Here is a 288358-nt window from a genome sequence, read left to right as displayed (position 1 = left end):
GTTAATGATTTACATGAGTTTCTCCCCATCTGCGTAATAGGACGGAAAGCAGGGGGAAAACACACATCCAAAAAGTGAACACGAAATTACTGATTTTGCGATACCAGAAACGGAACCATCATTACACAAGTTTAATGCATCTGAATAAAATGTACTTGCTTGTATGATCAAGTAGACAGTATTATCTTTTCTTTTACATAGCTAATTTGCAATCATGACATTTGCTTATGCAGGGCTCTTGTGATTGTTGAAAATACATTGCCACGATGGGACTAAAATGTTTTATAACTAAACCTGAGTAACATGAACTCCAGCTCTCTTAGATATCAATGCCCTCAGGCTCACACTTATTCACCTTGCTGTGGAGAAAGGCACATGTGGACTGGAAATATGTGCTTTGGCTACTGATGTACACCATGGTTGCAAATGTGCCAATTCTGCTTAGATAGCAGCAATGTGGAACCATACAGACACTTCTCTTTGTATAGCTGCGTTTCAGAGAATATTTCTAAGGCAAGCATGAATGTCCACATGTGGGAAATGTAGTGCCATTATTTCAACTGTGAATCAACCCTAAGTAATACCTAAGGTTGCCAACCGCCAGGTAAGTCCTGGAGATATCCCAGAATTACAACTGGTTTTAAAACAAGAGAAAGTGAAAGAGGCCACATTGGGGCGGTGGTGGTTATGGACATAATAAATTGCTGAAGTTCCTGCCTTCCCCAGACTCCATCAGCCACATCTCCAAGAATTGCCCAAACTGGAATTAGCAACCCTACTAAATATGTCAGATTAAGTGGTCTGTGGATGACAATTCTATATCAGTGTGTCCCATGTTTTCAGGGCTGGTACCATAGCCCACTGTGGACTGCCTGAACATATGCCCCTGCTGCCACCCTTCCTTGCCATTGGTGCCCCTGGCATTCATCAGTCCTCTCCCTCTGGCCCAGCAGAAAATGCAAGCAATAGGCATGAGGAGAAAATGAGTGCTGCTCACTCACTGTTCACACATCTGTCTGATGAGATCAGGAAGTCTCCCATACTTTTCCTCATTCCACAAAATGTGCAAAGATGTACAGGAGCAGGGATGTAGGTATAGATTTTTTATGGGGGGTTCGGGGGGGCCACCCCCCACCCCCCCTAGGGTGTGGCCACGCCTCCCCAAGCCCTGCCCCGGCCTAGCGCTTATAAAAGCAGCTCTCCAAGGCCAGGGACGGCAGACTCCCCCACCCTGCCCTCCCCTGCCCCCCACCAGCTGGGCTCCCAGCCGGCAGCTGGCAGTTCCTTCTGCCCTCCCCTCTGGGAAGAGGCGTAGAGGGAAAATGGAGCCCGGTGCAAAATCTGAGTCCCCCGGGCAGCCGCTGTGATGCTAGAATCCACCCCCAAACAGCATCACTTTCAATGGTGTTTAAACTAGAGAGTCCAAATTCTCCTTTTAAATCCACCTTAAAGGGAGAATCTGGGGTCCCCAGTTAAATAACATTGAAAGTGATGCTGTTTTGTGGTGGATTATCCCCCACCGTGAAACAGCATCACTTTCAATGTGGCGTAGTGGTTAAGAGCAGGTGCTTTCTAATCTGGAGGAACCGGGTTTGATTCCCTGTTCTGCCGCTTGAGCTGTGGAGGCTTATCTGGGGAATTCAGATTAGCCTGTACACTCCCACACATGCCAGTTGGGTGACCTTGAGCTAGTCACACCTTTTCGGGGCTCTCTCAGCGCCACCCACCTCACAGGGTGTTTGTTGTGAGGGGGGAGGGGCAAGGAGATTGTAAGCTCCTTTGAGTCTCCTACAGGAGAGAAAGGGGGGATATAAACTCCTCCTCCTCCTCCTCCTCCTCCTTCTTAACTGAGGACCTCAGATTCTCCCTTTAAATCCATGCCGAAGGGGGTGGATTTAAAAGGAAATTTGGGGGGTGCCTGCGGTCAGGGGTGCAATTGTTAAGCTACCAGCACCAAACTTTTAGGGTATATTCCTTTAGGAGACTTCTTCCTAATGATACCACCCAGTTTTGGTGAAGTTTGTTTGGTTCAGGGGGTCCAAAGTTATGGACTCCTCAAAGGTCAATAGCCCCATCTCCTATTACACTCCCATTGGAAACAATGGGGGGATGGGAGCACCCAATTTCTTTGGAAGTCTATAGCTTTGGACCCCGTGGACCAAACTTCACAAAACCTGGGTGGTATCAGTAAGAGACTCTCCTGATGTTACCTCCCAGGTTTGGTGAAATTTAGTTTAGGGTGTCCAAAGTTATGGACCCTCAAAGGTGTAGCCCCCATCTTCTATTAGCTCCCATTGGAAACAATGGAGGATGGGGGCACCCCCTTTGGGAGTCCATAACTTTGGACCCCCTGAACCAAACCTCACCAAACCTGGGTAGTATCATCAGGAGAGTCCACCAAACAATCCCTGAAAGTTTGGTGCTGCTAGCCCAAACAATGCGCCCCCTGCAGGCCAAAAACCAAAAAACACTAAAAATGTTTTAAAAACCCACAAACGGGTGGGCGGAGCTTCGAACATGAATGGGGGGGTTCAAACCCAAGAACCCCCCCCTTACCTACGTGCTTGTACAGGAGGGCAAGAGATTAGGACTGTGGTAGAAAGCAACAGTTCAGGAGGGGGCACCTTTGTAAAAGAGTAGGATTGGAGTTTATTGCAATTATTGTAAGTATCATCTTGATTTTATTGCATTGTCTTAAACCAGTGTAATTCTGCTTTCTGCATTGTTTTTAGCACACCTTGAAGTTTGTTTCCTTCATTATTTCTAATTCTCTTATCCTAGTCCTATTGAGTTATTTATTGGATGCCCTATGCTCCCTGGTTGCATTGCTTTACATTCTGTAATCTGGCTTAAGTCTCAGTGGGGAAAACTGGCTGTCAATGCAGTCAATCAATCAGTTTGTCAATCAATTAGACTCGTTTTTCTCTAAAAACACACAGAAACAGAAATGTGTTGCTGGAAAGGGAAGTGCAAATGAGAAACATCTTAGAAAAACAATACCCCATTAAATCATTTCTGAAAAAGTAGAATGAAATTGGACAGACAGAAGGGAACCTTTTCAGCTGAAAAGGGTCGTGCAGGTAGGAAAGACTGTTCACAAACACTTCATTTATGACTTTAAAGTCAACTGGGAGCAAGAGACAGCTGTAAGAATCTACAAAAAGAGGAAAGAATTTTAAAATTTTTACAGCGATTAGTTACCTGAATTGGAGAGCCTACAGGAAAGCTATTACAATGAGAGAGATATTGGACACTAAAGAGAAACAACGGCCCTTTCTGCACAGCACAAATAAAACATTACACAGCTTTTCCCTCAAAACATCCCAAGGATGTTTTATTTCTGCTCAACCCATGTTTTTCAGAAAAAAAGCTAAATTAGCCATTTTTCCCCCCAAGATGGGGTCAAGACATTTTCTCTTGACTGTGCAGAACAGGAAGTGTTTTATTTCTCCCGCCTGAGTTTTTAAAGCTCTCACTTTTGGTTTCTCCACAGCTTACACCCATCAATTTCTGCCCTCTTCAGGAGGCTCTTAGCTTGCCTCCATTTGCAGAATGTTCCCTTGGAGTTTCCTCTGCTTGTGGCTCATTTGCGTGTTCTTTCAATGTAGGGTTAGTTTTTCCTGGTGATTGCGCACATGTGTAATTTTCCCCTTCTTTTTTGCTTTAAATGAGATACCTTCAAAGCTGCGATGATTTAGTTAAGCATCACCTGTAACTTGATGGCACCTCTCTCTCTCTCTCTCTCTCTCTCTCTCTCTCTCTCTCTCTCTCTCTCTCTCTCAGCAAAGACAAAATAGAAATGTTCCCAAGATTGTGTATCAGCATTTAAAGAAGTCAAGAAATTTTGATTTCAATCACAGCTTCCAGGCATTTCATTTTTCAATTCATTAACAAATGCTTTCTCAGCTAGAATCAACTGGTTGTTTCTGGGCTGTTTGGCCATGGTTGGGCAGTTTTTGCTCCTAATGTTTCGCCCACATCTATGGCTGGCATCACCCCACCAACAACACATGTGAGGTGGACAAAACATATACCCCACCTCTCAGTCACTCTACACTGGGCTATAGAGGGAAATACATCTTGCTGGGACATACCTTTGAAGATGCTAGCCATAGATGTGGGCAAAACATTAGGAACAAAATCTGCCAGACCATGACTATACAGCCTGGAAAAACCACAAAAGCCTTTTTCTTTTTCCTTTTCACCTGGTCTGTAATATTTCTTCGTATGGAATTCATTCATTTTTTTCCTCACAGTTTTCCTGATGGAATTGAGAAACTAATTGTGTGCACTTTTTGTATACTAGACTCAGCGAACAAACTATACATATATTGGACAAGAACCCCTGAATGTTATTTTGGGGACAAACTTTTCATATCTACTACATGGCAGACATTTTGATTGATCGTTGCTTAGCTTTTTTGGACTAAATGTTTTCCTTCAGGCAGTTCTACAGATTGGCTGAAAAATAGCTTGGTGAACTGTAATGTTGGAGGATAAAAATATCAGATATGATCCTGCTAGCCTTACAAATTCGTTTATTTTTAACATGAGAGAATTCGACATGTACTTAACTTTCGCTGGATTATTTTAAAGTTTACTGTGTTAAATTCATCTGATGTTTATATTGTTTATATTAATGAAAGACCAATCTCATGGTGAGTCTATCTCTGTTCTCAGTTAGGCCCAGAATGCCATTACACTGGACCTGAGTGTACTGGCACTCTTTTCAGAAGATGGAAAGCTTCAAATGTGTATTAGAACAATAAATATCCAATTCATGAATAGGTTCAGCAAATAATGGATTATAAAATCCAATTTGGATCTCACACTTAACTTGCTTAGTGTTCTTCTGCAACAGAAGGAAAATGTCTACATGGCATTTGTACAGCTGTGCGACAAGACACACATTCCACTATTTGACTCACATTTTAATTTCGCCATGCACTTCCAGCTGGCTAGTGCATAGTCTGAGGGGGATTGGAGGGCCAGCCAATTTTACTTGGTGTTGTATGTGAGGACCGGCAAAAAGACACTGAGTGAACAGAAAAAATGTACATGAGGGAGAAAAGCTCCTGTCAGTCCAGAAATAACGATGTATGTTCACAGTTCTTTTTTCTCCTGTTTTGATAGCTATTGTGAATTCTGCTTTTTTTCTTTTCTCTTTTCCTTTATTTATTTTTGCTGGGCAAGCAATGACAGCTGCTAGGCGTAACAGAACTATACTGAGGGGATACATTTCTCGGTAAAAAGGTTTCATGCCTACTTCTTCCTTCCCAACTAATTCTACCTTCATTTTCCTTGTTTTTATTTAACTCACATTTTTGGAAAGTACAGTGTAGCTGGACACCTTAAGGAAGGCACTCTGCCTGTATCCTAGGATAATAAATAGCCACCAAATAGGGCTGTTAAAAACAGCAAAAGAATCCCTGTGATGCACAAGAGACTGTCCTGCCCCTGGAAGTGGAAACAGTCACTCGTTTGATTCATCCCTGAGCCCATAGCCGAGCTGCTCCAGCATCCAATCAACTTTCAGAGAGGGGATAGAGGAGAGCACAAAGTCAGTCTTAGTTCAAGTCTGCCTCAGGGAGAGAGCTGTTTCGGAAGCTGTGCCTGGCATTATACAGAGTAATTTTTCTCTACCTCTGGGAGAGGACAGAGTGGCAGGTTGGGAGGGGTCATAATGAGCAGAGCCTGTACCACTGACTAACTAGTGAACACGCTGGTGTGGGTGGAACCCTGTATGTGTGAAAGGATCCAACCTTGTGGTTAGTCATTTTAAGCCTGTCATACGCCTCAAAGGGCCTGTCATACTCCCCCCCCCCATTTCCTCTTGGGTCTCCCTAACCCCACCCAGATTCTAAACAAACACATTGTGAAAACAAATAAGGATTTTAATATCACAAAACATTTTGTTAAAAAATCTTGTGACGATATACTACATCTTGGGAGACTTCCCAAAAAGGGGAAATTCCAGAAGGGAATTTTAAATTTTTCATTTATTTACTACATTTACTATCTTGGGTGCTGAGTGGTTTCCGGGCTGTATGGCCGTGTTCTAGCAGCATTCTCTCCTGACGTTTCGCCTGCATCTGTGGCTGGCATCTTCAGAGGATCACCTTAGAAACAGTCCTAATTTACTGTATAATGCCAGGCACAGCTTCCTACATTTACTGTCATTTTCACTGAGAGACCAGATAAGACTGCACAGTGTAAAACCATGCAATCAAATAGCATGAGACAAATGATGCAATAGAACTAGGAACAAATGTTAAGAACAATGCCAGCATGTAGTCCACATGATATGTCATGAATAATACCAAAAAGAATAGAAGTGCAAAACAAATGGAATTACAAGATGCCAGAGCCGTAGCAAGGGGGAACTGCGCCCACAGCACAAATGCGCCCTGCACCCCTGCCATGCCCTTGCCAAGCCCAGAATGCCCTCGCCATATTCTGGAACACTTCCACCACGTCATGCCCCCCACCCCCTTGGCACTACTCCACTGCAGGAAGTTCAAAGTAATACAGTAAGAGCAAAAGAATAAACACAGTAAACACTAGAATAGTAAGAGTATATAAAATAATGAGAATGAGAATAATAATAATAATCCAAAAACACTAGGGCAGCACTTGAAACATGTCCCAACAGTCCCCCACCCCTGGTGCTACAAATTGATCTTCGGTCAGTTGAGTTCTGGCAGTTTCTTTCGGGCCCTTTTTGTACTTACATAAGGCACAGGCGCTAGAAACTTGTGCTTAAAGTTAATCTAATGGTGAGCATGTTCAAGTGGATGGCAATTGGAGAAAACCAACTTCTGAAGAAAGAGCTGAGGTGTTTTTTCTGTGGAAGTGGAAGATTTTTGTGGGAAAAGGAATTCTTCCTGTGGAGGAATGGAATAATAGTTTGCAGAAAAGTATCCATCTTCAGGCATGGGCCTTTTGTTTTGGAGTATTCTGCTGCTGTGAAGAAAAGTTACTACTCAGAGAACATACCTCACCCAGCATCCAAATCTTCCTGGAGTATATGAGTTGGAGGCCAGAGACTGAGGCTTGTATATTCCCTCACTGTGAATTCATGATTACCTAATATATTTTATTGTCAACAGTGTTTTGCTCAGAATTCCAAGTTCAATTGCTCTGATCCTCCTCACTTTTCAATAAAGATTCCAATTGTGTAATCTGTGGTTGAGGTGTTGAAAGGGACAATCACAACTCTATGGCCAGTAAACTCTATGATCAGCCTTTTAAAGGCTGAAAGTGTTAGTTTTGATTTCTGGTCAAAGGTACATTTCATTAGACATTCTCAATAACAATACAGTCACTTCCGAAAAGTATAACTAGATTTTCCATCAAGAAAAGAAGCACAGTCTTTGCAGGTCACAGTGGGGAAAGGGAATTCTTATGTGTCTGAATGTAAACATATAGTTATCAATAATTTGTACGTGCAAACCAAGTTCATGAGGCTGCTCTTATAAAAAACTGAGGTCTTATGAGCATCTGCCTAGCTTCAAAAAAACCCTCACATACACTTTCTGTAGATTAACAGCTTTTACACACACTTTAGATATCCAAGCTGGTATGGCTGTAGATATTTCAGAATGGCTTAAATCTTCTTTAAATGCATGAAGAAAATAAAACTGCCAAATTATTAATAAGTGGATTAACAAATAGCTCTCATGTATTCATTAAACAAACTCTTGCTTTTTACTTTTAAAGATGGACTAATTATATTTCCTTGATACAAGCAAAGGAGTTCTGAATTTTTAAAAAGTTCTTGGGGGAATACTTCTTTAGCTTCCCTTAGTGATATATAGAGTGGGAGTAGAGACACAAAAATATTCTATAAAGTAAAATGTTAACCAAATCTTCTATTTCCCTGTAGCAATGGATACTGGAACAAACAATGGATGTTTTTCTGCTCTGGAGACTAGTAAATTTCCATATTGAGCAAAATAATCTTTCTGCAGAGTATATAAATTAACCACAAGTGATTTGATAGCTTGCATTCAACGCAATTCTTCTTCATGGACTTCTGACTGTGATACGTAGAGGCCACTGAAATATATGAGACATTACGACAGTATTTCCCATGTATTTATCTCATCTCAAAACGCACAGAGAATATCTGGGAACTCTTAATGCATTCTGTTTACCCATTTAATTCAACTGTTCCTGTCCACTGTGTGTGCTTTTATTGAGATGTTCTCTTCATGAGTGGTTTTGCTATCTTTAATTCACCAGCATAAACTGGATAAATTCCCTAAGCAGGTGCAACTAGCAAAAAGCACTTTAAAATCAAACATCTTGATTTCCTAAATTCATGTTTGTCAGAGTTGGTTAGCAGTACAACTGGAAGCAATTTGGTCTGACAGTGCCAATATAAAATGCTTCTTCATCTGGCACAGTGACTCCAAATTCCATCCCCTTGATATTAGTAAACTTATTAATTAATCTACAAAGGAAACTTTTCTCTCTTTAATATTGGTAAAGTGGTCCTACAGAATTCACAGGGTTGTTCCAAGTCTTCGATTCATTAATGGCAGATAAAAAGAATTGTTTCAGGTCAATATACACCCTAACATCCCAATCCAGAGCTGTGAGCAGGCAGGCCAGAGCCGCTGTGGCAGCTCCTTGCCTCCTCCAGAGGGCTTTCCCGCAGTGCAGAAAGCCCAACATCTTTTTTTAAAATAAGAATCTCCCCCAGGGACAAACAGAGATACACCACAAAAATTGGGGCATATCTCCAAGGGGTCTGAATGGACAGTGGGAACTGACTAAGGTGTGCCCCACCTGCAGGAACACCCTGCCATGCCCCCGCCATGCCGATGTGGCCTGGGAGCACTGACACAGAGAGCTGGGAGCCACAGTTAGGCATCCCAAGGCCCCAGAGCAGCTGGTCACTGGCAGATTTGCCCCTCCACCAAGGGCCCCAGGGAGGGCAAATCTGCTGATGTAAGTCCACAACCATTCTAAAGGGGGATTCGGGTTGTGTCCCACCCGCCCCTGCTCTGGATTGGTCTGTTAATAAATTTAATTGTTTGGTTGCTGAAAATGGGGAGGACTACGGAGGCAGTTTCAAAGGTCAATCAGTCAGTCTTTATTACTGCCACAGACCAGCATTTCAAAGGTCTTGGCCACTATGAATGGGAACCAACAGGGGCTGGGCTTGGAGCAGCCAGGGCCCTTGCAGGCGTTTTACATGGTGAAAAACAGGCAGGTTAAGACTCAGAGCCAGAAGTGCCTGCAGAAGCAGGCCGTGCATCCAGCCATGCTCCAGCTGCAAATACTCAAGCACCTAGCTCACCTGAGCCCACATGTCGGCAGAGGCGGAGGGAGTTATTGTGTGTTAAATGAAGAAGCGCATGCCTGCTAGTGTAACCTCAGTTTGCAGGTTCTGTGGGGCAGAACTTGGAAGGAGTTTGCAACAACTAACATTTTAAACAAATTGGTTTACTTTTCTTAACATATGACAATTATCAAACATTAACATTTAATTTAACATTTAATTTATCAAACATTAACATTTAATTTAACACTCCTGTTCAAGGTTCATTCCAGGTCCTTCTAATTAATGTCTGATAATGCCAAGTCCATTCTTCCTGCTGGTGGTTGGCTCATGAAGACTCCAGAGGCTTGGTGAACTGGAGATGATGAAGGTCCCCAAAAGAACTCTCACCATTTGCATACACAAAAACCCTGAAACAATAAATTCTAACATTTACAATATAGCAAAAAAAAAAAAACCCAACTCCCTTCCCACTAGTTCTCAACAACATTGCAGTTACCTTAAACAAGGTGTTATGGGCTTATGAAAATCAAGGTCCCAGCCTGGTAGCCTTGCTTCCTCCAGACTTCATAAGCTTTGCAGCCTTCTGCTGCTTTCAGTCTCCACCCCTTTCTGGGTCATCCCATTCTGAACATAGGGGTTACACTAGCTCAGAGGAGGCACCTTCTGCAGCAGGGGGAAGCAGAATCTTTACAGGATGAAGTTTAGCATGCTGGAACACCCTACATCAGCAGGATCACAGAGCATACCAGCCTAGACACAACAAAGCATGTGACTGCTACAATGCCTCTTCTCTGACTTGTGGGTTCTGTGTATTCTGAACCTCAGATTGGACTTCTGACGCTGAAATCTGACTCTTGAACTGGACTCAGCTTCCTGTTGTAACCTAATATCTCTGCCTGGCAGCTCAAGCCGGAACACCTTCCTTCAGTGGTACTTTTTGGTGAACGATATAACAATGTAATCTGTACCCAAGTACTCCAGAGTCCGTGAGTTAGAGGATCCTTACTGAAAGCTGTAATTTATATTGTCTCATGGATTCAGGGAGGCAACTCTCAGATAAACTCACAGTAACCCAACAGCCATGATAAACTTCATTTAACTGAACCAAGAGTTATACATCAAATAAACTCCCAACTAGATTATGATTTACAAGAACTATTTGAATGTGCCTATATCATACATGCATTTGTAAACATGTTTGTCAGATATTTAATAAGCCTGCGTAAAACATTTCATTGTGATACCTTAAAAACTGTAACCAGTACCCTTATATCCAATAGACCCAGAAAGTAGATTAAAGTGGAAATTGAATAGTTCTTGGTTTACTTTGGACATATGGTTTAGCAGACTGCCATTCCTTCACTATGCACTGAAAACACAAAGAATATTTGTACAAGCTGGCATTTAGCAACCCCACGGTCATTGGCCAACTGGCATTTCTTGAAAAATGTTGTGAACTGTTCAACTCTAGAATACAGTTTGCTTCTTAGTATAGATACATTGTGTGAAATCAGTCTGCTTGGTCTGGTTATGGCTGTTTGTATTTTGAATTATGTCAAGCAAAAATGCATTTGTGGTTGTACTGTTTGATTTTTTTAAGTATTAAATTTCAAAGAAATGCAATCAATAATGATATTTTTGTTCTAAACAAATTGATATAGCCTGTTTCTTTAAATTTCGATAATACAGTGTTAGTCCACACTAAAAATCCAGGACTTGGCAGAGAGTGGGACATTCAGCCAGAGTGGGACATTCACTTGGTTGTCTGCTCAAACTTAGCCCACATTCATTCTACCAACATTTGAAGGCTTTGTGTATTGATCTGGACAAGGGCTGTAATATGCAAGACTTCTTGGAAATGTGATGTGGGCGCTTTTTGGCAGAAATGATATTTTGCCATCATGTACTTGGGCTTTACATTCATTTAAAATATACTTGGTGTACTATAGAGACACAGACGCTGTAGTGTATCCCTTCTGATTCTGTGGCTAATAGTCTGGCACAAACATTAAGGGATCTTGGGGAAAGCATGAAGAACTCCTTGGGATTTTGATGATACATGGCCAGCTGCAGTGATTAATATCCCCACCGTGCTCAATGAAATTTCTAAATCAGATTCTGAGAATCCAGTTTACTTTGCAATAGCAGGCTCCCCCCTTGCCAGTCTATGAAACCAATCTACTCGGTTTTCTGCGGTTTGTGCTGTATAGATGACCAAGAACATTCTCACTGACTCTTGTTTGTTAGTATCAGACATAATTCCTTAATCTGTGCAGTGAACAATGATTAATTGTGTGCTTAAACTGTATCCATACTATCTCCTGTGAAAAGAATTCAGTCCTAGCAACATTATAAATCATTTACATCCATTCCTTGATCCAAGCAATGAATTTGTGATTTTTGTAAGCACAAAAAACTTACAATCTTTTTTTAAAAAAAATGCCCTCTTGAGACTCCCTTTCTTTTCCAGTACGTTACCCCTATGTTCTCCTTTCTTCTTCCTACCTGTCTCTAAAAGGAAACTAAGAAAGGCGGCCACTCCAGCAGAGGATCAGAACTACAGGTACTAAGTTTGAAGTCATTTTCAGTAATTATGATTTTGGCACCTTGCATATCAGAAGAGTACACTATGTGCGATCCTCTCAATATGAATAGTCATTATTTTATATTAATAGGGCAATGTGTATATTATGTGCATATTGTATTAATATACAATGTGTATATTGTGCACAAATGCATACCCTCAAACATCTAAGTTTCCCTTCATGTCTGGAAGATACATACATTAGCCTGTTCACACAAAATGGAGACTGCATGTAGTATTTCCCAGCACACAAGGCAAGAGTGCCACTTCATAATGAATTAATGCAACCCTTATGATCTGGTTTTGCATTCTCTATCCATAATTTTGCATTATCTATCTATTCCCTTCTTTCTCCCTCAGAAAGAGAGAAGGCAGACACAGAGCTTGCTTAATTCACAGAGAAAGATAACTCCTTTGCACACTATCTCTGTGTCTCTGACATGCTACTAAAAGGATTTGGGTTCACATTTTCAGAGACCCGTTTAGAGTAGCTGCTGAAGAGATTCACTCCAAATCTCTTCTTCAATTCCTGTGACCCAGGATTGTAGCTCAACAAAATAGTTCACCGTCATTTTCAAAGCAGTCAGAAGTATAAAGCGATAAGACATCTTGCTTTAACTCTGGCTGCAAAATTATTTTTGTCAGCAGCATGCTGTGAATACACTTAGGTTTCCCAGAAAACATTTTCCCCCTATTCTTTGGCAATTCAGTGATCTCTTACAATGCCAGATTTTCATTGGCCAGGCAGGGCTATAGATCTATCTTTATCCATGGAACAGTCACCAGGAGTGCAAGTCTCCTTATTCCTTCATCACTGCCAGGAAGAAGCAATGGACAAGTTCTCTCCAAGAACAACCAGACAGATGTGTCTTATATGTATATATTCATATGAACATATAGCTGTTTTGCGAATGTATGGTGTGACCTGATTTAAAGTTCGGCTGCACAGAAGCCAATTTTTAAACCAGGAGCTGATTTAGGTTGCAATTTTAACCACTATAACTTTGAAATACATTCCAGTGGATCCTATGGTACTTGTGTTTGAGGTGACTAATTAGAACTGGGAGCTTCTACTAATTTTTGTCCTGGTCCTTTGTCCTTTGTCACATGACCCTGCCCATGAGGTGGGGAAAAATCAAGAAATCCATGAGATATATAATAATATTTTACATTTATTCAGGTGATATACCTATATGCATGAGGGGGACATGTGATTTTGTTCCAAATAGATTTAAGTCTTCTGCTTTTTGTTTAATACTTCAGCATTTCTCCCTATGGTTCCTAAGGAACGTTCATGGGTTTTGCAATCTTGGTTTTGAATGCTACACTGATAAACAAGTACATACAGAGAGACAGAGAGATGTCTTCGAAATCATGAAAGTTAGCTACATTTTTAATGAAAAGTTTGATACTTTGGCCCTTTCCACACGGGCACTGAGATGGGTTCGTCGGCATAAACAATGCCAATGCACCCTCCCCCGGGACGCATTCGCGCTCACAGGCGGTCCCTTTAGTAGGAAGGCTGACAGGAAGGCAGCAGCTTTCGCAGCAGGAACTGCGCCTTCGAGCGACTTCACCTGCTCCCTGCCCGGCTCCCATCGCATTTAATGGGAGGCTTAGAGGGGACATCGCCCCCCCTGTTCCAAGAGCAACTCGCGGCTGGAGATGGAGGCCAGGGGAGCGTGTCCGCTGGCCTCCACAACACAACGGGAGTCAGCAGGAGCAGGTAAGCCGGCTGGAGGAGGCAGGAGGAAAACACCACCTTCCAGCTGCTGCTGTTCGCACGGCAGCGGCTGGAAGGCCCACCTTTTGAAAAACCTTGCTCGGGGAGCAAGGTTCAAAAAGAGCATTTCCGTGCCGCTGGGGTGGCATGAGCACGGCGTTGCTGCATTGCAGCAGCGCCTGCTATGCAAATATCTCCCCAGGGACAGCGTTTTTGCCATCCCTGGGGTGCTCTATTCCACTTGTGCGCAAAGAGCCTAAGAGTCTTTTAAAATGCTATTTTCCAGACACTAAACTACCTCAAGAGGATTTTTTAAAAAGTTAAATATATATTTGATACAAAAAAGATACATATAATAAAAAGAATGTACATAAGAGATACAAAACCAACATGTATACCTGAACCATAAAAACTCTGTGAAATTGCGAACTCTATTTCTCACCCTTTTCTAAAATATTCATTCTCTGTATAGCCCTTGACCATAATAATCCAATTTGAATATATCTTTATTTTGCTGGTAACCTGTCAGTTTCTTTATTGTGCAGGTCTCTTTTACTTCCATCAGCCAGTCATGAATATGGGAATTGTTTGTTTTTTGTTTCTAGTTCCTAGCAAAGCCAATCCAGTTCTGGTAACCATATGTACTACTTGAAGACTTTTAGGCATATCAATTTAACATTAAGATCTCTCACTTGTAGGTCTCTCTTAGCTTTATAATTTCTACCAGTTGATTCCAACAGTTGCCAATTTATATATCTACTACCTGTGTAAAAATTCTGCCTTCTGATCTTCACAAAACCATTACATACTACTCCCACTTCCATAGATCCTTGCTAGCCTGAAATGTGTTAGATGCCATCAATAGATCATTTTCATCAAATCCTTCAACACAAGGTTTCTGTGAGGATAAATGAGAATAACAGCATGCCAGAATACATTACTTGGTGTGTTCATTTCAGTAGCAAATATACTAAAATTGGAACCATCATGAATGCATTATTTGGTCATATATATCCAGATAACTCAGCTAAATAGGACATTTATATATGTATTTATTTACTCATTCATTCATTGATTCATTACCCCCACCTATTCAACAGTAAATTCCTTCATTTCTTACATTTCATAAGGTTAGTTACATGATGGAACAAGAGCGCATTGACAGAAGCTTATTGGATTATCCAATGGTGTCTACATTTTGTGTATTCTGCTATATAAAAGCAAGCATTTGAGAAATGCATCTTATTTCCAACCAGGAATGCCTCACAAATATGTCATTCATAACTCAGAATGGAACAATAATTTCAAAGCAAGAAGACTTGCCTCCTAATAAAATGATTATTACAACTTGGAGAAGTTCAGATTACAAGTATGTTTATTCAAACTTCAGCAGTAATAGTACATTATAATCTAGAACCATAGGCATTCCTCCCATTGGGCAAAGTGGGCAGTTGCCCAGGGCACCGCCTTGTGGGGGGCACAAAAACTGCAGGTTCATTTGTGGAATTTTTTGTATTTTCAGTGTTTTCAGTTTTTGGCCTGCAGAGGGCGCGGATTTTAGGCTAGCAGCACCAAAATTTCAGGGAGTTTTCGGGAGACTCGCCTGATGATATCACCCAGGTTTGGTGAGGTTTGGTTTAGGAAGTCCAAAGTTATGGACTCCCAAAGGGAGTGCCCCCATCCCCCATTGTTTCCAATGGGAGCTAATAGGAGATGAGGGCTACACCTTTGAGGGTCCATAACTTTGGACCCCCTGAACCAAACTTCACCAAACCTGGGTGGTTTCATCAGTAGGGTCTCACGAAGATACTCTGAAATGTTGGTGCTACTATCTTAATAATTGCACCCCTGACAGCAGGGATCCCCTAAATTTCCCCAGATTTTCCTTTTAAATCCACCCCCTTCCTGCCAATGCTTGTTTTTCTTTCTTTCTTTTATTCTCTCAATGCCTAATAAAGGTTATTATTATTATTATTAAATCCACGCTAGCCGGCATGGTTTAAAAAGGGAGAATCTAGGAGGTCCCCAGTTTCAAACTTATTGAAAGTGATGCATGTTTTAAAGGTTGGGGAGAATCAACCCCAAAACAGCATCACTTTCAATAATGTTTAAACGTGGGGACCTAGATCTCCCCTTTAAAGTGGATTTTAAAAGGGCGGAATCTGGGCTATCTTAGTTTAAACACCATTGAAAATAATGCTGTTTGGGGGTGGATTCCAGCATTACTTGTTTAAACTAGGGAGCCCAGATTCTCCTTTTAAATCCACCTTAAAGGGAGAATCTGGGGTCCCCAGTTTAAATAACATTGAAAGTGATGCACTGGATACAACATCATAAAATGTTTTCATAGCAGTAATAAAACATTTTGAAAGCATTTTGAAAATGTTTTCAAAAAAATATTTCTGCTGTGTTCAGATTTGTGTGTTGGGGCATGTTCTGTAATGTGATGGTGACTTTGAAACGACCTGGTGGAACAAATGTTTGTTTGGTCACGGTGGGGGAGGGTGGCCACCCATGGGGGGGACATCAAACTCAAGTTTTGCCCAGAGCTCCTGTTTGCCTAGGTACACCACTGTCTAGAACTGTTCCCACTTTGTCTTTCAAGACAGACAAAATAGGATCTCCAAGAAGTAACTCAGCAGAAAGAACGAAAGAAAGAATAGAAAGAAAGAGCTAGAGACAAGTTCCAGCAGTAAGCTGCCAATAAGAAACATGTTTATTTAGAATAAAATATTCAGAAGATATTTTATCATTTGCATTTTCTGGTTACACAAAGTGTAACCTCCATAGAAAGGCTGCAATAACACTATTTTTAAAAGTATTCATTAACATCAGGTAATTTGGGATATGTCAAGATGTATAGCCAGGTTGCTCTTGATTCACAGATGTTGCAAATTCATAAACAAAGATGAATAAAAGAACTGGTATGCAGACTTACCTAAGTGTTTATTTTCATACTTAAGCCATGACTTCATGTTAAGATTTTATTGCACAGCCTGGGAATTAAAAGAAAAGGACCAATATTAGAAAGTAATGTGAAAAACAGGCTTATGGCTTAGGTGTTTTCCTGATCTCAACAAAGTCAGGGATAGAATTTTTTTTCACTGGAGTGTCATATCTGAAAATTTTAATTGTGCCTGGACAGATAATGTTAGCCCTCCACATAGGAATTTAAATAGGCAGTTTTTGCCAGTGGTCTAATTAGTGCAGGTCTTCACTAAAAGAATGGCTCAAGGGATACTTCTTGTTTCCTGTAGACAGTGAGGCCTCACACCACAAAAGACAAGCAGAAATTAATGTGTGTATGTCAAGTGCCAAAAAGTTTCTTCCAACATATGGTGACCGTATGAATTAATGACTTCTAAAACATTCTGTTTTCAACAGCCTAGCATAGGTCTTGCAGACTGAAGGCCATACTTTCTTTAATCCATGTTGGGTTTTCCTTTAATCATGTTGGGTTTTCCTCTTTTCCTGCTGCCTTCAACTTTTCTTCGCATTATAGTCTTCCAATGATTGTTGTCTTCTCATAATATATCCAAAGTATTGTATGGATAGCATTTGTCATCAATAGAACAACAGTTCAGTTTTTTCAGGCATAAACATCTTTGAGCATCAAACCAGTTCTTGTTTGAATACAGGACATGAGTCAGTTACCTGGGGTAACACAGTTCAATGTAAATTTAGCTTTCAGTCACCATCCATGTTTCCCTACTGGAAGGCAAACAAAGCAGGCCTCTTTTTTAAAAAATCCAGTCCAAGACTGTAGACCACTAATGAATATCCCCTTCTGTTAACTTCAAGCATCTAAGCTGTCTATAGCAAATTTGTCCTCAGCTAGGACCATTTAAAATGGAGGTTCATTGGTTCATATATCAATTGAATATCCTCAGTTTAGTCATTTAAGCTTCGAAGGGACAGTTCAGGCTTGATCTAGAACCTATTTATTTGTCTTTTTGGTAGTCCATGTATCCGTAAAACTCTCCTCCAACCCTGCATTTCAAATTAATCAACTTTCTTCCTGACTGTTTCTCTCTGGAGCCAGCGGGGCAGCATGGCTGCAGTCGGCCATCTGGCTGCTTGGATGCCAGAGTAAAAATATTGATTTGTTTTTTCCCATGAAGGGTTGTCTTGTATTGTAGTTCTCTCTTTGGGATTTAATAGGGTGGTATAGCAGCCAGAATATGAAGACCTAGATTCAATTTTGTACATGAAACTCAATGCCTAGCTACATAAAACTTCAGCTGGTCTCTCTCAGCCTTACCTATCTCACAGTGAGGTTGTGAGAATAAAATAGAGGAAGGGACAGAACTGTGTATACTGCCTGAGCTCCTTGCCAGAAAAGAGGAAGTAAAATGTCCTAAATAAATAGGGAGCTATTAGATAGACCCCTACCACTAAAGCAAAACAGAGACCTTTAAAAATTCTGCACGTGAAAACGTTTTGACAGTGAAAATTTATAGAAGCTGCACACCTCATGAAGAAGAACATGGTTTGTCTCTAAAATGGCATCAACATCTATGGCTAAGACCAATGGATGCTGTTAATTTCTAGCTCAATCTTGTCCAATTCTCCTGAATGCTACAGCTACATGTTGTGTATGAATACCCATGATTCTCAGCATAGATTTTTTGGAAGTCAAAGAAGACCTCTCCTTTTTTTACCAGCAGAAAATAGAGTTGGGTACAACCTTATGACTTGCTCTGTGAAATCAGTGGTCTGCTTAAATTTTCAAACAGCTACAAGAGCTAAGCCAAGCCTCAAAGGACACAGCTGAATATCAAGCTGATGCTTTATTTTATATCTTTGCATAAAGTGCAGCTTTGAAGGTTCATAAAATTTTCTTTTTTTCCCTACTGACCCTTTCCTGGCCCAAATGTTTTTATGCCAAGAATTTCAAGACAGTTGCAAAGAACTTGATGAAAGAAATTTGGCATAGATATGAAATGGAAAAGTGGACGGGTGAATTTGGGTATAATATAAACTTATTCGATGAAGAACCCAGTTTTAAATTCCTCCTTTTCTTCCCAAGCCCTTTTTAAAATACTGCCCACTATTTGTTTAGCTGCCTCTGATACAGTCTGATCTATAGGCTTTATTGCCAGAGGTTGCGATAGTATTATTGGCTAGCTAGCTGCTTTCCTTTAACGGATGGATATCTTTTAGTTTAAATAAATGTTGGCACATTATGCAGAAATGGTTCTTTTCACCCATCCATTGTATATAACTGGAACACAGAAGTAATATTTGAGTTCTCCACCAAGTTGCTGAAACACAGCTGCAGCAATATCCGAGAGAACTTCTATTTTTGTGGGCAAATGTTTTAAGGAGGTTTTCTCAGGAATGATGTGGATCATGACTCACAGTCTTACTGCTGGATTATCAAGAGATTAACTGGAAAATTATGCTGTTGAGAGACAGGCTGAAATATGATGGGAAGTTCTTCCACAATCCCAACCTGTTTGCTTCTTTTCCTAAGGTTGCATTTGCTTTCTTGGGATGGCGTCCCTCGCCACATGTGAGGTAGTTTCAGAGCCAAGCCTCAGAATGCACAAGTGCATAATCCCTCTAAATCACATTACCCCACCAGACACTGGGAGACTGTGTGGTGGCTTATAAATCCAGGGAGAGGCTTCATGAAGGTGTAAAATCTGGATACCGGAGGGAAAATAAACTATTGCAGTTGGTTGCCAAAATGCTGTCTCTATAAATTATTAGAATTCAATATAAATTTCATTTGTTCAGGTTTTGAATCCAAATTTGGAATTTCAATGATATATATTAAAAATTGGCAGATTCCATGAGCTACAGCTCCAAGCTGTAATGCCTCTGTTTATACTGGGTTGGTGCGTCATTTCTCATTTCTATACTTTGAGACTAGCTAGGGTCACTTCACGTGATAGAGGCACAATCCATGTATTCTTGCAGAAGATAATTTTGGCTCGTGCAGCTGGACCTCTCATTGTGGCTACAGGAAAAAGGCAACACCTGCTGAAATGATACCCATGGTGCTCCTGGGCAGCCCAATTCAACCAAGGGCGAGGCAGCTCCTGGACCCACCATGGGGTTGTGCCAGCACGTTAGCACACCCTGCTGGCATAAATGGCACCTACATCAACAGGGAAGGCAAATAAGGTGGTGGGTGGGCTCCATGGTGCCTGACCCAGAAGGCCCTGCCACCTGTAAAGTTGCAGCAGCCTAAAAGTGGATTTCAGCATGACTGGGGGTGGGCTAAGAGTGTTCCAGAGGGTGCAGCCAGCTTTAGTCAGCTTTCATCTGGCTTTTGGTCTAGAAGCACCTCTCAGTGTAACCCTCTGACACGATAATACACAGTGTACGTCTCTTTATTCATTGGAGTTGTCCAGGCAGCAGAGGGTTCCCCCCCCTCACTGCACTACTGGAGGTGGTACAGTGCCACCTTCACTATGCTGTCCCCACCTGCTGCTGAGCCCCCTCCCCACCTGGATTGGGCTATTAAACTAAATCAGCATGGATCTATTAAGTCCTATACCATTGGTCTATCAAATAAATTCAGTACTGCCTACCAGTACTTGGTCTGGCAGTGGCTCACTACTGACTATACAAAACTTGCCATTCTCAACAGGCTTCATCTTCAGGTCTCCTTCCCATCTTGGTCTCAGTAATGAGACCAGGGCTTGTCGCACTGGCACAAGCAGCTTTCCTCCCATCACTGTCTCTGCATCTGCTGCAGGTTCCCTTGGAATTGTCCCTGCTACCTCATCCTTACCATGCTGGTAGAATCAAGTGAGGTATGTTCAGAAATCTCATTAGCGTTTTAGTGTGACATAAAGATCCAGACCATGGCAGCATCTTTTGAAAATCAGCAGCAATTTCAGTGAAAGAAGAACAGTCTGACCATCAAGCATGTCTGCAAATAGCAAACAGTAAATGGCTTCCAAATAAAGCAAATGGCTAAATAAGCAGCAAAAAACGACAACAATGAATTAGCATTTGTGAACCAATAGTGACACAATCAGAAGAACAGGGTGGGGTAAAACTGAGTGCTACCACTAGGGCTGGCATTAATGGCTAGTATGCTTGAGCATCTATTGAGACCAAAAGCCCTGTGGTGATCCCACCACTGATAGACACTTGAAGCATCCATTCTGTGAGGGTAACATCCTATTTCTTGTGGAAGAGGCACCTGGAGCAAGCGGTGAAGCATGAGTCTTGAATACATATGAGCTCATGAAATTGACTTATACTGAGTCTGATCATTGGTGTATCAAAGTTAACATTGTCTGTTTAGACTGGCAGCAGTTCTCCGGGGTCTCAGGCAGAAGTCTTTTGCATTTGCATACTAATGTATCCTTTTTAGAAACCAAAGATAGCACAGGCTGGAGCTGGGACCTTTGACATGCAAAACAGATTCTCTATCATTGACCCACAGTTCCTCTCCCACTGTTTCTGCCAGGATTAACAGATGAAAGATCCAGATGATTGTTCCAGCAGGAAAGCTAGAAGAAGCACAACATAATTATTTTATACTATTTTAAGCCCTAATACTATCAACGGGCTTCTTCCTCCTATAGGATTGTGTGTGTGCATGTATGACTGGCTCAGTGGTAGAGCATCAGTTTGGCATGCAGGAGGTTCCAGGCTCAATCCCCTGCATATCCAGTTAAGAGAAGCAGGTGATGTGAAAGACTTTACCTGAGATTCTGGACAGCCAGTTTGAGTAGACAGTTCTGACTTTGATGAACAGAAAGATTGTCTCAGTACAAGGCAGCCTCATGAGTGCGATTGACTGTATGCATGAATGCACACACACAAAGGGCAGCAGGTTTTGTGGGTGCGAGAGGCACTATCTTACACAGAATTTCTAAAAACCTGGAGCCAGCCTTTATCTATATATATAAAAAGCTAACAGTGACTTTGTTAGTCACTCCCTAACGCCGAAACGGCTGGACCCCAAATTTTCACATGACGTTCCTCCCTGTTCTGGGCAGGTAATCAGACCTTCAAATCACCGAAAGTCCATACCTGAGCCAGGTAAAACATCTTTTTCCTGGCACACCAGGCCATGAAGCTGGCTGTGTTTAACTGTCACCCTTAGAATGTTCGTGCAGCATGTCTGTGGCCTGAGGGCTTGGTATGAGGGCCTAGAATGTTCACGCAGATGGCCAGAGATGAGCAGTGAAAACAGTAAATAGGTAATACTGGTAGGTAATACAAGTGGAAGTGAAACACATACACACTTTGCTGTGTGAGATGTCAGGTGCCCCCCCCTCACACGCAGGTAACTTTCACTCTCTGAGCCTCACCCACTCCTACCACACAATACACATCCAGCTCATCCTCACACACCTCATTCTGCCCTCCCTCACATCCAACCACTACTTACCCACTTCCTCACCCATATTCACCACAGCTCTCTTTTACTAAAAGCGAGCTGGAGTTTGCCTTTTTCTTCTAAGAAAATCCACGGGGTGGGGGCGAACCAACACTACTGGCTCTGCTTCTTTTGCACATGGCCCTTTAAGAACCCAGGGAGCTGGCCTCGATCTGAGTGCCTCACCACCCTGCCTCTGCTGCCTGACTGGGATAGCCTCCTTGCCCCAGTTCTGCCTTACCCAAGCCAGGACTGTGCGTGTCAACCAGCCTCATGGACAGTGGGATTCGCACTCTGGACAGTTCCGTTGTGGAATGGAAAGGGCTACCTTATACTAAAAAAACAAGACACCACCATATAACAATGTGAATTGAAAAGGGAAAGAGGGATTCCGTTTGACCACCCCAAAAGGCTATGCTGCGGATCATTGGACCTGCATGGACATCTGTGTGTGGGTTGCGGACTGTGATGAGAAGGACAATTGCCACAGCAATGCGTGGCCGGGCCCCGCTTGTATCTATATACATGCAGCATCCATAAAACTCTTTAATTAATAGCATGTAGCACATGATTAGTGCAAGCTGAATTTTTGCCAGCATTGTGAATTAATCTCTGGGAAGATCAAAGTTGAAAAGTTTTCCTCAATCAATACACTGAAGTGTCCCCATCAGGCAGTAGGTGGGTTGACTACACCTCTTCTTGACAATCTCTACAACTTCTACAGCCAATTTAATTCCAGGTGGCAGCTCCCTTTCCTCTATATTTAGTCAGCAATTTTAAGAGGAAGATCTACATGCTGTTCAAGTCTGGGTCTCCATACCACCACCCAAGCTTTTGTAGCAGATCATAAAGAAGATATTTTAACCTTGCTTTCATCCAGAGAAAAGGTGCTGTTCTAGCACCTCATGAAGATGGATTGTCACCAATGTATGCTTGGCAAGGAGGTAAAACCAGACCCCAGGGAACTATTCCATCACCGACATGGGCTAGGTCCATGTTTGTCTTGGAATCATATTGCACAAAAAGGTGGTGTATTCATCTAAAAGATGAGCTTTACTTTGATTCTATTATGTTTACTTGAAAGTGTTCAAAATGTCTTTTAAAGTGGAGGGAAAGTACCATGGTGCCATTCCTAACACTGAATTAAGATAATGTCAGTTTTTCCATTATATAAAACACTTTTTGTGAGACTGCAAATTCAGCTATAAAAATTGATTCCAGTTTAAAACTTGGCAAAGGAAACCTGTGCATGGGGTGCATTTCTTATGAAATATGAGAAAAATGCACTTATTTGCCTTTATCATTTTAAAGGCCATGTAAAACACCACAGTTTAGGCTTTTAAAAAGACTATATATTTTGACAGAACTTTCAAAGTGCAATTGGACCACTAGATCAACTGGAAATGAGGATGTCCTGCTTTCCTTGAAAAGCAACTCTTCTAGGCTCTGGTCTAAGGCTGCTGTTAGTAAAGCCTTTTTGATTTGTGCTAATGTGGAAGAGCTGTTGGGCAGCATTCAATCTATTTATCCTTAATAAAGATGTAAAGAAAATTGATTCAACAACTCAAGTATTATAGGTTGTATACAACTCCCTCTCAGTCTTACACAGCTACATTGGCTTCTAGTCTGTTTCCAAGTTCAGTTCAAAGTGCTGGTTACAACCTTTAAAGCCATTCAATAACTGAAACCCACACACATTCAATAACTGAGACCCACACAATAACTGAGACCCACACTCGAAGGACTATTTCCTTCCATATGTGCCATGGCAACAACTTCAGTCATCAGGCAGCCAGATGTTGGCTATCCCACCATTTAGGGTGGCCCATCTGGATTTGAACAGAGCATGGGCCTTTTCCATCATGGCTCACACTCTGTGAAATGGGCCCCCTACTGAGGTGAGGAAACTGTAGATCATGTCCTCAGCTGCTGCAAAAAGATTGCCCAGACTAAGTACAAACAGGCACAACTCAGGGGCCAGGATGATCCACTGGAATTTATGCAGGAATTACAACATTAGGACAGCTAAAAACTGGTGGGAACATTCCTCAGAGAAGGTCATGGAAAATGAGAAGGTCAAGATCTTTTGGGATTTTCAAATCCAAACGATAATATACTGGACCTCACAGTGATCAAGGACAAGTAAGTGACCATCATCAACATAACAGTACTGGTGATAGCAGGGTAATTGAAAAAATAACATGAGAAGGTCACTAAATTCAATGATCTGAAAATTAAGATTCGGTGACTACGGCCCAAACCAGCTGAGATCATCCCAGTGATAATCGGCACCCTGGGCGCCATTCCGAAAACACTGGGGTGGCACTTGAAACATCATCAAACTGACCAAATTAATATCTGACTCAGAAGGCAACCCTGTTCAGATCCACATGAATACTACAGCAATACATTACAATGTCCTAGGCTTCTGTGTGAGATTCAGATTGTAATGACAGGCCAACAACCAGCAAAAGAACTGGCAGCTGTGAAATTAAACAAAATTTAATAACAATAATTTTGATTTATTTACCGCCCTTTACATTATTCTCAGGACAGGTGCCTTGATAGGCCACCTCAAGAATATCTTACTATTGTACTGATTTCGGTAAACCTTCTGGCTGTTGTAAATATTCTAGATTTCAAATTCTAGAATTCTAGATTTGAAAGTGGTATTCAAGTGGCAGAGAGAGAACAAACTAAAGTTGAATCCAGGGTTTGCTGTTTGGAAAGGCTGCTGCTTTAAATAGGATTAACCTCACTATTGTTGGTGGAGTGTATAGATGGAGCTTAGAAAGACTTTGGCTCATTCCGCACATGCAGAATAATGCACTTTCAAACTGCTTTCAGTGCTCTTTGAAGCTGTGCGGAATAGCAAAATCCACTTGCAAACAGTTGTGAAAGTGGTTTGAAAACGCATTATTTTGTGTGTGCAGAAAGGGCCTTAGAAAGAGTCCTGTTGGAACCTGGTCTCCTGCGGGAGACTGGCAAACAGGGCACCAGACAAACTGGCAGGTTTTTGAGTATCCCTGTTTGAGGTTAGATTACCATAAAATACTGTACATGAGTCTGCTCGGAGGAGTATTCAAGAGCTTTGGCTGGTACAAAATGTGGCAACCTGCTTGCTGTCAGAAGTCAATTGCTGGGGCCATAGCAGTCCACTCCTGAGGCCTCTTCACTGGATGTCAACATGGTTCTAGGTCCAATATGTTCCTGCCGGTATTTAGCTTCATTTTCCTATATGACAGTTTTGCACTTCTCAGCAGGGTTTATTGCTTCTGTCTCTGTTATCCGGGGGTTTTTTTCCTTCAATAGTACAAGCTTAGAACTTTTGGTTTGATTCCCCATATTTATCTTCTACTGGAATAACCTCCTAGAAGAGGACGTCAGGATTACCCCCGCCCATGGAACTTTTGGCAGAGCTGCAAAACAGAGCTATTCTATAGAGCCTGGGTGGGCAATTTGAAATTTTGGAACAAGCTGGATGTTTTGTGGCTGTTGATGTTATATTTATATTGGTTAGTTTAATGTGGTCATAATGCATTTGATACATAATGTATTTGAATTTTATCTCTAGTTGCTAATTGCCTTGGGTTCTAACTGATCAGGAGAAAAGCAGCTGTATAAATGTTTTAAATGAATCTATAAATGACCACATGGATTTTTATGAATAGCAATCATTTTTTAAAAAATTATTAAAGTTTATAAAAGTAATGCTGACAGGAGGAAGGAGCAGCACTAATGGAAGCTGGAAACAAAAATTGAATTAAGCTCGACAAGGAAATCCAAACATTGCTTTCTCTGTTTCAGACAGGTTTTTCTCAGCATTTCAGTCCTTGGGCGATATCCCACAATGAAACCATAAAATTGTACTTTTGATAACACTGCCTGTTGCTATGGAGACAATAATATAAATTCTTTGTCTTCAGCTGAGAATCTAGCTATGTCCATATGTACCATACAAATGTGAATTAATTTAGTCTCACATCAACCATAGGCAGAAGTGAAGGATTTTTGCAGATGGGAAGTATTAAACACAGAGGAAGTTTGTGGCAGAGCTGGGAATAAAACTGCCGACTGTGGTGTGTCTCTCAGCCCCCTTCTGTAACCACTAAATTATTGTCTTCCATACCTTACAAATGGAAGGCTCTTATGTTAGTACAGGCTGAACATGGTATTTTTTAAAGTTAAAAATCAAAGATTTGATCTTAGTTTTAGAAAAAAAAAGTATTATTTATAATATTCAGGGGGTTTTGTCTAAAGAAACACAACTTCTTAAGCCCTTTGGCTACACTACAATCATGTGTTGTTTTTTTCAAGTGAGTTTCGGAATGAAACCACAAAAGCTATAAATTAAACTTTTAAGAAAAAAATATACAGGCTGCCAAAAATCTTATTGTTTTAACCTGGTATTTCAAGTTTCAGTTTTTATGAAAACAATACAACTAACACATTCAAGATGACACCTCAATTACACTAATTGGTAAGAGATAACATAATTACTTGGACATTAAGAATATTCTTCATGTGGTGTCGGTTTAAGAATTCTGTGCCAATCAGGTCATTGGTGGATTAAGGTTTTGGAAGAGTCAGGGTCAAGATGAGGAGGACATCCGCTAAAACAGCCTTGGTTACAGGGAGAAAAAGAATATTTGTTTGCTCCAGGGTGGTTTTGATTTTAAGAGACAGCAACCAAAGTTGCTGACCACAGCTTAAACTGTGCCTTCAAGCTATTAGTCTCTGTTCTAAACTTATTAAATATTGAGCTACAAATGTACCTCACTGAGTTTCATTAGTGAATAGCATATGGATTCCATATGGCTGACAAGCTTTAGAATTACACCCTTTTCTCTCCCACACCTTTTATTGGAGATAGTTGTAGCAATTTTGAACATTGTCTATCTTCAAGTTGTCTAATAAAATAAGAGGAGGAGAGGGAGGGATTGTATGTGAGAAAGATGATTTCTTCTACCACTTACAAGCTGTATTAACCAGAAACTTTGACCACTCTTCCTTATAGCAGTATGTATAATAGCCACAGTACAACCAATCAATACATTATCACTCATCACACACTAATTACAGTGCAATACTAAACTGAGTTACACCCTTATATACTCTTTTCCACTGAAAGATGACAGTGTAATTGTATATTCATCTGCCAGATACGGTACCTTCTTTGTTCTCAAATGCTCTGCTTGGGTTCTAGTGCCCACATAGTTCTGTCCCCAAGGCACTAGGACCCAAAGTGGCATGATCTAAATTAAAGTAGGTACAACATCTAACAGATGAGTCTGCCCTAATACTGTCATCTTTCAGTGGAAACTATAAAGCTGATGAAAGTCAGGGGTGGACTGGCCTTTATAGTTACTGGGGAATTTCCAGGTTGGTCAATGGCCTACCCCTAAGGTTATCCACTCTGAGGCTCATTCTGCACATGCAAAATAATGCACTTTCAAACTGCTTTCAGTGCTCTTTGAAGCTGTGCAGAATGTCAAAATCCACTTGCAAACAGTTGTGAAAGTGGTTTGAAAATGCATTATTTTGCGTGTGCAGAAGGGGCCTGAGTTTGGAAATTCCTGGAGATTTGGCAGGGGGCGGGGGGAAAGGGAGGGACCGCAGTGGGGTATAATGTCATACCATCCACCCTCCAAAGCAGTCATTTTCTGCAGGGGAACTGGTCTCTATAGTCTGGTGATGAGTTGTAGTTTCAGGAGATCTTCAGGCCCCACCTGGTGGTTAGCAACTGTACCTGCTCTCCACTTGGGCAAGTCAAGCCTTGGGAAGAAGGGCTGAGCACAGCCCAGGGAAGATACTTTCCAACCCAGACAAACTGACAGCAGCTAAGGGAAGTCAACACCCGGCATTGCTGAGCCACGCTTAACCTGGGAAAGGCATCACCTTGCCTGGACAAGCAGTACATGTACGTGGTCAGCCCCTCAGGGATGGGAGTAGCATGCAGATGGACGCACCAAGGCCTGGCAGAGCAGCAGGAGAGTCCGACCAAGAGTCAGGGCCCTTGCTCAAGGCCTTTTTTCCCCTCTCCAAGTGCATCCAGTCAATGGGCTTAGAAGGATCTAACTTTTTTCCTGTAAAAGAGAATAAAAAATGTTCTTGAATTGTCCAGCATCAAATAAATGAATCTAACTGATTAGTTTCCCTAACAAACGTGGCCATTTAAAAAACACACAACTCTCCAGCACACCTTCAGGGGAAGAGGGCATGAAAAGATTTTCAAACCAGTGTTTAAAGGTAGTTACAGAACATGATTTTGGCTTCAGACCAAACTACAATCTGTTAGCTATTCTAGAGTGCTGTGGATATCTTCCCAGAACAGAGTAGAGAGGATTGAGATCCTACTAATGGCTGGGAAAGCAATAATTTCATTCTGCACATCATGACTAAAGTCAGTGGATGGTGTGTAAATGTCTATAGGGGGGAAATTTCTTCTTGGAGAGATCACAGTTTACAATGACCTCATCTGGGAGAAATCTAAGTGCCATATGTTCTGCTGGCCTGGTTTTGATTCAGTGAAGCCTTTCTCAAATGCGAATAGTCTTGGAGGAACAAACTTTTAGCAAAGTACTTGCAAGAATGCGTGTTCCTATGTCTCATTTTGCTTGTGCTAATTTTTAAGCAGTTCCAGATACTTGCTAAGATCTAGACAGAGCAGCCCATTTTTTATTTTAAATAGAGAGGGCCCAATTATATAGTTTAACTGTTTTTTCTCTGCCAACAATATATTTTCTAATGCGAGACCAGAAATGAATGAAGACCAAGACACCTAGAATCAAAAGCAAGTCAACACAGAAAATTAATTTCCTGAAACATCCGAATTATACTACCTACTATCGTAACCTGGAAAGTATTTTATAATATTTTTTGCTGTGTAGTCTGACATACTTTATTGAATCTCTCTGAGCTATTTTCTTGCCTGCTGGGCTTTTTTCATACTTCTTCTCTTTTTCAGCACCCAGTTGGACATTCTGTGTTAACTGGAGGGGAGATATTTTTCAGGTGGCACTTGGAAATCTCTCAGAATTGCAGGTCATCACCATAGACTGCATAGATAGTTCCCCTGGAGAAAATTACTGCTTTGGAAGTTGGACTTGATGGTGTTATACCCCACTGAGGTTCTTCCCCTTCACAAATCCGACCATTTTCACACTCCCCCTCCAGACCTCCAGAAATTTCCTAATCTAGAGTGGGCAGACCTAAGAAAGAATCCTATCTTAGGTCAGAAGACAGAACAAGATCTTCAGATCTCCATAATTTCTCTTGACTGTTGCTCCAGTTTTTGACCTGGACAACATGTAGAGAGCTCTGTGCTTAGCAGATGCAAAGATTCTGATCACAATCAGCACTGGAATATCTTCCAATTGTCCCTGCACTGACTGACAATTAGTCCTGGCCTGCTGGTCAGCTGACTGGCCGAATATTTATTTATGAGGAAGATTTCTATCTGGTTTTACTGCCATACACAAGGAGGCTTACAATATAAAATTACACAATTATGAGACAGCATTTTTTTAAAAAAAAATTCTCCTTCAATGATTATCTATTATTTGACCATGGTCAAATATGTCCTGAGGACAAGAACACCACTGTGCATTTCATCCTGTTGTAACTTGTTAGTAAGGACAGCAGTGAAAATTGCTCACCTCTTCACCAGACATCAGAGGCAAACTTAAGAGCACTGCATAGCTCCTTCTACTGGCCAGCTGCTAGAACTACCAATCAGGAAATTGGCAGTTTTGCTGGTGGAATAGGTCCACAGCCAACTCGAGGCACAAGACTAACAGAGATGGTTTGCCATTGCCTGCCTCTGTGTAACTGCCTTGAAATGCGCAGTTTTGTTTTTAACATTCAGTTGTTGTAGCTGTATTTCAATTTATATTGTAACCATTTTCAAACTGTAGACTATCCCTGGTGTTCCAGCTTAACAGTTAATGAGAAGACCAGTTCCGTTCAGTAAATCGTTCAGACAGGTTAATCTTCATTTTCCAAGGTACAATCAAAAGAGGAAAAGGTGCTTTATTTTTCCCACTCGAGTTTAAAGCTCTCACTTTCATTTTCTCCACAGCTCGCACTCACCATTCCTGCCCTCTTCAGGAGGCTCCGTGCTGCCACCCTTTGCAGAATGTTCCTGTGGAGTTTCCTCTGCTTACTGCTCATCTGCGCATGGATGGACGCACCAAGGAGTCTTTCACCTTGCTGCTTGAATGTTGCAGTGTGTGAAGTTCATTAATAAAGTTAGTTTTTCCTGGCAATCCCACATATGTATCTTTTTGTTTGTTCATTCATTTTAAATGAGGCAGCTGATTCCCATGTCGTAGAAGTTGTGGCTTCGAAAATATCTCATTTAAAACAAAAAAGGTGGGGGAAAGGCACATATGCAGGATCGCCAGGAAAAACTACCTTTATTAATGAATTTTATACACTGAAAGGATGCATGGATGAGCTGCAAGCAGAGGAAACCCTGTTGGAACATTTTGCAAATGGCAACAGCACAGAAACTCCTGAAGATGGCAGAAAATGGCAGGAGTGAGCCACTCAGTGGAAACTGAAAGAGCTGGAAGGTGGGGAAAAGAACTGTTCTGTCAACGCTTTATTCATTGTGCTATGCAGAAAAAAAGCCAGAACATATATTTTTAAAACTCCTGCAAGATGTTTTATTTGTGCTGTGCAGAAAGGGCCATTGGCTGTGAAGTTTCATCACTTTTTTGCAGTTCTTCTATTCATTTAAACAGATTTCTAAACAGGTAACCTTGGTATTTCAGGTCAAAGGGGAAGAGTTATTATGAAGCATGAACGCAGTTTTTAAACATGCAGTTAAAATAAACCTAGCTCACTATCAAGAGGTTATTCAGAGATGACTGTGAAATCTGTGAGCAACCTTAGGGAAAGAGGCTGCATCTAAGGTATAAAAAGCTCAACTTGCACATTAGCCATGGTATCTTGCCCCAAAGGTTTGCCAGTGTTTTGTTATCCCATTGTACATGATTTTCTGGTGCAGAATTAATTGAAGGCATAGTTCAGATAGCAAAGCATGCCATTCCATTTCATTACATTCTTAGGTCTTGTTAGGGGTAAACTGGACCCGAGGAATCCAGCAACTACTTCTATTATTATGAATGGTTTCCAATAGTTACCTTTGTTTTCTACAGACTTAGCATTCACCCATGTTCTCCACACTTTGGAGTCTTTCACCTTGCTGCTTGAATGTTAGACTGGAGAATTTCCAGCGACAGATAAGATCGTATACACGTTGCTGGGGGCACATGCGCATAATTGAAAGGACTGATCATTGTAGATGGTGGTTAAGTTAAAACTGTTTTTCCTGAAGAAATTAAAAATAAATTAAAAATTAAAAATATAACCCCACCCGCAATACAATGCACTCAACCACACCTTTGCATAGCAAGTCCCACCCAAACAGTTAATGATTGGTTCCCCACCCTGGGACATGGACAATATACCACACTAAACTTTCCCTTCTCACTTAGACACAGTGAGAAACAGACTTTTCTCTGTGATACACCTCTGAAGATGCCAGCCACAGATGCAGGCAAAACGTTAGGAACAAAATCCACCAGACCATGGCCACACAGCCCGGAAAACCCTCCAGAACCAAAAATATTTCTGTCTTCAGTTTTAGTGTACTGTATGCAAAAGACTTCTGGCCCTGATCTGCAACTAGAGGTCTACTGGAATGGTAGCTCACAGGGTTGCCAACTCTGGGTTGGGACATTTTTTACAATTTTGGGGTAGAGACAGGATAGTATTATACTACTATATTGAGTCCACTCTTCAAAACAGCTATTTTTTCCAGGGGATCTTATCTATGAAGTCTGAAGATCAGTTGTAAATTCTGGTCGATCTCCAGGCTCCACCTAGAGGTTGGCAATCCTAGCTGATGAGCCAATCAGTAGGGATTTGTGCACTGATGTCACTGAAGTGATTATGAGGTGTAATTTTTATCTCACCTATGACAGCTGGGAGTTGCAATGAATGAATCATACTTCTCTTGTCTATTTGTTCTCTTCCCAAACCTCGCCATTAAAGCAAATGTTTTCCAAAATGCAAGGGACACTGCTTCAATGGATTAAAAATGGATTCACACTGATAAACTGCCTTATTCTATCTAGGGCTTGAAGCAAGGGCCAGCATCAAATATTAGCATGATCTGCTGAAACCTAGCTCTACTGCTGACAAAAGACACTTGAGGCTTCCACTCACCAGGAATGGGGGAATGCCTCAAAAGCCCCTTCAGTGTTGAAGGGATCTCTCACTGAAATTGTTTCCCATTTGCAGAAAAGAAGAGAAGATTTTATACCACACTTTTTTTTTTACCTTTAAGGAATCTCAACACAGCTTACAATCACCTTATCTTCCCCTCCCCACAACAGACTCCTTGTGAGGTAGGTGGGGCTGAGTAAGTTCTGAGAGAGCTGTGACTGGCCAGGGTCACCCAGCCAGCTTCATGTGTAGGAGTGGAGAATCAGACCTGGTTCTCCAGATTTGAGTCCACCACTCTTAACTACCACCCTACACTGGCTCTCTAATTGTTAATCGAATTTAGTCTAATGTTTGGAATTGTTTAGCTGTTTTATTGATTATTTATAAATCACCTAAGTCTCTATTTGTCAGATCTTCACTGGGTACTGCTCCCTTTTGGAGTTGGCAAGAAGCCCCCAGGCTCCGGTTGTATCAGTATTACCATTTGCCAACAGCTTGCCTCTTTTAATTGAAAGTGCACTTCCTTCCTCTCTTGTAATTTAGGCAGTCGATTTATTAAAGCAGGGTGTGGTACATCGTTTCTTGGCTGGTAGTACAGAGAAGAGTTAAGTACCTGCCCAGGAGCGGTTGGCTGTCATATGGAGAGGGACCCAAGGAATGGGTTTAGCTGAAGATTTTGTTTGCAGCCAAGCTGAGAAGGCAGATTGCAACAAAAGAAACTGGAGGAAGGCTGGCAATGAGTCTCATGACTTCCCAAGGATAGCCTGCCAGTTTGTAACCTGAAGATCATGTCTGCTTCTTTAACAGATCTATACATGTGGAAAAGGATGCAGTCACAGCTTCCCTTGACCTGCTTTGCCCTCCCCAGTCCCTGTGACCACCCTCCTGACCAGATGTGGGGCGAAATGAGAGTGCTGTTTTTTCGAGGTTAAAGTGGGAGGTGCTGTGCTTGTATAACCTCTGTTTGTGTGTGTTCTATGGGGCTACATTAGGAACAGAACTTTCAAGACAGTGGTGGATTCTGCGCAACATAAATATAATGTCTTTAGGACATTTTTAAAAGATCTGTTTGTTCACAGATCTCTACAGCAGGAGAACACAAGTGTTGCCAGCCAACATAGATCTTTTTTCCTGCCTGGCGCAGAGAGCTCTTGTCAGTTTCAAAGTTGCCCCTGACATTTTGTGTGCTGCAGCAGATTCTCCATGAAAATTCCACACGGAGTTTCCTCTGCTTGCAGCTCATCTGGATGTGATTTCACTGTAAAAAGTAGATTAATAAAGTTTGTTGTGCCTAGCGATGCCATGCATGTGTTGTTTTTACTTTTTTTGTTTTAAGGGGATGTCTGTGAAGCTATGGCAACACAAATATACGCATATTGCAGCTTCTCTAATCGTGTCACCGTTGCTTCAGAGACATCCCCCTCAAAATAAAAAAGGAAAAACAATGCATGCGCGGGATCACTAGGTACAACTAACTTTATTTCGTTTTTAAGGTAATTTTTAGTGGCATTCTGGACATTTTAGTGCCATTAGTGCCATTAATGATGTTGATGTAATGTATGGTTTTAATTTTTTAAAATATTTTATTGTATTTGTTAGTATGAATTCATTGTGGCCATGATTTGTTGGAAACTACCCAAAGCCTGTCAGGGGAAGGGCAGTGTATACCTTTAAATTTAATAGTTTAATAATAGAATAATAATAATAGATTCCTAGGGGTTGTACTTGAATCAGGTGTCTCAGCTACCTCTAAGGTTTATTCTGCAGGTTGTTTACAACATATCTTGCCACCAAATGCTACACTTTCTTCCTTTGAATTCTGTATATTTTTTACTGTGTTTGCTTCTGGAAACATTTTCCCTCCATTTTTCTCTTGTTTTTCCCAGCACTTCCACAGCAATGTTTTTAATCCATTTCCCAGCCAGCTTCCCTTAAATGTGTGATTATGCTGAAACAGTCTTTATTTCTCTAACCCTAACCAAACACCTGGCCCTTATCCACATCCAGTTTAGTGGCCCAACCTCCCTTTCAGCCATTTTCTCCTGCCACTTAGCCTGTGTTTTCAAAAGGAATTTTTTTAAAAATTGTCTTTGTCATATTTATTTATTTATATTTATTTATTTGTTCCACTTTTATACCGCCCTCCCCCAAAGGGCTCAGGGCGGTTTACAACATGGATACATACAAGTGGATACATAAAATAAAATGCTAAAATTTATGCCAGTTAAAATACAGCGCTCCAAGTTCATAAATATTTAAAACAGATGGCGTTCAACCTTTAACCCCTCTAACTCTGAGAGGGGGACAGCGGATCTCAGTTGTTAATGGGCACCTATCAGCAGCCTTTTGCATCACTATTGCATTAGTGATGTAATGCTGAGGCAAAGATAAGAAGCAGGGCAATTAGATCAGCTTTGTCAATTTCATCTTGTACTTGCTTATGCTTTCTGCTGTGCTGCCAACAAGATATCACAAGGTACAAATTGTTATTCTGCATAAGCAAAGTGTGATAAAGAATTTAGCCAAACTTGGGGGGGGCAGCTTTCTTTCATTCCACATTTGTTATCATGCTTAACTAGAACAGCTATTTATTCTGTTCTATTAAAAGCAATGAAATTCTGGAGGGAAAAATGCTACCTACTGAAAAAGGCTATTCAGTGAGCAATACCAGCAGTTGTGATTTTTGAAGTAGCTGTGTTTTATGTGAGGTTTGCAGGATGTTTGTGGTCACTTTGGACAGCCAGCAAGTTACAGCACGTGAGCTGCTTCCCCATCCTTCCTTTTTATTCAGTGGCACCAAATCTCCATGACCACGAGCAATCTAATCAAGAACACTGTTTGATTTATCAATCACAGTTTTTAGTCAATGTACCATGGCATCATTTTACAGGAATCGTTGAATGGTGTTCTTTCTACCTTGTTGGCTACCTCCCATTTGGCCTCCTCTGACCATGACTGAAGCTAAGAAGATCTTTCCTCTTAAGCTCTCCAAATTTATATAGTGCAGAACTGTAAAAAAAACCCTCTAGGCCTGTTGGCTGATCTTTGGCTCATGACTTCAGGCGTTGCAGCACAATCCACATCTACTGAATTTAATTCTGGAATGCAACTCCTCAGCTGTATCATGAAGCAATAGGAAAGTGTTTGCAGCGGGTGAGGCACTTTTTTTCTGCCTGTCTTTATTGGGTTACCAGTCTGGAGTTTTGGGGAGGCAGAACCCTGAAAAAAGCCAGCATTGTACACATTGCAACACTGTCTCCTGCAAAAACAGAAAGGGGACATCATGGAACCTCACTGGCATTTGGAGAGTTCCTTGGCCAGCAGTTTGTTTCTAGCCACAATTCAAAGGGCTGGTTCTTACCTTTAAAGCCCCAAATGGGCTTTTCAAGGCAAGAGAAGTCCAGAGGTGGTTTGTCATTGCCCGTCTTGGCATAGCAACCCTAACCTTCCTTGGTGGTCTTCCATCTAAGTCTTAGCCAGGGCCAGCCTTGCCTAGCTTCCAAGATCCGACAGGACTGGGCTAGCCATGTTAGCCTTAGACTATTGTCCCCTCTGGCTGGCTGTTGTCTCCTTGCCAACCAGTTCCTCAGTGGATGTTGTAGTCTTTCCTAGCACTAACTTCCATGTTTGTTTTGAACCAGAGAAACTAAAGACAGAAGCTGGAAGCTTCTAGAGACAAAACACACTGTTCCCCTGAGCAACAAAACTTTTCCCATAAGGATGGTTTAACCACCTTAAGTCAGTGTAGGGTAGTAGTCAGAGTACCAATCTAGGCTCTATTGTATAAGTCTGTTAACTAATAAAATCCAATATACCTAGACAATTGTAGTCTGGTGGGTAATGTATAAAAGGTAAGGATGAAAAGGCCTCAAACACAATGAATGTGTTTTCCTAAATATCCTCTTCCAAGTTGATTTACACTTTGGAGTAGAAAATACAATATAGGGATCTAGCGGTAGAGAAGCAACTCTTTGTTTATCCCACAAAAAGGACATTCTATTCAGATTTCAAGGTGGTCAAATTTCCTCCAGTGTTTGTCTCCAGACATCATTTCCCAAGAGAAATTAAACTGTGTCTCGAAAGAAAGTGACCGCACACTCCATGACCATGATGCTGCGAGGTACCAGTGGGATTTCCAAGCACACAACCAAGTTTGTATTTGAAATTATGAATGCTGGCGCGACAGAGCACAGACCATTTACTCGGCAGTATGTACCACTGGTGTTCAACTAATGGTTCCAGGGTAACTACTTTGTAGAACGCAGCAGAGATGATATTCCTTGAAACTTTGCTTTCTTTAGGTGAGAACAGTCTTATTACAAGTATAAGATACATGTAAGTATGGGAGCATCCAATTTGTAATCTGTAATAATAAAGAAGGATCACAAGTCTTTTTTCTTTTTTAAGGCTACAAGCATTAGTAAAAGAAAGTGAAATGACTGCCCTGTGTAGTTGGCTTTTAACAATGGACGCTTTGAAAGTTTGCTTCATTTTTTTCCCCCTATGCAGGATAGGAATCTACCTCCTAACACAACGTGCAGTGTTAGGCAAGCCACAAGATGCATTTTGCAGCACAAAAGTATCACTGTTGCGTGTGTAAAAAGATTTGTCCCTGGTGGCATTGAACTTAATGACACTGTCAGTAACACAGTGTTGGCGACGAAGTATCTGTGTGGGTAATTCATCCCACATGGGAATGTGAGGTTTTCGTTTCAATTACTGCGTATCCACACTGAAGGAAATACTAGCCTGCTTCGGAAGGTGGGGTGATTTTATTGTATGAGCTTGTCTGTCCAAATCCCTCTCTATGGAATAAGCTCACACATAAATAACTATTCTGTGTTGCTGAATGTTTTGAGTGCGGGGATCTTTAGAAAGGGACAGATGGGAAGTAATCCATGCTAAGGACTGTGGATAGGGGGAAATCACACACCTTTATGGATGAATCCAAAATGCATTTCAATTAATTTTAAGTATGTCTGCAAATGGCTCAGAGTTTCAGAGCTGGGGTGGAGGATTGCATTATAAAATTCCCTTGTTATATGAAGCTAGAAGTCTTGAGGAGAAGCCTTTAGGTGTCTAATGCCACTCATTTTAACTCTTTACTTCATTTGAGATCATAGCAAATGTTCTTCTGCTGCATGGACAGCATTTGCTATATTTTCCAGTTAGGCAAACGGCTAGTGATTATCAATTCCTAGAGTGGCTTTTTTGTTCCATTAAGAATTTGTGAGTTCTTTCCATGCCTCTTTCCTTCCCTGGTGTTTTTTTTCTTCCTCTTCCCTTCCAGTGTGCAGGGGCAGAGGCGGGAAAGAATCTCTCTTCAGATGCCAGCCTGGAGGTTCTCAGTAGGCCTGCAGAACTGGTCTTGATAGGAATGACAGATTGGCATGACCCTTTAAAACTGCTTGCTTGGCATGCTTTGAAGGAGGATTCCTGAAGTGAGAGCCATCAGGGCCTCAAGATATAAATCTGGATCCCAATTTTCTAGATGTAATTATGCCTAAAAAATAACTAGATGAAAGTTGCCATTAACAGTTGGATTTTAGAAATACTCTATTTTTTCCAGTCTACAAGGAGCCTTCCTAACTTGATTATATTCCCACATCAGTGAAGCTTGTTAAGGTTTGGAATGCCTGGGTCACCTAAAGGAACTGGTAGAGTCTCATAACTTGAGTAATTTAAAGCACTATTATTACTATTTATTGCAAAGTAGATTCAGATCCCAATCGAATAGAAACACTTTCAGTCTGCAATAGGATTACCTGCTTTGGGCTCAGAAATTCCTAGAAATGCAGGGTCAATGCCTGTGGAGGGCACAATTAGGAGCAGTGGGAATGATTGCCTGTCCATACTTGGGAACCCTTGGGAGGGTGTAAATTTGCAGACATAACAAAGAGTCCTTCTAGAGAGAAAGCCATTTGAAGAACAGAGAGATTTTCTGCTGCACAGATAAGAAATTGGCAGAAACCTGCTGAGTTTTCAATCCTTCTTATATTCTGCTTTTTTCCCCCATGGCGTTCAGAGCAGCCTACTTGAGGTTGTTTTGTGCCCAGAGCAACTCTTGCGGAATGTCCCGTAGAAAGAACATTACTTGTCCAATGAGCTTCATGGGCAATGAGATATTGCAATTCACTCTTTTTAGTCCAGATCTACCCAGCCTACACTCCAGATTGATCCTGGACATTGTGATGTATATATGTGTGATGTAGATGTATGCCTTTCAGTGAGCCCTTACAAATTAGTTTTTGTTTCCTGCATCAAGGCATGCATGGGAGGGTTCTTACTTAGTTCTCATTCTCTCTGTGTAGGTGGCAGTTCCAAGTATATGTGAAGCAATAAAGAAGTCCATTGCTGAAGCTACCAGAGGCTGTTTCCACACACACACACACACGGAAACACCCCTCCACTGGCATGAATTGTGCCGGTGGAGGCTCAAGGACTGCATGCATAGCAGCGTGTGAGCAGTCCCGACTTTCTCCCCAGACAGAGAGGTGGTTCCGCACGGAGCCACCTCTCCGTCGGCCCCCTCCACTCACTGTCCCGTCCAGCACTGCTCTGGAGGGCTGTAGGGACATGCCCACGCTGCCTCTGGCCCCTGGGGGTCGGAAGGCAGTGTGGGCGTGTTCCCCAGCCCTTCAGAGCGATGCTGGACAGGACTGTGAGTGGAGGGGGAGGGGAAAAGGTGTCTTCCCAGCGGTGAGATTCACACCGTGCCAGCGGGAAGATGGCATTTTTCAAAAACCTTGCTCGATGAGCAAGGTTTAAAGTGCCAACTTCATGCTGCTCCGGGGCAGCCAGGACAGCACTGCTGACTCCTGTGTGAACGCTTCCCCAGGGACGGCATTTTTGCTGTCCTTGGGGTGCTCTATTCCACCCGTGCAGAAAGGGCCAGAGTCTCCTGGGAGCTGATAGGATTGGTAAGCTCAATCCTACACTTCAGGCCGCAAAAGATAGTATGAACCCTACTACGTTGCAGTCAAGATGTGGTCACATTTTGCTTACAGTTTTACCTGTAAAGAAAAATAATAACTATACGTGACTTCATATACTTTCTGAAAAGAGAACGCACCACAGTCAATCTAGTTTCTGAAAGGAAACTTTCAGAAAGCCTAAATACTTGTTTTCTCTCAGTTAAATACTTGAAGTCATTATTACATACTGTGTGAAGCCCTTACTGCTAAGTGATACCAACTTTAACATAGAGTGTGACCATCTGTGAGTGTTTGATTGTCCTGGACCCTGGAACAATAGGCTGGAGGCTGCAGTATAGTCAGAGTGTGTTCTTGTAGTGAATTGAAGGTTGTCTTGCCTAAGGCCTCCAAAAATCTGGCACCGGTTTTCACTGAACTGTGTAACACAGGCATGTACTTTGTTTCAGTTCGCTACTTTCCCAAGAGATGACAGAGTGCATGTATATACTCTGTTTATAGAGCCAGGCCAGACAAAGAGTACAGTAGCAGACCTTTCCATAGAGATTAGGATATCAGTAGTGGTGTATTTTCCAAGTTCTGACACAATTCCTATCCCCAATTTATCCCACCTGAACTATTCATCTGGTCAACGGCTCACCGAATTTCTGGCCTGGCCAGTGAATGAGAGGAACCCAAGAGAACAGCCCTGCATGCATAAAAACGTATCCTGGATCAGACCAGTCATCCATCTAGTGCAGCATCCTGTCTCACACAATAGCCAACTAGTTACTATAAAAGGCCAACAAACAAGGCTTAGAGGATAAACCTTTCTTCAGTGTGGCCTCCTAGCACTGGAGTCAAAGATTTTCTGCCTCTGAACATGGAGGGTCACTTTAGTCAACACAACCAGCATTTGGTAATGCATAGTTTCTTCCTGTTTTACTAGTACATGCAAATACAAGTGGAGCTCATCAAGTGGAGCTCCAGCCAAAGGACAAAACAGAAGGCATATTCCATTAGCTCTGCTCCCACTGAAATATTCCAGGCTCTACCCCTGCTTTGTCCCAGCCGCCATCCCCAGCCTCACCCAGGTACCAGAATTTTGAAATAAAAAGCTACCAACTTGATTTTCAGTGATACAAGGTTTTTAAATTAGTGCTGCCTGTATGTATGGATAACTATGTAATTTTGTCATCATATTCTTTGCATACACTGGAATGTCATTTAAATTCAGCCATAAGTGTGTCAGAAATCCACGATCTCACATAATTTATGCCGTATTTTAAAAACATTAATCCACAACTTGGCAAAGATTAAGGGTGTAGGCAAGGTGGAGTAGGTAGGTGGAATGAAAGCCAGTAAAGAAACATGTTACTATGCATGTATTGTCTTGAAAGCATACATTGCTCAAAGAGGCCCCGAGACATCTCTGACTTATGACTGGTACTTACAGTTGAGGGAGTTGGTTATCACCACCTTGAACAGAATCCCAGTGGTCGTATTTCATGTCTTGAAATAATTTATTGCACATGTGCTGCCTTTTTGGAATAAAAAAATATATCTCTGGAACATAAAGCTGCACACAGATTTCATATTTATTTGTGACAACTCTATTAGCTTTCAGCCAGACTTGAAGAGACAATGTGAGCTGTATAAGTTATAGTTCAGATTTTTAGCCCACCCTATTCTAAGGATTCCAGATGGGTAAACATGCTTTTAAAGAAGGGAGGGCATAAATGTAAAACATGGGTTCAGTCCACAAGGACAAGCAATCCCAGCATGCATGACAAATGAAGGCACATCAGAACACTTTGCATTGTATGCAAGGGCAGTTCTTCACTCAACAGTCCAAGGTGACCTCCTGAGACACTGCCTGAGACACTGCCAGCTTGGTCCCACTGTATCTGGCTAAGTCTAATGGTTGTCTCTCTCATATCTTTGTTTTCTGGCTCACCAGTATGGTCATGGGTAGATGTTGCAGGAGTTTGGGTAGTTGGCCCAAAAAAGGTTGTCTGCTCCTGTATTAAGAAAGTCCATTGAAGTAAACGGAAGTATTACTGCGAACAACAGAAGAAAAAGATTCCACAAGATTGAACAAGTTTAAAATTCCAACTGAACTTAGTCTACACTCGTTTGTTTGAACCATTAAGAAAACTCAGTTGCCACCTGAGGGCGGGACTGGCACTGAACAGAATTCCCAACCAAAATTAACAACACAACACTCTTGTCTGTGGGTTAAAATTTTGGCCATAGCCAAACTGTTTTATTGACAAAGGATGAAAAGAAGCGTGAGGCGCAGCACGGGATCTGATCTGAACACTGGGCAGCCCGAGTGCTGTCCCCCAGTGAAAACTTTCCTCCAACCTGCCCAGATGGGTGGAGAGTCACTTTCTTGGAATCCATTTTGAGCAGCGCAGCGATAGTGGAACTCAGGTGAGCGCCAAGCCCCTGTCTGAAGATCCATTTTACCGCTAAGGGGCGCAAGCCTCAGTAGCCCCCAGCTGGGCGCCGTGACCCATGACTTGCTCCACCCCAAACCTCTTAAGGAGGTTCTGCCAAAGAGGGTTAGCTCTGCAACTCCCCTCACTATCAGATCAGTTCCCATGCGCCAACTGCTCAGCTGCAGGGGAGGGGCCAAGGGTCTGGTCAAAGCCTTATATAGGCTCCCGGCCCCCCCTCCTGATGATGTCATTATGCCAGGTTGGCATCATGACACTGACGCCCATAGTGGGCATGGCCGCCGCCTGCTTTCCGCCCTTCTAAGGGCAGGCATGGTGGGGCCTCTTTGCAGTGCCCATCCTGAGCAGCAATGTCAAGCCCCGCTGAATCAGGGCCACTCTACGTCAAAGTTGTTAAACTGTTTCCAGCCAAACAAAAAACCATAACTTTAGCAAGAATCTATAAGAAATATGGGCTGATCAGATTGCTAGAAATGGAGAAAAGGTTAATAAAAATGATCAGGGGTTTGGAATGCCCTTTAAGGAAAAACCGAAGAGTTTCAGGGCTTTGAGTTTAGGAGCATCTTAACAGATGCTAATAATTATGCATAGTGCAGGGAAGTGGATTGAAAGAAATTTTCCTTCTTTTCTCATAATCTTAGAACTTGGAGGTCACTCAATTAATGTGATTGGCAGTAGATTCGGGACAGAAAAAAACAGTTCTCATTATTAATTTGAAGGTCACTGCCTCAAGATGTTGTAAAAGCCATTAGTTCATGCCTCTGAATAAAATTATACAGCTTCTTGGAAGACAGATCTTTCAACAACTACTAGCCAATACCAATTAAATGAAACTTCAGAGCACAGGGGCAGTGTGTCCCTGCGTGCCTGTTGCTAGGGAGAAGGTCTCCACAAAGAAGGTAAGTGCCCTCATGCTCAGCTTTTGGGTTTCCCAGGAACATCAAGCTGGACCACTGTCAGAAAGAAAATGCCAGAATACAGCAACACTTAGTCTGACCCTAAATTATGATGTAATAAAGCCAAGATTAAAGTGTAAATAATTTTTAAAATGTGGTTTTTTTAGTGATTGTTTTCCTTTTGATATCTGATAATACATGAGGCAATGCTATCCTAACAGGTCAAAATTGTTTCTAGCTGCCATATATTCTTTGGGCTTCTACAGAAAACACTAGTCTATTTCGTTCTTTACAATAATCATCATGCAGCCAGTGGCCTGAGCAAAGAGACACATGTCTCTGAGGAACAGCCCACCTGAAAAGCACAAGGGCCCAGGTATCTCCTCTCCCTCGCATCCAGGACACAAGCTGAAACCTGTGCAGAGCTGCAGTACAGATACTAATTGTTTGTATGCATGCTAACCTGCTTTGACAAGTGAAGATGATGCATTTATGGTTTTATGGTATTGTTTTCACTTGTAAGTTCCCTCAAGCAGGGTTGTGGAGAGGTGGGAGATTAATAAATAAGTGAATCAGGTGGATGCTACATTCTGCAGACTGCAGCCATCAAAGGATTATAGCCGTGCGGGTTAAATATCTATGGCAATAGATGAAACTATTGGTAAGTATGGTCGCATCATATCACATGCATACTCACCCTCACACACAAAATAAAGACCAACTCGCGAGTGTGGTTTCCCATACAATGATCAAGATTCTGTAAGCACAGAAACGGACTGGGATATAAACAGTGGTGGGATCCAAAAATGTTAATAACAGGTTCTGATGGTGGTAGGATTCAAACAGTGGTGCCGCTCCACACATGCACCTCCAGTCCCTATTGGGCAGGGAGGTTGCTTTAGTAACCCCTTCTCGGCACTCAGAAAAAAATTAGTAACCACTTCTAGAGAAGTGGTGAGAACTGGTTGGATCCCACCTCTGGATATAAATATAACCACACTGTTTGCATGATTCTTTCTCAATTATGACCAGGCAGTGCAAGGACTCTTTACAATGGCAAGGAATTCACACTATACTTGTGAGAAAGTGGCATTACATAATATATCCTTTCCCCTTGACTCACTAGTTCTTGACATTTGTTTAGTGAGGGTAGAATGGGAGTGGAGTGGGATTGTGGCTGAAAGTTCCCCTGATCTTTCCAAAGTCCCCAGTTTCATAGGAGGACTCGCATGCATGTATGTCCTTGAACTTGTATTTATATGTTCCAGTGGACATGCATATGTCAAGATGGAACCTACCACAATTCTGGGATCCCTCCCCCTATTTATATCCATTCTACTCATACCGAATGTCCCGAAAAGGTTACTGTGGCCTGCCTTCAAACAAGTGTTTCAGATTTTTCAAAATGCTGCAAAACCCTTCAAAAGCTGTTTAATGGAAATGATGGAATAATAAGCATTCGCATTCAAACCCAGGATGTCTTTTTAACGTCTTCTTTCTAAAATAATTATAATTCATCTTTCCCCAGCTAGTACTAACTTACTGTAGGTGTTTAAAGACGTGTAATTGTGCCCTTTTAAAAACTGCTATAATTCCAGAAGAGTTTACTTCTCAAATTTGGAACCTTCCCACCACCTCCAAACTCTGATTTTGTATTTCTCCTGCTGCTTTCAGCATTGTGGCTCATTAAGAAAAGAACAGCCAGAGGGGAAAAAATGCAACTGCTGCTGTATTCAGTACATCTGTCTTTCATTTGAGTTCAATAGCAAGCTGTATGCTGTGCGCAACAGTCTTCCTGCAAAATGTTCTATCTCACACACCTCTGCTCCCAGTCACATTATGAACCACTTTGCAAGAAAGGGTGGGGCATGATTGCTTTTCAACCCTGTTTGATTTTAAATAGCTCTCTGGACAGTTGAATAAGAGTAGGAATGAGATAAGCCCTGGCAAAAATATGGAATTTTTTTACACAATGGGCTTGTTTAGTTTACCTTTAAACAAATTTCACTGGGTCAAAGGTCATTACTAGTGCTGTGCCTTGGGTTGCCAACTTCCCGGTGGGGACTGGAAATCTCCCACTATTACAACTCATCTTCAGATAACAGAAATCAGTACCCCTGGAGAAAATGGCCACTTTGGTGGACGGACTGTATGGTATTATCCCCTGTTGAGGTCCCTCCTCTTCCAGAACTCTGCCCTCCCCAAGCTCCATACCCAAAATCTCCAGGTATTTCCCAATCCATATTCTGAGCCTATCACCAGATAGTCACACTTAAAACATGACAATGGGGAGTGGGAGAGAGAGAGGGGAGGGAGAGAGGAGTGGCATGCAAGGGAGAAGACGGAGGGAGCCCGGCATCTGGACATGGGCCACCCACCCTAGCAGAGGAAGTGGAAGGGGAGGGAGGGGTGGCAGTGGCATGCAAGGGAAGGGGAGGGAGGGGTGGCATGCAAGGGAGAGGGGGGAGGGGAAAGGGGCCCATCGTCTGGACATGGCCCACCCACCCTAGCGGTGGGAACGGAGGGGTGGCATGCAAGGGAAGGGGAGTGCGGGAGGGGAGAAAGTGAGGGATAGCATGCAAGGGAGGGGGTGCCATGGAAGGGGAGGGGAGGGGAGGGGAGGGGAGGGGAGGGGTGGCATGCAAGGCAAGGGAGGGAGGGAGGGACAACCCTAGAGCTGGCAACCCTAGCAGTAGCAAAATTTGGAGATCTATAGCAAGGTGTAGTGGTTAAGAGCAGGTGGATTCTAATCTGGAGAACCTGCTCGACAGGGAAATACGCTGACTCGGCTTGCGGTGGAGTTTCCTTCTCTGGAGGTTTTTAAACTGGGGCTGGATGGCCATCTGTCAAGAGTCCTTTGATTGTATTTCTGCATGACCAGGGGTTAGACTTGATGATGTATTCCTGCATGGCCTAGGGTTGGACTCTTCCAACTCTATGATTCTATCCTAAGGCTTTATCCTGCAGTGATATTCCTGTCCATGGTCCTTTTGTCAAACCTACAGTTCTCCTACTAGTGGAGGGAAGGCTTGAACAATTGTTGTGCTAAAAGGGAAAACAGAAATTATCCCCCTACAATGTTATGGTTTTTGTGCACAGATTTATTTTCTTTTGTGGTGATCAGTATTTCTCAGCTTAAAAGAGATTCTTTCCTCTGACTAAAGGAAAATATGTGGGTATAATTAATCTTCCCCTAGTAAATAGAACAACATGTGCATACATATAAGACAAGCAGGGCCTCCTCCATATAATTAATTCCCACAAACCAGTAATCAGTAACTAATTAGTTTTATTTCTTTTCTTTTAGCACACAGGAGGCATCTTTCACTTAGCAGTTCCCTGCTTTCTTGGATAAAGTTTAATTTGGATCATTCCCCCTTTTAGAAGACACCGAAAAATAACTTTCACTTTTTAGCAGTCTTAGTGACCATCCAAAACTAATTTCTTTCTTCAAAAAAGAAGACACATTTTAAGCAATACACCTTTCCTTCCTTAGTTTTAACTTAGCTAACCTTTCCTTTGACATATGATATACTTTATGACTAACTCCAGTCTCTGTTCCTGTAGGTTCTAACAGTGGTAAGCACAGTTACATCCATCAAAGCCCATTGACCTCAGTGAACGTAGAAGGCAAAGTTGCAAAGAATGACATTGTAAAACACCTGAATTGTATTCCTTAATCCTCATGTCTCCTCTGGCTTCATAACTGCTTTGGCTCTCATACCTACGAGACCATCTTACCCCGTATGACCCTACTTGGCCTCTGCGTTCTGCAGAGGCGAATTTACTGGAGGTCCCCGGCCCCTCAATTATGCAATTGGCCTCCACCCAGACCAGGACCTTTACTGCCCTAGCCTCAGCCTGGTGGAACTCTCTTCCTCCAGCTGTTCGGGCCCTGCGGGACCTACAGAGCCTATAAGATAGAGCTGTTCCACTGGGCCTTTGGGGGAGCTGGTTGTCCGCTCCCCTGCTTTCCCCGCTGCAATATCCTCTTATACCATTCAGCCAATGGTTACATCTATGTTGGCCCCTCCCAGCGGGAAGCATAGGGGCTCTTGGGCAATCCCTATAACTGAGGTTTTATCAGGATTAGATTTTAATGTATTTATTTAGCTATGTATTGATTTTATTGTATTACCTTTGTTTATTTTTGTAGTAAACCACCCAGAGCCCTTCAGGGATGGGGCGTATACTACATTTAATAAATAACAACAACAACAACAACTGGGTCCTGAATTGCATGTCTAGAAGTAACAGAAAAACAACCTAATAAGAGTTATATCTGGCAAAGACAGCTACTGGGAAGCGATCAGCTACTGAAAAGCAGTAAGTAAATTTTCTAGGAAATGAGAGGAGTTCCCCTACTACCCGTATACCCTCCCCCTTGCCATGAATGTTCATTTAAATGTAAAGCATGCACAAAAATGCATTTTGCTGTCTCTCCCATCATTATCTTATTGAAATTGCAAATCCAGACCCATTACAAGTGGCTTTGATGGATTTTGCCAGATCAATTTCAGTGCATGTTAATATAATTATCCCTGTTTAAAAATGAGATGTGTCACTTTAGAACTCATACATTCTCTCTTCTTCTGGCTCACTTTTTAGACTGTTAGGAGGTGATGACTCACTTTTGATACAATGTGTTTTTGTATTCAACGCTAAGAATTTATTCAAAAAGTACATAAGGCCAGTTGGAGCACTTCTGCTGGCTGTTGGCATCAAGATGACTCACAATGCAGCCTTATGCAGACTTACTCCAGTCTCAGCCTATGGAAATGAATGGATTTGGACTGACGTAGCTCTTCATAGGATTACACTGATGTAACTCTTCATTGGATTAACAATGGGAAAACACAGGTTCAAATCTTTATATGGCTATGAAGTCTGAGGATCACTGCTAGTCACCCCTTTATGTGTTAAGTGCCATTAAATTGCTTTTGACTCATGGTAACCTTTGAATCCACATACTGTGTCATGGCTTGCTTTATAGAGTCAATCCATCTCACATTGAGTCTTCCTCTTTTCCTGCTGCCTTCAACCTTTCCTAGCATTATTGTCTTCAGTTTACTCTTCTTGCTTCTGGGAACAGTTCATGTTTGATTTGACCTAGAACCTACTTGTTTGTTATTTTGGTTGTCTCTGGTATCGATAACACTCTCTTCCAATTCCACATTTCCAAAGAATCCATTTTCTTCATGTCAGCTGTCTTCATTGTCCCGCTTTCACAGCCAACCCATACAATAGGGAATACTATGGCATGCCATAAACTAACCTGATCTTAGTTGCCAATGACATCCTTACACAAGAATTTTTTAGCTCCTTCATGGTTGCCCTTCCTATGCCCTTTTCAGAATAAAGAGGAGAGGAGATTTGTGAATTCATCCACCATTTCCTGGACCATCTTTGTTCTAGAATAATCCACTTGGGTCCTCGTGCTCACCTAGGCCCTTTCTTCACAGGCCAATTAAACCAAGATTACACCAGTAAAAAAATCCAGGGGGTGGGGGCGGCGCTTCGCTTGGATCCCATCTTAACATGTATCTACTTCACGTTTTCCCCCAAATTAATTCCCACATATAATATTCCCACATATTATATTCAGGATTTTTCAGATCAACATTATTTTGAGAGGGGGGCAAGGAGAGAGACTCAGTGGAATGTAACGGGCAGATATATTTACCAATTGGCAGAGTTAAGCAGACGTTGCCACTAAAAAAGGATTGCACTGATCAGTTTATACATATCAACTCTGCTGGTTCACTGACTTGCCAAGGGTTTTGATTCTTTATCAACATGTGGCTTCTATTTGCTTGCTTCTCGGTTCTCTGATGTTATGCCTACTAGGCATCAGAGCAAAAATTTTACATACACACCTTGACATGCATTTGGGGCTGCAGAGTGCTAAGGTGCAGAAAAATGATGAACGTGAATTTATACTGATTACTGGGTGGGCCTAACAGACAGAAGTAGATGTTTTGTGTTCACTACTGTGACTGCAGGCAGCTTTGCATATTAATGCGTGGATAGAGGCAAATGCTGCACTTGCATTCTCCCCTTCCTGCTAGGCTGAATCGCCATCTTTTTTCAATATAGACAATACAATATAGACAATACAATCTTCAAAACATACAACCCAGGGAGCACAGCTGCATTTAGTTTCATGGAAACACAAAACATGCATTAAAAGGAATTACCGGTAGTCAGAATCTGTATGAAAAGGGAAAATCCTGACATGCTTATGTCACAGAGCAAGGACAGGTTTTTGGGAAGCAGCTATGTAAGTTGTATCCTCACCGAATCCAAATTGCCTGTGCACCTGGTAGAGGGATAGGCACATGTTTCTGCCATATATAATGCCTGCTTGACAGCATTTTATGTATTATTTATATTATTTGTAGCTGTTCTGTCATGCCACTGCCTTTCTTTGATCACCCAAAGTCTACTTGTGCCCAAGTATTAATTAAACTATAATTAATTAAACTATAAACTGTTGATGCTTTCTACTATCTGTTTGAAATTTGCCAGGTGGCCTCTTTTTGGTGAGGGCTACAGTCTCAGTTAGATAGAGGGAAGGTGTTTACAGCTGGAAGAAAAGTCGGTCTTAATACCTGCTTTTCTTTACTGTCAGCAACATACAGTTAGCTTGCCTTCCTCTCCCCACCCCCCACCCCCGAAGGTTACCTCAGATGTTTGCTCTGTGGGGTCCAATCCTGGGCACCTTTTCAGCTTGTGAAGTATATGGTTGTACTGTGTCCATCCTGCTGATTCCAGCAATATATAGATTTCCCTTTTTTATTTTCAATTAGCTGTTTTCAAAGGTACGCAGACAAGATATGAAAATCGTCAGTGATTCTGAAATTGTGTCTGCATGTCTTTAAAGACACTTGTCTTTGAAGACACTTAAATTTTTTTTAAGGGGAAAACTATATATTGCCAGAATCAGCAGGACAAGCGGAATATAACTATGTACTTTCTGGGCTGACAAAGCATCCAGGATTGGAGTTTGCAGAGCAAACATCCAGGATAATCTTCACCAAATTGCTGCACACATGGAGAGTCCCTGTAGCACAAAATGTTGGGCACCTGAGGTGGAGGAGGCTTTAATGGTCAGGTGGGGAGGGGGGGAGCCTCTTTCTCCTATGACACCTTCTTGTTTGTTTGTGCTGTCCAAACAAAAAATTAGGAGGCAGCTTTGTTTTAAGACATCTCCAGGACATCTTATTTGTGTTGCGTATAAAGGACCTTGGTTTTTCTGGTAGAGGACTTTTTTGTCCTCAAATCCTTTTAACTGCTAGTGACTGAACATGGGATTTTCAGTATACAAAGCAGGTGGTCTATCACTGAGCCATGGTTCCTCTCTTGCTAACTAGTGGAAACAGTGGTGTTCATATGCTTTGATTCATGTGCAGCAAGCAGTGTCTTGAATAATTGATTGTCATTATGTCATCTCATAATCACATTTGTCATAGCACACTAAATGAGTTTGTTGCTAATTGTACCCTCATAAACTGAAAATTATGAGACAAATCTGCAGAATTCTCTTCAACTGCAAAACTTATAAGTTCAGTATTTACATTTTTCTGAAATGTACCTTTCCGGAGACAAAAGTCAAGAGTCTCAGTATAATTTTTACCTGTTGTACAACAGGATATTCATACTTACACTATTTGACCCAATTTTTCTCGTCTGCTTTCCTGAGCATCCGAGATTTGTGGCCTTTCACTGTCTTGGAAAGAATAAATTATGATTTCCAGAAGCCCCAGTGAGAAGGAGCAATCCTTCAAAGAAGTGGTACTTCAATTACAAGCTGGCAAAGCTCCAAGAAGTGAGTGTCACACAGGCAGACACCACAGCATCTAATTGCAAAGTAAGCTAATGTGCCATCTGAAAGGGGAGTGGTGGGAATTAACACTCAAACAAGACATTTCATAGCTTTGGCAAGGAAAGCACATTTGAGCAGGATGCTGTAATTCTTGATCCCTTACTGAAGCCTCCTACTCTCTTTATTCTTGGTCCCCTCTCCTTCCAGGCCTGTTGTGTTAGTAATTATTATTTTAATGCCTCTAATTTATTACACATGTTTATAACATAACTCAGTAAGCCATTATTTATACCATATTTAAGCAATACTGAATATCAGATTAAGTGTCACTGCAAAATTTAATGAAAAGCATCCAAGTTTTAGAACAGATTTGAATCTGGTGGCACCTTAGAGACCAACAAGGTTTTTGAAGGATCAGCTTTCAAGAATCAAAGCTCTCTTTGACAGATACCTTCATCAGTATCTGACAAAGGAAGGTTGGACTCTCAAAAGCTTATATCCAGAAAAAGCTTATACCCAGATAAAGTTTGGAGAGATTCAGGCAAGAAAGGGAAAACAGATTGAAAGGGGAAATTTGGCATAGCAGGGCAAGGACTGTGAGGAGAGAGGAAGGCAAAGTCCGATCCCATATCTTTCAGGATTGGAATCCTTCACACATGTATGTAATCATGGACGTACAGCTTACAGTCAAGAAAGCCCAGAATCTCTCAGTCCCCACCTCCCTTGTAGAATACGTATTATGCTCTTATTAGGATAAAGCTATCTGTATATTCTGAAGCAGTCTTTGAAAGCTTCTGCCAAGATAAATATGCTAGCCTTTAAGGTGCCAAAAGGTTGTCCTTTATTCTGTAAGAATCTGGCAGTGCAATCTTAATCAGCGTTAAAAGGTAAAGGTAGTCTCCTGTGCAAGCATCAGGTCATTACTGACTCATGGAGTGACGTCACATCACAATGTTTACTAAGCAGACTGTGTTTACTATTGCCTTCCCCAGTCATCTACACTTTATCCCCAGCAAGCTGGGTACTCATTTTACCGACCTTGGAAAGATGGAAGGCTGAGTCAGCTGACTGTCTGAAAATGATTTCCATTGGGATCGAACTCCAGTTGGGAGAAGAGCTTTCATTGCAATGCTGCAGCTTACCACTGTACCACAGGGCTCCTATAACAGAATTATACTCTACTAAATCCATTGAAATCAATTTGTTTAGAAGGGTGTGCTGCAGTTTAGGATTACGCTGTTACACTGCTGCCCATCGTAATGCAATTTAAGAAACCAATTATTGTGAGACTATTAAGGGAGGGATTAAACAGTGTTTCTTTTGAGGAAGAATAACAACTTCATAACATTATAGAAACACAACAGAAAAACTCTACAGTTTTGATGAGAATATGGTACTCACTGACAGCTGAAGTGGCACCAGAGGGGAAGGGCTAGTGAACATTCTATACAAATTAGGCTTCATTGCTTTTTCCAACAGAGACCTCCAAGTCAGTGGGCAGAACTAATAAATAGGTTTTGAACCAACATAGTAGTTATTTTTGAAACCCTCACCCATAAAAGCTTGGGAGCTACTCCTATCATTTGTAAACAGCTCATCAGATAACCTCCCTTCCTCTCCCCACAACAGACACTCTGTGAGGTAGGTGGGGCTGAGAGAGTTCCAAAGAACTGTGACTAGCCCAAGGTCATCCAGGAGGAATTTAGGAGTGGGGAAACACATCTGATTCACCAGATAAGTGCCACTCAGGTGGAGGAGTGGGGAATCAAGCCCGGTTCTCCAGATTAGAGTCCACCTGCTCTTAACCACCACACCACGCTTGCATTCTTCTTTTTTTCAAATTACAGCAACTTCTTCAGACTTTAACTCTTTTCTCTTTGGAGGGAAAGCATTCTCATGTTGTAGAAGATAGGTGTGCTGCCACTTTGCTGAACATATAAACATCAGTCTAATGATTTTTTTACCCTGCTAGAAATTAATATGGATGGCAGATAGCCTCTTAAACCAGTACACAAAACCAATATGCAAGAATTCAGAATTTGGTGAATGTCTCAAAACATATATACCTACTGGAGACTTCCTTTGATATAAGAGATGAATTGGATCCCAAGGTTTCTTATTGCTTACAAAAGGTGTCTCCCACTCCCAACATAAGAGTTGTTTCATACCTTGCAGTAGAAAAAGATATCCAAATAAAATCTTTCTTGTGCAAAATAGTTTATATAAACTTTTGCTTCAAAGGAAGCATTAACAAAACTGTTAGCTCTGTATAAACATTTGGACAAAAACATTTGTGGAACAAAGAAAGCAACTAATTTCCTTCTGTACAAGGATCTAATTCCATATTTATAAAATAAGTAGAATTATTTTGGTCTCAGATACAAAATCCAACAGATTTGCATTATGTTTTTCTATATTTATGCCTCTTTCTGCTGCTTACATCAAAATCTGGCCCCTGCCCTGTAAATATCTATAGGGAATTGGAAAACTATGCAATATAGTATTACATAAAAGAACAAAGTACAGGTTATGTCATAAACTGAAAAGCAGTTCACTGGTAGAATCTGGTATTTCATGAATATCTCTTCTAGGAATTGCCATGTTCTGTCGGCAACAAAAAGAATGAAGTCACTCCCATGAATCATCAGATTTTTACTCATACTTGTAATATGCTGTTTTTTGCAATGACTTTGGCAGAAAGTGCAGCATTCACTTGGGAAATAGGTTTTTTCTCTGAAATCCAATTTCAGTTTCTGTGAAAGAAAAGATCAAAGACAAATGGTCTGGTGCAGTGAGGGGGGGAGCAGAAAATGAAGAAAAGAAAGGTATTTCCAGCATTGTTCGCACTTTCAATGTATAAAAAATTTCTGCATAAGGTTCATTCAGACTTGATGCTGCATTATGTTCAAGGCATTTCAATAAGGCTACCAGGAAAAAGCACCATCAACTGAAATTGAATAAGAACAGGGGCTGATGGGTTTTTATTCCCAGAAAAATCTGCACCTCATTACAAAATAGTGCAATTTATTAGAGATTTTTTCAGCAAATCTAGAAAACACATCAGGAAAACACTTCATCATCTTTGTTAAATAGCTACCAAATAACTCAACCTATGTTTTTTCTATGTTGTGCAAAAAAAGTTTTGAACCTGAAGAAAGTACAAAATAATGGCATCAGTACCCACTAACATGATTTCAATGTCCTTTTTTGGTAATAAAAGATCATTCCTATAATATGAGTATTAGTTACTGGCTTGGTTAAGATACAGCACCAAAATGTGGCTTACATATTAGCTATAGTTCATTAGATACAGCTTGCAAATGACCATTTAGATCCTCATTTATTTAACCATTTTTGCTCTGGCCAGGCATCTCTGAAGATGGGAACCAGGGAATGTCAGTAAGAAGCCAGAAGTCTGTATTCTGGACCTTCTGGAACACCTTTCTTGAATGGGATTCGGAGGCACAGTTCTGCTGTGCTTCAGTCTTATTTGGACGGTAGGTTTCAGAGGGTGGTGCTTCCTTTGCTCTTTAACATCTACATGAAACCCCTAGGTAAGGCTATCCAGAGATTTAGGCTGGACTGTCCCCACCAGGCAGATGACATTAAGCTCTATCTTTCACTTCCATATGGTCCCAAAAAAGCTGTAGAATCCCTGAACTAGCATTGAAAGGCAGTTTTAGAAAGAATGCAGCCTAATAAGCTGAATCCAAAAAGATGGAAGTGTGACTGGTGAGCAGAAGTTCTGACACCAGATTTATGGCCCAATCCTACTGGGGGACAACAGCCTGATGGATGTGATGCAGGGTCATGCTGACCCTTCACTAAGCTGGGTCAGTACTTAGAACAGAGTCCACCAAGGAAAAGGAAAACTTAGCAGCAGCAGGCAGTAGCCTCACCTTTGCTTAATGACTTGCCTTGAAAAATTTAGGGTTGCTGTAAGTTGGCTGCAACTTGAAGGCACTTTACACACACCCATAAGGTGTGGTTGTATGCAGATGCGTAGCTATAAGGGAGTGGGGGTGTGCTGCACCCCAGGCACATGCCTGGGAGATGGAAAATTGCCCCCAATCCCTTCCCCTTCCCCCCTCACCCTGCCCCAGCCAGGCTGCTTCTTCAGCCTGCAAAGCAGCTTTTTTCAGCTGGCTGCTTTGCTGGCAGAAAAGGGTAAGTGGCAGGGGGAGGGGCCGTGGGGGTGCAGGGCTGCTCCTTGCCCCACCCCAGCCAGGCTGCTTCTTCAGCCAGCAAAGCAGCGGGCTGAAAAAGCTTTTTTTCAGTCAGCTGCTTTGTCAATAGAAAAGGGGGTGGGGATGGGGAGGGGCTGTGGGGGTGGGGACATGAGGGGCACTGTAAGGAATTCCATAGAAGCAGAAATAAAAGGCTCTTTGGTGTAAAAGACCGTTTATTCAGACATCTTAGAAAGCTCAAGTACACGCAGTGGCAGGAATGGGTTCTCCCGCCAGAAACACAGGTTATAACTCTGTCCATCCCATCCCCCTCCAGTTCCAGCAGAGGCAATGATTATATCTCCCTTGCAGAGATTAAGGTCTCCGCTTGAAGAAGCTGGCCCTATCGCCCGGGCTGTGGAATATACTCAAAGGTTAAAGGCTGCCCAGCCTACTCATCAACACCATTGAGATCCTTTACACTCTACCTCCTTAAGAAGACCCCTCCCCCCCCAGGTTTATCTTGGAAGAGAAGCGGTGGAAGCGAGGAAATAAAAGAGGGGTGGGGAAACGTCCAATATTCTCGGAATAAACCCCATTGATTAAACCCAGAGGAATATCCCACCCAAGAGACTAAATATTGCAAAGCGTTCTGCGATTAAAGCGAGGAAGTCAGGATGGCGTCAATTTACCGTAATGCTTGTAGCCATCAATAATAGTCGATTCAGGGGTCTCTCGGCGGAGTGCGTGCCAGAGCTGTCGGAAAGCGGGGAGCCTCCTTGAAGTAAACTGGAATGGAAGACAGGATGAATGTTACTACTAAGAGTTAGAGCAAATCCAATCCGGGCAGTGACATCATTAATCACTTTAGTAATCTGAAAAGGTCCCACGAATCTTTTGCCTAGTTTGGAGAAAATTTATGCCGCGTCTCTGAGATTTTGGTAGACAAATACACCCAAAGCCTACACGCCAAAGGGAAATCCAGTGGTGCTTATCCGCTTACAGCTTTTGGGGAGTCCTTAGCCTGTTGTAAGGCAGTCTGGACGATTTCCACCCCTTCGGCTAGGGATAAGAAATCCCATTGTTGAAACTCTGGAGGATCAATGCTTCCCATGAATTAGTTCTTGACTTGGTGGGAAGGAGCGACCGGACACTGAATTTCAAAGGAGTTTTGTACTGCTATGAACGCATTGTTATAGAGTACTCCATAAAATGAGATGAGCTCGCACCAATTGTCTTGGTGGTAGTTGGTGTAACAACGTAAATACTGCTCTAGGAGTTCCTGTTACGTTCTCTCCGACTCACCGTCACTTTGAGCGCGTGGTAGAAAAAAAGGCGGCAACGCCCGGGGTGGCCCCTAACAACCCTAAACTTTCCAGAATTTTAAGAAATGAATGGAGTGAGGGCTGTGATCGAGGAGACCACCTTAGCGAGTGTAGGCGGTAAATATGCTGAATAATGAACAGGCGAGCCAACTTAGGAAGGCGGAGGGATGGGAAGCACATGGAATGAAATGGGCTTGTTTAGAAAATAAGTCCACCACCACCTAGACCGTGTTGCCATGACTTTCTGGCAAAATCCTGTAATAAAATCCATGGAGATGACTTCCCAGAGAGTGAGGAGGCCACGAGGAGAAGTTTCAACAGACCATGGGGTTTTCGGAGGCGGTCTTAGCTTCTGCACAAACAGAGCAACCTTTAATATCGTCTCAATGTCCTTTAGCGCCATACAGCGCCACCAACTGGACGGGCCAAATGCAGAGTTTTAGAAAGCCAAAATGTCCAGCTGGCGAGACATCGTGGCGAACCTCGAGAACCTGCTTGCCCGGAGGAGGGAGGAGGCACGCCACCAACAATCCCCGTCATGGCAGCCATTCCTCCAAAAGCGCCAACTGGAATTAAGCCTTCCCTCCGCCCGGCGGAGGCCAGCGTCGCCACGCCTCCTCAAGTTCCGTAGGAAAAGGAGAGACCAGGCTGGGGAATGGGCTGGGAGATAGGCGGTGGATGTCTGAGATCGGGTGACAGCCAGCTGGTGGGAGGGGAGAGAACGGTGCGTGGAATGTCCATTAAGCCCGGCTCCACCCCCCTCCCGGAGGTGTGTGAGCGCATCCAGCCAGATTTATTGGTTTTTTCGGAAAATGGACCCGTGTGAAAGAAGCGAGAAAAGAAATGCATTGCCTTGAAGTTGCCCTTCGCGGACATCTTGAGGGGTGGAAGGCGGCCAAGTTCTTGTGATCCGATTAAACTTGAAAGTGATTTAGCCCCTCCAGCCAGTGGTATGCCAGGTGGAGGCTATGCCTTAATGGCGCGCAGTCTCTTTATCCCCACAGTCCAATTGAGTTCAGCACCAGAGAATTTCTTTGATAAATAAGCACCGCGGAACCAGCCTATCATCTTTATTTCTCTGCAGCAGGGGCTGCTCCAAAGCTTTGTCGAAGGCATCCCGCAGTGAGCGACAAAGCGGGGGGGAGATCTGCAGGTCAGAGGTGCTTAGGATAGGTTGATTGGTAAAAGCAGACTTTAAAAGCTGAAAGGCTGTTTGACACTCTTCAGACCAGGAAAGGGGCCGGGCTTGGCGGACAGTGGATCTTGCCGCTTAGTGCGCCAAGAGGTCTGTGAGGAGGGAGAGTCCAGCTCGAATTGGGGTATAAAGTCACGATAGAAATTAGCAAAACCTAGAAAAAGATTGGAGTTCTTTTTAGGTTGGTGGGGAGCCAGCCATTGGAGGACTGCATCAATCTTAGCAGGATCCATTTTGCAGGCCCACCGGGGAGAACCGGTAACCCAAATGGTCAATAATAGGGTTTGGTGGAAACAGCACTTGGAGAAAGTTTAACAAAGAGGAGTTGTTGAACAAAGCGTTTCAAGACTTCCCGAACCAATGCTTCATGCTCTTCCATGGTTTATTGAATAAATTAAAGCGTCATCTAAGTATACCACTACTCCAGCTTGTACAATAAATCATGGAGAACTTCGTTGATAAGGGCCATAAAGCCCGGGGCCCCCACTTAACCCGAAGCGGCATTATTAAGTATTCAAACTGTCCAAACTTTGTAGTGTTAAATGCAGTCAAAGTGTTCATAGCCTTCCGGCAATTCTGATGACCTATGACAAGCCTCTCTCAAGTCCAAGCTTAGTAAAAGATAGTCCTTTGCCCAATAGTCTAAAAGGTCCTTGATCAAAAGACAAGAAATTCATTTATTGGACAGGAAGACGTGCATTGGTTCCTCGGCAATCTGTACGAAGAGCGTAGAGACCCATCTTTCTCTTTTACAAACAAAACAGGAAGCAGCATGTGTGTGTGTTTGGTAGCCACGCCCGATATGAACCGCCAAACGGGTTGGCGATGTCTGAAGACGGCGGTTCCTTCTCCTCATTGGGACTCATCGCGGTAGATTACCTTTGGGCGGTTGGCCCTGGCTGTGTGCGATTTTTTGCGGTCGGTGATATGCATGGAGATTGGCAACTACGTCGCATTCTTGCTCTGAAATGCTCAGCTGGAGCATCTTGGTATGCGATTGGGATGCCGGTAGAATCGAGGTGTCATTGATGAAGCCAGAGTGTCGAGTTTTCCCCAATTCATGTGTTCCCCGCAGAGGGTCAGTGAATTCCAAGATCGCTTTCTTTCAAAGGATTTAGGTTCATTAACAACAACCATGTGCCCGGAACTGTGGAGTGTTTGGCCACTGGTAGCCGAATAAAACTCATTTTCTCCCAATGGTGGCGGAGGAGAACGGTTGCGTTTTGAACTGGGCGGTCAGCCCGGCTCGAGGACTGCCGATCCATTTGGGTGAAGAGGTATGGAGGCAGCCAGGGGACTGGTCTAGACCTGGCTCCTCCGCCACCTGGGGCCTCATTAAACAGAACCAGCCAGAATCACAAGGGGTACGAGGCTATATCTGAGTATGCTTAAGCGGGGTTGGCCAGAAGCGGCTTGGATTGTAATGGGGTAGCTGCCTTCACTCCCGCAGCGTCTGGAGTGAAACCATGTCCAATGGGAGGGCTGAAGAAAGGCAAACTGCTTTCGTCCCCTCCTCGGGTCGCCGATGACTGCTTTAGATATGAGCCCCGTTGGAGTATTGAATTGCTGTGGCAGCGGAGTAAAGTGCGATGCTGGCGGAGTGGATTGCTTCTGTTTTGGACAGTTGGCGGCTGGAGTGACGGGACCTCCGCTTGATAAAGACACAATCAGCGGCGGCCGGCCGGAGGTGAAGTCGGTAGAAGCGGCTGGACTGGCAGTGGGCGCAGTGGCGGCTTGGTGATGGGCGGCCTCCGACACTGGCGATACTCAAAGCGGAAGGGCGCTACTTGGGATCAATGTAATCCAATCAGCAATAGTCGGGGGACCGAATTAAAACACTGTTTCACGCAGCTTGCTGTCGACGCATCTGAGAAGTATTGGCATTTCGTAAGCTCAGGCCACTCAGGGGCGAGCAGCGCCGCCACCGGAATTCATGGGCAAATTCTGCAAGCGGCGGTTGCCTTGCTGGATAGTTTTGATGAGATGCGGGGATAGCTTCATTTTCGCACCTGGATCATGGAAGCGAGCCCTCAAGGCTTGGAGGAATCGCGAGGCACTGTGCGAGAATCTTCATCTTGCAGATCCAAAGTCCTGGAAACCAGTGGCTGCTGCCCATCCAGGACTGAAATGCGATGTCCGTATTTTTTTAAGCATCAGACGGTATAAATCATCATAGTCCTCCATGTGGGCATCGAGTTGCAAAATGAAGTAGAAGTTTGGAAGCCCGGTCCCCGCCGAAGCAGACGGAGTATTGGAGGTCTGTAGTAACCCCTTTCCGGCTCTTGAAGCCGCCGTGGCAGTTCTTGAGTTGGTAGGGCTGAGGCTCTTGCGGTTTAGCGGTTGCGCGGGGGGCGGAATCGGTGGAGGCAGCAGTGCGGTGCGCTGGTGTTCGGTGGAGCCGGTCCTTGGATGGCTGGACCCAGCAGTAAGCCCTACCGGTGGAAATCTGTACCGGTGACGGCGTAAACTCTCAACTTGGGTTGCCCTGGTCTGCTGCTTCCTCAGTTCCCCTCTCCAAGGCAGCCAGCTCTCTCTCCTTGCGATCAATGCATCCTGAATTAATGCAAAGCGCTGCTTTCTCTCGTTCTAATTTAGCCAGTTAGTCCCGTTGAACAGCTGCAGTAAGTTCACTTTGATGCGCCAAAGGCCTGAACACTCTCCGTTGATGCCATAGGAGTCCAGTTTTGGAGTGTTCAGGACTTTATCAGCGGTGATGATTCTCATATTGCGTTGGAAGCATCCTTGGCACCGGTCAATTGAGTTGGACTTCTTTTCGCTGCGCTGCTCTTCCCTGTCTCTATAAAGGTTTCGCGCTCTTGCTGCAGCTGTTCTCGTTCCTCTTCCCATAGCTGGCGTTCACGCGGGCCCATGCTTCTTGGGCATCTACGCGGTCGGCCACTTCCTCCTCCCAGCTCTTCGATGGGAGAGGGCAGATCGGCTGGGAGGGCAGGCTTTCTCCGGACTCCTAAATGCGTCTGGGCCGGTGAAGAACGCCGTGCCGCCGGTGGCTCCACAGGAGCATCTCAGGTGCGGCACGGTCGGGATCAGGGGTCGATGGGAAGCGATGGGATACCCCTCCCAATCCTGGTATAGTTCAGTGTCACGGTGGTCGCCGGACGGGCCCCAGTGCTGTACCACGGTGGTTCTTTGAGACATCACCAAAATCACGAGAATCAGGAATGCGTTCAATGGACTCCTGGGTTTGCCGCATGAAAGGTGGTCGAGCCCGTCTCCTCATTGACAGGTGCAGGAGTTTATAATCCATCTCACAGCGGGTAGACATCGATCCACGGCTCGATCCATAGACGAAGCGCCCCAAGCGACTCATATGGTCCCCATGAGGTGGTCTTCGTCCCTCGTTCAGCGGGTAAAGGAAGACTTATTAGCACGATGCGAGGACGGGAAGAGTCACCAGCAGACCCGTTCTGCATTTCGCCTCCAGATCCAGAAGGGAAAGGTGAAGACCCTCTTTGGGGAGCTACGCTTTTATTCCCCAGAAACATCCCAACCTCTCATGCGAGGGCACCAGAGGTCCACTGCACTAGGAATAAAGGTGAATTAGGGTTCCTGCCACAATGTCAGGAATCCCATAGAAAAACGAAATAAAACAACTTTGGTGTAAAGACCGTTTTATTCCAGACATCTTAAGCTCAAGTACGCGGTAGCAGAATGGTTTCTCCGCCAAAACACAGGTTATAACTCTGTCCATCCCATCCCCTCCAGTTTAGCCAGAATAGTGGTCTCATCTCCTAAGAGAGATAAGGTCTCCACCATACAGAAGCTGGCTATCGCCGGGCTGTGGAATGTACTCAAGGTTAGGCGGCTGCCCTTCTCATCAACACCATTGAATCCTTTACAGCACTCAGGCACCATTTTGCCCCAGACACCATTTTCTCACCCTACCCCTCTGGTTGTATGGTGCCCGTTTTTAGCTTATTAGCTGCCTTGGTGATCCTCATCAGAGCAGAAAAGCAAGTTATAAATTTTGTAAAAGTAAAACAATATATTCTTACATCTGTGGATTCATATTTACTACTACTACTACTACTACTACTACTACTACTACTACTACTTTTTCTTCTTCCTAGCATTGTCCCACTAATGCAGGGTCCACTGCTTGGATTTTTAAACACCATTTATCTCGATCAAGCGCAATGTCTGGTTGCAGGCCTGTAACTTTCTGATCCACATTGATGGTATCTTGCCATCATTGCTTTGGCTGCCAACCATTAACCTTGATGTGATAGGTGATGCTGATGATAGTGTCCGGGGCTGCTCGTCAGACATGGCCAAACCAGCACAGGCTCCTCGCTCTCATTTTTGTCTCGATGGGCACAATGCCAAATTGTTTTCAGACCATGCCGTTGGTGATGTGGTCAAGGAGGGATACACCCAATGTCCAGCGAGTGATGCGTGTTTCTATGACATGGAGTCATCTCTCAGCTGCTTTTGTTACAGGCCACACTCTGACCCATAGAGTGCTACAGGGTGGACCATGGTCTTGTAGATTTTTGCCTTCAGGTATATGGACATTTTCTGATCACAAAGAACACTAGTGACTCCCATCTCAGCCATGTCGCATTGGCTCTCACTCACATTTCAACATCAATGCTGCCATCGCTCTGTAAGATCAAGCTGAGGTACCAAAATGCATCTGTTTTCTTCAGATTGTCACCATTGACCTGAATCAAGCCCATACCAGGAGCTGTTTCCAGATATTCAGTCTTTGCAGTGTTAAGGTGTAGGCTGAATTGACTAAGACAGTCGTTCCAGGCCTGCACCTGATGCTGCTGTTCCACTTGGATAGTAGTTACAATCATGATGTCATCAGTGTAGAGCAACATCCAGGGTACAGCACTTTGCAAAACCCATGTGATGGTGTCCATGACGAGAATGAATAGCAATGGTGTCGGTGCAGAGATTCATATTTAATACTAACTGCATTTAATTAACCAAACCTTGGATTCCTGATCTGATGGATCCTAACAAACCGCAGTTAGTGGTATGGCCTATGTACTGGATGATCACACAGACTAGTTGATTAATTGAGTATTTATTTCACGCTATGCCTGGACTGATTCACTGATGAAATCTCAAACAAAATTCAAATCTATGTCCTTTGGAATATTTGTTGAAATTGTTTTCTTCACTTACATTTTCATTCTCCTCAATGATGTAGCAGACAACAAGGCTTGTAAATATATATATGTTCTTGTAAGATCTTTGGCAGTGACTTCCATGGAATGTTTTGAAGGCCATAAAGGAGCTCCTGCCTGTAAATGTTTCCAAAAACACTAAATCAACCTAGCTAACCATATAGTAGAAGAATAAAATGTATTATGTGTATCTCACATGTCTTTTATCTGGATGACTATGATTTTTCTTTTGTCTACATGCTAACAGGAATAATTGCACACCTGTTCCCATGATAAAGCCAGTGTAACATTAAATTTGATGTTGAAAGAACTACAGGGATGTTCCTATGTTTTAATGGTGCAGTATGAAATACACATGAAAATATTCATGTTTTGACTATGTCTTTAAAAATGCAAAATACTGTATAAAAACTCAGATTTGCACTACGGAGCCAATTTGACATTAAATTTGATTACCATGTTGAGAGAACTACAGGAATATTCTTATGTTTGAAGTACACAGTATAAAATACACATGAAAACCTACATGTTTTGACTATCTCTTTTAAAACAAAACATTGTATTAAAAACTGAGATCTCATTCATTAGGGTAACAAGCTGTAACAACTGACATCCTGGGCTAAGTGTCATATGTCAAACATTTGGGATGCTACACTTCAGCAGTTCTGTGTTCCATCTTCTCGGTCTACAGCTTGGTCAGCTTCTTTTTATATGTCTCAAGAGTCAGACTAAAGGGTGTGATCCAGCAGAACATTCTGTTAAGGCAGGGGATTTTCACTGCTTCCCATTTCCCCTGCAGACTTTTGATTCATGCTGGTTCCTCGGAATCTTCAGGGAACATTTTGGGTCATAGCAGACTGGGGGAAGCAAGAATGTTCACTCCCACTGACAGAAATCCCTTCAGCTATCAGAAATTACGGCCAGATTCAACCCAATGCAGAATTCTATCAGACAAAAGGTTGAACTGTTTCCCTTAGCATGCTCATTTACACTACAGCTGTAGTCAAAATCTGCATGATTTTACCTACCCAACCCATATATATTTGAGGCTTTTATTTTAGGTTACTATATTGGAATGTCAGAAAATTTAGAGCCCAGGTGTATCAGTGGGTAGGGACTGGGAACTAAAGCTACCACATAACGAGATGAATTCCATGATCCATCCCATGGAAAGCACTCATAGCTGCATGTAGTCTCTGTTCTATTCTGCCCTCAACTGCCATGTTTAACAAGTTTATTTCTTGGGGTAGCATGAGCTGTGTGGCGAAATGGCCATGCTGATTGGCTGGCTGCAATGGGGAGGGGCTGAAAATGCTTGCGCCTTCTATTGCATGTGTGGCTGACAATACTGACAATCGTGATGCCCAGCCTCCATGTGGGGCTTGGGATCTTCCAGAACTACATCTCATCTCCAGACTACAGAGACCAGTTCCTTTGGAGAACATTGATGCTTTGGAGAGTGGACTCTGTGATACTGTACCCCACTGAGGTGCCTGATCTCCCCAGGCTCCACCCCCAAATCTCCAGGTTTTTCACAACCTGGATCTGGCAACCCAAACCCCAATCTTCCTGCTAGTAAATAGGGGGAAGCTGGCAACCTTAACAGTCAAAAGGAGAAAGGAAGAGATTTTATTGCCATCCATTCCACTGCAGCCTCCCAACCTGTAGGGCAGTTTCTTCATGTGTATCCTAGGACCCTGGGAATAAACATTCCTGTGATTGGAAATAGTTGCTGCAGGGAGGGAGAGAGAGAGAAAGCTGGGAAGATCCTTGTGCAGACCTTGAACGAGGTTTTTACTGGATCTAACCCAGCATTTATTTGACTGGAAACTCTGAGTGAGAAATTCAAGGTCATAAGTTTTTGAAAATATCTCAACGCACATGTAAGTGATTGATCCAAAACAAACAGATGGTTAATGCTGTTCACTTCTGATCAGTCATGTGATGTCAATGAATATAGATTTTGCCCATTATGCTTGCCATGGTTATTGCAAAAGTAGCATAAGTCTGTCTTGATTATTCTGGGATTTGACATATATTTTCGAAGGTGGGGGTGGGGGGAGGGTTGAAGTTTCAGTGCATAAGCCAAATAATTTTTGATGTGTGTTTTGGAAACTTCCCCAGTTATTCCTGATGGAGTTTCTTTTCTTATATTTTCCTACAAAACAATTACACATAGCAACAATACCCAAAGGATCTAGACTGGGTTCATGATAGTAACACTTATCTTTAGATATCCTCATGACTTCCAATAGTAGCAGTTTATAGAACGTCATTAGCAACTTAGGTTCAGATTTGCAACAATTACAACTCCTTTCAAAAATGCAAAACAATTATGGGTGCAATCATTGTACAATGAGTTAGGTTCAGCCAGCTTTTTAAAAAAACTCAGTGTTGCCTGTAGTGCAGTGGTTAGAGCGTCAGGCATCAGACTAAGATCTAGGACAGTGGTGGCGAACCTATGGCACAGGTGCCAGAGGTGGAGCCCTCTCTGTGGGCACACGTGCAAAGAGTTCGTCATGTGGGGGTGGTGGAAAATCACCCCCACACACAGACACATCTAGGCTGGCCTGGGCCGCTGGGCACGATGTGTAGGTAACCCTGTAAAGTGCTGTTAAACCCCACTGATTTTCATGGGAAGAACTAAAGCACAATCCTTTACCTGGGAGTAAGCTCGGTTGCTAGCAGTGGAGCTTGCTTCTAAACCCTCCTAGGGTCGTGATTCACCCATTCAAAGTGTTGCACGATTGCTTCAAAGCAAAGCCACCGACTACCACCAAGCTTACTCCCGAGTAATGCACACCTTGGAGCCAACCATTTTTGCTAAACTAAAACCTCAGTATTCAGGTTAAATTGCCATGTTGGCACTTTGCGATATATCAGTGGGTTTTGGGTTGCAGTTTGGGCACTTGGTCTCAAAAAGGTTCGCCATCACTGATCTAGGAGATCCAGGTTCAGATCCCTACTCTGCTGTGGAGGCTTGCTGGGTGCCCTTGTGCTAGTCACGTACTGTCAGCCAGAGGCGTAGTTGGGCCAAACTGCGCCCAGTGCGCAGAGTGTTTTTTCTGCCCTCTTGCTCCCCCCCACGGCACCCCCGCCCCCGCGGCACACATACACACAACCTTCCCACACTTACCTTCATTTCTTTTCTTTTTGTAGTACTTTTTGAGGCTGAAAAATGCGGCCTATTTACAGTTCAAGGAGAAAGCTGCCTGACAAACTATACTTCCCAGGAGACCTTGTGAGCCCCAAGGTCTCCTGGGAACTGTAGTTCCTCAGGCAGTTTTCCCCCTGAACTGTAACTAGGCCGCGTTTTTCGACCTCAAAAAGGACTACAAAAAGAAAAGGAACAAAGGTAAGTGTGGGAAGTGGGTTGGGGTGTGTGCAGGTGCCGTGGGGGGGCACCGCGGGGGGCCGTGGGGAAAAGGGGGAGGGGCCAGGGGCGATTTTGCGCCCCCCAGGCGTGTGCCCGGTGCACAACGCCCCACCCCATTCCTCTGGCCTTCCACCACTGCTGTCAGCCTAACCTAGCACACAGGGATGTAGTGAGAATCAAAAGGAAGATAGGAGAACAATGTAAGTTGCTTTGGGTTCTCATTGTAGAGAAAGGTTAGATAAAATTAAGTAAATAGATAATAAAGTCTCTTCCTTACTATAGTCCCTCCTGCATGACTTTTTACAGGCAAATCCCACGAATTCCAACGTAAGTTTTTTTAAAAAAAATTCTCCTCCTTTTTCACAAACAGAAAAGCTGGTTGGATCCAAGCCAATCCCCTACAGCAATTACAACTTTAAATTAATTTCACTGTTATGGTCTTTGCCGCTTAATTTTCTTTTTAATTGGACAATGTAATTTTTTTAAAAAAATATGCATGATTGGCTGCATTTTGTTAGTTGCACTGTTTTAAAAATTGAAATATGGGCATAAATGTATTCTAAAGAAATCAATTGTCTCATCATTTAAAAAAACTTCTTGATGTGATGATTTACAATCTGTACACAAACTCAAGAATCTATTTTCTGGGGTGCTGTGTGGTTTCCGGGCTGTATGGCCGTGTTCTAGCAGCATTCTCTCCTGATGTTTCGCCTGCATCTGTGGCTGGCATCTTCAGAGGATCTGATGATCCTCTTCAGATCCTCTGAAGATGCCAGCCACAGATGCAGGCGAAACGTCAGGAGAGAATGCTGCTAGAACACGGCCATACAGCCCGGAAACCACACAGCACCCCAGTGATTCCGGCCGTGAAAGCCTTCAACAATCTATTTTCTGTTACATCTTTGTGTCAATTATGAGCATTGCATTCTGATGAATTCTTCCCCAGTGGAATAAGGGGGGATGAGATCAGCAAATCGGATTTTTGCATTTGGATTTATTGTACACCATGTTGTACACTTGGGCAGTCAAAAGGATTGCAAAGTCCACTTTGGGCCATGGGAGGTTTTTTCTGATCCTTGCTGCCTCCCCACGCCATCTGAAAACCCTCTGTAGGTAGCTCAGAAGTGCAGCAGCGGCACCGTCCCCAGCCGCCAGAGCCCTCTGGATTGGGCTATTGGTGACAAGGTAGCATAGGCGGAGCTACCATAGGGTGAGGGGACAAACACCCTGGGTGCAGGCAGGGGTGGAGAATCGCTCACCCACCCCAGTGGTGAGAGAGCTGGGGCGGGGTGCTCATGTTCATCACCAAAGGTTCCCGGATAACAGTGGGGACCGATGGCAGGGCCCCCCACAGAGCACACAGGAGTTTTCCATTTAGCAGTCAGGACTGGGCATGCCCCAGGGAGAACATGGCAGCGGTGGAGGTGGTGGCAGCTTGCAGGTGGAGTGTGTGTCAGTGAGCAGACAGTGGGAGAGAGCGAGTTGGTAATAGCACACGGGAGACCCCTGGACTGCCTGCTTGATGATGTGGATTATGTGATGTGGACTATGTGAGGGTGGGTAGTTAGTTAGGCTGCATTGGGTTTCCTTCTCTAATATTTATTAGTTTTAGGTAGTATATGACTGTAATGTGCAATTTTACTGAGCTATTGTTAGGTATAGTTAGATTATTTAGGTTTAGCTTAGTGATAGGATACTGTATTTTTAGATTACTCACTCGGTTATACTAATGCAGCTGTAGACTGTTGAGGGTTAGTTCTTAGGTCATTGTGTTCTCTGAAGTTTATGCTACAGAAGGGGCAAGTCGCCATCCATGTTTGTTATTGTCTAGTTATGCTGATTATGTATGTTGTTATGAATACTGTTGCTTATAGTTTATGATGTTTTACCTACCAATGTTTATTATTTACCAGGTTATGTATGTTGTTGCTCAAAATGTTATGTTTATAGTGTTGTTTTTTGCTATTATAATGCTATGTTTACAATGCCACATCCACGATGTCATGCTTATGATGTTTATATGCTATTGGTTGTTGTGGGTTTTCTGGGCTGTGTGGCTGTGGTCTAGTAGATCTTGTTCCTGACGTTTCGCCTGCATCTGTGGCTGGCATTCATATGCTATGTTTTTGATCCTGTTTATTGATGCCATGTTACTGATGGCTTTTGTATGATGTTATGGTTACTGATGTTGTTATATTGTTGTGCGCCACCTTGAGCCTTTCGGGAGAGGGAGGTATATAAATTAAATATACAATACAATTTTGTCCCATTGACTCCCCCCACCCCGCAGCTGTGGTTCTGAAAGATGTCTCTACTTGTTCCAGAAGGATAGGTAGAGATAGCTCTACTTATTCCATTGTCTTATTTGTTTATAACATTCAAATGCATTAGCACCACAGAGATCAACAAGATTTTGGGGAATATTAATTTTCAAGAGTCCAAGTATCCCCTGTCAGATATGCATCTATTTCTGACAAAAGAAACTTTGGCTGATTCCACATGGGCCAAAAACAGCGGTGTGAAAATGGTGTGAAAACAGTTTAAACCCTTTTCTGGCCGTTTTCATGCGGGCAAAATATGGCGATGAAGTCATAGCGGAAAAAGAAGCGTCAAGGCGAGAGCGTTATGCACGCGCAGCAGCGCAGGTGCGCCAGTCGCGCCGTCCCGGCTGGCAACGCTAAACGCCCGGCGCGAAGCCCGGTGTGGCCAATGCAGAGCACGCTTAAAACCACTCTTTTTCCCCATGTGACGCGCCGACGCCTTTCGTGCGAACAGCATACACGGAGCTATGCGTCTAGTAGGCGTCGGGCCTGCACGGCCGCCCAAGTCGCGCCAAGGCATAGCGTCGCGAGACGCAGCTTCACTTAAGCGCTTCCGTGCGAACCGTCACATTTCTGCGGGGCTGCGGACGCCCGCAGCTCCGCCTGTCTGTGTGAACGCTTTTTTTGGGATGCGTCGCAATTTGCGACGTCATCGCGTCGCTGCTTTTGGCCGTGCGGAAACGGCCACTGTTTTAAACCCTTTTACACCGTTTTCACACTGTTTTCACAGTGCTGTTTTTGACCCATGCAGAATCAGCCTTAGGCTCTGGAAAACCTACGCCGGCAAATCCGGTTGGTCTCAAGGGCCCAATTGACTTGAATCTAGTGTTTCCAACACAGCTACCCTCTGAAAGTATATTAAGGCTGTCGCAGCAAATTTAAACCAGAGTCCAGCGGCAATTCAAAGACTGTCATTTACTCCCGCACAAACTTTCACGAATCATCCTGGTCGGCGCCCCTGCAGTCCTCATTTGCGCGCATCGCCTGGAGCGTTCTCTGTGAGAAAGACGACCGGGAATTCGGCCAGAGAACGACCTTTCGGGCACGCAGCCGCAGTAAAAGGGGCGGCGGATGAGGAAGGGACAGCTGACCAGCAGAGGCGACCTCTGCCGCCTCCTCAGCGCCGCTCGCCCTCTGCGCTTTCCTGGCCAGGCGAGTCCAGCAGAGAGGCGCTCGCGCGCGCGCGCGGGGCTGAGCCTGGCAGGTAGGCTGGAGTTTTGCTCGGCGCGCTCGCCCGGGATGGGTGGGAGAAAGGGAGGCGGGAGACGAGCGCAGCGGGGCAGAGCACAAGCGAGTGGCTGCCTCGCCTGCCGGCTTTCAGGCGGCGCCCCCTCAGCACTTTCCTTCCAGCCCGGCAGGACCCGCGGACTTGCCTGGAGTTGGTCCCGCGGCAGGAGACTGAGCCCGGCGAAGAGGCGCCGCTGAGGCGCTGTCCTGCTTCCAGCACTAGTAGCCGCGCTGCATATCTGCCAGTTTGCAGGACCGGGCAAAGGAGGGCGCCTTGCCCGCCTCTTCGGGGGTGAGGGTGAGGATGGCGAGGGGTTTGTGCAGAGCGGCGGCCGCCATGGGCGTGCTTTGAACGAGCCCGGGCCCTCCTGCTGTGACTGACCTCGCCCTCGGTGGCGCCTGGCATGGGCTTACCCCCCTTCCCCGGCCCCGACGGGGCGCCCCTCCGTCTCTAACCGCCGCCTCCGTCCAGCTTTACGCCCCCTCCTGCTTGGGGAGGGGTCGTCCAGCGGTTGAGCTGGCTTGGCCGAAGGAAAATGCTAGGCGGGGGGCTGCTGGCCGGCATTTCCGTACTCAGCCTCCTCACCTGTGGTTACCTGGCGGGGGAGCTGGAGGGTGCGAGCAGCGCGGCGGAAGGGACCGAGAGCGAACTGCCCAGCTCGCAGCCGCACCTCATTTTCATCCTGGCCGACGACCAGGGGTTCCGAGACGTCGGGTACCATGGCTCGGAGATTAGGACGCCCACCTTGGATCAGCTGGCGGCCGAAGGGGTGAAGCTGGAGAATTACTACGTCCAACCGATGTGCACGCCATCTCGGAGCCAGTTCATCACTGGAAAGTAAGACGGTGTTTCATTTGGAAGAATAGGCTTTTTCTGCTTTCTTTCTGTCAGCCTCCTGCTAACTAAGTAGAGGCACTTTTCCAATCTCACCCAGCATCAGATGGAATGGCCTATTTCACACTGCACTTTGCTGGCTAGTTTTATTCCAGGGCAGGTTTGGAGAGTTGTGGGTTAATGGAAAATACGGCGAAATGTGTGCTTTGTTAACGCCCCCCCCCCCACGCCCCAAGGGGTTGGCACTGAGAACTACCCACTTCATAATATTATGATAGCAATTGATTAACGTGGATATGCACAAAGGCTTCTTGTCACTTCCTTCATACAGACTCCACAGTCAAGTGATCATCCAGATCCATTTCAGGGATTGTCTATCACAGTTGGGTGTAAGGAAGTAAATTTGTACAAGAGGGACATTGTTGGCAAAGTTTCAGAAAAGGTCTCACTAAATGAATTAAGTTCAAGTTTGTCACTGCAACTTTCTTTGCAAGTCATCAGAATACACTGCTGACAACTATAATTGGCCAAAGTTAATGAAGCTGAAATTGCTATCCAAACTAATTTTGGTATTAACAGAAATCTGAGGTCACTTACAGTGCAATCCTAAAAAATGTTACTACAGTTTAAATCCATTCATTTCAGTGGGCTTAGACTGGAGTGACTTCACATAGGACTGCACTGTTTGATAAGAAAGTTTTAATTGGCTTTTTTGACTTCCTGTGCCTCTGCAATACCACATGAACTCATGTTGTTCTATCCATTCACATGTCAGTGTTGTCAGAACTATAAACATTCCTTATCATATTGTGGCATATTTTTAAAAATGGGTTTATTGCATTCCATACCAGATTAACTACATTTTAAATGCTTGTGTTAAGGGCAAAAATATTTGTTTCTTTGCTTGTGAAAGGACTTTATAATATGCAGCTTATTAATAGAAAAGCTCACATTTTCTATTTAACGTGTATTTATTTATAGGCTACCTTTCCTATAGAAGACTGTCACTTTCTGTATTTGAACTCTGTGTAAACTGTACTCATATGTTTCAGATTTCATACTTGTTAGTTGCTTCCTGCAACTCCTTTGGATAAATGTCAGCTTACTATGTCCAAAATACTTAATGTGGAATTTCTTTTTATTGAAAGTTGTAAATGTATTACCAGTGTCACCAGAATTACTACAATCAAGCATATCATTATAACTGTAACATTTTTAACATGTGCCGCATTTGACAACCTTGATCATTCATCCTGAAAACTGTGTGCAGTAGGTTGGTTTCTGAATCACTTTGCATGGTTTTGAAATCTGGGTATTCAGATTTAAACTGATGTGATGCTAATCAAACTACACCAGCTTCAGATAATCACGGCTACCTACAAAGATAGACTTAATCTTATTTGGGCAACTTCCTATAGAATAATATCTTTGTGAAACTGAAAACCTTGAAATTTTGTTACTCATCCTAATCTCCCTTTACAAGACTGTTGGGATCTAGAATTATGTACATAGATCATACTAATATCCAAAATTTAGGGTTTTTTCCTTTCTTTTTTATTAATGGCATCTCTATCCCTACTCCAGCTATTATACAAAAATTGAGAAAGGCATTGCTCTTCATACACCTCAACTTTTAATAATTTTTTTCCTTATGATAGACCACCTTCAAACAAATTCTATTCACAAATGAAATATCCCACCTTGTGGCAACTTTGGTAATTACTTATTTTTACCTGGACCATTAATTTATATGTCTTGGGCCATAGCTCTATGCTAATGAAAAGCAAGTTATGAATATCTTTATGTACTGATTTGTGTTAGTGTTATGTGGAGTAGAATTCATGGGAGGAATCATGACAGTTATCAAAGTGCATGAATGTCAAAAATCTGTGTCCATAATAGTATTAGTTAAGATGTAAACTGCTTTTGCTTTTATTGGAACAATTGGAGACAAAAGTATTATGAAGCTATGAATAAGTGCTCTACAGACCGGAACTGCAATTCAGAGTCTGGTAGGCAGTCTTTTCAGGTTGTATGATAGTGATTTGTTTTTGTAGCTATGGAGTATTTTGATCTAGCTAATGATCTATCCCCCTTCAAAGTTGGAGAAAGAGGATCTGGGCTCAGAACACATCAGCTGAAATCCAAAGGAATTTAGCCTGCCAATCTAGATTGCTAACTATGAAGCACATACTGTTTAAATTAAATAAAGAGAGAACTAAAATAAGTTGAAGGCTGGAGAATCATGATTTTAAAAATGAACTATTCTATAAGTGATTCTGAAATTCCAGTTGCTGTGCTTTTGGAAAATACTAAAGGAAAAATGATATTTGCCTGTGCTTCTTTCTTATTTTCTTTGAAGTTTGCTAGAATGGTGTGATCCAGACTTCTTTGCCATTTTACTTTCAAAACAAGGGTCAGTCTGAATGAAGAGTTGCTGTTTGTACCATTGTAGGTCACAAGGTACATTGATAGTGTTACTTAAATCATAAATAAAGAGAAAGTAGTGGAAGGGTGTGGTTGGTGAATTATCAGAACAGAACATATTATTCCATTTGAGTCCTAGGAACAGGAAGGAATAATTCTAACATTTCTTTCACAACAGCAAAAATAAAAATGTAATAGATACCATTTTATCTTCTTTGACTCTTTATTCCACCTCATGTAATAATAAACTAAAATATGTACATATTTTTTCTCTTTTGAGAGCCAGGATTGTGCAGTGGCTATAGTATGAAACACTTAGGAAACCTAGGTTGCTCAGCAACCACACAGACTACAAATATCTGACATAACCAACTCATCTTATGCGGTGACTGAGGATCCACTGTAAGTGAGCTGTTGGGTGTGTGCAATGTCATGCGGGTAACAGCTTCTATCCTACAAGCATAACATATAGATCACAGCAAATATACTTTCTTGCAAAGTGTGGGCTGCTAACATATCTCAGCTGAAAACCATTCAAACAAATCTAGAACAATCTTACATAGAACTAATGATAGTTGACCTACCCTTGTCTCTGTTCCAAATTGGTATTGGTGAGCTTTGTTTGTAGTGAAAGTTTGGGATAGATTACTCCTTGTGTAAGAGGTTTTGTAAGCCATTACTTTTCTGTTTTGGATCATCAGGTTTTCTCTCTAGATACATTTTACCCACTTTTTGTAAAAAATTCAAGTGTTTCTCTTGCCAAAGATAAGATGTGACTGAAGTCTTGAAGTGTTCCTGGATTCTTTTGACCATTGGTGTTCAGATAGCAAATGGGGCTAGAATTGCTTAGGGCTAATTGCTTAATTTCTTAGTTTGGTCCACCAGCTCCAGCAGTGCCTGCAAAAGGTAGAACTGGCTACAGTCATGCATGTCTTTGATCATCCAGTTGGATATAATAATACTCTAGTCTACATGGAAGATAGTTTGGTAATTTTAACTGATGCAAAATGTGGCAGCCACAATTCTAAAGAAGTCTCACCACAAAGCGCGGCCGCGACTTACCGCAGCCGCCATTGCTGGTGGGGAAGGGACAGCCTCCTAGGTGGCTGCCGCCCTCCCCATTGCCTCGCGAGCTCCCAACAGCTCGCAAGGTTTCTGGCTTCTGTGCCACGCGGGGTAAAAAGCCTCCAGGGAGCCAGGCAGTGACGCCTGGTGCCCTGACGTCACTGGAGGAGGTGGGGTCAGGCAGCCTATTTTAGGCCGGTCCTGTCCTAAACCCTCCCCATTTTGCCGGAGCGAACACGTGTGAGGTAAGTAATGGCGGCTCTGCCGCCGCTTGCAGGTCCCAGCAGGATGCCCGCGGCCTTCCACCCCCCCCCCTTTGCATGCACCCTTTGCCCACGCTCACAGCCTGGTCCCGGCGTCAACTGGGGACCGGCCAGTGGGAGGGGGTGAGAGTGTCCTGGCTTCTGCCCGCCCGCAGCACTCTGCCCGCAGCACTCTGCCCGCCCGCAGCACAATGAGCATGCACCTTCCATCTTGTTACAATTATTATATTGATCAACTGTTTTTCTCCAAAATTCTTTAACTCCGGTAGCAGATCATCATTTTTTTCTCAAAGTTAACTTATCGACTTCCAATGGAATTTTCTTTCCAGTTATCACTCTGAATGAATGGAGTTTCTTCATGTTTGAGAAAGGAGGTAAAAAATAGATTTACCTGCAGAATTAGAGTACTTGAGATGTTAGAAATAAACAGTTCTGGGACTTGGAGTGGGGGTTATAACAGGTACACATGTTTTGGGCACTGGTGATATGAAATGGATAAAGGTAAAACCTCTATACTGAATCACAGCTCAGAAGGTACTATTACTTCAGCTGATATGATGCTATTTCTGCTCTCTCTGAGCAAGCCATCATTTTAAGGATTATTGATAGTGGTTTAGAACATTACAAAATTATAATCTGTTCACAAGCACTTTATGTACAAAAGATGATGAGAACAATCTAGCCAGGGTTAAGCACTTTTAAATCCTACTAATATCGACGTGATTCACAGTGTAATCATATGCAGCATTAGTCAAGAAGTCACTGGGCTTACTAGAGTAACTTTGCATAGCATGTCACTGCATAGGAATCTGCACTGAAAAAAACTGGGACAAAAGGGCTTGCTTGGTTATATTGTGCATGATTTGTCTTACAGTGTAGCAATGAGCAATTTTATTGCTCATGAACTTTTATTTCCTCAGGAAAGCTGTTTTAGCCTCAACAAGGTTTTCTATTCCTGCCTTTAGTTAGAGAAATTCTTGAATCGTTTTTAATGTTCAGAGAATTACTGAGTCATGCACTGCCAGAGGCAAAAAGATAGCAAACTCTAATGATGCTATCAGCTTCCTCAAAAATCTGAATCTGGTGATGATAAAGCATCAAATGGGACATTGATCTGACTTGGAAGGGTCTCTCATATATTAACAAGGAAAACAATAGTTTCCCAGACCACATGATGCACTGATATAATAATGGAAGGACACTGCACAGCATTATATGAATGCAACCTTAGAATAAATATCGTCTGGCCTTTATGGTTTTAGTAGGACCTGATGAATTTTGACAAATGACATAAAATAACATTTCAAGGATCAAGAGAAAACCAACAATGCCAAGTAATATTATCTGGAATTTGTAGCACTCCAATAAAATTCAGTCGTTTGCCGCAATAAAAATTGTCTATTTGCCTAAGAGTTATTTTCTTCCCTTCCTCCCATAATTGTGAGTTCTTGTGAGTGGTATTCCGGGATTTATAGCCACAGCAACAAAGGGGTTTCCCCTCATAAGATAAACTTACTTCCCTCATAGGACATGTTCTTTTTTTTCGCATGGCGCCTTTCATAAAGTTCATAAAGTTATTCTGAAAAAAATCCATTTTTTTTATTCCTCCACACATTAAAAACACTTCTTTTTATTTATTGCATAGCTTTGAAGTCGTAAAGACAGGACTATTCGCAGCCATGGTGATTTTCCAGCAATCTGATTCTTGGTGCCCATACTCTGATTGGATGTATTCATTGTTCCCTGTCTCCCACCCTCAGATGAAAGAAGACTTCCTATTGGTGGTGACTTTCTACAGCCCAACTAAATGGCCCAACCAATGATTCCCCCTCCTTTTTCTCCTGTACAGTACAGCACTTTAACAATGGAAATATTTCCCCACCCCATCCTTCTTTAATGATATAATCAATAGAAATATGATGTTAGTGAACACAAGAAGCTCCCCTGTTCCCTCACAAACGCCCCATCATAGCTACTCTTGTGTACAACTTCATAACTTCACTTTTTCAACAGACAAAATTTTAAAGGGGGCAAAAGGCATTTTCATGAAACAGGCATGCTATAATGATTGTTTCACTACTTTGCTGAGGGAAATGGCAGACAGCATCACTACTATGGGAGAAAACATGCTTGGGGAACTTCACAAAATGGCGGGTGGGCAAAGAGTCTGCCTAAAATGGCGGGTGGCAGTAAAAACATAAATAGCAAAGTAGAGGTAGGGGAAGTTTTCAAATTAGGCAGGAGAAATAAGACATTTCCTGCCAGCTTTGCTCACATAGGGAAGCAGGAAACATCTTCAACTCAGCTTGGAGAAAAAAATGCTAGTTTAGCGATTTTTTAAAAACCCAGGTTGAGAAAAATAAAATGACATGAAAACATTTTTGGGTATAGAGCTGTGCAAACATCTTCTCCAAAATGCTTTTTATAATGTCCTGGAAATGTTATGTTTCTGCTGTGCAGAAAAGATCAGCGAGTTTATTGCACTGTTTTCTAATTTTGTAATCCAGCTTTGTCACATGGTCTGCTATATATAATATGATTTTTCATTACATTGTTCTTCAGTCTTATAAGCCTTGCTTTTCTGTGTGTTTTAGTGCATGCAGTATTTTATAATTTGGTTTACATTGCTATGGAGTAATGGCTGGTTATAGGCATTATGCTGTTCTTCCTGCATTATTTTCAGTTGCAATCTACCCTGAGACTCAGCAAGAAAGACAGACTATAAATGAAGAAAATAAGCAGGTAGGAAATAAGATGCTTCACAATCACGTACAGTTTGTGATATCCAATTGTCTAGTCATACATGAACAGTTGTAAGGACTACAAGCACTCTGATGTCAAACAGTGGCAGCCTGCAAAGTTTCTATCATCTTTTTAATACCATAATCCATGAACAATACCACACCACAAGCGATTTCCCTGACTGATTCCATCCTTGAAGCTGGAACCAGATTTTGGACCAAAAGGGATCCATGTTAACTCTGTATAATCTAGCCAGCAGACATATTTTTTTGCTTACAAGGGAATTAGAAGTATCACGGAGTGAACAAGAAATATCTGGTCTGCAGATTAATAAATGGCTTAAAAAATAACGAGTGAGCTTGCTGGGATTGCCAACTCTGAGTTGGAAAATTCTTAAGAGATTTGGTGAGGAACCTGGGGAAGGACCTCAGCATGGTATATTGCCATCCATTTTCTCCAGGAAAACTCCAAAGCATCCATTTTCTCCAGGAAAACTGTATTCAGTTGTAATCCTGGGAGTTCTCTAAGCCCCACCTTGAGGTTGGCAAACCTACCTTGTTGAAGTAAAGTATCTGTGACCAGAAGCCAAACAAATGCCTGAGGTATACTAAAGTTCAGAACTTGTGCATTGGGCTCTAGAGTCCTAGGAATCAATTGCTCTTCCAGCATTTTTATATTTATTATATTCACTCCTCATTCTCGAATAACTCGTATTGAATTAGAGTTCTGGATGGCCTATGATAAGCCTTTTCTGAATCTACTGTGGATTGAACTTCTTTATATTGGCACACAAAAGCTTTGCAGCATTATGTGCTTTCCTTCTTTATGTTGGAGCTCTTCAGATCATTTGGCAAGCTAATTCTGTTAGGAATTCTTAAGGTCGTGTTAGATTGTCCAGTCTTCTTATATTTGAGCGTGTTCTCATGCAAAACATGGGTGGGGGGACGGAATACCAAGGCAACATTACTAACACAAATATACTATGCAGGATTTTAGCAGGTTGCTTCCTTTCAGGTTTTTTTAAAGCCTTTAAGGAGCACCAGAACGTATCAGCCCCGACTTTTGATGTTGTCATTCCTTTTATACTTTCAGCTGGCAGACTCTGATGTCTGTTTTCTCTCCTACGTGATCTTTTTGATGTCACTCTGTACAAATGTACTTCTCCTGTGAAAAGTTTCTTAAGTTAAAAATAATATTCTCTTAATCAACAAACATTTTCCCAGTATACGATGAATCATCTCTGCTCATCATAGCAACAAAAAGTTCCCAAACAAGCTAATCATGGGGCTAGTAGGACAAATTTTTAAAAATACCATAATGTTAAATGGAATGCAGAACATCTAAATCAGGGGTCGGGAACCTTTAAAACTCAAAGAGCCATTTGGACCCGTTTTCCACGGGAAAACACTTGGAGCCGCAAATAATTTTTGACATTTAAAATAAAGATAACACTATATATATTGGGGTTTTTTCCTACCTTTTACTCCGCTCATTCTGAGAAGCGCATGGATGCGCCCACCCTGCTGCCTGCAGGGCAGGCAAGGATGGGGCCTGGGGCTCGGCCTCGCCGGCCGCCGGGAAAGCGCCCACCCCGCTATAACGGGGCGGGTGAGAGGGGAAGCCCATGGCACAGCCCAGCCGATCGCAGGCAGTTGGTGCGCCCGCCCTGCTGCCTGCAGGGCAGGCAAGGATGGGGCTGGCGGCTCTGCTTGTGGAGCCACGGTGCAAGGGCAGAAGAGCCGCATGCGGCTCTCGAGCCGCAGGTTCCCTACTCCTGATCTAAATAAATGATGTTAAGAGAAATCAGCATAATGGCACTGAAGGTAATAAAATATAATTGCATGAGGAATGATTTACACTTTTTAAAGGATTTTGCAGTTTTTGCAAAATTCAGTCCCTTGAATTATTAATTTTTTTAATAAAAGGTATAACATGTGGAGTGGGCATGGGGCAATACACAAAGGCCCCACTGCAAAGATGGTGTCAAACAACTGGCAGCTCAGGACCAATAGTGTTACAAGGATTTCTTAACTGATGCATACCCAGCAGTTCTGATGGAAATTCCATTGGATATTTTGCATTAGATCGTAGTGCTTATTCCCATCCAGATGTACATCTGTGTTCAATTTGCATATTTGGTTCCAAGTCCAGCAAGGGAATCTGAACATGGAAGTGTGCTTCTTTGGGCATATCCCTGAAAGGATTGTGGGAGAGGTCCATGTGTTAGCACTTCATGCATTACAGTTTTTTCCACTCAGAAGAGCAAGACTCCCAAATCAGTGAAATAAAGGAAAAAAATTGGTCTTCTCGCCTTGGTGGGATTGGTTTTACCTGAATGTATCAAAAATGAGATTGGTTCACACACCAGCACAGCCTGATATAAGTGTATGCATATCTCCATTTAGGTGGAATGGAGCAGCCACTTTGACATGGTGCAGACTTGGCAAAAACAATTTATGCGTACTTTTGGGGGGTACCCTCAATTCAGTTCAGTTAAATATGAGCTTAAAAGAAAGGGAAGCATTTTGTTATCTTTAATAAATTGAGATAAAGGCAATTAGCACAGAACACCTATTTATTTAAACATATAAAACAAAAAACACATTTAAAATCATTACTCAGGGCTGCTACTAAATGAGCTAATTAAATAAACATTGAGTATGAAAGATATAAAAAAATCTTTAAGTTGCAGTGCAAGGTGATGTGACCCAATTGGGTTCACCTTTTCTTCAATCAATCCATGCTTCACTGATTTACTACAAGTGCTGGAATTCAGTTCTTCAATTACTATAACTTTCTCTTTGCCATAAAAGTGTAATACAAGACCTTTTACTCTGCAACCTGATATGAGATGAGAATGAAGTGTTTTTTGAAAAGCAGATGTTTGATTCACATGTATTGTATCCTAGATTAAAATCTTTCAGAACAATGAGTATGTTTGTTGGACACTCCTTGTTAGACATAGCCGGTTTGCCATTAAGCTGGTAGAACATGTCAGGTTGATGGCAAGGGTGCGATTTAAGCACAGCATTCAGTTCCTTTGTACAGCAATCCCTGCATTTATGTTTGTGTACCCCTATAAAAGGAAATATACAGCACTTAAGAGAAGTATGTGTTGGAATATATGAGGCAATGATACTGTGCCTGTTTGGAACGCACTTCTACTTTATTTCTGTTAGTATTTCATTCTTTCCCAAAGGCCCAGGGCTTGCAATGAGTTGAATGAACTATTACTAAAGTATGCTAATGCAGAATGTTAAAAGCAGGTGATTCAAAAACACTCCTTTTCCTTAGCTCAGTTTAGGGATAGTGCTGCCAAAACTGGTGGAGGACAAAGGAAAGACATGGAAAGAGAAAGCAAATCTCTTTTACCAGTAAGTTCTTGGAGGTGGGTTGCAGCAAGCTTATCTACTTTCTCATCTTAATGTCTTCCTGTCAAGCTGCCAGAGGAGAGGTGCACTTGTACTCTAACAGTTGCCACACTTCTCTCCTGTAATACTGCCTGTGGTGCAGGCAAAGCAAGCAGAAGAGTTGGTTTTTATACCCCCTTTTTCTCCACTGTAAATGCCCTACAATTGCCTTCCCTATCCCACTCCAACAGGCACCTTGTGAGATAAGTAAGGCTGAGAGAGTTCTGAGAGAACTGTGACTAGGCCAAGGTCACCCAACAGGATTCATGTGGAGCCAGTGGCATATCAGCCCAGGGACAGGGGATAACTAATCTGGTCACATGGGGGGTGCAAAATCGGGCCCCCACATAACCAGATGCTTTCGTGAAGATGACGAGGCTGTCTCATCATCTTCAGGCTCCCTCAGCCCCACCCATGTCATCATCAATGTGGGCAGGGTCAGGGAAGCCTGAACAATATGTAGTCTTCGGACTCCCTTGGCCCCGCCCATGTTGTGGGAGTGACAATGTGGGCAGGGACGAGAGAGCTCAAAGGTGTGACGCCCTCCCCACCAGCTTCTGCCCCTCTCAGGCTCTTCCAGCCTCTGTAGATGTACTTTTATAGGCATGGGGGCAAGGCCTGGGGATGGGGCCACACCCCAAAGCCATGCCCCTGGCCTCCATGCCTATAAAAGCAAATCTCCAAAGGCTGGCAGTCGCTTCTGCTCTCCCCAGGCTCTAGGGAGGGCAGAAGCTGGGCTGCGGGGAAGGAGGGGGTGGGCCCTGCCCCCAGGCCCTGCCCCCAGGCACAGGGGCGTGCCAGGAGGTTTGTTTCCAGGCGCCATTTTCCCCCCATATGCCTTTGTGTGGAGCAGAGGGGAATCAAACCCAGTTCGCCAGATTAGTGTTAATAGGAAGTGCCCAAAAGGATAATTTGGTAGTAAAAACAGTTTATATAAGGACATTATTTTAATCCAGCTCAATACGGCCTACATTATTTTATTTCTAGCAGCTGATAATAACGACATTCTTCTATCAGCTTCTTAAATACAAAGTGTCCTACTTACCAGTGTGAAGTGAGCTGCATATGACTATTTGCTTATTTTTGCAACAAGCTATCCAAGTAATGGCAATAGTGACAACAACTTAAACTTCCTGACTAGAAAAACAAAATTGAACAAAAGAAAGGGAGGGTCAGTATACACTAGAAAATAAGGCAAAACCAAACGAATCGTGATTAAAAATATAATATGAAATTCCCCTTTTTTCTGTCAAAAGTAAAAAATTTCTGGCACACATTGAAGATCTTCATGTGGGGGATTTTTCAAATTAAAAGTAGGTACTTTCTCCTTTCAGTCCAACAGAGGTGTTCTTGTGTAAATAGGAAGTTTCATATTAAATTTTAATCACATCATTTTCACTTTATCTTTTACTTTTGTGAATGGCAGTGATGGTGGAAACTTTCAAAAGGAGGGAAATAACAGGTATCAGCCTAGGGAAAGCTGGAAGCTCCTCACAAAACAAAAGACAACCTCACCCTGTGAAATTTCACAGGTGGTAGAACTATAATATACAAAAGCATTTGCCAGCATTCCTTTGCACTTTAGGGTGATTAAGAAATGGAACTTGGCATGGGTCTGTGTAACTAGCAGCGGGATTCCCTGAAGGCATAACAGATTTAGCACCCACCCTAATGTTCTCACTGAGTTCATTCCTTTACTGCCTCTTACATAAGTGTATAGCTGTCATTAATTCTTACATAGAAACTTGGGGATATCTACTCACAAAGGATGGGAAGACTGATATGGAAATAAACGAACCAAGAGTTCAACAACAAACCAGCACTGGAAAAGATTTGTGGCAGGGGCCTTTTATGCACAATTATAATATCTTGAGAAATGCAGTAATACCGTAGATCTTCATTGCATTACTGAATGTATTACTCAGAAAGTGAGTTCCAAGCTGGATCTGAGCATTAGAGTTATCACAATGTTATTAAAGGAAACCTATAAATATTGCAGTGTCTAGATTGTGAACCATTACTTTTCCTAGACATAAGCAAGAGACAAGGTTTGTGAAAAATGGTACAGATTATATCAAGACTTTCCATTTCATCCTACTTTGTTGTAAAATACAGATCTGACAGTTGGAAATGTTATTTTTTATTTTGTCTGTAAAACTTATAGGAAAGCCTTCACGCTGTAGTGCAGTGATGGCGAAACTTTTTGAGACCAAGTGCCCAAATGGCAACCCAAACCCCACTTATTTATCGCAAAGTGCCAACACAGCAATTCAACCTGAATGCTGAGGTTTTAGTTTAGAAAAAAACGGTTGGCCCCCTCTTCCTCCACCCCATCCGCTTGAGCAGGGGCCAGCCTGCTCTAGCCTCCAGCATGTCCTGTGCGCACTGCTCTGTGCCTCTCTAGCATCTCTGCCTCCTCTGTGCTCCCCCCTCAGGCAACAGCCACCTGGAGCACAGGCACCAGGCCCGCCAGCCGAATCTTCCCTGCTCACCGTGGTGTGCGCATGTCGTGATCAGTGGCCCAGGACAGCCTAGATGTGTGTGTGTGGGGGGGGTGATTTTCTGCCCCCCCATGACGAACTCTATGTGTGCGTGCCCACAGAGAGGGCTCTGAGTGCCACCTCTGGCACCCGTGCCGTAGGTTCGCCATCACTGCTGTAGTGTTTAAAGCCTCTGACAAGGACCTGGGAAACCTAGGTTCAAATCTCCACTCACACCATGGAAGCTTGCTGGGTGAACTTGGGCCAGTCACACACTCTCAGCCCTGACCCTGGCTAGTATTTGGATGGGAGACTTCAAAGGACTACCAGGATCATGATGCAAAGGCAGGCAAGGGCAAACCACCTACAAATGACTCTTGCCTTTAAAACTCTACAACAGTGGTGGCGAACCTTTGGCACTCCAGATGTTATGGACTACAATTCCCATCAGCCCCTGCCAGCACGGCCAATTGGCCATGCTGGCAGGGGCTGATGGGAATTGTAGTCCATAACATCTGGAGTGCCAAAGGTTCGCTACCACGGCCCTACAACCTTCTATCTGGCTGAAATTGAGTAGACATGATCCCTTTGGCAAGGGGTAGACTCTGAACATTTCATGAACAATTTAAATGTGTAGTCCAGTGAAACAAAAGGAAATTAAAGTACATTACTACAAAAATGAATGACATTTTGAAGACAAACATTAAATGAAAAAATAAGACCAAGGAAGAAGGAACATGTGAGCACACTGCTTGTTCTCCTATTTTATTTTTATGTTTTAAAATGTCTGCCCAACTCTTATAATAGTTCAACACAGCTTACAATAAACATTAAAATTACATTTGTATAACAAGTTACCAATACAACTATATATAAAAAGAGAAATTGGACAACAACAAGACTATAGTCATCATTATTCATGACTTCACTATACTGCCTCTCAAATAATTCAGGCTTGCTTATCTTCCTAAGTGCTGGGAGGGAAGGAGCTTCTTGAAGTCCCGAAGGGTTGGATGACTATGGAGAAGGCTCGAACGTGTAGCAGTAAGATGAGGCAAGTGCAAACATCTTCATTGAGAATGATGAGGTTTTCCCCCTTGAGCTCACATTGGCCGAATTCCCACTGAAAATTTAATCTAGATACAACCAAGTTTCAAAAGAATCGGCACCTTTTCATCCAGGTTCCAAAATCCTCACTGCAGCATGTTTCTAGTGAAGACATCTAGGCCTGACCCTTGGGGGAGGGGGTGCCTGCTGTCAGGGGGGCAATTGTTAAGCTAGCAGCAACAACATTTCAGAGTAACTTTAGGAGACCCTCCTGCTTATACCACCCAGGTTTGGTGAAGTTTGGTTCATTGGAGCCAAAGTTATAGACCCTCAAATGTGTAGCCCCATCTCCTATTAGCTCCCATTGGAAACAATGGGGGGATGGGGGCACCCCCTTTGGGAGCCCATAGCTTTGGACCCCCTGGACCAAACTTTACAAAACCTGGATGGTATCAGTTGGAGACCCTCCTGATGACACCACCCAGGTTTGGTGAAGTTTAGTTCATGGGAGCCAAAGTTATGGACCCTCAAATGTGTAGCCCCCATCTCCTATTAGCTCCCATTGGAGTGGCTTTTTTTAAAAAAGGTGCATATACAAACAGGTCCAGGAAAATCCTGTTATAAGGGCGGGGAGGAGCGCCAGAAACGGGACTGATCTGTGTTCCGCAGTTTGGCTGTGAGGAGATCTCGAGGGAACCTGGATATTTCCCAGAGCCCCCCGGGGATGGGGCGGTTTACTAAATTGAATTTATTATTATTATTATTATTATTATTATTATTATTATTATTATTATTATTATTATTAATCATCATCATCATCATCATCATCATCATCCCAGAATTAATCGCCAGTAAGGATATCACCATTTAGAATTGAAGCCATTCATATTCAATATACTTGGAAGGAACTGGTAAGATCTGCTACAGATTTAAATGAATGCTATTTTTGTAGAGATAATTTTGAGAAAACTTATTGCGACCAAATGGAAGAAAGCTATCCGGCGATATTACACAGATGAAATCTGAAAAGGCTAAATATTTTTGGTTTCCATGGTAACTGTGACTATTCACAAATAAGATTTAGGTAGTAATGTTTAAGTTTTCATGGTGATTGCTGGAATTATAAAATGTAGACATAGAGTTGATAGATGCAAATATGCTTACCCAGAAAATTATGCTTTTTCTGATTCCCTTAACAGCCCCATTCGGGGGGGGTGGGCTTTAGGGAGCAGAACTGCCTTGTCCGATGCATTTGTCCTCCCTGGAACGCTTCTCTCAGCAGAGGTGGCAGATGCACCAGTGGCTGCTTGTCCCCCAGCCCCACACTGCAAAACCCAGAAGTCCAGGCTGTGGCGGGGCTGTGCTGGCAACCCACTCAGATGCCAGCATGGGGGGAGGCATTCCTGGCAGGGCAGCCAACATTAGTCAGCTCAGCTCCCTCCCTGGATTGAGGGACAGGAGTGTGGTGCCCTAGCCCTTGGATTTATGCCACCCTTTTGGTGGCATAAGTCCTATTAGCTCTATGGGGCTTTCCAGTGGGGGCAAGGGAGTTTTGAAGCTGTTTCTTGCTACCTGAGCCAACAGAAAGTCCTCTTGGAGGTGGCAGGGTGGTGCTGCATTTGCAGTGTCCGGTTGCCTCTGAATTTGAATGGGACTGTAATTTGCTTTTATTTCTGCTTTAAAGAACAACACTGTAATTGGAATTAACCAGAACAGACTATATAGTTTAGTGAAATAAGGAATTATGAGGGGAAATGATAGGTGTATAATAGTGTCTTTTTCTTTCTTATTCTTCACTCCTAAGTACAAAGGGTTGGATCAGCAGAAGACTCCTATACACACTAGAGTCCTTGTTCTAAGTTAAACTTGTTGTATCTCAATAAGTATTTATGCTTGGCTCAAGACATTGGCCCTTTTTGCACATACCTTTTAAAATGTTTTGAAGAAGGAAATAAAACATTTCTTCTGTGGCGTTCCACATTGTTTTTTTCCCTCTTACAGTTTGAAAACATTTTATTTCCAACCTGGGAACATTTTATCTGAAAACCCTTTTACAATGATTCTTTTGGGTGAAATACTTTCAAAATGTCTTCCCTTGCTGTGTAGGCATATTTAAAATGTTCTATTTTTTCCTGCTGCATTTTCCCTGCCTCTGTGCCATCCCTGGACTTCCCCTTCGGCCCCATTTTATTGCGTCTCAGAGCTTACTCCATTTCCCCTTGCCTTGATTACACACAGCAACAGAGAATCCATGCATCAGTTCTTCAAAGCATCAATTCTATGAATAGCCAACAAAGAGGGGGGACCCCTTGCAGAGGCCATGAAAAGTTTTGAGGGGGTGAGTACAAATAAACAGGAGGGGGTTTGAAAATGTTCTGCAAATGTTCTGGGTGACTTCTATTGCAAGGTTCATTGTGTATGTGATTGTAAATATTTCAATATATCTAGCATTACATTGCAGCAGAGCTTGGAAGCTAAGCAGAATCAGCTGCTATTAGTACCTGGATGGGAGACTATCTTGATTGCAGTTTTAACCACCATGAGCAGTGCTGCTTGTGAATTTGTGTTTCTATTCCTGCATCACCAGATCTGGCAATTATAGTTATTACTCACGCTTGGTAAGCCTATGAGTCTGAAACTCAAATAATATCATGGCCCAAAATAGGTAAGATTTAAAAAGCAAAAGACATTTTGGGTGAAACTTTCAATATACAATTAAACGGCATTAAAATGTTACAATTTCTGTAAAGTACCATGCTTCAGAACATCCAGTTTTTCTTTATTAAAGGAAGTTTCTTGAGACACTATCCAGATATCAGTAGCTCTCCTAACCTCAAATAATGCAAAAATTCAGCACAGATCACTGCTATCTAGAATAGAAATTTAGAGTAGTGGTGTGGATCCTGAAATTTCCAATCTGAAAATCTATGAAAATAAGGGCATTGGATTATTACTATCATTTCAGGAATGGTAAAAACATATCTAGAATTCTTAGACATTATAAAAAAACAACACTGCCCCTGGAAAATGTTGCTTTTGATGTTTGGGTAAAGAAACGGGTATTATCCCTTTTTCTTTACCACCACCCAAACCTGCACCTGCTGCTCTGTTATTTTCAGAGGAATTTATTCATTTATTGAATAAATAAGGTGGCCAAAACAGTGAACATTAAGCATTAAAATATTTCCAAATCAAAAACCTTTAAAATAAATTATATGTTCAGTTTTTAAAAATACAAACACCGAAGACCAGGGAGGAAGCCAGTAACAGTTATTGAAAGCAACCCAAACAAAACAGAATATCTTTAGCTAGTTGTGAAAAACAGTAATTAGAGTCAGACAAATCTCCTGGGGGAAGGAGTTCTAAAGCTTTGGCACCAGAATCAGAAAGGTTCTTTCTTGGATTTCCACTTATCTAACTTCAGATATAGGGACCATTGCATTATACTGGAGTGTTTTTTGGTGAGGTGACTTCCTTCTATCTTATGACTGTAATGCTGGGAAGCATGAAACTATGAAGGCTAGTTGATCATCTTGATTCTCCCCAATTGTTGCTGTTTCTGCTGGCCAACCAGCAGCCAAGTGGGAAGGACCCACAAAAATCATTTTACCTATGTGGTTCTGATTACTATGTGTTATGGTAGCAGCATGCAATGGAGCCATGGAAAAGCAGCTCCTATACAGAAATTGTAGCAACTGAAAAAGGCCTAATCTGAAAAAAAGTACTTACTTGTATTGGCATTTGGTGATGGGGTGGGAATTAAAAGTATTATTAAGCATTGAACAGGAATTTTATAGACCTTTATCTCTAGACTTTGTTGTTTAGGAGTTTGCAGTCTACTAACATAGTTTTACTCCATGAAGGCTTCAGGAGACACCCTGTATTAAGTCACATCAGGCTGTGAACCACAGTTTATAAAACAAATGGGGAAATCACCATAATTGGAAGAGTTTGGCTTGGACTTTCTGAAACACATTGTAAGCACATTCCTCAAGAGCTGAGCAGGAGGAAGTTGAGTGGGAGGAAGCATTTTGTCTGGAAACAGAATAAAAATTTATACGTATAATATATTATTCTTCAAAGAATAGAACTCTTTCAGGGGGCGTCCTTTGTTCTCCATGGTAAAAGAAACCTTTCCAGATCTGCTGTAAACTTGATTGACAACATGCTCTGTGATACACACCTACTCATACGTGTTCTTTTGTTTCCAGAGAGATTATCTTGCTGTAGCTCACCTATACAGTCTAATTAATACAAAAGTTACATGGAAACTTAAGTGTCCTTTTATACCTTTTTTCAGTAGGGTTTCAGTACCAAAAAAGTACTTTTGGTGTAGCACAAATAATTATCCACTATTCAAGTTTATAAAGATATTTTACATTTACACTACTGTGTGGTACGAAAGATAAACAGAAAACATTTTTTAATAATTGTACAGAGGTTCATTATAATTGTCCTCCTGCACATGGAATCTGCTGCACAGGAATGTCCCTGCCTTGCTCTTGGTAGAAAGTAATTTCTGAACTTGCTGGATAAAACATTATAGGACTTGCTGAACCCACAGTTCAGGCCCAGGAGTATCCCACATACCAGCAAATCTGGTAAAAGTCATCCGTCATGAGCAATAACATATAATAGCACTGAAAACAAAACCCACAGCAGTCAATTGAAACTAATTAAAACATTAATTAGAACACACGGTAGACTAGATACTTAAAAACAATTAGAACAACAACAAAGTACAGAAGAGGGACAAATGGGAACTATGCATTAATTTTTTAAAAAAGCTTTGCCCAAGACTAGAGCAGAATAAAACAAGATAGAATACAAAAGAACAGTTGTTAAGTAAATAATGTTCACATTAAAACAATAGCTATCAACATAGTTAACCAAGGACCTCTAATCCTACTTGCAATCCTGAAATTTCAGGATTCTTATCAGAGATCATCAGTGAAAGATAAAACAATCTGTGTCTCCTTAGATAATCCGTGAGTATTGGAGTGATATAAATACCATGTAACTAGCACAGTCAAACAGAGCATGTTCTACCATTTCTACACTTCTGTCTCCACAAAGACATAATTTTTTTCCCATTGGAATCTTTTCTATGTCTCCCTTCTGTTACTGATGAAGGAAGTGCATCACAGTATACCAGGGTAAACGTGCTTCTGTATTCTGGATCATCTAGGTGTGTGCAGTAGGGCATCGGTATGGCCCAATGCACTGTACTTGGGTCATATAATAACTTATTTCACTGATTTAGATCATGTTGCCTCTTATCATCCAGAATATGCTGTTTTAATAAGAGCCCTACTCTGATCATATCCCAAAGGCATGCTGTGAAAGACCATACATCTGTAATTGGCATTTAGAGATGTTAGGAACCCAGCATGGTGTAATGGTTAAAAGCAGGTGGACTCTAATCTGGAGAACCAGGTTTAATTTCCCACTCTTCCACGTGAGCGGTTGAATCTTATCTGATGAACCAGATATGTTTCCCCCCTCCTCCATTCCCACTGAGTGACCATGGGTTTGTCACAGTTCTTTGGAACTCTCTCAGTCCATCTCACGAGGTGTCTGCTATGTTGAAAGGAAGGGAAAGGAGTTTGTAAGCTCTTTTGAGTTTCCTTACAGGAGAGAAAAGCAGGTATAAATGCAAACTACTACTACTACTACTACTATTACTACTACTACTACAGCAGCAGCAAAGCAAAAGAGCCTTGTACTATCATGAGTGTGAGACCTACAGGGGGAAAAACAAATTTTAGCTAGTAAGTGAAAACTGCTATACATAAATTTTGTTTGAGATCAGTGGATTAGATGCTGGAAGGTGGAGAGGACATTTTGAATGTTGGGGGCCAGCAACCGAAAAGACCTTTCGTGGTCCCCCACTTCACCACAGAAGAGAAAACAAAAAAGGGCCTGAAATGTGATCCCCATTTCTGGCTAGGACTATATGGGGCAGGCTATCCTTTTAATGGTATTAGGAATGGGTAAACAGTACAGACGTCAACTATAAAAGATGATAAAGAAGGTTAATTTCATTAGGTTAATTCACATCAGAGAGCCTTGTTTAAAAATTATTTATTCTGTTTTGCTGAATATATATACTGTTTAAATAAGACAGTTTTAATTAAGTACACTATCCTAAGTGCAGGGGTCTTTTTTAGCATATATGTAAGGTAAAAATCCATTAAGATGGGATTATAGTGTCCAACAGACTGTCTGGAATTCTTGCCTTGCCGTGTTTTAATTTGTTTTAGATTTTTTTTCTTGCCACTGAAGCGGAGTCCCACCAGCGCACTCTAACAGTATCTATGAAAAGTCACCCTCTTACATTGGCTGAACTCTACCACACACCTTTTGTCAAGTGATGATATTTGTGTAGCAGATCCATTTAATACAGTTTTATCTTAACCACATCAAGAGGAAGGTCTGCTGTTCCACAGTGTGATCCATGGAGTTAGGTTTTTGTTCTTGTTTTTGGAGGATTCCTCTTTGTTGACCTTAGAAGATATGAGCCTGTGATAATACACATGACATAATCCTGTAGGGAAACATCATAAATTCATTCTGTGGATCTGAGAACGATAATTCCCCAAATTATTTATGTAGGGCTGTATAAATATGGGAAGGGATAGAAGCATATGTACCTTAGCAAGGAAAAAACACATCAGCATGAAACAGTTTGCTGTTTTTATTTCATAATCAAACCTACCTTACATTTTTCATGGATAAATATGTTTGATTATTTTTGTGACTTCACTAGTCAAGCTCGCGACGTCTTCTAGGCCCCCCCACGCCACCAAGAGTGCTGGCGGGCGCGGGGGTGCGCAGCAGAGGCTGCTGACACCGCAGGAGAGGCGGTTCACATGAGCCTTCACCGTACTTCTCCACGACGTCCCTGCTGCCGCCTCTGCTGGTTGCCGGAGTTCTCGGCTTCATCGCTGCCCTCCGACCCCTGGAGGTCGGAGGACAGTGTGGGCGGGGCTCCGACGGCCAGCAGGCGACGACGAGGACATCATTAGTAGAACGGAGGAGGGCGACGGTGGGAAGACGCTTCTTCCCCAACAACAACCCTTTAAAGGGTTGTTGTTTAGGGCGGCCTGACGCCGCCCTGGGGGGAGGGAAGCGCATTCAGGTCGCCACTGCTGCGTTGCAGCAGCGGCGCCTGTGCGAATGGCGGCCTGGGGGCGGCGTTTTTACCGCCCCCAGGCCGTCGTTTATGGGCCGTGCGGAAACGGCCTAGGTCTCAGAATATACTACACAGCTAGCTGTATTAACTTTAGTGCCCCATTTTGCTGACTGACTGCTGTCTTTTTCCTGCCCCATAACAACTGATGTGACTGAAACTAGATCTGGAAGTTACTATGCCTGTGTGTGATTTGGCAGATAGGCAGTAGGCTTGCAGTTCAGTATTGTGGAAAGGGCAGAGAGACAACTTCTGGAAACCCAATTTCTTGTGCGCTTACAGTCTCTAGCTCTAGGTAGAAAATAAAATAATAAACTTTTTAAAGAGTCATGGAAAGGAAAGACAAAGCAATTTCACATTAGGTGTACAATGCCAAGTAATCAGTATGTCATGTCATCACTTCTAAATTAAATTTATGAAAATTTACATTCAGTCTCATATTATTCTGCCTTTAGTGAATATTAGAGACATATTAAAATGCTGTACTCATTTGACAACATGAAATACCAACATTCTTTCTCCAAACATGCACACTGCCCCCCAAAACATAGTTTTTATTGAGAGAGAGTTGGAAAAAAAATCAGTAAGGAAGATTAAGTAGAGAACAAAATTTAGTATCAGTTGAATTCAGTGCTGTTAAACTGACTTGTTTTTTGTTTTTTTATTTACCTTGCTGCTGTTCTTTGTTATTTCTGAAATCCCCCAAATGTTGCTTCCCACAGGTCTTAACTTTTCTCCTCCTTGAAAAAGCATAAAAATTGAATTGTACTTTCAGTGAGGAAGATTTTGATTTAGTTTAGTAAATTATATTGGCTCGTGTATGTGGCAGGCTACCATTGTAGCCTCTGAATGAATAAAAGAAAGTGCAGTTTGTAAAAATAGTGGTTTACCTAAGATTAGTTAATTAGTGTAATCCAGATTCTGGAGGCGGCCAGGGATGGTGCTGCTGCTGCACCACATAGCTGCCTCCAGGGGGCTTTCTGGTGCTAAGGAAGGCAGAAGAAACCAAAACCCCAAAAGCTCTCTCAATGGAGAGGAAAATGAAGTTGCACCACCCAAAAGGATGGCATGAGTCTGTCCTTCCCACTGCTGATGTCCCTGGGGCAAAAGTCCAGTGGGAGCTGACTAACATTGGCTCTACCTCTGGAACGCCTCCGGGACGCCCTCAGTTGCACTGCCCTATAAGTTAGGCTGACACAATTTTGGAAGTGGTGGCTGGAGGCAGATTGTGCGCTGCGGAGCTCTGTGGTACCTGCCCCCCTCTTTGTTTTCCCTCCCTGCTGGCTTAAGTACCAGTTCCTATGGTAGTTCAGCCTCCATCCCCATCTGGATTGGGCATCCCGTGTGCCTGTTTGGTGTTAAAGACCAGCAATTGTTTAGTTTTCTGTTTTGCTCCAAATACTACAATATAAAGTTTTCCAAGCTTAGTATCAGTTGAATTCAGCTCAAGGCAAGGAGCTTCAAAAGATTTCCCCAAATCACTTTTTATAGAACTGCTCAGTTACGAGAAAGAGAGAGAGAGCTGAAAACTATGTTACTCAATTTTCCCCAGATGCTGCTTGAAATATGTGAGGCTGAGAGCCAACAGAGAGATTGTTACAGTGGCTGAAGGACAGAGTAATGAAATATGCACTTTTTGAAAGCTCTGTTGCTGGTAATGGACTTTAACATGACGGGTATATTTATTATATGCATGTGTAATTTAGCTGTGTTCAGAATATGTTTAAAAATTGTGGCATATTTTTTTTAAAAAACCTTGTGTTTAATCCTTGAATACTGTCGCTAGGATTCATTGTATCCCAAGCAGGATGTTAACTTTCTTTAAGTTAACTTTAGTTTGTTTTTCATTGAAACCATTTGCTGACATTTTAGACAGGCCTGCTGTCAATTTGCATGTCTTCCTAAAATTAGAATTCAGTTACATTATTGGTGCAAATTTCCATAGTTAATATGATAATTACAATAATAACATATTTTATTCACATGTTATTACTGCCAGATGACTCTTAAGGTGTTGTATTTTTATTGTTTTCTTATTGCAATATATGTAGCTCCATTACGGTAAAGCCACCCCGTTCCCCTCCCCCCCCCCCATGCACATTCTCAAGCATTAAACCAGGCATTAGAAAGAATGGAATTTCTGTGCACATCTCTCATATCCACATCCAGCCTCTTTTTCTGTGGCTTGCAACTTACACATTCTACACTACATGAGTAACTTGTACCATACTGAGAAGGAGGGTGAGAGATGGCCACAGACTCCTATTCCCTATAATGGGTTGCTATGGTGATTACATGCACACTAAGAGGGAAAACATTGCTCCATTGAGTCCTATGAGCATTTTATGCATGCATGAGTACTGCACCCACAGCTAGAAAGGATTGATCCCCTACAAATATTTTTCATAGGGCTTTCATCATGTGAAATTGTGTTGTACCAAACCAAATAGCAAAAGCAAAATCTTTGATGTGCCACAGCTGTTTTTTTTTTTCAAAACAGGGGTGTTCGTTGCATTTTTTTGACTTCCTTTCCTCCATCCACACTGGCAAATGTTCTGCTTTATTTTCAGCTGAATAATGGTGTTGGTGAGCCTTAAATAAATGTACTACAGTATTGTAGAGCCCAGGTGAAAATGTCTGTTTACCCAGTGTATGATTTAACAGAACATGTAGCACGGCTGAAGGTTCAATTGAAAGGTTATATAAAGACTGACAGTTCTGAATTATAATGTACACTGCTGTCTGTTCATTTCTTTCTTATCATTATTACTGTAGCATATTCAACAGTACACCCACTTGAGCGGCCACCAATTCATATGATGGCAATAGGTTCACTTAGTTTTTATGCTACATATTTTTAGTGAATTAAAAAAGAAATTCATCTTTGGTTAATCATTAATGTTCTCTCTCCATTCAATGACCACCTTTTTCTGTATGAAAAAAAACAGTCCCTACTATATCTCTGAATTCTCATTGCCACCAACAATTTAAGCAAAGAAGTATGGTAAAGTAATCAGCAAGTGCTGGAGCACTGAAAACTTTATGTAGAGATCACTGCACGTCGTCGGGAATTATCCCCACTGTGGTCACGATACATAGCGTCAGTCATCATGTTATTCTTGTGCATGATGGAGAAAGTTCCCAAATCAGTGGTACTAAACCCAGGACATGGTTTATGCAGCATGGAAACTGAACAATGTTTTCTAATTCCGGTGGAATTCCTGATCGTCTTCAAGGTGCTGGTATTAACCTTCAAGGCCCTTCGTGGCTCAGGGCCCTCATACCTGTGGGACCGTCTTACCCCATATGTCCCGAATAGGCTGCTGCGTTTTGCAATGGCAGAGTTGCTGGAAGCCCTTCAATGATGCGGCTAGCCTCTATCCGGGCCAGGGCCTCTACAGCCCTGGCCCCTGCCTGGTGGAACGCTCTTCCCCCAGCTGTCTGGGCCCTGTGGGACCTTGGTGAGTTCTACAGGGCCTGTAAGACCGAGCTGTTCCACCGGGCTTTTGGTGAGGCTGGCTGCAGATTGGCTGCCCCCTTGTGAGGTCCTGCCATGGTTTTGTCATCTCTGGCAGTGCCCCCGCTGGTTTCATCTTGGGGGCTGCCAGCCCCTCCCAGCCTTAAGGCTGGCCTTAAGACCAGGTGCCACCGATATGATGCTGCATACTGAACTTCAAATGTTTTTAGATGTTTCAATTAATGTATTGGGTTTTATTGCATTGTGAACCAGCTAGAGCCCTCTGTGGATTAGGTGGTCTATAAAATCTAATAGATAAATAAATAGATAAATAAATAAATAAATAATGCTTGCTAATTGCACCCTTTACACTTGTTAACAAGCATATGGTTCTTTCTCCCACCCTGGACATTCCACAGGTATATATACTCCACTTGCTTTACCATCAGATCCTCTGAAGATGCCAGCCACAGATGCAGGCGAAACATCAGGAGAAAATGTTACTAGAACACGGTCATACAGCTCAGAAACCACACAACATCCCAGTTTTACTACACTATTTTTACTACACTGTTTCAAAATCTTTTTACCTGACTGGAACTTTTAGGAACAAGATACATTAAAATTGTATACATAATTGTTATTTAAGACAGTTCACTAGTAGACAGAGAAAGTGAAATCCCATATTTCATGAAGCACATAGTACTTAACATCACTTTGTTCCCCACTGAGGGGCCTCCCATTCTATGGTTTCAACTGAGTATCCTTTTGTAAATTATACTTATTGTCATAATAATGTGTACACAGGTAAAAAGTATGAGTGTCACTTGAAAACCAACTATCTTTTTGTCAGTGAGCTTTGGAAAAGTTCTATGCATGTTTAATCTGTTCTTGGAACAAAATTCAGTTTCTTCAGAAGATTATGAACTAATTTCTGGCATGCATCCATCCCTGGGTATCTGTTGTAACAGCACAATGAACGGGCATCTTCCTATACTGCACTGCCAAGCTTGTTCTCAAAAATTACAGAAGCTTGGGTGGACACGATAATCTGGGGTATCAACTTTTATTATTTTGTGCTAATGCTTTCATATCTTTTTATAGTTTAGCATGAAAGCTTACTACATGATTTCATTATTTGCAAAACAAGGCAAATCCCACAATATGTCAAGGACAAGCAGATTAAAACAACACGCAGAGATCCTGTTCTGACACATGTTCCAGCTCTTATCCACTTATTAGCATCTGCTACTATGTGTAAACACAGAAAACTCATGTGGCCAAGAGGTTGAAAAAATTATCATCTGCTTGTGAAGATGTTGGTTTATGTGCAACCAATATGAGGGATGGAACAAGGGTTATATCTGGAGGCTTTCTTGGAGCTAACCAAACCTTAGTAGTACTGCCATCATCTCAGAGATGCTGGTGGGTGTGCAGATCCAGGAGGCAATAAACTGAAGCTGGGCCTATTGCCTTTCCCTGCACTGCTAGCCTCAGCAGTGTACTTAGTACCTTGGCTATTCAGATAGAGATGTGGCTATAAATGCCAAGCAAAATGGTCTGATGTGCCACTGTTGGCACACATGATGTGGGGGTTGTCTGTCTTAATATAACACTTATTATGTTTGAGTGAAATATAGGCTATAGTGTATTGTCAAAGGCTCTCACGGCCGAATTCAACTGGTTGTAGTGGGTTTTCCGGGCTGTGTGGCTGTGGTCTGGTGGATCCTGTTACCTAACGTTTCGCCTGCATTTGTGGCTGGCATCTTCAGAGGTGTATCACCAGATGCAGGCGAAACGTTAGGAACAAGATCCACCAGACCACGGCCACACAGCCCGGAAAACCCACTACAACCAATAGGCTACAGTGTTAGGCTTTGATCAGAGAGATCTGAGTTCACATCCTGACTTTCTAGGGACAATCACTTAGTAACCTTGAGTCACTTGCTCGCAAAGTCTGAGGATAAAATTGGGGAAAGAAACTCCTGTGTCTGGCTACCTTGAAGGAATGGTTAATAACCTTTTTTCTACCCCAGACAGTTTTAAAGATCTGAGATCAAAGTAAGTTTTTACTTCTTCCTTAAATGACTCTCCTAACATTCCTGTTGTTAAAGTATTTGGTTTTTTCCAGATAAGGAAAATATGTTTAAAAGGCAAGATGATCTTAGCCTATTCTGGCAGGGCAACCTCAGTTGTCCCTGTATAAACACATAATTGATTCATCCTTCCATCCAGAAGGCCAGGCAGAACAGATAGGCAGAAAAACCAAAGCCTTAATTTGGATCAGCTGCTTTCCAGATCAGGAAGCAGTAAAATTATTCAAACCATATAAATAGCCATCGGTTTGGTTACTGAGCCTTTTTGTTGCAATGAAATGGTTGCATTTTTTTTCAAGACCAGCAATCTGCTAGATATTTAAAATATTTAACACTTTGTGACATCTATGTGTACTATGAAGGGTATAATGACATTGCATTATCTCGTTACATTTCCATAGTATCCAACCTCCAAGGTGTTCAGGGTGGTCTATAATGATACTCCTTTTCTCCATTTCATCGTCACAACAATGTCATAAGATAGGTAGTAGTTTTCTGTAGAAATGAGATTCTTAGACACCATAAAAAGTGAATTACAACAGAGTAGAGTATAGCAAATGTTACACCATTTTTTAAAAAGGATTCCAGAAAAGGACCAGGAAATTACAGGCTACTTAGCCTAACTTCAATCTCGGGTAAATCACTGGAAACTAACCAAATACAGAATTATTAAGATAAACAAAGCCTACTGAGGGGAAATCACCATGGCTTCTGCAAAAGGAAGTCCTGCCTTACCAACCTTTTATGGTTCTTTGAGAAAGTGATCAGGCATGTAGACAGTGGTGACCTGGTTAGCACTATATGCTTGAACTTTCTAAAAGTTTTTGACATGGCAGTTCACCAAAGATGCCTGAGTAAACTTAAATGTTATGGGATAAGAGTATAGGTCCTCTTCTGGATTAAAAACTGGTTAAATGACAGAAAGCAAAGAGCAGGAATAAATGGACAGTTCTCCTATGGTGGAAGTAAGCAGTGTGGTTCCACAATAATTACTATTGGGGCTGTTACTATTTAATTTATTCATAAAGATCTAGAACTAGGGGTGAGTAGAATAGTGGCTAAGTTGCAGATGACACAAAATTATTCAGCATGGTGAAAAAAAGATAAGTGAAATTGGGTAAGTGGGCAACAGTGGGGCAGATTAAGTTCAGTGTTGGTAAGCATAAGGTGATGCATATTGGAACAAAAAATCTCAACCAAGTGTAAGCTAATGGAGTCTAAGCATGCTAAGACTGAGAAGTAAAAAGATCTTGAGGCCTTTTGGTATAAACCTTGGCCCTTTCCGCATGGGCCCCTGCAGTGGTTGCACACTGGCATATATGATGCCAGTGTGGCCCCAGGGCCATTCACACACTGACATGCGAGCGACGTCAGAGCGGCTGTGGCCCCCAGAGGCACTTCTGTTTTGTTTCCCCACACTTACCTTCTCTCCCTGTGAAGCTCTGCAGGGACAAGGAGACACACCCACACTGCCCTCCAACCACCCCCCCCCGGGATCGAATGGGCAGTGTGGGGAAAGTAGGAGGTGCCAAAAAGCAGCACCTCCAATCCGGTGCCATTTGCATGGAATTCGCTGGGAGACGATGTTTCCCAAAAGTGTCACTCATTGAGCAAGGCAGCAAAACAGCAATGCAGAGGCGGCAGCCATGTGAACTACGCCCCTGGAACAGTGTTGTTACCATTCCAGGGACAATGTTTTTGGCTCATGCAGAGTGGGCCCATGTGCTTCAAAGCTAAGGTCATTCCTTGTTTTAATATTGCAACCTTGCACACACATAATAATTACATATGTGCCATCAAGTCACAATCTACTTACAGCAACTCCACAGCAAGGGGGCTTTCAAGGCAAGTGAGAAGCCTATGTGGTTTGCCATTGCTTTCCTCTGCAGAATCTTCCTCAGTGGTCTCCTATTCAAGTACTGATCCTACTTAGCTTCCAAGATCTGACATTGAGCTACACCATGCTACCTTCCCTCCCTTACAATCACAGCTATGAACTCAGTTAGATTTTGTAAGCCATTTGTTGCATATACAGTTGTATTCTGAATTTCTAACATGTTAAGTAAGTTGCACATTTTGTCTGAGAAGTAGCTCAGGAAACATTAACACCTATGTGTAGTAATCTTATTCTTTCTGTATAAATAATGAAGTTGTCAAAATCAGTTCCTTCATTATTTCGGCTAGAACAGCTCCAGAGGCATATATTAATTTAAATTCTTAATGAACCCTAGTTCTCAGCTGTGCTGCACTCGGAACTAAATTGCACTAAGGTCCCATTCACATTAGATCTTTTGTCCTCGTTTTTAATTTGTTGCCACCTCAGTTTGTCTGATGAAAAGTAGGAATGGTGCAAAAGGTGATTTCTGACAGCATTTCAATCTGTTGTGTAAGTGCTTGTAGATGGCCATTTCCTTTTTAGATCAGAATACAGTTTAAATGTGAAGTCAGAGATATTTTATTCTTCCCATATTGTCAAAAGTGCATGGGTTTCACCATCTCCTTTTTCAGTTTGCTCACTGAAGCTACATATGCTTCCTTCTCAGAAGAGACAGATTTCAAGAAATCCACTGTGGAATTTAGTGATTGTTATTTAGTCTATCTGTCTTTATAGAAATGTCTATTTCTGCTGCTGAAGAAAAATGGCCAAAGTGGGGGAAAAGTGGGAGAAAGAGAGGTGATGCCTTTAAAAGTGCAATGGATCTTTCAGTTAACCATCTCTGTGACTCAGCAGGACAACAACAAAACCCAGGCTGAGTGCAAAATAGGATTTGAAAAACCAGGCTTCACTAACTGTGGAAAGAAGCGATTTACCATTAAGTTGTGTGAAACCTTTTTAAAAATCTGTCTGGCTTTAGAAGCCAAACCAGGTTCAAAGAGCCCTGCATTCAATGTGTCTGATTCCTGAACATAGAATCATAGAGCTGGAAGAGACTACAAGGGCCATCAAGTCCAACCCCCTGTCATGCAGGAACAGACAGTTAAAGACCTCTGACAGAGGACCATCCAGCTATGGTTTAAAAACCGAAGAAGAAGAAGAAGAAGAAGAAGAAGAAGAAGAAGAAGAAGAAGAAGAAGAAGAAGAGGAGGAGGAGGAGGAGGAGGAGGAGGAGGAGGAGTTTGGATTTATATCCCCTCTTTCTCTCCTGCAGGAGACTCAAAGGGGCTTACAATCTCCTTGCCCTTCCCCCCTCCCAACAAACACCCTGTGAGGTGGGTGGGGCTGAGAGAGCTCCAAAAAGCTGTGACTAGCCCAAGGTCACCCAGCTGACATGTGTAAGAGTGCACAGGCTAATCTGAATTCCCCAGATAAGCCTCCACAACTCAAGCGGCAGAGCTGGGAATCAAACCCGGTTCCTCCAGATCAGAGTGCACCTGCTCTTAGCCACTACGCCACTGCTGCTCCCTTCACTACACTCCGAAGAAGTGTATTCCACTGTCGAATACCTGTCAGGAAGTTCCTCCTAATGTTTAGTTGGAATCTCTTTCCTGCACCTTGAACCCTTTGCTCCTTGTCCTAGTCTCTGGAGCAGCAGAAAATAAGCTTGCTCCATCTTCAACATGACATCCCTTCAAATATTTAAACATGGCTATTAGTCACCCTTTAACTTTTTCTTTGCCAAGCTAAACAAAGCCAGCTTCCCAAGTCTCTCCTCATAGGGCATGGATTCCAGACCTTTTACCATTTTCGTCACCCTCCTGTGGACCCGTTCCAGCTTGTCAATATCCTTCTTGAATTGCAGTGCCCAGAACTGAACACAGTAATTCCAGGTGAGGTTTGACCAATGCAGAATAGAGAGGTACTATTACGACCTTGATCTAGACACTGTACTTCTATTGATGCATCCCAGAATTGCATTGGCTTTCTTGGCTGCCGCGTTACATTGCTGACTCATGTTCAGCTTGTGGTCTACTAAGACTCCCATATCCCTTTCACATGTAGTGTTGTCAAGCCAGGTGTCATCCATCCTATATCTGTGCATTTCATTTTTTTCTAAGTGGAGTATCTTACATTTATCTTTGAGGAGTTCATTTTGTTAGCTTTGGCCCATCTCTCTAACCTGTCCAGGTCATTTTGAATCTTGACTCTGTCCTCTGGGGTATTAGCTACTCCTAATTTGGTGTCATTGGCAAATTTGATTAGCATGTGGGACTAAATTGACAGCCAGTGGTGTAGCGTGGTGGGGGCAATCCAGGGTGTGGCCTGGGTGTGGGAGGGGCACAGGGCAAGCATGTGCCCCAGGTACAGTTCCCCCTTACTCCAGCCCTGCTGACAGCTTTTAAGTTGCAAGTCATTTGACCATTCCTTCAGTATCCCAAATAAGACATCTGCCTAGTGAGATTTTTTAAACTTGCAAATTTATTTAAATGTAATCCATTAAAAGTTGAAAATTAAAGGCAAGTTTCTTTAATTGGAAGACAGTCATAGGAATGGTGAAACTGGTCAGAACAAATTAAGTGTTAATGACTGAATCTGTAGAGTCATTCTGCTAATGGAATAGCCTCTTACCTCAGTGAAAGGTTCCTTACATCAGAGTTAAATGTAGCCATTAGCCCCTGGGATCCAACCACTGTGCTTGTATCAGATCTCTTGACTACAAAGAAGGGCTCTAGGGTTGGTCAGAGCAATACTGCAGCCTGGCCTCCATGCTGTGAAAAGTCCTCCATTATTAAGTTGAATTAGGATACCGTACTTCTATACTTTTAAATAAAGATATCTCTCCAAATATCTCTCTAAGTCTCTCTCCAAGTGCAGGCACACATGTTGATAGTTAAGGAAATAGAAGTTCTTTTGAATCACTTTAGACATGCCACACATTTATAAGACTTGCTATTCATGTGATTACAGCATAAGGACTTCATAACAGAGTACTTTCTCTCAGATTGAATTTCTCATGTTGAACAGACAGGAAGATCTGCTTGCATTCAGAGTTCAGATTTCAGGGGAAAGGGGCCTGTGCCTGACTGGCAAGCACAAGATTCTATCCAGCTTTCTCTTTTGTGCTGTGGATGTGTGTGTTCCATCTGAATAGATTTTAAAATAAGTGCTGATTGTGCAATCAGATATTATTTTTCAGCAAACACACAATATTAATGGTAACACTGGGAATGTTAGCTCTGGCTTCTTAGCTTTGCCAGCTAATGACAGATAAGACAATAACACTTCCCCCCCCCCCTCCCTGTGCACTTTCCATCTGTCTCTCTGCCAATATTATTTACATTGTCATAATAATAGCAATAGAAATAGGCTGTCATCCAAATATCTAAAGGGCTCTGAGGCAGCTCCGGATGAGCAGGGACTACACCATTTTCACATCAGTGTTGCGGTAATGCTTGCTCATGCACTGTCGCTCATATGGAACATTCCCCAGTAAAGCAATAACATGCCTGTTCTGGCAAAGCTCTCTGTATATATTGGAAGCCCCTTTGGTTGAGCTGCTGGGTGGATGAAATAGTGGGAGTTTCATCAGCGTTTGTTAGTAAAGTGCAAACGGGAAGATCCTGGTAGAGTCTGGAAAGTCTCCAGGTATTATTAGTTGTGGATTGCTTATAAGGTGCAAATTAAAGTTTTAATGCATGATAAATATAAATAGCAAAAGCACAGAATGGAAACAGAAGAGGGCCTGAGGCACAAAGCTCATTTGCATAATTTGATTTATTATCATTCAGAAGGTTCATATTGATTTTCATGAATGCAATAAACACCAAATGCAAACTGGCATTCTTTCCTCCTTTTAACTCCTCAGGATAGAGTGCCCTGTGCAGACAATTTCCATTGAAAGGTGCTTGCAAAATCCTCCAAGGACCAGCATGAAGGAGATGAATTACCAATAGCATGCCATAGCATTGACTGAACAACAGGAACAGTTTATCCTAAAAGTGAAGAAACTTGGGGTACAATCAGTTCAGCATGCCCAGCACTCACATGACCACACTCTCCATATTCAGGATGGACACTGGTGGTACGACAATCTTATGCACAAAGGAGCAAACACGGGAAGGGATCAGGAGGGGCTGTAAAGGACCAGATTGTGCCTTTGGTTGGTATACTTAATATACAATCCATGATTTAAAAACACACACAACTAAGCATTTGCTGAGAGATTTGTCTTGGGTTTTGTTGATCACATGCAGAAGGGGTATTTTTTGAAAACACTACAGGATGTTAAAGTGTTTTGATTCAAATTCCTAGGACAGTCCAGACATCCAGAGTGGTATAGTGAGTTAGAGTGTTGGGTTCTAGGACAAGACTGATGCTGTTTAAATCCCCACTCAGATCACTGGGCGACATCAGGTCAATCATATTCTCACACTGTAATCCATATCAGACAGTTGAGAGAATAAAAAGGAAGAGAGAATTGTCTATATTTCCCCAAACTCCTTGGAGGAAGAGCAGAAGAAAAATATAATAGAATATTATCCAGTAAGGAGATTATAACTGCTGGGTTGTTTGTTTGTAGTTCTTTCTTTGAAAAACAACAGAAACAAAGAACAAAAAAGGGGGAAACTCAAAATTCAACACCTAAGGGAAAAAATGAAAGTATATGTAAAGTAAAAACAGAAATCTAACAGAGGTGGCAGATCTGTACACAAACTTACCTCACAGTAGCAAACCCAAAACCTGTGTATTAGTTACCTGTAGAATACCTGGAAACTGAGGGGAAGGTTTACAGTTCAAAATGAACCTAGATCCCCAAAATCTTAGGAAGCTGTGTGCATCCCTTTAGTAGGAAAAAAAAAGGCTTGTCACATACCCATTCAAAATAAACAAAGGCAATAACTGTTTTATTATAATAACAGTGCTTTGCACAGTGGCATCTGACTTCTGGCTTCATGAAAAATGTGGTTAAGCCATAAACTTTAATGACAGTGCCAAAGGCAAACTTATTTGAATATCTTGTTATGTTAATGCATTGCTCCATTTCTTGGAAGTTGCATGTTAATCAATGTTAGCTGAAAGACACAAATTAGTAGAGGCAATTGCACAGAGATCTCACTAGTTTTTTAAAATGTTTTCTCCCATCTTAAATGTCATCTAACATTCTCTTGGGACTAAACACCGTACTTTTCTGCTTTTTAAAGTATGACAGGCTTACTGTCTCGGGAAATGGCCTATGTATATATCTGCAAGAGAGTCTCAAATAGCCCCATCCAAAGGACCTGGTTCCTGGATGCAGCCATGTGGCCACACCATTCCCAAGGGCGCTTTCTGACAGAATGGGGAGGCAAAGAATGTAGAAAAGCCTCCCTGCTGCTGTAAAGCCTCCATGGATCCAAACTCCAGCTGCTAGCATAGCAGGGTCAATGGCCAGGTGGTAGCCAACTAGTATCAGTGCCTCCCCTGGCCATGCTCCAGACTGCCCCCGCTGTGCCAGCCCTGGGGGCGCTGGAATGCTGGCACAGCATTCAATGCCACGGTTCACTGCCATGGAGGGTTGCTTTGGGTGCCCACTGGAAGATCTATCCCTTTGCTGGGGCAAGTTCCCCACACCACTCCCAACAGTGGATTCTCCCCCACTTTAGGTAGGGTTCAAAGTTTTTTTAAAAAGCTAAATTTGAGTCTAGCATGGTGTAGTGGTTAAGAGCAGTGTACTCTAAACTGAAGAATCGGGTTAAATTTCCCACTCTGCATGAAACCTGCTAGGTGACCTTGGGCCAATTGCAATTCTTTCAAAACTCTCTCAACCTTCACAGAGGCATGCAATGGCAACCACCTCTGAATGTCTCTTGCCTTGAAAACCTATGGGGTTGCCTTAAGTCAACTGTGACTTGACAGCACACCTGAATACATAATACCTTAGGAAGTGGAAGCAGCATGGTATAGCCTGATGATCTCCTCAGATCTCACAAGTTAAGCAAGGCCAGTAGATGGAAGGGAGACTTCTAAGAAAAAACTCTACAGATGAAGGCAATGGCAATGCAACTCTGCTTCTTACTTGCCTTGAAAACCCCTTGCTGGAGGTCACCAGAAGTTGGCTGCAACATTAGCTCTATATACACACAGCAAGTTACAGACTGACAAGATTTGGGGAAATAGAATAGATAGAACTCCATATGCTTTTGAGACTCTAAGTCAGATATTAAACAGATTTAAATTCCACTAAAATTAAAGTCAATTAAGGCCACAATTGATGTTGGAAAGTAATCTGGAGTCTTGTGGAACTGTAACAGCTTTATTCCAGTGCATGCATTTACGAACTAGACCCACTTTGAGTACAATGAACGGATCCTTACTGTGAAAGAAAACAAAGGGCAGAGTCAAGGGACTTATGAAATGCAGGCAGCACTGGGTGAAATATAATTAGGTAAGGTTCAGTTCTAATCAAGAAACATACAGAGAAAATTCAATAACTATACTAAGATAATTAACACCTGCAGTGGATGAAGAGTTCCAGGTTTTGATAAAACAGGAAATACAGTGAGGAAAAATTACCATACTTCATTCTAGGGTCCTTTTATTGCATGTTTAGACAACTGAAGTTGATTAGTTTAAACCTGAAGTGAAGACCTAAAACCATGCTCAGTTGGAAAAGGCTGTATAAGCTAGTTGACAAGAACTTAGCTGTTGTTTGTACAACTTTGTATTTAACATTCTTAACCTAACAAAGCCTAGGTGAAGTCAAATACCATGAATCAATTGAGAGAGATATAGTACTGTTTTTGTAAAGTACTTTTCAGCAAAATTTCTTGACTAAAAGAGACAGTAGCCTGTGGATGAGTCAGAGACAACAAATAGGCACAGTAAAGAAAATATTAAATGCAATGGTCAAAACATATTTTACAGAAACAGCACATCATGCTAATTTCATTCCAAACAGTACTTCTGTTGATCAAAGCCTGCAAAACTGATAATATTTGCCATTGAAGCATTAGTTAGCACTGACTTGTTCTTTATAAACTATGTCTAATTAGGTAGCTCAGGGTATTCATCATAATACAGATTAAATTTCATACTGGTGACTAATGCTTTGTCAGCGCCTTATGAAACAGCTAAATGTAAACAGTGTTCAGATCTAATCAAAGAAGCCATATGGTGCTTGCCTTCAATTACACACAAAAATCAAGTTATCAGTAACTTTAAAACTTTTATTCCATGCTCAACCTAGGAGGCCCATCATTTTAGAGGTACTTCTGCTGCTGCTGCTGAGGTCACTAAATCTTGCTGCACAGTGGAGGCCAGTGTTCGCTGCAGCAAGATCTTTTATATGGATGTATTTTCTGGAGCCCCATGTTCACTTTCCATTCTATTTGTGGCAAGCAAAACCACTTATAGCAGAATTTAAATCTTGCTTTGTTGTCAGAGCAGTACAGCTTTGCCAGTGGGCACAGCTTTACCTAGACCTCTTCCCTCCATCCATAGCCAGCCTTCCCACTTCTTCACAGTGCTTTGCACACCTTCCTCCTCTCCCCGCTCATGCTGTTGGCTCCTTTTATTTATTTATTTATTTTTCAAATTTTTATCCTGCCCTATCCCAGAGGGCTTTGGCTTTCCTAAGTGCACTGATCAAGAGATCAAGAGATTTTTCGAGCAGCTTCCCTGGCAATAATCAAAAGCACAGTGTCATTTAAGCCATCAGGTTTCTCAGCCAACATTACCTCCAATGTGTTTGGGTTCAGTTTCAATTTCTCACTTTCAGCCATATAACCACAACAGTCAAGCAGTGGATCAAAACCTCTACTGCATTACCAAGAGATTTTAATAGAGAGATATAGAGCTGAGTGTTATCAGCATACTGATGGCATTCAGTTATAAAGTTACTCGCCAAACGGCTTTACACTGATGTTGAAAAACATGGTAAATAAGACATGATAGGGCAGCTCCCATTCTAAAGATAATGGATCTCCAACAACTACATTTTGAATCTCATCCGTAAATAATCCAATCCAATCTAAGGCACATCTCCTGATACCTACTATTGCCTACACCATGATTGAAAATAGGGATTTCTGTGTATATCTTACGCTCATGAATCTTGTAATACCCTACTCACAGAACCTTTCTAGAGGCATTCCAGGTGGTTGCTGATTATTTGGATTTTGCTCAGTTGCATCTTCTATATTTTATGTAGTCTTTGAAACTGGGGATAAATTTATGGCTACATTGTGCAAAACAGTTTGGACTAATCAGTAATTTGGAAATAATAAAAAAGTATCCTGATTGGTTTGTATTTCTGTGACTACTGTTGTAAAAATCTCCAAATACTTGAAGGTCTTTGGCTTTTTAGGACTGGGCTTTTAAAAAAAGAAGAAACACTAATTAATTAGTACAGAAATGATGGCAGGGCATGATATAAAGATAAGGGCTCGTGATCTTATGTGAATCAACATGTTTTATATGTTTTCTTATCAGGAAAAGACTTCTATGACATTCAGTCATTTTTTTGCTTTAACCAATTGTGTTTTGGCTTTTAGTGTTTCACTTGCTAATTGTCATATTAAATCCATTTTATATTCATTTGAGTTTCATCTGTTTTTAATTCAAATCATACAATTGCTCCAATCACCCTATTTTCCCCTTTAAATATTTAGTAATATTACAAACTGTTTCATACACATTAGACTTGTTTACCATTTCAAGATTGTATGAGAGATGTCATTAGGATGTTCACTTATAATGTATATTTTACTGTGAAGCTGGCTAAACTTATACTTAAGTGAGAATTTGTATAGCAAGGTCTCTCATATTTTATTTCAGTGAACCTCCCAAAGAATCCAGTATAAGTAACATTAGATTATTAATGCAATAATGAGTCACTAAAGAAGAAGGAAAAATGGAGGAGGTGAGTTGAGAGAAAAAGCCTAATAGATTATAACAAATTTTAAGAAAACAGCCAAATGATTTAATAGTCTCTACATTCAATCATTTTGATTGTTTCACTTGTGTACAGGTGATGCTTACCTTTACTATTAAGTACCAATTTATGTCAAATGTGGCTTTTGTGTAGCAAAGGCAAATGTAATGGGTAGACAGCAAAATCAGGTGTTTTAATTGTGCTCTGCAAGTAATCCTGAACCAGAAATGCTTTTCTGATGCATTCTGGCCTGGCATTGTGAAAATGATCATTTGTTAGGATAGGTTTCCCTGCCATTCCTTTTCTGACTAGAGCTGTATTTCCTTCTGACATGCTTCAGGTCTGCAATTCGGTGCTCATCATGCACTTGAGTCTTGAGTGATGTTAACATATATATAGCCTTGATTCATGTACCCTGTCTAAGATGGAGTTTCTTCTGTGTCTCTTTCAGGTATCAAATCCACACAGGTCTTCAACATTCAGTCATAAGGCCTACCCAGCCTAACTGTTTACCTTTGGATAATGCAACACTACCTCAGAAGCTGAAGGAGGTTGGCTACTCAACCCATATGGTTGGCAAATGGCACTTGGGATTTTACCGCAGAGAATGCATGCCAACCCAGCGAGGGTTTGATAGTTTTTTTGGCTCTCTCTTGGGGAGTGGCGATTATTATACACATTACAAATGTGATAGCCCTCGAATGTGTGGCTATGACTTATATGAAAATGACAGTGCTGCTTGGGAGCATGATAATGGAATGTACTCAACACAGATGTACACACAGAGAGTGCAGCAAATTTTAGCCTCCCACAACCCCAGAAAACCTATATTTTTATACATTGCATACCAAGCTGTCCACTCACCACTTCAGGCACCAGGCAAGTATTATGAACACTACAGGTCAATCAATAATATAAACAGACGCAGGTACGCTGCTATGCTGGCTTGCTTGGATGAAGCTATTCACAATGTGACCTTTGCACTGAAAAAATATGGCTATTATAATAACAGTGTTATCATCTACTCTTCAGACAATGGAGGACAGCCAACTGCTGGTGGAAATAACTGGCCTCTTCGAGGAAGCAAAGGGAGTTACTGGGAAGGAGGGATTCGAGCAGTTGGTTTTGTGCATAGCCCTCTACTCAAAAACAAGGGGAGTGTATGCAAAGGACTTATACATATAACAGACTGGTTTCCTACTTTGATCACATTAGCAGAAGGACAGATTGATGAAGACACCCAACTGGATGGCTATGATGTGTGGGAGACTATTAGTGAAGGAAGACGGTCTCCCAGGGTAGATATTTTACACAATATTGACCCAATCTACACCAAGGCGAAAAATGGCTCGTGGGCAGCTGGCTTTGGGATATGGAACACAGCCATTCAATCAGCCATCCGAGTGAACCACTGGAAACTACTGACAGGCAATCCAGGATACAGTGACTGGGTCCCTCCTCAGTCCTTTAGTAATGTAGGTCCCAGTCGCTGGCACAATGAAAGGGTTTCTTGGACAGCGGGTAAAACTGTGTGGCTGTTCAACATAACTGCTGACCCATATGAGCGAGTGGACCTGTCCAGTAAGTATCCAGAGGTGGTAAAGCAGCTGTTGCGCAGGCTTTCACAGTTCAATAAAACTGCAGTGCCTGTTCGATATCCACCGAAAGACCCAAGGAGTAACCCAAATTTTAATGGGGGCGTTTGGGGCCCTTGGTTTCACGAGGACGAAAGGAAGAAGAAACCAAATAAAAACAAGGCAGAAAATAAACAGAAGCAAAATAAAACCAAGAAGAAATCTAACAGAAAAAAGGGGCATTCCATTGATTGTCTTGTGGGTGGATAGTTTCAGCTGCTGTTGTATGCTACAATTCTAAACACGGTTGCAAGGAAAGAAATGACCAAAAAAAAAGTCTGTGGGAGCTTTTCCAGGGAAATGTGACTAGGCTCAGGGCACCATTATTTAAAGTACAGCTAAATGGTCTCTAACAACTTTTCCCTGAAGTTCTATCGCAATGCAAATACTACTTTTACTTCAGTGCCATTTTTACTTGGTCTTCCATTGTGGTACCAGAAATGTGTTACTACCTATCCAGAAAAACCTCTTCACTATGCATTATGCTCCCTACTATGTGTCTGACTTGGAACTCTAGTTCATAGAACTCATGGTGATAAGATTATGTGCTCAGATTGACCTGCTTGTTTTAGTAATGGTGAAAAAAAAATCCACTGGTAAGTGTTCAATGCAGACCGATCAAAAAGGAATTAAACACTCAATTAAATTAAGTTTGAGTTTTCTCCTTATGTTGTTTTGATGAAACATAGTCAATTTAAGCTACTAGAATAGATTGGATAAGTTGTCAGAAAGCTGCTTTTAATTAAATTTTGCTTGTCTTTCAGCTGGAAAGGATTTTTTTTCCTTTCCAGAATGTGCCAGAGTACAGTACTTTCCAAAAGAAACATGCTCTTTTCTACACACACATACAAAACTGCTAGAGCATGGTTATGATTACAGATAGATGTAAACTGCAGTGCTGTATTATGTGTCCATAGCCCCTTTTAAAAAAGCATTGCTTACATGAAGTTGTGTAAAGAATTGTAGCTGTAGAATGGAGCTGCTGAAGGGTCCCTTTGGGCCCTCAGAAAAAGTCACCTCCATCCAGTCATCCAGATCCAACCAAACATTTAAAAAGTCACACAGTTTGCTATTAGCATGCATCGGTTAATAGCTGATTTGCTGGAGCTTTGGCTTCAGCAAGTAGTGGGAATTTCCCACTACCCTTGTCATGGCACAGGAGCAAAAGCCAGTATTAGCTAAGGAGAATCCAACCTCCTCACTTTTATGTGCAGTGCATTAAGTAATGGCTAGAATAAGATTGGAGATCAGGGGAAAGACATGTACAAATGTAGCTGAATTCATAACTATATACAAGTGGCTTCTTGCCCATCTCCCCAAAGTTTGTCCACATTGTCTCCTCTCCCCCGCCTCATTCCAAGTAGCTTTTCTGTAGTTTACAGTTCTATCTCTTACTTTTTTTGTCCACTCTTCTTTCCAATGAGGTCATTTTAGCTTCACACAACAATTCTGTGATGTTGTTGTATGACTGGCCTAAGATCACTTTGTGAGTTTCATGGCCCCTGTGGTTCAACCCTGATTCTAACCACTGTCCAGAACTGGCTGTGATTAATCAAGGACCGTAATCCTCACAGTTCACCAACCAATGCTACAAAGCTTCCTCTACTTTTACACTATGATGGAATCCAAGCTACTTTTGTCCCCAATGGATTGTACACCATACGTGGATCTCAGACCACTCCAGTAGACATACTGAATTCTTATAAGAGTAGGCTCTCCACATTCATTTCATAAATGTCCCAGGTTCATTAAGGGAAGTCTTGCAGCTATGGAATCCCCAGTGCTTACACTGGAACCTTGGTGCCCACCAGTGAATCAGAATAATAGCCCTAAGAAAGTTCTTTTGATTCCTCATATGTAAGACTTGTAGCCAGAGGCAGGGAATGAATGAACCTAGTATCATTAGTGGCAAAGGAGACACAAGACAAAAAGCAAAGCTCACCGGCATTTATGCTTCTGAGCAATTATATGGTGGCTGTATTTTGTAGTTACATTGAAGTCTGGAACTGGTTTCCAGAAAAGTGCCTTGACCCCTTCCGTTTCCAACACTTTAAAGAATCTGATGGAATCCTTACACTCTCCATTTCTAAGAAACACAGTCAGTCGCTGTTGGGCAACTGAGGAGTGGGGATAGGCCTGGAAAACTAGACCTATCTCATGAGCCTCTAGTCATTTGTCTTCCCACAGAATTAGAGCAACTGGGGGCAGACACTGGATTCCACTGCGCATTCTTTGAGAGAAAAGGAACCTGGTCATTCCCAAGCAAAGTGGGATCATGTAGCAGCCATGGCTAATTTGTCTGTACCAAACCAAGGCAAGGTAGGATGGATTAAGCAACAGAGAATAACAATTTACAAAACATAAATGGCATAATTTATTTTAAATCACCGTTTGTCTGATGATTTCTGTTGTTTTCAAGTGGGTATTCTATTCTATTGTTATTCCTCAGATAATTGTATTTCATGCAGCTGTATTTGAAAAGTACTGTAAAATCAAATGTAACTGTAAAAAGAGGAGTTATTCAGGTGCATTATTTCATGATGTGTTTGTTTCCAAATATGTCCAAGTGACTATTTGATTATGAATTCATTTGGAATGTTGTTGTTCAGGTTTCTTTACAAAAAAGAAAATCAAAGTCATGTATGTTTAAGAAAGTGGGGAAGGGAAACAGAAAAAAATTAAGCTTTTATTTATATATCTATTAAAATAGTTTATTTTTATGGCAATCATTTGAATAGTCTGCTTTGTCATTCAGTCTCACAACCTCAAAAATCCCATTTAGATATTGGAAAAGTCTCACAGTACCTTAGACTGAAACAAAGCATTGCTTTCATGCCATTTTCTTTTAGGCTGAAATTTCCTCTGATGGGTCAGTGTTAAATCTTCAGCTGATTTTTGCAAGTATGATGATGAAAAATTATTGTATAATTGTCTGCTCAGCTACTAGTGGGATCTATAAATAGCATTTGGTATATACATTTCCAACTCATTCACCACTTCTTTGCTGCATCAACTCCTTAACTTCCTATAGGGTCCAATAATACCTCTTCTATTATCTAAGTTAGGGATTCCAAGGCATGAAAAAGGATATTCTTTGAAGTGAGGTCTTCAGCTGAGACAAGAAGGATGATGTGAAAAAAGAAAACCCACCCACAGGTAAATTAGAATGTCTCTGCTTATGTACAGTGCTGTCATGCAGGAGTCAGAAGAGCTACATTTCCTGGAATTCTCTTTTATCCATAGCTGTTAAAGGTACCATAGCTCTGCCCTTGCATCCCCACACCACATATATCTTGCAGCTGGAAATCTCCCTCCCAGCAATACTAGACAGTAATAGCAATGGAAGAAAAAATCAAACTGTAATGGGAGAATCAAATGGTTGCTACTTAGAGCTAACTACATGCCAAAATCAGCAAGTTATTTCTGCCATGTTCATCAATAAAAAGGAGGCTATTGAGGAAGAGAACATGTAAGAACTGATAAATCTGTACACATTATTCTTTTTTGTGTAGCAGATGCAGCATTTGACTTATTTGAGGGAGTTTAAAATCCCTACCCAGACAGGAAGCTCATGTTCTCTCTACCTAATATACCTCACTGGCATGTTGCTTTGAGCACTTTGGAGGATCATAATTTCTGCTATTTTAAAAATAATTGACATCATTTTTCTAGGTAGGGTAAATTTTTGTGGCAGAAAAAAGACTGAGCTACTATGTGAATTGAAGTCTGTACTTTATTATCTCTGAGTGTAGGATTTTTATCATCATCTGAATATGAGCTTATGAAACAGCTGCGTTCAGCCCAGAGTTCCATGGGGGAGGTGGCTGGCTAGCCTGTTTCTACATAAGAAATATTAATATGTATAAAATATGTGTAAGAGAATGAACTGACCCTTCAAGGACTATATTGACTCAGGTCTGTTGATCTATTCTAAACTGATTCGACTAGATTCCACTGATGAGTACCAGCATCCCTCCAGCAGAAGGTCTATGCCCCCAAGCTCAGAAAGCTTTGAAGAACCATTGAATTAATTAAGGTGGAGCTCAATAAACAAACTGACTTTCTTGTTACAAAAAATAATGGCTGGCAAGTGTAGCTCTTGAAAAGTAGGCTATTGTTTGAATAGGCCCTGTAGGCTACCAAGATGGATTGTAATGGAGCATAATTTTTAATAGTAAATAGTAAACATGTTCTGCATTACATTTATAAAAGACATTTTAGTGCCTCAAGCAACCTGCAGCATTTGGGGAGGCTGACTCTTTCTCAAGATTATTAGATCTCTGATTAATATTGCACATCAGTAAACAAAAAAGTGTTTTTCAAATAAGTATGCCTTTGGGCCTGGAGAATGGGCTGATAGATAATAGTGAAACTCCATCCTGGAACATGTGACATGATGTGAACATGGAAGCATGGATATATCCTGCTAAGGAATACTAATTTGGTTGTTGTGGGTTTTAACAGACTGTCTAGTTGTGGTCTTGTGGTTTTAGCTCCTAACATTTCACCCTTATCTGTGACTGGCATCTTGAGAGGTATGTCCCTGTTTTTCCCCCCATGCTATATTGAATGGTGGATGTTGTTAAGGTGGTTCAGCTATAATTTCAACAATTTTCCTTGGCATAGCTCCAAATTCTGGAGGGAAAAGTGCCATTTCTGGATGTCATGCACAAAACAAACAAACCAAATGGGCCATACAGTCTGTAGAAAACCAACCCATCAATGTCTACACAAAACCGAAATCTACAGATCGGTATCAACACAAATATATCCAATCATCACCCACAGCAAAAAAGGGGCATTATCAAAACTCTGGGAAATTCACATTCTCACTGGTGAACTATACCCTCGGCAGCCCAATCCTACAAGGGGGGAGGGGGCAACCTTGCTGCTGGAACTGGCATGGGCTTGAGCCAGGACATTTGGCCTCCCACCAGTGTAAGTAGAACTGGTAAGCAGGCAGGCACCACCTTGACAGCGCTTGAACTGGATGATAGGCCAGCCCCCAAAGCTGCATCATTGTCCAGGCAGACACTGGGGTGGCTGGGAATGGTCTGTGGGTGTTCCCAAGGAGCTGGTTTTAGTTGGCTTCCACCAACCTTTGGAGCTGGCAACTCACTGGCACAGCCATCAGAGTTATGCCACCCAATTTTTGAAGGTTCAAGTCTGTTTGGGGCTATACAAACAGCCGGGGAGTTTTTGGTATTCACTGTTTCCTTATACCACCTGCAAGCCCTCTGGAGGTAGTGCAGCAACACAGCAGCACCCTTGGCCACCTCAGCCCTTTGGAGAGGGGTGCTAGACTAGGTTCTGCAAGCAAATGGCTACTCCACAAAGGAAATCAGAAGACTATAAAACCAAGAGAAAAATGCATAACTGGAGAAAAGCAGCCACCCAAAGGGAAGGTATTTCTACCATATATCAAGGGAATCAATTAGCAAATGGGAAAACTAATGGAAAAACATAACCTTCAAACAGTCTTTAAACCCACCAGAAAAATATAACTAATCCTACAATCAGCAAATGACAAGAGAGCCCCTCTTAGCTTTGCAAGAATCTGTTGCATACCATGCAGCTGTGGACAGGTATATATAGGGATGACAAAATGCAGCATTCTGACAAGAATAAAAGAATATGAAAGGCACTGCACACTGAATCAACCTGACAAATTACAGATAGCTGAGCATGCTCTAAGCCAAGCCAGATATAGGATCTTATTTAATGACACAGTAATTCTTGTCCATTCCAACAGCTACTATGTCAGACTATACAGGGAAGCCATTAAAATCCACAAACACCAGAATAGTTTCAACAAAAGGGAAGAGAGTCTAACAATCAACACAACCTGGCTCCTGGTATTAAAAAAAAACATCAAAACCAAAAACCAGGGGACTTTTCAAACACCATTCAACAATTCAACATACAAACTCCTTCCCCCCACCCCCATCACCTCATCTCACTTGGATTTCTGAGATGAGTCACATACATTCACCTAAACGTGCAACTGCAAATGAACTCCTCCTGGCCACTTGCAAATGCATCTCACCCTCTCTCACCTGAGAGAAAGCAAAAACAGATCCTCAGCCACACAATCACTCCAGATTGTCACAGAAATAAATCTTACATGACACCCCTCAGATGTGGGTGAAACGTTAGCAGCTAAAACCATCAGACCACAGCCACGCAGCCTGGAAAACCCACAACAGCTCATTGATTCTGGCCATGAAAGTCTTCAGCAATACATTGAATGCTAGTCTCTAGAGTCTTTTCCAGTCACTGTATAACTGAGATATATAGATGGTAATAGGTCATTTTGACTAGAAGGAATATATTCTTTCAGGCAGATAAAGTAATTTAAGATTAAATTCATTTCCCTCCAGGCACTGCAGGGACTCAATGAACAAGGAGTTGGAGACTGTAGCTTTCATGCTTGCAAGGAAGGGGAGGGGTCCCAGCATCTGGACATGACCTACCCACCCTAGTGGAGGGTTCTGGTGATAACTTTTTCTCTCACACACTTAGCTATGTTTCAGTTGTATTTTAAAATATACATTTCTTCTAAACCACAATCTGGAACACTTTAAAATCTGCCCGAAGTTTTTGCATGCTCATCAATGCAAATTCGTGTTTGATGCGGACATACAAAAACAAAAAGATTAAATTTGTTTGCACTGAGCTGCATGTACATAAACGAATGTCTCAGATGAATGTGTACTTGATTAAGTCACCAGACTCATGAAACAAGTCTGAGAAATTACATGTGGCTTGGATGCTGACAGACGCTTTTCTTAACACTGCAAATCATTCTTACCATTTAATGCGCATTGGGCCTTTGACGTTGTCTTGTAGCCATATTGGGAATGGCATAAAATGTTTGCCATAGAGACTCTAACTTGCATGAACATGTTATGTGCCATAGAGCGAGCTACACCGACTATGAATTCATGACCTTCAAAATGTCCTGTCATTAACAGCCTTGCTCAGGTCTTGCAAACTGAAGACCATGGCTTCCTTTATCGAGTCATTCCAGCTCGTTTCAAGTCTTCCTCTTTTCCTGCTGCTTTAAACTTTTCCTTCCATTATTGTTTTTTTCCAGTAATTCCTGTCTTATGATGTGCCCAAAATACGTTAACCTCAGTTTAGTCATTTTAGCTTGTACAGAGAATTCAGGCTTGATTTGATCTAGAACCCGCCTATTCGCCATTTTTGGTAGTGGTAAAACTCTCCTCCAACATCACATTTCAAAATAGAAACACTGAGTGAGAAGTGGCCATACAGGCCATCTAGTCTAAGCCCAGCTCGATGCAGGATCAGCCTAAAGCATCCCTGACATCCAATTGCTGCTTGAACAAACATTTATATTTTAAAAACAGAGTTTCAGTTAAATGGGTGGAGAAATATATAGGAAAATTCCATGTTTTCTAGGGCATCAAGTAAAATTTTGGTAATTGTGACATTTGCAAAGCTTACTAATATTGACCAAATTGAAAAATTGTGAAAGGAAGCCTGTTAGCCCCAAACCCCCATTTTTCCGTGAACTGACAGAACTAACAGAGGTACACTTCCATCTGAGAAAGTAAGCTCTGAGTCACAAACACTTGAGCTTTCTGTGCCTCAGGAAAAAGATGCTCTTGATTGCTTCTGTGCTAAACTGCTAAACTGGTAGCACAAGAAGCATCCTTTTGTAAAGGGTTTGTTTCCCTGCATGGACAATGCAAACCCCACTGTGCAGCTTGCCCTGTAGCTCTGACACTAGTCTTACATTTGCCTCACGCAAAGACTAGTATGCTTGCAGAATTTGCTGTAAAGAATCATTTTTTCCTTTTTTTTCAGTTCTTACGAACGGGTGAATTTCAGAAGCAAAATGTGTACAATATTAGGCTTAACCCAAAGGTCACAAAGCAGCAGGTGCAAGCTTTTGAGTTTTTTCACCTCTCTATGTTAGGCTAGATAGAGAACACCATGGTTTCAGGCATAGTGGAATTGCCCATGTGTTTGCAGTTTCCAGGGCCTTAAGATGGAATACAGATTGTTACAGACTTGATTGGATTACTTGGAATTGTACAAACAGTTTTTGGACAGCATCAGGATGACTGGAAGGGAGACGTTTTTTTTAAATCCCTCCATGGCTTTTGGGGAAAAAATTAGCAGTTAACCAGGTGTTTTTCCAGCACTAATCAGACTGCACAGATTCCTAATAAAGTAGACATGCAACTTAAAGATACAGGTGAAAACACATTATGTGCAAAGATTGGCGTGAAATTCTTATTATCTGACATCTTCTGTGTATTCCATTTTTTCTCTCTCTCTTTCTCTCCAGAGTACCACAGATTACTCTTTTCTAAATTTCATGCTCACAAAACCCTGTAAAGTAGATTAGACTGAGAGTGAACAATTGGCTTAAGGTTACCCAACAAGCGTCATGGTTGAGTGGTTGAGTGTGGTTGACTCTAACTCAAGTCAGATCCTCTAAGCACTGCACCACACTGGCTCTCAAATTCCATAGGGAAGTAATGGCCCCATCCAAGGAAGGGGGAGCAAATCTGTTGGTGGAGGCGGTGCAGACTTATGTCCTCCCCATATTGTTTTCTGCCCTTCACCCCTCCATTGCCTAATTGTAACGCATCTTGAGGCCCACTTATTTCAGTATGTGGTAGATTAGGACTGCCAGCTCTGGGTTAGGAAATATCCTGAAATTGGGGGTTGGAGCCTGGAGAAGGCAGGGTTTGGAGGGGGGGAACCTCAGCAGGGTATAATGCCATGGAGTCCACCCTTCAAAGCAGCCATTTTCTCCAGGGAAACTGACCTTGGTCGTCTAGAGATCATTTGAAGTGGTGAGAGATTTCCAGGTGCCTCCTGGAGGTTGGCAACCCTACGGTGAATGGATACCAGGAAAGACTGGGGAAGTAACAGGCAGGAGAGCCTTAGGCTGCTGTGCCCCCACATGATGATAGGTAGTTTGAAATGGACAGCACAGATAAGGCAAGTTTCAACACTATGGGCTGGTAGACCGGGAGAATACGGGGGGAAGCCTATATGCAAATGTATGTTGTGAAGGTCCAGCTTCTTAAATGGTTGCCACTTTCAGCAGTAAATGGCAAAGGGTGAAAATGTGATCAATTCTTTCTCCGTTCTTCTTCACTGTGAATCATTCCTTCTCTGCAAAGTTCCAGATTTGCAATTATCATTGTAAACATCAATGCAAAAAAACAGCTAGTGCGGGGAACCCACCTCCTCCCACACACAGCTACTACAAATCACAGCTTCCTAAGGCTGCTTGTCATTTTAAAAACAAACTGTCAGAGCTTTGTTACTTTTTGTCTAATTTGTACTTTTTGCCCTTTAATGGAAAGAAAAATAGATGACAGGGGAAAGAACCATTAGGAAAAATATACCATGTTCAGTATCATTGTACAGGGAAGTTTTCATGGCAAAAGACATAACCCAAATAGCCCAAACACTTCATAGAAACCCTTTCGAATTAATACTATGACATTTGCAACAGCTATAATGGTCTGCCATAGTCTATAAAGTGAGTCATGTCATAAGTATTGCAAGCTTGGGCTCCCTACTTCCATAATTACATCTGATGTACCTGAAATGTCACACTAACATAATTTGCAAGCATATATTCAAACTACAGCTGGGAAATGTTTATTTGAATAAAAATCATGTGTGTGGTCAACTTAAAAAGATGGCAAACAGAAGGCATGCAGAGAATGCTTGGTTTTGTTCTGCATGCATAGCTTTAAGGGTCATTTGCATTAATTATAGACATTTGTTTTGTTTCCTTAAATACAATTTATTTACTTCGTATATTTTATGTACTTCATTAATACCAGTCCTTTCTGGCTAACAGGGATCCAAAGCACTTTATAGCATTCCCCTTTCCTCCATTTTATCAACACAACAACCGTGTGAGGTAGGTTAGGCTGAGAGAGAGAGTGACTGGCCCAAGTTCATCCAGCAATATCCCAGAGCATGAGTGGGGATTCAAACCCAGGTCTACCAGGTAGGTAATAGTCAGTCTTAACCACTACACTTCTGGCTTTTGGATGGAAGACAGAACAATACCAGTTGTTGAGCTGTGATTTTAAAAGCCGCAAAGAGGAGAAGCACTACCCAAAAGACGGTACAAACCTGGCAGTTTTAGATAAATCACTTTTTATGAATCCTATTACAAATTCATGTTGAGTAGACATAAATAAATAATGGTTTCTCGATTGTTCCTATGTTTCTTTCTGTTTACAACATTTTCATTCCCACAAAAGACAAGAAGAAAGCTTTTCAAGCTGAAATATCTTGTCTCCTTCTTTAATTCTTCTTAATGTTACAGATATTTTGTGACCTGCAACATATACACCTTTATTTTTCTGGACTCTAGAATATAAAAAGGTACAACTGCACATGCGCAAACACACACACACACACACACACACACACACGATTTGTGCTGGAAAACACTTTAAAGGACCAGTTATCTAATGGACCATAAAAATTAGAAAGTATTTACAAACTTTATTTCTGTGAACTTCAGAGGTAAACATAATACTGAGGAAAAATTAATTCACTACCAAGAGTGCAAAGGAGGGGAAAGACAGCTGAATTCACGGGTGGTCACAAAGAAAACCAATAAGCTGAATCTTTCGAAACCATTTTAAGTTTCTGAGTCTTCCAAAATCTATTTACTCATCTAACATAAAATATGTGTTAGGCTTCCATACGTATTTAATTGTATACCTATTTGACTGATTTCCCCATTCACATAGACACCCAAATTCAAGTATGACACCATCTTTGGGCTATTCCACATGTACAACTGACTCCTGATTTCTTGGCAGTTGATCCATAAGCATTTAAATTGGCTTGGGAAAATTGTTCTGTACGCATGCCCTTTTCTAGTAGGTGTGAGGAATATATCTTCACAGCTCTTCTGCTGAGTGTAAACACTTTTGGCGTCAACTCCTGAGTGAAAAGATAATACATAGTATTGCCAAAGGCTTCCCTGGCTGGCAAATGTTTTTGCCAGCCAGGATGTTATGAGTTTTCCATGGTCTGGTAGCTTTTGCTCCTAATGTTTCACTGCCATGGAGAGAAACATATCTTACTGTGACATGCCTCTGAAGATGCCAGCCATTGGTGCAGCCCAGGAAACTCACAACAGCCAAATACAGCATTCTTCATCCATATTGGTATACACAAATTGTAGACCCACAACCCCTCAGAGTGGAATTTCTTTCCTACACATACATGTGATATCACTACCCATGCCTTCCCTTTTTCCAAATTCATCCTCAACTCCCCCCCTCTTTTTGGGAGGACTTAAAATTGACCTCTTCGTCCAGACTTTTCATTCCAAATGTGTAACCAAGTTCAACAGTACCATCCTATGGAGAGTTACACTCTTTTAAGTCTTTTAAGGTCAATGGGCTTAAAGAGTGTATCTCTGGCTAAGGATTTCACTTAAGCCTACACAACCTGTTCACATTAATTTTTGCTCTCTCTCTCTCTCTCTCTCTCTCTCTCTCTCTTCTTCATTCTTTTCCTCGTCAATCTTTTTTTTTAGATTGAAAACTTCTTTGCTGCAGATTTATTTTTGGATGATTCTCTGTAAATGTGTCATGTATAGAAATATATAAGATATTAATGGAACAGATGTTTGTGTAAGAAAATGCCATACTTCCCTGCAATCTTTTAAGAAAGCCTATTTTGTCACAGTTGCTCTTAAAACAATTTTACAATGACAAGGAAATTAATTTAATCTGCAGACTACTTTAAGAATCTGCAGACTACTTTAAGAATAATTTAATCTGCAGACTACTTTAAGCATCTCTCTGACTTAGGCACAAAGTTAGGACATTTATTTGGATGTACTTCTCTGGGATAATACTAAGGAAGGGAGGAAGTGCTTGACTTTAGAGAAATAACACCACTGAACTTAGAGCACCCCCTACTGTCAGAGTATAGAAATTTCAAGGGAGTTTTTTTTAAGGCAACCCACATGCAGGTATGAATATGTTAATTTGCTGCTTTTAAGATACATTTCACATGTATGTTTTTAAGATGCATTTTACATTTTGTGGCATATATTTTTCAAAACAAAACATATCCTTTTAAATTGCCCTACAATGACGACTTTGTTTAAATTTCGTAAAAGTAAGAGGACATGAAAATTCCTCTGCAGAAGAAATCCAGTGAAAGTTGTCACTTATAATTGTGTGCAAGTGAAACTTTATTCTGGACTTCACTAAGCAAAGGCAAATAATCCAAAAGTTTCATACTGCATCTTAACACAGCATTGAACACATGAATTGGTACCACTGGTCTACTGAAGTCCGTACTGTTTACTCAGACTAGTGTAACTCTCCAGCACCGCAGTGAGAAGTCATCCACGTCCCCTCCAACCTTAGCCCTTCAACTGGAGATTATAGGGGACTGAACCTGGGACCTTCTGCGTACCAACCAAATCCTCTTAACACTCACCAATAGCCCATTTATCTCCCACTGTTTAGAAGAGTATGAGGAATAGTAAAGTGGATTCTTTACATTTCAAGGAAATGCTTGGGAAAAATCTATAGGACTTGCATTCTCTGCTATTCTGGCACTTGTTCATGCCAAATCCCAAAATTATTGGGGGAAAGGAAGTGCACCAAACAAGGGCTTTGATCCAGTGATGTACAAGCAGAAAATGTGAACTGACTTAGCACAGTTCTGCTTGTACCAAGATCTTATCCGACACTTCATGCAATCACCCCTATCTATTATAGTGGCCAGAAATTGGTTGCAAATGATTTGGGGCAAGCAAAAACACACGTGGGAGCACAATAAGTCTGAATTAGAGAAAGTGGCTGGTGTAACATTTTTCCTGTGTTTCTGATAGAACACTAGCTCTAGTGCAAGCAGACATTTTGTGCTGCAGCCAACCACAGGTTTTCCAAGATGATGTCTGATACTAAGTTCTGTGTCATACATTTCCTGGCACCTTAACATGGAGGCAAAACTGTGAGTTCATCCACCATAACATGATTTATCATATAAGCTGCAGTTTCACACTAACACCTGAATGGGCAGAAATACACACACACACACACACACACACACACACACACCTTAAACACAATCATGTATTTGCATAGAATCCCCATGCAAACAATATTGCCTGCATGGTGGAGGCAAATGGACTTGTAGCAGTGGCGCAGTGGTTAAGAGCAGGTGCACTCTAATCTGGAGGAACCGGGTTTGATTCCCCGCTCTGCCACCTGAGCTGTGGAGGCTTATCTGGGGAATTAAAATTAGCCTGTGCACTCCCACACATGCCAGCTGGGTGACCTTGGGCTAGTCACAGCTTTTCGTAGCTCTCTCAGCCCCACCCACCTCACAGGGTGCTTGTTGTAAGGGGGGAAGAGCAAGGAGATTGTAAGCCCCTTTGAGTCTCCTACAGGAAAGAAAGAGGGGATATAAATCCAAACTACTACTACTACTACTACTACTACTACTACTCTTCTTCTTCTTCTTCTTCTTCTTCTTCTTCTATTGCTTCTCAACAATGCAAAGATTCCCAGCTGTGAGCTAAAGCACAGCCTAAAATCACTTGCCTCCAATGATTCCAGACATCACTCTTTCACCAAGTCCCACCAGGATTCTCCCTCCAGAGATCAGCTAAAGATAGTTTTAACTGTACTGTGTTCTACTGTAGAGATTCCCCCATCTTTTTTTATTTTTAATGGTGGCAGGATCAAAGCAGTTTGGAAAATGCCAGAAAGATTTGGCATTATTTGGGATCCAGTTTTTGGTTCCCTTGAATCCTCACCATTTTTTCAGGAGAACCCCCCCCCCCCCATTACCAATAAGGTAATTCGGGGGGGGGGGGGGAGTTGCTTCATCAAATGCACACCCAGTGCTGAATAGAAAATGTGGGGAGGCCCTTAATTTTCAATAAATGGCAGTCTGCTTGCTCACCTAATTCTCCCCCCCCCCCAAAATTGGCTAGTATTTTCATAGTAGCTCTTACATAATAGCTCTTACAAATCCAGTTCACCAGATCAGAGTCTGCCACTCAAGTAGACGAATGGGGAATCAAACCTAGAGTCAAGATCTGGCCAGTTCTTGACATGTCTCCCGGGCTACATATGACACCTTGAAGGCCTCTGAGGTGTATCTGTCTCTTGGTTGTTCTCACCACTCCCTTTTGCTTTTGTCCACTGCTTGTTTTTCTTTGCTTGTGGGCTTCAAAGGAACCGGTGCCCAGAGACGAAATAAACTGAAGGACACAGATTCCGGAAGACTTGCCATGCTTACAGAATGCTGAGGCGAGGAGTGGACCAGCCTGGTATAACAGTGAGGGGATTGGGGATTGGGGGTTGTATAAGCTGAGGCTGTGCATGCCAAAACCTAGTCTTGCCAAAAACCTATGATAGTGCTTCACTTCTGAATGATGTCAATCAATAAAAGATTTCATCCATACTTGAGTCTTATTACTGGACAGTCCAGAGACACAACACCTAGTTCTCCAGATTAACCATTACACCATTCTATCTCTCAAGCTGGCTGGAAAGGAGATTATGTCTACAATTAAAAGCATAAACCCTCTGGCTCCACATGCCATAAGAAAACTCTCCTCCCTCCCCGTCCCCCCCTCCTTCCGTTTTTCTGGCAAAAGTGGGCTGAAAGGGAAACTGGAAGCTTCTTCTTCCCCTTCGTGGCAACATACAAAGTTGTTGAAAGGAACATAATCCATATATGGAAATAACACTAGAACCTCTTAGCATACAACTCTATCTATCTAGAGAAAAAATGGGCAGGGGGAACAGCACTGCTTATTCCTTTACCCATCAGCTCATAATGATGTACTGTATAGCTTCATTTGTTTATCATCTTTCCTTGTATAGGAAAGTGCTGCTAGTTATGCTCACCTTGAAACATGAGCTGTGATGTGCAGAGAAAGTGATGGTAGGAGTGATGGGGAATTATGGGTTGCCCAATGAGCTGCATAACCAAAACCTAGTATTAGTTGTACATCTTTTTTAATTAATGAGCTTACTCCTTTCTTTCTAGAATGACTGCCTCTTGTGCACTTTATAAGCTTCTTGGCTTATTTTTACACACCTCCTGGGACAACTTGAGCTATTTTTCTTTTAATTGAGCAGAAAGAAGTTCATTCTATAGAGAAAGCTGTGTCTGTTCAGTTGATCTGAAATAGAATCTATCGTAAGAAAAATGTTGGCATTGAATATATGAGCTGGCAGGAGATACAGAAGTATGGTGAGTGGGATCCAATAGAGCCACAGAAATAAAATATTAAGTTTAGGGGATAAAAATTCCCTCACTGCCTATAATTCCACAAACAGCTTCAAAAGGGAGAAGTTAGCCTGAGGTAAAATGAATTCCTGTCACGTAAACAATACTGAATGAGGAAATACTCAAAAAGGAAGAAACCCCAAAATACAGCAATTCTTACTAGGAAGGAAGTGGGAGTGGGGGGGGGGCAAAAAAGGGGAAATTAATTATTTAAAATCCATTGTATTAATCCAGTCTCAAAACTAAGAAAGAATTAATGGAATGTGGAATAAGCAGACTTAAAATCAACATACTGCAGAAATGTGTTGAGCTTTTATAGTTTGCTTTTGAAAGAGTTGGTTTGCTGTTATGAGGTAAGGTGATAATCCATCATATGTCCTTAAATATTCTGGTGGAGTTGCACAACATGCAGGACAGGAATTTATTCAGAAATTTGATTGTGACTGTAGACCTGCAGATTTTCCCACGAGGACAAAGTAGCTGATCCAATCAAGCCCACTAGAATAAGGCAGCCTACAAAATAGCCCCAAGCACTGTACATTAAAAATGTTTCAAAGGTGCAAATGGATTTTCTTAGTATTGTCTCTAGAAAAACTAACAGCATCACACTTGAACAACTATGTTGATTCAATTCTGTGAATAAAAAAAAGTTTCTTGTCCAGTGTTGATGTTCCTAAAAATCTCAGCAGCTCTTAACAAAGCTGAAACTTACCAGTGGGAATCACAGCAGCCTTTTTTACCTTAACTGAGGCACCCACAAAAATAAAAATTGATATTCACCAGTGATTTTGAGAGTTACTTTGGCCAGCTTTGAAGCAGGCAAAATAGCATTCAATACCAAAGGTATCACCTGTTTCTGTCAGCTGTTGCTGATAACCTGTACTGTGCCTCAGCTGTCTTTGAAATAAAGTAAAAGCCAGAACTTACTTCTACTCATCATGTCATCAAAATGTAACTAGTGTTTCAGAATACCATTTATATATATTCTCAAACCTTTTGAAATGGGGCCCACTCTTCTAAACTTTCTGTATTTTTAGGGTCCTATTTGCTGAGTAACTCCATATTACTTTCTCCATTCCCAAAATTAAATGCAGGAATATCATATCAGTTAACACTGGACAGGTCTATAATTAATTGTGCACATTTAGTGAATACACAGTAGCTGTGTTTCACTGCAATTGTACATGTTATGCAGAGATAAAGTCAAACTGGCCCTTTGCTTCCAGTATAATGCCTCCTCATCCTGTCACACACCTGCTAGAGAATAATTCAAAGCAACCCAACAATACGCACCACCAAACAGGCTATTTCAAATGCACAGGTCCTTGTGAGCAGTAGGAAAATGTGCTAGTCCTTATACGAACAATCTTTGTTGGCATTACTTTCCATATCGTTAATGCATCGAAATAAATTCAGTATAAGGAGCTCAGGTTGGCTGGACTTGTCTGTCATTCTAACGCATAGAAATGGCACAAGTATATAGGAATTTCCCTTATTGTGTGATAAATTTCATCCCATTGACCAATCATCATTTCAGGAAGAAATTCAACATCTGTTGTGTAAGAAAATAAACTGAATATTCTCAGTGGTTGCAGCTGACATTTAAAACCTTTCAATGATAGCTGTGAAAATATTTAATTGAATGAAGTTACACCCTAGGGAAAAATTCACTTTATGGAATGAAGTCAGAAGCTTGCAAATATCATCCTAACGAATGTGTTAGTTTGAAAGTACTTCCTCAAGCACTTCTGTGTCTTCAGCCATCAAGGCATCCTTGATAAATCTGGTATTCTATCATTTCCCTCCAGTGTGAGTACACTAACCTAATTTGATGTGATCAGTTTAATGTTTAAAGACCAGATGGTGTATAATTGAGAATTGTTTATTTTAGCTAGAAAAACTGAGTAACTTACTGAGTGTTTACATTTCCACAGCATGTAAATTGTTTGAAGCCAAATCAGTTGCAATTTGTACAACTCCTGGAGCTCAGTTGGGCCCCTTTACCAATGTCATGCCACTAGAACAGATACAATCAAGACCCTTAAGATCACCCCTCCAGGTTCCAAAATGTGTCTCTAATGCTGGCTTGCAACGAGAAACAGGCCTCATGAAAGTGGAGGCTAGAGAATGGGTGGCTATACTTAATTATTTGGTTCAGGTTATTTTTTCCCCCCACTAGGCATTGCCCCTTTGACTATAAATGTCAACTTTCAATCTACATGGAAGCAGGCAGTGGCAACCAAAACCCTAACTTTGGGCCTCTCAACACAACTTCTACTCCGCATGAGCTATGAATAGGCCAAAGAATCAGCTAAACAGCTTGTGGCAGATATAGAGTGCCAATTGGACTTAGCCAGGTCTCTAACCTTTATTGTCAGTGGATCTAATAGGTACTTTATCTTTCCTATGGTGTACCTAACTAATCTTGAAGTACCTGAACAAAGGAGAGCTTTTACTATGGCTCGGTGCCAGGTCCTTCCCTCAGCTGTACCGGAGGCTGATACAGGAAGATTCTTTATAGGGAAAGAAAATGTCCCTGTATATATATATATAAAATATAATATAAATATATATAATATAAATAATATAAATAATGATATATATATATATATATATATATATATATATATATATATATATATATATATATATATATATATATATATATATATATATATATATATAAAATATATAAAAATAATATATATGTTTGTTTTGTTTCACCACTGTTGTATAGATTCCCAGACCACACAGAACTATTTTACATTTCCATGCTCTTGTACACTGCAGGATGATCTGTGCAATAAAGCAGGCTTAATGATTTAATAGCTATAGCCTTCAATTTACTGATTTTACTGCTTGTTATGTCTATCCCCCTTTCATAGTTTTCAACGTTTTTATCCCCCTTTATTATTTTTGCCTTTATTCTGTTATATTCCTTTACCTTTTTGTTCCCAACTTCCATTTACTAATAAGTTTTGCTTTTATTTCCTTTTAGATACATATCCTCTGTTTCAATACTCTTTATCATTTAATACGTTTTATCCTTTATCTTATTTACCTTATGCTGGTCTGTGACCATAATAAAGATTGATGTGACTTGAATGTTCATGAAATATCTGTAGAATATTTTATTCCCCTGTTGAGATTTGCCCCTCATATTACTTTCCTGCATACAGAGAATTAAAACCCAATGTGTAGGGAGAGGAATATGGAGTATCTCTCCTCTGTCACACATTGTTATTCTGTGATGTTCAACTCTATGTGCTAAGAATTCCAATCCTGCCTGTCTGGTTGATATCAGAAGATGGTATTGGAGAAGTAACGAAAGCTTTATTTGTGGAACCAACAAACTGGACACAGGAAAGAGAACAGATAAAGCTAGTTACCTCACTAGCTGAGAGGCAATTTTAGGCAGCTCTAGAAGAAAGACCTAAAATGAAGACAGCTCCTATGAGAAAGAAAGTGCTCCCTCTACTGTCCTTTCCAGTTACAGCTTGCTGCCCCCTGCAGAACCACCTTTTTTGGACACGATGCATTGTTGTATTCAAGCACCCTGTGGACAATTGCTCTTGGGGTTCAATCTCACTGATTAAACTCTACATAAAACTGGGAACCATGATCATATTTGGAGCATGGTGCCATCAATATGATAATGTCACTATTTCTCAGCTGAGATAGTGGAAATCTGGAACAAGTGCTTTGAAGTGACAGTGAACTGGATGAGAATTAATAAACTGGAGCTCATTCCTGACAAGACTGGCATCCTGTCAACTTGGTTGTCAATACAGCTAATGGAGGATTTTGAATAGAGATGTATTTATCCCAAAGGGGTAGGTTCACAGTTTGGAGATAGTATAATATGTGGTTTTATAGAGTAAAGCACGTCTTCTCTGCAACTTATAATGGATCTGCACTTGTTAACCTGATGCAGGGCAGAGCCTACAGTTCAAAGCTGGGCTCAGCAGAGTCTAGCTTAAACTGTAGGCTCCGCCTCTGAAGCCAGTGGTTTAAACCTGGACCAAGCCAGGTCGAACCTAGCCTTAAACTACAGGCTCTTCCCTGGCTGGGTCCAGCTTTATAGTGCTGACTCCACCCCTTAAATACTGCCTCCAAAGTCAGGCAAAGGCAGAGCCAACAGTATAAAGCTGGACCCAGTTAGGGTAGAGCCTGCAGTTCAACACTGGCCTCCACTTGTGGATCCAGCTTTAACTTGCAGGCAGAGCCTGCAGTTTAAAACTAGACCCAGTGAGATCAGTTTAGAACTACGTGCCCCCCTCCCACAACTCCACCTGGAGTTTAAGGGTGAGGCATGCAGTTGAACACTGGCCTGGAACCCAATCTTGAACTTTCCACCTGCCTCCAAACTCCACATGGGAGTTTGGGGGTGGGGACATAGCTGGACTCAAACCCAGTCTTGAACAGTTTTGTGGTGGGGGCAGAGATTGGGGGAGCTTTGGGCTGCCTGGCGCTCCCTCCTTACCAGTGTTTGGGGCATGAAGGCTTGCTCCACCCTAGCTATGCCCTTGACCAAACATCACAAGTCCTTATCACATACACTGATCTTCCATTCCCTTCTTTATCATTTTGCTCATTGAATTATTTTTCATGTTACACGTATTTGTTTTTTCAACTTTGCCATTAAAACATTCAGAACAGGACAGTACCGTAGTTGTGAAAAACATGATTTTAGAGACGTATATGAATCATGCTTCATATGCTGATCGAATAATTGTATAGCAGAAATGACTGCATTTTAAAATGATGTACAAGTTTTAAATTACATGTTATTATTTTATCATTACACTTCAGAGAAATGTTTTTATCTGACTGTATTTCAACTCAGGTTTCATTCTGCCTGCCTTTGTGCAGAACTATATTTCACTGTTGCCCTTAAAAATGGTGACTGCTGAATCTTGGCCAAGTGTTTTTCTGCCTGACTAATGAGTGTCTTGCATGCAGGCAAAATAGGCTTGTACTCATCGATACCCCCAAAGATTGCATCCACAAGCATTCAGAGATTTATTCTATTTCCTTGCTCGATCCTGAGCTGATTATCTCAAGATCTCGCCGGCAAATGTTCTAACCACCTTGTCAAGATATCAATACTGAAATACGCTGCAGCAAACAAATCTATTTTTAAAATCCTTCTGGGAATCCCAGAAGTAAAAAAAAAGAGAAGTGCTTTAGCACAGAATCTCCTGGCCCGTAGCCAGCAAAATGATGACATTGTTTAGAGGCCCATAAATCTTCATGAAGTTTCTGAATACCCTTTTGAGGCTGAATAACCAATCTGATGCTCTTTACTGCCATTATTGTTTGCCCTCTACATAGTAAAAGCAATTTAGGTGAGGAAGTTGAATGCCTGAAGTTGCTGATACTGTTCTTAATGAGGGCACTACTTAGGCAACAGGGAAGAGAACTACCTCCCTTCAACATATATAAATTATGGGATTTATACTCCATGTTTCCTATTATATAGTAATGAAACTACAGTAGGATTTTCTTATTCTGAACACTGTTGCCCATCACCAGAAGTGGGTTTTATAAACAATTAACTTCAGTTTGCAGCCTTAAATGTATTGCTAGAAAGTAAGTCCCATCAAATTCAGTGGTATTCCCTTCTGAGTGCACATATTTATTGCACTATCAGCGTACTATTGCTCAAAAATGCACTTTAGTCCTGTGAGGAATTAACTCTACCAACTCTGAATTTTAAACCAGTTAGAAAGAGCCCCCTCCCTGCAGGTCCATTTTGAACTGGATTTTAGACTATGCAAACTAAAATGAATCACAGCCATTAGGACACATTAAATCAGAGGACAGGGCTGCCACATGCCATGAATGGGCTAGATCAGATGTCCTTTTTCCTCCTGTGTAAAAATAGCAGAGCAAAAATATCAAGACTTCTGCCTCCATGCCTTGATGCACAATAATGATGTTGGGATGCCAACTTCCAGGTGGAATCTGCAGATCCCCTTGAATTACAGCTGATCTCCAGATGTTAGAGATCAGTTTCACTGGAGAAATGGATGCTTTAGAGCATAGGTGTCAAATTCGCAGCCCTCCAGATGTTATGGACTACAGTTCCCATCATCCCTTGCCAGCATCATATTGGCAGGGGATGATGGGAATTGTAGTCCATAACATCTGGAGGGCCACAAGTTTGACACCTGTGCTTTAGAGGGTGGACTTTAGGCCATTGTACTCTACTGAGGTCCTTATCCTCCACAGGCTCCTACCCCCCATCTCCAGTCAGTGGCTGTTGCGGGATGGAATTGGCATGCCTATAGCAAATTCACCAGTTCAGTAGGCCTGCAACTCCAGCTTGGAAAATATTTGGGGATGGAGCCTGGGGAGGCTGAAATTTGGAGAGGGAAGGGAGCTCAGCGAGGCCCCACCTGGAGGCTGACAAACCTAATTTAAGCCAAAAATTCAAGATTCAGTCTGGAGTAAAATTGAATCAATCCTCTAAGTGTCTAGAGCATGTCTGCAAAATGAAGTCATTAACTCTGAATTATTTCTGATTGAACTGGTAAAGGTCTGCATATCCTAGCCTACTCTTCAAGGACTTACCTGTTTAACCCTCTATCACAGTGATGGCGAACCTATGGCACGGGTGCCAGAGGTGGCACTCAGAGCCCTCTCTGTGGGCACGCGCAAACAGAGTTCCTCATGGGGGGGAAATCGCCCCCCGCCACACACACACACATTTAGGCTGGCCTGGGCCGCTGGGCTTGATTATTAGCATTAAACCTTAGACCTAGTTTTGGGGAAGCAGTGTAGGTAACCCTGTCAAGCGCTGTTAAACCCAACTGATTTTCATGCAAAGAACTAAAGCACGATCCTTTACCTGGGAGTAAGCTCGGTTGCTGACAATGGGGCTTGCTTCTGAGTAAACTCTCTTAGGGCTGTGATTCACCCATTGGAAGAGTTATACGGTTGCTTCAAAGCAAAGCCAACAACTACCACCAAGCTTACTCCCAAGTAACGCACGCCTCAGAGCCAACCATTTTTTCTAAACTGAAACCTCAGGATTCAGGTTAAATGGCCGTGTTGGCACTTTGCAATAAATAAGTGGGTTTTGGGTTGCAATTTGGGCACTCGGTCTCGAAAAGGTTCGCCATCACTGCTCTATCATCCTACCACTTCCTTATTATCTGGCTCCTTGCCTCCTCCTCTGTTGGTTTGGCTCCTCCCTGACCCTATCAGCTGAGCCTCAAAGTACATTGTGAAGCTATTGTAGCTTCCTTTCCAAATGTTTACCTGTTAAAACAAAAAGTTGTATTAATAACACATCACTGGGATGGAGGGGGCGGAGTCTTGCAAGTCGTGGTCTGGATACACAGAGCTCATGGTAAGAGCCTTGTTGAGATGTGTTTTGGTCTTGGAGAAAAAACATAACAATCACTGAGATCAAAAACAACAACATTGCTCACTTTAAATAGAGCAAGTGCTAATTTCATTATTTGGCTATCAGTTTTAAAAAACGTATGGATTTAATTTTGTGGATCTAATCTGCCTTGGGATATGGAATGGTATAATATAGCCCGATCTTGTCAGATCTTGGAAGCTCAGCAGGATCAGTGCCTGGATGGGGGATGACCAGGGAAGACTGCAGAGGGAGGTGATGGGGAAGCACCTCTGCTTCTCACTTCATTTGAAAGCCCCTTGCTGGGGTCACAATAAGTTTGCAGTGACTTGACAGCACATATACAGTGGAACCTCGGTTTTCATTGGTAATCCATCCGAAAAGAACCGATGAAAACTGAAACTGATGAAAACTGAGGCAAACTTTTCCACAGGAATCAATGTAAATCCAATTAATTCATTCTAGGCACTCCAAAAAACATACCAAAAACACATTTTTTGGTGAATAAACATAGTGTTTAATGCTGAAAACAGTAACAAACAATAACATTATGACCAGCTTCAGAGCCAGTGGACCAATGTTGCACCAGAAAGCTGTCCAAAGAGGTCTGTTTCTGACGCCTCTTTAAGATTTGTCTGAAATGGGGCAAGACATTGTCATTAAACAAGTTGCAGACATGGCCTGTAACAACTTTGTCCGGGTGATTTTTCTCCACAAACCCCTGCACCTTACTGCAAATCAATGAAAACTGAAGCAAATTGATGAAATAACTGAAACCAATGAAAACCGAAGGCAATGAAAACCGAGGTTCCACTGTATAGATACATACATATTGCTGCTTTGGATATGATTTATAATAGAGAGGCATGCAATTTTAGAGGGGGACAAAGTCTAGTTGGTGATAGAAAAACCAACATTATCTTGTGGTGGTATCTTGTATCAAAGAGAGTCCATCTGCCTGATTCCACGTCAGGATTATCAAATGCATGGAGGAAGAAGAAGAAAACATTTTAAAGAACATTTTGATACAAAATGAGGACAAAAAAAGTCAAGCAGTAGGAATGTTATATTAGTATGCAGAGTACAAATGAAAACATAATAGCATGTCCAAATAGCATGTAAGTCCCACTGGTCCCTGAGGAATTTTAATTCTATTTTAATGGTTTTGGTCTTCATTAACTATAATCCAGTTCATTTAAATCTTATTTAAATAACTGATAATTGCCTTTTTTCATTTTAATTTATTAAGTTACATAAATGTTAAAACAAAATGACATTTTACAGAAGACAGGAGGAAATTTGGTGCAATGACTAAGAAAAAAAGACTGCACCTCAAGTACAGTCTTTAAAACAGACAAAACAACAACAAAAAAAAATGGCTGTTAGTGTTGGAATCAATCCACATATTTAGACTGAATGTTAAGATATTTCATATTTGCTTCTTTCAAAGGCAACTCCTTCTTTAACCGGAAAGTCAAATATTGCTGAAATTCATATTTAAATGTGTGGTATAGCTTTGTTTGCCCCTTCTGAAGAGTCATCCAGAACCTTTCAACAGAAAGAAGGCATATACCCCAGTATGGAGTAAATGTATTAAATTCCAATGAACAGTATTGTGGGAAATTAATGTATTTATTAGTTTCTATCAAGATGGCATGTTAATTGGACCTACCCATAACATATGTGTCAAACTAGGTCTTGACTGCTTACATTTCCAATACCTGTCTTATTTATTTTGTGTTACAGGAATCAACTTTCATAGACTATGGCCTTTTGTGGACTGCTGTATAAGTACATGCGCTAACCGATTGCACCACTGGAGCCCTGTTTTTTTGTGCACTTGCTTCTGTGGTGCAGCTGGGTGCTTTGCAGTGGGGTTTCCCCCACAGCTCTCCATTTTAAAAGGAGCCTCCTGCTGCGAGACTTCCTCCTCCCCATTGGCATTTTGCCCACCCATTGCTTCCTGCTCACCTCCCCTGGGAGGCTGTAAAACCTGGAAGAAGAGTTATGCTTTCTAATTGGCTAATTAGCTTAGCTGGGAAAGGGAAGCTATAGGAAAGGTAACATTTTGCCAGCATTTAACAACCATCTCTGATCTGCAGCACAGTGGCTTTGGGAGAGATTACGAAAAATGTATAAATGAAAGTCTGCAGCGAAGGAAAGGTAAGCTGGCTGTGAGGCAGAACCCGTGTATAAATGGCCTAAGATTTAAAAAAACCTCAGTAAAAATCCATGCCTAAAAAAAAAGATTGAAAAAAATCACCAGCAACTTAATCTATGGTCTTATAAAAGAGACAGCAAACTAAGTGGTTTAAAACTGAAGTCTTAAGAATGCAACAAACCATCAAACCTTGTTATTTCCATGGTGACTGAGCCATGTCTAGTACATTCAAGCCATGTTGCAGGACCAAAGAGCTCCAGCAAACCAAGCTGTCATAACATCAAAAATTAATTTGCAAGCATTTTAACTAATCATATGTGTTTCTTGTAATTGACATGTCCCATTTAAGAGATTACAGGGTAAGTGCAGAGATGCATGTTATGTCTAAACAGAATGACAGCACCAGTGAGAGTGATATGATAGATTTCATGTCCCATGTACTCACAAATTCCGCTTAGCTTTCTTTTGGCTTGGCTACTACCAGTGGAAAATGATGAATGGCCAATCAGTGCCACAGATCATCTCGAGCACTTGCATGGCCAGCTGTCAACCACCTGCAGCCTCTCCTAATCTGCATGCAGGGCCAAGGACAATAAAATGGTGCACTGTTGCCAAGAGGTTTTTCTCAGAAGAGAGCTTTCGGGCTTACAGAAGTGCTGCCATTGTATGCAGATGGAAATTGTGTTTGTAGCACTGAGAATATTTCTTCCCTGCACATACTCCATGTATGAAATATAGACATACACAGATGTTCCCCAAATCTCTAGCATTAGCTCCTAGGAAAAGGAGAATGGGCTAACCAATTCAAAGTGCTGGCCTGGGCCTACAATGTTGTAAGGAACAACGTTTAAAACCTTCTTGCAATATTGCAATAAGCCCTCTGGCAATAGTCTCCTTTTCCCTGCTGGCTCCCCAAACCGTGATACTTCCTCTTCAAGGAAATCTGTTTTGTTCCCTTCCTGATAGTGTACTACCACCAAGTCAAGGCAGTTCTTTTGAAATGGCCAAATTATTTTATTTGGAAGTACACTGCTATTGGTCTTCTTGCTGCTGCTATTGGCATTCAGTTTTGACCAGTGCTGCAGATTTCTTACTTTCATTTCTGATTTGTCACGTTTATACATGGTTTTGTTCACCTGCATACAAAGACTTGTTTCAAAAGGTGAGATAGAAATATTTGAAAAAAAACCAAAGACAAACAAAGGTGGAGGCACTGATTGAACCACCCACAGGAGGCGATAAAAGCGAGATAGAAAGCAGCTGAATGGGGAGAGATCCAAACTCAGGGTAGTTAAAGGCAGTGAAATAAAGCTGGGAATAGGCTGAGAAACCCGAAGAAACAATTACAATCTATGGAAGGCAGCCAAGATGAACTGGAACTGTACATTTTAAATTGGGAAGAGATGAGCAGGCAAAGCAGTGAAATATGGCCACATAAGGCTGCTAGGCCTGGAGTTGATTCCTTGACAAGAAATGGAGCCAGCTGTGGTTTCTGCTGTAACCGGAGCATTGTGATCTGGCAGTCACAAGAGGGAAATAATGGCCAAGAAACAACTGGAGAAACAACTCCAGGTTATGAAGTTACTGGAGATTAGGGGTGGGGCCTGAGGAGGGCACATGTTGGGGAGGAGAGGGAGGTCAGCAGGGCTGGAATGCCACAGAGTCTGCCATCTGATGGGAAATTTTACTTTATGTTCCAAATGATGCACTCCAAAGAAAACAGCCGTTAAAGTAATCCTTTATTAAAAGCTCCAGCTGAGAAGCTCACCTAGTCGAAGTGGCAACTTGAAAACAAGGGAAGTTCTGCTAAGTTCATTATGCACAGAACCTTTACAGTTTTAATGACATCACAGTGTTACTAGGGAAGAAAAAAATTATAACATCCAATTAAGCAAGCACTGGTGTGTGCATGCAGCTTAGAAACTGTATCTAGCTTCCAAAAGCTAATGGAGGGTTAGTCAAATTTCTACTTTGTACCCCCTAATCAGCAATCAAGAACAGATGCCTTGTCTTTAATTAGTCTTTTTAGAAAAGCAAAGCCAGTTGAAACATTTGACAGGGTACAAAAGTTTTATTTTCAGCCAGACAGGAACTCAGCAGAAAACAAAGATGGCTTCACTTATGCTAACTTCAGTTCACTCATCCAAACACGCCATTTTCTTCAGGGAGACGAATCTCCGTAGTGACTAGTCTGATTCCAGAAGATCTCCAGGCCCATCAGGAGGTTGGCAGTCCAAGGAGAGGGAGAACTGAAATTTACATATTGATTTTAACTAACAAATTCTTTGTTTGCAAACATCTAGTACAATTTATTTCCAAAGACTTCCAGTCTTGCACTATTCAGTCTCAAAATACTGATGTGGATCCACCAGAGCATCTTCCCAGACAGAAGGATTTCCACTTGCTGAGAGCAACTTTCTTATCTTGTTTCTTGTGCCACACTCTGGGCAGTATTTCAGGGGGCATTTGGGGTGGCAGTGCAAGTCACACTTTTCATCTGTCCATGTAAATTACCTTGCGTATTTAAGGCTCTACATTTCACTTCAGGCAGATCTTCGATACCTATTTCATCACAAGGATGGACCCTTCAAAATGGATCTTGCTGGTCTTAAGTTGACATACATTCCTGAAAAATATTTCTGGATGGAGTCCTCTTTTCAGTATCAACAATGAAGGGTAACCAATTGCAACTTCATGGAAAAGTTATATGCAACCAAAATCTATGCTTTTTAATTTTAACAAGTTTCATCATTAACCCACATTTATAGAAGGATATGGGCACTTATTGCTGCACAAATTATAGCTATCAGCCTAATGGCATGCCATATACCAACTCCTGCTTTGGATAGAAATCATTTTATACAGACTTTTATTAGAATATGAGGAAATGTCTCATTTGAGCCAAAAAGTATCATTAAGAAGCCAAAGATGACTGGACTCATAACTTGGTAATTGAGTTCATTAATCTTTTTTTTTGGTCATCCTTAAAGAAAGTGTTTAAAAACTATTTTAAATAAAAAGACAGTTCTTTCTATGTTTGCCTGCAAGACAAATACCTACCATTCAAAAAGCTAACTTTATAGTCTCTTGTCTGTTTACTGTTTCTGAAAAAGAAAGTTTTTGCAAAGAAATATTGGATGCAGCTTTATTTTGTATCAGAAAGGAACACTGAAATAAATGGTTCATCTTTCACAGGTGTCAAACTCGCGGCCTTCCAGATGTTATGGACTACAGTTCCCATCATCCCCTGCCAGCATAACATCTGGAGGGCCACGAGTTTGACACCTATGACTGAAAAAATCAGACAGATTCGTGGAGGACAGGTCCATCAATATCTCAGATGTTCGTGATCTTCTGAAAACCTGTGCTAAGAGGGAACATCAGGGAAGGCCTTGGCCTCTATAGGCTGTTTGCTGGGCTTTCAAGGTAACTGATACACCTGTGTGCGAAGTAGGATGCTGGCGTAGATGGTCCACTGGTCTGACGTAGAAAGGCTCTTCTTGCCATCCATTTTTGGAACACTCATACAAAAGCAGTTTTGAAAAACAACTGCCCTAAAAGTGCTGAAAATCACTGCAGAGTGGAAAAGGCTTTTGTGCTTCATGTGCATAGAAATCCAGAAAATAATGAAATCCATGATATCCTTTGCTACTGATTTTGCCTGTCCACCTCCCTTTTAATTGTGCAGCCTTCTGTGTCTCTCCAGGGCCTATTTCTGTTGAAACTTCTGCTGCAATTGCTATCACAATAGTTACAGTTTCCTTTTTTGTGCACAGCAAACTTAAACTATTGTCAGTTTCTGACCTTTGTCCTCCCGGATGCAATTGTATCCCTACTTATCTTTGAGGCTAGTCAGATATCTGATAATGCTTTTACACTCACACAATATTGGTAGAGTTGTAGCAGCTGGCAACTTCTTTCCTGTGCTGCTGTGAACTCTGCAAATGAGGCCTCAAAGTGGGATTGAATGTGTACGCTGCAACTCACACTCCATTGGTGGTATCGAATGAATATTTCTTCATCTGTTTTATATTATATAGAGCCTTCCCTCTGCTTCTTCCTCCTTCCCTTTTCTGCTATGCCTGCACTTGTACATCAAGGCTATGCTATCTGGCTTGCTTGCAACTCATGCACATAGGGCAGAAATACACTTTGGGATTTTAGTACAATGACAGGGATAGAGATTTTAAAAGGCAGACCAGCAGGACAGAAAAAAGGCTATGTAACCCCTGACATCTTTTCCAGTTGAAAAATCACATTCCCTAAGCCAATCTACCTGCCTTGATGAAAAAAACACACATATCTGTATGTTTTTCTCCATTGGGATAAAAGTAATTTGGAGTGGCAGGGGCAACTATTCTAAGAAAATGGTGCAAGAGAGTTTGCTATTCTCCTCCAATACCCATGGTTAAAATAACCCCTGGGGAAAACAATTATGGAACTACGTGTGATTCTGCCTTCACTGCTATGGTTAACATGTGTCTCAGCTGAGGTATATCAGGCTATGGGTGGAGGTTGAGCCCTTTTCAGTCCTGGTTGAGGTGGCTCACACTAATAAATCAAAATCAAACAGACACTAAAACAATAATAACAAGCCATACCTATAAAAACGTATCAATAAAAATGCCTATAAAAGCAACCCAGGGAATAACACATAAAATGGAGTCATCTAAACTGTGTTGTCAAAACAGACTTCAGATTCCAGGCCTTGAGGATGATCTTTTTAAAAAATGCTGGAATTACACTCTCCCATAACTTATAACTTTTTGATTTGGGCTCTCTCCAATACCCCAAGAAGTGTGGCTGTTTTACAAGGTCACTGCTTAAGAAACTACCCTAATTGCCTGGCATGAAAAACCCTCAACTTCTAACATTATGATACTCAGAGGGCTAAAGGATTTATTGAAGGGCAAGTTTTCTTGAACTATAGCCTACTTCACAGTTGCTAAATAGAGACCCAGAGGGGAAAAAATGTAAACAGTATGGACAAAATGCAATGAAATTCAAGATATAGTAAATTACATTTCTCTGTACAGCACACATAAGTAAATAAATCTGTCAACTGAAGTAAAACTTCATGCATATTTAAATGCTACCTTTCCTGGGTCGATTCTGCACAGCATAATAATAATGGGTTACATCTGTTATTTTTGAATCCAGGTCTATTTTATTCAGTTTTTGTCCTTCATGTGAGTGCCTGTTTTCTGTGAAGGAAACAATGCATTTTCTTTCTGTCCCTTTGCACAAACCCTCCCTTTTTGACAATGCAAAGCATTGCCTGCAAGACAATTGGTGCAATCATCCCATTTTTCCTGCTTCCTGATTGGCTGTTCCATCACCACAGTCCCCCTTCTGCCTGCTCCCACCCTCTGCTAAGCTTCCAATTGGTGGAGAATCTACAGCAACTCTGGGAGCCCAAGCAGGACCTCCCCCTTCCATTTCTACAGCGTGGAAAAATAGTTTAGGGCTTTGAAACCACAAACAAGCATGCAACACCCCCCCCCTTAACTTTGTGATATACAAAATAATAAAATCTGTCCAAAAAGGAAGCAAAGCAATATGTCCCATTCACATCCAAAGCTGGGTATCTGCTTGGCTATGTGCTCTTAGCACCCCCCCAAAAAGAAAATAATGTGGGGCCATCCATTTGCTGTGAATCTGTTGCATTACACATTTGGGTGAAATGGTGCTCACAGTTGCTGTCAAGGGGAGAAAACATGCTTGAGGTGTCCTTTCTGAAATGGCGGGCTATCACATTGGTTGACAGCCCAGTAGAAATGAAACTGACATAACAAAGGCAGGAAAACAGGAGGGGGGGAATAAAGTGATTTGACACCCGTCCCGTTCACCTGGTAGAAGGTTCAACCTGGCATTTTTCAAAAAAGACCGCGATTTTGGCAATTTTTGGAAAACTGGGTTGAGGGAAATATAGTGCGTCAATCCCGCTTTGGGGACGGGACCCATGCGAAGTTCTTCCCCAAACTGAGATATTTCCCTTTGTCAACCCATAATATTTGTACTGTGCAGAATCAACCCTTGTGCTTTAAGGCAACTTACAAGTAACAATTAAGTTACAATTCAAATGAACAGAATGAATCTCAAGATAACTACATTCCTTCTAAAGATCTTTCAGAACCAGATATTTTGCAAGCATTACTCGCCCCGAATCTAGGTACTAACAGCAAAAAAACCCCTGCTTTACTTTTCTAAAGCAGCCTTATTTCTCTCTCTCGCTCTCTCCTGCTCTTTCCCCCCCATCAATTCACAGCTGATTTATGGTGTTTTCAAGCTTAGAGTTGTTCAGAGGTTTTCCATTGCCTAACACACCATGTTGCAACCCTGGTATTCTTTGGAGGTCTCCCATCCAAATTCTTGCCAGGGTTAATGCCGAGAGTGTGTGACTGACTCAAGATCACCCAATAATTTTTCATGGCACGAGGGCTGAACCTGGGTTTCCAATCCTAGTTCAACACTTTTACCACTACACACTGGCTTTCGTTTGTCTCTTAGCCCTGTGGAAAAATGACATCCGTATTGACACATTTTATGAGCCCATGTCTTCTGCCTTCTTGTTACCTGCTTACTATCCTTATAGTAGTTTTTTCCCCAGCACTTGGGCCAAAAAGGATGCCTGTTGCTGATCTAAGAGGAACTCTGATCTTTGTTTGTAACAGACAACACATGATAAAACTACACAAGATGCTTGTATTTTCACTCAAGAATCCTGGTAAATCTAATTCCCTATATGTTAACAGAGAAGCAATCCCACTCAGTTCAATGGGTCATGGTGCAGTCAGGTAATTTTAGACCCCAGATGTAGTGGTATTATGGGCCCCCTCTTGAAATGGAAATGTATACTTCTGAAGCAGTCTGCTTTAGGGACTTTCACCCAAGTCCTGCCTTGACACATCACTGTCAGTGCCAGTGTACAGTCCGGCTTAAACCCCAACTCAAGCTGTAGTTCTAGGGTCATGTAAGTGGTAATGAACCCCCAAGATTCCAGTGGTGGGGGGAGGGGCGGGAATGCATAGGACCAGACTGTAAATCTTATAATAGCAAACTACTTTTCAGGTCATCTATGATAAAGCCATAGCTAAATATAAACCACTTAGCTCTTAGTGTGCTGCTGGTTTTTCTGATGGCTGACAGGCTATATTTCCATAAGGCAAACCATCAAGCAGAGAGAACACCATGCATTTATTATTCAAATAGGATTATCTGTCTAGAGAGGGATGTGCAGGCTTAAATGGATGCAGCGCTTTCCTGAGCGCAGGAACACTTCCCCGCAGCCACCAGCTCTAATCCCAGTTCCCACAAGGGAAACATCACCCCACCCTGCTTCATTAAAAAAAAGTCCAGCTGTCTCGCGAGAGCCTGGAAGCTGCATAATCTCCTCTCCCCCCGCCCCAAATTCCAGCAGCGTGGAGCGCACGAGGTACCGTGTCGATTATGACGCCACTGGATGGAACGCAGGGGAGGGCGGACGTCATCGCTCAGAGGGTGGGGCGTCTTCACTCCCACCTAAGGGGAGGGGAAGGCGTGCTAGCGGGTTGCTAAACCTTCGCCTTTGGGCAGTAGCGGCTAAGAGATGGAGCTGAAAGGCTTTGAAGGGCTACGTAAAGAGCGCTTCGTTTGGCGGAAAGCCACTGTACGTGTGGACCAGAGAAACCACAATGTGCCTTTCTTAACGTGCGCTTTTGAGCCCACCTTGTGCTTCAGACGATCACCCCGGAATGACCCTGTGTTCCAGTGTTCACGGATCCTCCATCTCCCTTGAAAACCAAGAGGCCGCGCTGGCGGATTCCTAGCAAAATCCCTCGCTGGCCATCCTACCTTCCCCCAACCCCAACCTTCCTTCCGCGCTTGGGCCATTTGTGGGTCATCCAAGGCCGGGCAGGCAAGATCGGGCAGCCCGGCTGCGCCCGGCCAGGCAAAACCACTGCCCAGCTGTCGCTAGAGGGAGGCATGGTACAGAGAGACGGCAGGAGAAGGAGGCGGCGGCAGCAGCAGCCAGGAAAGCGGCTGCTGCTGGAGGAAGAGAGGGCAGGAAAGAGAAGCTTGACCCGGCGCTTGCCCAGGCTTCTTGGATCCGAGCTGTAAGGGAGCGGTGGCGGGAGCAGCGCCTCCACCGAAACTTCGCGTCCCCCGGGAGGAATAACAGCCGTCGAGCAAGTGGCGCCTGGAAAGGGCAGCCCGACCCGTCCTCGCCAATCCTGCTTCCCTTCGCTCCGCTTTCATTCTTCCCCTGCCCTGGGGAGCTGCACCTCCCGCCTTCCTCGGCTGGTCTGTGGTTTCCCTTGCTGGACGGCTCTCGCCGTGTAGCCAGCTGGGTCGGCAGGATCGCCCAAAGGTAGGGAGGGAGGGGGGCGATCGGAGGAGAAGCCCGCCTCTGCCTGCCTGCCTGCCTGCCTGCCTGCCTTCCCCTCCCTCCCCCCGCCAGCCAGGCAGCCGGGGAAGTACGAGGAAACCTGGCGGGAGCGCGACAGGGACGCGCCCGGAGGAGGAGAAGCGCCTCTGCCCTCCCATCTCGCCGCCTTCCCGCCCCCCTCCCTGCCCCGCTTTTCCTCCTTCCCTTCCTGCCAGGCGCCAGCAGCAGCAACAGCAGCCAGCCGGGCTCATGATGGCTTCAACCACCACCTGCACCCGCTTCACCGACGAGTATCAGCTCTTCGAGGAGCTGGGGAAGTAAGTGGCGGCCGGACGGGCAGAGCCACGGCGGGCAGCCTCCTCCCGCTGGGCAACTGGAGGGTCAGGCGGGAAGGGGGGGCGGCGGCGGGAGGACGGGAAACGGAGGGCGTCGGAGCGGCGGCTTTGACAGATGGGGCGAAGGGGCTGGGAGCGGAGCTCTGCCCTGGGTGAGACCTTGGCAGTGGGGCAGGGCATCGCTAAGCGGCTTTTTGCCCCAGGAGCTTCCGGGGGGGGGGGAGAGAGAAGGCTTGAACTGGGGAAAGGGTCAACTGTCTGCTTCAATCTGAAAAATTCTACATGCTATATAGAATTATAGAGGGGTCACAGCTCTTCCCCCCCGCCCTCTATTCGGCATGCCACTCTCCTTGAAGCCTTGTGCAGTTCAGTGCCTCGTTTATTGAGGCAGAAAGTTGGTCTGGGCTTGTGTGTATTTATGCACACACATGTATACAAATCCAGATGTATAAACATCTTGCACTTTTTTTCCCCTGGGAGGAAGGATGAGCTGAAGATCAGGTCTCCCGCCCCTCCCCCTCCCTACATGTTGTTTATGAAGAATTGCCCGGGCTCTTCTGATCTTGCCAGGGTCAATCTTCTTGTCTGCTTCAACGGCATACGGGCAAAGGTGTGCTCCACCGTTCTGGCCCCTGCTCAGGGTGGAGGGGCCACGGAAGGGAGGGAACCGAAAATGACGACATGTGCCCCCGGGCAGCGTGGGTGGCTTACATTTTGATGTTGCCCAGTAAATCAGCCGCCCAAAATCTGCCAGTGGTGAGACAGGCAATTGTTAACTCAAGTCTTCGGAAATATAATATGCTCATTGTTATATGCCGGGAGTGCATTGACTGTCTTGGCACACCGTATCCCTTTTTTTTTCATCTCCTCCTTTCCCCCCTCCCCATTGAAAAAAATGCTATGAATTCAGCACTGTGTAATTTTGTTATATAAATGACTTGAGAATGCTTGACCGGATGAAAGAATAGTATTAACATGGGGAACTTGTAGCAAAATCTAATTTAATTCTCTTTTCTGCAGGGGTAATGGCAAACCAATGCTCTAGCTCAGAACCTGGTCTATTAAGGTTTATTGCATCCTTGGCACTCTAGTGAGATCTGAGTGTTTATGCTTTAAATAAACTCCCAAATCTTTTCTCTTTTTTTATACATTCCATCACAAATGATATATATTATCATTTTCTTTCTGAGTCTGAGGACACTGTGTGAAAATGGACACAAATTCTGCACATTAAAGCTGTCACTTATAATTAGAGGTACATTTTGATAGTCTGTTTAATGATGTGGCTTATGCTCACATTTTTAAATACCTTTTTCTGTTGCAGTCCGTCACGTTAAGGCTGATTGCCGTGTCCTGCTCATTCTCCTGCCTCCTGAATTGATCCTCTTCAGATCAGTTCATACACTCAGAATTACAAGACCATTTTCCTAAGAGCATAGCCCACTAGAAACTGACTTCTCTATGTTTACTGGCTTACAGGGGGGCGTTCTCGGTGGTGAGAAGATGTATGAAAATCACTACGGGACAAGAATATGCTGCCAAAATCATCAACACTAAAAAGCTGTCAGCAAGGGGTGGGTATTTGTCAATGAATCTGGAGTATATTTTAGCAGTTGTAAGCAAACTCTCATATTTGAGCATATTGACTAGGTGGATGCAAAACAAACCCTGCTTTATCTCACTCTATGTGTTGTCAGACTATATATTTCTTCATCTTTTTATATGAAAGTGATTAGGTTGCTGGTAATACTAGTTACAGATTGTACTTATTGCATAATTATTTAGACTTCACATCCTGTGTTGTTTGGTTAATCGCTTGTATACTGTTTTGTTAAAAAAAAATACAAATATTTGAGAATTTAAAGGAAATGCCAGATAGTTGCATGTGTGTATATGTTAATAGACCACATTTTTTTCACGTAGTCTTGTGACATTGGCTGGATTGCCTGCAGTGTTAGGCAGACATACTGTTTTGACTTGTAGTGTAGGCTTGAAATGAACCCTGTCATTTTGAGGAAATAAGTTGGTGTGTGTATGTGTTTACTGTAGCTTTTACAGGAGAAAAGTAGGTCAAATCTTAATTGAATCACTCTCTTCTATTGTATTTACACATGAATTTAATTCACTATGGCATATTTAATGAGAAAAAAAAACCCTTGAGAAAGAAATGACCTGCTTCCCTAACTCTAACATTTTGGTTGGAAACAGCTGATAAAATTTTAGAAGCCAAATGGCCTTGTTTAAAACAAGTATTTTCACATTTCTCATTTCTTTGACTAGTATTTCACAGTGATTGTGTGTGCAAAGTTGTTCAATGCCCAGTGTGTTTTGAAGAGCTGTTTGTTTCTCCTGAGGGAGGTCCCTAGAAATGAATGGAACTTGGATGAGAGTATGCGTTCATCTTGTTTCCGTGTTGCATGTAGAGAAATTCCCAGTGGATTACATCCTATATGTATACATTTTGTCTGTTTGGCCTAATGAAAGTAGGTCTCTTGGTGGTATATTCTTGGTAAATCCACACTGAAGTGCTTGTATGAGGATGCAGAGGATTTAAGGATTATTCTCTGTTAACATCTGTACTTTCATGTTAATTTCGGGCCTTTTTGTGAGTGTAGGAATGAAAGAAACTGTTTGTTCCTCTGAAAACCTTTTATTTATGTTCTGGTTTTGCCTTTTTAAATAGCAGCGGCAACTTGAGGTGAGCATCTGCTGCCTTGAATTTATATTTTTTATGAGCCAGCTTTATCGCCAAGCTATCTTAGTACCTTTAACTTGTCAAGCAGCAATGTGTGGAGAGCCAGATTCTCATGCTGCCGACTACACTCTGATCCTACTTGGGAGTAGGTTTCATTGAATTACATAGAATTTCTTGCCCAATTCCATTTGTGTTTATTCCGAAATAATTCCACTGTATTCAGTAGGTTGCATTTCCATGCAAATAGTCATAACCTTTCAGTCTTATTCTCACTTTTTGTGTCAGTATATGTTTGGTTTTTTTTAGAAGGGTGGAGTTGTCTTTGGGACTAAGTTCTCAGCTTTTGTCATTTTTAATTGTATGTGGTTATTTTGTTTTCATCTGTTAGACAGTCGAAGTGATACGGTGTATCTTAACTTTATCTATGCACTTAATTTGTTATTAAGCCAGATACTTCTGTCTGTGCAGTTATACTTGAGGTATAGAATCCTGCTTGTATTCTGTGTGCAGTATTTATTACATTGAATCAGTAAGGATTTTATAGAACATTTTGGAGGTTGCTTAAACAATTGGGACAAATCTTTGTTGCAATAAACATTTATTTATTTCTTTATACTCCCCTTTTCTCATCAGTGGGGATCCAAATTGACTTACAGTGGTCTTCCACTTTATCTTCGCAATTACCCTATGAGGCAAGTTAAGCTAAGGGAGTAGGACTGGCCCAAGGTCACCTAGCAAGCTTCCATGGCTGCATGGGGATTCGAACCTGGATCTCTCAGATCAGTGATGGCGAACCTATGGCACGGGTGCCGGAGGTGGCACTCGGAGCCCTCCCTGTGGGCATGCGCACACAGAGTTTGTCATGTGGGGGGCAGAAAATCACTACCCCCCACACACATATCTAGGCTGGCCTGGGCCACTGAGCACAACATGTGCGCACCGCAGTGAGCAGGGAGGACTTGGCTGGTGGGCCTGGTGCCTGTGCTCTGAGTGGCTGCTGCCCGAGGGGGGGGGGGCGCAGAGGAGGCAGAAATGCTAGAGAGGCACAGAGCAGTGTGCAAGGGACTTGCTGGAGGCTGGCTCCTGCTTGAGCCGGTGGGGCGGAAGAAGAGGGAGCCAACCGTTTTTTCTAAACCAAAGCCTCATCATTCAGGTTAAATTGCCAGGTTGGCACTTTGTGATAGATAAGTGGGGTTTGGGTTGCAATTTGGGCACTCGATCTCAAAAAGGTTTGCCATCATTGTCCCAGATCTTAGTCAGACATTCTGACTATTATTATACCACACTGGCACTGTGAGCTACACAGGCCTGTATAACTCAAAAGTATATATATGCCATTACCGAAAATGATGTGAAGACATGCCAACTTTTATTTATTTGATGTAACGCATTTAACCTAGCCAGTTGTTTTTCCTTAGTAACATCAAACAGAAATCTTTCTTCAGCAGCACCAATAATTTGGTTTTGATGTTTTGATAAGCCACAGTTATGTACTCACACCAATGCAAATACTTTTAAAGAAATTGATTCCCTTTTTGGGATTGGGTGAGCAGATTTGTATCCTGTAATTGAAAGGCTGCTGCTTTATCAGACTATACAGAAAGCTTTAACAGACAGGTCATTTTAACTCCCTGCACCCCTGATTGCTTAAAATGAGTAAACATGTCTCTTGAGCTCCCCACAATAACCCCCAGATCCTAGTTAGTTATTGCTATTTCAGAACCCATCAGTGTAAATTGTAAATACAAATATATGCTTTTTAATTCTTTTGCCTTGCTATGCATCGTTTTACACTTACTTATGATAAACTTCATTTCCTTAAGTCCTGCATTTCTTAACGGAGCCAACCACTGTATGGTACTTGGTTGAAGGATTTGATAGTGAAGTCAAAACAGCAACTACAACAAAACAACTATAACCACTTTTTCTGGCCTACATCAGAGGGAAAGAAGTGGAATAGTGAGGTCAGTGGGTGGAAAAGAGAAAAAATGGGGATTCGGTAAAATTTAATGCAGTTGATATAATGACCAGCAAAGGTGGAAAAGTACATTTCAGAGTGTTGCCAGTTGGAGAGAGAAATGAGGCAGATTATAATAATACATGTTTGGTTTAGATATTTGTCCTTTAGTGGCACATTTGACAGCTGCTTATTTTTAATCTCTTGCATGCTCGCTCCAAAAGAGATATGAAACTGAAAATGATATGCATTGAATTTTAAATATGCAGTGTTCTGGGTACAGAAAATAGTCTGTGCCATCTCTTGTAAAGAAGTTCATTGGGGTCCATCCAAATGTAGATCGGAGTACAGTGTCTGATACCCTGAATTCTTTGAATGAAGTCAGAGATAACCTGCGCAAAATAACCGAACCACCCTGCCAGGCACGAACGTGCTCCTCTGTGTCCTTTGTTATTATGACATCCTCAAATAGAAGGGACAGTTCCACGCAATGAAGCAAGGAGGCCAGAATGTTCTGTTTGCGTTGCTTGATCAGTGATGGTTCATTCAAATGAAGAAGTCATTGCGAGGTCTCGAAGTCATCAAGCAATAAATATGCATGGGTGAACAAGTCTTAAAACACTGTGAATGTTAACTGTTACAAAAGTGTTTGTGCGTGCACAAGCTTGCATGCTTGAATGCAAAAAAACCAGTACTTTTATCTGAAAAAAATGTCAGCATCATTTTAAAACGGACCCTTTAATTGACACCTTGTGGGAGTTTTTTTGTTTTCTTATGGCACAGTGTATATCAATAAAGGCTTCTTGCTCAGGTGTTTGCAGTGATTCTAAAACCATGTTTTGTTTAAGTTTTTTCCTCCCAACGGCAAGGCGTTTTAAGAAGGGAATATAATTTATAACTTGTTTCTGGGCATCCTGAGGGCATACTCTCTGTGTCTCCCGATAGCTAGAGGCTACTGTAAAAATCACAAGGGTAAATCAAGGTGCTCTGGCTCTGTTCTTCCATCAGTATTCTGTCTTTCTTGTAGATTTCAGATGTTGTGTCATGATCTCAGTAACACCTAGGCATTTACAGTTTTGTACGCTTGCTCGAACACTTGTGTGCACAACCCTCATAGTGTACAATGTGGCTGAGCGTACAAGCTGTCATTCTACATCTACATTTGACCTTTGAAGATTTATTTCCTAAATAATAAAATATCATGTTCCCAGAAGATCCCTAGTGCTGCTTAATTCATAGTGTACTGACGACATAAGCAAACTCTGCCAGGGAAGCCAGCTGGATGACTCTGGTCCAGTCACTCTCTTTTGGCCTAACATACTTAACAGGGTTGTTGTTAGGAGAAAATGGAGGAGAGAACCTTGTACACTCTCTAAGCTCTTTGGAGAACAGATAGGATAAAAGTGCGCTCAATAAATAAATGAGAGGGAGCTTTGTAAAAACAGAAGTGCAACTCACAGAAGCTCAGACTAGAATAAATGTTGTTAGTCTTTAAGGTGCCACTGAATTTTTGTTTGATTTGTCTAAAAACAGCCTTTTGAATGAACTGAGAAGGCCTACGGATAAGATAGCAGCTCATGGCAGATTGTTTCCATGGCACTTTCTGATTACTTAATTGAATTTTATTGTTCCCCACCCTTCCTGAGGGCAGCGTTCATAGTACTCCTACCTTATTCTCACAATTGGCCCAAGGTCACTCCGTGAGTTTCTTGGAAGAGTGGAGATTTCAGGCTGGGCCTTCACAGCGTTATGCTGTGTTACTCTGTGTTAAGTACATTTACTAGTGCGGCTAGAAAAGATTTATTCAGGAGGAATAAGACAAAGGGAACAAGAGTCTTTTGACTTTTTCCTTTCTTGTCCCCCCTTCTCAGTTTTCCTGTCCCCTCTCTCTTACACTGCTCCTTCTTTCTTGTCTGTTGCTCTTCAACCTTGGGAATAAGTCACCTCTGAAGGAAGGAAACTGCAAACCTTCTCAACAGAGTAGAAAAAAAGGGTAATGGGAAGGAGAAAGATAGATCTTGATTGGTGCTGGAGTGTAGTTTGCATTATCTCAGGCTTGGAGGAAGGGTACTATAGGTTGTGCTTCCTACAAGGCCAGACTGAAACCTGCTAGCAGCAATTGAGGTGTTCAGTCAGTACTGGCCTTTGCATCAATTCCTGTTTTTTGCTGAGGAAAAGCAGTATGTTCTTCAGAGCCACTGTCCAATTAAGGATAAATAATATCACACTGCTCTCCAAAGTGGGGAATATTCCATCTAGAATTGACTGGGAACTAATGTGGAACATGATTTATTTTGTGCCTTCTTCCCTGCCTTTTTTCAAGAATGTGAGGTATGATTGCATGGTTCTCCTTCCATTTTATTCTCACTACAGCCCTTTGAGGCAGTGTTGTGTAGTGGTTAAGATAAGAGATTAGGACCTTGGCAGCGTGCTGAGTAACCTTGGGCTAGCCACACACTATCAGCCCTGACCCTCTGTTCAGTGGAGGCGAACTTGTTGGTGGTCCCCCGCCCCTCTATGATGCGGCTAGCCTCCACCAGGGCCATGGCTTTTACGGCCCTGTCCCCCGCTGGTGGAACGCTCTTTCTCCAGCTGTTAGGGCCCTGCAGGACCTTGGGGTGTTACACAGGGCCTGCAAAACTGAGCTGTTCCACTTGGCTTGGGGGGGGGGGCTGGCCGCTGAGCTGCCACCACTTCCTGATGCCCATGTACCATATGTTTCTCTTCGGCTGTTTGCCAGTCCCCTCCCAGGGTTAAGACTGGACACCATCCATTAAATTGTGGGTGGGTTGTATTGCTGCTACTGATTTTATTGGTTTTATGTATTTTAATGATACTATTTGATGTTTTTGTATTTTGTATTTGTATACCGCTCTGAGCCCCTTGGGGGAGAGCGGTTTATTAAGTTGAATAATAATAGTAATAGTAGTAATAGTAGTAGGATGAAAGGCCTCCAAGGAATACCAGGGTTGTGATGGGGAGGCAGACAATGGCAAACCACCTCCAAAAGTCCCTTGCTTTGAAAACTCATACATAAACTAAGAATACTAACTGGGCCCAGGTCATCCAGTAAGTTTCATGGTAAGTAGGGATTTGAACTTGGGTCTCTTTGGTCTTTGTCCAGCACTGTCACCATTACAACACATATGTAGTCACAGGTTGGTGATTTCAGTGTAGGATACCTTCAGTATTGGAAATTGTTTTGGTTTTCCAAAACTCTTACAACAAAGAAACTTCTCTTTCATCTGTGCAAATGGACCGCCTGGAACAGGAATAGATTTCTGTTCCAAAGATTCTATAGTTTAGATGTCTATAAGGAAAGAAGGCAGGGAACAACTACTGCTGTACACATAGATGTCACTTAATTATGGAACACATTTCACTTTCCAAAGCCACCATCCAAGGAAATAAAGCTCTGTTTCCCCCGAAAATCCTGGAACAAGCTGGAATGAGGCAGAGACGCTATCCTGGGGCTGATGCCTGAGAGCTATCTACCCGAATGAGTTGTGAGAGAGTACAGTGCTCCCTTGCTCTGAGAAGCTTACAGTCTCAAATTTAGACATAATGGAGAGAGTGCAAAGGGAAAGGTGGGGGCCATGATGAATGCGGAAAGAACATTTATTCATTCTAAACACATATATAACAATTTCACTTTCATGTTATACAAAATGACATGGAATTTCCTCTGAAGCTAATCCCAGTTCCACTGCCATTATTCACTGGAGTGTCTGAGGAGGGTGAAGTGCGATTAAAGACTGAAGTGGAGGAAGGAGCTACCCCCCTCCCCCAATGAAGTGCCTTTCACTTGCTGAAGCCAAGACTGCTGGTTTTTTTTCCCTCAGGGGCCTCGTAAAGCTCAGTGGTTTCACATCTTCTCTGCTGTTTTTACTTAATGCATATTCTCTTGCCTGTCAGTGCCCAGCGTTCTCATTAGTTTCCAATTAAAACAAAACAACATCTTCATTAGGCCTCCTGTCAAGAAGATCAGTGGATTGAAGCCTTGTCCTGTTCCTGAAGCCAGGGGTCTACCTTATACTGTGAGTCCTGGTCATCCCCAAAACCAGGACTTGTGTGTTTTAGAAAGCCTAATTAATTACTTGCTGGTAGGCCCAGGCTAGCCTGTTCTTATCAGATTTTTAGCATTTAAGCAGGGTTGATCCTGTTTAATACTTGGAAGAGAGACCACCAAGGAAGTCCAGAGTTGCTGTGCAGAGGCAGGTAATGACAAACCACTCAGAACGTCTCTTGCCTTGAAAGCACTGTGGGGTTCACCGTACATTGGGTGTGGCTGGGCAGCATTTCACACTATCACAATTGGGAAATCCAGACTGGAAAATTGCTGAAGATTTGGGGCAGTGCCTGAGAACAGTTGGATTTGAGGAGGGATTTCCCCAGATTATTTGTGGTACACCATACAGCTTGCTTTCCAAAGCTGCTACTTTTTCCAGGGGTCTGGAGACCAGCTGTAATTAGGAACTTAATATTATTACAAAGTAATAAATCTATATAAGATTTAAGTATTATTTGATAAGCGTTAAGTAAGATTGTAGGTCTAGGAAAGTTAGGCCATAGAGTGTGCAGTGTAGTTTGGCTTAGCTAAGAAGTGCCTTTAGTATTAAATGCAATCTGTCTGAGAGTTCTGTATGACTTTATAGAATGGCCTTGAAGACCCTGCTGTATTATGACTAGCCCAGAGCTACCCCTTGAGTTTTGATGGCAGAGTGGGAATTCAAACCTGGGATATTCAGTTGTAATTAGGGATGTAAACCTCTAAGTGGAACCTTGGGTTTTCCTGAAATTACAGTTTATCTCCAAACTCCAGAGATGCCTTCCCCAGGATAAAGGGGATGCTTTGGAGGGTGGACTCTATGGCATTTTACCCCACTGACCTCTCTGTTCCCCCAGGCTTCACCCCCAAATCTTCAGGAGTTTATCAACCTTGAGGTGGCAGGGCTACCATCACTGGTGGCTAGAGGGGACCTGACAATCCTAGTTGTTGTTCCAGAAGGACTCCTGGCCTCACTTGGAGATTGACAACCCTCCCTTTCTGATATTGCATTGGTTCTTTATAAATGGCCAGCCATGCTCTCAGGAATCATTGATCACAGTAATGTTGACCTGTCATAGAAGCAAGGCTGGATTAAATGTGACAATCCTTAGGAATCAGTCAGGCACTGTTTAGAATACTTGAGATTGTGTCAGCATTATCAGATTTACAGCAGACTTTGGGTTGGATCTTGTGATTCTGTTCTGCAACAGCAATGCTTTCCTGGGGTTCAGGAAACATTGTGCCAGTGGAAGAGGCTCTTGTTCCAGTGAAAGGTTTCCTGGGGTGGAGGAAGGTGCCACCATTAATAGAGCAGATTGATTGTTTAAAAATATTAATAATCCATACTGTTAGTTGAAAATGCCAGAGGCTTTTAAAACATATGTGTAATCTGCAAGAACGTCTTCTAATAAAACTATTAAAAATCGCATAAAATAGCATCAAGTAGTAGTTTCTTGTAAAACAGTATCTAGCATCATAACAACTGAGGAAAATTAAATATAATAAAACAAAAGACCAAGGGAATAATAGTAAAATAGCAAGAAAGTAAATAGAGATTATATTTTGTGTGTGTTGTGGGGAACCTAACAGAATTCCTGGAATCTAAACTTCAATTCTTGTGCAAACTAATGCAGGAAAGGAATTTCAAAGTTCCTGTTCTGGGAAACCCCTATGTATGTTCCTGTCTCTTTATCTTTGAAGGTTGTGAAATGCAGAACAGGGCTTCTAGAAGATTGTAATTGATAGGCAAATTCATACGTGTTCCTTTGAAAACAGACTGTTGATAACTTGTTCTCTTAAGTATCAATTTTATTATTTTCTGTTTTCATTTTCCTTTTCTTCTTGGGTTAAGAAAATTCTTGGTGCGAAGGCAATTTTTTAAAATCAGTTGTAGCTGTGGAGAGACTCACACATTTTTCAGGCATGCATGTATTTATAAATACACTCATAAGTCCAGGATTTTGCAATAAATTAATGTGTTGGGATGTATGTATAAGGAAACAGCTGCTATATCTGTTTTCATCACACAATTCACTGATGTGGCTTGAATGCAGGAAAGGGCTTGGTTAAGCTCTCCAGACAGTTAGCTAGAAGATCTGTTTAGAATATATTGGTATCCATCCATGTGCTTAAAGACAAAATACGTACTCCATTCTATGTCTCTTGGGTTTTGTAATGAGGACCAGGCGCACTTTTAAAGGCTGCTTCATGATTTAGTATTCCACCCATATATATTTTGCTACTTGGCAATCTGCACGTTAGTGGCATTTTCTGTTTTACGTGTGGAAGTAACTACCAAGCTAAAAGAAATGCATATGTTGTGTAAATATTTCATGTGATGTTTAACATTTTTAATAATGGTATTAAAAATAGGAAGGGGCAAAGCCCTAAATGAAAAATGTTTAAGAGCAAAAGATCTGGGAGAGAGAGAGAAAGAGAGAGAGAATGAATTAACAAACAGTGCAGAGCATATATATTTGAAGAGCTTTGAGTTTTTGTATGAAGTTTTGTATCTTTTGAAGAACTGAGGATTCTGTGACGTTCATGCAGCTAAGAACACTTCAAGAGTTAAGGATGTTTTGCAAGGGAGTCAATTTTGTAACAATTGTTTGTCCTGGAAAAGATGACATAGCTTGAAATACCTGAAAGTGTCTGAAACTTGACTGGGGGTGTGGGCGGAGCTTTAGGAAGAATTACAGCTGCAGTGGAGGAGGCATCTTAGGAAATGAAGACTGATTTATGAGACCATGGTAATACATACAGCTGGTCTACAGTCGCCATTGTTTTCAGCTTGTTGGTGGTAATTCTTGTCTCCTCCCAAATTGCTCCCTTAGCTGCATCTTTTGTGTTTTGCTAGAAAAGCACTGACCTTTCAGAGATGATTATATGCTGGAGAAATGACATACCGTTATGGTTCAAATCATGGCTGCCTCCGACCATACTTAGGATGCACCACTGATATAGCTTAGCCCTAAAGCTTTGCTTGAGTAGCAAAACGAGTCTGACCGGAGTTCATTTATGGTTGTGTTGACACAACTGGGAAAGAGTCTTCCTGTAGAGTAGCACTGCAAACCAGCTTCCTTTCCCTGCCACCTCCCCCCCCCCCCACCTCCAGAACTTGCAGCACCAAGGTAATGACTATCATGTTGTGAAATTGCAGCAACAAAATCGTAGTCTTGATAGTTTCCCAAATGCTTTGAAAAACAGAGTTCTGGTCATTGTTTTGGGTTGGTTCAACAATCAAGAGATGACCAAACCTGACTTCCCAAGCCCCCAGAGACCCAACAGGAAACCTTTGAGCTTTTCTGATAGTGTTGCTGCTGTAAATGTTGGCCATGGTAGACAGATGAAATTTACTCTTGTGAGCAGTTACTCACTGTGCATATGTACTCTATTGGAGACTGTGCCACCCAAGTGTAGATGTTAATTGCATTTTGAAGACTGTAGATTTTCCTGTTCCTGAAGGTAAAAATTAACTTCACAATCTCTGGCAGCGCTTAGATAGTGCAGCTTTGCATGAAAGTGTGAAGACTAACTTCTTGGCTACAGAATGAAAAAAAAATCATTTGTTCATGAAGCCTAACTATGCAGAAAGGTATGAACGGTGTCAATAAAGGAACATAATTATTTATTCTTGTATCAGTCATGTTAGAATCCAGTCTCATGTGTTGTGTTTGCATCAAGATTTATAGTTAGTTAGGCCTTAGCCAACCAGCTTCCAGGTTCTTTCTGTTGTTTTTGTGGTAGGCTAAGGCATGTGAAGAGAATGAAACCCACAGACTCTTCCTGTAACCTAAGAGCACCTGCTTTGTTCACAGGCTGCTGATCTTGACAGATGGCCAAAAAAGACACACAGTGTTTTCATGTTTGCATGTGTAAATTTAGCAAAGTGAATGCCAGTCTTTGGCCCATTTCTTCATTTGAACATTCTCAACAGTTGAGACGAGAGACAGCTCCCTTCTGTATACTTTCTGCTTTCTGCACCATTACCTGCCATGTGTAGCATGCTTTGCATAGGTAATTTGAAAACTTGGAAGGATTACACAAAAGAGCTGCCACACCCTTTCCATTTTCTTCAGACAGTTGTATGCTTTGGAATTCAAACAGTCATAGCAAGTAGTAATCTCTTGTGTAACTGTATGCTTTAAGTTAATCGTGCCTTGAAGTTAAATGAAACGTCTGCTTTGGGTCAAACGAACTCATAATTCCAGCCTGTCAATTTATGCTTGCAAGTGCACTGTAGAACCATCTCTGTGCTTACATATTAAGGGTGTTTATATCTCTCTTCCTCTCTGTCTGATCCCAGTGCTAGTGCAGATCTTTTGTAAGTCAGAGTGTTTATGCAATAGCAGATGAAGTAGATGTTATCTTATGGATGGAATATTTACTGTGGGATTTCCCCCACGCTTTCTGCATTGTTTTTATGCTTGAGGCCGGTCTATTCCTGTTTTAAGAAAAGATTTAGCAACTCAAGGATTTTTCTTTACAAATGTTTTTCAGTGATGAAGCAAAATCTCCCTTATTCTTTGACAGAATTGTATGTTTGTGAAGGTGATGCTAACTGCTCATCTTTGCCAAGTAGATCACCGCCAGGAATTGGGTGTTTCTCCTTGGAAGTGGCATTTTCTTGGATCCCAGCTATGCATCTGTTTTGTTACTGTGAGTTAGTCTCCCTGCATGGTTAACTGTGGAAGCCATTCTTTGCTTTGTGTGGGGCTTGGTCTCCAGGCAAAACAAGGAAATGCAATCAAAAAATGGGCAACAAAGCAAATGTGCATATTCAAATTTCATAAGATTTGCATTGATGGATGTCTTGTTATAATACCATCTGTGTGCATTCCAATGTCTGTCTAAAAATGGTCAACACTCCAGAAATCTGCTCGAAACATATTTACATGCTCTACATGCGTACAAATAACAGCTTTCCAGTGGAGACGCTTTTTTTTTTTTGCTTTCTATTTTATGTTTTGCTTTCTAGTTTATGGCAACTTATTTCTTTAGGTTTGCTTTGATTAATGAGACCAGAAAAGCTCTCTGAATGATTATTATTCATTTCAGAAACTCATAAAATCTTCTCATTTTATGTATATATTAAAGAAATTACCCATCATGACTGGAATCTAAAATGCACTGCTCTACAAGGTGGACATACCCAAAAGAATTCTGAATCTGTATTTCTAGACCTGACACTTTTTATGATGCCAGGTAGAAAACCATTTTTGCCCCACAGTAAACCTTTTTTTTTTTGCAGCAATGGCAGCAACTTTGTTAAAAATATGGAGATCTGTTTTTCCACAAAAAAGTGGATGGGAAAATGGATATAAGCTAGGAACTCTTGTTTATTATTTATTTTATTTATGTTCTGCCTTTCCCCACTATTCTCCATTCCTCTGTCCCATCCATAAAACAGCCCTATGCAGTAAGTTCGGTTGAGAGTGTGTGAGTGGCCCAACATGTTCCCATGGTAGGATGTCGATCTGAACCTTGGTCTCCCAAATCCTAGTCCAACCTTCTACATCACACTGGCTCACATAGTGTGACATATTTATTGTGGAAGTATTTGGAGGAGACGGGTCTAGTAGGGAGAGGTAGTGTTCTGTGCAGGCACCAGGTCATCATTGACCCATGGGGTGATGTCACATCATGATGTTTCCTAGGCAGATTGTGTTTTACAGGCTGGTTTGTCATTGCCTTCCTCAGTCATCTACACTACTCAGTCATCTACACTTCAGTCATCTACACTTTAGCAAACTGGGTACTCTTTGGAAGGATGGAAGGCTGAATCTATCTTGAGTGGGCTCCCTGAAACTGATTTCTGTTGGAATCGAACTGATGCCGTGAACAGAGCTTTGATGCAGTTTTCCACTCTGTGCCATGAGGCTCCTAGGACCAGTGCCTGTATCCAAATCCCCCAAATGGTAGTCTGCATCATAAAAGAGTCCTAAACTTGCCAGGCTCTGTAAAGACTATGCGATGTGAGCATCGATTCAGCCATTCATAATCTAATTTTGTAAGTAGACTGATTTCTTAGCAACCTTTTGACATTTTTTTCTGAATTTAATCATAGGCAGTAGCTGTTTATTGGGGGGGGGGGTTAATAGCCTATGTTGTGATTGCAGGTGTTGCTGTCTTGATCACATTGCATATTCATATAGCTGTAGGCATAGATGGGGCTTCTACATCATCTCCATATTTAATGATCTGGCGTGATCTGCAGTGTCAAAGGTTTCATCTACATTTTAAACCTTTAAGAGATGGGTTGGTGATTTAATGAAAGCAAGGAAGACGTCAGAGGCGCAGAGTTGCATTGCATAGCAAGCTGGAATTATGGTAGGATTTTCTTCTGGTTCATAAAGTCATAGAAACATAGAGTTGGAAAAGATCTCCAATGTTTTCTAGTCCAATTCCCTGCACAGTGCAGGAAATTTACAACTGCTCCCCCCCCCCCCATGCCCCCAGTGATCACTGCGCCATGCACAGAAAATGGGGAGAAAACCCTTTAGGATCCATGGCCAGTTTGGCCTGGAAAAAAATTATTTCCTGATCCTAAAATGGCACTACCCTGGGTATGTACGAAAGGGCTATGAGAGCTGAGCACTGGCTCATGCCTTCCTGCTCTCCCCCTCATGATCTGCCTAAGTTTACAGAATCAGTATTGCTGCCAAATGGTGATTTAGTCTCTGCTTAAAACCTCTAAAGGAGGAGAGCCCACCATCTCCTGAGAAAGCCCAGTCCGCTGAGGAACTGTTATAACTGTCAGAAAGTTCATTATTATTAATATCACAACTGCCAGCTCTTCAGCTGGTTGTTGGCCTTTCATTACAATTCAATCCTCACTCAGATGCCTACGACATTGTGATTTCATCAGTTATAGTATTCATGTGGATCCAGCAGGGCTGCCTTCTGAATTTGACCAATGTTGATTTTGTCTATTTGAAAATGTTTCAAGTACCACCCCAGTGTTTTCGGAATGGCACCCAGTGTGCCAGTTACCACTGGGACAGCCTCAGCTGGTTTGTGCCATAGTCACTGAATCTCGATTTTCAAATTGTAGTATTTAGTGACCTTCTTGTGTTCTTTTTCAACGACCCTGCTGCCCCAGGTACTTTATGTCAATGATGGTCACTTTCTTGTCTTCGATTACTGTGATGTCTGGTGTATTAAGTGCCAACACTTTGTCTGTTTGGATTCAAAAGTCCTGCATGATCTTGACCTTCTCATTTTCTGTGACTTTCTCTGGACAATGTTCCCACCAGTTTTCAGCTGTCCTAATGTTGTAATTCTTGCATAAATTCCAATGGATCATCTTGGCCACTGAGTTGTGCCTCTGCTTGTACTCAGTCTGGGCGGTCTTCTTGTAGCAGCTGAGTACATGATCAACAGTTTCATCAGATTCCTTGCACAATATAATAACATTAATAATTTGATTTATAAACTGCTCTCCCTGTAAACATCAGAGTGGTATATAACAATAAATTAGGTGACAACTCTTCTGATTTAATTTCAACATTAGTTGAGGTCTGACCTTCTGGGGCAACAGAAAATAACTTTGCACCATCCTCTCTATATGACATCCCTTCTAATACTTGAGAATGATTCTTTTATTACCTCTCAGTTGTTTCCTCTCCAGGCTCATGTTTGCATTTGATGGGATCTGAGCCCTGGGTTGGATTGTACTGCTGGTTTGTGTGGAGGATAGGAGACAGCGATTTTCATTAATTCTCCACTCCAACAGCAGAATGCCTATTTTCCCCTCATGTTGCTCCTGGAAGTCCCCTGTCCCCTCGAATGGCATTTGAGATGGCATTTTGGCCTTCAGGTGGGGGGTGAGAATAAGCAAATCAGACTTTGCTGCTCTCAGCAGAAATTACTGCTAGATCCAAACTAGTATTTGAATGTTTATGATGCTGGATTTTGTGATACTGTGTTTATGCTTTTGTCAGCTGCAGGAAAGATAAAGTAGAATTTAAAAGTTAAAAAAAACTTTGCACCAGATTTGTGGTGCCACTTGGGTTTTCCAGGGACAAAAAAACCCTGATTAGGTGGTAAACTGCTGCCTGGACAGTTCAGATTACTGATGGGGGATCCAGATGTTTGAATGCTCTTTCACCTGCCCTTTTCTAATGATGCAATGCTGTCAAAGTAGAGTTATATTGTCTGTGTCCATTTAAAGCAGTGAGCTTGGTACAGTTAGCTCTGCTAAGGATGACAAAGAAAACTAGCACGTCAGGCAGAAATCTGTACTAGAAGGTTCTTGTTCCTGCTTTAAGCACTACACCAGACTGGAATTATTACTCCTAATGGTGTTGGAGTGTCATCTGTGATGCAGAAGAACATACCCAAACACACTTCATCCTCTGTTTTCGTATATTTTTTCAAAATATTTCTCTGTCACATTAACAATGTAACATAAGGGAACATTCTAAGACAGGTCAATTGTATCAGTTTGTCAGTTTCATTCCACATGAAAGGTGTCAAGTTAAAAAAAGATGCAGCGTGTCTGCAGTTAGGAGTAAATGAAATTGACATTGGAAATTGCATTTTCAGGTCCAAATTGACACGGGACTGCCCCAGTAACAATGATGCTCTACTACATCACCAAGGGGGAGCATAAAATGGCTACAGGGGAGGTTGGGCAACAGATAAGGGCCAGGTGTTTTGTGGCATAGAAAAATGAAGACCTTTTTAATATGATTGCATGCTCAAGGGATTGGAAAGGGATTGGGAATTGCTTGGAAAGGGATTGGGAAAAATAGCGACAAAAGTGCTCAGGAAAACAATGGAGGAAAAATGAAGAGAAATATTTCATGATCCAAATGGAGGAAAAATGTGCTGAATTCAAAGAAGAAAGCATTCGGCAGCAAGATATGTTGTAAGCAATTCACGTGGATAAGGTGAAAGAAATAAGCAGTTCTTACCACATTTTGTTATCTAGCTGTCTCCTGAAATTTGATTTGATTCCAGGGAAAAAAACTTTTCCCCCATTATCATAAATGAAAATATATTTGAAAATATAAATGAAAATATATCTTGGATCGGTGAGAAGCTCTATATTATCAAACGTCTGTATTGCTGAGCAAATTTTTTAATAGATTACTTTGACTTGCTGCGATACTTTTCAAATCCCACCCCATATCCATTTAATTTAATTATTATTAAATCTAGTTTCAAGACCACCATACTAACTTTCCAATTTTTTTTTAGAATGGAAGAGAGGCTTTTCAAGATATTAAATGCATGGAAGGCTTGAATAAGTGTATTACAGTGCAATCTTAAGGAGAGTTACTCCAGACTTTCAATGAGCTAGAGTCAATCGGCATAGAATTGTGCTGCTAAATGAAATCGCCTTCTTACTGTGTATCTGCTATATTGTACCCACGCAAGGACAACAGCTTATATTGCTGTAGAAAGCCCAAACACTGGTCAACTCTTGTGTACTACAAAATGTCACGTTGCAGTTAAATAAATCTTACCTTTTTTATTGCCTGTTTCACCTTTTAGTGTGTAAGTAGGAAAAGGAGCATTACAGTGGGACATGACGTTTTTGTCCTAATCAATGTTTAAAGCCAATTAGATAGCCAGAGTGGTTTCCCCATTGCTGATGCAGATGCAGAAGGAGCATAGTGATAATGGGTTTTTCGGCCATTTCCCTGCCCCATCCCCCCAACAGTGACTACTCACTGTCCCCATGGCCACTGGGGTTTTCACAACTTATTTAGAAAATTGGCAATAGATTATGGCTATATCAGTATACCATTGTAACAGTATGTGTAACCATTTTTCCTAAGTCCCTGCTTGTATTTTTTTTAAAGTCTCTAGTGTATTCCATTGAAGAGATACGCTTTTCCCTTATATTTCTGCGAGGGGGATAGAGACATACTCTTTTTTTTAAAAAAAATGAAAGCTGGGGATTTAGATAACTTGTAATGCATATTGGTTAAATGGTATATTGGAACAACAGTATTCTAGTGCCAATTTTGTTTTAATTAAAAGCCCTCCAGTGGCAGATGAAGGATATGGCTTCCACAGGGACAGTGCAGGGAAAATGGCTGCCTTCTAGGTGGGAAAATCCAAACAGCAGACTTTGCTGATATTTTTCCCACGTCTTCAAACACTGATGGGAAAAAACTGGTACTCAGGTAACCACGTGCTGTGGAGAAACAAGGGAAAAACCACTTTCCTGACACCATGGAGTCTGGAGGAGATAATCTGTATGGAAGTGGCTTGGTTCATGTGTTTAGAAATAAATGGTTTGACTTAGTGAATCCAAAACAAAGTTATATTGTGCTAAATCTGTTGAAGTCAATTGGCTTAGATGTATGTAACTCTGTTTAGGATTGTACTGTTAATGATATGGGTTTAATAAGATGATCTTTCAGGAGATCAGACGCTTACTCCCTAGAACGTTCTGTTGCATTTTAAAAAGTAATTAAGGCAGAAAAATACCAGCTCAGAAATTTTTAAGATATGAGTGGGTCACCATATATGACTGATAAATTTTGTTTGGCTTGGTAGCTAATAATTGGACCATATTGTGCTGTCTAGTTATTGAAAGGTAAAGTTGAGTTAAAGAAAAGTGTTATACCTCACAGGGTGTTTGTTGTGAGGCGGGAAGGGCAAGGAGATTGTCAGCCCCTTTGAGTCTCCTGCAGGAGAGAAAGGGGGGATATAAATCCAAACTCTTCTTCTTCTTCTATAAAAAGGTACAGATGGCCATAGCCTCTGATTGAAGTATTATATACACCATACTGTTTTTTTTAAGAGGTCCCAGTATTCATAAATAAGTGAGCCAGGTTCTACCAATCCTCCCCTTGAGACTTGAAGGGTCCCCCAAGAAAGGTGTTGGTATTTATGAGTGCCATCACAGAAAGGACCTAAATTCATACACAGAGAGAGAATTGTTTAACTGGACTGTGTAAGTGAAGCAGTATCTTTCTTCACTGTCTTCAGTGTTTACGTGCGAGCATTGGAGGGGAAGCAAGACAAAAGCAGTTGTTTCCACCACAGAAATGTAATTTGAGATTTGACAGGATAACTTTCAACAGCCTGCTGCCTCTGTCACCTCCCCACAAGGTCGAGTGGAACCTGCTGTGAAAACAGCCTCATGAAATATAACTAAAGGAGAAGTGCTTCTCTTGAGCTTTGGTCTTCAGTTTTGCTGTTTTTGCATTTCACATAATTTCTGAGGCAGAGGTCAACAAATTCCTTTTCACGGGTTTTGAATTCAACAACATAAAGTTGAACACAGTCTGAAGAAACAGTATACCTATGTTTGTTTTGGATTGTAATGTTTTGGCATCATAAGAGATATTAATTAATGGGCTCATTATTAACTTTTGGATTTATCAGCCTTTTAAAACCTGTGGAGCCCTGAGGTGTATGAATGGATACCTGTTTCTTGCAACAGACCGGTGGAAGAACGAGAAGGACAGGTCTTTCTACAAAATTCTGTTGATCCTTTTAAAGAAGTAAATATTTCAGCTGTACAAGGAATAAGGAGTGACCTGGAAGTTAGTTGCTGAGTAATGTAGAGATTCTTTTACAAAATGCATATGTTTTCTACTGTGGCCTTTAGGAAACTGTTGTGTTCCAGTCAGAACAAATGTAATGTACTGAGCAGCATCAATTGTAGTATGTAACAAAAGCATTTGGCTTGGATTACTAGAGGGATTCATGCCAACAAGAGGAAAGTTTATGCCTTAGTTGAACTAAAATAGAGAGGAAAAGTAAGGCTAAAGAGGTTGTGGTAGAATATATTCCTCAATTTTAGGCACATATAAATCCATGTATCTCATCACATTCCAAGAAACAGTAAAAACATTTGCTCAGCACTTCTTACTTTTTTATAGAACTGCCACAGAGATGATAGAAAATGGGTGCCAAATTTCTTTCTTTTGTTTCCATCTAAAGAAAAACTGAAAATATAAAACAGGAATTGTGAGGTAAAGTGTATTTACATTTGTTTGCTATATTAATTAGTCACATTCCAAAAAAATTCAGAAATGACACACAGAACTGCACAGCTGTAGAATTTAATAGTTACAAAACCCTTAAATTTAATTAAAACCATGACAAATAGGTAAATGAAACACAGTATAAAATCAAACCTGCCAATTAAAAGCTCTGGAAACAAACTCTGGAATCAAACAAAAAAGATCATTGGTGAAATGCTTGTAAAAGATAAGGCCTATCAAACTGTTTGGGACAAAGAATTACAGATTTCTGGGGCAGCTACAGAGAAGACTATCAACGTATCCTGAAAGGATTATATTTATCTTAAAATAAGGTTGTTCCAGCGATCTCAGTGCATGGCAGAGAGTCTTTATAGGATCAGATGCTGTCAAAGAGGCTGGGCTTAGGCTATTTAGGTCTTTAAATGCCAAAGCCATCATCTTAAACCTGGCCTAAAAACAAACAGGAAGCTAATACACAGTTGTTTCAGTATTAGTGTGATATGTCCTTGTCTGCTCACACCAAACAGAATTCTGGTTGTTGTGTTCTGTTGTACTGGAAAGTTCTGAGTCATATCAAAAAGCACACTCACATAGAGAGTTTGCAGTAGTTTGATCTAAAGGTCACCCATGCGTGGATGGCAGTGGCAAGGTCTTGCCTAGTAAGTCACCCAAAATCAGAAAGGTTCACACTGGATCCCTGCTATAATCCAGGAGTAGCATAGGATCTAGGATTATGCTCAAGCTGTGAATATCTCTCAAGGTGTGTGATTTCATTTTAGACAGGCATTTCCATTCCAAGTGTTTGAATGTGCTAAAAACCAAAATAATTTCATTTTTGTCTGGATTGAGCCTGAATTTATTCAGCCTCCTATCCATAACTGATTTCATAAACAGATTAAGGGCTGGCATTATTTCATCTGGAGCACATGAAGTAGAGAAATAGAGTTGATCATCATATATATGACTGCTTTACTCCTGAATTCCTTACTCAGTATTTTCATGTAAATGTTGAATGGGTGATTAGATAAAACTTGGTCAAATTCCACAGATTAGTTCCCATAAAGCTGAGTAGTCATCACTCAGTACTAATATAACCTTCCCTCTAGAAATCACCCCCGAACTGCTCTGTAGAAAAATAGAAGCTAGCAATATTTCAATTCTGAAGAGAAGAGAGACTCTAAATAAAAGATATTCAAATCCAGAAGCATCTTAAAGATGAACAAAATGCGGGAGGGATATAAGAATTTGAGAGGCAAAGTTCCATTTGTCAGATACAAGTAGGAATAGAGATCTCTGAATCTTTATAGCCCAGTCAGAAGGTAGGATGTGTTTTGTAAAAAACACATACACAAACCTCAGGATTCAGAGGCACAATGCATGTTGTAATCATTTTGATTAGAATGGAGAGGAAATGTTTGGGTGCAGAAAATCAGCATCTATAATGAAAGAAGAATCCTATGCTCATATTCAGCCTGGAGTGTGGGCTATTGTTCTGAACTTGTGCTTGAACAATCTTGTGTTGTTTTCTCCCCTTCAAGTTTCTTTGAGAGTTGCCAATTTATGCCTGCTAAATAATGACTTGGAAAATTAAAATGTTTTCTCTCCTGTTGTTCGTGTGTTGTGATTTTTAATGTTGTGTCCATTTATTCTTTTGTGTAGGGATGGACCTGTTTGCCTGATGCAGAGGGTAGAATGTCATTGTTCAGATGGCATATATTATGTTGGAAGTTGAACAAGTAAATGAACCTGTGATAATTTGTCTGGTGTTGTTTGGTCCGGCAATTATATTGTCAGAGGAGATTTAATTTTTTTAATTTTTATTCGTTTGTGTTATTTATAGTGTGCTTTCTCACTTCAGTGAACAATGCAATAGAGATTATGGTTGTGGAAGTCTCTAGAACTAGAAGTCTAAAAACAGAACTGAAGTAAAGCATAAGTATTAATGGCACATTAAATGATGCAAAAATTATATAATGACACCCCATTTCAGCAAGCTATACATAGTAGTATAGACCACTGTTTCTAATAATTTATCCAAGTAACTTGGTAAAAAATTCAGTACAGTGGGACTCTGTTGCCTATGCACTGCCTCAGGCAAGCTATTCAATAAGTTCGGGGCCCCAACAGAAAAGTCTCATGTACAAGCACCATTGATTTTGCCCATTTACATGTTGGCCCCTGGAGAAGCCCCTGAGGACATAATTGAAATCTTGGTTTGTTGCATGCCCTGGTCCCTGAATCCATGTCCATGTAAGGAAGGGCATTGCTGTGGGTGAGAAGCTGTTTAAAGTTAAAGGCTATCTGTGGGCATTGCTTCCCAATGCTTGTGAGAAGGGAGTATCATTGTCCAGAAGAAGAAGTAGGTCACTAATAATGTATAGAAATGGTTTGAATGGAGAGCTGCATGTGTTCTGTTGTTGTTCTGTTTGGGCCTGTCACCAGAAGGTGATCCCTTGATATCATTCTGGTTTGTTGGTCTGTTTCCTTACTATATCAGGTACAATTCCAAAAAATGTCTGTTGTAGACCCTGCAGATGAGAATCTCTGTCTATGAGATCAGAACAGGTGCAACTGTAGTATAGAGCTTGGCTGTAGACAGTGGATAATTTGGTGTGTTTAGGATGGTAACAGGAGGTGTGTGGGTGTGTTTGGTGATCAGTACATTTCCGGTATAAAGTGGTTTTATGTTTCCAGTATGTACTTGAACAGTGGTGTCTAGAAAGTATATTTCTTGTATGGATTGGTTCTTGGTCAAGTTGACGGTGGGATGGAAGTACCTGAAGGCCTGGTGAAATTTCTCCAGCACTACTTTCCCATGTGCCCAAATGATGAAAATTTCATCAACAAATCTCAAGTGCAAGTGGAGTGCTAAAGGATGTGAGCTGAGGAATTGCTGATCTAAGTTAGCTTATAAAAATGTTGGCATATTGTGGTGCCATCCAGGTGTCCATAGTTGTGCCATTGATCTGAACAAATAAATCTTTACTAAATCTGAAGTAGTTGTGGGTGAGGACAAACTGGCAGAGCTTGGTACAAGGTCAGGTCAACCGTGGCGTTGTCAGAGATAATATTCTTTCTAAGTCCATCTTGGTAGAAAAAATATCAGCCTGGACCTAACAGTATGAGGTCTAAAGAAGATCTCAGTTATTTCCTTTCTTCAGCTATCAGAGGACAATGGGAAGAAAGTGCCCTGAAGACTAGTTTAGATATTTGTGGTCCCAGTGGCAATTTTCTGGGATCAACTCCTAACCTCCTCCCCCATTCCTGTGTTCCTAACTATTCATTTCATTTTTTTGCTTCAGTTTGCATAAAATGTTGTGGTTATAGCAAGTTAAAAGTAGTCAGGCTTAATGATGAATACTTTGCAGAAATCAAGAGCTAAAGACCCATCTATAAAATATGAAAACAGGGAGAGCAAATGCCAATTAGAAGCAAGCAAATGGTTTAATAATTTTTTCTGAGAACTACAGTCTGAGATAGACAGGATGCCCAAGGAGGAGTTGTAAGAATTCTCAATATCCTTGCCAAGCTTCAATTCCCAGAATCCTTTGGGGGAAGTCATCCCAGCCATGCTGATGTAAAAACAATATAAGTTTGTACTACAGATATGCTTGGTGTAATTTTCAGTGTTTTTAAAATGTTATTTGCATGTAATTCTCAAAGCATCATTGGTGTCAATATTACACACAGTTGATTGGTGTGGAGAAACATTTGGCTACTCATTAATGACTGCAGATGTTTTAAATAAGCGTGGAACATGATCTCTTCAAGAGAGGGTGACCCTTTCCTAGGCTAGAGAATAATACTCCTACGGTAAAAATCAGTGCTCTTTGTTGTATTATCAGAAGCCACATAGATTCTCTTGAAGCTTTCACACCGACTGACTTCCTCATTTGAAAATAAAAGGCTGTTTAGAAAAGAAGGATATGACAAAGCAGTCATCAAATGCTGCCACTTTCTTTCAGGGTGATGCTCTTTCTGTGGCATCCTTCTTTCCCCTCTCCAGAGGAATAGTCTTGTAAAGACAATGTGTGATGAATCATATTCTTCCAGCACACCCTGCAAAAATAGTGATCAACTGTCAATTCTCCTTCATAACAACTTAGAATTCAGCATTTTCAGAAAAATGCATTTTAATTATCAAGAATGTAATTAAAATTGTCTAAATTTTATATTTCTTTTATAGGAAAGGTGTTTATTTCTTCCATACATTTCCTGAGCGTTCATCAATATGATATGATTCTTATATATGCAGACCAATGTGGTATAGCAGGCCAGTCATACACTCTCAGCCTATCCTTCACAGGGTTATGAAGATAAAGGAGAGGAGAACAATGTAAACCATTTTAGATCCCCCTTGCAGAGAAAGGCAGGGTATAAATGAAGAAATATGTACATTGTTGAGAGCAGCAGTGGCGTAGTGGTTAAGAGCTGGTGCACTCTAATCTGGAGGAACCGGGTTTGATTGCCCTCTCTGTTGCTTGAGCTGTGGAGACTGTTCTGAGGAATTCAAATTAGGCTGTGCACTCCAACACACGCCAGTTGGGTGACCTTGGGCTAGTCACAGTTCTTCTGAGCTCTCTCAGCCCCACCTACCTCACAGGGTTTTTATTGAGGGGTGGGGAAGGAAAAGGAGATTGTCAGTCCCATTGAGTCTCCTCACAGGAGAGAAAAGGGGGATATAAATCCAACTCTTCTTCTTCTGGCTTGCTATAGTGGAAAGGCTTTCCTCACAGATAATGCTATTTTATTTTTTCCTTCTTGATAATTGCTACCAAGCTTTGTGAAGTGTATTGCAATTCCAAGGGGAGGTGGAGAAAGGTTTTATGCAGAGGCAGATGTCTATGTTACACACCTTTTGACAATGAAACAAAATGGATGGCAATAATCCAATTTGTTGAATATGGACATTGCTTGAGTCCTAAGATAATTCCTCTTCACCTCCCTAAGATGTAGCTGGGAGGAGGAGAAGACAGTTGTCCCTGGTGGAAAGACAGCAGAAGACCTGTTCAGTGTAAAGTTCATGTTTTGCTGGCATAATACTTTCTGTTCAGTCACAAGCAGCTTTGGAAGCAAGGTTGGAAAATCATTGGTCTCTTGATAAAATTTGGCTAGATGGTATAAATGTGTAGTGAAAATGATCATCACAGTCTTCATGCAATAACAAAAATATACTGTGGACTAAATCATGGGCAGCTCAGTCATAAACTGTGTGTCACTGGCAATGTAGCTAGTAAGTATCCAGTGCTTTCTCAGCACAGAAAAAAATGCCTAGATGGCCAAACACCAAACTGAGAGCACAACTGTATTATTGCTGACACCCTCAAGTTGTGCAGCAACATGTTGATTATCCTCTTCCCCCCAGATGCAGGAGCAGGCTGATACCACTATACTATCCTAATATGAGCTATTCCTATGCAACACAACAAGGAAAGAAACAAAAAGTAACTCAGCATCCTGTAATGGAGTAGTAGAGGTGCCCAGAATGAACCCTATGTCCACCTTACTGCCAGGATCTGTGCAGATGGAGGTTTGCAAGAAAGGCAAATAGGCAGATAGACCGAAGAAAGTGTGGCTCCTTCCACCCTATCATCTAGACACCTCCATGACTCACTTGGCTGGGAAAAAAAGGGTAGTCCACAACCTCTGCCACACTGGTCTGGATTCTTGTTTGCCAAAGAGAGATGCCCTAAGGAGCAGTGTGTCACTAGATAGCAGAACACGGAAATGAGGATAGCCACAGGAGAACCCACAACCGCACATTCACAGATGGCATTATTGTCATATTCCCAATGGCTCACTGAGGAAAAACACTCAACCAGGAAACAGGAGTGAGGGTTTTGAATTCCACCTTTTGGTCAGCAATGGATTAAAGGGATACGAGCTCCCACCTCATTGCTATTGAGCATTCTATAGCCACAGAAACAAGTTGACACACAAAATAATTACATGATGGGTCATTTGGAATCTCCATTGTAAGAGTCCATTTGGAATCTCCATTTCCTGTCTTTGTATATATGGCTAACTTCAACACCTTGGCAGAAAATGACTGCAGAGACTGGTGCAGCCTTAATATGCTTTTCGTTTAATACTGCAGGGAAGGATATGTTGCATCCATGGACTTTTCGTCCAGGTCCCCCCTCCCACGCACGCACTCACACCCTGTTTGCATTTGGCAGACGTTTGGGAACATTTGTAAAGACCTGTGTGTGCTGATGGACTCTAAAATAGGGTGGTCTTTCTGCGAACAAAGACTGTGCAGGGAGTGCTGCTTAATAAAAGGTATTAGTACTGAATGAAAGGACTCTGTTTAATGGAAGCGGAAGCCTAGGAGCAAGCAGAGAATGGAACAAAAATTGGAGGAAGCTGGGGAATCTGCTCATCGCAGGTTTAGACTGCAGAAAACAAACTGGACTGTTGCAAAAGAATGAGAGGGATAATTGATTCAAGTCTTGCATTCCAAGTGAACTTTCATGGGATTCATTCTCAAATGTCTAAGCTATTTTTAAAGAGGGTTTGCAAAAAGAGTCACAACGAACTGTTTGTCCTGTCCTATTTAATCTTGTGAAGAATCACCAACTGAAACTAATATTTGTTTATTCATTTACCCTTGTTATTCATTTACCCTATTTATTCATTTACCCTAACATGAGGGAAATGGGAGAGCAGGATTATGAGTTAAAGGCAGATTTTATGGCTGAGTACCTTCCAGAATAGCTCTAAATAGAATATGAACGTATGAAATTGCCTTTTGCCAAGTCATACCACTGGCCTGGTATTGTCTGAGTGAGAATAACTCCCAAGTTTCAAACAAAAATCATTTCCTCAGATTGGTGCCTGGGATTGTATGTGTTCTGCTGCCCCTCCTGAAAAGCACCCAGATCCATTTACAAAATAATGTAACAAGAATGTTAAATGCAATTAAACGAGCTAGAAACCTTAAAACACTAAAAAAAAGCAGAAGTAACATACAAATTATCCATATCTTAAGGTGGATTGGAAACTGGCTATAGCTTTCAGATTGTTCAGCACAGATTGAATTCATTAAATAGTAGTTAAAACAATTTAGAGCAATGAAAAGCTAATTATATAAACTTGTTAAAAATCTGCTCGTTGGTGCTCTGTTGTTAATGAACTTGGATGGTCTAGTTTTGTAAAAAATATGCATCTTGTGCCTTCAATGCCCACTTATAAACTCCGCCTAATCTTGTGATAAGTCCTTGAACAGCTACCGCTGGCTAGGTAGGGAGGTGCAAAGAGCAGGCAATATCCAAGGCTGCACATTGCAGGGAAGTGTCTACCTGCATAAGTGCAAATAGGGAACAAACAAGAAGCAGTTCCGCTCTTCAGCAAATCAGTCTGCTTAATGACTTACCTTGGAGAAAGGACATGGAGAAGAAACAAAATATAATTTTACTATCACCTTTCATAATTAACATGTGATGTGAACGTTGACTGAGCCATTGGAGGAAGGATTTAAATTTGGTTGAGTTAAGTAGTAAGGAGGCATCCGGGGACATGCCACCTCTACAGGGACTTCAGACAGTGTGGAAAGAAGGGAAAATTTAAATCCCTCCAACCACCCAAATCGTCCCATAGAACAAACAGGCTTAAGCTGCACTTTTGTGCGGCTGAAGTCTGCAGGGCTGGCAGCTCATGTTCCTGGGTTGGAATGTCAGTGGAAGCTAACTAAAGTTGGCTCCACCTGTGGGAATCCCCCCCCCCCACCAATGCTCTGGGGTTCAAGTTTGCCTGCCACGGAACTGTGGGACAACAGGACATCACTTTTTTTTCCTCAGCCAGTGTGGCAGTGTGGGTGCCCCTTTTGCCAGTGGAGGGGGCAAATGTGTTGGGAGTGGCCCACAGCACAATCACCCTGCCCAATCTGGATTGGGCTGGTAGGCAGGAAGCATAACATTCACATTGGGATAAATAGCTGTCTGCTTGGTTTCTTCAATTAATCTGAATATTTCTTAATGTATGGGGCCAACTGCAGTAGTTGCAAGCGCACCAAATAGAATGATGACTCTGGAACCCACGTCTAACTTCATTGATTTAAACCAGGGGTAGGGAACCTTTAACACTCAAAAAGCCATTTGGACCCATTTTCCATGGGAAAAGAAAACACTGGGAGCCACAAATAATTTTTGACATTTAAAATAAAGATAACACTGTATATATTGGGGTTTTTTTACCTTTTACTCCGCTCATTCTGAGAAGCGCATGGATGCGTCCACCCTGCTGCCTGCAGGGCGGGCAAGGATGGGGCCAGCGGCTCGGCCTCACCGGCCGCCGGGAAAGCGGCCGCCCCGCTCCAACGGGGCAGGTGAGAGGGGAAGCCCGCGGCACGGCCCAGCCGGCTGCGGGCAGTTGGTGCGCCCGCCTTGCTGCCTGCAGGGTGGGCAAGGATGGGGCCAGTGGCTCGGCTCGTGGAGCCGCAGTGCAAGGGCAGAAGAGCCGCATGCGGCTCTCGAGCCGCAGGTTCCCTACCCCTGATTTAAACAATCACTTCTCCAATCTCTGCCCTGGTACTAAAGGAATGATAATTATTTTCATCATTTGTCCATTTCATGTCAAGATGAATTATTTTCATTAGAAGCTCCCATGAGTGAAATTTCATTATGTTTGTGTGAAAAGCATGGGATTCCATAACCACTTACAGTCTTGATCTGTGAACAAGGAGCTGGTATCTGCATCCTTCACTCAACATTTACACCAGTACACTCTGAAAAAGGCACACGCTATTACATTGTGTGTGTGTTTGTGTTCATGTGTGTTATCCAAAAAACAAACAGAGCTGGATTCCAATAGGTTCTGGACCCTACCAACTGGAAACAATTGTGAAAGTGTGCGTGCAAATAGTGGCCAACTAAACAGAAAAACTTAAAACTGTTTACATGCTTTTGGTTCCCATCTTCATTATTAATACCACTGGACTTCCAGGTTCTGGGATCCAAAGTCTGGGGATAGCTGTAACAATAGTTGGATAGAGGCTACCATAGGTGGGGGGGGGGGCTGTAAAAGCTTCCCATTCAATTTTCCCACCAGCCCTGCCTTTTGCGCTACCTCTGGAGTCAGAGCATTTAGCTCTCCTGTTCGCTGCCAGGCTCTCTTTCAAAACCACATATACCCAAGAGGGCTTCCCAAATGCTTATAAGAATTCTCCTTCTTCTGAGAGGTCAGCCACCATTTTGGTAATCAGCATGGTTGCCAGGGCAACCAAATTGATCACTGAATGGTCATGAGAGGAAGGAATCTCATGATAATTTGGGAAACCCTGTGGTGTCTATGGTGCTTGTTTTACAGAGGGTGGGGGGACAAGGAGGATTAGCTGCTCTACCTCTCAAGTGGAAGCCTAGATGCTTTGGATAAAGGTGGCAAGTGACAAGAGTAGTGGGTGAGCAAATTACGTTGTATGTTTATAAATGCAAGTTCTTTTTTCTTTTCTTGCTGTACATTGGTGAGGGTTTTGGAAAATAACGTCAACTAGGCTAAAGGAGTACTTAAGGGTGTTAATTATGTAGTTATAATTATGACTCCCTGATGTTTAATTATTTGCCATAGACAATTTTAACATTCTTCCATAGCATACTCTGTACTTAGAGATCATTAGAGGGCAGTTAGAGAAATCTATTCAAGTGTTCTTTTCGAGCATGCTGGCATGCATAGCTCAAGTGTGTGTAGGATTAAGCACTGAATGTGATATTTCTGTAAACCATGCAGAGAGACGGTGAAAGTGGAAGCATATTGATGTGAATAATTTGAGCCCCTTTAACTTTATATTAGCGTTGAGATCCCAATGAAATATTACACACCCTTCTGCTTTGCTTTTGATCTGGTCAATGTTAATTTGGTCACATTTGCTTGACAAAACTGCCGGAGTGCTGACCCTAAAACATTTGGACCTGGGAGCCTGTTGCAAACTACTGGTAAAATGCTTCAGTGATAGAAGAAGAAGAAGCAGAAGAAGAAGAAGAAGAAGAGGAAGAGGAAGAGGAAGAAGAGGAAGAGGAGGAGGAGGAGTTTGGATTTATATCCCCCCTTTCTCTCCTGCAGAAGACTCAAAGGGGCTTACAATCTCCTTGCCCTTCCCCCCTCACAACAAACACCCTGTGAGGTAGGTGGGGCTGAGAGAGCTCCGAAAAGCTGTGACTAGCCCAAGGTCACCCAGCTGGCGTGTGTGAGGGTGCACAGGCTAATCTGAATTCCCCAGATAAGCCTCCACAGCTCAGGCGGCAGAGCTGGGAATCAAACCCGGTTCCTCCAGATTAGATACACGAGCTCTTAACCTCCTATGCCACTGCTGCTCCCCTCACAACAAACACCCAAGGTAGGTGGGGCTCCGAGAAGCTGTGACTAGCCCAAGGTCACCCAGCTGGCATGTGTGGGAGTGTACAGGCTAATCTGAATTCCCCAGATAAGCCTCCACAACTCAAGTGGCAGAGCTGGGAATCAAACCCGGTTCCTCCAGATCAGAGTGCACCTGCTCTTAGCCACTGCTCTTAGCCACTACGCCACTGCTGCTTATGACATTATTGTTTGAGGCTGAGGTAATGTAACTGATAAAAAATCTCATCCTTACTGCACCTGCCACAGAAAATCTCAGCTTTGTGATTCTACATTGGCTCCCCCCTCCTTCATAATGAGTTATTGGAAAAGACAATAATGGTAAGAAAGATGAAGGCAGTAGGGAAAGAGGAAGAGCCAACATCAGATGGAGCAAGCATGATTTAGTGGTTAAGTGCATGTGGACAGTATTGTCTTTTGGACAATATTACTTTATACTGGGGTGAGGGAAGCCTTTGAGTGTCCCTTATGAAAAATAAAAATGGACAGACCATTCTTCCAGAAATGTTAGTTGTGTATGAGTATGCAGGGACATTTTTATGTAGGCAAAACTTATTGAGAGCCAGCTTGATGTAGTGGTTGAACTAGTGGTGTTTGACTAGTATCAGGGAAACCTAGGTTCAAGTCCCCATTCTGCTGTGGAAACATACTGGGTGACCTTGGGCTAGTCACACACTATCAACTTTGACCCTGGCCAGTATTTTGATGGGAAACCTAAGGAATATCAGGGATATGATGCAGAGGCACACCATGGCAAGTCTCCTGTCCTGAAACCTCTGTGGGGTTGCTATGAGTCAACTGTGACTCATTGGCAAAAAAAAATTAATATTATCTCCGCCCCATCCCCCCCTCCTTACACCTGCTCTCTAAAGAGGCACAATCTAGCAATGTATATATCAGGTGCAATGATTGATCATGTATCATTAACCTTTTAACCCAATTCTTCTTCCTATTGTGCTAGCTTAGTACATATGGGAGAAAGATGGCATGCTGCTACAAACCAGATCAGTCAAACACCATCCCCCACCCGCCCCCACCCTTACATTGGAGGTCAGTGTTTGGTGATGAATTACTCTTATTTTCTGACAGTAAAATAAAAAATAAAATAAATAGATCCTCATTCTTATCGGCTGCTCTCGAACTCTAGTGTTTTTGTTTTTTGGATTGGCCTTTTGTTTCCTTTTCAACAAAGTCTGCCATAGTTTGTATCTAGACATTTTCCAAAAGCCTAAAATTGCCTTCTTCGCTAAATGTATACAACTTTCAAATGTATTTTTGATTTTTCATTGTTGTTGTGAAATTATTGGCGTCTGTCCTCAGTTCAGGTTTAGATCTTTAAAAGGGAAGTAAAAAAATCTGGACTCAAAAGGGTGGAACAAATGGAAAGATGATGGTTTATCTTTCATTGAATGTATCCCTGGAATAATCATGACATACGATTTCATCCATATTGTGTCCAAAGAGGCAACTGAGGAAATCCCAAATAGATAGATGAATTCATCAACTGCATTTTTGCTTCTTGTATACTATATTGGAGACATCATGAATCCTACAATCCATTGAAACTTTGAGCTGTTGGGTGTGATCTAAAAGCCAGAATATTTACACATGGCTGGTAGCATCTGATACTTTAAATTGAGGTAGGAGACAGCAGTAAAAAGTGCCTTTAAATAATAATATCTTAATACCGGTAGTAGGTAGAGAATCAGACAAACTTTTTGCAGTGTAATCAAGAATCTGCTGAGAAAGGCATGAAATCAAGCCAATTGAAACAGCTTCATTAGGAAAGTGAAATGGCACAAGTATGATAGATATATATTTAAGAAATGTTTCAGGTCATTTTTCAGTTTGACTGATGAATTTGTTACCTGTAACGTGAATTAGAAGTCTGAATTGGTTTCTGTTATGGGGACCGTGGGCATTGCTCATTTATAAATGCCAAAATTACTAATTCAAAGGTTACTTTGTTGCTGATTAAAGGAAAGCTACACAGTTTTCTGAGCTTTTCCTTGAATTGTGGTTGTCTGTTAAAAGTATTTGTATATATATATTATCATTCTTTGCTGTGTTTCAGGTGGCGATATCAGCTTTATTCAGGCATCACAAACAAACTCTAAGCCTTGGATACTATGAACAAGTTCAATGTGTGCTAGATAGTCTCGTGCCGCCACCCCCGCCCCGCGGCACCCCCCATGGCGCCCTGCCCCACTTACCTGAGTTCAGCTGGCTGCAAAAAGCAGCTGGTTGAAAAAGTAGCCAGGTGGGAACATTGCACTGAAGCCCAGCCACTCCCCTCCTCCTTCCCAGAAGTGACTGGGCCTCGCCCCCCTTCATGCCCCCCGCAGTGCCCCCCACAGCACCCCACTCCCCCATTTCACGCCCCCCGCTTCCCCCTCACTTACCTGAGTTCAGCTGACTGCAAAAAGCAGCTGGTTGAAAAGGTAGCCTGGTAGGAACTACGCTTCCCAGCAGACCTTGTGAGCCCCCCTCCAGGGAGGCTTCTGCAGGAGTTGGGGCATACAAGGTCTCCTGGGAAGTGTAGTTCCCACCAAGCTGCTTTTTGCAGCTGGCTAAACTCAGGTAAGTGGGAAGAAACGGAAGGAACAGGGTGCCATGGGGGGGCGTACCATGGGGGGGGCAGAGCCCAGGCACCATTTTACCCCGGGTACCATTTTGCCCTCCTACCCCACTGCATGCATTTATTTTTATTTTATTTATTCTTTCGATTTATTTGCCACCCTCCCCCGAAGGATATTTCACTTGGTCATTGTCTAATGATGGAAAGGGCTATTTTATCTAAAATATTTTACTTATAAATATATAGTGCTGCCCAAATTCAACTTGCTAATTTTGCATGTACATTAAAAGATATGGTTGGAGCCAGCTCAACATTTCCATGCATAGAAGCTGACTTCCATTCATCCCTTTTCAATTGTAGCTGGAATTGTCCCCTGAAATGTTGCTCTTGGTAGGAAGAGCATTATGAGCATTCCAGAAGCATAATGAGAAGGTCGTTGGGGGGCTGCCACAGAAGGGATGACATCACCTCCCCATGTGTGTGCGTGCAGATCTCAACGGGATCCAACACTAGAATTTTATGTTATTAAGTGTAGTATTTCTCTTCTAAAAAATCTGTGCTGTGCCTTGTTGGTATTGTAGAATAGCCAGAGAAATGTATTTGCATATGTAAGTATCTGCCTTCTTTAGTTGTTAGGGAAAGGGACCTTGAATAAAATCTGTCATTATGTGAGTACAGAATACTGCGTTCCCATAGGAAAAAAGTCGCCACTGAGGGGAAGAAAAGTGATGGCTCTCTTTTCATATGTCTTTTGTTGTTTCTCCTTCTGCATAGTATTTTGAATGTATCACTGTTAGTTTGTTTTTTAGCTATGTTGACAGATTTCTCCCTTCTGTGATGCTTGGTTTGTTTTCTGCTGTAAAACACTTTTCTTCTCAGAATGAAGGAAGAAAAGCATTAATGTAAATGGAATTCTTAATCTAGGTTTACTCCCCAGGAATTATTGGACTGAGCACTCTCTGTTGATAGTAACATGCAAAGCCTTTTTTGTTGAGAGCTTAAAGCTATTTGAAGGTTTGACCCATTGATCTTGCTTTCTGCTAAGGCAGGATGGCCAATTAATTGGCTGAAGAAATCTGATAAACTCCAGTTGCTTGACAACGGGAAAGCAAACAATAACGACCATGTGTTTTGGCTAAGCTCATTTGTATCTAATATAGCCTTAAGCATGTCAAGTGGGAAACACAACTAAATACAGTGCACAGAAGCTGTATCATAGAAGATAATAATCTGAAATCTGGTGTTTGAGCACTGATTCATAGTGTATCCTTTCTCTTTTATAAGTTGGGATACTGCACATGTGCTTGGAATGTTACTCAGAGTCAGTTTCAAGAAGTATTCACATAGCCTTAAAAATGAGAGAAACATAGGGTTGGATCCAGCAAACTTTTCCATTGGTGGAAAAGAAAGGAGGGAATCACGTTTAGCCAAAAAAAGTCTCACCCTGTTGCCACCCCAATTATTTTGTAAACTTGTACTTTTTTTTTGAAAATTTCAACTTATTCATTAAGCAACCTATAATGTAAGCACACTGTATCCTGCTGTGGATGCAGAATTTGCGTGCAGATATGCGGAGGTTCGCTCCATTAACCACAGACACCTTTGATTAGTTGGAATATGAAATCGGCCGCAGCCCATGTCGTTGCCCTTCAGACAGCAACAACTGTCTGGCACATCCCTCAAGGGACTTGGAACAGAAAGTTACTAGGTGCCACTTGAGCACATACCCATTTAGTGACACCCCTTCCTGCCGGGTAGTGAGTTCTCCGCATGGCCCCAAGGCGTGCACTATCGAGCTCTCCACTACCCCAGACTTCTTATTGAGGCCCCCAACGTGGGAAGGTCCAGCCTGCAAGCTCTGCCTTCCCGAAAAGGATGCCCCAACCCCCACAGAGCTGCAACAAAGAACATTATATAAACATCAACAGCACCCCCAAATTAAATTAAATTTTGGGAGGGTGGGTGAGTCCTCTCAACCTGTGGCCTTGAAAGAGGCCGAACCCCAGCCGGATGCTTCCTTTATAGGCTCGCCCAGCCCCTGTCACATGACGGTTCCCAGCCATGTGACAGGCTCCCAATAGGCCTGACAGGTGGGAGGGCAGCCACTCCCTCCTCTCCTGCCTCAACAGAGCCCCAGGCTGATTCCTGGGGTGTGTTTTGGTACTCAGTACACACAGTGCATTAACAGTGCACTTTTATGCAGGGTTACTCCAGTCTAAGTTTGTTCATTTCAATGGGCTTAGACTGGAGTAATTGTGCATAGAATTGAGCTGTAAGAGTCATGCCCCATGAGGTTTCTACCACGTAGGTAGAGGACCTGGATTTCTCTGTCTCTTGCTTTAAAAATCAGAGAATATCTCTAAAACTTGACTGGAGTTTAATGAATATTCTTGCTTCCTTGCTTCCTAAGTGTGTCCTAAAAAAAGTTTTTTTATGGGTCTCTGTCGCTTTTCCCTGTTAAAATGGCATCAGTTTATTTTGTGGCTATTTGTAGACTTTCAATTTTATTTTGTGGCTATTGATAGACTTTTCAATATGGGGTGATCTGAATGTCTGAAAGTAGTCAACACCCACACAATGAAATGGAAATCAGATGCACAATAAGAACAGATCTGTAGTTTAAAACGGTATTCCGAGAGAACATACCCTGCATTTCTGTGGTTTCACTGGTGATCCATAAGAACAGCCATAATGATCACAATGGCAGTTGTAGTCAAAGCAAGGATAGATTTGTCCTTTGGGAAAAAACCCCCAAAACCCAACTAAATACCCGAGAAACTGTTCAAAAATACTTCAGTTGGGTGAACTGTGTTTATGAACATTGATTTACTAGATTAACTCATATGTGTTACAAAAAGTATTTGTGAATGGTTATAGAATGAGAGAACAGAATCACACAGTGTATTTTTGTTTGAGAAAAAAAGCCAGATGCTACTGTGTGCCTCAGGATAGTTCTGAATCACAGACAGAACAGGGTGATGATGATGCTTGTATATTTGGTGTGGTAGTAGATTCCAGGTTTGCCCATATTGCTCTGACTTCTTGCCACAAACTGTTACTTGAAAAACAAATGGTTCTGAATAATTACAAGCTTTGAACAGGCCAAGTTGGGTTACTGGTCAGAAAACAGTAAATTACATCCTTATTTCTTATAGACTGTTGGAGTGAACTGTGAACGTGAACCAAATAATCTTGGGATTTGTAAGTGGCTGCTCCTGCACCAGCTCTAGATTTGCAAAAACAACAACAACCCGTTAACTAGTGAAAGTAGCAATTAGTCCGGGTGAGTCGGAAACATAGAGGAGTTGGTAGCTGGGCAATGAGGAGTGTCAGGATATTCATGATCAACTGACGGGCAGTGACTTAGAGCTAAAAGTACATCCTGTCTATTTGCAAACCCAAGCCACATCCAACCAGAGAGCTGGTGAGGCCTTTGGAGGTGGCTTTGAGTTGAAAGTGTATCTTATGCTCACTTTCAGCTTTACTTCCTCCTCCCCTTGATCTGCTGGTTCTCTCTGACCTTCTCCATTTTGAGCCTGCTCAACCACTGTGGTCATGCTTTTGGTGCACCTGCCTTATGAGATTCGACACTAGGTAGCCTAGGAGAGAGCCTTTTCAGTCACAGCACCAAAACTCTAGAACCCTCTCCCCAGGGAGATTCATTTGTCCTCTTTTGTTGCCATCTTTCACCACCATTTCATTCCTGGCCAATATTTTCATTGCTGTTGTATGTCTTTGTATGTAATTTAGTTCTGGTTTTGATTTTTTGCATGTGGATGAGTTTTAAATGGCTTTAAACTGTGATTTTATTATATGCATTTTAATTTGTTAGCTGCCTGGCCCTAGTGAGGGCAGAAAGGTGGGATATAAATGTTGTTTAATAAATAATGTACCTATCTGTTCCTTATGACACTTCCTGGTATTTAGTCTTACATGGAACTGCACCTTCGGGCTGCATTCTGAAGAAACCATTCTCCATGGATCTCTGCTGGTCTCCGATCATTAATGGGTTGTGCTTTGAAGGACTTGGGCCCTCTACAACAGTAGTGCCAGGGAGTGAATCTTCTTCATTTGGCGACCTTATTTCTCTATGTAGGCTTCACACATCAACTGCCCTAGTGCGGTTTCAACAGTAACGGCGGTGATCTGTCTCATCTTGAAGCTAATGGTCACAACAACCCCCCTTTTCTTTTTCTTCACCTAATCCTTATAAAGAATAAAATAATCTTGTTGATTGATCTATTCATCATCCAAAGCTGTAGCCACATTCTTAATACGTGTTTTGCATGCCTTGTGATAGTGTTCTTTTAACTGTAACTTTGGCCGTTCCCGCACGGCGTCGACGGGGGTTGGGTTGGCGCATCCCACGCCGACCCACCCCCCCGGGACCATTCGCACGAACGGTCCCAGAAACAGCTGGGACGACGGCGCCATGGAGCGCCGGCGCCCAGCCGACCTGGCATGTCTCTGGCCATCCAGCACGTCGCCGAGGCCTGGAGACACGCCCCCCCGGCCCTGCGCGACTGCTCCAGCGTCACAGGGCAGGGGGGCGTGTCCCCAGGCCTCGGTGACGCGCCGGACGGCCGGAGACAAGGTAAGTGCAGGGGGGAGGGGGAGGGCGCCTTGGAGCTGCTGCCATTCACAGGGCAGCGGCTCCAAGCCGCCGTTTTCCGAAAACCTCTCTCCCTGAGCAAGGTCGGAAAACGGCGGCTTTGCGCCGGTTGGGCGGCGCGAGGGTGGCGTGGCTGCAAAGCAGCTGCGCCCCCTGTGCGAATGGCTCCCTGGGGACGGCGTTTTTGCTGTCCCCAGGGCGCCATTAACTGCCCGTCCGGAAAAGGCCTTCATTTAGTTTTAACTGTTTTGGATTTTTTTCTAATGCCTATTAAAGGTTTCTGGAATCTGAAATCTGATCTATTCATCTCTCTCAGATATGTATACATATAATCAAAGAAATCATCATCTTTCTCTGCATTGTCCCAGGGATCAGCCAAAGAAGTCATTGGTTTTACTGATGGCATCATTTTTTTCCCTAGCTGCTTGTTTCTCCTGGTACTCCCTTTGGGCTGTCAATAATGTTTCCAATTTCTGTATCTGTGTTTTACTTGCAGTGGGATCAGCAGGAGTTGTGGTCTGTTTGTGTGGCTCTAACAGAGCTCACACAACTACCCCGCTGCGCTTTCTCTTTGCTTTCTTTCTCTACGGACAATTTCAGCTGCACCAAAGCTACGGATTGCTTGCCATGCCACATTCTTGTTTTAACCTGAAGCAATATGATCTTAATGTAGTGTTGTCAAGTGACACTAACAAATTCAGAGATGGTCGCTGATCCAGCTGACACCTGAAAGAATTTGCCTTCTGTTGCAGTTGACTTTGTTGGTTCTTAGTTAGCCGTCAATTCCCTAGCCACAGATGACAACCCCCATAGCACTTCTCTTTTATTTTTGTACTTGGCTCTCTGCCTCTTCCCCACCATCTGGAATTTATCTAACTCTAGCATCAGTTTTTTTAGTGGATCCCAGGTCCCACTAAAAGCTTCTTTTATCCAGGGATTACTCCCCATTTTCTCCGTTAAGTGTCTAAACATGTTGTTTAGACTGACACAGGAGCCCAGGAGGAATTGTTCAAAATGTGACCTAAGATGATTTGACCATTCTGTGATTGAAAATCTACATCTTCATAAACCAAAACACACTGCCACTGATGACCTCTGACTAGGCTTGCTGGATCTCTCTCACCACCATGGGAACCTGTTACTAAAATTTTTGGATCCCAACCCTGCTCCCTCATCTAATGTTTTGACTACAAATCAGAACCAGCACCCATGTCCTGACACGTGTCAAGTGTCATGTAAGTTTGAGCCCTCAGAAGCAAGTTTCTAATGTTGGGAACATTGATTCTGGTATATATGAAATGTTACAAATAGTTTTCAAAACATATTTATAAAGTTCTGGGAATGAATTATTTAATTCATTCAGTTAAAAAATATCCTAATGCTCTCACTAGGAAGAAACTCCCTCTTTGAGGCACTGGTCTGTTACTAGATGATTAGATCTCGGAGTGCTTCTCATGATATTAGTTCTCTTCCCTTAATTAGATAATCTCTTCTGATAGGTTTACTTCCAGTATATAAGTCTATTTAGTTAAAGATCAGCTCTTCTGGGCTAAAGCAAATAGGCAACAATTTGATCAAGGCCCAGAATCTAGTTAGGAATTATATTAAAAGTCAAGGCACCAAAAATAACGGTGTACAAATTCTGATCTCCCAAATGTATTACTGAAGAAGTCTTTTGGGGTTGGAGGGAACATATATCTAATATTCTTATGCAGATTTGTCTTTTCTCATGTAAATGAACTTTGAAATAAGTGTCAAAAGGTTGGTGTTGATAGGAATTAGGTTAGGAGACATGGATTTTTAGAGTTAGCTTGTATCTAAATAGTTTTCTATGAGAAAGCTCACATTCAAATGAAAATGGATAATTTACATCAGAAGAAGATTAACCTTAGTGGTTGAGGGTACAGTCATTTCCTTCATTTACTGCAGTAGTTTTCAAAATGTGTTCTGAGTAACCTTAGGATCTCTCAATAGATCAATAATGCAAGAGAGCTGGACAACAGTTTAACCTTTCTTCTTTTCCTGCAACATACAGCCTCTGGACAGAATTAGGTGCACTGTAATACCTGTCCTGTTTGAAGCCAATGTGTATCAGAAATAAGTATCTCATAAGTCTGCACTAGGCATACAGGGATTCCCCAGGATATATACTTGTATAGCAGGGGTTTGCTGAAAATGGTAAGATTAAAAAACATTTATGTAGTATTATTTATTTATTTATTTATTTAGTTATTCGATTTTATAATCCGCCCTACCCCCGAAGGGCTCAGGGCGGTATACAACAGCAAATAACAAGACAATAAAACAAATCGAATAGCCCCAATTAAAACAATACAAAGCCTTAAAACTATTAAGACTATAGCAGCAGTAACCTACAAAAAATGAATAATAATAAAAGGCGTCTGGCATCAAACCCCAGTGGACAAATCCTGGGCGGGAGGGGGTAGGCAGATGGTCAGATATATAGCCAGTGTGCAGGGCAACAAAAGAGGTGCAGGGGGCAATTTTCTGCTGTTCTACTTGGAAGTAAATCTCATGTTATTCATTTGGGCTTACTGCCAGGAAAATGCAGTGATGGTCCAGAGAAATGTGGACATTCTTTGGCAATGATGTGCATGTAATAATAGATTTCAATACAAATTGATATGTCTGTTTTTATTTGGATTGTATCTGTTGTGTCCATGCAATTGGTGACTCTTAATTATTACATTTTGGTTTGTCTACATAAGCTGTACTTAAAATTAGAAAATTGAAATTCATGGGTCATTTGAGATGTGTCAGTTTTCTCATTGACTAAATGTACATTGAATGAAAAACTGAAAAAATTTTCAAGTGATTCAAGTACTTTTGATGAATAAAAGGCACACTGCATATAAATTGCTGCAAAAATATAGTCAATATTAAATTACATATTTCTGCATTAGAAGAACATGATTGATTGTTCACATGAACATATGGAAGCAACATTATCTAAAGTCATTTTGGAATTTCAAATGTGAACATAAGCAGAACGTAGCCGTTATTCAAAATTGAATAAAAACATCTCAGCTACACTGATTTTTTCACCCTTGGCAAATAGTGATGAAGGCTTCTATAAAGCCCAATTTATAAAAACCAGTCAGAAACTTTTCTTTGAGTCTTGGCAAAACTTTTCTTTGAGTCTTGACAAGTTCATTAATTGGAAAGTTGAGTCATAATAATCTAAGGTCATTGAAATGACATAGTATCTAGGCTTCCAGTTATTGTATATGTGTTAGAGAAGGTTAGAATAAATTGCTTCTTCTAAACATGAGCTATGAATCATTCAGAGTGACAAATCTCAGTCTTACATATAGTACATTCTGGCCGTTTCCGCACGGGCAAAATATGACGTCGTCATAGCAGGCGCGCCGTCAAAACGCTAAACCGGCGCGAAGACGGTGTATTCAGAAAACGCTTAAAACCACTCTTTGTCCCCATGTGACGCATCGACGCCGCACTCGTGCGAACAGCCGCCACGGAGCTGTCGTCAAAAATGGCGTCGGGCCTGCACGGCTTCGCAAGTGCGCAGGCGAGACGCCGCTTCCGCAGCGCTTCCGTGCGAACCGTCACATTTCTGCGGGGCTGCGGACGCCCGCAGCTCCGCCTGTCTGTGTGAACGCTTTTTTTGGGATGCGTCGCAATTTGCGACGTCATCGCGTCGCTGCTTTTGGCCGTGCGGAAACGGCCTCTGAAAGCTAGGTAATTGCAAAGTACTGTGTGGTAGTAATTTGACTGCTGCGGGAAACAATTTCATTTATCCACATATAACTGGGTGAACTTTCCAGAAGAACCGCTAGAATTTTTTCCAAGCTTCATGATATTGTTACCACTGCTGCTTGGGTAACGTTAAGTGATTTCTGCTCAGGCAACGTAGTGAGGTGCAGGAAGCCAGTGTTCTTCAAAAGCAAAGTATTTTATTCGGAAGTGGTTGCTACAGCTCGGGCAGGGAAATCGTGCTTTCGTAGCCAAGTGCTAGAACTTTTATACACACACATCAAAAGGGGCAAGGGGGCAGGTCCCTTACCTTGCAACAATAAGGAAACATCAACACATAAAAGAAAAGGTACAATTACAACTTTGTGAATGGGACCATGAGATCTCGCTGTCAGGCGTCTTCCCACGAGACTTTACGATAGTGCTGAAATGGAGAGTGGAAAGGGTCCATTCATAAAACTGGGTGAGGCTGTTTAACGCACCCAGGAATCTGGTTATCAGATGGGCTGCTTCCTTGAGTTATGTCCTGAGGCTCCCGCGCCTCAGTCCCACAACAAAAGAAAGTTCAAATGGTCCAATGGTGATCTTGGCACGTCCTTCAACGGCTGGGATATCTCTGATCCTCTGGAAACATCAACACATAAAACACTGATCCTTAGCCAGTGTAGTTCAGCAATGGGCTCAGGAAAATATTTTTCCTATTTTCCTGGTGGTAACAATATAGCAAGGTGTTGTTTTTTTTTAATCCATGCAAGGTTAATTATTAAACTATGGCAGGAACACACCATTCTTGGATTTTCTTGTTCAGTCAATATCCAGTGAAATGTGGATTCAGGTTTAGATAGAAGGAATATTTTCCCATTGAAGGATGGTGAGGTGGTGCCCATTTCTCAAGCTTTTTCATTTTCTTACATGATGGAAGGTATTATGGGCAGCTTTAAAGAGACAAACAAAAATGAGGAATGCCCTTTGGGTAGTCTGACCATCCGTCCCGCTTTTGGCGGGACCGGCCCGCCTTTGGACAATTTGTCCCGCGTCCCGCGGGTTCAACAAATTGTCCCGATTGGGGAGGCTGCTGCACTGCCTTGGGGGCACAAGGCAGTGCGGCAGCCTCCCGTGCGCCCGGCCGCAGGAGTGCACAGGCTTCTGGGGCTCGCCGTTTGCCGCCCTGTGACAGAGCGGCAAACGGCGAGCCCCAGAAGCCGGTGCGCTGCTGCGGCCGCGTGCACGGGCTTCCGGGGCTCGCGGTTTGCCGCCCTGTGACAGGGCGGCAAACCGCGAGCCCCAGAAGCCCGTGCGCTGATGCGGCTGCGCGCGTGCGCGCACAGCCACCTCCCCGTTTCGACAAGCAAAGGTGACCATCTGGTCACCTTACCTTTGGGAAGAGACAATGCTGGAGGTTTATGGTTCCCTTTATAAAGCACTTTGCAAATGTACAAGTTGAACGTATGGGAAGCAGGAACAATGCCAACAAAGGATTATTAGATAGTAAGAATGAGAGAGAGTTCCCAATAAGATTTCAGTGAGGTGATATCAGGTTGGATAGATTACTAGCCAAACAGGCTGAATGGAGACTACTGGCCAGACTGAGTATATATGCTCATGCATACTTTATTGAAGTCAGTCTGTCTTGATTTCAAGCTCAAGGCAGATATGTGCTGGCATTGTTTCAATCTAACAGTATGAGAAACCACCACAGAAATCATTATCAACAGGCGAAAAATACAACTGTGTGCAAGAAGCTAAGCATGTTTTTATCTTTCTGTATTAAGAGCCGAAATGAATACTAGATAATGTAATAAAGATGTAATAAACTAGCAATTAGTGAATATTAGGTTCTTTTACTTTTAACATAAAACGTACAGTTTCTAACAAGCTCCAATTTCCATTCATACTATATGAATTTGAACAACAAAAGGTTCATATATGTTCCAGTCATAAGGCTCACAATTACATATTGTATGGAACTCTCATATATGTTCTACCTATGTTGCAGTGTGAAGCATTCCTGTAATTTACATAGTGATGCTTTCTGGCAAAAGGGAATTCCAATTTATTTCAGTATTACCTGTAGATTTTGGCAGACTCCCTCCCCACCTTCAGGTGAAAGCTGTTTGGCAGCTTCCAGAAAAAATACCCCACTAAGTTTCATCCAGCTGGTTTTAATTTGATAGCATGTGCAAGCAACTGAACTGATTTCACTTTTATTTCTGTTCCCACTTTTATTCCTGACTCATTTCACAATCATGAAAACTAATTTCAATTTTATAAGTAGCGGTCATTAGCTAGGGTCTCAAGTCCTCAGTGCCAGATTAAGATGAAGAGAGGCCCAGCAATGGTGGGATTCAAATAATTTAACAACCGGTTCCAGTGGTGGGATTAAAATAATTTAACAACTGGTTGTTTACAAGCACCATTTTAACAACAGGTTCTGCCGAAGTGGTGCGAACCTGCTGAATCCCACCACTGGTAAGCTATTCCACTTGTGAGGCCCCTTTCAATTCCCTCCCTCACTACCAGAGAAAGTTGGGGTCCACAAAATGAGGTAACAAAATGGGGTATGTTTCAATGAAGTCCTGGAAGGACAAAATCAATACAGAAATCAATGCTACTTTAGAGTTATCAGCTTAAGACAGTATTATTCTGAAATGGAGTGCAAGGAAAATTACTGAAAGATTGTTAAAAGACTACAGGGTGTTATGACAGCATGTGTTTAGAAGGTCTATGACTGTGTCAAAAATATTCTACATCTTGGCCAGAGGCCCCCTAGATTTGGAGGGCACTGCAAGTCCTACAGTTAGAAAACAATAATGGAAGCAAATACTCTTCTTCAGCAATAATTTACTCTTCTTCAGCAATTTATTTGCTGCATGAATAATAATATTAAGTCTGATCAGCAACACAGATAATTTTTTTGTATATGAATTAACAGTGCAACCGTAAACAGAGTTAAATCCTTCTAAGGCTTTAGTGGACTTCAATGGACAGTCAGTGAAGTTGAGAATAAATGATATGGAGATCAGTGGTCATGGGGAATTTTTTTTTTTTGAGGGGGGAATTATTTTGTCATGAAAGGCAAGTGGCTGTACAGCTGAATTTAGTTGACTGTATCCCGTTAGAGGTCATATCACAGATGCCACAGGACTTCCTGGCTTGATAATTCTAACAATGGACTTTTTCAAGATTGCCTTCTAATTTGCAAGCAATATTTAGGGAACAGTCTTACATCTGCCCCAGAACACCCCATACAAGTTTGCCCATGTACAAGTGCACACATATTCACATGCCAAGCGTGTATACAGATGCTAGAATGGATGTCTCACTTGGGCGCAGTTGTTTTTTGCAATAATTCTTGTACACTTGCGCTCACTTCAGTCTCACTGGGAGTGAATAAAAACAGATGAACATTACAGAAAGTCCGCTGAAGAGAGCATTTTTGAAACTGACATCTTTCCAGGTCTGAGATGAAGAAACCATCCCGGTTTTGTTTACAAAGTTTTTAAAAATGCAGCCTGATATTCTTCATGTTAAGTTGGTTTCATTGCAGCTCTGTCAAGTAATCACAGTGCACTCAGAAGTCTGGTTGCTAGACAACAGATGGTGCATCTGTGAATAAAGGCCTTGTGTCACCATGAGCCTCCGAAGCTTTTGGTAGTGACCACTGCAAATCTGCAGCATTCCAGATTTGCTTAGAGTTTATTAAATTGATTCACAGCTTAACTAGCTTTCTTTCACTGCTTTATATTAGTCTATTTAAAACTAGTAGTGTTCTGGCAACAGCATCTGTTCTAAACTTCTCTATTAAATTATTCTACACATTTTTTTTCAACAGATCTTCATACATGCCATTTAGGCACATGCACGGATTATTATTTTTTTGAACCACTGACACAAATATGCGAGTGTATAAAATGAATAGAGTGGAAGTCCAGGAAAAGGTATTTTTAAGGAATATGACAAGGAAGAATCTTGAGGTAAAATAAATCAATTGTAGTTCTACTATGGGGTGATATCTGCATACAATGTTGTTAGAATTGTATGGAAGTAAAGAAACTGGAGTAACCAGTGATATGGCAATGCTTTGGAATTTTAAACTATTCTGAAAATAAAAGAATTTTATGCCAAATATAAGTTTAGTAATGACAACGTTTTTCTTTATCTCACCCTTTCTCTTGTCAGACAGCAACAGCTGCTTTTCTACAGCGTTTGTCTTTTCCTCATGTCAGTTTTGATGAACTGTGGCTTTGTGCTTCCAGCTTAGTGTTCAAAAGAATTTTGAAGAAGTGAGAAATCAATAAGTAAGGGTTTCTTTGGAAAGAGTTTGAGGCCAAAGAAAAGTCTACATAATTAAAATGAACTTGCATTTCAGGAATAAATAAACAAGTCTTTTTGTTCTTTGTCCTGATATTCTTGACACTTCAGTGAAGAAATGAGATAATGCCTTTATTCCTTTGCCTCCTTAAAATAATTAAGAATTGACATATTTAAAATATATTGTCGAAGGCTTTCATGGTTGGATTCAACTGGTACTGGAGGGTTTTGCATGCTGTGTGGCCGTGGTCTGGTGGATTTTTTTTCCTTTGCAAGTTCCTTGCGGGTGGTGTGAATTCTCTCACATACTAATGCACATTCCAGGCGGTCATATATACGGTTAGCCTGTGGGGATTTGAAAGTCCTTTTTGTTGTGAGAAAGGCTGGAATAGTCTTGGTGTCTCTGCAACGCAGAAGAAAGGATAAAGAACATAGCAGGTGTGCTTTCTTGATCCGGAGTGTCTCCATTTTTGGGGTCTGTTGGAACATTTCCTCCCCGTAGAGGTGTTCAATGTATTGTCAAAGGCTTTCACGGCTGGATTCAACTGGTTCTGGAGGGTTTTCTGGGCTGTGTGGCCGTGGTCTGGTGGATTTTGTTCCTAAGGAACAAAATCCACCAGACTATGGCCACACAGCCCGGAAAACCCTCCAGAACCAGTTTTAAAATAACGGATAAGAGTCACTTTGGGACTGTATCTTTGGTCTGTGTGTTTCCTTTGTATGATTTACTTATTACAAGGCATATGCTGAAGTCGTTCTAATGGATCCAAGGGGTAATTCCAGAAGAGTATCTCTGTTAGTTTATTGTACCAAAACAAAAGAAAAGCCCAGTGATTGCTTAAAGACTAACAAAATTTATCTCCCCATTGAGTTTTGTGAGTCAGAGCTCACTGCCTCAGATGTACCTGATAGAAAGAAAATAATTTCCCCCTTATTTATCCAAAAAATACATTATGGGAGGAAAGAAACAGAAGGAGTTGAGTGAAGAGAGCCTGGTGTCATGGCAGGGTTGCCACCTCTGGTTTGGGAAATTCCTGGAGGTTTTGGAAGTAGAGCCTGGGGAGGGCAGGAATTGGGAAGGGAGTCCTTAGTAAGTATAATGCCATTGAATCCATTCTCTGAAGCAACCATTTTCTCTAGGGTGAAGAATGAGTTGTAATTTTAAGATAACTCCAGGTCCCACCCAGAGGTTGGTAACCTTTATCATGGACTTGAATGGCTTAGTTTGTTTTACATAATTTACACATGATGAGAGAGGTCAGATATTCTAAAGTAACAGTGCAGACCTGTTGGGGAGGGAGCACTGCAGCAGACAGAGATGGATCAGCAAAGGCAGCACCATGCCATGTCCAAAGGGACTTCAGGTGGCACAGAAGGGAGGGAAACTCAAAATCTCTCCTGCCACCCTAATTGCCCCATTGCCACCAATGGCTTATGCTCCATTTCTGTACAGGGTACATCCAAAGGGCCAGGGGCCAGCTTTTCTGGGATGGAATGCTGGTGGAACATCCTGGCTCAACCGGAGCCTCTACTCTCTCTGCCTTGTACCCATGGGACCTAGTTTTAATATATAGAGAGCCATTTTTTATTAATTTTTGATATTTACCGTTTTAAATTGTGCTCTATTTTATGCTCTGTTGTTCACCGCCCTGAGCCCTCTGGGGGAGGGTGGTATATAAGTGTAATAAATAAATAAATAAATAAATAAAATGGAGGGAAGAAATGAGTCGGCATGACCCTCTGCTGCTCCCTATGAGCATTCGCCCGCCATCTGGATTGGGCTGCCCGAAAAAAAGGCACTTGAAACAGAGAGCAGTGATATTACCATCAGGTAATATCAGAGGTTTAGGAAAAGTGGAGAAGAAAAAATTTGAGGTAAGATGAATGCCAAAGTCAGTTATTTACTGACGAAAGCTAGATTAGCATAGGTCATTAGAAACTACAATGGTTTTGAAAGATCTGAGATTGTATCTATCAATATGCATTTTTTTAAAAAGCCATAAAAGCTCTTATTCGAAGTTGCCCAGATAAAACGTTCTGATTCAGAACCAGAACAAAAGCAACTTTAGGGTGGGGATGATGGCCATGTGTGCCATACAATCCAAATGATGTTTGCTGAGCTTCAGTTCTACTGTGCTCACTGGGACTTCCTTCCTAGCAAGCCTTAGTGAAGTTAGCATAACAGTTTGAGATAAAAAATAATGGTATTATCAGCCAATTTATAACTTTCCTTTCCTTTTCCAGCCAATTTATAACTTCCACAAGAACAACAACAAAAGAAACTTGCTTTTCATTACTTCAGTTCATGTTGTTTATACACACAGTTCTGTGAAATTCCGTTTATGAGTCATCCCTTGTACATTATTGGGGTGGAAACCAGAATTTAGAATGTTGGAATAAATTTTATTCAGACGTGAAAGAAGTAACAAAGCCAAGGTTCTTTAGGCATGACTCATAATTTACAGGCTGTGAACTGGATCTTTCAATGGAACTGCTTCCAGCATGAGGCCTCCAGTCAATCAAAGTTTCACCAGAAAGATGAATTACTTTTTTTCTTATTTTTGTTTTTGGCTCTCATTTTAGCTCTGTGCTGAACACAGGTTTGTGCACTTTCTACATACTTAGGAAAGAAAGACAGCATATCCAAGGTTGGCCCTGATTTGTGTCCAACTATCACTTCCAAAACTGGAAAGGCATTTCTCTTTCGAAGCCCCTGTCCTGCTTATCCCCCCCCCCCAATTTTTTATGGGGCTGCTGGGCTACAGTGAGAGAGGGAAATGAAAGCCTTGTTCTGAGGCCAGTCTGTAAGTGGATGATGAAGAGTTGGTTTTATACCTCACTTTTTCTCTACTATAAAGAGTCTTAGGCTGATTATGAACAAGGTTCTGCTGCGCAATGGGGGTGAATATCTGTCATGGCAAGATTTCTTGTACAGACATATTTCCTGGAGCCCCGCTTGAACTTTCTATTCTCTCTGTGGCAAGCGAGACCACTTGTAGCATGACTTTTCATTTGCTTCACCACCAGAGGGTGCGGATTTTCCAGGAAACACAGCTTTCCCCCAGACATGTTTTCCCCACCCACAGCTGGCCTACCTAGCTCCACCCTTTCCACTCATTCGCACTGCCATTTGTGGCATTGCTCTCTTCTCCTTCTATGTTGCCTCCTTCTTGAAATGCTCATATCAAGATTTATTGTTTGGGCTTCTATACCGCCCCATCCCCGAAGGGCTCTGGGCGGTGTCGATATCGATATACTAATAACAGAGGGGGCTTTTCTAAGGAAAAGTACAAGCAGGGTATATTTTTGGATCCACCCCACCCCACCTCCCCTGCTCTACTTCTGCCCACCCCAATGACTGAGAGAATTTTTTAAAACTTTATTTCAAACTCACCTTTATTTTAAAAGAAGCCTCTTTCTTCTGCTCCTGCTGCAGCAGCAGTAGGAGGAAGTATGTATGTGCGGAGGGAAAGAGAATATCAGGGCTAGAAATGGTCCTCTTCTTCAGCAGCATGTGGTCCAGTAAATTGCTTTGTCTCTTTTATTTGAGGGGGGGGGATTATTTTTATGAAGGGTACAATATCAATATAACTGCATTAACAGAAATATTGATATAAGAGTGATTTAAAAGCTTTTACTAATCTAGCCAAATCTTCGCACTACTGGCTGTGATGGAATCTATGCCTTGAAGACTAAGTTGATGGGTGAAGTTAATAGAATCAGGAGAAGCAGAGGCCAGGGGAGTTCTCTGCAGAAAAACTTCATAGCAGGAGTGAGCACCTTCTCACATGTAAACAGAGAAAGAGACCCCTCTACAAGCCCACTGCTCAGTGGGAAGCCCCGAGGTAAGCGTTTCAGGTATAATAGGTTTCAGAGTGGCTTACAATCACCTCCCCCCACCAACAACAGGCACCTTGTAAGGCTATTGAAACTGAAAAAATTCCAAGAACTGTGACTAGCTGAAGGTTACCCTGCAGGCTTCATGTGGAGAAATGGGGAATCAAACTGGTTCTCATATTAGAGTCTACTACTCTTAATCACTACATCATGCTGGTTGGATCAAGATGGATACAAGTGGCGGTGCATACATAATCAAATGAATGGAACAGCTGAAATATCTTAATTGTTCCATGGGATGGGACCCTGTTCCAAGAAATGGGATAGCTGTGAAGAAAGCAAAAGCAGGGGTGGGTTCATGTGCAGTCAAGGGAGAAAGGAGAGTGAGAGGTAATAGCATACGTAACAGGTATTATGCCTGAGATGACTCTCCATGGTGTTCTCACTGTGTGCAGAGAGGGGACTATGTTCCAAATTATACATGAACTAGAATTAAAGCCCATTGCGCAAAAAAATTCAATGGGGTCTAGAAAAATAATCCTCCCAGGGCAACATACATGGATGGAGGACAATTTCAGGAAATGATACCTGGTACAAACACTGAAATTTCTCCCTCGAACATCCCAGTTTTGCCAAGATGGAATAGAGGTGGAACTATACTGTTGTGGCTGAAGTAAAATCTTTTCAACGTCCTCAGTAATTGGAGCAAAAATATGCACCTGGTATGATGAATTGGTTAGACAAAATTAAAAGATTTGTATAAATTTATTAGGTAGTCAGAATATCAAGATGTAGAGATATAGTCGGTATAATGATTTGGAAACTGATGCTGTTGAATTTTCTTGTAAAATATATATAACACAGTTCAGTGGTTACTTAATATGAGTGTAATTTGGATATATTAATCTTATATTATAATGTCATTAGGATTTGTATATAGTAAGTCGCATTTGCCCCAGTGGGGAGGGCAAACTAGGAGGCTGTCAGGCACCATGGAGACCTGCAATGCATGACCTGGAAGAGGCTGTGACCTGCAGAGCCACCCTGACTTAAAGCTGTATGTTGGTACAGCTGGGAGTGGGCTAGGGGGCGTTCCTGGGAATGGAGCTGACTTCAGTTAGCTTCCACTGGGCTTTCAAGCCAAGAATGCCCCTCAGACTTACACCACTCCAAAGAGTGGCATAAGTCCATTTAGCCCTCTGGAGGGGTTTCAGGTAGCTGGGGAGTTTCTGCAGGTTGCTGCCTTCCTGTGCCACCTGGAAGCCCTCTGGAGGTGGAGCGGTGACAAAATAACGGTGCCGCCTCCAGCCACTGGAGCCATCTGGATGGGGCTGCAAGAGATCCCAAGCCAAAGACTAAAGGATTATGTAGCCCGAATTTTGATATTTTCTGAAACAATGTTTGTTCAGCATGACAGTAAATAGTACCAACGTTCTTCCATTTATGCCAGGTCTTGTGCACCATAAATGAATATTCCACAGAAGATCAGCTAGGCACTGGATATTTTCAGTATTTTAGGATAATGTCACCCACCACTCATCCTTACAAAGCACTAATATGGGTCCCTGTTCAGTTCAACAAACAAGATTAATCCATTAGGTTAAGTAGTTTGTAACTGTGACCTCTATATGGAGTAATTGGGTTGGATCCAGCGATCTCTTAGTGGAAGGCATTCATGGATAGAGAATGGTGTCCCTCCCAGTGGTTTTATTTAGCTAGATCTATGATCCCAAACAAACTCAGTCAACAGTTGTCAACAAAATGGGCAAATGAGAACATGTTGAACTTAGGAGGAAACATACTTGAAATTATGTACCTCTCTAAGGCCATTGCAATCAGTAGGCTTGGTGGTAGAAAGTTCAGTTGACTTATGGCAACCTCTCATGGGGTTTTCAATGCAAAGGACATTCAGATATGGTTTTCCATTGCCTGCCTGTGCATAGCAATCCTGGACTTCTTTAGTGGTCTTTCATCCAAGTACTAATCAGGACCAAGCCTGCTTAGCTGCTGAGATCTGACATGATCTGGCTAACCTGGGTCCTCCAGGTTGGATGTAATGCTGCTTTGGATAGTACCGGTAGTGACCCTTATTATGCTGCAGTGTACCATCCTCAGCTCAACATCTCAGATGGAAGAGATTAATAGTTGCTTACAACAGCCTTCTAATATAAAGGTTAGTAACTGCCACCTCTTGTTCCTAGTTCCTAGTTCCTCATATTCCAGCACATAGTTTTTCAACTGTGCCCTCACTGACTACTACTAACAGCAATTGCTTGCCGTTAAGCACCATGAGCCAAACCACAGATTTTAAATCTGCTTGAGGGAGGAAGTCATTGGCAACGCTGACCTCACATTTTCATCTGTGCAACACATTTTTAGAAACAATGTCACTGAGAACCATCTTTTTGCTCAGATGTTATTTTGGGAACTGGAAATGGCATTAATGTTTTGTGAACTGGAACTTGAATATTCCTTGGTGTGTGAATATGTCGAAATTGGCTGCTGTCATTAAAACGATCATAAAGGCAAAAAGACAAAGCAGGTAAAACGCAGAAAAGTGAATGGAAAATAATGAATATACTGGCTCATAGCTTGAAGAGGTAGTGATGAAAATATACTGCTGCAATCTGATACTACTGCAGTTATTCAAGTGCATATTTTCAGTACATATACTTCTACTATTAAATTGAAACCTGCCATTAGGTGATGTGCTATCCTTGTAGCTAACCTTCCTTCTTGCTTTATGGTTGAAATTGTGTATGTCTGGTGGATAAAATTAGAATAGCAACCAATTGAGTACATCATTAGAATAGTTTCTCTTCCCCCAAAGCATTGTAGGAAAGCTTTATGGGGCTTGCAACATCCTGTGACATGACATGACTGTATAATAAGAACATAAGAACAAGCCTGCTGGATCAGACCAGAGTCCATCTAGTCCAGCACTCTGCTACTCACAGTGGCCCACCAGGTGCCTTTGGGATCTCACATGCAGGATGTGAAAGCAATGACCTTCTGCGGCTGTTGCTCCTGAGCACCTGGTCTGTTAAGGCATTTGCAATCTCAGATCAAGGAGGATCAAGATTGGTAGCCATAGATCGACTTTTCCTCCATAAATCTGTCCAAGCCCTTTTTAAAGCTATCCAGGTTAGTGGCCATCACCACCTCCTGTGGCAGCATATTCCAAACACCAATCACACGTTGCGTGAAAAAATGTTTCCTTTTATTAGTCCTAATTCTTCCCCCCAGCATTTTCAATGGATACCCCCTGGTTCTAGTATTGTGAGAAAGAGAGAAAAAATTCTCTGTGTCAACATTTTCTACCCCATGCATAATTTTATAATGTAATTTTATAATGTAGACATGTACCAGATATTTTCAGGATTTATATGCTTAAATGTGCTTAATTCTGTCCATAATATGATATAAGGAGTATAGTGATTGTATATTGTTGATTATGCCCATGTTTTTAGTGAGGACTCACTATCTAAATATGCTATTACTGTTACCCTGACCAGGCAATCTCCACTTAAGTTGGGGGAATTAGCTGGATATGGGGGTGGGGGTGGGAGCGGGGTTAACTGCGATAAGTAACCTATGCATACCAGGATCACCCTGGATAAGAACTCTTAAATGATCAGGCAATTTATAATTGATACAGGTTTTATTAAAGAATAAAAATAACTACAAACAAGAAATATGTTTCAGGCAGTGAAGATACACACATAAAGCATACAAGAGCTGACTAAGAGGAGGCTGGATAGCGTTTCGGGGAAGAGTGATAGTTACCAGTCTTGAGAAATCGTCTACAAGAGCAGCACTGAGGAAGGAAATGAACCCCGTATCGTCGAAGGCTTTCATGGCCAGATTCAACTGGTTCTGGTGGGTTTTCCGGGCTGTGTGGCCGTGGCCTGGTGGATTTTGTTCCTAACGTTTCGCCTGCATCTGTGGCTGGCATCTTCAGAGGTGTATCACAGAGAAAAGTCTGTTTCACTTAGTCTCACTGTTTTAGTTTCACTGTCTCACTTAGACACAGTGTGAAACAGACTTCTTTCTGTGATACACCTCTGAAGATGCCAGCCACAGATGCAGGCGAAACGTTAGGAACAAAATCCACCAGACCACGGCCACACAGCCCGGAAACCCCCCCAGAACCAACTGAAATGAACAGCATTTCTGAGAGTATATACAAGTGATGGTGGGGGCGCGCACACACACACACACACACACACACACACACACTATGATGGCAGAAGACCTGTATTTATACCTCAAAAGGGTCCTGAGGCAATATGAAGTATTCTAGCAGAAAAGCCAGGAAACAAAGACTCGATTGCTTTTCTGGGGTTCCAACAAAAGGCTTGATGTGTCATCAGGTCCCAAGAGAATGCCTGGGCTATTCTTTTGAACACTGATTGATTGGAGATGGGTGCAGATATGGTGAGTAATAGTCTTCTTGAAGCGCTTGATTAAATCACCTTAGGGCGACACAGTGAAGTTCATCTAGCCCCATTGTTAAGCCAGGCACACCCTTAGGCCAGGGGGAAAGGGGAAAAGGTCAGCTGCCAACCTCCTTTCTGCCCAGGTTTGTCACACAAAATGGATCCCAAAACTCTCTGAGGGGCATCCACTTTGGGAGAAAGCAGTGCCCTGCTCTGAGGCCAGTTTTTGAGCCTCCTGCCTCCATGGCACCCATTAATGGGAGAGGTCTGATTGCTCACATTACACCTGTGATGAATGTATCTATCCAAATAACACACTTTCTTCTGTTTACTACAAAAATTGTATTCCCCCTTCTCAGATAGCAAAAATTAAGATACATGTGCTAAGACAACATATGGTGCTGTTAAAAACTTTCTTTCCCTCACTAGTTTAGGCTATAATTTCAGTTTTGCTTACAGACAAGAAAAAAATATATATATACTTGGAAATGTCGTAAACATTCCAAATTTTATATGCTAAGTTATACATTGTGCATTTTAAGTTGGTAAAACGGAAAGATAATCTCAGAGCTGATAGGAAGATAGCTGTTACATCTATTTATATCTTTCTAAAAAAATCTGGATTTTTAGATAGTCTCTCTCACTATAGTGTTCTGCAGATAGGATATTTCACAAGGCGGTCACAGAGATGAATGCAAGTAGCTTTGCTAAGCTCTTCATGTACTGCTCATGATGCAAAAATTATTATTTCAAACATATATTGTAGGTCGGTCACCTGTCTCTTGCTTTTTCTCCAGATTAACACAGATTCTGAAGTCTCTGCCAGATCAGCAGCTCTTACAAGAGCTAAATATAGTCAAGGGGGGAAGAGCCATAGGAGAGCACTCAGTGAACAATAAATGCAGTCTCTTTTTTATATTCTTGTTTTGGAATCCTTTGGCAGCTGAGTGCAAATTTGTCCCTTTTCATATTTTTAATGCCTGTAGGATGAATTGTTAAAGTCAACAGGGTTTGTATTATTATTCCTGATCTATTCAGTGATCGCAAAGCATCTCAAATGAATTTAGTACATTTTCTTTCCCTTATTTTTCAAAAGGCTGGTTAAACAACGACGTTGTGCCCCTGCACAGAAATAACTTGAGGCGTAGTGTGTGCCCTAATTTGGGGTATGTTGGTGCTTTCATCCAGTGGCCCATTAGAGAAAATTGGCTCTTGTTGGGGCATCCCATTATTACATAGAAGCGTCTATTATGCTTTGTATTATCTATGGGAAAGTTGTCCTGGCAATAATGGCTACCTGACAAGTACTTAGAAACAGGAAACATTAGAAAGATTGGTCTCCGCTGAGGAGGAAAACACTTTTTTTTCTTAATGTCAGCATTAGCTGATATATTAGAACAGAGCCTTACTTTTTAGATACAAGCCCTCTCTGAGACAAGAGTAAATAAAGACAACAATTTTGAATGTTTCCCTAGGAGAAGGTGATGCTTGCTGAAGTATTTGGGTTGAGAAAAAGTTCTTTGTGAGAAGTCCAGGAACCAGCATTCCCTGGTATGAGCCTTGTTGGCAATTGGATGGATTGGGGGTGGGTCTGTTTTTTCCGCTTGAAACAATGTGGGTACTTTCTCTGCAGAACACCTTAAGAATTACAATCCATGTGATGTGAATAATCAAGCTGCTTTTGGATTCTCTGGTGAGGTAAACTGAAAAATGTTTATCCTTTGACATGTCAAAGGATCATCACCTCCTGAAAAGAAAATTAGGGCAGTTGTATTCAGGGACAGCCACTGAGTAACAGCCTTCAGCATGTTAAAAGTGTTGTTCCTGATTTTACAATTATGGTGAAACTGTCCTGCAGTGTCAGCAAAATAATAGGTAGTCCAGGTCACCAAATTCTAGAGTCTTCAAAAACCTTGTAAGAAAGCAAGAACATTGGATGGTGATTTGCAGCCTTGTTGAAAATTTTATGGGTGCACTGGGGAAACCTGCTTGCAGCCCACAGTACACTTTTGTGGATCATTTGGTTCTGGAGTTCTCTTCGAATTGCAATTCATCTTTAAGCCATTTCTGCCCGGCACAATTATACTGGGTAACAATCAGTATCTTAGAATTAGGGTCTATTTTATCCTGGTTTCTCCCTTCGCATGGCTGCCCATTTCTGTGACAGAATCGAGTGAAGACCGGGAGGAAATACACCAGTTAGTTTCACACAAGCCTGGGTCTTTTGTATTTACACCACAAGCATATCCGCACATGCGCAAACATCCTTGGTGTCCCACATTCTGATTGGCTGTTGTTTTGGGGCAGCAGTGGGTGAAAACAAAGTGCCCCCTTCTTCCAGTTCTGGATAGGGCCTGGCGTAGGCCTCAACCCAGCAAGCAGCAGCAAAAAACAATGGGGCACAGCATCACATCACATTCCCGCTCACATTCTCATATTTTTGTGGGAAAAGAGAGACTCCCCCATCCCCCATGATATGCCCACTAACATTCGGCCCAAGGTACACATCTCCCTATCAATGCACCCCAATCAACCAGTACATGTACAGAAAAAAAACCCAGACAGTTAAATATAATAATTTGCTTAAATTAATATTAATAATATGTGTTAGCCATATGACTACTGTTTGAATGCACTGCATTAGATGATTCTTAGAGGAAACAGTAAGGTGAATGTGCTGTTGATATCTTGAAACAGGTAGGGGAAAAAGAGTTTCACCAAAAGTCAGTGTTACTACTTTATTATTTCTTTCTGTATGCCGAATTTTTTTTTATTATCTGCATTGTAAATCTGCTTTGAAATACAGAGATACATGGAAGCAATTATAGTAATCCCAACATTCAAATCAAGCTCATACTTTAATACGTCCAGCAGATTATAAAGCAATATATATTCAGCCGTATTCTATGCAATACTCTTTCAGTGTAGCTCCAGTGTTGCAGGCTTGAGCATTTTATGCCTAAAAGTGGGTGTGGTAGATTACAGCCAGCAATCTGCATGGGTTCTCAGGGCACAGGGGAGGAGAGAGGGCATTGTGGCACATATATTAGTGCTTTAGTTTTGGATAACAGAGAAAGGGTGGACAACTCTGGGAATGTCAGCAACCAACAACAAATTCAACTGAAGCCTTCTTATTTCCCTAAGCCAGAGGTGTCCAACCCAGACTCTCCAGATGTTCATGGACTACAATTCCCATCATCTTATGCCAGCATTATGGAAGGGGCTGATGGGGATCGTAGTCCATGAACATCTGGAGGTCCAGAGTTGGACACCCCTGCCAAGCTAAAAGTTCCTAGTTTTAGAATGCTTGTCTGCTTCTCAAAAAGCAGACTCTCAAAAAGCAGACTCCTCTTCTTGCGGGAATCAAGATTATGTGTTTATACACAAGTCTGTATGTGTCATGTACTATTAATGAAAGCAGTCTATATGTGATGACTGAGATACTAGGAAAACTGTGATCAGTGGGTGACTTTTTATTCACCATGAAGCTGGGGTCAGGCATCATTTTCTCAGTCACCCAGTCACAATCCTTGGATTGAACAGCAGGATCACATGTGTTTCCTTCTCCTTCTGAAATGTAATTGTGAGCAAGCCTGCTGGTGAAAAAGGAACCTGCTTAGTGTTAACAGTGGTTAACGTCACTGTCAATCCTAGCTGTGATTAAGACGGCTGGGAAGAATTTGCACGTCAAACAAAAGAGGAAAACGGTGATCTCTTGGCCTGTAATTCCCACTATGGTGCCCACCCATGTAATTCCTGGTAGTCACTTTCCTCTTTTCCATAAACTCTCATCCCCAAACCAAAGAACCAGTCATTGTTTTCCTCTATTTCACTGGAGAAGGAGGTGCTTCAGAAGAGCCCATAAAGCTTTGCCTTTGCTTCTTCGGGGGTTAACCATCTGAAAGCAGAAGTGTTCAGCATAGGATGAAGCTTGATTTGGAACCTTGCAATGTTTTGGTGATTCAACCCAGCTCCAGTGGCAGCTATTTTGTTGTTGTGTCCCAGTATCTGTTTTTAAAATTCCAAAAATCTTCACTGGTTCAACAAAGTTGGGGATGCCTGCTATGGGACATTCTTATGGTTATCTTTTGTTAGTGCAATCCTATCCAAGCCCATTGATTTCAATTTCAGTTGCAATACCAGAGTGCCTGGACTGCCCTGTGGGTTCTTGGCAAGGATGTAGATAAGGGGGGGGGGTTCCCCTGCTTTAATCCCCCCATTACATGTCTGAAGCTCTGCCCCCCCCCACATTTGTGGCTTTTTTGTATTTTTAGTGTTTTTTCAGTTTTTGACTAGATAAAAGGGTGTTGTCTGTGGTGGCACCAAAACTTTGGAACTCCTGTCTGTCTCCTCCTATCAGTGTCTTCCATCAACAGGTGAAGGCTTTTTTGTTTCTCCTCACACCCAATAGAAGTTGCTGACCTTCGTGATATTTTTTTGTTCACATGTTTTAAATGAATGTTATACCTTAACTGTATTTAAATTGTTTAATTTTCTTTTTAAAGTGTTTGCCGTCTTGTGGACCCAGATGGGATAGGAAGGCAGCATTAAAATGTTGTAAATAAACAAATAACTTCATTATAATGTTGTTCTTTTGTTTAGCTCAGTGGGATATCAAGGGCAGGAAAGGAGGCTGCTTGTTCCTTGCCCTGCAGGAATTTGGGGCTGAGAGCAAAGCAGACCTATCTGAACAGGAAGAATAAATAAGTAACCATTTTAGGCCAAATGCTTTTAAAGTGTATGCTCATTCCCAACACTTGCTACCAGAGGCCCTTTGACTGGGATGCCAGGGACTGAATTTTGAAGCTTTTGTGAATAAACCATGCTTACAATATACACTGATTTGCACATCTGTACGTGCAACTTGAAGAGAAGAAGAGAGTTTGGATTTATATCCCACCTTTCTCTCCTGTATGGAGACTCAAGGTGGACTACAAGCTCCTTTCCCTTCCTCTCCCCACAACAGACACCTTCTGAGGTAAGTGGGGCTGAGAGAGTTCCGAAGCACTGTGACTAGCCCAAGGTCACCCAGCAGGAATGTAGGAGTGCAGAAACACATCTGGTTTACCAGATAAGTCTCTGCCACTCAGGTGGAAGAGTGGGGAATCAAACCCAGTTCTCCAGATTAGAATCCACCTGCTCTTAACCACTACACCACACTGGCTCTCTTGAAGATGGTCTGCTGCGCAGTGGTTGGTGTCATGGCCGGTCCTCCATCCTGACCAGTGTTTTGCCTGGTGTTTTGGGGTTAAATAAAGTCTGTAGATGTTTGCTAGCTACAATCTGCCTCCTTAGCTTCCTTGGCAACCAGCCTGAATGAGTCCTTGAAGAAAATGGGGGTGAGCGTCTCAGAAGCCATCATCAAAGCCATCATCTCCACCTCTTGCATACCCAACTATACAGAGTAGTTGTACAGTTGGCAAAAGGACCATGATTCTGCTTCTTGGCATGCCCACCTGTGAGAATTCGATCTAAGGTGCTTGTCACCCTCCTGACTGACTTTCTCTTCCAAGGTGCTATCCCTACTTAGTGGCTGTTGAAAACAAAACGATTACTTAATAATAAATAACTCAGGAAAAATCAAGAGCTATTCTCAGACAAGCAGAAAATTAGGCTACTTGTAAATTATTCCTTCAATCACAAGTAATTGCAGCACTCTTTGAGGCTTTTGTTTAGCTAGCTATAATACCATCAGCTTGGTTCTGCTCCAAACTGGCTCAGCTTCAGGAGCACAAATTGGCCTATAGCCCAAACTTCAGGGTTTTATTCCTCCGTTTCAGAAGACTTGTGTACTGCAATATTAAGTGATTAACAAGACAATTCTAGGCCTGCAATACTCTCTAAAATATAAAGCATTCGGAATCTTTTAATAATAATATTTAACTCACTTTTGCCTAGAGATGTGAGAGCTCAGGGGGTGGGGGTGGGGACAAAAACCTGAAAGTAAAAAGCCTTTCTTTTCTACCTTATTTCTAACAGAATGTTTGGGAGGAAGGGAATTGAAATCCTATGGAATGTTTTCGCTTTTGGAATTGGTGAAATGCTTTTAAAGACCAGTTTTTACTGAGTCATAATGTATCATATAAAGAAGAAGAAGAGTTTGGATTTATATCCCCCCTTTCTCTCCTGCAGGAGACTCAAAGGGGCTTACAATCTCCTTGCCCTTCCCCCCTCACAACAAACACCCTGTGAGGTAGGTGGGGCTGAGAGAGCTCCGAAAAGCTGTGACTAGCCCAAGGTCACCCAGCTGGCGTGTGTGGGAGTGCGCAGGCTAATCTAAATTTCCCAGATAAGCCTCCACAGCTCAGGCGGCAGAGCGGGGAATCAAACCCGGTTCCTCCAGATTAGATACACGAGCTCTTAACCTCCTACGCCTTCTGCTCCCTTTTTGTGTGTAGGATAATCTACAGCTTTAGCAAATGATATTCATGTGTATGTTATAGCCATATATGTATATTGTGAAGAATATGATGTATGAGTGTTGCCCCCAGTTAACATATTATAATGTGCTTTATGATAATGCACAAATGAAGAGTTCAGTAGAGGGTTCCCAGCCAGTGGACAATGGGAGACTCAAGGGGACTGACATGTGTTCCCAGCACTGTGACAATAAGACATCACTTCTGGCAAAACCCCAGAAATGACATTGTCACATCAAGGTAACACTCCAGAGTTCTACTGAACTCCTACGCATTTACCATTGGAATTCTAAAATGTTCATAGTAAATGGTACTGGAAGTTGAGGACTTCTCTAGTGGGACTGGCCACCCTAGCTTACTCTTTAACTCCCCATAAAGTACTGTTGTGACTGCACTGAGATCTTTTTTGGCTAACTCTCCCCCCGCCGCCACCCCCACCACCACAGTTCCTTTTGTTTACAATAAAATTAACGTTATTTTCACCGTTTTCCCCCCTACTTTTTAGTATGCTGAGGTAGCATAGGATAGCAAAAGGTGCAGCAGTTCACAATGAGCTCTCTCTCTCCTCTCTCTCTCTCTGTTTCTCTCCCGTATTCATAATTTTTATTTTTAGAAAAATTGTACATTTCATATTTGTGCCAGATAATATAGTTTTTATGCTGTCTGATTTATTACACAATGCGTAAAAAGCAAATAAAGTAAATCTTAAATAATGTTAAGGTTGATGTGGAAATAGTATTGCATATGATTTTGTTTTTTCCCCTATTTCGATTTTTTTCTCTGGGGAAAGAAAAAGCTAAGACAACTTGGGCAGTGCAGTCTTAAGTGCAGCCATGACACAGCCACGGCGCCTCCAAAGAGGTTTGCTGTATGCAGCCAGCAAACTGACAGGAATGCTCCCCCAATCCCTATGGAACTGCTCTATGCAGCTCCATGGACTGTGCCTACCTTTTTGTCAGAATAAGTCTGCACTGGCAAATGGGGGCATTCCCAGGCCAAAAGAGCTCAGGAAGCTGAGTAAAGCTGGCCCTGGCCCCAGGAATGTCCCCTCCGGCTGTGCCGCAGTCTCCTGTGGTAGGGGAGCAGTGGTGCTACAGTGCTGGCAAGCTGCTGCTCAGCTCCCCAATATTTCTTAAGGGCCTTTGTGCCAGCGTAAATGGTGCAGGTGGCATTTACACTGGTGCTGGGGTCACATTGTCTCCTAAGGAGTCTCCTCCCCACTCAGGATTGTACTTTTGGTGTCTCACTCATGGCTCCACAATTTCTACTAATTTTACTTGTTTACATTGGCCTTGTTTACATTTGACATACTTATTAACAGTTCTTTAAAAAAATCTCCCTTCTGTACCTCAGTCTTTGGGGCATTTTGTGAAGTTGTTTTAATATTAACATTCAACTTCAGAAACAGTGGTCCTGAAAGAAAACTTTAGAGGCAGTAGATGATGAACTAATTAAAATTAAAATTCATGGTTGTTATAAAATGATGTTATAGGTCAAATCTGAATGTGGCGTTAGCTCAAGATCAAGTCAGTCCTCTCAAATGATTGCTTTTAAGGGCACAGATCTTGTTTCCTGTCACTATTTAAAGCTGTCCTGTTTCCATGTGATGAGGATCAATTCACTCTGACTGAATTTACATAGTGCCATGGGGACCTAATTCCATGGGAATTTTTTCACAAGAAATTAAGGTTTGTACCCATTTTTTCAAAAGGGAACAAGAGATATGAGCCATTTAAAGGCAAACCAGTAGTAGTGATGATTTCAATCATTCTTACAAAGCCCCTGCAAAATAGGTGAGTCTTATCCTCTATATTATAGATGGTGGTTTAAGCAGAGAGATTGAGAATCTTGTTGACGTCTGTGTAGGAAGACCTGAAGTGGGGACAGCCCAGATCTCATTCCTAGTGGTAACACTGATGTTAGAAATTGTTCCTGTGCAGAATGACTAATCGCCTAATTTAATATGGAAAAAATGAGAGTTCAGATTATTCTTCAAAAGTCAGTTACTCACTTTCCATTTATTGGGCCCATTTTTATTCCACATATGGAGTACAGGGTGTACAAAGTTCTCATCTCCCTTTTATCCTTATAATCCTGTGAGACATTTTAAGGTAAGAATAAGTGATTGGCCTAAAGCCACCCAGATAGGTTGAGTGAGGATTATGAACTTGATCCTTGACAGCTCCTGTAGCCGTTACACTATGATGACTCTCTGTTCTTCTGAGTTATTACCACAGAGTCCATAGTTCTGCATACATTGCCTCTTTCTGTTAACATGTTAAGCAAAATATGATTCTTTATAAAAGTATTAATCTTAATATTTCTTGCAGATCACCAGAAATTGGAAAGAGAAGCTAGAATCTGCCGCCTCTTGAAGCACCCAAACATTGGTAAGGATGTATAATATATTTAGACGAGGAAGCCCTAATTTGGTATCCATGGGTCCTGTTTACACCTTTCCTAGGCCTGCTAAATATTTTTAGAAACTTCCCAGGCCTTCCCAGGCAGGCCTTTGGACCATTCAGGTTTCTGATTGGCCCTTGGATTTCTAATTAGCTGTGCAAAAATTTTTTTTTAAAAAAACATTTCTTTGGCAGCAGCTGCTACCACAGCAGAGGAGTTTTCACTGCATGATTGAAGGTTATCTATCTGTAAGTGTAACAATATTTTTAAACAATATGTTCATTTTAAAAGGCTTCTTGTCAAGCAGATTTTCTGCCTGAATTGTTGAAGAGGTAATATTAAAATTTTGTACAACCTCACTTACTGACATTTTGTGGTTGACTCCATCCCTTTGTCTCAGCTATTCTGTGGTAGTCTCCATCGCTTTTGGCAACCACTGCCCATAGGCTCCAAAAGATTGGGGACACTTGTTGTAGACCATATACTTGGGGTACTACTGTGGGCATTTTTAGAATTCTGAAAGAGCATAGTGGGACAAACGGCAGTCATGCAAAAACTACTGCAGAAGATGGAGCCAGCTACAATATTGCTGCCATAGCTTGCTTTAAATTACACAGTTAAGATTCTTGTACTGTAGTGGCAGCTGTTGCTGAAGCCATGTTTTAAAAAGCTGCTTATCCAATCAGAATTCCAATAGCTAATGAGAAGTCTAGCCAGGCAAAAAAACCCATCAGGTACTACCCACTTGACTGGTGCCAGAAAAGGTGTTGGAGGGCGCCATGCTGGGGATCATATACAGTAACATAGAAATGTTGTATAGGACCATTTCTCTTGTGATAGCTTCTGAGGGGGAAACACCCACTATTAAGGCAATATTTTTTTCTTTTCATTGAATACTTATGTAACTGTTTGTTATATGATTCTATAATATGATTCTATGATTTAGAATTTTCATCATACATTTAGAAATGCAGATATTTCACTTCTTTTTTTCCTGGGGGAAATAGGCAAAATAAGGAAAGTATAGGGAAATTCTTTCCGTATTAGTTTTTGGGATGGAAGGAAGGGGGTGGCACTCTGGAGTAGTGGGCTAGGTATTGGTGGGTTTGTTCATTAATCTGCCATTGAGGAATATTAATCAGGACAACCTGAAATACAGTAACTAAGGCTTGGGTGACATGGAACGTGTATAAGTCTAACAAATCTACCAGTGCTTCCCTTTCACCCACACAGTCAACTAACCTCTACTGGAGTTCAGAAGGGCAGAGTTTTAATTTGGTAGCCATTCAAATAGATTCCTACAAGGGAATTGCGAACCAAGAGAATATATAGTTCAGGAAGATGAAAAGAACGAGAACAGTGGTTCATAAATGCAAGAGTTGCTGTGGTAGAGCATCTTTTAGAAGTCATAAGTGATAAATTTAAACTGCCTTGAACTTAAACTGAATTTAAACCCTGAATTTAAACTGCCTTGAAGAAGCCCAAAGATCATATGAATTTGCTGAAGGATTTGTAATGAGTTTCACTTGATTTTGTATTGGGCAATATGGAAGTAAAATTTTCTTGGTGAGCTCTGGCATGTTGTCTTATCTTTTCCATGCCGATTATTTTGTGGAGGCTGGTAACTTTGCCCGAAGGCCATTTCTCACTATGTATTTTCAGCTCAAATAAGCAGTCTCAAATATTACCATATGAAAAGTGAAGGATAAAACAGTAGCATATTATGTATTGAATGACACTGATTTGTAAATAAACAACTACTCCCAAGTTCACTACTGTATGAAATGAAGCAAGCAGGGATACAGTTTCAGATGAGTTAAAGAGAAACCTGTGGAATTTTCTTCAGTGAAGAATATTAAATTGGGTTATTTAAAAAAGAATCTGTATTTTTAATAGTACTATTTATTCATTCATTCATTCATTCATTCATTCATTCATTCATTCATTCATTCATTCAATTTGGTAAACTGCCCTACCCCCAAAGGGCTCAGGGCGGTGTACAAGCATGACAACCAATACAATAGAATTAAAAAGACACAAATCCCAATTAAAACAATAAATACAATACTGTAAAAACAGTAGCAGTAATAGCAGTAGACTAGAAAAGGGAATTAAATAAAGTGGGAAACTGATTGTCAGAAATCACACTTTGATTTAATTTCATATTATTTGTGAGGGTTATCTAGAATTCATAATATTACTACACAAGGAAGGCTATAGTACATGGTGTGGGGGGGTCACTTTTTATGACTCTTGTTTTCTTTTTTATACACACAATTGCATTGCAAATTATGTTAAATTACATTTTGTATAAGGGAAAAAAGAACAAAATGGCTCAATTTCTCTTTTCATGTAACTTTTTTAATGGTATTAGATTTTAGTACTATGAATAGAATCCCTTGGGGGCAAAACAGACTGGAAAGCACCCTAATTTCCCTTTAATAATGAAAACCACTTCTGAAGTTTCCATTTTATCGCTTGCTTCCTTTTGGAAAGGGCTCAGTTTTCCATGTTTGGTTAATAATCGCTCTGCACTAACACCTTTTTATCTTTCTCATTATGAATACTTCTCCCCGAGTACTTTTATTCCTGTAGCTTTGTGTTCCTATGGTGCACTTTATTTCTTTGGTAATGACTGAAACCCTGTGGATCTATTTAATTATTCCAGCAGCTGTAAATGGTTTAAAGTCACCCCCTCCCATTAAATATGATACAACACTATGCAACGCTATGTATCCTAGTTGTAAGTGGCAGTAAAACTGTATTGATGTTCATATACAATGGGGAAAATACTGTGTTGCTTGCAGCCTGCATGCTACAGAGGTTGGAAACTGTATGAATTTGTTTTATTATTTCCAAATTTCATGTATACCTCACTTTTCTTCCATCACTGGATTCAAGGTGGTATCTGCGAAGCTTCAAGGTGGTTTCCCATGCCCATGTTTGGCTTCAGCAAGGGCCTTTCAATCATATTCCAGGATGCATTTTAAAAATAAAAATAACCCCATTTCAGGTTAACATATTAAAATGCTTTATGTAATTATATCCTAACAGTTAATCAGTATCCAGATAGTTTTACATTTAATCGTATGAAAATCTGGTATTTGATTCTGATTATATATTTTTTTAAAAACCAGTTGATGGAAACTTAGGTGAGTGTCTTATGCCAGTGGAAGGAATGAGAATTGTTCATAAGAGTTCCCAATATTCAGATCAGGCCTGGAGTTCTACCAGAATTACAATAGATCTCCTGGTTATGGCAGTTAGTTGTCCTGGAGGTGTTATTGCCAGTCCAGTGGTGGCAACCAGTGGTGGAATTTGTAGGATGTGAGTGTACAAATCAGTGTTGCTCTTACAACACAACACAAACCCAGAAGTGACATCATCAAAGAAGCAACGAAGAAGACTGGAAATATTTAGTAAGGCTGGGTAACTCTTCCTTGACTCATTCCCATAGACTCATATTATCAGGGATGTTAAGTCTGAATTTTAAAACATTCTAGGATTACCAACTCAAATTTGAGAAATTTCCGGCAATTTGGGGGTAGAACCTGGCTTGTATAGAGTTTGCAGAACAGGGAACCTCAGCAGAGATGTGGCGCCATACAATCTATCTTCCAAAGCAGCCATTTTCTCCAGCGGAACTGATCTCTGTAGTCTGGGGAGCAGTTATAGATCTGAGAGAACTCCAGACTTTCCCTGGAGATTAACAATCCTGACAGCATCCCTGTATATATGGCATATGTGTCTGAAGATACAACATGTGTGGAAATAGAGGAGGAACATGCATGATGGTCTAGTCTCTTCCTACACATGTTCATCCAAATGTGGACTTGTGTGTGTATAAACTGCATGCATCCCCATGTTGAGAGTTGGGCCAATACACCTTTGTGATATGCCTACATTTGGGTGAATGCATGTAGCATGGAGTAGGGTCAACATTTTCTATTGTAAACAGGGTTAGCATCAGCATATTCATTCCCACACTCCATCAGCTGAACCTCTGTGCTGCGTGGTTAGATGAAACAAATTGAACTTGTATGTTGCATCAATAGGGAAATATACATGATTCATTCATGCATTTCCTAGAATCATAGAGTTGAAAGAGACCACAAGGACCATCAAGTCCAACCCCCTGCCATGCAGGAACACACAAACAAAGCACCCCCAACATATGTTCATCTAGTCTCTGTTTAAAAATCTCCAAAGAGGGAGACTCCACCACTCTCTGAGGTACTGAATTACACTGTCGAACAGCCCTGACAGTTAGAAAGTTCTTCCTGATGTTTAGGTGGAATCTGTTTTCCTGTATCTTGAATCCATTACTCTGTGCTCTAGTCTCTGAGGCAGCAGAAAACAAGCTTGCTCCCTCTTCGACATGTCAACCCTTCAAATATTTAATCATAGCTATCATGTCCCCCCTTAACCTTCACTTCTCCAGACTAAACATCTCCAACTCCCTAAGCATAGGGCATGGATTCCAGACCATTTTACCATTTTGGTTGCCCTCCTCTGGACACATTCCAACTTGTCAATATCCTTCTTAGTGTCCAGAACTGAACACAGTACTCTAGGTGAGGTCTGACCAATGCAGAATGGAGTGGTACAATTATGTCCCTTGATCTAGACACTATGCTCTTCCTCTGCCAGTATCAACCATTCCAAGCCATTTTCAGACTCATGCATGCAATTCCCTGAATAAATAAAAGTGTGGACCTGGTTATTGACTGGAGCTGCTTGCAGAGAAGTGGCTTTTTGAATTGAGCCACAGAAATCTCTGAATACCCCAAAATAAACAGCGGAGATTTGGCTGAAACACTTTCGAATTCTGTACATGCAGACTCTGGCACATATACTGAGAGGTGCGTAAAGTGCCGTCAAGTTGCAATCAACTTATGGCAACCCCATCAAGGGGCTTTCAAGGCAAGTGTGCTTCAAGGTGGGTTGCTATTGCCTTTCTCTGCAGTGTCTTCCTTAGTGGTCTCTCTTCCAAGTACAGACTCAGCTTAATTTCTGAGCTCTGACCAGTTTGGGCTATATCATGCTGCCTTCCCTCCATATGGCCAGCACTGTTTGATTATTGCAAGATGGATTCTGCGTAGCTATGATCTGTTATTTGCCAGCAGTGTATTTTTTAAAAGGAACGACTACTTAGCCCATCATCAGAGCTGGGCAATCAGAGCTGGGCAATCAGACCAGGGCTGCAGCACACTGTAAAGAGCCTTCTAGTTTGTTGAAGCTAGCAATTTGCAGGCTAAATCTTCCCCTAATCATTAAATTGTGTAAGATTAGGAAGTCACTTTGAGGCTAAGCAGGGTTTCATGTGTTCTTCTCACATTGGCGACGAAGTTCCTTACTTGTGCCTTCTTGATACCGTTTGGATAAGGTTAAATCTGAAGGTTAAATAGGCTGGCAGTCTAGCTAGTCCCTCGCCTGAAAAGTAGGCAGGATTTGTGTGGGTTAGGTAGGTCAACCTAATTAGATAAACGAGGGAACTTTCTTGACACTGAGCATCTTCCTGTCAGTGTTCAACAGAAAAGAGAGATATTGTTGATGAACAGCACTTCTTGACACATTTTTTGTGTGCAGGCCAGGAAAAGTGATCTATGGTTATAAGCCTGTGTCAGTCTTTGTTTCAGGGTGGTTCTGCCCAACTGCTGGTAGACACATTAGGCAGCCTCTTGATAACCCTGTGCTAATAAAACATAAGTTGATAACTTGTAGCGAGCATGGTTAATTCCTTCACATGAGCAATGGACGCTTGTTCTCAATACTCCATTGTTCTAAATACATTGTTCTCAATACTTATTCTCAATACTCCATTATATTTTAAAATGGAGATGTCACTCGGTTACCTTCAAGCTTTGTTATTGCCGTGTTTAAACATAGGCTTTCTTGCACAGTTATTCCCAAAGTTGTTCTGTCACTTCAAACAAAAATACGTCTGTTGGCTGCCTGAAACCATCCTTATACATAATTACCTAAGGGCAGTGGTGGGATCCAAACATTTTAGTAACAGGTTCCCAGGGTGGTGGGATTCAGTGGCGTAGTGCCAGTGGGGCTGGGCGGGGCATGATGGGGCATGGCCGGGCATTCCGGGGCGGGGCATTAATAATTTATCTTTTACTGTAAAAAACTCTTACTGTAAAAAAAAGTTCCTAATTTCCAGTTGGTATCTTTCTGTCCATAATTTAAACTCATTATAGCAAGTCCTATTGTCTACTGCCAACAGAAACAACTAAAGAGTACCCTGGACCCAATAGTAGTTAAAGGGTCCCTCCTCTTACTAGCCGCAAGTTCCAGGCTACGAGAAAGAAGAAGAGAGGGGGAGGCGAGGGTGTGGAGACGGAAAAGTAGACCCAATTAGTAACCCCCTCTCGGCACACAGAAATAATTAGTAACCCACTCTCAGGAACTGGTGAGAACCTGCTGGATCCCACCTCTGCCTAAGGGATGGAATGTTCAATGACAACCCCCCAGCCAATGAGCGTGCAGGACTCACAACATTCTGTCCCATCCCTGCCCACCTTTCCCCTACCCAGGAGCCTCCCCCACCCCAAACAATATGGACTGCTCTCCAGGAGGAAAGGAGGAGGAGGGGATCTCCTGCCCTCCCTCCCCTTCTTGAATCCATTTTATTTTAATTTAAAATGGGCTTTACTGGTAGTAAGAGAAATAAAAATGAAATATTTCTATGGCTGTCCTTGCTTTTTTCCCATACATTTTCATTTCTGATACTCAGAAATGCCCTTTTCAACCACTATGTTTTTTATTCTTGTATCTCATGAATGTAGGGTTCCAGACCTCCCTATATCTATAGTGGGAGGTTTCCACCAGTAATCTGCTTTGTCCATTGATTCACTGAGTGGCAGAGAGAAAATCTTTCAGACATTGGTGACCTATGCACTATGACATCCCCAGAAGTGATAGCAGGCAACTCTAGGAATCACTGGAAACTCTAGAGCTACCCACCATCACTTCCAGGGTTTTTCAGGCAGTGACATCACATCACATATGCTGCCATGTGCCCTATGTCCCACCGCACGCAGTTTTTGCCAGCCTATCACCCCTACATACACTAGGAGAACAAGCTATGCTTAATCTTCTGGATACCATGGTCTCCATTTCTTTTGTGACTAAGGCAACAAATATGTTTTTTGTCTTTGGACTATATGGGCCGAGACCTGGTTTTTCTTATGGGTATGTGTTCACATGTACCAAAGCTTGGAAATACTCACTTTATCCTGTTCTCACAAAATGGCAATCTCACATATCAGAAGGATAATGGGTAGCACACTGTCCTGGTATATGATGTAGGAACACCAAAGACACAACAACTGAAAAGGGTTAAAATTACTGTCCCAATCTGAATGTTAAATAGTATAACTCTGCAGAGGTTCAAAACAGACTTTAACAAAGATGCAGAAGAGCAGATGACTCTAGAAGCTGCTGAGCTGTTTAGCAAATTAATTCATTTGTATTATGCTGTTTTACAAGGGATCTTTGCAAACAAGATATGTGTTAGCATTGTGTAATGATGGTGATGGGGCTCATTCATTGCAATGTAAACTTTACTGTGTTCAGAACTGACTCCTACGTCAAGCCTTTTTGTTGCATGTTTGGGGAAAATGCTGTTTCCAAGAATTCTATCTCAGCATATGAAGTTGGTACAATATTATAGTGTTATATTATACCTTTCTGCATTAGCCATAACTGAGTGCTATTAAAAATTCAACCCTACCCCCATAAAAATACACATCACTGAGGTCAAGAAATAGTTTGGGGTTTCCAGGGTTGCAAACACATAAATCTTTTAGTAGAAGCAGTGAAGAAAATTAACCCAAATCAAAGATCCTAACTAATCTAAAAGCTAATAAATGTTCATTCTTCAAGAGCAGTTCAGAGGTGGTTTGCCATTGCCTGCCTCTGCTTAGCAACCCTGGTATTCCTTGGGGGTCTTTCATCCAAATACTGCCCAGAGTCAACCCTGCTTAGCTTCCTAGATCTGATGAGATCTGGCTAGCCTGGCGTGTTCAGGTCAGGACTCTGGTCATATAGCTCACAGTAATTAACAAGAGGTTGATTACGTTAGGAGGAATTAACGTTAAGGAAGTTATACACAAGTGTCTGCAAAGCAGCTTGGTCAATCTGAATGCTAACTATGTATCTGTAGAATCTAAATTTACATCTTAAGATAGCAGAGCTGTAGTGCCAACAGGGGCACGACACGGAGGGGGTGGGGTGGGGGTGTTCTGGGGTGGGGGCAGGCAACGCTGTGGCAGCGGTGCAGGGCGCATGCAAGTGCGCACCCTGGGCGAAGTTTCCCCTCGCTCCACCTCTGTAAGACAGAGAAGAACTATTGGGGAAAATACAGCCAAATGGTATGGGGTGGACAAATTCAAGTTCTATATCATGCAGTTAAAAACTCGGTAATATCAAGAGAGTTGTGTAGTTTAACACGCCCCACGACCTGCTAGTCCAGTAGAGTTTTTTCCCCTGAACTGTTGACCTCCTATTCCATATTATGAATGACACTGTAAAATCCAACTATTTTCTAGCATGTCTTGGTGTGTAGCATGCGGGCAACCGGGCGGGCTGCAATTCAAGAAGCAGAAGTCCAAACCTCTGTTGGCATGCAGAATTCATAATTTGGTTCTTTAGATCTTGTTCTGCATTTCCAGTGCCCTGAATACTGGGTAGTGAAAATATATTTGTATCGGCAGCTGAAGCTTGGATGAATTTTCTCTGGGTTGTTTTTTTTTAAGTGTTTCATTTTTATAAAACTGTTTCAAAGTTTGCTGCAGATTTCTTACATTCATCCTAGTGTATTGTGGGTGTCAGCCGAAGGTTAAAACCATATGATTTCACCCTACAATCTCCTCCTCCTCAAAACATTTGAATCGTGTCTGAATAAATCTTTAGAGGTCGATGAAATAGCATTTGTAGAAGGTCAGAATATGTGAAACAAGTATGAGACAGCGATAAGCTAGTGCCTTTTAAGTATTTAACAGGATATATTTTTATATACTGGAGATGCTGTCTTAAACACACAGACTAGGAAAGGAATATCCATTAAACTCAGGAGAATGTCATTCCACATTAATGTGTTAGCCTGTGACTTTATACCACATATGTAGAAATCAAAGCTCCCACAGAAACAACAGATGTTCCTTTTTTCCCACTGGGATTTTTACTTTTTAAAAAAGTATAGCGTTGATTTTAAAAAATGCTTTACATTTCATTCCTCTCACGTCTTAATGCTTCAAATGCCCTGCTGGCAAAAGACTCCATTGACTTAACTTCAGTAGAGTTTGTGTTCTTCGAGCACTTTGAAGGTCAGGCTCCTCCCTGGTAGAGAGTTGGGTGTTTGAAGGAGTGGATCCCAAGTTTCATATTCACTTCTCGGATGCAATAGGCTGCTGCTCAGCCACCAGCGTCCTTGAATATTTACATGCTACTTGTGATCTAAATTGAAGCTGAGTCATAAATTATGGATTAACAGTAGGAATGTGATGCATCTAGCTTGTATGGATGTGTATCATTGCCATTACTTCATTCATCTTGCTGTTTGGGGAGTCTGGGGGCACCTGAACGTCTTAACATCAGGGTCAGAAAGGCTGGGGACTCTTGCATTATTGGTTAGTTCCATATGAAATTGGTGCTTACAGTATCCATCCACATAAATTTAATTTTAGTTCTGGTTTTGATTTGGCCTGCTCAACCAATCTGGTCAAATCATGACTTCATTTTTAAATTGAGGTTATAATATATATTTGTGGTTATATTCCTTTCCCTAATTTCACAAAACTTTAAAGCATATATCTGTTTTCTTTCGCAATCTAGGCTGATGTTGATTAACAGTGGCATCCGTTCATTGTTGTTAATTTTATGAAACAATGAACCTTTACAAATAGAATTTCTCCTTCTAAACAATCAAATCCCCCCCCTGCTCCAATCTCTACTGATATTCCTTACAATATAACAGGCCCCTCACTCCCATGAGATACTATTTTACTCCAGACTGCCAAACTACAGGAAAAGACAGGGTTATATCTGTATAAAAACAAGCTACTTTGTAAAATGTGGTTTGAAGCTTATGTCATCCAACACCGATTCCATTGTTTTAAGAACATAATAGCCCTGCTGGATCACACCAGTGGTCAATCCAGTCCAGCATCCTGTCTCAGAGGTCTGTGACCAAGTTCAAACTACAACTCCTAGAAAGGGGGAGGGGGGGTAGTTGAATATGAGGGAAATTTTTGAGCTGTGAATAACCAAAGCCCTAAATTTTACTGCAGCGCTGAGTTTCAGGGCAAGAAGGAGGAAGATCTGGGTTTTATATTCAACTTTCCTCTACCTTAAGGAGTGTCAGAATGGTTTACAATCCCTTCCTTTCCCTGAATCAGGCACTTTGTGAGGTGGGTGGGGCTGAGAGAGTTCTGAAAAAACTGTGACTGGCCCAAGGTCACCCAGTAGGCTTTATATGGAGGAATGGAATCGAATCCAGTTCTCCAGATTAGAGTCTGACAGTTGTAACCATGATACCAAAAAGGATGGAGTCTTAGACCTCAGCAGCCTAATGCCGTTGCATTTTTGTTGCTATTAATTAGAGGGGGATTTTCCACTTGCTTATTCCCACTCAGAGAGAGAGAGAGAGAGAGAGAGAGAGAGAGAGAGAGAGAGAGAGAGAATAATTCAGACTGAACCATTGGATATGTCGGTATTGGTTTGATCAGCTGCAAAAGTTGTATTAGCAAGTCAGTGAAAAGTTAACAATCTTAGATGAAACAGGTTGAAAAAGTGTGGGAGTAGGGCAAAAGAGAAAAGTTGACAAGTCTAATTCCTATTTAGAAAAGGGACTTGCAGTCACTCAGAACTATATAGACAGCTGAAATGTGCTAATAATTACCAGTATGGAAACTCTCAGTCCAGCCGTGTTACAAATCATCTATTTTCCATTTGGTGAAAGGAGAAAACAATGCAGCACTGGCCACATTTGACTCAACGGAATGTTTTGAAGCAAAACCTGTCAGGAGAAATGCTATCTCAATATGCACTTCATGTGTATCACCCTGACACTTGGTTAAGTCTCTGAAAATTAAGCTGCCAGAGTCAATTTAATTGATTTTAAAAGCACTTCATTTTCTTTCTCTTTCTCTATCAATATGGAAGTTGATTGATAGCAGGAAGCCCAGTTTCACATATACCCTGTTTCCCCAAAAATAAGACAGTGTCTTATATTAATTTTTGCTCCCAAAGATGCACTGTGTCTTATTTTCAGGGGATGTCTTATTTTTCTGCTCCACAGCTGCATGCTCTGGTCGACGGGCATGCTTCCAAACAAAAACTTTGCTACGTCTTGCTTTCGGGGTATGCTTTATATTTAGCACTTCAGCAAAACCTCTACTACGTCTTATTCTCAGGGGATGTCTTATTTTCAGGGAAACAGGGTAGCAACACTTCTGCTTTGGAGAGCGGACTCTATACCCTGCTGAGATCCCTCCCCTCCCCTCCCCAAACCCCAGCCTCCCCTGGCTCCATTCACAAATTTCCCAACCTGGAGTTTGCGACCCTAGTGAAAAATCCTGCTCTGCTTGGAAAATCACTGGGTAACTCTTTTTTTGCCATTTATTGCCTTTTATTTCTTGTACAAAACAGCCATTAGGTAGGTGCAACAGCGTTTGCCTGGGTCCTCTGCACACAGACTGTGACAGTGTGGGTCTTGGCCAGATGGTCAGTGAGCTGCTGATAGGAAGATTTGGTGAATACAGTGGAACCTCAGTTTTCGTCACCTTTGGATTTAGTTGGATTTAGTTTTTGCCGATTCTTTCGGCGAAAATTTTACCTTGGTTTTTGTCGTCTGCTTCACTTTTTATTGATTTTCGCTAGCGCGTGTGTGCTAAAATTGCGTCGAAAACCGGCGTCTCCCTTCTGCTCCATTACCTGTCAATGGGAGCCTCAGTTTTCGTCAGTTTCGGTTTTCGCCTTTTTCGCCGAGGTTCCCCGGACGAATTGACGACGAAAACCAAGGTTCCACTGTACTGTCTCTTTCCAAAGGTCAGATAACTGTAGGTAGCAAAGTTACCCAGGGTGACGGTGTAGCCCTGGCAGAAGTATAGCAGTCATTGATCCCAGCCACCATCATCAGTTTCTCAGGAACTGAGACATAATTCTAGTGCTGTGTGGCGCAGGGATGTGGTGCACCAGGACAGACTCACAGTCACCTTGCGTGGTATGGTGTGGGTTTGCCATCACCTTGCATGGGTGGTGTGCGTTTGCCAGTCATTTCACCCCAATACCCGTGCATCACCAGCATGATGAACAGCTTACCCAAGGCAATATCTCTGCAAATTGTGGTGCCTTTGGATATTTTATACAATGGCTTTTATATGTTTCTCTCATATTTATTTTGTGATATTTTGTATTTTCTAGGGCCATATACTGCACAATTAATTTTTGTGTGGAATTGTACTGGCAGCTTCCTTAGGGTATTTGACTCCAAGACCAATGTGGCCATTGTAGTCACTGATGGCAACAAAAGCCTTGAACTGCCTGCCCCAAATTTGCTTGCACTGCCTGCCCCAAATTTGCTTCTGGACAGGCATGGAATTCAGAACTTTGTCCTTCAGCAAAAGGCCCAGGAAATAGTAAATGATCTCTGATTCCTTGATTGGAAGGAAAAAGAGATAGATCTCTTTCAGAGACTTGATTTTCATTCCTTGACCAGGTGGCTGAGCTTGGTGAGTCGAACCCATTCTTTATCTTCAGCTTTCCCACCATGGACTTCACAACCTTATCCATGTTTTCTTCTGCACCTCCCCCCACAGTCTAGAGAGGCTGTCAAAGCCGGTCTGGAAGCCCCCCTCTGGCAGCTCCTCTTCCACCACCAACTCCTCCTCTCCATTCTGCTGCATTGACATCATCCATAACTTTGTGTTTGATCAACTAGAGGAGTAATTTTTGCCAAGCCACAGTCACTCAGCCTAATCTGAATAATTTTTGAAAGTTTCTGTTTAAAGATCTTTGAAACAAATGTGTTCAACTTCTGTTGTTGTCTCAGTCTGATTTTTAACATATTTGTCAATTATTAGCCCTCCAGTGTCTGCTTGGGATCATTTCCTAGATCAGTTTCAAAAGCATCTCATAAACTTCCTCGCATTCAGGATGCTGTAGATTTTTTCAAAAATCTAAAATCCTGATTTTGAGGCCTAGGCTTTCTTTTTGTTCATGAAAAAAAAATCTTGCTAAAATCCACAGGACTTCCTCTTGAGTCAGTGCCTTTAGAATGTCAGCCCTGCCACCTGATGAGAAGGTAATTGTGTATGAGAGTATGCCTTACATACAAACTTAAAATGTATTGAAAGTAAAACCCAAAAGCGCCGAAGCTATAACTTGAAAGTGGATTGACAAATGGGCAGTTATTATGAAGCAGTCGCATTTTTCAGGATTTGCAAGAACTTAGCTTTTTGGCTGATACCGAAGGAAGCCAATTATCTCCCACTGATAATATACTCTAGAGTGTAATTATTCTTCATGCAGGTATATATACTTGGAAGAAATTATTTTTAGTGGGCTGAGCTGTTGCCCAGAATACTTAGTTTGCTGATCTGAAAATGTGAACTGTCTGAAGATAAAAAAGGAAGTTTCTGCGTGAAAATATTTTGTGTATATGTAGATAGCCACAGCACAGCACAGCTACATCCCTTTCTGGATTGCACTCTGAGTGCAACTCTTGAAGATCAAAGCATTTAACACAGTCAGATGTAATCAGTTGAGGCACTAGAAATGTGTTACTATATGGAATCAATTGATATCTATTTATTTAAGTAATTTCTTAGCCACCTCTGGAAAACTGCTTGAGTTGGTTTGCAACTACACAAAATAAAATCACAGTAATAAGAAAGCACAAAAATAAAAATGTAGCTATGTTTAATTTAAGTCTAATGTTACATTGAGTGTAGATTGTGCTGTCAGTTATTTTAGAATTCCCTTTTTTAAGTTTAGAAAGGTCTTAGAAAGGCATAACAAGTGAAAAAAAGCCCATGTAATTTCCAGTCAGTATTTACCTCTTGGATTTTTATCCCCATCCTAATATTCAATAACAATGATTGTATTTGCTTTTACTGTTTTTAATTCTGCCTATAAGGAGAGCCAGCATGGTGTAGTAGTTAGAGTGTCAGATTAGGATCTGAGAAACCTGTGTTTGAAGCCCCAGTTCACCATGGAAAATTGCTGGGTGAGCTTGGGCCAGTCAAACACTCTCAACAAAAATCTGGCAAGTATTTGGATGGGAAACATCCCTGGAATACCAAGGGCTTAATGAGGAGGCAGGCAATGGCAAGCCACCTCTGAATGGCTCTTGTCTCGAAAACCCTATGGGCCCTTCATAAGTTAGCTGTGACGTGATGACAAAAAAAATGTGGGAAAAGAGGAGGTTTTGTTACAAGGAGATTATTTTCCTTGTGTGGTCATGGCCCATATTTCTGCCCATACCGAGGCTGCCCATTCTCTTCTTTGAACGAAAGCAGATCAGTTTTGTCTTTGTATTTCCAGTCAATGCACATGAGACCTGTGCTGTTTATATGCACAGTGAATTGGGGAATTGCATTATATTGTTTAGTGTTCTTGCTCTCCCAGGTACTACACTGGAAATTGTTCCATCCTTATTTTTTTAAACCCAATGTTCATTCGTGACCTTCCAATATTCTCTTACAATCCTGTAGTCTTTCAAAATTGTTATTACCTTTCCTCTGGAAAAAAACCTGCATATTGCCAGACTATCTTAAACACATCACATTCCAAGTTATGTTGTTATTGTTTGCTGTGTGCAAATTCACATGGACATCAGTGTATCTATTTATGAGCATTGTCGAGCAGAAAAACAGCTTTTGTTTGTTTTGTTTGTTTATGTGATGGATTGGACTGGTATTGGTTGCATCTATGGATTACCATTGTTCCCTGAAGCTTAGGATAGGGCAAGGCTTTCCCACCCTCCATTGTACCCTCACAAAGTAACTATCCTAACAGTGCCATCCTAAGAAGAATTATCCCTTCAAAGTTTATTGAAGATTTTGAAGTGTAAACTCTGGCCCCTTCCGCACATGCAGAATAATTCACTTTCAATCCACTTTCACAACTGTTTGCAAGTGGATTTTGCTACTTCACAGAGCTGCAAAGTGCATTGAAAGTGGATTGAAAATGCATTTTTCTCCATGTGTGGAAAGGGCCACTGTTTAGCATGGTTTTCATCTGACGTTCATTTTCAACACAAATAAGTTACTCTAGCATTGGTGATTCTGACTGATCATAAAAGCCCACTGGATGGTAAAAACCAAAGTGCAGATATTCAGTGAGTCATTTCCAATGATAGAAACTTAAAAAGTTCAATTCATTGTAATGATTTAAAGTTGATTTCACCATTTCATAATAGTAACTAATTTTGTTGTGACTAATATAGGAACCAAACCCATCTATGTATCTTTTAAAAACTGATCTTTTAAAAATACATGATTATTGTGCTTAATTTTCTTACAATGAACAGTTGTGCTAATTTTTCTTACATCAACAAGCAATACATAGCAATAACATAGAAAAAACTATTTCATCCATCACTTATCATACATCCAATTCAGTTTAAAAGGTAGAAATAAAGACAAAGAATCAAACCCATATTCTTAAAATCTGTTACATAGACTGCTACTGTGAGACTGGCTGAAATGCCTTATAATTGTATTTGATACCAAGAAATATGAATTTTGTATGAACCAAAGATTTCTAAGAATCAAAATGGGGTTTCTGTATAGAGACCAGCAGGTCAAACTGCATGTTAGAAGCTTATCAGTGATTATGCAGGCAAGCAAAGATAAATATCTTAAAGATCTTGTCAATAAGGGCCAACGTGACAGAAGACATATACTTTATAACTTTGTTTTCAGCACTAGCTATATGGGATGCCTAAGGGAAATAAAGAGATCAGAGGTCAGAATAGAAATGAATGTGATTAGTTAAATGGAAAAAGTGTTTTTATATGTATGTTAAATGAACACATAAATGATAATGAGAGATTCATATGTACTTGCATTTTACTATAATTATATTGTAGTAGAATCAATGTTTGTGTAATTGTTAAAATCATGTTTTAATCTTTTAAAGTGAAATCATTCTCAATATGGGAAAAAGGGAACTTTGTGATCTTACAGAATGTATGTAAAATCTTTATACCCTGGAGAAGTATTTCTTTCAAACAGGTTTCGTGCCTCATGGACAATGTTTATGACATGCTGTCATTATATGTGTGTTTATTACCTTTCTATCCAGTTAAATAACCACAATATATCTGTATGAATAATCTTTATGAACGGTTTATGAAGTATCTGTTGAAATTACACTCAAACTAACTGCTTATACCACATTGCCTTGTATCCCTATATATACAGTCCTTGTTTTTTAGGCTTGGCTGGCCTTATATCTTGAAGTATTTCTTTCTTCAGGAACAAACTTAGGAATGTAGAGAACTAGTAATCTGATCGAAAACAAGAAAAGACAGACTTCCGTTTATGGTTCTTTCTGCATATAGGCAGAGGGACGTGAACAAACAGCATGCAGCGTTTGTGTAACAGAAGGAACCAGACACGTAGCAGAAAGAAGCAAAGTATCCAATGGGATTTTAAGGTTCATGCTGATAGCATGTGAAAGGGGTATGGATTATGTATGTGGGTATGGGGATGAACTATGACATATGTATTCTTTGTATCTATAAAAACTAAGTTCTTTCGTATGGTGGGTGTCTCTTTCGAGAGCACCCAGAATGTGCCTCTCCCTTGGGAGGGGTCACCTTCTGTCAGAGATCTATATTCTGTTCAGTAAAACTTTCTGTTTGTTTCTGATGTCTGATGCTTTTTTGGAGTTTGTTTCTAACCTATCTTTTCTCAAGACAGCTGCGCAGGCCGGACATGGGTTCTGGCCTCACACTACTAACAATACATTCAGATTTTTTATGCCTGCTGATGTTTAAGTTGTTTTTCTGCCAATCTGATATACATAAATCAACCCTTCAGATACATCTTACAATATTTTCTTATATCTTTTCCTTTCATTTATTTCTATTCTAGTGGTCAATGTTTCTACAAAGAGCCATGGTTCTGTAAAGGTCTCCTGGGCCTTGGCTTTCCATTCACATATCCTGTTATTTGCTGTGATCTTATCCATCGATACCACATGCCATACCTTACAAGCCCATTCATCCATGCCTGATAGTCTTGGCTGTTTCCAAGCTTGTGCTTGACCATATTTGACCCAGTCCTACTGTGTGCTTTATGACTTGCTTAGATGGCAGGTGCCTGCATGGGTCAGTGTCATAGTAGAGGGCTTCTGTTGTAAGGATGCTAGACCTACATTGCCAGAGTATGAAGAGAGTATGATAATTACCTTCCTGGCTCACTGGTTTTGTTGCCATTACTGCAAGCTCATCAAGCAGGTCCCACTTCTTCCCAAAGCGTCCCCTTTTTATTGAAAGCATTGCCATTTGAATAGAAGTGGGCTTTGCAAATGAAAAAGTTTGCATTTCTGTTTGATAGGAGTTGTTAATTTTGTTACTGCCAACTTCAGACCAATTGCTTGGGTACCTGAAATAAAGCCTGGACTGAAAGTGGAAGCTAGGCCTTGAACAACGGGGAAAAGGACAGTGCTACAAATTTATCTTTCTACACAGTATCTCTTCTACTGTGTGCTGATGGTGGTTTCCTATTATCCAACAGTCGTTGAGATCTGTATCTATTTCTTTATCAAAAGTGCTTTTGATTTATTCACAGTGAAGTTTGCAGAAGATAGAATGCCCTTGTTTCTCCATCTTCTGAGTATTTAGATTGTTAAGGGTATTGGTTAAAATAACATTTTCTATTTGCTTCCTAGCATTTGTTGACACCTGAAACATTGCGTGTGCTGATACCCATTTAATGGGTTCCTGGGGGAAAAACACACACTTTTCACCTCTTTTATCTACCTTATTACTCTGCGCTACTGAGGTGCAACTGCAGTCTTTCCTACAAAGATTTATGTGCTCACAGACTATTTGAATAAATTAGGTGCGTCACCAGATATGGCTGGAACAATGCAAGCTGCTGTAATGTGTTGGTGGCAATGTTGCCAGGCGTAGGTGTGATATCACATAGGGAATGGATATTCTTTGCCTAGCAAGAGAGAACCTTGTATCTTATCATGTTCAGTGAAGGAGTGTGGGGAAGCAAACAAGACTTGAAGGAGATGGTGGAAATAATATGATGGGAAATGTGCATGGAACAAATGAGGAATAGGGAGAAAATTAAACATCCAATTCTCATTTTATTCTTTCGTAGTGCGACTTCATGACAGCATATCAGAAGAAGGTTTCCATTACTTAGTCTTTGATTTGTAAGTATACATACTAAATACATTTTGAACAATCATATCACACGAGTTCATTTTAAGGGATAAAATGCAAAAGAGAAGAGAGAAGCCGTAAAGCGTATACCTGTTTTGTGCAATCCAATATTGGACTTCGGTATTAGACTTAACATTAGAGTTAGTATTAGACTTAGTATTAGACTTCATGGTATTATTAATCCACAGTGACATGTATTCCATCAAGACATTCAGAAAAGTTTATTTCTACTGATTCCTTCCTCTTGCTGTAATCCACCCCACCCCTGAGTTTTGGCCTATGTCAATGACTTCTAAGGAACAGTATAGGATAGGTCTGTAGTGAGGAGAAAATATATGTAAACCAACAGTCCTCACAAGAAAATTTAAGTGTCCCCAAATCTTCAGAATGTGGTTGGATAAAGGCTAACATAGCACTGAATGAGTAGATTCTATTCATTTACATATTGAGATCTCTTCTGACTGTTCAGAACTTTCCTGTTTGTGTGGTTTTGGCCAAGACACAATGGGTTGGATTCAGTTACTCCATTCTGGTAAGTGTTCTTGGCAAGAAACAGCCACTGAAGTGTTCTGCACTTCATGAACACTTCTGCTGCTCTAAAAGTGTGTTCCCTTTTAAGTTATCACAAGAGTATTGTTTGCTTTTTCTCCAGTCAAGAAAGATTGATTGGAAAGGAGTCATTCAATCCAATTAATCAGCTGTATTCAAACATTGTGAACTTTGTTTTTGATGAGAATAAGCCAGCAAGGCCATGGGTTCAAGCACACCTTCCTCTCCTTGTACATTGTGTTGATATGTGAGACTTCGTAGTTTGAAACAAATCACAGATGGTTGTGACATTCAAACTGATCGTTTTAACAAACTGTTATTTCTTGCCTACCCTCTGGGATTTTAAACTATGGTTTAATCCTGGTTTAGCATCCCAGTTTGAAACTAAGAAAAAATATTAATGTGTCTCAATTTGAATGCCATCTTTCAATTTCATTAGTCATTAGTCTCCGCTCTTCAAGTGAGAGAAAGCAGGTGGGACAGAGCCTGAGATTTCCTGGTTTACTTTCATCAAGCAAACAAACCAGAGTTCCTTCTTGACGCCTGAGCACAGCCATACTACTTCAGTGGGGTGAAGTTATCCAAACTGGCTAGGTCAAACCACCATCACCGCCCACTGCTACAGCCAGGGCTATGCAGATTTGTTGCAGGCTCTTCCAGTTTGGATATGGCCCTTCCAGTTTGGACATGCCTGCTGCTACAGTCGGACACTTATTAGCTTCCTCCACTAAAAATTCTCAAAAAGCAATTATGGATAGTGAACAAATTCTGAAAGCATCCAGTGTGCCCAAACGAAGCAAAAAGAAGAAAGACAACTCCCCCTCCCCGTCACTGAGCTCTTCAGCTTCAGGTATAGGACCAACAAAGGACCAGTAAGACCTGGCCAGAGCAGGGTCCTCCGGAGCTCAGGAGGTGCCTGTTGCCCCATTGACTCCCCCCCCCCAATAGAGCTCCAGGTAGAAGAGCACAGAAATATTTCATGTAGTTGGTCTTTATTTATGAAGAATTGCTATCCCAGCATCTTATTCTCTAAAACACGATATATATAGAGAAAAAGTTTACTGGCAAATTTAAAAACATACAGTTCCAGAAAGTCTCAAGGCCGCCAGTTTCCCCAGTTATAACCCACAACAAAAACTATTTTTATAACAACAGTGGCTTTTTGCTGGTGGAGCTCTGTTCTGTTTGCTTAAAACAGTATTGAGTAAAATGTTAAGGTCATGGATGTGGGTTTCTAATTGTCTCAAAAGTGCTTCATTTTAAATCTTCCAGGACACACTTTCAAAATATTATTTTTGAAAAATGGCACCACACTTCAGAAAACCAATTTTAGAGTTATCAGGTTTAGTAAACAGATTGATTCAGTACTAAAGAATTGTATTGCTTTCTTTGTGAGTGCATAGTTACTCATTTCGGTTAAGAAAACTACTTTCATAACAAAATATTGAAGTATTGAAAAGAAGAAATTATACCTTCACCGTGTGTCTAAAGGCTCATAAATAACTTTTAAACCAAAACCATCATAAAATTTCTGTTGACTCTGGAAAATTGTAAGAGTAGCTGTAACAGAACTTTTTTCTCATAGTACCTTCACGGCATTCAGTTCCTTCTTCAAATGGGTGGTAAAATTGTGTATGGCCAGCCCCCATGTTACTCACTACCTGGATGATTTCCTTTTGGTGTGCCCAACAGGGTCTGGTGCCTGCCATACCAGGTTGGCTGCCTTCCAGGCCTTTTCCAAAGACCTGGGGGGTGCCACTGGCAGGGGAAAAGACTGTGGGCCCCACTGCTCAATTGGTTTATTTGGGTGTTGAGTGGTGGGGCCCACCATCTTTTCCCTCCAGTAGCACCCCCAGTTCCCTGGCCCTTTAGCAAGTATTTTGCAGCTGCTCTGTTGGGATAAGCCTGCATCACGGGTGCCAGGAAGCCGAGCCAGATGGGGGTGACAGCTAGCTTCTCCAAACCTGGCCCTGCTAGAGAACTAAGAGGAGGTGGAGGAGGAGGAGGTGCTCAATCCCATCCCTCCTACCCCCCCCCCCGCCTGCCTGCTGTGAGGAAACCATGGAATGGCAAGTTGGTGGGGGCCATGTGATCGCCATCTCTCTGCGATCCCCTTGCAACCTGGGAGTTTAGGCCATTTGGTGCTCCTGCCTGGGTATGTGGCTGAATTATCCTGCACCCCCAAGGTTCCTTATTGGGGCCCCAAACAATGGGGAGGCAGGCACACAGGCACAGCCTCCCCCCCCCCAAAAAAAAAGATCTGACCTGAAGCCCAACCCACCAACCTGACAGAAAATAAACAGAATTTTATTGACGAACCGAACACAACCAACAAAAATCAAGGTTGGGCAAGGCACTGTTCCAGCAATGAATGAGGGTGAAGCCATGCATGGGCCCGTCTTTTAACAGTCCTGCAGACTCCCCATAATGTAGTGATCAAATGACGAGGGACAAGATGTGGGAGAAACAAAAATGCAGTTTTCATCCCATCTTCCCTTCAGTTTTTAGGACTGTCAGTGGTCTTCATAAGCCCATTGTTTTCTTACAAGATGTTGTGAAAATTATTGATATTTAATTGTATCTTAATCTCACCTCTGTGCACAAGGGAAGCAGGGGACAGACATGAATTCAAGGGCTTCTTGGCCCAATATTGTCTGAATATATTCTATGTTACAAATACATGCCAAAAATCACATTTTACAGGTCAAATTATCTTGCATGTACAACAAATGTTAATGTTACATCTGGCATCAGGAAGATCTACACTGCAAAGGACTGTGGATTCCGACTACATGGACCTATACTTGCCGCTGCGAAATATGGGAAGCAGCTCAACCTGTGATTTAATCGTTATAAAATATTGAAGCATATGTCAATCATTTGTTTTCTCCTGACTTGAAGTACTCTCTGTCATCAACAGAGTCACTGGAGGTGAACTGTTTGAGGACATTGTTGCAAGGGAGTATTACAGTGAAGCAGATGCAAGGTAGGTGCCAGACTTCAAAGCTTTTAATTGGCATGCATTTTATACCAAAAAAATCTTCCTTTGTTAAGTTGTTGTTATGTAGTAAAGTAGTATTTGGCACCTGAATTTGGCACAAAGCAGCAACTTACCTGTTAATTTTTATCCAAAGAGTTCAGGATGGTGTGTGAGCAAGAGCCAGCATGGTATAGTAGATAGTGTTGGACTAGGTTCCTGGGAGATCCAAATTCAAGTCCCTGCTTCTACCATGGAAGTTCACTGAGTGACCTTGAGCCTATTACAAACCTACATCACAGGGTTGTTTTGATGAAATGGAAAAGGGGATAATGGTGTTCTAAGCTTTTTTGAGTCCCAACTAGAGAGAATAGTGGAATATAACAAATAAATGGAAATATACTCTGGGAGCAGTCCTAAGCAGGTTTAAGAGGTAAGTCCCATTTTATTTAGTGAGGCATATTTCCAGGAAGGCAGTTTTAGGATTCAAACCTTTGATGGGTACAAAGTGGTGAATCACTGAACTTAAAAAGTTCCAGGAAGGCAGTAAGTAGGACTATTGGTTTTAGCTTCATTTGCCCAGGTGTGCAGGGGAATAAGAATTGCTGCTCCCTCTTGCTCACCCCATTATTTCTGATGGGCTGGACAGCAGGTAGGCAAATAAGGGAAAGAAGTCACATTCTCCCGGCCACTGATTCTTATTCCCCTGCACACCTGGGCAATTGAAGCTAAAAACCAGTAGTCCTACTGCCTTCCTGTCCCCCATTTCCCATCCGTTGTCCCTGACAACTATGGAAGGAAGAAAAAAGCTACAATCCCACTTCCTTGTTTCAGTCACTGCCTCTGCCTTTTGTCCATCCAGCTTGTTTACCCTCTTTCCCTTACATACAAGCCCATACAGGTGCTTCCCTTTTGTCATCAGCCCATTACATCTGCTTGCAACAGCAACATAAGAACTGTTTCTTCTATGATATCTGCATCTAAGCAGTCAAATGTCTGCAGTTTGAGTTTATCTGTCCCTCACTTTTACCAATTTTTAGATTTTTTTCCACAAATCTGGGTATTTGCCAAGTTTGTAGAGAAATCTCTCTACATGGTCCTCTCTACATGGCCCTGATCCACAGATTTAAATGTCTACAGATGGGGGATGTTGAGAATTAGATACATTGATGGCCAAAGGAACTAGTAGGACTTTTGGGGAGACTCATTCCCACCCCCCACCCCCACTCTTTGCTGTTTCCCCTTCCTTAAAACTCCCCAAAGTCTGTCCCCTTCTTCTGCTTCCTTTTCGCCTTCCTACCCAACAGGCAACCTACCTTCAACTTCCTACCCTGATTTCATCTTTCCTTCCTTGCCTTCCCTAATAGCTTCTATCCAGGAAAACTACATTTCACTAGCATGGTACCTGATGCTAGGCTGGACTTAATTGCAAAGTGAGGAACCAGCAAGGATGTAAGGGAGGGGCACCTCATTCACCCATGTACCCACAATGCCTCGCTATTTCTCCCCCTCATCTTCAGCTATATTCATTATTTATTTCTGTTATTTATGCCCCACATTTCTCCACAATGGGACCTCACAACAGTGTACATCTTCTCCTGTACACCATTTTATCCTGAGACTATGTGACATGGCGAAACGGGAATTTGAACTTGGGTCTCCCAGATCTTATTCAGAAACTCTAGCTGCTACAGTACACCGGATTGTGTGGGGTGGCTGTTTTTGAACACTAGCGAGCAGGCAGTCCAGGATGGGTTCTAAAATTTGCATGGTCGCAGGTTACTTGTCAGCTGGCGCCAGGCCTGGCCCTGATAAGTCTTCCCTCAAGGTCAGAAACAGCCTTGGGAAGGACCCTGCTCCATAACCCTGACAATGGTCACTGTGAGGATTAATTTCTTAAAGCTACAGGTGCTGCTTCTGTCATTTTTAAGTGTTTTAAACCCCCACCCAAACACACACACCAATGTTTTGTTTTTGTTCAGATTTTTCTGCAAACCTGAGCTTTTCTCACATTTGCAGAAAGACCTCTCTTGTCTATCCATGGCCCCAGTTTCTGGATCTAAGTATCTACAGGTGGGGCCACATTAAGTTCTACTATATTGATATTCCGCTCCACAGGAAATCATGCTTATGGATTTGCGAGACAATATTTTGTGGTTCAGAAAAGTACACAGGCATGGAGGATCCATACTTCTGTTTCAGGCATCTTTTCTCATCTGATGCATGTGTTATGAGGAAAAAAATACAATGCTTGTTGCTGGTGGATGTGGTTTTCACACAGACACACAGCTCGCCAATTCCTTGAAATTTAATTGAATGACATTTGACACGTAATGTGAAGTGTGACAGTAATTTTAGATGGAGGTCACAGCATTAACACACCATTTGCCATACAGATTGACCGGGCAATGTGGGGAGGCTCCATGCATTCCTCTTGAACTCTTTTTGCCATCTTGTAGTGGACTTCTTAATGGCTTAACATCTGAACCCAATTTTAATACTCAAGGACTTTGCCTATCAGAAGCATATAGGCAACCAAGCCACAGAGGAGACCAGTACGGATGGATCTCTGCTCTCTAAAGTTCCTTACCTTGTTACTAGATGCCCCCCCCCAATCGCCTCCCCACAAACAAAACTTTTTTTTCACATGGAGGCTGAAGAAATTGATTTCTGAATTTTGGTCCAGGGCCCTTTCCAGGAGATTAAAACCGCTCTCCTGTTTTTCCCCCCTACTCATTTCTACCTAGAACTAATGGTCAGAGACACTTCTTTTTGGGAAGCATTTTTTGAGATTACATCGTTAACACTTGAAAGATTGTGCAGTGTATAAATGCTGTTCCAGTTCTAAAGAGTGTTCACAATTATTCTTGCTGGTATTGAAAACGGCAGCCACAAACAAAGATGCTTCAGAATAGTGTCTCCCCCCTCCCCACCCCATTTTACAAAACAATTGTAAAAGCTTTTTGTGGGTTGCCGCGGTTGGGGGAAGAGAGAAATGAGCAAGGACTCAAATACTGCCTCTGTGTGGAAAACTTTCTCTACTTTTTTACCTCTGAAAAACCTTCTCCACTAATTTGAATTACTGTCATAAAGTACTTTACAGATGGCAAACAGATCATGGGTGACCTCCTTGGCTGTAGATGTGCTAAAAACATCAGAATGCTTTCAGCCTCAGGGGTCTCCACCATAGGCTAAATTTTTCAGATGTGGGTGCATGAAATGAAGAACTATGGTCTGGGGAGAGAATTTTGGTGTTTGCCCCTGAATTCTGGCCTTTATGTGGAGAACTGCAGCAGCTCAATTTGTAGGTATAGGGATAGCAAATATATTTTATTCAGCTGGTAAAAAAGAATAAAGTATTTGGCCTTCCTTTTGTATGTGTCTCCTGAACATACAACTGTTTATTTTTATATATGTTTTTGTGTGTGTTTTCACACACACACATACAACTCTTCAATGGTTTGTACTGATTTTTTTCAATCAGTTTTGCCCTATAAGAGCCTGTTTGAGTTTCAGTACCAATGTTTTGTGTCCTTTTGTTTGTTTGTCATTTGCACTTCTCCCTGTCTGTGCAAATGGCGACTTTATATTTTTGTGATTGTTTTGAAATATGGTTGGGCTTATGTGAGTGGAATGGAGAATGTGTATAAAAACCAAGCACTGCACACATGCAGCCAGCATGATGGAGATGGCACACATACTAGCAAGGTGCACAGGGTATTGTGTGCATTGCCCAATCTACGTGTAGCATAACTTTCAAGAGGGCTGTGTTAATCATCTCCAAGAAGGCAGTTTGTATATTAACAAGACAATATATGGCAGCTTGTTGATGAATATTTTACATATTCCGCAACTTCATGTGTGCTTTGAAGGTGCAGTATGAAACCTATGAACCTACCTGATCTTTGAAGATTCTGTTTTGGTTGCCCCCACCATCTGAGACTAGACTGGTTGCAAAGCAAGAAAGGCCCTGCTGTGTTGTTGCACCAGTATTACAAAATTTGCTCCTCAGGGATTTATCTGTCCCTTTCTGAAGACTTCTTTATGTTGTTTAGCATTCAAATTCTGACTTTCATCGATCCTTTCCCCTGGTCATGTGTTGTATGTGTTTTGCTTTAATTGTCTTATGCATTTAATATTGTTTTAACTTATTGTCGAAGGCATTCACTGCCAGAATCAATGGGCTGTTGTAAACTTTCTGGGCTGTGTGGCCATAGTCTGGTAGCTTTTGCTCCAAATGTTTCGCCTGCATCAATGGCTGGCATCTTCACAGGTATGCTCAGCATAGATGCAGGCAAAACATTAGGTGCAAATGCTACCAGACCATGGCCACACAACCCTGAAAATCCACAACAGTCTCTTGTATTAAGTGTTTTATTGTTTTCCAGCTTGGGGACCCTAATTTGGTGGGAAAGTAGCTTAGAAACATTTTAAATTAATACAAAAATAAAATTTGCAAAAACTCCCTTATTTATGTGCATTCTATACAACATTTAATTATTATTCATAGTGCAGTTGGTTTTTATTCACATTCTACATGTGTACATGTATGTTCTCAAGGGATACAAGGAACTTTTCACATAACTTATTGAGGTTTCCCTTTTATCTGCGGATATATAGATATGTTCCTAATACTATAAAATCTCCTGCCCCTAAGTGAATGGGAAAGTTAACCAGAGATGAATCTGTCGAATGATGGCCTATATTCTATGTTAAATGTCATTTATTTTCAATAGATTTTGAAATAACTTTCTGTATTGAGCATTGCTGTGTTCTGGTTCAGTTTATAAGTAAAATGTATCCAAAATGTGATTTGATTTTTTTTTCCTTATGATTTAAGTTCTTTTCATTTTTTTTACATTGAATGTGATTATGTGCCTTTAAAATGTTTTTTTCCCCTTCCAATCTGCCCTTGTATCTTTACAGTCATTGTATACAGCAGATTCTAGAAAGTGTTAATCATTGTCACCTAAATGGCATAGTTCACAGAGACCTAAAGGTCAGTATCTGGTCCCTTAGGTTGGCTAAGAAGTGTCTTTTTTTTTTCTGGCTTGAGGGCAAAGGGTGGGTTGGCTGAGAAGATCCCTTGGCTATCCTTCCTCACCTTCAATGTGACAAAATGAATAATGCATGGTGCTGCTTTTCAGTTTGCTAGCGTCACAGGTCTAACATACATCACCCTGAAAGGCAAAAATAGGTTCTGCAAGATGGGTGGCCTGCCAGAATTTTTACCGGTCATCCCAAGTGGCGCACTGTGGCTTCAAGGATATGGCTGTGCATTTTGGAAGGAGGTTGCATTTCATCCTGCAGCTTAACTTTGGCCGTGATGTATGTCAGCCTGAAGACCTAAAACACCACTTCTGTTCAGAGACTGTGGGTTGCAGTAGCAGAACGTCTTGGCTGCGTATTGCTCTGCTAGAGTACGCTGAACCCTCCGGTGAGCGCAAACACATAATTGGTCAGCTAAATGAAACCGTGATAAGTGAATCATTTACCGTCAGTGCGTTGCTACTTAACGTAATTTTGTCTTCAGGGTTTCTAGTGTGATAGAACGGCACATGAGGAGGAGAAGGAACAGTACAAGTTAAATTGTTTCGATTGTGTCTTTTCGGATTCCATTACCTAGATGTTGTATACAAAACGACGTCTTCCCCAGAATTGGGCCCATGTATTAAAGTGGAGTCCACATTAACCTGTTCTGCCTTCCGCTAATATCATATACATCAACAAAACCCTTCCCAGTGGCATCATGTGTGAGGCAGCAGCTGCTCTAGCTGAGGACTGTGTCTACATTTCTGGAGGTTGTGTACATCACAATCTTAGTCTTGTGCCGGTTTTGCACTCTAACCCAGTCTCACTGAGGGTATACAGACAGTGAGTGTACAGCTCGGAACTAACACACGCCCCCTGGTGTTTGCATGCAGTCATTGCATTCAGCAGATCCTGGAGGCTGTGCTCCACTGCCATCAGATGGGTGTAGTCCATCGGGACTTGAAGGTGAGTAATGCCATTGAGGAAGATAACCACACTACACAGTCTAGAGGCACCATTTAGCTGCACTGATGCATGCAGAGACAGAAAGATGTGTCGCTTGATAATTTGCAGGTTGTTTGGGCAATTTGGACAGTTTGCACCTACAGAACTGTACAGTCACCTTTCTCTTGAAGACTTAGGAATGCCTTTTCCCCCTTCCCCAGGGGCACAAATACCCCTGAAACACAGGTGTCAAACTCACGGCCCTCCAGATGTTATGGACTACAATTCCCATCATCCCCTGACAGCATGATGCTGGCAGGGGATGATGGGAACTGTAGCCCATAACATCCGGACAGCCACGAGTTTGACACCTATGCCCTGAAATGATGAACATGCATGAATCTCTCAAAAGCTGTAAAAATTAAAATTGGAGCTCCCTAATCTGGTCCTTATCATTCTAAGGACCCAAAAAGACCTAAGATGTAAGTTGCATTGGAAAGAAGGGGAGAGCCACAAGAAATGCATCTCCACTTAATCCCCCCCAATCCTGTTTCTTATATTTGTTTGATTGATTTCTGCAATGAATGAAAAGAATGCATATCCTCAAGATTTGGAGATGTCAAAGGGAGTATAGGGAACATGGCTCAGAGGAAGAGTTCAGATTTGGCATGTGAAGGTCTTCGGTTCAATCTCTGGCCATGCCAGCTGAAGAATCCCAGTTATCAAGTGTGAAAAACAACCCTTCTCTGCCCTGGACCCTGGGGAACCACTGCCCGTTTAAATAATAATAAGCCAGATGAACAGATCATATGAATCAGTACAAGTCATAACTTATATAAGTACTGATGCACTGTAAAATTTTAGTTTAGCTGGCCAATGTGTCAAAAAGAGCAGTGGGTCAACTTTCTGTTTTATGGGTTGGGTCCATACTCAATTTTCCACTAATGGAAGAAGAAGTGTAAGTTCTGGCAATCCTCCCATCTTGCTGCAGGCCTCTGATTTATCCCTCTTGTCATTCTTGAAGGTTTTTTTGTTCTCCAGGAGCAGCATTTCAGGGAGATCAGTGGGCTGCAACAGGAGGGAAAGAGGCACTAGCATTCTTTTTTGCACCCAGAAGTGTCTTCAATTAGTGGGAAATGGTTTGGATTCCAACACTATGTATTGATTTAAATATTTGAATTCCATCAACATGCACAAATAGGTACTGTACTGTCCTTGGGTTCTTCCCACCTTTCTTTTCCTTCTAACTATTTCCAGGTCCAAGACAAAAAGGGGATTTTTAAGTCCTATTTTTTAATACATAATTTCTTGCACTTTGGTGAAACTCAAAATAAACAACAATGACTTCGGTATCATAATGAACACTCTCACAAAAACATACTATTCCTTGCAATAAGCATTTCTCTCACAGATTGTGGAGGAGTTGGTGTTCTTTTAAAATGAATATAGGCACATATTATTTGTAAGCTGTTACTTTGGTTCTACTTGTAGCATTCCCGGGGCAGTGGTGGGATTCAAATAATTTAACAACTGGTTGTTTACAAGCACCATTTAAACAACCGGTTCTGCCAAAGTGGTGCGAACCTGCTGAATCCCACAACTGGAGCGGGGGGGTGTGTGTGTGTGTGTGTGTGTGGTTGTTTACAAGTTCTTCAAATTTAGTGTCTGTTAGGAGGACTTATTTGAAAATCCCTGATCTGGAAAGAAATTGGGTCACAATCCAGCAAATCTATGCATTTTAAATCCATTTAATTCACTCAATTTATCAGTGGAGCATTTTCATCTTCTAGTATGTTCTGAACAAGAACTTTACCTTCCCAAAAAACGTTTTAGGCTGAGACTCCAAAGTACAGTTAACTAAGTGGAATTCATTAATCAGTTGGCACAGCAAGATTCAGTCTGAGTCCTGAGAGTGTGTGGAATCTAGCCAGCTTTTTCACTCAATCTTATCCAATTTCTCTCCTTATTACAGCCCTCCTTTAATATGGCTTTTGTCCATAAAGGTCCCGTGATCCCCAGTATAATCTTTTGCATGAAGAAAGGGGACTCCCTCCTTCCTTTTTCATTAGTAGAAAAACTTGTTAGATCTAACCCAATAGCTGGTACATCACACAAAAGTATTTTCTCTCTTTAGATATTTATCAATCATTTTTGCTACGCCAATGCTAGTTAAGAATGGATCATCCCACATAGATTGGAGATTGGATCCCCCCCCCTTAATTGGACTGGATTCCATGTCCACGTGTGTTCTGCATAGCACTGCAACACATCTATAGTTATCTCTTGTGTTTCTTGCCCATCTGGCCGGACCTTATAAGAAAACACTGCAGCCCTGCGTCGCACAATCCACCTGCATGTTGACTGGATGTGTGGACATGAAGAGCATGTATGAAAGCTCCATGTGATCATTTGCTGATGAGATGAGCACCTACACATGCAAGTTTCTTCCTCATGAGTGGCAATGGTCTTTCTGAAGGTTGCCAATAAAAGGGTCTGTGAGTATGCTCAGACAGCTCCTCAGTGTGTTCACATAGGATAGGTCAGGGGTCTGCACCCTGTGGCTCGCCAGATGTTCATGGACTGCAATTGAAAATGCTGGGGGGAAGAGAAAATGCTGGGGGGAAGAATTAGGACTAATAAAAGGAAACGCTTCTTCACACAGTGTGTGATTGGTGTTTGGAATATGCTGCCACAGGAGGTGGTGATGGCAACTAACCTGGATAGCTTTAAAAAGGGCTTGGACAGATTTATGGAGGAGAAGTCGATCTATGACTACCAATCTTGATCCTCTTTGATCTGAGATTGCAAATGCCTTGGCAGACCAGGTGCTCAGGAGCTGCAGCAGCAGAAGGCCATTGCTTTCACATCCTGCACATGAGCTCCCAAAGGCACCTGGTGGGCCACTGCGAGTAGCAGAGTGCTGGACTAGATGGACTCTGGTCTGATCCAGCAGGCTAGTTCTTATGTTCTTAATTCCCATCAGCCCCGTCATGCTGGCAGGGACTGGTGGGAATTGTAGTCCATGAACATCTGGAGAACCACAGGGTGCAGACCCCTGGAATAGGTGACCTGGTGATCTCATGGGCAAATGTTGTACATATGCCTCCTTTCCTATACACTTAGTCAATATGCGGAAGAGTCATGAGAAGAGGGGTAAGGTTTTTCTTCCTTCAGTGTTTGGTGTACATGGACACAGTCACTTGGGTGATCAGTTCATGCATTTAAGGAAGTGAATTCAGGGAATTTAAGCTGCCACTAGATTTTTTTTTCATTTCTTCTTTCAAGAAAACGCATGCTTAAATCTCTCCCAGGAAATGATGGGATGTAATCAGTCAGTAGCAGAGCATTTTTATGACCTCAGAGCTCTTAATTAAACGGAAGAGTATCACAGGGTAAGACAGACGTGCTAAGAGACGTGCGAACACCACTCCAGACATGCCAACCAACCTCTGTGTAGATTGTTTTTTTCACAGCGCCCTTCATAAGGGAGTAAAGAAGTTGTTGCTGTTTTTAACTCACCACTGCCAGGTCAACATGCGTAATGAATGATTCATGTACCATTCGGCCTTGTGCTGTACTTGTCTCAATCTGTCAGTACCATTGACAAAATGAAAAAGGGAGCAATTTTTGAAGTATTTGTGCAATCCATCTGTGCTGTTACATAAGCAGTATTCCCCCGTGGCCTCAGAGCTGGGTAAAGATTCCTTGACTGTAGAGCTTAGGAAAACACGGCATTCAACATTTTTGTGATATCTGTCTGATTATATTAATATTTTTCTCTTCCATGCATACATTGAAGATTAGACTAAATTACAGTACACAATAAAACAGAAGAAAGGATTATGACAAGGAGCAGTCTTTTCTCATCCATCAACCAGAATAAAAACCCTTAATTCTTTAAATCGTATGCCATACATTTTTAAAAGCCTTCCTAAACATCTCTCTGTCTCTCTCAAATCTATTTTTATCTCGCCAAAGAGCTCTGAGGAAAAACATGGCTCTCCTCTCCACCACTTTTATCTTCATAACAATCCTGTGAGGTAGGCTAGGGAGACTTCATAAACCAATTGAATAAAGCACAGGTGTCAAACTCACGGCCCTCCAGATGTTACGGACTACAGTTCCCATCATCCCCTGCCAGCATAATGCTGACAGGGGATGATGGGAACTGTAGTCCATAGCATCTGGAGGGCCGCAAGGTTGACACCTATGGAATAAAGGATTGTCTCATCTCTATGCCTGACTGCAGCTAAGAGTGCAACTTTGTGATCCAGACGTTGAATTCCTCCTTTCCTGGATGAATGCTCCAGACTGTGCTGTTAAATCTCCCATATCCTTCTCCAGTCATCCCCATTTGCCCCACCTCTTCAGATTTCATGCATGATGAACAAGTTGACATTTCCTGTTGTCTTGAAATGGCTAATGCATGTTGTTTTGTGGGCATAGCCAAGCTGCCCAGAAATTTATTGAGCTTGCTATTGAAGTATGTGGTTGTTTTCTAATGAAGCATATTTACTTCCTTGTGACAGTGATATTTACTTTACAGTCCTTTGGGTACAAAGACACTTGATGACAGGCACTAAGTACTTCCATCAGAGCAGGGGAAAGACGTATTATTTTGCTAGTTGCATAGAATAAAAGAGAGTAGGTCTTTACCTATTTGTGTGTGACATATAACAGCATACACTCCACTATATTTGATAGTTGAAGGTTACAAATTAATAGGATCACCAGGTGCTGCTTAATAATTTACATAAGCAGTACAGTACTTGTGAAGCAATAATCATTTCCTGCTTCTCTCTCTCTCTCTGAAAAAAATCTATTAAGTTCTATTTGATGTTTGGCCTGTTCACAGGCTACATGTAAACTCACATAGGGGACTGGGGAAAATCAGACTATGCCTAGTGACTCCACCCCCAGGTGCGCTTAGCAGAATTTGTAGACATAACGTAATCATTGGAGATTTTGTTACTGTTACCAAGAGACCTGGCAAATGGTCTCCAATCATGCACAGTTGGAAATCCTGTTTATCTGTGTATGACTCTGTTCATAAGTTGTGTCAAATGTGACCAGATTAAGGCCAGCAGACATATTCCCCCTGCCCCCCCAATCATATATAGTCACTCTCCCCTAATGAAACTTCTGAACAGTTCTGAGGTGATTACTTTTCAGAGCACAGACAAATACAACTGCTTTAGCACAATGCCTTACCTATCTTTTGGGGAGAGACATTCCCAAGACCGGGTGCCACCATTGAAAAGGCCCTCTTGCTAGCAGCCAGTTGGCTAACTTCCAAAAATGGTTAATATCAGTGAAGGAAATTTTAAACAAAGAAAAAAGATTTTGACCTGAGTACCCGAATTATGTCCAATTTCTCTAATAGGTAAAACAGCTTTTTGATGTAACAGTTATAATAATAAAGCATGGACGCTTTTGACCTGCCAAAGGTATTCCTCTATTTATATATCTGGGGGAATTTAAATGTATGCCATACAGTTGACATCTTCCAGGTGGGGCCTGGAGTTCACCCAGAATATTAACTGATCTCCAAACTGCAGAGATTGGCAGCTTCAGAAGGCAGACTCTGTGACATCACAAACCTATCCCCCTCCCTCCAACTCAGGAATTTCTCAAGCCACAACCCTTGTATGCCACCTCTTCAGAGTTCTGCTTGAGAAAGAACAGTAATTGTTCCTTGTTTCCAAATGCTTGAAAATCATTATTTAGCAACACATCCACTTTGTTTAATAATGATCCAAAGTGCCTGAAAATAGCAACATTTGTCAAACTGGAAGCACGGCTTTAAGTGAGCCCTTGTGAGTTCTCCATCATAGTCCTGCCAGCTTTGACTGGTAGCCGCCCTCCAGGATCTCAGATAAAAGTCTATTGAGCCCTTTTCAGTGTCTTGGCAGAGCAGTTCATGCGTGCACAATGGGCTCTGAGGTTAATGCACTCCCTGCTGAAGATGAGGACATAGAAGTGCAATGCGAGAAACAGTCTTCAGGATCAGTTCCAAAACTGTTCCATTCTGTAGTATAATTTATTGAATTCATTCATTTATACCTCCAATGGGGACCTAAAGCAGCTTACATTATTCTCTTCTCATCCACTTTATCCTCACAACAACCCTGTGAAGTAGGTTAGACTGAGAGAGTGTGACTGACTCAGGGTCACCCAGCGAACTTCCATGGAGAGCCAGCGTGGTGTAGAGGTTAAGAGCTGGTGGATTCTTATCTGGAGAACCAGGTTTGATTCCCCACTCCTCCACATGAGCAGCTGAGTCTTATCTGGTAAATTGGATTTGTTCCCGCATTCCTACATTCCTGCTGGGTGACCTTAGGCTAGTCACAGTTCTTCAGAACTCTCTCAGTCTTGCCTATATCACAAGGTGTCTGTTGTGGGGAGAGGAAGCCACCTTGAGTCTCCTTACAGGAGAGAAAAGGGGTATAAATCCAAACTCTTTTTCTTCTTCATGGTATAAGTAGGGATTTGAACCTCAGTCTCCTAGCTACTAATCCAACATTCTTAACCATGACAGCACACTAGCATTAAAAAGACCAAAACAAATAAAGCCTCATCATAGAGCAGTGGTGGCGAACCTTTGGCACTCCAGATGTTATGGACTACAATTCCCATCAGCCCCTGCCAGCATGGCCAATTGGTAGGGGCTGATGGGAATTGTAGTCCATGACATCTGGAGTGGCAAAGGTTCGCCACCACTGTCATAGAGCGTTTATGTGCCACAAAAGCAAGCAAGAGACTGTTCTTTCCCAGAATGGAAGTGACATGCATGTGACAAACCTGTTTTGTAATCAAGCCTTTTTGTCACTTTTCAGCAAATCCTCCAGTGAGGCGGGGGACACGTAAAGAAATGCCAACTTACATGATTTCTCATTTTTCTTCCTCTTCCTTTGCATGAAGCCCGAAAACTTGCTTCTAGCGAGCAAGTCCAAAGGAGCAGCTGTAAAACTGGCAGACTTTGGATTGGCTATAGAAGTGCAAGGTGAACAGCAGGCCTGGTTTGGTAAGGAAACACTTTTACTTGTCACCCATTTTTTTCCTGGTCTGTCCCACAGTCTCTGCAGCATATATAAATCAAACTTAGCAGCACTGATGCTATAGCAAGCGGGCATATTGGAAGGAGACCCTCTTGGTATCCTATCATTAAGGCTGTTTTCATTGCATAATGCATTGCATTGTATGTGTTATGCCATCATATTGTATAGATTCACTGTTTTGAGTGCAATGTTCCCTAACTTTGCAATCCAGTTTTAACCACTGCCGATTGTATTTGCCATAGTGCATATTTTCCCTTTTATCAGATTGATTTAGTGAAGAATAAAAGCTTTTCCCCCGTGTGCCTGATGGCATTCTCTGAATGACCTTTTTGGTCCTCTTAAGAAAGCTTAGAGGAAATTTATTAAAGTTGCATTTTATAAATGTCTGCAAATGACAAGTAGATCTTGTTCTTCAGATGAGCAAAGATAGAAGGGTTGAAGAACATCTTCCTCACCCTCCAGAATTCTATGGGCATTTTATAAGTATCTCTGATACTGTATGAATCCTCTCGTGTTACTAGAATCATAGTTTCTGTTTAGGTTTTGCTGGTACACCAGGATACCTTTCCCCAGAGGTGCTACGAAAAGATCCTTATGGAAAGCCAGTGGACATGTGGGCATGTGGTAAGATCATTTTAATTCCTACCTCTTGGGACAATTTTATCCTCCTCTAAGTGCCTCAGTATAAAGAAAAATTTGAAAAATGTATGTATTGTCGAAGGCTTTCACAGCTGGAATCACTAGGATGTTGTAAGTTTTCCGGGTTGAATGGCCGTGTTCCAGTAGTATTTTCTCCTGATGTTTCGCTTGCATCTGTGGCTGGATGCCTGGATTCACAGGCAATGAAAGACCATGGCAGGGGGGTTACAGCCATTTTGTCACTTTAAAAAGTACAGGGGGGACTAGGACCTCGACCCACCACTCTGTGGGTCCAACCAGGGATGCACTCCTGTAGCACTTCTAAATCCCTTAAAATGCTGGCAGCAGGATTGCAAGCTTTCAGGGGGTGACTGGAGATCTCCTTGGATTACAACTGATCTCTAGTTGACAGAGATCTGTTCACCTGGAGAATATGTCCACTTTGGAAGGTGGACATGATGACATTATACCTAATTGAAGTCCCTCCCCTCTCCAAACCCTGTCCTCCTAAAGCTCCACCCCCAAAACATTTCCAGGTATTTCTCAATACTGGTAACCCTTGGTAGCAGGTGAACCTCTGGATGCCATCTTGTCTAGTTTGACTTTCCCAGACATAACTCTACAAGCAATATGTCTTCGTACACATGTCATTATCACAGTTGGTCCTACCTAACATTATATTTGTTTGAGTCATTTTAGCTGAATGCTACTGTGGATTTTCCTAGGTGTTATTCTCTACATTCTTTTGGTGGGATACCCTCCATTTTGGGATGAAGATCAACACAGACTCTACCAACAAATCAAGGCTGGTGCTTATGATGTAAGTAACATATGAGGAAGATCTGAGGTAATGCACTGCAGGAAAAAGGCAGTTATTTGGATACCTCCACTCTAAGGCATTTAGGCCTTTAAAGATAAACCTCAGTCCTTTGAATTGTGCCCATTAACCAACCAGTGCAGATATTTCAACATGGAGGTGATCCAATCCATGTGGCCACTACATTTTGAATCAGCTGAGATTCCTGGATAATCTTCAAAGGCAACCATCATGTATAGTACATGAAAGTAATCTACAGCATTAAAAAACCCTAAGTAATAATCTGTAATAGTAAAGTTATACACACAATTATATTCAAGCTTTGGCATCTTCTTCAGGTGTGGGAAGAGACTGGGAGTACAATATTGATTCTTCTAACTGGCAGATGTAAAATCACTGAACTGGTCATACCTGGAATAACTTTGGTTAAGACTACCAAGGATCTGGCCTGACTGACATGCAACACCAATTAACTCCCAATCATTTCAGTTTGTGTGAACAAATTAGAGGTTAAACTGAGTTCAGGAGTTAATCATATCAAGACAGCCAACCATAGGAGCAGACTGTGCTGCACACACCAATAAAAGAACATCCTCTGGTCTTTTTTAGGCTGTGTACATATCCTTATTTAACTATTCAGATAGATCGGTTACGGATTCTCACAGCTGTGATCTCTCTTGGTTTGCTTACGAGTTTGCATGTGTGCAACTGGAACATGGAATTGTGAGATGAACCGTGGAGATAGTGGTACTGTATACAGTATTTCTATCATATTTTCTCACAGCCCAGAGAGTCTGAGACTGGCAATTTCAGCAGCCAAAAGTCATTTCAAATTGATACCTGTAGTAATATATTTTCAAACAGTCAAATGCCTGCATTCTTCAATATGATTATATTTGCCATCCCAGAGGACGCCTCCTTGCAAATTGACTGTCATACAGTAATAGCCTGTTCTCAGTAGTGAAGCCAGTCTTGTGGACTTAACAGGTAGAGTAGTGCTTACCATCATAATGACACTTAGATTTCTGCTTAGATTTCAGTGAGCAGGAATCAGTGGTGTGCAGTTAGTCCATTCAGGAGATGAATATATATTTCAGGAGATGAATATATTTTCATCTCAGCCCCTCTTCATATATTCCCTTTTAAAAATCTAGACATGATGAGGCGTTGTTTTTCCCCTGTGTTTTAATAGCCTAATTCAGTAAACTGCCAGTCTGTATTATATTACTGTAACTATGACATAAAACCACTAAAAACTGGGATAATGCTAGTAATATCCTAGTGACAATGGTTAGGTTTCTCTTCCTTCTCCTTCCTCAGCACAAGGGATTTTTCTTGGTTTCCGCCTTCCCAATTGCTGCAGCATCCCTTATTGTCTGGCATTTTGTTTGTGATGCTCTCGTAACCCTCCAAGAGGATTTTCAAAGCAAACAAGATGCTTGGGAAAGAGGAAGATGGGAAAAGGATTACACTAGGATCTTGTTCTGGATCAAATCCAGTATTCTTCTTATCCTGTAATCTCCCCTGTGCTTTTATTTGAAATAAAATTATTTAAAAGGAGAGGTGAGTCAAGAAAGCAATGTATGATGACTCTTGAAATAGTTCTGTGACAATCTCCTTGACTAGTATCTACTTACTTTATTTTGAGCAATGTGCATTTTTTTCTTGTTCCAAGTTTCCTTCACCTGAATGGGACACGGTGACCCCAGAAGCCAAAGACCTTATCAACAAAATGCTTACTATCAACCCTGCCAAACGTATCAATGCAACAGAGGCCCTCAAACATCCATGGATCTGTGTAAGTACTTTCCACTTGAATGATGCTATTATTGGTTCCTTGAAAACCCAAGGTGCAAAATCTGGAGTCAAGCAGTTGGCTTCCTTCCATCTGTTTTACTGTAGAGTAGTTAGATCATTTTAATTTATTGATTAATTAAAATGTATACAGACCAACAATGTTTGCTTAAAATTTTCAGCTCAGTGTTGTGGCTGAGTCTACATCAGATAAATGCTGTTAAATTAAATTAAAAGGGTTCTTTTTTCTATTATAGTTTTCATATTTCATCCTTCTATCGGACTCGGATTGGCATACATGCTCCTCTCCCCCATTTTATTCTCTGTTTTATCTTAAGGGACCTGAGCTTTATTGCTGAATAGAGATTTGAATCTGGAGCTGCTCCATTGAGATCTGATGCTCTGACTACCTAATCACTCAGTTTCCATTAAAGCAGACTTTATATGCTCACTTAGGCCCCTTCTGTACAGCAAATGTATAACGAATTGCAGTTGGGATAAAGGAACACATTTTCCTGTTTTCACTTTCACATGAAACCATGCAGCAGCGATTGGAGACCCCAGAAACAATCCAAGTTGCTGTTGCGCCTTCGCACAGAGATGCATCTATTTTTTAATTACTTCCCACGCATGCGTAGCTACGCATGCATGCATAAAGGAACTCCCACAACTATGCCAATGTCCCACGATATGGCCATCTGCACCTGCATAGCTAAGCAGATGCAAACCGCAAAATTTTAACAAAAGGAAAACGGAGGCGAATAAAATGCCTCCTGTTCGGCCATTTGCTTGCGAGCAGCTGCAACCTAGGATTTTTTAAAAGGATCACTTGTTTAGTGATTTTCAGAAAAAAATGGTTTGGGGGAAATAACATGGGGGGCAGACTTGTTTTGGAGGCTGGATCTGTGGGAAGTCCCCCCACCCCCAAAACTTTTTTTTAGCATCCTACAGCCATGTTTATTGGCCCGTGCAGAAGAGGCCTTAGAGTACTATTATGAACTTTGAACATATGAATACATAGGCAGAAAGTTCCCAGCCCATTTATTAGTTCCCTCGACTGAACTTCATTGAATGCCAGTGGTTTCTCTCTTGAGCATTGTTCAGTTTGCAGAAGTGATTGTAGTTTTGTCCTGTTATCCCACTCCTCTTCTCTTTAAAGTCAACGTGGTGTAGTGATCAGAGCATCAGACCAGGATCAGGGACTTAAATTCAAATCCACACTGTGATGACGTTTTCTAAGTAACTTGGACTAGTCCACACTCTCAACTTAAGTAACTTAAAATGGTTGTTTGTATGGCTAAAATGAGGATGGGAGAATCATGTACATTGCTCTGAACTCCTTGGAGGAAGGAGGAGTTAAAATGTACTAGACAGTGTCCTATTAATCGGTCCCCAAAATGTGGATTTTCTCCTATGTATTCCCACAACCCCTTCTGGTTTCAGAAAGATAATTTCCAGGTCTGTGGGACCTACAGAGAGGAATAGTCATGCAGGGGAGATGGGGGGTAGAATGAAGAAGGGTGAAGGTATGAAATTTCTTCTTCTTGCGAAGCCAGGGTCTGATTACTCCCTCCTTGCCCCAGCCCACCAACCAGTATGGCTATTTGTCCACACAGATAGTGCAACTTTAAGGATGGATGGTCTTTTGGATGATTGGCAAGGGTTAGACTACCATATATACTCACATATAAGTCAACTTTTTCAGCACATTTTTTGTGTTGAAAAAACCCCCTCGACTTATAAGCAAGTGAGGTGTATTTAAAAAAATATTTTAGGGTTTTTACTTTGTCAGCCACCAGGGGGCGCAGTTTTTAGGCTAGCAGCACCAAAATTTCAGGGTATCATTAGGTGACATTCCTGATGATACCAGCCAGGTTTGGTAAAGTTTGGTTCAGAGGGTCCAAAGTTATGGACCCCCAAAAGGGATGCCCCCATCCTCCATTGTTTCCAATGGAAGCTAATAGTAGATGGGGCTACCCTTTTGAGGGTCCATAACTTTGGACCCCCTGAACCAACCTTCACCAAACCTGGGTGGTATCATTGGGAGGGGGGTCTCCTAAAGATACTCTGAAATATTGGTACTGCTAACATAAACATTCCTCTCCTGACAAGCACCCTCAATTTTTCCTCAGATTCTCCCTTTAAATCAATAAATTCCCAGTTTTTTGTGGTAGAATTAGGTGCCTCGACTTATATGCGGGTTGACTTATTCACGAGTATATATGGTAATCTTTAAAGGAATGAGTCCCATGTATAATTGGATGTACACCACTGTGTTGTGTTCTACCTGCTCTCCTTCACTGGCAACTTATGTTCAGTCAGGCAACAAGTATCTAAAAATGTGTTTGTCTCTGCCCATTATTCAGAAATTAGTACTTGGGCAGTTCTTTTGGTGAGGATAGTAAGAAAGCCATGATTGTGCAAAACTTATTAGAAAAAGTTGTGCATTTCAGCTTTTCATCTGCAGTTTAATTAGACGGCAAAACATCTGTTCATTTCAAATAACAGAGATTTGCCATTGGTCAGAGTTTTGATAGCAGGAGTTTTACAGTATCACAAATGCTAACCCCTTTTTAAAGTTCTTCCAAACTTGTCCCAGCCTTTTTTAACTGAACACTCCGCAAAGGGAAACTGCATGCATTCCTCCCATCCGCTCAAAGGCAAAATGCTGAAAAGTACCAAACTTTATTGTTAAATGGTGAAGTGGTGTAATTGAATTGATAAGAACTTCTCACTCTGGTTTGAAACTCCAGAATTGACACAGGCATCTGATGGAGGTTCCAGAAAACATTCATGAACGGCAGTAATACTGAATGATCTTGTGGATATAAATTCTTGCATTGAAATGTCTCTTCTTTTCTGTCCCTTTAGCAACGTTCTACTGTTGCTTCCATGATGCACAGACAGGAGACTGTAGACTGCCTGAAGAAATTCAATGCAAGAAGGAAACTTAAGGTAAGTGAGAAAGACTTCTTTGTTTTGGATTGCAGTATGTTATGCTTCTTGAATTCTACTGCTGGTAAACCTTTAATGGAGGCTAAATTGAAAATTCAGTTTAAAAAATCATAAATTGCATTTTTACAAACAATACACATTTTAAACGAAATCAGCATATCTATATATGTTTACATGCAGTTTTGTTTTTTATGCAAACATTATTGAAAACTTTGTTGATAATGTTCTGTTTGCCTCTGTAAAAGAGAAACATAGCTTGATCCCCGCCCTTAAAGTTTCAAATAATCACCCTAATCTAGCAAGTCACATATGTTTTCAAGTTCTTCTCTATTCTCTGTGAAGTCCTAGAATGAATGGATAGATCATTAAAGTTAATGGAGAAGCCCTTGTGCATTCATCTGAGTTCTCCAAAGTCTTGAATTGCTGGCAGTATTCTCTTTCCTGTGACTTGCATTAGTAGAATCCGTGCTCTTTTGTTTGTTATAAATTAATTTTTCATGAATACAATGGGACCACATTTACTAATCCTCTTAACTACTTTTTTAAAAGAAGAAAACAACATGCACATTTAGAAAAGAGTGATATAAATATTGCATTAGTCAGGATAAAATGTGACACTTTTTCTCAGAGCAGATGTGTTTGTCTGATGGTGCAAAAATGGAAGGAAAGGGTAGGAATTCTTCAGAACAGCCCAGAATACTGAATAATGGATCTCAGAGTTCCTCGAGGCAATCTGTTCTTAACACACTTTATGATCTTCTCATATAGGACTCTGTTAATACACCCACACACTAGAAACCCTTGGCATATTCATTTTGAACATGATCAGTTAGGAAATTTGTTTGTTCACTCTAGTAGCACTTGAAATCACAGATGTAGGCTTTTGTTCATCTTCAGAAATGCCTCCTATTGACCTTTTCTCCTGAATGTGTTTTCAGGGGGCCATTTTGACAACTATGCTGGCTACAAGAAACTTTTCAGGTACGTTCGCCACACTGTAATCGCTATATTGCTGGATGATTAAAATGTGATCATTGTAACCATAACTTTTCTTTCTGGTGGGTATGCTGAAATACGTCATTTTTAATACATCTGTGTGCCATGTTTTATATGTTTAACATACATGATATTTACCTTTGTTGTGTAGTGACCAGGTGTAGTTAGAGTGAAATGAGAATTTCAAGTGGGCACCCTGTGAATTTCATAGGAGATTATAGCATGTGACTCAAACAATTATCGGGTATATATGCAGGTATCCAAAAGTGATTCTCATGATTGTAGCCGCTGTAAAATACCCTGCTACAGTTAATGAACATTATCACTGGGATGATGTTGTTGTCACACAGAATGTTCCCAGGATTGCTCAGGATACACCATGTAAAATTCTAGCCAGTGAATAATTAGAATACTGCAGTATTTGCGGATCAAGCCTTAGTGTCCAAAGCCAGTCATTTGGGCAAATCAGGTGATATGTTTGAAATTCATCAATGACAGTCTCCTTGCTTGAAGCCTCTGTTATTATAGCTGATTACCATATTAACTTGATTGTCCTAAACAAATCATGTCAATAAAGTACTCGTTGCTTTGTGAAAAGCTCATTGTTTGGTGTACAATGGAAGAACATTTGATTTTTATCTATTGACATTTGAGCTTGGTTTCAGTTCCCAGCATCTACAGTTGAAAGCTTTTGGATGGCAAAACTAAGGCCCCTTCCGCACATGCAGAATAATGCACTTTCAATCCACTTTCAACGCACTTTGCAGCTGGATTTTACTGTGCAGAATAGCAAAATCCACTTATAAACAATTATGAAAGTGGATTGAAAGTGCATTATTCTGCATATGCGGAAGGGGCCTAAGACTCTTGACTGAAAGCTCCTGCCAGTCAGGGTTGAAGTACTTTTCTAGATGGACTGTTTCCTAAATGGACTTTTCTAGATGGACTGCTATTTATACTGTCCACTTCTGTTCCACCTTTATGTAAAAAAGGCCCAAGGTAGCTTCCTATGACTGTAAGCAGATCCTGTTCTTACATAATGAATTGTTCGGTTAAGAAGAGCAAAATTGTGTATCCAGCCTGAATGAAAGAGATCCTGATTTCATCGTAATCGAAGGTGGTTATTGAATTTTCCATTGGGTAAAAATATTGTGAACAAAACCTACCATTGTTCAAACCGCTTTTTAATTGAAGCCTTGTTTTGTTTGTTGATGGTATAGCAAATCAGTCTTAAGATCTGAGTGTGTTCTAATAGTGTGACAATTACTGAAATGTTTTGTCCTGTCTCGTGTTTTAATTCTGCACATAGGAAAAACCCCCCACCATTTTGAGCTATTGTCAATGTAACCATCATTTCCTTTGCTGATGATACAGCCCACCTCATGCCACTAATAACTGATTATGTTCTAATGTTGAGAAAGTTGTTGTAATATCTTGGTTGCAGCTGAGGTTGCAGTTCTGTACATTCTTGGCTTAAGCCACAGTGAGATATAACAGTTGTAACTATGCACAGGGTTGCACCTTAAACCTATTCTCTCAATGCTAATACCATAATGTATTAAAACATAATCCTTAGAATCTGCAGTCTTACTTTAAAAGTTAACTTTTTAAATGCTATACAAATGAAATAAGTTCAAAATAGCATTTTTACAAGGAAAAAATCATCCCTCTGCTTGGCTCAGTCATCTAACTTTTCTACTCATTTCTTCTTTCCCCTTGATGAAAAGCAATACATTCTATAGAGGCTTTTCACTCTTTACATTCCTTTAGATTTGGTGTTCCGGACCCCAGGGGCATATTAAAAAAATTGTAAACTTTTGTGAAAATCTACAATATAAACATTAAATTTACCATATGTTCTGGAAAACCCAAAATCATAAATAGTATTTACTGATATAAAACCTGATTAATTGTTTTTCTCATACAAGCTCTTATAATATATTACTACAAAACCATTAGTCTTGATTTTCAGTCAGTCACTGGGGTCTGCAGGAGTAGATTATTTTCAAACTCAAGCTCTATCAGCCCCGCCCACCTCACAGGGGGGCTTTCCCCACTCACCTTCTGCTGTGCGCCGCTCTCGCGCCCCCTCAGCGCGCATCATTCCTGGCGCCCCCTCAGCACGCGTCATTCCTGGCGCGCTCTCGGGGTTCCCTACAACCCCACGCTCTGCGCTGGGTCATCAAAAGGTGCGGTTTCTTCAGCGCCAGGAATGACGCGCGCTGAAGTGGTGCAAGAGCGGCAGCGTTGGGGCGGCTGCGTGGTTGCCGCCCTTGCAAGTGGGGAGTGCTGCTGGACCCCGCGCTACTTTCCCGGAGTAGCACGCAGCAGAAGGTAAGTGGGGAAAGCCCCAGGGTGCTTGTTGTGAGGGGGGAAAGGCAAGGAGATTGTAAGCCCCTTTGAGTCTCCTGCAGGAGAGAAAGGGGGGATATAAATCCAAACGCTTCTTCTTCTTCTTCTCTTGGTCCCATGCCAGTTTGCATATAAAGAATTTCTGTGAATTCCCTTGTGTCCGATCTATTGTTATCCCAGTCCACAGAGTAAAGTTAAGCATAGTACCCATGGGGGACACATGTGGAGCACTCTTGCATACTTGCACTCTGGTCTCCTGAAGGCTGGGATTCCTGACAGGATAGCTACTGCAGTCCTCTGGGAAATAAATGTTTTCTTTTCGCAATGATGCTTGAAGACACAGTAAATTCAAAGTAAAGTTAAACTGTATTACTTTAATGGGTAGGTTAAGCATAGTAGAAATGGCAGTATTGAACATCTGGCAACCCTGGGGATGGTACCACTGCTTCACCGCCACCTCCAGAGGGTTCTCCACCAGCGTGGGAAGGCAGAACCCTCCCCCCCCCCAAAGCAACCCACTGCTGGAAAGTCCTCCATAAGGCTTAACGGCCCTGGGCCACACACACACTGGAGTGGGCCATTAGCTTTCTGGTCTTAGAGAGATGCTATTGTTAGGATAGTAGTTAATAAATACCTTCAAGCGTTGATTAAATTCCCCTTGAGAACTGGATGGAAATCAGCTATTAGCCAAATGTTCTTCAGGTTTAGTTTTTGCCTTGAAAGTAGTGTTGGAGAAAGTAGACCCTACCTTGTGTTGTGAATGTTCATAGCCTCTGCCTGGGGCTGTTTTGGCTCTGCAGTCAGAGCTCATGTACTGAACATGAAGACATCAAATACTTTGTAGCTAACCACGTTTAATTATGTGCTACATAACTAGGACAGATTCAGCCCATTAGCTGAGGGGCAATGTTTCCTCTATTGGTTACATATACAGTCTTAGGTAATTTTTATTTTTATTTTTGCAATAGTAGCCAAAAATTTGCCATGGGGAGGAGGCTTTTAGATTTTAATAAGGGATTTTGTGGAACTGTTCCCTCTCTCTTATTTCCACCACATTACTCCTGAGTACCTTTTCAACAAAAGGAGTTTAAACTGTGGTGTGTGGATATGTCCAGTCACCTTCAGTAGAATCTTTGTTTAACATAGTACTGTCACCTTCATACTCCACTCTTAACAAGCATAAAAAATTATTTTTATTTTAATTGGTTTAATTCATGAATCTGCCTGTTGTATTTGTTGCATTCCTTTGGACTGTCTTGGGCAGATTCCACATGGGCCAAAAACAGCGCTGTGAAAATGGTGTGAAAACGATGTAAACCCTTTTACACCTTTTTAAACCATTTTTCACAGTTTTCACACCGCTGTTTTTGGCCCATGTGGAATCCACCTGCATGTGGCATGTCAGCCATGGTTATATTTATGAAAAGCATTCATTCACTTGTGAGAGTTTTTGAGTTCATTATATTTTTGTAACAAAGCATGTTTTTTTTGGCAACTTGTCCATAATAATGTATTTATAAAGTCTTTTATTTTTCCCCTTTTTGTTGTTCCTGATATGTGGAATGTTATGTTTCTTGTGAGGTAAGCCCCTCAGGAGCTGAAAGAAATGTTTTTCTTCAATCTCCTAAGCAACATGCTGTCTGTCCCAAATCACCTTCACTTTCTTCCACACTGCCTGAGGATGGAACTACATGTTATGGAAACAATGTGATGTGCACTCTTAATTTTCCTTGCTACTGAGCTGCTTCCTTGGGTGCCGCTTGTGGGGCCAAGGAATCTCAACTTTTTTTAGACGAATGGACGTTTTCAGAGAGAGAGAGAGAGAGAGAGAGAGAGAGAGAGAGAGAGGAGCTAAAATGGGAGTTCTACCTTTTGTGCCAGTTATTCAGCTCTAATATATAGTGTAACCTCAGATCAATTTATTTTCCTCACTGGTGGCAGGGTTTGTTCTGTCACTGAGTTCCTTTATGTGCTGCTTTCTATGCCAGCCATGAAGTTCTGGTAATGTCTAGTTCTATCCTCAGTTCCATTTCTTTGGGTTTGCTCACTGATTAATCATCCTTTTCAACATATCTGGCCTTTGCAAGAAAATTTATATGAACAATTAATGTGACTGGGAGTGCTTCTGTTGAAACTGGTACAATGCTAGACAAACTTTATTGTAATTTTAATCGGGAATTTCTGCTTCAAATTTACCAAAAAAAAGGGATATTTAAAATGATAGGATACTTTACTTCTTGATAACCCTGCAAATTGCTTTAAAAAGACATATAAACACTGTACAACAGTTGTCATTCTGGCACCTTCTACAACAACTGGAACATGATGAGTATTGAACGACTAACAGCAATCCCTGACAGAGTTACTCTAGTCTAGGCTAAGGCCGTTGGTTTCGTTGGGCTTAAACTGGAGTAACTCTGCTTAAAATTGCACTGTAAGGCTCATTCCGCACATGCAGAATAATGCACTTTCAAACTGCTTTCAGTGCTCTTTGAAGCTGTGCGGAATGGCAAAATCCACTTGCAAACAGTTGTGAAAGTGGTTTGAAAACGCATTCTTTTGCATGTGCGGAAGGGGCCTTAGTCTCCAAACAACTCATTGGATTATGTTAGAATAAAAGGTGGAGACAGATGGGTTCAAGGCACCAACTAAATTTAGAGCTGAACTGGCATTTGAGCCAGAGTTTCCCACATTCATACCCACCCAGCTGAGCCATGTTGAGTGCTTCTAGCAGAAGGAGGCCATTCTGAACTTGCTGTCATCCGAATATTTCTATTAATATTACATGGAAGATAACCCAAAGAATTATCTGAAGCTGGTGTGGCATCCCTTCATTATATCCAAACTAAAATGCCACAAGGTCACCAATCATATCTATTAGTAAAATCACCATTATTTTCATTTGTGCTTGTATCCATTTGTTGTAAACTTGTATGTGGTCCAGTTTTCAAGGCATGCTGCCTACGATGCAGCACAGTGCCACAAACTGTGATATTCCTTTGATGGTGCAAGGATATTACTGGGTTAGTTCAGACAGTTATACAACCCAGGTGTGTAATACTGGGGTTGTGTTTTCTTTTCAGTAAGAAATATTCCTTCTTAAAAAGTTAAGTAACCTCATTACAATAATGAAGTGAACTATCCTTTTTCCTCACTCTCCCATATTGGGGTAATGTGTGATGTAAGTAGCATGTATACATAATATCCACTAGTTCTTGAAAAGGTGATACACATGGCAAAAGGGTGTCTCAAATTGTGTATTCAGATATTTGCATACACCACCTACTGCAAGTATTCCTCTGCTGGTAAGTGTATGAATAGGTCTTTGGGTTCCTTATTTTCTATTCACAGTTGAATAAAATGACCTAAGTCTTGCAACTATGCTGGTGCCTTTATTGGTAATATGATGAAACAGGTGGAGAACCTACAAGGACTTGGGGAGGGGTCAGTTTCTCTTCCCTCCAGTGTTTCTTCTTTTCCTTCCTTTAAAACCCCTACCACCTCTTCTTCTCCTAACCTACCTTTATCTGCCCCTCTGTTTTCAGCATCTCCTGTTTTGCTCCCTCCGGCAGCCTTTCCTCAGCAAAAGTCTGACTCAGTTGTGCATTCCAGCTTGTTGGGCTGGACCCAGTAGCACATTGGAGAACCTAGAAAAACTTGGAAGCATGTAACTTTCCCCTGTATCCCCTTCCAGACACTATTTCCTCTTTCTGTCTTAATGGTAACACCCATATCCTCATTTTCCCTTCTTCCTTACCATTCACAAATAAACCTTACTTTACTGTGTGCCCTCAGTCTTCTGTTTGTTTGTTTTTTAACATATTAACTTCATTTGTATCCCACCTTTATCTACAAATTGAGTGGTAGATGTTTGGCAATGGTTTTTAGCCTGTTGTGAGCTGTCCTGAGCCAGGTTTTTAATTAAAGCTTTCAGATTTTTCAGCAAATTTGGGGCTTTCCTCAGATTTGGCCGAAGATTTGTCTTGTCTTTCTGCATCCCCAGTCTTCAGACCTAAGTATTCACAGATGGGGCCACATTGAGAATTAGATTGGTGATGAACCCCATTTCCTGAAAGTATGCTGTCAGATCCAGATTCACATTTGCCTGGAAAACAGCTTATTTTTAGCTATTCACAAATACTCAAATGCACAATCATTACAATGGTAGGTGCTTAATGTACAGTACAATGACGGCATTCATTGTTGGAAGAGCATGAAAAATTTAACAGTGCTTATTCTAAAAATATCAGTTGACCTTAGGAATCACAAAGATCTTCTACAGTCACCTTCAAATGGGATATATTATGTATATACTAAAAACCAGGGTAATAAAAATGTGAGATACATATTAATGTCAATGGTAAGGATGCCATGCATCTCAAAAATACCAGTAGACATCATTCACAACTTTACTGATGATTTCTGTGATTTCTTGGGGGGGAGGGGGATCCGCTTTGTTCAGTGGAATTTACTCCAATATCCATGTTAATGAATATTGAAATTAGTATTATTGAAGTACTACTGAAATTACTGGGACTAAAATACAACTTTAAATATGTAGACTCATTGTTTGAGTTCAGTTATCTTTCACTGACTGAAAATTGCTGGGTACAATTCCATGTATCCATGTATCTGAATGCTGCCTAAATGCATGGGTACTCCATTAATCTGAATGTTGCCTTATTTAAAGTATTTGTGCCCACACTGGTCCAAAAAGCTGTGTAAACAGACTAAAACTGCAGAAAAAGGAAAGTCAAACATAAAAACCAATTAAACAGATAACATTCAATATAAAACTAGCTAGTATAAGAAGATAGAATTGCATATGTTTAAAATAGAAATAATAAGAATTCAAACTTTAACAATCAACAATAGTAACTGATAGTAAAGGTGCTTAGATGAATAATGAAAGCAGCAAAACCAGACCATCCACATACAAATAATGGTTTCTGCATATTTGGTGAACTTCCCAGGTATGCAGAGGAAATGACTTTGTAAATTAACCAGAATGACTTTGTAAATTAACCAGCTGTCCACCTTAAAAATGATCTGATAAGAACAAGCTTCAGAAGGCATGGAATATAGAGAAAAGCTGAGAAAAATTAAAATAGGGAGCATATAGAGGGAAACAAAGAAATTAGCATGGTCAGTCCCTAAGAGCTTAATATGTCACGACTGGGGAGATTTCTCAATTGACTTTCCTCTCCAACCTTGTGATTCTTTGTGGGCTTTGTACTAGTTATGAGTATAAAATGTTTTCAGTGATGTCTGTGTGACCTATATTTATTTGAATAAGCTCTTATGAATTGTGAGAAGGCCAGAAAATGTTGCCTAACAATCGCAATCTTAAAAACATTCCAGTCTTAAGAAGGAATGTATGTTTCCCACACTTTGTTGTATTGGCTGATATAAGCTGTCAAACTCCCTCTATTTGACAAACTGCAGACATTACATATTAGAACAGAAAGCTGATCTTTCTAAATATAATCAGTATTCTTACTTGAATGCTAAGTTGTGCTCCCTCATATTCCATTCCTATACAGTAAGCAGCATTATTATTACTACAAGCCAGGGTGCAGCTTTAAATTTACTCTTTTTTTCCTCAGACTATATTTACATAGTAACTCAACCATATACTCTAGGGCATATTACATCTGTTATATGGTGATGCGTTGGTGCTCCAGGCACTATTGCTGGGAGATAATTCAGTGAATACATGTTTACTTAATGTGCCAATAATGAATTATTCTTTATATTTGCACTTGGGAAGTAAACATCCAGAGTAGTGTTTGCATTTTCCAAGATCTTCACATGCACAACTAAGTGTGTGGTCAGATAAATAATAGGTCTTCAGGTCCATAGTATGCAAAATGGAGGTTTAATTTCGATGGTAGTAAAACCTGACTGCCATTATACTCATCTTCTTAATACAGATGCATTTGTTAGAGCACATACCTTTTTCAGATAGTGATCATCTAGTGGTGACTACTCTGTATTGTATCACATACCTTTTACTGCATACAGCTGCATATAGCTATAGAAGCAAAGATTTTTAAACAGAGATGCTTGCCACTGAAAGACAACCTAAGGATATGGTGAGATGTAATGTTTTAAACATGAAACTGACACTTCAGTAGGCAATGAAAGCCAAGCATCAGGATTAAAAAAATAAAAAGCCACCTTTTTCATTTAATCTTTGCTGGGTTACGCCAGTTGACGTGTTTCTTTCCTTTCAATTTATAGCAGCCAAGAGTTTACTGAAGAAACCAGATGGAGTGAAGGTAAGCTACATATTCTGAGGACGCTTAACAATGTGTCTCATTCACTTTTCATTGCCATGTGACCTTCCAAATTCTCTTTACTTTGGCACTGAAATAATGAGTTCTCTTCTTGATTATGTTTTTAAAAAACATGTATGTATATGTTTATATATGCTAGTATAAACTGACACTTTGCAGCTGACCATGGCGTGGCCATTTTGAAATTGCAGCCTCTTTGCGTATTTGACATTCCATTTGAATCAGTGGAATGTCGGAAACATTATGGTGAGGCTGCTATTGAAATATATTCTGCCAGAACTGGTTGGTGTATTTTGGCAGAAATCAATGACTTTATAATCTCAGCTAATGAGTTCAGGAAAATTTTAAAAATTAGGTAAGAAATGCTGTGATCTTGCAACTTTCCTAGAGATTTAGGTTTCTTAAACTTATGCCCCCAGATTCCAGAGGTGGCAAAATTCTTCACAAACTAATGTTCAAGTTAAACATTTAAAGACAGCTAAGGAGCAATGCAAGTGGTCACTTACAAATGCCATATTTCCTCCCAACGCTACCAAAGGATTTGCCAGATAAAATAAACCATCTCTGCTGTCATTAGAAAATGTAACTTATTTTTTCTTCTATTTTGCTAGATTTCAGTGGACTTTCTTCTCAATTGCAACTTTTAGCCTTGCAACTGTTTAAAAACCATATTTACTTTAAGTACTTAATTGACAATATATTTGTCCTTAACTTGTTAAAATGTGTGGTGTTTGCACAACTTAATGAAAAGGTACTCTAGCTACTACTTGGGTCCAGTCAATATAGGTCACAGTCTTTCCTCCAGAAGCAATATGGTTCTCTTATGGACCTAGAACGCATCACAGTATATTACTAGATACACTGAGAGGGTGCAGTGCTTACATCCTATCCCTTTCTATGTTTTTGACCAGGTAGTCAGAATGAGACTGTTTATTTGGGGTTATATGAAAAGAAGCGATCCAAAGTTACCTTGTTTATTTGGCTGCTTGTACTCTTTGTAACTGAGTGATTTCAGTGGATCTCTTAATGTATCCAAAATGTGTTCCAATTCAGTTAAGTTTTGTTCAGTGCCATTTTCTGTTGCAGGTCTGTAACCATCTCTCTCAACATTGGTGTTTTAAAATAGTAATGCTGATGACAGCTGTTGTCAGAACTTTGCCAGTACTGCGTTTATGGGAATCTGCCATGCCTGGTGTTCAGGACTTTTTAATGTGTTCTGACATGGTTATCTTAATGTGTGGGTGGGAAATGTATTTTTTACCAGTGTCCAATTATTTGTTTTTACCATTATTCTCATGTAGTAGATCCAGCTCCCATCCCATAATTTTGCTTCCTTCTTGCATATTAGGCCTAAACAAAAAAAATTACTGTTCTCCATTCATTAATACTTCAAATCCAACCAGTCACATTTTCTTCTTTTCCTTTCTTTCTGACTGGTCAATTCAGAAAAGGAAGTCCAGTTCGAGTGTTCAGATGATGGTGAGGATCTTTATCTGCCCGATTTTTCCTCCGATGAAACGTTCACACTCAGAGATAGTTGCTTTCAAATCTGCTAACACTTCAGGAGAAGCTGTAAGACTTAAAATGCAGGCTTCTGTACCCAATAAAGCTTTATGTGACATCCTGAATTAGTTGTTTGCCATCTTTCTGAACCAAGGTCATCAACTGCACAAGTATAGGTGCAAAGCAGACATAACATTGGCCAGGGCAATTATTTCAGGACAGTAACACTGTTAATTGAAAAGCTTCCATATATTTCGTATAATCTTTGTGTCTTAAAATTAGTTGAGATTGAAAAAAAAACCCCAAATATAATTACATGGCAACCCATTCACATTTACTTAGAGGAGAATAATCTGAAAAGGTGTTTCAGCTTGAATTATTGCTGGAACCACTTCCGATAGATACGTGCAGTATTTTTTAACAAAGTGTAATAACAGAAAATTGGATCTGCTTTCACACACACAAATTATACTCCTTTCTCTGTATGTATCAGATGATTTTCTCCTTTGTATGTATCAGATGATTTTTTTAAATTAATTCTCTCATTGTCTCTTGGATCTGAAAGGTTCTAACAAAATTAGATTTTATTTTGCCTATTTAAAGAATGCAAACACTTTCAAGTTATTGCCTTTGAGTGTCTTATTCCTAGCTATGTATTTCTGCTGTGAGATAGTACAGTTCTCTAAGGCTGCATTCAGACATGAAACCAGACTGACATTAAACCTAAATGTCAACAAACTTTTTCCCATGCTTGTGCCTTGCTCTTCTCTCCTCCCTCCCTGCACAAAAATCCTGGTTTAAAGCTTAACCCTGGTTGCTAATGAGGTATGAATGCATATGACTTAACTATAGCTGAACAGCGCCATCATCGCTATGGCAAGCAGGTCCTAAATCAGAATTTATTCCAAGTTTAGAATTCTATCTTGTATTAAGAAAATAACTTTGGTCAAGCTCTGTTCCTGCATTCATATAGCATGGATAACTGGAGTTACTTTTAAACTGGAGGGAAAGGAAGAAGAGCTAGACCAGTGAGCAGGCAAGGCTGCAAGTTGGGGGTGCATTTGGGCTTAATCTTGGCTTGATAATGATATTTGAATGCTCTCCAAGTAGTTCATTGTTAGGACTGAAGATCTGCATTCATCAATATTGAACTACCACTATACCAGGCCAAAACATCACACAGTCCTTATAAAACATTGTAATGTGCACATTATACCTATGTAAGTGTCCCCTTGACTACCGTGGATAAAAAAAGTTATGGGAACCAACCAGTTTTTCTACTATTAAAAGGGGAGGAAGGAGTCATTTTAACTACCAAAATGGCTGTGCTGTGGATTGTGAGACCTGCCTGGCCACAAACCATGTGGGACTAAGGCTGTAGGGAGGAAAGGAACAGAATGAGATTGAACGAAAAAGCTGGGGTGACATCTGGCTAGGTGAAAAAGCCTAAGGCACAGCTTAATTGCCAGTGCGCCCAACAAACTGTGGCTCATTCCACACATGCAGAATAATGCACTTTCAAACTGCTTTCAATGCTCTTTGAAGTTGTGCGGCCCAACTGTACTACCTATTGCTTCTCAGCCTTTTGGCTGAGCTCAAGCATAACATACGCTATGCGGAATGGCAAAATCCACTTGCAAACAGTTGTGAAAGTGGTTTGAAAACGCATTATTTTGCGTGTATGGAAGGGGCCTGTCTTCATCTTAACAACCACAGTTTCAGAAACTCAGCACATGTTGCCATCATTCGGCTTTAGCATTTCGGCTGGATCAACCAGTCATCATCTTCTGTTGTTAATTGTATTTACCTTTATCTTGGAGAGATGGCTGAAGGCTGGCATAAAGCCCCCTACTCCCTAATAGTCTGAAGTAGAAAGAAGATTATAAGAATCGCGCTGTTGTGTTAGTTCAGCAGTCCAGCTCAACCTCCTTCTTCTGACAGTGGCCAACTAGATATCCTCATACAAGGCAGAAATAAAGGTCCCACTCAGCAGGGATTCCTTTGTAGGTGGAAGAAATGTTACATCGCTGAATGGCAAATTCTAACTTGTGCCTGGCTCTGCCAAAGTGGATTCCATTTACAAAGTTTATTGGGTTTCTGTTTTAAAATTCTGAATGTACAGAACCTCCCATGCAGCTACATTGAAATCATTGGGAGTTCTGTAACCCCAGTGATTTGACTGAGTGGGCTGTAGCCAACAAGTTAACAGAAGGGGGTTTTCATTTAGAAAAAAATTAAAAATATAACTCGATATGATTGTTAATACTTTTGGGGAGAAATAACTTTGCGTAATTACTTCCTGTGGACCATCCATGTGCAGAAATTCATGTTGCTGTTAAAAGAAAGGATAAATGGGTCAGTTTCTCTTTCTCAGAACAGAGGCACTCAGCTAGAAGGTGTTTCTGAATATGCAGTGGTGATTTTTGTGAGAACCGACATTCCTTTATCTGCATGCCTTAACAAGTTGTATATTTGCAAAGAAAGGGTTTTTTTTAAGTTGATCTTAGAGCTAGCTTGGCATGCTGTATGCTCTCTCGACCCAAAAGAATATGATTCTGGAAATAATTAATGTGTTTAAGTAGCATGTGCTTCTGGAAATCTCTTCTATCAGTACAGAAGGCACTATTGTGTGTAAGTGTACGTGGGAAGATTTCCTGTGTGTTTATAGTGAAAGATCTGCTATGGCTTGGGTCACCTTCAAGCACCAGCTCTCCACTTGTGATTCACAAATGGAAGTTTTGACCCCAACTTCATTGAAGGGACATCTTTTCCAGCAATAAACATTGCTTGAATAATATTTGTTTGCTGATCAGTTTTTTCATATTTCATAACTTTTCCTCCTGTGTATCATCATCGTCCTTTTCCTTCTGTTTTTGGAATGCTGCTTTTGTGGAAGGTCAAATCAAATTCACCTGAAATTTTTTGGAGGAGGGGGTTGTGTCAGAGAGATGCAGTTTGGTTTGAGAGCGAGCTGATTTTATTGATATGCAGAGAAAGGCACAAATGAGCAATCACGCCTTGTAATTCCAAATCTATTCTAGCCAACATTCAGAAAGAGGAACAAATAATTTGTTGCAGGAAGGTTGGATGCCCTTGAAGATCAGCAATGTTGACACAGTGCATTTCTAAAATGTAGTTGAGACAATTATTTAAAAAAGTATTCAGGGTGTTTATGAACATGAATATGTCCCCGTATACATATTAGGAAGTACATTTTTATTTAGTATATTTTTATCCTTCTTTTCTACCAAAGAACTCAGAGATATACATGTTTCTACCCTCCTCCACTTTGTCCTTGTAACAACTCTGTTAGGCAAGAGAGGATGACTGACTGAAGATCTATATGCTTAGTCTTGTATTCTCCCTAATACTGACAAAACTTACCTATTCTAATTTGATATCCTTACTAATACATAAACATATTGAATATACACATACACTGACATATATATTTTTGATAGATTAGGAAACAGCCCACTTATATTACATGTAAGTGTCTATTAATGCATCTTAATGTCTATTAATGCATCTTAGCTAAATTGTATATACAGTGGTACCTCGAAAATCGACACCTTCGATAATCGTCGATTTCAGAAATCGACAATTGCCAGGCACCAATTTTCACACTCAAAAATCGTCGGCCGCCTCAATTTTCGCAGTCAGCCATGGGCACGCCAAATGCCGCTATACAGACACAAATACTGCGTTACTGCGATGTGCTAACTTGGCTGATACATGCCAAACGGCGTCCCTCTAAATACGCCGTTTTCGGAAATCGCCGATAATCTCCAGACAGATTATTGGCGATTTTCAAGGTACCACAGTACAAGGGAAAATATATCATCCCAATATTAATATTTACATTTACTCCTTAGTAGAGATAATCCATCCCTAAAGGCTGACAATCATTTCTAAATAGAGGATTTCCACTATTCTCTTAAAGCCTCACATCTGAGATTTCAAATGCCTTAGCAGACCAGGTGCTCAGGAGCAGCAGCAGCAGCAGAAGGCCATTGCTTTCACCTCCTGCACGTGAGCTCCCAAAGGAACCTGGTGGGCCACTGCGAGTAGCAGAGTGCTGGACTAGATGGACTCTGGTCTGATCCAGCAGGCTCTTCCTTATGTTCCTTATGTTCTTATGTAAGATCATCCAGTGAGTTTTTCATGGCAAGAGGGCATTTGATTGGGATTAACTCTGTTCTGATCCAACACTTGAAACACTATACCACACCAACTCTTTGTCAAACCTTTTTGTCTTTAATGTGCATTGCATAATGCTGTGCTATCTAAATGAAATCCCACTAACAAGGGTCTAAATATAACACAATTTATTTCATAGTGTTGCCTGTAAATTTATTTCATATTAGAACTTTTCCACATGACTGGAAAAACCATTACTGCCATGTTTCAGAACCCATTTGTTTCTATTGCCTTGTAACTGAATTAGATAAACTTCCCCTTTTATGTCCATTAAATCTTCTCATTCAGAGCGAAAGGGTAAACAAAATATGACAGTCATAATACTGACCTCGGCTACAAGATTTTTGTACAAATCACCAGGCAGTTGTCAGGATTACCAAAGTTATGTTGCGTTATGTTGATAATAAGAATGAAATATGACCCCAAGAATCCTCTAGCGTGGTCCTTTGTCTCAGCATGAATTATCTTGACTGAATCATGCACTAAACCAAAATTTATTTATTTAATCCTTATAAAAATTATTTGAAGGCACATAGTTAACATTTTGCAGAGGAGTAATCAAAGCTGATAACATCTGGTTGCAGGAGATTGCCTTGAGATTTCCCTGAGCAACTTTCAGCACTTACAATGCACACTAGAATTTCAGTGCTGTGACTCAGAGTCACATGTTCAAACAATTACTGTCATTCTTTGACACCTTCACCTCTCTTCAGGTCTTCAGTGGCTTTTAATGAGGATAATGTAATAAGATAAGTAGAAGTTCTGTGCCACAATTTTTTTTGTTGGCAAAATGAATGAATAAACAGTTTTTGTTTGTTTTCTTTCTAAGTTAGACTGAAGTTAGGTTTTACAGTCACCTAGGGGATGTTTTGGGGCTGATTTTAAAAAATTGTCTGCACATAATGCATTACCTTCTCTGATCTCTGCAACTTTCCATATGTTTTATATACATCTCAACTATTTAACCTGTTATGTCCAGAACTAGCAAAAGCAATGTGCTTGTTTTCATCAAATGCCATGATAACTTAATTTGATTTTGATATTTAAAAAGAAGATAGCAAAATTTATCTTTGTTTATCACCATTACATATGAAGTACAAGGAGTATATGTCACAGGGAACTTTAAAAATAGGTATTAGAAGTGAAATTTAAATTAAGGACACAACTTAATATTTCATGGCACAATTCTTATTTGATGCATTGTCAAAGGCTTTCATGACTGGAATCACTGGGGTGTTGTGGAGTTTCTGAGCTGTATGGCCGCGTTCCAGTAGCATTTTCCCTCATATTTCATCTACATCTGTGGCTGGCATCTGATCCTCTGAAGATGCCAGCCACAGTTACAGGCGAAACATCAGGAGAAAATGCCACTGGAATGCGGCCATATAGCCCGGAAACCCCACAAGACCCCAGTCCTTATTTAATTCATTACATCAGGCTGTGAGATACTATTTTTGTCCAAAATCTGTGTTTAAGAAAGCATCTCTCACACTAATGTGCAAGCTTCACAGAACTTAAAATGTTCTTTGGGAATATATTAATATTATAACCTATACTTAAATAATCTGCATTCTGTCTAAAACTGTAGTTTAGAAAATATTCCATTCTTTTGCACTGATCTTTAAAATGACGTGGAATTAAACCTCACAGCAAGCTGCTAGAATTATTTGTTTTTAAGCTATAGAGATATGGGTTAATTTAGGTGAGATTCCAGCTGTGCCCAGGGAATGAGAAATGTATTCTGCCATTCTGTAAGATTTAGCCATGAACTGGAAAACGGAGTGTTTTTGAGAGTGTTGTTTTATTGATTCTTTAACATCAATATCCTGCCTGTGCTGCAGACTTCAGAAGACATTTCTTATGACAGAATAAAATGGATATGCTGGATCTGAAATACTGGAAGCATTTCTATATAAATGGGATTTGGGTAGGTTTGGGGTTCATCTCCCAGCTATCAAGAATACACTTTGCTGTAGCCATGACAGCAGCAGCTTGAGATTTACATGACAAGAAATATATGAATCCCCAGTTCTGTTGGCTTCCACAAAAAACCCAAGGAGGTGCATTTGATGTAATAGTGTCACATGCAAAAGGGGGAGATGGCCAATGGGTCTCTTGAAATGTGAGCCTTTTCTCTCTCAACTCTGCATTAATTGCCCATTTCTTGGTTTTAAGCTACTTTAAAAGAATCTCTTAGTAAAAAAAACATGCACATGCTATACAGTATTTCCTGGAGTGTTTCTGAACCACATTGGGAGAAACTGCTGTAGTTCCTTAACAAGTCTGTTGCCATTTTTCCTTTTGAGTTTTATGACTTCATTCTTCTGTAAATCTTTATTTCCATATCTATATCTGTGTATAGGTGCTCTATATAGGGAGATATAGATATGATTTTACTCTGAGAGGTCTAAGGTTTGTCTGTTTCTATTTTCTGCATATCTACAGATAAACAACAAAACCAACGTGGTAACCAGCCCCAAAGAAAATATTCCTACCCCGGCGCTGGTATACCTGGATTTTTCCTTTAACTTATCTTTTGAGTTCTATTTCTAGTTTTTTGCGCTTTTACTTGATTTGCCTTCCAAAACTTTGACGCTTTTCCCCTCTGTTCCTTGTGAAATAAGGGACTGCATTTTTTAAAAGAGGCAGTTTGTTGTGAAAGTGTGTGCTTCTGGTTAGCCAGTATGACATGGTAAATGAATGTCATTGTGCAGTAGCATTGGTAACCATAGCTGGACTTTATTGCATGCTGTGTGTCAGAAAGCCGGCAGATTGCACTTTTTTGTGTTGCCCTTAGCTCTTCATCTGATGACTGTCTCAGAATTTATAAAATGCTGGTTTTTTAAAGAAAAATCATATATATGAATGTCAGAATCAAGGAGAGCTAACAATGTTATTGCTAGGCAACAACCAAATAGACCTTATTCCACTTTTCAGTCTCTCGTTTTTCAGAAAACCCAGCAGGACTTTGCAAGACTCTGCTAAACTGAGATCAAGAGGCATCAAGTCCTAAGGCTTGTTATGAACCAGGGCTACCCTTTCATATACAGGAGTGATTACTCCATGATAGGCTGTGCAGGGAATTTATAGCCAATGAGTGAGACAATTTATTACATCATAATTTTGGGGTTTTTGTTGCACATCCTATTTCTCAGAGCCATGCAAGAAAACGAAAATTAAACCCTGTAATTTAATTACAATGTTAAAAGGCATTGCAACCTCCTGTTTTGGCAAATGATGTTGAAGAATTGCCTTTATAGCTGTAAGGTGCTAGAGGACAAAATGTGCCCTCAGTTGTTTGCATGACATTCCCATCACAAACTGCTTTAAAAAGCACTGGCTTTAAATATTCTTCTGCCAGGTATTCCCCCTAATGTCTTTGCGTGAATTATTATACCTTCCTATTACCAAATATGTCCTTAAAAGATTATTTGTTCTTGTGTACCATCAAGCCTTGCAGTATTTTTGCCAATGGGAAAATGAATTAAAATGCAGAAATGGTGACATCTTCCATTAGTTCTCTTTAGGAGTTTTTATTAATCTCTGTGGTACAAAATGGGGCATAGACTGTCTCATTCTTCTACTTTTGTCTGTTTTTTTTGGGGGGGGGGGAGTTTCCTGACCCTGGTCAGCCTGGTGTGGTCCCTTTTTATATCTGTAGACTGCATCCTGTGGCATTAGTTGAGTAATTAGCAGAGATGACAGGCTTTCTGTACAAACTGTGATCCAAAGTGCAAGAGGTGGGGAGCCGATTTAGAAAAGAAAAAGTGGCCAGCAGTTTGATACAGGGCACTGGGAAACACTTGAGTGCCTCTTTTGATCTCCAGAGCTTCAAAGACCTGTGTGTTTGTGTGGGAATCATGAATAAGGTCTTGCATGCTGCTACAATAGATATAGTGGTCTCCCTTGCTGGTTTGCCAGTTTCATCGTCTGGCACCGGCTAACATTGCTTTAGCTGTTTGTCAGTGTTTAGCCCTTGTCATCTGGCTCTTCCTGTTCTCCCTCTCGTTTCTTAGAAAACTGTTTACCCAGAACTGTTTTTTCTCTCTCTATTTTGTTCTCACTCAGGAGCCCCAAACTACCGTAATCCACAACCCAGATGGAAATAAGGTATTCAGATTAAAAAAAAAACCACACCTGTTCTTTTTCAAATTCCATATTCCAGTCGGTATTCCAAGACACTGTGTGCACATTATACAGACCTTCCCTAGTGAATTCTATCCGGTATTCACTCATTGGAAGACTTCCTTCCTTTGTAACTGTAGAGGAGTTTTTCTGCACACTTTCGAAGTTCCCTCTGCTGTAGCAGAGGTCAGTTGAAATTGAGGGCATATAACTTCTGTCAGGAGCCCTTCTCCAGTACTGGTGTTCATCTTTGGCCTCTGACCTGAAACCTAACATTCTTGAGAAGAACAATAAGGTTATCCCCAGGTGCTGACCATGCAAAGGCTGCCCATTTGCTGAAATTCAAGGAAGGCATTTATGGAGATCTCTTCCATCTTGTGTTTCTCAGCATGCTCAATCTCTGTTGTAAAAGAGAGGTAGGGAGTTGTTTCTGTTTTGTTTTTGTCTGGCATATATTTCAAATTTCACGTTGAGCAGTGAGCAGCACCCAGATCAGTGTACAGTGTGTGCACACTGGGTCATGTACATGCCCATTCAGTCGTTTTAACACCCAGACGCATTCGTATGGTCACATTTCTTCTCTTTCATCCAGCAATTCATGTTTCTGTCAACTCTTCCCCCATTTTGTCCATAAGATTTCAGAGTGATTAAATAATGAACGAGGCAGCTATTGGCAATGAATATAGCGAGTGCTCAGGAGCCTAGGCTTTCTTCTCCTTTTTGAGAAAGCCTAATTGCTATATGTCCATCACTATACTCTGTTCCCCATAACGATGATAATAGACTGTATATTCCTTCACTATAGAACAGTGGTTCTCAACCTGGGGGTCAGGACCCCTTTGGGGTCGAACGACCCTTTCACAGGGGTAGCCTAAGACTCTCTGCATCAGTGTTCTCCATCTGTAAAATGGATAAATGTTAGGGTTGGGGGTCACCACAACATGAGAAACTGTATTGAAGGGTCGCGGCATTAGGAAGGTTGAGAACCACAGCTATAGAACAAAGCATGCCGGACCTTATTTGTTGTACAGAGATCCGCCTGGACCCTACTGCCTACCTAGCCCTTCTCCCCCCCATTGCTTTGGCATAAATGCTCTTGTATCAAAGTACCATGCACAAAAGAATGGTTTTGACAAAGACAGTGCTTGAAAATGAATGATAATCCTCATATTCATTCAAGGCTATAATCTAATGCAGAAGCATGCAACTTCCTCAACTGCTGCAGCTCAACTGACCAGACTATCATCTTTGTGTGGAACAGAGTATAGTTAATGTGACCCATTAGGGGCTATATATGGGGCTAAACAAAAACAGCATGGTCTATATGAACTTTGTAAAGGGCTCAGTGGAGGAGGAAAGGGAACCTTGCTGACCTATGAACCAGAAGCCCCTCTCCCACTGTTTGTCACATGACTTCTGTAAGGAACTTCAGACTTCTTTGTAAACATCATCCAGCTGCTCATGCTTGGGGTGTCAAATATGTTCTTTGAATTTCATGGGGATTGTTTTAGTGCATTTTCGCCACTTGTTTTCTTTAGTCTGTTGTTCACGATAACTAAGCATGTTATAATTTTTATTGCATTGTAGGTCTACCCCACTCCACCCTTGCATGGTTTTGGAAATAAACTGAGCCAGGAGAGGGCAACTTGCAATACTTCAGCTGCTACCTGTTCATTCTTGCAAGATTCTTGAGAACTGCAGCTTTCATTTACAAAAGAGACAGAGAATTCTAGCTTTTTGTCATTGCTGCAGAGTTTGTGACTGTCAGTACAATTTCTGATGTAGTTTTCAGTGCTGAACAAGTTGCCTATTCCTGGAGTGGGGAATACTATAATTAGTGCATCATAATCCACTAATCAAAGAAAATATGTCTGTGTGCTCAGACATCAGTATCCTTGCCTGATTTATCTCATAAAACTTACTTGTGGCTTTATCATTTTGTGTTTGTGGGTTGTATTTGAGCAGCAGCATAATGTCAGTAGCCTTTCTCAAGCATGTATCCTGGGCTATATTTTATTTACATCTCATTTTCCATACTTATTTGTAGTATCAGGCCTATTTATGCATAAGGTGGATTGTGACATTTATTTTGCTACCATGTTCTCCTGAATAATGTTTTACCTTTCATGCTGCATTAGTTGACAGTTGACAGCCTACATTTTCACTAGCATTGGATTTTTGACCGTAAAGTAGAAAAACCAAATGAAATGAAACAGAATAGCTCTTTGGCATGACTGCAATTGGCCAAATAGCAGTAAATTGATATATACCTGTCCCCTGTTCCCCGCACCTAAACACCTTAACACCTATCTAGACAAGAGAATCACATGTTAGGGCACTTGCTGCCAAGTTCCATTATTTGCTCTCCCCTCCCCAAAAAGTGTTTTAACACGGTGGTAGAAATGAATACTTCCATGGAACCGACTTCTTCTCCTGTGAGCTAGCGTACGGTATTTCTTGTACATGTGTGGATTTCATAAACATTTTCAATGGCGTGTTATATAATCTATGACGCATGATACATCTGTGTATGTGTCTCAGTTCTTGAGCAGTCTAATACCAGAGAGAGCATGACGGTCTATTTGGATTAAGAGGTTAATGTTGAGGGATGGGTGTAAGGTGGGGCTTAGTGATATATTCATTAGTTCACATACATCTTGTCTTTTTAATTTTCAAAATTGCATCAATTTGACTCAACCTTATGAAAACACAAAAGGACATTGTTGAAGTGTGTCAGCTGGGTTAAGTTAGTCCTTTTGTTATACCAAGCCAAACATCTGAAATCACTGACCTGATCTTGCAAACAAGCCCACAGATGTTATTGGCCCTTAAAGCTTATTCATAGCCTACTTTTTCACACCTATGTTAATGTGTGTGGCCAAAAAGTGATGAGGTGGGGGAGGTGGGGGGGGGGAGAAATTCAACTCTTTCTTACCTAGATGCAATTCTTACTCAAGGTAGTGCCAGTGACTATTTGCAACCTTTTTATTAGCTATTCCTTGTTGTGTCTGGAATTAAGCAATGGGCCTGCCTTATAATTCTTGGGTTACAATTTTTTAATGGAAAATCTTTTAAAAAATTTTAAGACACTTGTTTTGTAACCAGGAGGCATATGAAGAATAGGCAATATTATACTTCTTATCAGCTTTGGCAATGTCCTTTTTGGTGTACAGACCTAATTTGCTGATTATGTGGAATGCATAAAACTCTGATAGCAATCAGAGATGCTTACCTTTTTGACAGTGTGGTGAGTTATAAACAGCTGCCTGATGAACCTCTGATTTGTTAGTTGTCAAGAAATGCTATATGCAGAAAAATACAAGATCAGACCTCATTATTTGAAGGCATCTTTTCTTATAATAAACAGCCAATAATTAGCTTTTTGTTTAATTCGACATATCATAAAAATGGTGACCAGGAGTCAAAGTATAGTTCTACATGTCCAGTAACAGTTTTGGCTTCCTGAGTTAGAGCTGAAGACTCCACATCAGACTATCTCAGAAACTGCTATCAGTGCTAAAATGCTTTGGCGTATGGCATGGAATGGTTATAGTTTGAGGAATACAATCCAAAATTCCTTAGGGGAATAAGACACTTAGTTGCATGGTTCCTTAGCTTCCTGAAAGTATGAATTTTTGAAACTGAAACTAAAACATATGCTGGGAAGAACCCACAGATTGGATTTTAGCCATATAAAATCAGTGGGAGTGGATCTGTATTTTCTTTTAATTAGTTTAATAGACACTGCATCAACCTGCAAATTTATTCAGGATAAATTTCCACATGGCATGAATTTTCTGCCATGGATATTTGCCATATTAACAGCAGGTAGTTCTGGTGACCAGCTAATGTAATTCACCATTATCTGTCTAAAAAGTATCATCAGAGGGCCCTACGGGGCCCATTTGCAAGTAATATTTCCATTCTATTCCTGTGAGTTCAAAGCAGGACAACAGGAAATATATGGAATTTTAAAAAATGTTCTTTTTTAAAAAGTGCTTGATCTTTGGTTTCAGGTAGAAGCAGTCACTCTTTGTGATTGTTTGTGTGTGCCTTGCAGTCATGTGGTCTGCTTCTGAGCTTTGCATGATTTGTACAACCATTGTAAATCCCATAAGACAAAAACCAAGATAGGGATCTGATTAATAAATTCCTGTTATATTTCTCAACAGGAATCAACAGAGAGCTCCAACACAACCATTGAAGATGAAGATGTAAAAGGTATGTTTAAAAAATATTTTCAAAGGCAATGTCGAACATGATTCCCGCAGTCACGAGTTGGTTTTATTTGATGTCAGTTTTCTATACCAATGATTTTGGAAAGACATGCTTGTAAAAGTTTATCAGGTCAGCATGGCCTCTCACTCACTGGATCTCAAGAGACACATCAGACCTTCCTCCCCTTAATCACATTTCACAGAGTGGCTGGGTGAAAAATTGCAATGAGAAACTCTGCAAGCCAGTCCATTGTAAAAAGTACTGCCATAAACCATTGGCCACATTCCTCCAAATTAGTCATACACTGTGTATGTGGGATTGTAGTATACAGGAAAAACGGTTCTATACAACAGCCCTTACAGTGATACCAGACTTACTTTTAGTATCATCAGCAGTATATGTTGTTCTAGATACTAGCCATATTCTGAATACACGTGTGTTGCCTTGTCCTATAAATAAAACTGTGGAAATATAAAATATTAATAAATTTTCCCCAGTGGACTATGTATCGTATTTATCAACCTAGCAGGTATCTTGTAAATGCAATCTATCACTTATGTTCAGAATCGTTTTAACTGATTTGCATTAATAATAGCTGGACCACAGTATTATGACAAAATTAATTTAAACTGCACTGATTTATTTGGGTGGGGGGAGGCAGGATAATAATTTTTAAGACTCTATTACGGGATTCAAAAGTGATCATGCTCCTTCACTGACATCTGAACAGAGACCATTGTGGTGAATATCTTTCCCTTCATCTTTTTCGTGAGCTTCTTTTCCACAAGAGTTCTTGTTGATATATTCAGAGATTGTTTGTTTGTTTGTGTGTGATTAAATTCCTCATTTTGTTTTCTTTTTGTTTTGGCCTTCCTTCTGCTCTTTCCTCACATCTGCATGCCCACATAACAGCTCTCAGAAAGGAGGGTGACATGGAGAAATCCTCATGTTCTGCTCACCATTCCTCCTCTCCCATTGCTTCTTCAACTTACCGGTTATCATCCTTCTTGTATCCCAGTGGCCAAGCCTGCTGCCAATGCCTTCTGAGGATTCTGGTCATTGTGTACCTCCTCGTCTTTGTTTGTTCATATGTTGTGTTTCTTTCCATGAACTCGGCGGCAAAGTCCAAGAAAATTTCACACTTACAGAATCATTTGCATGAGTCTGAGTCTTTCCCGTTCACTCCTTCCTCTCTTTTGTGTAAGTTGAGAGACAGACAGCTCCTTTGCTTGACCTTACCCTGCTCTGCATACCATGGCTTGGAGCCCACCTAAAATTTCCACTGAGCGTGATCTCCCCGCCTCCCTGCTCCTGCTGAAGCCCCAAAGGCTTCCTGAAATGCGGCTCCTGGGACATGAGCTTGGGTGGGTTTGTTGTGGGCGGATGGGGGAGGGGGTAAGCCACAGGAGGCAAGACTAGGTGAAAATCTCCTCACTTCTGTCTGCATATTTTTTTTTATTTAGGATCCAAACCTGTACTTTGAGCTGGCCTAAAAATATGGCTTATTAGAATCAGATAGTATGTTATTTCCTTACCTTTTGTTTCCATGAATTATTCAAAAGTCGACTGATGTGCTGTGGTATGTATAAGTGAAGAGAGAGCTAGGAAGTCACTGCCAGCATAGTTGGAAAAATGCTAATTTCTTCATGTTAATTGACAAGCAAGAAAGGAAAAAGAACCTTATGAGCAGTGTTCTGTTAAAAAAAATCAGCAGCACTTTAGAAATGTTTGCACTGTTGTTGCTGAATCTGTGGCCTGGTTTACCTTCTGTGGTTTGAAGGCTTTCCTCTACTGAGCAGAAACATAGTGTGAGAAAGTTCTCCTGGGCAAGCCCTGATGAGATGAAAGGCACCATTATTTCCAATGGATAGTAGACGCAGCCTGTAGCTTGGCCTACCTGACCAGCTGCCCCTACTCCCTTTAAAATTTCAAGGGAAGACAACGCCATCAATCAGCTTTCTCTCTCTCCCTCTTAGCTCCTGGTCCCCAAACCCCAACACTCCTGAAATTTCAGGAGATATATTTCCACCATTGCCAGAATTTGGGAGTGTTTGGAGTCATTTTGGATATCTTCAAACTTACCTGAAACTATTTTCTGGTCTATTTTTTGATTTAAGTATATCCAATTGCATACCACTGTAAACAAGTACTGCATCAATACATCACATTCTTAACATCTGTAGATATTTACATATAGAAACTGGAGTGATGGACAGATAAGACAGATTTTTTTTTACAAACCTGAGAAAAGCCACAGGGGAAAAAATTGATATACATACACATATGCTGGTTAAAACCCTCCAAAATGATAGAAGTAGAATTCAAGGTGCTCCCCTCAAATTCTTGCAAGTTCCCTACTATGCAAATTGGCAGTCTAGCATCTGAGTTGATACCACACAGTTAGACCACACTTTTCCTAGGGAAATTCTGCCAGGAAGATGGAAAGCTAAAGACAGAAGGCAGGTGGTAAGGAGAAAGAAGCAGAAAAGGGGAAGATGTTGTGAGGGCTTTGACTGAAAAGAGAGAAGAAATACTGGGGGAGAGAAAAATAGGATGCCAGTCTCAAGTCTTTGTATGGATATAAATGTGTACATATTTTATTGCTTTTATTGTGTTTTATTTTATTGCCTCATCAGTATTGCTGTTTAGTAGGGGACCTCATGAGATCTGTGAGCCACTCCTGTTTGAATAATCCCCCACCCAGGGAGATTTGGACAAAAGTTGTGCAAGAGCATTTGGGTCCAAGTTACTTTGCTTCCATTTCTTTCAGTAGGGAAATTCAGAAAAATTCCTGATGGATCGTATGCTGCACCAGAAGATTAATGCATTTGTGCTTCTACAAGCTTTCCTGCTTTTAAGCATTCCAATTTTCCTTGAGATGCCACAGTCCCTCTTCCCAGTCACAGCACTAAGTGACTTAAGTTCTGAGGATAACTCCCCTCCCTATTTAAAGGCATGAATTGTCTTAGCGAAGTATCACAATTTTGTGACAGAGAGCCATCTATAAAACACTCTCTTTAAAAAATCATCCAAGGGGCAAAATACCTAAAGATCTTTTTTTGTTATTGCAAACAAAAATAATTGTTTTTACGTTGCAATTAATTTTCTCATTCCACTGGCAATAAAATTACTCAGTAAACAGATATTTCAGATGCCCATCTATGGTAAACCACTGGACTGAGATCTTAAAATATTATCAGTATTTGAACTCATAGCACATGAACAACAATTATGTGTGGATTTGTTTTAGATATTTGAAAATCTTTTCTAGAAACATGTATAGATGTGCCATCACTGTTATAGTTTTTTCTCACAAATATATCTTTTTAATATGTTTAATTGCTGGATTTTGAGTTTTTTCCACCTTGTTATTTTTTCTGTGTTTTTTTTAATTAAAAAGGCATCTATGGATCCTTTTATGTTCAGATTCACAAGATGTAATCCAAAGGAAATGCTTGAAAGGCTTTGGAAAGCCATTCTAAGCTTTCTTCGACTTTCTGAGAGACAGGAAGTGTGACACCAGCTTATATTAGAAGAAAACATTCTCCTGTGTAGCATTAAAATATTTTGTGTGAGCTCTGTGAAGGACATGCAACTTGAACCTTGCCTGTTGTTTCTCTTCCAGTTTTATTAGCATTGGGGATTTGAATCCTGCCAATTTTGAAGTAAAATTCACCATTTATAGTGTACAGAAAATGCTGAAATTATAGTCAAGTGTATCTGTGTAAAGTGCTGTAAAGTCACAGCTGATTTAAGGCGTTTTTTAAAAACCCTATGCTGTTTTTAATGTGAGACTAACAGAGGTGGTTTGCCAGTTCCTTTCTCTGCATAGAAACCCTGGTATTTTGTGGTGGTCTCCCATTCAAACACTAACCAAAGCTGACCTTGCTTCCAAGACTTGATGAGATCAGGCTTGCTCAGGCCATCCAGGTCAGGATAGTAGTCATGTTAGCGTGTCGCAAAAAGACCCTGCAGCCTTTAGCATATTTGTTTGGGAGCAAGCATCGTGTAGGATCAGGCCTCAAGATACTGTTTTGAAGCCTAGCGCAGGCCAGAGTTAACTTCACCAGATGCATTCTGAAGTAATTTTAGAAAAGAACACTGATTATTATTACTAGGGAAACTGTAATGACTGGAAATGACTTTTGGATCCTTCAGAGGCCCTCAGTGGATGCTGTGTGCTCAAATGTGTTTTTGAGATTTATGTTTCTTCTATCTGTTTCAAACGGCTCAGAAGCCCTGAACAGCAAAGATACAAGCTTCTCACCCTTCTGTCTACCAAGTATAAAATTACTGGCCTCACTGCCTGGAAGAATAATGCCACAAATCATCCATCTGTTTTATGCAGAACAGTTTTGTAATCTTGTTTCTTCTATAACTGATCTGATTGGTCTCACATGAGAGACAAACATGAATCCACTTATCTGTATTTGTTGCACAGATGCTTGAAAACATGACTGTGAATCGTGGTCATATCAGCACCCATTAGTCAATATTTGTTTCCAAATATTTAAGGAAGGCTGCATCATTTATGAAGAGAAAATTCAGACTGTTGCAGCTGTTGTCAAAATGATGCCTGTGCTTAAGCACCTTGTGTGGCTTAAACAAGGCAAGGCCCTTGCTCCATTTAATAATTGTATGGCCAAGAAATTATGGAAGTATAACTTGTAAAATCATGTCATCATGTACATTGTGAAATGTAAATGACATATGAGTGCAATCAAGCAAAAGGTAACTGTTGTGTCTGAAAATGTGATATGCTGCAAACGTAGGAAATCTGGAGGAAAGCTAAAAAAAATCCTAAACACCTCAAAAAGATCATTCTGATGTCTAGTCAGTAGTCTATTTGAGGGAGCCTCTTCTGCTGGATTGAATTTACTTGAGTTGTTAAATAAAATGTGTCTCATTTCTGTGTGGAAGAGAAGGGGAAAATAATGCCATTTTTAAAATTGTGGATGGTGCCTTTTCAGTTGTAGAGGGTGTCGGTGCTTCTGAAAACTGTGTTTAAAAAAATGAGGAGTTGAGTTGGTTCTCTTTCCAAAACCAGGATTTGGTTATGGACAATGACCACCACCCACCCACTCCCCGGCCAGGGAAACAAGTGTGTACCTTATTTATCTGAGACATGACTGGAATGTGACTTGTTTGTCAGATGAGGGGACAGCCAGCTTTAAATCTTTTAGGCCCTTTCCGCACGGGCCAAAAACGCAGCAGCGCCGACCTGGCTCCCCTTCCCCTCCCTCAGGGCGGCGTCAGGCTGCCCTCAAAAACACCCGTTTAAAGGGTAGTTTTTGAGTAAACAGCGTGTTCCCGGCGGCGCGGTGCGAAGAGCACCGCCAGGAACACGCTGTTTCCCCACCCCTCTCCCACTTACCTCGTCTCCATCGTCGCCCTGCTGTCCTCCTAAGACCCTCCCTCGCTGTCCTCCGACCCCTGGTGGTCGGAGGGCAGCGTGGGCGGGGCTTAGGAGGCCAGCAGGGCGACGACAGCAACGAGGTAAGTGGGAGAGGGATGGGGAAGAGGCGGCTCCGTGCGGAGCCGCCTCTCCTGCGCCGGCCTCTGCTGGGGCCGCTTGCACGCTTGCATGCGAACGGCCTGCACCCCCACGCCGGCAGAATTCTTGCCGGTGTGAGGGCGCATAGAGGCCCGTGCAGAAAGGGCCTTAGTTTCATGTTGTCAGAAGCCTTTCTTGATATTTGCCCAAACTTCCACAAAGAGAAGCGGACATGAAATGGTCTCCTTGACTCCAGAAGAAGGCGCTGTTTGCTTCCTTGGTGCAGCTTTCAGTCTTGGCAGTTTTTAAAATCACCACACATTTAACAACTAATATGAACATTAACAATGTGTATGTGGGAAATATTAATGGTAATTAATTAATTATTGCTGTGGGCTGTGGCAAGGTGCCTAGCATTTCAGTATGGGCAAACAGTGACAGTTGGGAGTATTTGGCAAGAGGACAATTCATTTGCTGGTATTACTGTGTTTCATTTTTCTGTCTGTTAGGGATGGAAGTATTTAATTTTTCCAAGGCATGCAATGAGTATGGGAGGATCTTTTCTTCTAAAGGCATTGAAGAGAGAATCAGCTGTCTTACAGACCTTGCCAAATCATTAGTGAGTGAGTCAGAGTGAATCACTTGTAGTGTCAGATACAGAAAAGCAATATCATTCTACCGATGACAGCTTAACTGTTCAGGAGCGTAATGAAGCCATTCAACACATCATCTCTGACTGCTTTTTTCTGTGGTAGCTTCACTAAACAAGGCGCACATAGTCAACTCTGAAGGAGTTTGATCATTTTCACTTGAAGGTGCATTTGAAGCTTCCTTAGGTGGTCATAAGGTCCTCATTTTTCATCCTCCCGCCAGATTACAGAGCCCTAACACATCCTGGAAGGGATAATGTGGTGGTTTATGTGCTTCTGTAGAGGCTGGGCATAAGCACACTAGAACTGTGGATGGTACAAGTTATATGAATTGCTTCCAACATTCTCAGCTTATTTTCAGGAAAATAAACTAAATTTCCCTAAAACTCTGCCCTGACCTCTTGTAATTATAAATGGGAATACTGTGTTTCCCTCAAAATAATGTCAGAACATGTGTTTAGATGGACAAAATCTAGATGACAGGTGGACCCTCCTTCCAGCAGGTGCCGTGTGCATAATCAGGGCTGTGTGCACAACTGTGTACCGTGCGCAAAGACAGATAAGACATGGGCACCTGATTGGCACCTCAATTGTATATAGTAAGCACAGACAACAGGGTGATGTGTGCCTGGAAACACCTGTGGTCTGGCGGAGCACTTTGACAGTAGTTAGCAATAAACAGAAGAGCACTGGTGACTGTGTGTCTTTCGGTTCTTGTTTGCATTGCATCCTGCAAGGTGGTCTACTCACGAGTAAGCCGCTGCTTCAACAAATAAGACAGTGTCTTATATTAATTTTTGCTCCCCAAGATGTGCTATGTCTTATTTTCAGGGGATGTCTTATTTTTCTGTGTTCTGTTCGTCTGGCATGCTTCCAAACAAAAACTTTGCTACGTCTTACTTTCGGGGGATGCCTTGTATTTCGCACTTCAGCAAAACCTCTACTACGTCTTATTTTCAGTGGATGTCTTATATTCAGGGAAACAGGGTAGGTGGAAGAAATAATGAATTTTTTATCTGAAAGCTAAAAGACTTGGAGCTTTCCTTTGCAGTGTTTGCATGGATGCTCAAAGCTGAACTCATAAGTAGTACTATAGTACCATAGGGAGCAGCAGTGGCGTAGTGGCTAAGAGCAGTGGCTAAGAGCAGGTGCACTCTGATCTGGAGGAACCCAGTTTGATTCCCAGCTCTGCCACTTGAGTTGTGGAGGCTTATCTGGGGAATTCAGATTAGCCTGTACACTCCCACACACGCCAGCTGGGTGACCTTGGGCTAGTCACAGCTTCTCATGCTCTCTCAGCCCCACCCACCTCACAGGGTGTTTGTTGTGAGGGGGAAGGGCAAGGAGATTGTCAGCCCCTTTGAGTCTCCTACAGGAGAGAAAGGGGGGATATAAATCCAAACTCTTCTTCTTCTTCATAGTCTAGTTGCAAATCCAAAGACTAGACAGTTACTTAGCATCATGTGTCATTCTGATGGATCATTCTGTTGTTTAGGTCATTCTGTTGTTTGTTAGCAGGGGTTCCCAGTGTGATTTCTTTTTAATTCAAAGAGGAATAGCAATTTTTTTTCATTTAAAGAACTGAGAGTTCAAGTCTTTTTAACAGTGTGATCCCACCTTGTGACACATTTATGAAATTCACAACAAATTCAATTTGTTCTTCCCCCCATGAGACATAATATATAGAACAATGATTCAGTATGTAAAACAATAATTAACATGTAACAGGTTCAGTAATCAGTATAAAAATGATCACTTCCTAAGGTAAGCCACCTACAGCTTCAAACTCTGGGAAGATTGCACCTTTTTTTCCTTATATGGTATATCCCAACTCTTTAAAAAAAACCAGGTGAACTCGGCTTCATAGGAACAAGTATTCATTCCATATACATAACAGATAGACATGCACACAGCCAGTAAAGCCAGAATGGGCATACATATTTAGCTCTTGTAGGCCTATTTAGCACCTTGCCTTCATTAATCTGAGATCAGGCATTGGCCCTAAGGGTAATGGCCAAGAAAAAGAAGAGTTTGGATTTATACCCCTTTCTCAACAGTATGGAGTCTCACAGTAGCTTATGAACTCCTTCCCTTCCTCTCCCCACAATAGACACCTTGTGAGATAGGTGAGGCTGAGAGAGTTCTGAGAGAAAGGTCACCCAGCAGGCTTCACGTGGAGGAGTGGGAAAACACACCTGGTTCACCAGATTAGAGTCCACTGCTCATGTGAAGGAATGGGATTCGAACCTTGCTCTCCAGATTAGAGTCCACTGCTCTTAACTAGAACACTATGCTGAGGTTGATCCAAGAAGCCCTTGGATGACTTTGTGAACAAATAAGCTGGATTCCCAATAAAACAGTCTCACCAATAAGTTTGGAGATTTGTCTGCAGTCATAAAGTGGAGTTAGCTATAAATCGTTCTCATTAAGATAGGTGAACTTTAAGCATGCACAGCTGTCCTCGTTGTTCAGAAAAGCAAAAGAAATAGTGATTATTAAAACTAACCCAACATGTAAAGGATCACAAGAAGAAAAATGCCAAACACAGCATTGCGTGTAGAGGTTTGGCATCAGAGGCTCCTTCTGCACATGCAGAAAATGCACTTTCAAACTTCTTTCAATGCTCTTTGAAGCTGTGCGGAATGGCAAAATCCACTTGCAAACAATTGTGAAAGTGGTTTGAAAACGCATTATTTTGCGTGTGTGGAAGGGGCCTGAGTGGGAAAGAAGAAACAGAGTGGAGATACTTAGGACAAAAAGCTATTATAGTCAGTACTAATAAAAATCAGGGATTTATTGGAGGGTGCTATATTCATGTTAAGACTTAAAAAAAAATGACAAGCTGGAAAGTAACTACAAATGTGCTGGAAGAGTAAAGATGGCCCAAGCAGAGGCTACATGGTTCTGATATGTCAGACTGCGGAAGTAAGGAAGGTTTGGTCTGTCTTGAGCTTTGAAGTTATCATATGTGACAGGTTCCTGAAGTCCTTTAACAGGCTCATCTGCTTCTGCACTTCCTCGTTATTTCTTGTCCTATTTCAGATAGGAAATTCTAGAACAGCATATAGCTGCATTCTGCATTAATAGCCTACTACAGACAAGATACCGAGGTAAAAGCCAAAGCTCATAAAGGTTTGGGCCTTATCCCGGTCTATATACACACACAAAAAAATCTGTTTGAGTGGGAACATTATAAAGTACAGCATTCCTGTTCATGAGGATTGAACCTGCAAATAGTTTGTACTGCTGCAGGCACTATGCCTACCTTCTAGCACAGTGGTTCTCAACCTTCCTAATGCCACGACCCTTTAATACAGTTCTCATGTTGTGGTGACCCCCAACCCTAACATGTATCCATTTTACAGATGGAGAAAACTGATGCAGAGAGTCTTAGGCGACCCCTGTGAAAGGGTCGTTCGACCCCCAAAGGGGTCACGACCCACAGGTTGAGAACCACTTGCAAATGTGTGGCCAGCAGACAATCATTCATCCTCTTGCCAGGCACCCATGATCTTCTACCTATATGTGTAATCTGATGAGGACTCATTACAAACCATGTCATGATTTTGCTTCTTCTCAAGGGCAAGTAAATGGATCTTCCCACATCCTGCCCATTCTGCTGTTTCTTAGGCTTAGGAGCAAAACTTTTTGAGCTCATAGACTTCTCTTCCTTCTCCTGTCAAGCCCCAGGACTGCAGTGACTTTCCATAGACACTATAAAAACTGTAAGAGATGGTGCCAATCTTGAACAAATAACAGCTGTGTAAGGCTGTAAGATTTCCTTATCCATTTAGTTGCATTGTTAGGACTGCACAGGCTTTGGCTGGATAGACTTTGTGTTCTAGTAAACAGGTTAGCCAGTATCGCTTTTATCAAATATTTGTGGGGTTGAAGCTACAGAAATGTGAGAGTGATTCAGTTATTCTCCAACACAATTAAGATGAACCACATAACTCACAGTGTTCCTTTTGAAAAGATTACTCCCTTTTCTGGCATTCCTGAATGTCTGTGTTGTGGTATAAAGTACTGCAACATGCAGGTGGATAATATTGTGAGTGTGGTCAAGCAGTGAGAACAGTTAGTGTGGTGGGTAGTTAACTATGTATATGCTAATATTTGTTTTACTAAACATCTGGTGTGCAAGACAAACCTATATTGGTTTTTTAAAGTTCTTCAAACAAAACAAACTGAAATGTTTCTTAATATGTATAATATTATGAAAACTAATTGTGATTTCCAGCTTACAAATGAGGAACTAAGGCAGAATAACATCATCTGTTCAGTGCCTTGATGGTCAACTTTCCTACAAGCGAAAAAATGTAATTCACACTATAACCTATCTGAAATTTACATTCTGTATTGCTTGTTGTCAATCAACAATGGCTAGCATGTTTTTCGTTTCTGAAGTATATATTTTAGTCCATGAACATACACGCATCAATTATTATAATAAATATATTAATTATCTCCGTTCTCAGAGTCTTCAATATGTTAGAATTTGAGTCAATAGGATCTAATTTTTTTCTCCAGAATGTGGCTCCCAAAACTGTAATCATTATATTAAATGCATTTTCCTTTCTTATATCTAGTGCAATATATTTGATGATTTACTTTGCCTCTATTGAGTGCCTCCTCTTCCTTCTGGCCTGTTTTACTGAGACGGACAGGAACTAAGAAAGAAAAAGAACTTCGCAGTATTTGACGAATCCATGTTGCCTAGGAGTGAGGTTGCCAAAGGCCTGAAGAAAAATGACCTTTCTCTTTAATGCAGGCATAACAGGATGCGCATTTATTTATGTATTAAAACATTTATATCCTACCTTTCTCAGTGGTTCAAGTTCAAGTTCAGCTTTTTTTAGCACAATGCCATGAAATGCCTCAGCCACCCCATACCACACACAAACTTCTAGCAAAGGACAGGGCATCCTTCTCCAGGCCTCTTGGCAACTATTCTTGAGAGAGAGCTCCCGAAATGCCAGTTTCCTTAAGAACTACCAAAGGCATTGAGTAGTCTGTATTTGTGACATCACCAGTCTTTACCTCAGTTCTCACCCTCACATATTTGCATACCTAGCAACCAATAGATCTTACAGTAAGGAAAGGGGCCAGAAGTGCTTAATACTTAATACTGCTTAAGGATGAGAAAGAAAAGATGAGGAAAGCATGTAGACTTCAGGGATGTGAGAGGCATGTAAAATTGCTTCTGCCAGCAGTGCGCAATTTGGGAGGCAGGTCTAGAGATGACTACCCGAGGAGATGAAGAAAAAAGACCTGGCACGCATTGTGACGAGGACTAGTTTGGCTCACTCTGCCTTTATGATAAAGATCCATAATATTTTAACAATTTTGTGAGAACATTCTCACAATTGTGTGAGAATATTAGCAGTTTATGTGTCCAGGCGAATTACATTTCTGCAGTTCAGGGAAATGTTGTCTTCTCATCATTGAAGTTAAGTGGAAGTTGAAGCTGAGTAGTGTGTGGAGCTCGTTTAGAGTTGAGGTTCAAGTGGTCTCTTTTGCTGCCTCCATGTGGCTCACAAAAGGTTTGTTCATATAACGCCAATGCACTTCTTTACAAATCTCTGTAAAGATTTGGAGATTGAAAAGGCTCTATACACATAGAAAATGGGTTTCAAACATAACTCTATAAATCTCTCTCTCTGCAAACCGATAAATGTGCCAAGGCCAGTCAGTTATAATGCAAGCATAGTAACACTTTGACTGTGGAAATAAGGAAAAGGAATTTATGAATGAATAGCAATCACATTGATCAGACTTTAGCTTTGCTACTGTTACTGTGACAGCCTTTTCTTCTAGAGGTTCCCACTGTGCTTTCCAGCTTATGTATAATTGTATTCCTTTTTTTTATCTTGTCTTCAGCTCGTAAGCAGGAGATTATCAAGGTTACTGAGCAGTTGATTGAAGCTATCAATAATGGGGATTTTGAAGCCTATACGTAAGTTGTTTTTTGTTTTTGCCACAGAAGGGATATGAATATCTGTAGACTTGCAAAGCTGTTATCTAGAGAGTGATAACAGCTCGTTTCCAGTGAGACAAAGGTGCAGAATTCTTTAAATGGTAACTCGTTGACTCTTAATCAAATAATGCTTTTCATATTTAATCTCCCTCACATGTTCATGAATCTGCTGGTAGGCTAGCAACCCAATCTGAATTATGAGAGGATTCCAATTGCATCAACCAGCATCTCTTTGTGAGAGCTATATGGCATTTTCCCCACGGCCAATATATCCTGTGTTAAGGAAGTGAACCATCCCAGTTGGGCCATGACTTCCGCATGGCTTCTGGGTCTCACTTGGGCCTGCCCCGCAAAATTTGCCTTATCCCGCAGCTTTCAAAATTTGCCTTATCCCGCAGCTTTCAAAAAACGATAAAATTGGTGGTTCTTTTGAAAAAGCCCGCGCTGATCCACTCCCATGCAAATACTGCAAGAGACGGACCGGTTTATTTTTCCGGCTTCACCGCCTGCTGTCCTTAGCTGTAGCCAATCAGAACATTGGAAAAACGGAATCTATGTAAACTACGTAAACATACACAAATTACGTAAACTACGTAAATGACATAAACTTAAACGTTCATGTGGAAAATGAAAATAAACTGGGGGCTTGTGCATGATTCACTGGAGTTCTTCCTCCCAGCCTGAACACGCTGATGGGCAGCCGTGCAAAGGGAGAAACCAGAATAAAAACACCCTGGGATATATGATCCCAGGTCTATCCCTGGAATTTTGTCCGTGGGGAAAACACCTATAAGTGTTTTATATGCTGATATCAGTATTTTTTTTCAAGTCACTGGATTGAATCCATCCAACATTTCTACTGGTGAAAAGGAAAGAAGTATTTCCTCCTTGAGTGCCCAAAAGGTTATGTGGAAGATCATGGCATATATATGGGGACTAGAGTAAGAAAATTAATTGAATCAGATTGAGTGAAAACGCTGGCTGGATTCAACTCACTATGATCATATACTAGATGTCACATAGAGGGAGTAAAGTTTCCATAATGGTTTCTAACCCCCTGAATCCAGCTATAGTTACATCAGTAAAGATGCAAATCTACCTCGCATCAATTCTGTGTGTCATCCATTGAAATCTTCAGAATCAAGACCATAAACCTCAGCAAATTATACACTTCAACTTGGTGTGCAGATTCTTTTGATTTTGTAAGAGGACAAACTAGTACAGCACTTGGTAGATCTATAATCTAATCTGTAAGATGTTGCCATGAGATTTTTTTTTCTGTCCTACAGGAAGATTTGTGACCCAGGCCTTACCTCATTTGAACCAGAAGCTTTGGGAAATCTTGTAGAGGGTATGGATTTCCACCGGTTTTACTTTGAGAATGGTATGTTTTCCCAAGTAGTTGTGTCTTTCAAACTAATAAATTGAGATCACCACAGTGGACTATATATTTAGTTAATTACTCAGATTATTTAATTTGTATTTATCCTGCCCTTCTAGGGATCTCATGGCAGTATATATCCATTTTTTCACAGTCCTGTAAAGTGGGCTAATTTAAGAGAGAGTTGCTAATCCAAGGCCTTTGGGTCATAGGATTATTTGAAACAAAGATAAGAGAGTGACTGGCCCAGGTGTTACCTAGCAAGTTTCCATGGTAAAATATGAATTTGAACTTGTGTCTCTCAGATCTTGGTGCAACACTCCAGCCACAACACCCTGCTGGCTGCCTACTCAATGGTGTTTAAGATATTCTTTAAATAAGCTTTGTAGGCACCAGATTCCAGCTGGTAGACAGGCTTCACATTCTGTGACATTTGTAATCTAGAATTTTTTTCATTAAATTGTTCCATATTACCTTGAATTATGAAATACATTTAGAAGCTATAACTTTGTTATTTTATGGAAATATTTATGCCACGATTCTGAAAGCTCAGTCCAATATGTTCCAAATTACCGCTTTTTTGTCTGTTTCTTTGTTTGGGGTTGTGGTCTCCACTCCCTCGCAAAATTTCACTGGTGCCTACAGTCTCAAAAAAAGTTGGGGTTTCCTGTGCTGGACAGCAAGGCTGTACCAAATCACCATTCATATAAACTGTGAAACATGGGAAGCATTGTACCATCTCCAGGGGCGGAGTGAGGGAGAACTGTGCCTGGGGCACGCGGGCACCCCATGCACCTGCTGCGGGGCTGCCCACCCATCCACGCCCTGCCCTGAAACGCCCCCAGAACACCCTGGCCATACCCCTGCTGGTGCGCCCATATAAAGCAAGAATTCAGCTTCAGAGTTTTGCACCCATTGATGTTCCCTGACAGTGATCATCAACTCACTGTGAACTTGCCTAAGCATCATTGCCCATCGTCTTAGCTAATATTGGATAGTAATTACTTGACAGGATTTTTGTAATGTACATGATTATGATTCATTCAGGAATTGCATTCTGTTAATGTCCAAGTTCTTTATTTAACTGAAACTTTTACTCCTGCCTGGGCTGCATCTATTTGTGCATAATCAGTTTATAGAATCTACAATTTCTTTCCCTAGCTTTGTCTAAGAGCAACAAGCCAATCCACACCATTATTCTGAATCCTCATGTCCACCTTGTGGGTGATGACGCTGCCTGCATTGCATATATACGGTTGACACAATACATGGATGGAAGTGGAATGCCAAAGACGATGCAGTCTGAAGAGACACGAGTCTGGCACCGACGTGATGGAAAATGGCAAAATGTTCACTTTCACCGTTCAGGATCACCAACAGTACCTATCAAGTCAGTAATGTATTCCTAGCTTCTTATTCTTATCTGATCAGCCATCCTGAATTTCCTTCTCTTCCTACTTTCTCCAACTGCTTATTCCATTCTTTCTTCCTGCCTGCCCTTTGTAGCCACTCTGCTTTCCTTAGGATAAGTTACTGTTGACTTATTCTAGTAGAAATCTCCACTAGTCATAATTGAATGTTTAGAGCCCAAACCTTTCTACTTTAAGCCCAGCATTCTATTCCCAATACATTTTCAGACTGATTATCACAAAGAGAGTAACGCGCATTTGTGGCACAGTGATCATAGCCAAACAGAATGATGTAGGGCTTTGTAGGATAAAGCCCAGGACCCAAAATTACGCCCAGAAGCTAAGTGGGAGGTAATGAATGTTGAAGTAGTATCAGTTTAAGGGCAAGCCCAGACCGGTTATGGCCTGCATTATGTTTTGGACCATTTAAGTTGCTGAACATTTCTCAACAATTGTCATATGCAGTAATCAAACTTCAATATTGCCAAGTGTAAATAACTAAGATATCTCTCCCCAGAAAAAGACACAGCTGACACAACCAGCTGAAGCTGGGGAAAAGTATTTCATGTTGTAGAACCTCCTGAACTTTCATAAACAGAGCAAGACCTTAACAGCACTACCAAGCTGAAAAAAATTGTTCTTAACACCACCTGATTGGTCTGTTTGTCAGTCTCAGCCACAGATTAACAGGTTGTGGCTTTACTCCCTCAGATCTATCCCTTAAGATAGACTCTGACAGTCTTTGAACAGTTTCTATAATATACACGTCTGACTCTGCCCAAAAGTGCTCATAGTATAACTTGCATAGTTTCTACTTAATTTAAAAAAGTAAAATATAACAATTTGAACATGAAAGTGGATGTGTGTCTGATTTATGGGGAAGTGTTAAATAAAAAGAAACATATTTAGTAATTAGCATAAAATTATAGGATCTCTAAAATAATCTACTTTTTCTCTTTTGTCTTTCTAGCTAAATGTCCGTGGTGCCATGTTTGCATCTTCTGTACTCTGCACTCAGTTGGCTACCATCTGGGCTACCCCATTGTCCTCTTCATGCATGTTTTTTGAGTGCATGAAGCTGTGGAGTTTCTACATGTGATCCATTTATGATGAATCATTTTGTTATATATTCCATTGGTATCTTTGGTTTACACTTCTGTGGAGGGGATGTTCCATACAATTTAAAATGGTAAAATAAGACAGGAAGGTGGGGGGGGGATCAAAATGTGAGAATATAAACAGAGTATATCTCTCATGCCAAAATATCATCACACACACAACTTATGAAAATGAAGGGTTTTGTTTTTAAGTATCATTTTCTGTTTGTTTTCTGGCTGACATTTAAGAAGACTATTGCTTTGGACATAGTCAAAATATTGAAATCCCTACAAACAGCAGCTTTGCTGTTACAGGATGTATGGGTAGAAATACTGGTATGGACAGAAGCCTTTCAGTGGGCATGAGGTGAGGAAACCCATTTTAGCTTTGTATGAGCAGGGGGAAAAAAGGCATAATTTACTAGCTGGACTCAGTAAAATGATCTGTCACTGTTGTCCAACCATAGCTTTGTTTTAACTGCAAAAAAAAATAACTCTTCTAGTTTGAAAGCTGATCAGCGAACAGGTACAAAATGGTTTTTGATGAGTAAAATGAAGGGTAAAATAAATAATTTTTTATCATTTTCTGGATGTACAGTTCCATATATTAAAGCAAGCTGTAGATGAGGTTTTTTTTTTAATTGATGCACTAGTCAAGGTGTGTGGTAACTTAGGACAGTTAGGCCTTAACAGCTTAGGGTCAAGAGTTTACTTGTCTACATTTTGTTTATAGCAATTTCTTACCTGACAAAAATAAACTACCAGGAAGACATCAATTTTTAAATAGTACTGTCACAGTTCTACCACAATACCTTTATCCATTTTCTCATGGCTTATAAACCTCCTTGAACAGCGTGGAATAAAATAATCATAGCCGCTTTATTAACTCTTTTGTTCCATTGTTGCATATATTATACCTGTAAAATTAGCAGGAAATATATTCAATGTTGATTTAGAACAGATTGCGCAATTGCTGTTTGATTACTTCTGTTGTGTTAATGTATAAATGATATTCCCGCAAGCATTTGGTCCTATAGGTTTTTAACAAAAATAGAGGGCTTTTTTAAAAAGATTTTTATTTGATTGTTCACTCTGGTTAACAGTGGAACTAAAAGTTTTCTGTAACATTGTATAGCGCATGATATTTTGATCAATGTTCTTTTTAGTAACTAAAATGTACAACTTGCAGCAACCTGACATTTTTCAAGCAGAGAGAAAATTTTCCCAATTTATATAACTTCCAAGTCTCTGCGTTGGTTGTTGATCAAAAGCAGAACTTATTCTGTACACTCTGATGTAGTAAGCATATGTTAACGGGTTAAGGGAAACTGAATCTTTTCAGGTGATGTTTAATACATCTTTTCATCCCGCTGAAATATTTTTAGCAAGCATCTACAATAAACGTCTTGAGCCATATTAACCTGCCAATGAGATCTGTGAAAAGCAACGGCCTCATGCATTTTGTTTTTTAAAAAAACTAACTATTTTATTTTTTTGTGAAGCGGTTTTAAGCGGTATAGCTGTATTTTACATTTAACAAACATTAGGTGTGGAAGAGTTTTTTAAAAACACTTTTACCATAGCATGTGGTGTTGCCATATTACTCTAGGTCAAGTCTGTTTTTCACACTGAGATGTGAGAAAAGTCATGTGAGTAGCTTTCTATGTTCTAACTGAATTATACACCTAACCCTTTGTCATTTCAAAACACCACAATTTATCATGGGACACAGTGTGTGTGTGTATATATATATATATATATTTCTTGCCATAATGGTAAAGAACTGACTGATATATTTAAGAATTAATAAATTTGTGATTTCTGCTGAAATATCTGGCTCTAATTGTTGTCATTGGGTAGTATAACATGGAGTTGGATTGAAACCATTCAAATCACACAATGAGCTTATCCACACATGAAAATTGTCTGCTGATGGAGGGACTCCATTTTTCTGACTATTGCTATCAGTGCATCAACAAAATGTCATAGATATCAAAGGCAAGAGTATCTGTAGAGAGAGAGCTTGTATACACAGTATCACATAAAGCTGCCTTAAACCGAGTCAAACCATTGACCTATGATGCTTGGCATTGGCTACTCTGACTTGAAGCAACTCTCCAGGG

The 288358-nt window shown here is 41.4% G+C and overlaps 2 protein-coding genes across 16 annotated transcripts; both read left to right on the top strand.

Annotated features, from left to right (window-relative positions):
- Positions 1–69071: 69071 nt before the first annotated feature.
- On the top strand, positions 69072–111199 carry ARSJ (arylsulfatase family member J). Its single transcript, XM_048510060.1, has 2 exons — positions 69072–69883; positions 107301–111199. The coding sequence occupies exons 1-2, from the start codon at positions 69582–69584 to the stop codon at positions 108691–108693; spliced, it is 1695 nt and encodes a 564-aa protein (XP_048366017.1). The 5' UTR covers positions 69072–69581; the 3' UTR covers positions 108694–111199.
- A 29695-nt stretch (positions 111200–140894) lies between these two features.
- On the top strand, positions 140895–288065 carry CAMK2D (calcium/calmodulin dependent protein kinase II delta). 15 transcript variants are annotated; one of them, XM_048509364.1, is made up of 21 exons: positions 140895–141998; positions 143496–143590; positions 205279–205338; positions 223705–223759; positions 227239–227304; positions 233220–233292; positions 240193–240295; positions 240870–240953; positions 241694–241788; positions 243461–243583; positions 246451–246534; positions 247473–247515; positions 256129–256163; positions 257628–257660; positions 264330–264389; positions 265953–265994; positions 270182–270230; positions 282252–282327; positions 283638–283732; positions 284891–285119; positions 286109–288065. In XM_048509364.1, exons 1-21 carry the CDS (start codon positions 141931–141933, stop codon positions 286110–286112), a joined length of 1572 nt encoding a protein of 523 aa, XP_048365321.1. In that variant the 5' UTR covers positions 140895–141930; the 3' UTR covers positions 286113–288065. The 15 variants fall into 15 exon arrangements, with proteins under 15 accessions (XP_048365321.1, XP_048365319.1, XP_048365325.1 ...); XM_048509362.1 differs by having other exon boundaries at positions 140896–141998; positions 256126–256163; XM_048509363.1 differs by lacking the exon at positions 233220–233292 and adding an exon at positions 232222–232294 and having other exon boundaries at positions 140898–141998.
- Positions 288066–288358: the final 293 nt, after the last annotated feature.

This window comes from Sphaerodactylus townsendi, linkage group LG10 (genome assembly GCF_021028975.2).
Source record: "Sphaerodactylus townsendi isolate TG3544 linkage group LG10, MPM_Stown_v2.3, whole genome shotgun sequence".
Classification (NCBI taxonomy): Eukaryota; Metazoa; Chordata; class Lepidosauria; order Squamata; family Sphaerodactylidae; genus Sphaerodactylus; species Sphaerodactylus townsendi.
The sequence above is the reverse complement of the archived record's forward strand: the minus strand, read 5'-3'. Positions and strand labels throughout refer to the sequence as shown.

What these genes read in the sequence shown, in the direction of transcription:
- ARSJ (XM_048510060.1), top strand. Translation starts at nt 69,582, where the DNA reads ATGCTAGGCGGGGGGCTGCTGGCCGGCATTTCCGTACTCAGCCTCCTC. An exon ending in AGCCAGTTCATCACTGGAAA is followed by an intron (nt 69,884 to 107,300) that starts GTAAGACGGTGT and finishes TGTCTCTTTCAG; the next exon opens with GTATCAAATCCACACAGGTC.
- CAMK2D (XM_048509362.1), top strand. Translation starts at nt 141,931, where the DNA reads ATGATGGCTTCAACCACCACCTGCACCCGCTTCACCGACGAGTATCAG. An exon ending in TACAGTGAAGCAGATGCAAG is followed by an intron (nt 227,305 to 233,219) that starts GTAGGTGCCAGA and finishes GTTTGCATGCAG; the next exon opens with TCATTGCATTCAGCAGATCC. An exon ending in GGCTACAAGAAACTTTTCAG is followed by an intron (nt 247,516 to 256,125) that starts GTACGTTCGCCA and finishes TTCAATTTATAG; the next exon opens with CAGCCAAGAGTTTACTGAAG.